We start from the raw sequence: 266448 nt of genomic DNA on the forward strand, positions 1-266448 counted from the left end.
CTCCCAACTGCTGGGATTAAAGGCGTGCTCCACCACCGCCTGGTTTATGCAAAGGGAGAGGATCACTCCCCAGCTGTCCATCAAAGCTTCCCTCACTGGTCCATCCCTACATCAGCCACTAGCAAGAGGAGTGGATTGCTGGGTGACTCAGGGCCAATCAGGATTTCCTGGGGCCAGGAGTGTTGACTGTTCTGATAAAGAGACCCATGAGCAAAACTGGGGGTCTGCTTGTTAAGGAAGAAATGGGGGTAAATAATGGGTAGGCATCTAAATAGTCCATCATAGGTGAGAGGTCATGGTCTTGCTATATAGCCTAGGCTAGTATTGAATTCATAACCCTGCCTTGGCCTCCTAAGTGCTGGAGTTATGCTCAGTTTATACTTTGGTTTTGGTATCAGTATAATACTAGCCTCTGGGTGAATTAGGAAATTGTCACTTCTCAAATACCTTTTGGAGAAACTTGTGAAGGACTAGTAATTACTCTTCTTTAAAGATTTTGTTTTATTTATTTTTTAATTATGTGTATAGTGTGGGTCTCTGTGTGGATATGTGCACAGGAGTACAGGTGACTATGGAAGCCTGAGGAGCGTGTTGGCTCCCCTGAAACTGGAGTTGAGGGTAGGGGTCACCTTTGAGAGCCATTTCTGCAGCCTTTTAATTCTTGAAATGTTTGGTAGAAGTTACCTATGAAGCCATTGGAGTTCAGGCTTTTCTTTGTGGACTTGTCTGGGGATTGAATTTGGGGACCCCATGCAAATGCTGTGCCCTATGGGGCTTTTCTTTGCTTCTGAGGAAATCCCTGTCCTTGCTGGTCTGTTCAGGTCTTCAGCTCTTTTGAGCCAGTGTTGACTGTTTTCGTCTTTCTGAGAACCCTTCCATTTCGTCTTTGTTACCTAATTTGTCGGCACACAATTGCTCAAGATATTCCCTGTGATTCTAGTTCCAGAAAGTCGGTAGTCATGTGCCCTCTTTTACTTCTGATGTTAGTAATGAAGTCTTTTTCTCGTGGTAAGGCTAGCTAAAATCTTGTTGTCTTGTTTCTCTTCTAAAGAGCAGTGTTTGCCTCCATTGGCGCTCTCTGTTTTTCTATCCGCTCTTTCTACTCTCTATTTCATTGACCTCAACTCTCATCTCCCTCCCTCCTTTCCTTATGATTATTTTGGGTTTGGATTATCTGCCCTTTTCTTGGTTCATTTTCCTCCACTTTGGTACTAGGGATTTGTCTTAGTCAGGGTTTCTATTGCTGTGAAGAGACGCCATGACCACGGCAACTCTTACAAAGAAAAAAACATTTAATTTGGAGAGGCTGACATTTGCAGAGGTTCAGTCCATTATCCTCATGGCAGGAAGCAAGGCAGCCTGCAGGCAGACATGGTGCTGGAGAGGTAGCTGAGAGTTCTACATCTTTCAGGCAACAGGAAGCAGTCTATCTCACTGCGGGTGGCTTGAGCATATATGAGACCTCAAAGCCCGCTTCCACAGTGACACACTTCCTCCAACAAGGCCACACCCACTTCCACAAGCCCACACCTCCTAACAGTGCCACTCCGTTCTTTTAAATCCCACAGGATTGAAACCAAGCCTTTGCTCTATAACTGAGCTGTATCCCAGCACTTTTATCCTGTCTTCAAACTCAAAACCTTTAAATCTCAAGTACTGAGATTGTGTAACCCACCTCACCTGGCTCCTGTGTCTGTATATGTGTGTGTAGAAGTTGACATTGGATGTCTTCTACTGCTTTCCACCTTATTCTTTGAGACAGAGGCTGTGGTGGTTTGAATAGGAACTGCCCCCCATAGACTCATGTGTTTGGATACTTGGCCCATTGGGAGTGGCATCTTAGGAGGTGTGGCCTTGCTGGAGGAAGTGTGTCACTGTGGGGGCGGGCTTTGAGGTCTTGGAAGTTCAAGCCAGTTCTTTTCCTGCTGCCTGCAGATCCGGGTGTAGAACTCTCAGCTCCTTCTCCAGCACCCTGTCTGCCTGCACACTGCCGTGTTTCCCACGGTGATGACAATGGACTGCATCTTTGAACTGTAAGCCAGCCCCCATGAAAGGTTTTCCTTTAGAAGTGTTGCCATGGTCGTGGTGTCTCTTCACAGTAATACAACCCTAAAAAGACAGAGGCTGTGACTGAACCTGGAGTTTGCTGATTTGGGTAGACTAGAAGGTCAGCAATCCACAGAAATTCTCCTGTCTCTGTGCCCTCCCCATCACTCGTGCTGGGGCCACAAGCATATGCCACCATGCCCAGCTTTTCACCTGGGTACTGGGGATCTGAACTCAGGTCCTAATGCCTGCCCATCAAGTAGTCTTACCAATTGGGTTATCTCCTTGGGTCCCCTATTCTTGTTTTTGTGAGACAGTCTCATGTAGCACAGAAGTCTCTATATAGCTGAGAATGACCTTGAACTCCCGACCCACCTCTCCCTCCTAAGTGTTGAGATTGTAGTTATGTGCCACCACATTCAGCTTCTGTTCCTCATCTTTAAAGAGTGAGAGTATTGAACAGTTTGGTAAAATAGTAACCACGAAGCATCGAAGCTGGGTATTGTGGGGTACCTGTTACTGTAGCACTGGGGACGCTAAGGCAGGAGGATTGCAATTCTGAAGTCATTTTGGCCGTATATAGCAAGACTCTATCTTAAACATACATACTATGCCAGGAGGGGGCACACGCCTTTAATCTCAGCCCTCGGGAGGCAGAGGCAGGCAGGTCTCTTGAGTTTGAGGCCAGCCTGGTCTACAGAGCGAGATCCAGGACAGCCGGGGCTGCACAGAGAAACCTACAAACAAAAAAGGAAAAAAAAGCAGAGAAAAGAAAAAGACATTATGCTGGGAAGAAGTGGCTTCTTCAACAAGTCTTCAAAGTAGACATGTGATTTGATGTTTCACTTCAGAGCCTTGCTATTTTACGTTTTTTATCTGCAAGCCAGAGCCTTCTTGTTTAGTTTAATTATCTCTCTTAAGAGACAGAGGATTAGAAAAATAGGCCTGGAAGCAGGGCTCAGGGGCAGAGCGCTTTCCTAACGTGATGAGTAATATTAACAAATCCATGCGCTCTGGAATCACCCTGAGAGGAGGCTCCAAGCACACCGGTGAGGGATTATTTAGGTCAGCCTGTGGGCATGCCTGTGAGGGATTAGCCTGATTAGGCTAATGGAAGTGGGAAGATTCACCGGAAAGGGGGGGGGGGGGAGCGTTATTCTCTGGGCTGAGGCTCTGCACCACTTAAAAAAAAGGAAGCTCTCTGAAGCCTGACCAGTTTCTCCTACCAGGACTGTCCTGTCCTGATGGACTGTTCCTTGAAATGCGAGTCAAAATAACCCCTTTCTCATTTATTTATTTATTTATTTATTTATTTATTTATTTATTTATTTATTTATTTATTTTTCGAGACAGGGTTTCTCAGTGTAGTTTTGGTGCCTGTCCTGGAACTCACTCTGTAGTCCAGGCTGGCCTCGAACTCACAGAGATCTGCCTGGCTCTACCTCCCGAGTGCTGGGATTAAAGGCATGCGCCACCACTGTCTGGCTTTTTTTTTTTTTTTTCTTAAGATTTATTTAACTTTGTGTGCATTGGTGTTTTGTCTGCATGTATGTCTGTCTACGTGAGGGTGTCGGTTTCCGGAGTTACAGACAATTGTGAGCCTCCACATGGTTGCTGGGAATTGAACCCAGGTCCTCTGGAAGAGCAGCCAGTGCTCTTAACCCTTGGGCTGTCTCTCCAGCCGCCCCTTCCTTCTCCTTTTAAGTTGCTGAGTGACAGTAACTAGTGTAGTCAGCATGCACAAAGCCAAGGGTTGGGTCCCCAGAGTCGTAAAAACTGAGTGTGGTGGGCACCCTTGTAATGCTAGCCCTAAGGAGGCAGAGAGAGAGGGAGGAGGATCAGGAGTTCAAGGCCAGCCACAGCTACATGGCAAGCTGGAGGCCGGTGTGGGCTACATGAGACCCTATTTCAAATAAAATAAAAATAAAAAGGACGCTGTCCCTCTGAAAGTAGCGATTTTCCTTGACTCCCCACAATTCACCTTCTATGCCCGCCATTACTGGGGCACTAACCCTGTTTCAGTGTCTGGGTAGATTCTGCTCCCCCCCCCCAATGTCTCCTCACGCCTCAGGAACTGGCACCCTCCCACACTGCCCTCAGTTTCTCTGACTGTGTTTCCTCAAATAGCCTTGATTTGTGCCTCTGGCGGTTCATCGCGCCCCATCATCCCCACCTGGGTATTTATGTGTGTGTCATCACACCTCCCTCTCCTCTCAGACGGTGCAGAAGTTGGCACTTGCAGAGTTTCCTCTCCCTCCATCCACACAGAGACTAGCTTCTGCTGGTGAGGAGCACGAGACCGAGGCATGAGTCCACTGAGAGTGTACTGAGATCACAAACTTCTCCTAAGCAAAGCTGGATTTGGAGCTGTCCTGGTACCCACCGGGGAGGGAGGCTGCCTAGAAGAGCAGGTTTGGTCTCCACCAGCGGGGATGTGTGTCTGCCACAGAGCCTAGCAAAGAGCCTTTTTTTTTTTTTTGACCAGTATACTAAATAGCCTGGTACAGGGGTCACCCGGACATGATGTAGCTCGGGGACATGCTCCAAGACTGCTTCCAGGCTAGAGCATCTTCCGATGCGGTGACTGGGTCCCTGTCGGTGTATTCTGCCTAATTCGCAGGACGCGGGGCTTCTGCTTGGCTCTAGAGACCTTTCCAATCCTGTCCAGAGTCTGGCTCACTGATTCCTATTCTCTCAGCTGCTCCAATGTGGGTCATAGACATTGTATTAGAATCATTGTCATAGTGACTAGCTGTTGGGGACTCACCAGGTGACATTTGAAGTGCAAAACCAATCTGCCCGCTCTCCTCTCCAAGTACGTTCCCTGCAGCACACACACAGACCTCTTCCAAAGGCCTTCTCTCCGCTCCTGCCAATCACTCTCCCGCGCCGCCTCCGCTGCCTACCCAGCTTTGCTTATCTCTGGCTCCTCTCAGCCCAGCTGGTTCTGCCTCTGGAAAGAAGAGCTCTCCAGTCACGACCCAAGACAGATGGGCCTGGAGCCATAGTGAGCGCCTTAGTGAGCGCCTCGCCAGCAGCGGCTGAGTGTTCTGCTTCCCAATCGATCAGTCTTCCTGAAAACCAGCATCTGTATCTCACCTCCAGCTAATTACATCTTCCCGGCTCTCCCCGCTGTGCACTGGCTATCTGGAGTCTTACGGTAACTATGGGCTTATGAACTTCGGGCTGCCCCACTCAATAGAACCATGTTGATCTCAGTCACAGACTCTTCATCACTGATTAATGATGGGCAGGAAGCTAGGTGTGCAGAGTTATCGCTGTAGCCATCAAATCAGATGTGGGCAGTATCATTAACGTTGTGTTATCATCACTCTGCCGTATGGTATTTCATCACGAACGCAAGTTGTAAGCCGTAGTAGTTAAGGTGACGTTTTGCTGATGACTCAGATCTGTATCTGTAAATTAGATCTGACCTCTGACTCATAAATCAGTAGAACATGAACTTGAAACTCCGTTTCAATATCTACAAGGTGCTTATTTGGCCACTAGAAAGTAGAGGGCAGTGTGTGGGCCTGTTTCTTTTTCTGGGGAGCTTAAAGCTACCTGGGAAAGTGCCAGAGGGCAGAGGAGTCCCCAACACTCAAAGAGGAGGAAGACAAAGGTGGAAGCCATTGACTGACAGTCTACTGTGTGCTCACACTCCCACTGTGTGGGATCTTTTTGTCTACCTATGCTGGCTGGTTTTATGTCACCTTGACACAAGCTAAAATCATCTGAGAGGAGGGAACCCCAATTAAGAAGATGCCTCCATAAGATCAGGCTCTTTTCTTAATTAGTTATTGATGAGGGAGGACCCAGCCCATGGTGGGTGGTGCCATCCCTGGGTTGGTGGTGCCATCCCTGGGTTCGTGGTCCTGGGTTCTATAAGAAAGACTGAGCAAGCCAGGAGTAAGCCAGTAAGCAGCACTCCTCAATGGCCTCTGCATCATCTCCTGTCTCCAGGTTCCTACCCTTCCTGAGTTCCTGTCCTGACTTCTGTCAGTGGTGAGTGATGTGGAAGAGTAAGCCAAATAAACCCTTTCCTGTGGGAGCCCACAAGAGGCTTCCTAGTGAGAATTTACTCAGGGTCAGAGAATCTGTGCTTGCTTTACCCAGAAGGGCTGCATAAGAAGATGATTTGGTCACGGGAGTGCTTACCAGGTGTTTGGAAGGGTCTACACTTGGCTGTACGGTGTGCTTTGATCTTGCAAGGGGTGTATGTGTCTTTTGCCTCTCCCCTTGGCATATTATAAAAAGCCCTTTTGAATAAAGAACTAGGTACTGAGTATTGACCCAGGCCCTCCCAAAGCTATCCTGTGTCTCTGTCTGTCTCCTCATTGTGTAGGTCTTTCTTTCTATCTGATATTTTCTTATCCCTCTCTCCTTCATTTAAGAACCCTTCAAAAGGTGGGAGCAGGTTGAAGCTGGTCTCCCACAGAGTCCCACACTTTCCTCCCCGAGTTGCTTTGGTCATGGTGTTTCATCACAGCAATAGTAATCCTAAGATACTACCCCACCTACAGAAGAGGACACAGAGCATGGGGGGGGGGGGGAAATGGCAGCTTAGACATACTGGAGAGATTGGGTGTGGTGGATCATAGCTGTAATTCCAGCTCTTGCGGGGGCAGAGACAGGAGGATTTCAAGTTCTACACAGTTATAAGCCAACTAAGGCTAAAGCGATACACGAGAACCAGTCTTTACAAAGAGAGAGAGAGTGAGAGAGACGTGATACAGAACAGATTGAAGCAGAAGGCTGGCTGGATCCAAAACCTGGTTTTTTTTTTTGATGCACGTGCATCAGAGAGGGAAGGCGGCTGCCTCATTAGAGCTTAGTTTTATTTTCACAAGCGGCCAGCCCCATCCGTGTCCATCCCAAACCCAAGCTGCTGCAGAAGGTGTGTTTCACACAGCTGTGTGCGCATGTTCGTCCGTGGGGGTGGTGTGTCCAGAGCCTGCTGGGGCTCCTCTCTGCTTTAGAACATTTGTCATTTTCTTCACCATTATTGTGTGTGTCATGTGTGTGATGGGGTGGGATGTGTGCAGGGACCATGGCGTATGTCCATGAGGAGGTCCAAGGACAGCTTCATGGAGATTTTTTTTTTACTTTCACATAGGTCACAGGGATCAAATTCAGACTGACAGGACTGCATGGCAAGCTCTCTTACCCGGTGAGCCATCTCACTGGCCTGGATTCTTTTGTTCCCCAAATTAGAATAATAATAATAATTGCAAGGTCCAGCCTTGAATCCTAAAGGACTCCCCAAATCCCAGCCTAGGGCCTCAGAAACAGACTTGTGTGAACTCAGCCATTCCAGGCTGGTGATAGTATCCAGTTTTCCCTTGAATCTAGCATTCCACTGGCCAGCACGACACATTCCCAGTCAAAGCTACGTTAATCTGTTTGTTTGTTTTTTAATTCAGTTATGTGTAGCATTTAAAAATATATCACAGGGTCAGGGAGATGGCTCAGTAGGCAAAGCCCTTGCCAAATAAGCCTGGCAACCTGAGTGTGATCCTGGGAACACACATAAAAACCTGGATACAGTGCCACGCATCCATAATCCCAGCATACCTACAGCAAAATGGGCGATGGATATAGGAGAATCCACCAGAAGCTCTCCTAGAAAGTGTGATGGTGGAAACAAGAGTGATCCTGCCCCTTCCTGAAAAAAAAAAAAAAAAAAAAAAAAAAAGTGGAAGGAGAGAGCCAAGTCCCTACTTGTCAGCCAGAAGCCAAACCCATAACTGTTTCAGCAATGGTCCTTCTTTAATTCAGGAAGCCTACTGGAAATGATTTTCAGGGTCTCATCATCTTCTACCCTAAGCCTCTAAGAGGTCTGAACAAAGGAGGCTTCTAGTCTCAAACTGAACTTGATCTCCACTCTGAAGTCATGCCTCCTTGTGCATCATTTTGGTGTCAAAAAGCCAGGAAATCAAAAAACATTGATTTTTGCAGCCCAGCACCTTTCAGACCCTGAACGTCTCTTCTAAATCCAGTTTGCAAGCTGAGTAGTTCCTCCTTCCTTCCCAGTTAAAGCTGCTAAAAAGACAATTTACACCTTTAACACGCTGCCCGGAGATCTCCCTAGTGGCAGTCACCGGTTCATTAGGTACGATTCTGTCATCCCTGGTCCCGCACAAGACAGTTTCACACACCACTGCTTGCACTTTAAGTGTCCTCATTACCGGTCCTCTCACTGTGTCACACTGCAGTTTCCTTCCCAGCCTCCTGGAGCTGTTTCCTGCTACCTCTTCTGTCTACATTCACAGCCTCCTCCCTACCCTGCCCATGGTTTTTAGACTTAAAGCAAGATGAATAACAACAATTAATAATAAACCGGAACAATTATAGTAATTCATAATCAATGAAAGTTATGAGCCGGATGGTGGTGGCGGCGGCGGCGGCGGCGGCGGCGGCGGCGGCGGCGGCGGCACACGCCTTTAATCCCAGCACTCGGCAGGCAGAGGCAAATGGATCTCTGAGTTCGAGGCCAGCCTAGTCTACAGAGCCAGATCCAGGACAGGCACCAAAACTACACAGAGAAACCTTGTCTCGAAAAACAAAACAAAACAAAACAAAACGTTATGTAAATGTGTCCTCTCTCTCCTCTCTCTCCCTCTTCTCCCTCCCCCTCCATCTCTTTCTCCACTCTCTTGCTCCGCCACAAGACAATGTGCACACTGTGGAAATGCTGGACAAATGGATGACTTGGGTCCCTGGTGGGATGTGGTAAGATGACAGTCTATTTCATCACACTATTCAGAAAACAGTTTAAAATTGAGGAATTGGAGAGAGGGCTCAGTGGCTAAGAGCCCATAAGTTTGGTTCCCAGAACTCTTACTAGGTGGCTCACACCCCCCTGTATCTCCAATTCCAGTGAATCTGATGCCCTCTTCTGGCCTCTCTGGGTATGTGTATTCATGTGCACATAGCCATATACAGACATACACACGATTATTCAATAATAAAAACAAATCTTTAAACATCTAAGAATCTTTTTCTTCTGTAAATTTCCATTTGCTTTAGGACTTCAGTTGACTGTGGGTAACAGAAAGCCTGAGTTGTAAGAGCATGGGTAAGGGACAGCGTCAGCTGACCAGAATGTGCAAGATTGTCTCATTCAGGTATCTGGGGATAGAAACTGACATTGAGTACACCTCGGTTTCCCTCCACAGGCCTCTCATCCTCCCTGCAGCTATACTGGCTTTCTTTTTCTCTTTTTTTTCAAAAATTTATTATTTTTATTTCATATGCATTGGTGTTTTGCCTGCGTGCATGTCTGTATGAGGTTGTTGGATTCCCCTGGAAATGGAGCTACAGACAGTTGTGAGCTGCCATGTAGGTGCCAGGACTTGAACCTGGGTCCTTTGGAAGAGCAGCTAGTGCTCTTAACTACTGAGCCATCTCTGCAGCAACAGCACCCCCCCTTTTTTTGAGACAGGGTTTCTCTGTGTAGCCCTGTCTATCCTAGAATTCACTCTCTAGACCAGGCTGGCTTCTAACTCAGAGATCTACCTGCCTCTGCTTCCCGAGTGCTAGGATTAAAGGCAAGTGCCACCATGCCTGGCTAAGTTTCAAGCTTCTTTAAGCAGAAATTTCCTGACCTATTTTCTATCCCATTTTCCCATTTCATAGCCTCTTGGCACAAACAAGGTACTCATTACGCATTAGCTGCAGTGAACAGGCCCTAGCCTCACAGAGTGAAATACTATCGTTCACGCCAGACAAGCAAGGGGCTCGTTTGGGTATTTCTCTCCGAGGGCCCCAAGTACTGCATAGGTCTTAGCACCCTGTGACTTTCCCAGGTTTGTGAAACATCATGGAAGGATGTTGGTTGGTGGGCACAGGCATGTTAGTCTAGTCAGGCCAAACGGTCTTGGAGATAGACAGCTCGGTGGTTAAGAGCACTTGTCTGTCCCTCTTGCAGAGGAGCTGGGTTTGGTTCCCAGAGCTCACATCCTGTGACTCACAACTGCGTGCAACTCCAGTCTCACAGAACTGGTGCCCTCTTCTAGCCTCTGCATGCTTATGGAGCATGTACATCAACTCAGTCACACACACACACACACAGACACACACACACACACACACACACACACACACACACACTACTTTTTCCCCCATCATAACCACATTAATACTTGGGCACCAGCCAGGTGCAGATCTGCTGAGGCCCTACCAGGACCCCCAGCCTGCTTCTTTTCAACTACTGAGAACTCTTTTATTTACTCACCGATTTTGACCATGAGCCCTAAGCTTGAGGAACTTGCAATCTAGTTGAGGAATGAAAGGACACGGGTGAACCAACTGCAAAGTGCCTACCAAGTATGACATCTTCACCATCAGCTTGACCGGATTTGGAGTCACCTGGGAGACACACTCCTGTATCTTCATTATTCCAAGAGTAGGTATTTTCCCCAAAGCATGTCTGACGATTGGTGTGCAGTCGAGATGTTTTAACTTGGAGATTTAACCAAAGAGAGAAGACTTACCCTGAATGTGGGTAACGGTATCTCATAGTCTTGAGTCCCAGAGTGAATAAAAAGGGAAAAGTGAGGAAGCCAGATGGACACTGACATTTGTCTCCCTCTATTTCTTGGGTGCGGTGGCCAGCTGCCTCATGTCATACCTCTCCGCTGTCATACCTCCCCACCATGATGGATTGCACCCCTTCTTAAACCTCGGGCCAAGGAACTCACTTCTTCTAAGTGTCTTTTGTCAGATATTTTTTCAGAGAAAGGACTGAACACATCAAGCAACCGGCTAACAATTGCTAAAGTCCATACCTCCAACCCGGCCTCAACAAAATACTTTGCTTTGTTTGTTTAAGACACTTTCTCGCTCTGCAGCCCTGGCTGTCTAGTAGGGAGCGTGTCCACCAGGCTGCCCTCAATTTTGTGATGATCTTTCTCCCGCTATCTTTTGAGTACTGAGGCTGCAGGCTTGAGCTATCCATCCCTGACTGAGTCAGATCTGAAGTTGGCAGGCCTGAGCCACCATCCACCGCTTGCATCAGATCTGGAGTCGGGTTCTGATTGGGTGTGAATGGAGGCGGAGAGGATGTATGGATTCTGACCTATGGCTGTATGGATTCTGATCTATGGCTGTGGAAAGCCAAAGGGATGTGGTAGGAATTAACACTCAGTATGTGGGAGAATCAGTGAATCATGGAGGTTGAAGATGAAGTGGATGAGCTGGGCTGAGGAAGTGAGGAAGGTGGTGGATTCTCCTATAAGAATGCAGATGCATCTGGAGGATAATCCAGACCCCCCCCCCCCCCCGGGTGGTTTGTGTCCAGAGACTTTCGTACCTTACAGCGAAGTGGTTTTGCATTCTAAACATGTGATGGAGTAGTTGGCATGATGGGGTATGTTCTAGCTCCCTAGGGATCTCTGAGAGTTTGGGTAGCAGAGTCAGAATGGGTAGCAGGAGATGCTGGGTTGTGGGTTTCCACATGCCACATGTTTTTGCTCAGTCCCAGCTGGGAATAAAAATGATAACAAGGTGACTTTTTTTTTCTTTTTGTGGTTTGGGCTTGGTGCTCCTGTATCTTTACAAAAGGTGGAACATCTTAATGTGAGAAAAAAGCAAATTCCTCTAGGCGAAACCATGGCTTCTGCCCATCTCAGAAGCACCTGTGATGTGATGGAAGCCTTAGAGACTCCCATTTCTCCAAGAACTGTTCTCAGGCTGGACTGAAGACTGGCAACCTTGGCCCTGCATCCTCCAGTTATGAGATCAGGAAGAACGCTGCCCTGTGCTTCCTCTGGTCTGAGCTATGAGATGCCAAGACAGGCACAAACATGCCCCAACGCAGGGAAGAGACTGACCCAACCAGACCTAAGAAAATTCCTAACCCGGCGAAGTGGAGAAGCAAGAATGGCCAAGCATGGAAGAGAAGAGTCAGTGCCAGCCGCTAGAAAACCCCTCCCTGACCCCGGCGCCGGCCTTGAGCATGTGCCTGGAAGAGGAAGGAGATTCACTTCTCTCTCCTCCCCAGCGCCTCTCTTTCAAAGCTGTCCAAAGCTGCCTGCCTGTTAGGTCTCTGGAGTTTGGACCAGCCAGCCTCACCGTCGCCTCAGCACCTGCACAGGGGAACAATGTTGCTATTTAAGCCCAATGTGCTCTAAGCAGACAGAACTGATCTTAGTCTCCATTCTGTCTTGTTTTCCACTGTCCTTTGCATTCTTTCTATGGCTGGAACCTCCCCAAATAATTAAGTTTAACAAATAGAGGAGCACAGGCCCCCTAAAGCCCAAATGCTCTGCATATTATGTCACTGCTTAAACTGCAGTTTAGGGCTGGAAAGATGGCTCAGAGGTTAAGAGCACTGGCTGCTCTTCCAAAGGTCCTGAGTTCAATTCCCAGCAATCACATGGTGGCTCACAACCATCTATAACGAGATCTGGTGCCCTTTACTGGCCTGCAGGCATACATGCAGGCAGAACACTGTATACATAATAAATAAATAAATCTTGAAAAAAAACCCTGCAGTTTAATTGCGTAAACAAATTTGGCTCATTTATGTGGGGCCCAGGAGTAGGTAGGTATTTTTCCCAATGCATATTGGGTGACTGATGTGCATCCAGGTTAACAATAGCTAAAGTCAGTCCTCTTGAGCAGGTTAAGAAGTTGAGCTGGGCCGGGCAGCAGTTGCGTACGCCTTTAATCCCAGCACTCGGGAGGCAGAGCCAGGCGGATCTCTGTGAGTTCGAGGCCAGCCTGGTCTACAGAGTGAGTTCTAGGAAAGGCACAAAGCTACACAGAGAAACCCCGTCTTGAAAAAAAGTTGAGCTGGAGCGTAGTGGGGTGGGGGTGGCACACAACTTTATTCCCAGCATTCAGAAGGCGGAGGCAGGCAGATCTCTGTGAGTTCGAGGCCAGCTTAGTCTACAGAGTGAGTTCCAGGACAGCCAGGACTACACAGAGAAACCCTGTTTCAAAAAAACAGAAATGAAGAAGAAGAAGAAGAAGAAGAAGAAGAAGAAGAAGAAGAAGAAGAAGAAGAAGTTGAGCTGGAGATGTGGCTCAGGTGTTGGAGTGCTTGTGTTTGTCTAGCATGATGAGGCTGTGGGTTTGAACCCCAGGACCAAATAAACTGGGCATGGTGACCCACACCTGTAATCTCTGATCAAGACCCTGTCTCAGGAAATAAGGTAGAGAATGATCAGGAAAATTCCCTATGTCACCAAACCTAGCCTCCACATGTGTGTGTGTGTGAGAGGGTGAGCACACCTGGGTGTGGTAGTTCATGTCTGTAATTCCAGAGCTCAGGATGCTGAGGCAGGAGGATCAGAAGGCCAAGGCCAGCCTGGGCTACACGTGAGCCTGTCTTAAAAACAACAACAACAACAACAACAACAACAACAACAACAACAAAAATATTGCTTCAAGTGGGTGGAGACAAGGTTCAGCAGTTAAGACCCCTGGCTGCCTTTCAGAGAACCCAGGTTCAATTCCCAGCAGCCACATTGCAGCTCTCTTCTGTAACTCCAGGTCCAGGGGATCTGATGCCCTCTTCTGGCCTCCTTGGGCACTGCATTTACATGGTGTACAGACAAAGGCAGAGGCAAAATACCAATTTGCATAAAATAATACGTTTTTAAAAAAGATTGGATCAATATACAACACATTTATCTTTTCAGGCCTCTGATGCTTCCCAATAACCATGGGTAAACCTTGGTTTCCACGGATCAGCTTCTCAGAGTAATCTTTGGGAACTTTTGAGGTGCTACTTAGCCTCTGCCCTCACCAGACACGCCCAGTACAGTTCAATGGCAGCTACCCCTGTGACCATGGCTCCCAGAAATCACAGTGGGGTAACTCTCAATACCCAGACCAGTCCAGCCTCAGCTTGATCCCCAAGGCTGGCTTTGTTGAGAGCCCTGGGTGCTGTTCACAAGGTGAATCTTAGAAAGTTTTGTCCTGATGGTTTTGCCTCCAGTTTCCACAGACCCAGAATGCCCCTGTCCCGGAGAGGACGGGGAAATGCCATTGTCCCTGGGCTGTCTGTCCCTCTTTCTTTCCCTAGGTCCGTCCAGAAGCCCCCAATTTGCTGTTATTCCATCTTCATTCCATATTTGGGTCAGACTGGAAACCTGCGAACTCAGCCTCTGGTGTTAAGTGTCCTCAAATTGTCCCCGACATGCGTGTAACAGCAACCCATATTTATTTTTTCCAAGTTGCCCATTTCTGCCAGGGAGGGCCACCCCTTTTCTGCTGTGTTGGGAGAGAGGTGGCGACTCCCTCTGCGTTCTGATTACACACCCCTCTGCCCCATCTTGCCTGAACAAGCATCCTCCCCGAGCTTGCCATCCGGCCCAGGACCCTCACACTTTACCATGTTGATTACTCACTGCTGGACCCTTTCCAGGCCCGTTGTGTCATCTGCAGAGAACGGAATGGCACCCATTATGGGGTCAATGGCCTGTCATCGGATGGAAAGGTGAGCTGGCGCTGTCGTTTCCATATTACTCTGTCTGCACGTCTGGGTGGCTTAGCGTTAGGAAAGACGATCCTGGAAGCCAGGCAGCATTTCTGACTTCAAGGACTGTTTGACTGGAGCTCATTTATCTTTCTCTTGCCCAAGCCAGTGCTGGCTGGCAGGTGTCTGCCTCCCACACTGCTCTCTCACATCCTCGGCCTCCTACCCAACCCGGAGTCACGTGACCGTGGAGACTTCACTGTGCACCTCTCCCCCAGATCGCTTAGAACCTTCACAGTCCGACTTGGATGCACAGGCTGGAGAATGTCAATCAAGCTGGCTCTGGCATCAATTTTTTCTTTTTCTTCTGGAGATAGAGTCTCACACTATAGCCCCACCTGACGTGGAACTCATCATATAGCCTCGGTTGTCCTTGAACTCTTGGTGGCTCTCTTACCTAACTCTAAGTGGCTGAGATGACAGATGTAAGCCCCCATGCCTGGCTTCTGGCATAGATATTTAAAAGTATTTTTTACTACTTTCAAAAAAAATCTCTTCTGTTAAGACAGTTTTGAAAATATAAATAAATACAAAGAAAATTTAAAACTTGTAATCTTTATGGATTAGCCTATAGAAAATATGTGCCGTAAATCAAACAGTGAAGGGGAAGATGAATAGGAATCTCACTTACACAACTTAAGTAAAACATAGCTCTCTGAACAGATGAAGATAGGTTTCTTCTGTATCCCAGAATCTAATCAATATGTATATGTATAATTCAGCTATTATTTGGCTTAAAAGGGCTTATTGGGAAATGTTATCATTTTTACTATTTTCTACAGAGAAAATATTTTCCAGTTTCAAATAACCCTGGACTTTTGAATCTTATCACCCAGAGAAAACCTCCGCTAATATTTTGGTTTATGTTTGTACAGTCTTTTACTCAGAGTCACAAAACACACATGCTTTGTTGCGAATCATAGCTCCGATGATCATTCTGTTAACCAGCAAGGAGGCTCACATTTGCAGTCCCAACACTGAGGAGGTGGAAGCTCCAGGCTCGGGAGTTCAAGGCTAGACAGAGCTACAGAGAGAGGCACTGTCTCAAAACAAAACAGACAAACAACAAACTAATTCACACAAAATTTGCAGTACAGATACCATTTTACAAGACACCAAACAGCCTTTCAAAATTACTATAAATTGGACTCCAGAGATGGCCGTCAGTGAGGTCTGGGGGCTCCTGCACACAAGTATAATGCTGAGTATATGGGGTGCACTTGTTATTCCCATGCTGTGCTGCAGAACTGGAGAGGGGTGGATCCTGGGACTTGCTATCGGGCCAACCTAGCCTGCTCAGCAAGCCCCAGGCCAGTGATGGAACTTGTCTTAAAAAACAAAAAACCAAGAGGTGGTCCTCTGGCCTCCACACACATTCGCGCAAGCAACAGAACACACATGTGTAGCTGCACACAGACCTGCACGTACATCACAAAAAAAAAACCATTACAATTGTATATATTTATGGGATGCCGTGGGATAATTTCACATATGCATATACAGTGGGTAATGAAAAAAATAAGGAGAGCTAATATTTTTATCTTCTTAAATCATTTTCAGGGCTGGAGAGATGGCTCAGTGGAGAAGAGCAAATACTATTCTTGCAGAGGACTCAAGTTCAGTTCCAAGCACCCACATGGCAATTCAAAAGTACCCAGAACTTCAGCTCTGGAGGGATTCAATGTCTCTGGCTTTCTTGGGCACCTCCACTCACGTACACTACCCACAGACATACTCATAATTTAAAATAAATCTTAGAAAAATTTTCAGAAACTTCAACTAACAGAATTACCATACATATTTAAAAATGACTGTGCCTCTTTCAATACATGTATGCTATATATGATGGCAGGGAACTGTGTAGCTCACATGTACTGTGTACATGTGGTTAGGTTTATTTTTTAACTAGATACAAGTTAGAATCATCTGGGAAGAGGAACCTCAACTGAAAGATGCTTCCTTCAGATTGACTTGCAGGAAATATTAATGATTATATGGGAGGGCTGAGTGTACTGTGGGTGGTGCCATCCTTGGGCAGGTGGTCCTAGGTTGTATAAGAAATTGGGGTGGTGTTGGCTGAAGAGATGGCTCCGAGGTTGAGAGCAGTGACTGCTCTTCCAAAGGACGCAGGTTCAATTCCCAGCACCCGCATGGCAGCTCACAACTGTCCGTAACTCCAGTTCCAGGGGACCTGACACCCTCACATAGACATACATGCAGGCAAAACACTAATGTTCATAAAATAAAAATAAATAAATAAATAAATAAAAAGAAAGAAATTGGGCTGAGCAAGCTATGGAGATTAAGCCAGTAAGCAGGGTTTTTCCATGGTCTCCATTTCAGCCCTGGCCTCCAGGTTCTTGCCTCAAGCTCCTGCCCTGAAATCCCTCAGTGGTGGGTTGCTACCTGGAAGTGGCAGATGAAATTAACCCTTTCCTTTCCAAGTTGTTTTAGGTCAGATAAAAAAAATCACAGCCCTGGAGAACTAAACCAGGACATCATTTGTGTTTCGGGTGTTGTATTCAAGAAGACTTTACTAGACCCAAGGTAATGAGATACAAACCCCATTTTCTTCCAAGAAGTTTATAGGCTTAGCTCTGACATTTAGGTTGTTGAAATCCCAACTCCCAGTACCTCAGAGTATGACTGAATTTGGAGACAGGACCTTTAAAGGGATGGTTAACCTAAAATGAGGTGATTAGTGGTGGCCTCTATCAAATATGGCTAGTGTCTTCATAAGAGGAGACTGGGACACACACAGGAGGGAAATCATCATGTGGTGATGGCCACCTACAGCCAGGGAGGACTAACTACAACCAAACCCGCCAATACCTTGATCTTATAAACTATTGTTTTTAATAGTGCTGATGTTTGACAAACCATGTGAACAGATGGTGTATAAAATCCTTTGCTTGCAGTTTCTTTCCATGCATTTCTACAAAATGCTGCAACAGGCTTGCCTGGATTTGTGTGTTCCTCTTAGAAGTTTGATTCCAACTATTCTGGTTAACAGTGTTCATGACAAAGGACCCTACAAAGAAAAGCTTGCAGTAAGAAACATTTTTGCTTTTGTTTTGTTTTCCAAGACAGGGTTTCTCTGTGTAACAGCTCTGGCTGTCCTGGAACTCACTCTGTAGACTAGGCTGGCCTTGAACTCACAGAGATCCACCTGCCTCTGCTTCCCAAGTGCTGGGATTAAAGGTGTGCACCACCACTGCCAGGCCTTTTATAAATTAGAATTCATTTAGGAGCCATTGATAAGGGAGAAAATGAAGATATAATGGCTTAGAGAGAATATGTGTGAAGGCATGTGAGCATGTGTGCAGAGGGGATGAACTGAGTCAGATGGGTGAACAACAGGCTTCAGTGTGGAGGCATGTCACAAAGCTAAGGGGATTTAAAAGAGTACAATACTTGTGCTATCACCAACGGTTCTAGCAATATGAGGACTCAGAGATGGATGGTGGTGTTTGAGATGAAATCAGTCATTAATGCGGTAGAGTCCCAGCCCTAGGTGGACAGGCTGCTGCAGCGTGGGGAGGACTGGTAAGACATATAAGAAAGAGAATACAGAAGGAGCAGTAGCTGGAGCAGATTTTTCCTTCTTAGGACAAGAAAGGCTTGAACACTATAAATAATGTAGGGGAAAGACAAGTAGGAAAGAGACATCGGTAATCTTGAAATATGAGAGGGAAAATGTGAGAGGGAAATAAATATGTTTGAGAAGTTTTGTGAGGATGTGAGGCAATGACTCTCAAGAGACAGGAAAGTCTAAATTAGTGAGTTTCTGGAGACGTGTACAATAGCGTAGCTCAAACTTGAAATCAGATGCCAGGCAGCGTTTGATTGTTTATTTTTATTTTTGACAGCGGCTCATCCTGCAGCCCAGGCTGGCCGGGAATTCACTGCGTAGCTCAGCATGGCCTCACACTCAAGGTGTGATCCTCCTGCCTCAGCCTCCTGAGGGTCCTCCTGCCTCAGCTTCCTGAGGTGATCCTCCTGCCTCAGCCTCCTATGGTGATCCTCCTGCCTCAGCCTCCTGAGGGTCTTCCTGCCTCAGCTTCCTGAGGTGATCCTCCTGCCTCAGCCTCCTGAAGTGATCCTCCTGCCTCAGCCTCCTATGATGATCCTCCTGCCTCAGCCTCCTGAGGGTCTTCCTGTCTCAGCCTCCTGAGGTGATCCTCCTGCCTCAGCCTCCTGAGGTGATCCTCCTGCCTCAGCCTCCTGAGCGCTAGGCATACAGGTGTTTCAGACACCATGTTGGGCTCCCACAGCTTCAAGACACACCCTCTACCATTTTCCTGCAACAGCCAATGTTATCACCCTTGCAGTGCCCTCCCCATAGTAGGAGCTCAATAGATGTAAGAGAAGAAACTAAGTATACACACACACACACACACACACACACACACACACACACACACATATATATTGGTTTTTCGAGACAGGGTTTCTCTTGTGTAGCTTTGCACCTTTCCTGGAACTCGCTCTGTAGACCAGGCTGGCCTTGAACTCACAGAGATCGGCCTGACTCTAACTAAATGTATCTTATCTGTAGTCTGAGTATTCTTTTTCTTTGTTTGTGTGGATTTTTCGAGACAGGGTTTCTCTGTGTAACAGTCCTGAATGTCCTGGAAGTCATTTTTGTAGACCAGGCTGGCCTCCAACTCACAGAGATCCGCCTGCCTCTGCCTCCCAAGGGCTGGGATTAAAGGCCTGAGCCACCACCACCCACCGCCCGGCTAGTCTGAGTATTTTAACATAGTTAAAGCAGTCATCACCCAGCAACAAGTGAGTCTCCTCCAACATGCAAAATAGTCACAGCGTTTGTGTGTGAAAAGTGATGTATCTCTCCCCGCCACCCCCACCCCCAAAGCGCCATTTACTTAAAGTTTTATCAGCACCGCCTCACCATAGGAGTTTAAAAATAGAGTGAGAAGAGGAGGAAGAGGGTGTTCTAGAGACAGGCTGCCAGTCTGATCGCAGCAGGTGGCACGATCTGCCTTTCCATAAGGTGCCAGCACGCTCAAAAAGCATCCTCAAAGCTCACAGGCCTGGAGATGCTTCCCTTCACACATGCACATGCACCAATAGTCGAACGGACCATACTGTTGTCTTAAATGATTTTGAGAAAAAAAAAAATTGACAATTTGAGCCATTAAAAGAAGACTTGGCTGTTCCTAAAGAGTTTGGAAAGGATTCTTAAAAAAAAAAAAAAAAAAAAAAAGAAAGAAAAAAAAAAAAGGTACCATGAGGCCGGGGGTGGTGGCACACGCTTTTAATCCCAGCCCCCAGGAGAGAGACGCAGGTGGATCTCTCTGCCAGCCTGGTCTACAGAGAGAGTTCCAGGGCAGAGAAACCTTATTTTGAAAAAACACACAAACAACAAACAAAACAAAAAGTAACATGGGGGTCTGGAGAGAGAGCTCAGCAGCTAAGATCACTTGGATGTTAGCAGAGGACCTGGGTATATTTCCCAGTACCCACATGGCAGCTCACAGTTCTAGGGGATCCAACACACTCTTCTGGCCGTTTTGGACACACAAGTGGTGCACACATACTTGTAGGCCAAACACTCATACACATAACATAAAAACAAATAAATCTTTTTAAAAAGTGGTAATATGAGCTGGCTGGTAAAGCTTTGCCGTTCCTGCTCCTTTGCCCAAGCTGTTTAATGTCTAAATGTTCCCCCTTTCAGCAACCACTGCGCAACTAAGCGGAAGTAATCTGTTCCTCCTCATCCTCTCCCAGCATCCGGCTGTGGCTGTGGCTTGGCTTTGCGCAGGTGACTGGACTCGGTCGTTCGCAAGGCTGCTCTTCCCCTTAAGTTCCGCGCTCTTGGGGACCAGGGGCCGTGACCCCGAGCGTGCCCACGGCGGCGCACCAGGCACGGAGTCAGTGCTCAAGCGAGCCTGCTGAGTCAATGTGGAAAGTCACTCGGGGCAGGACCCCGCGCGCTCGAGGCGCGGGGGTGAATCATTCACCGGGTGTTCCTTTTGCATTCCTTACGGTGCAGTCACGTCGGCGCAGCATCCAGCCGCCGGGCAGAGCAGCTACCTGTGGAGTGCAAGCGCGCCTCCGCCTCCGCGGCCGGCGCCCCGCAGAGGCCCGGAGGGGGCGCGCGAACCCGCGGGAGGGCACCCGGGCCGCCTCCCCGCCCCCTCTCGCGGCGGAAGCCCCGCCCCTCCGTGCGCCCGCCCCGCTCACCCGCCCGCTCGCCCGCCCGCCCTCCGCGCGCGCTCGCTCGCCCTCGCCCTCGCGCCCTCGCGCCCTCGCGCCGGGGGCGGGCTCGCTGCGCGTGCCGGGCGGGGAAGCGGCGCGAGCCGGCGGCGCCGGGAACGTTCACCGCGGGGGCGGCTCCGGGGCCTGAGCGGGCGCCGTCGCCTCCGCCGCTGCCGCTGCTTCGGCCGCCCGAGTCGAGGGGGCCGGGCCGGAGGAGGCTGCGGCCCGCCGGAGAGCCGCACGCGCGACGCCCCCCTCCGCTCCCGCCGGGAAGTGAGCCAGGTGGGGAGTCTCCGCCGGGGCTGGAGGAGCGAGCCGGGGAGCCTGCGGGGTGGCGGGGCGCGCGCGGCCGTGGAGCTGCGACCCTTGGGCTGGGGAGGCTGGGGAGAGGGGTCCCCCGGCCACCCGCGCGCACGGCGGCGGCGGCGGCGGCGGCGGCGGCGGGGCGCAGAGCCGGGCTGCGCGCGCCGGCTGATGCAGCCCGAGCCCGGCTCGCCCAGGAGGAGGCTCGGCGTTAGGTGCTGAAGGGGGGCGAAGGCGGCAGGTCCTGGCAGAGGGCAGGTGAGGCAGGCAGGCCCTGGCAGAGGGAAGGGACTTCATTCCAGATCACCCTCCCACCCCCCGGTGTCTCCCGGTAGACGAACCTGTCCACCCAGGTCACCCTTTGATGGGCACAGTGTCCCGGGAAGAGGGAGGATGCAGCTGACGAATGCTTACGGTTCAATGGCCGTGCCAGGCCTTGGGGAATCAGGGAGACCTTCCAGCGTTCTCTGCAAGCGTTTATTGATTAGCTCCGGAGCAGGAGACAACCGCGGTCAGCACCGGGGTCACGACTTAGTCACTCCCAGCCATCATTTGCTGTTGAAGTGCTGACAGTTGGGTTGCGAAAGTATGCATATAAAATGGAAAGCGCTCAATCCTACGTCTCTTCTTCTGTGCACTTCGGGTCTCTCTAAGTCTTTTCCCCCAGCCCAGGGAAATTGGAGGCGTAAGTTGCTTGGTTTGTGGAGAAAGTGAGGGTAGCTGGTGGGAGCTATTGGGAAGAGGTTGGAAGGGTCTTAAAAGAGAGGGAAAGGGAAATTTGAAAAAGAATCTTGCCTTCCCAACTAGAATTAAGCTCCGTGCCTGTTTTCTGCTCCATCCCCAGCATGTGGCCTGGATCCCAATAGACTTCGAAACTGATGCCCACTGTGTGCGTGAATTGAGGAAGCAGGGGTTGATACATTTTATAGGGAGAGATGTCGGGAGAGATGTCAGTCTCTAGAGTTAGGGATGGTTGGTGGACTTCTTTTGGTCCTCAGGTTCTCTTTTTGCCAACTTGGGTAACCCAGGGTTTTAGGCGCTGGGCAGGTTAAAACAGTGGCCTGGGTGGCAGACTCCGGTGGTTTGTGGCCACTCTGCTACATCCACGTGGATCTTACATGTTGGGCACCAGGTGCTTATTCTTTGGGTGGTCGCTTGAGATCCGGTTCTGGTCCTTCTTCATTCATCGGCTTTTTTTTTTTTTTTTTTTTTTTTGAGAAAGATGGAGGGGGCTTTTGCCTAGAGAGCACTTTTATAATTTCTCTTCTGCCTCGTGGGTCTTGGCTCTGAGGTGAGTGAATGCTTCTGTCTCTTCAGTTCTGTAAGGGCTGAGTTCTGTCCTCCGCCATGGTTGGACACTCCAGCCCCAGGCTGCTGTTTCCTCCCCCCCCTGGCTCGCAATGCTTGTTGGGTTACTTTGCTTGCCAAATTAAAACTTGACCTTTTGTGAGTTCTCTGAGGATTTTTATCAGACATAAGTGGAACTGCCTCTGAAGGGGGGGTGTGTATTCAAGGTGGTGCTGGCAGGAGGGGGGGAGTGGTCTTTATGTTCAATGAGCTTTGCCCGGGAGACAGAATTTCTACTTATGGTTAAAATATTAGAGTTCGTAGGATTTCCATTTAGCATTTATTTCACGTCTTCGATGCTAACATATCTGAGTCTTAGTTTCCTCATGCTAAAAAAAAAAAAAATAAGAGTAATATTAATCCAAGTTTGGCATTGCATATATAGTAAGCCTTGAAGTACATCAATTTATTTCATTTTAGTTAGTATCTACACTTCCGAGTGCAACCTTAAGTGTCTAGTAAGTTTTGTTGTGGGGTGCCTGTGTGGCTCTGCAATTTTGGGAGCCTTGTTTCAGGGTTTTCTAATATTTTTAGATATTTAATTTACATTTATTTCAAAATCAATATGTCATCTCCCCCCACCCACATTTTTTTGAAATAATGTCATGTTGTACCCAGCTGGCCAGGTATTCACTATACTGTAGCCAAGGCTATAGGCTGACCTTGAACATGTGCCTCTCCTCCTGTTAGTCTCCCATGTGAACCACTTAGCCTGGTTAAAATGAACTTTTTTGTTGTTGTTTTGTTTTTAAGAAGGTAGGTGGTGGCGGCACACACCTTTAATCCCAGCACTCCAGAGGCAGAGGCAGGTGGATCTCTGTGAGTTCCAGGCCAGCCTGGCCTACAGAGTGAGTTCCAGGACAGGCTCCAAAGGCTTCACAGAGAAACCCTGTCTTGCCCCCCCCCCCAAAAAAAAAAGATAGGGTCTCTCTATGTAGCCCTGACTGACTTTGAACTCGTGGCTTTCCTCCTGCCCGTGTGTGCTACTGTGCCTTCTTGATGTATAGTTTGCATATGATAAAATGGGCAGACTTTACCTGAGTTGGATGCTTTGAAAAACCATACGCGTTGCCTGGTGTGATGGCACATGCCTTTAAATCCCAGCCCTCTGGAAGCAGAGGTAAGCTGATCACTGTGAGTTCAAGGGTTTCAACGGAAAATAAAAGCAAACAAAGTAACAAAAGCCACCCTTCAAGAAAAAAGATACCACCACCACCAACAACAAAAAGGGAAACCATGTATACTTTGTAACCTATTCCAATAAAAATATGTACATTTGTATCCCCGGAAGGTGAACTCATGCTGTCTTGAGGACGGCCCCCTGCCCCATTTTACTTATTTCAAATTACACAAGGCCAGCGTTAGAGCTGTGGTTTCTAGTTGTGCAGGTTGTTTGCTGTCCAGTGTTAGGGCTGTTTGCACTGGAGTCTCTGTGCCTGGCCACTCCTGCAGTGGTTCGTGTGGCTCAGAATGCATCCTTGGTTGTCAAATACTCGGAATAAAAACACCCCCTTGACGTACGTACTCCTTTTCCTACATCAGTTACTAGTTTGTTGTTTTCTTCCCAAGCGGTTTCCTATGCATTTTACTTTTTTGCATGTGTATGTAGTATACATGAGTGTCTCTGGGTATCCATGCACATGTGTGTACATGCCTGTGAAAGCCCAAAGTCGACAATGGATGTTCTCAGTTGCTCTCTTATTTATTACGTTCCGCCTCCTGCTGAACCTGGAGCTGGCCAATTTGGCTAGTGTAGCTAGCCAGTTTGCTCTGGTGATTCCCTATCTGTCTCCAGAGTGCTGGTGTATTACAGGCGGCTGCCACACCTGCATGGCTTCTGTGTTGAGTCTAGAGATTTGAACTCCAATCCTTATGCTTGTGTTGTGGCAAGTACTTTATTCATGGACTCATCTCCAGCTTTCTCTGTGCATTTTACTATAGCATACTGTCCAGGTTGCTCTTTTTTTTTTTTTTTTTTCCCCTGATGGATTATTTTTGAGATTTTTTTTTCATGTTGGAACACAGAGATTTACCTGAAGTTTTCTTTACTGTGTGATTTCTTAGTAGTATGTAGTGTGCTGTATTTAGTATATTTAAGCCTCTTTTCGTTAATGGTAATTGTTCAGTGAACGGAAAGGAAATACACCTTCCAGTCTAAGGCTTTTCTTTAAAGCACACACACACACACACACACACACACACACACACACACACAGTCCTCAGACAGTGGTGATGCACACCTTTTGGAGAAGAGGCAGGAGGTTCTCTGTGAGTTTGAAGCCAGCCTGGTCTACAGAGAGAGTTCCAGGACAGCCAGGACTACACAGAAACCCTGTTTCAAAACACACACATACACACACACACACACAGAGTATTTAGTGTCATAATGTCATAAGTATATGAAAAATCTCTCCTAAGTCTCTAGATGTGTGTGTGTGTGTTTTCAGAAACATTTCTCAAGCTGGTTGGTGCTGTGGCTCAGCAGGTGAAGGCACCTGTCACCAGACCTGATGACCTGAGTTCAATTCCTGGAACCCACATGGTAGAGGAAAAGAACTGACTCCTGTGGGTTGTTCTCTGACCGCCACCTAATACAGCATGTGGGTGGGTAACCTCACATACATACAAATAAGTGTAGTAAAAAATAAAAAAATTGAAAAAAAAATTCTGTATCTCAGGCTATGAATTATATTTCCTGGTTTCTTTTACTTAGCAATATGTATTTATGGTTCTTCTGTATCTGTTTATGGACTTATGGCTTATTTCCTTTTAGCAACAAATAATATTCCATTCAATAGAAATACCATTTTTTAAAAAAGATTTATTTATTTATTATGTATACAGCATGTATGACTGCAGGCCAGAAGAGGGCACCAGATCTCATTACAGATGGTTGTGAGCCACCATGTGGTTGCTGGGAATTGACCTCAGGATCTCTGGAAGAGCAGCCAGTGCTCTTAACCTCTGAGCAATCTCTCCAGCCCCAGAAATACCATTTTTTAAAATTTATTCATCTAGCAAAAGTTTTTGGTAATTCTGAATAAAACTTGTAATCTTTTGTGTGTAGGTTTGGGTTTGGTTTTTTTTTTGTAGACACAAGTTTTTTTTTTTTAATATTTATTTATTTATATATACAGTGTTCTGCCTGCATGTATGCCTGTACAACAGAAGAGGGCACCAGATCTCATTACAGATGGTTGTGAGCCACCATGTGGTTGCTGGGAATTGAACTCAGGACCTCTGGAAGAGCAGCCAGTGCCCTTAACCTCTGAGCCATCTCTCCAGCCCGACATAAGTGTTTTTAGACATACTTGGATAAATTAGGAGTGCAATACTAGATCAGATATGTCAGATCAAATAAATGTTTGGCTGTATATTCCAGATCAAATATATGTTTGGCTGTATAGGAGACGGCTGAGCTGGCTTCCAAAGTGATCATTTAGCAATGGCAATATTTTTTAACATTTATGTCCAAGTGCCCCAGAATATACTAGTCATATTTGTAGTTGGTTGTTTTCCACTCATTTGCTCATTAGGGCCCACCACCCAGCTCCCAAATAAATCACACAGAATCTTATTATTACTTATAAATTCCTAGCCTTAGCTTGGCTTGTTTCTTGCCAGCTTTTCTTGAATTATCCCATCTACCTTTTGCCTCTGCACTTTTACCTTTCTCTATTTCTGTATACCTCTTTTTACTTCTTACTCTGTGGCTTGCTGGGTAACCGGGTGGCTGACCCGTAGGGTCCCCCTCCTTATCCTGCTCCTCGATCTTTTCTTCCAAGATTTCTCCTCCTATTTATTCTCTCTGCCTGCCAGCCCCTCCTATCCTTTCTCCTGCCTTGCTATTGGCCATTCAGATCTTTATTAGACCAATCAGATGTTTTAGACAGGCAAAGTAGCACAGCTTCACAGAGTTAAATAAATGCAACGTAAAAGAATGCAACACATCTTTGCATCATTAAACAAATGTTCCACAGCATAGACAAGTGTAACACATCTTAAAATAATATTCCACAACAGAAGTCAGTCTTATCATGCTGTCTGTGAACTCACTATCTGGGATGAATTAATATTCAGTTACTTCTGTTGATGGCTCGCTTTTAGCATGAGTTCGCTTTGTGTGATTTGAAGGGTTTTTTTTTGTTGTTGTTGTTGTTTTTTGTTTTTTTTTTTTGAGACAGGGTTTCTCTGTGTAGTTTTGGTGCCTGTCCTGGATCTCACTTTGTAGACCAGGCTGGCCTCAAACTCACAGAGATCTGCCTGTCTCAGCCTCAAGTGCTGAGACTAAAGGTGTGCACCACCACCATTACCACCACCACCACCAGCACCAGCACCACCTGGCTTAAATGTCTTTTTCTTTCCTTTTTCTGTGCTCACTCTTTTGTATGTTGCATGTGGGATTTCAGGTGTTCAGCTGGCCTGCAGGGGTTCCAGTCTAGAACCAGATATGACTTGGGGGTCAAGGGTCCTGCCCTCGGAGGTAGCTGATTTAGATCCTCTCATAAAGACATGTCCTGGTTCCATTCCTGGCCACAAGTCTGTTTGCACCTTCCCACTTTTCCAAATGCACAGCATTACGTAATCTGCATTCTCCGCAGAGACTGACAGTGGCATTTTAAGTTTCTTTTCAGCTCCAGTCTTATCCCCGGCCTTCAACAGTGAGTCTGGTTTAAATGCCTCATATTCTCCACCCTCCTTTGGAATCCTGTTCCCCTGCAGGAGGTGCAGGTTCTGGACTCAGAATCCGCAAGTCTATGGCTTCATCCTGCTCATAATTAATGTCTCTTGTTGTGTTTCTGATCCCAATGGAAGCTTTTCTTGTTTTTAAGCTTTGTCTTTTGATTTCTATTACATTTTCCCCATCGATTTGAAGGGGTTTCCGTGAGGTGTCTCTGATGTTGAATAGAGGTCTGAATTGATCTTAAGATCATACCACTGTCTTCTCCTTATTCTTGTCCCTTCATGTACCAGAGTTGACAATGGGCACTCAATTTTTTTTTTCTTTGCTAAATGGATACGTATAGTGTTTTGCTAGTGTCTGTAATATTTTCTGAAGGCTTTTGGTTGATGTTTCTTGTCCATTTAAGGATGTTTCTTCTATTCTTGTTTTTTTGAGTGTTGAATTTATCAATGGCTTGTTCTTGGCATTTGCTGTGGTGATCTTTTTTCCTTCTTTCTCTTTAGTGTGGTAGAAATAGGGTAGACTGCTGGGGCTGGAGGGATGGCTCAGTGGTTAAGAGCACTGGCGGCACATCTAGAGGACCCGAGTTTGATTCCCAACACGGCATGGTAGCTCACAACCATCTGTAACCCCAGTCTCAGTGACCCAATACCCTCTCCTGGCCTCTGTGGACCTAGGGCAAATGCATGGTGCACAGACATACATGTGCAAAACAGCCATATACATACAAACAAAAATAAAAAAACTTTAAAAGAATTAGGATGGACCGCTTTGTACTGTAGTTAATTGAAAGACATGTCTACAATTCAATTTTTCCTTTGTTTTAAACAAATTTCTGAACAGAGTCTCAATTTGTGATTACTGGCTGGTCTAGAACTCACTGTTTAAGTCAGGCTGGCTTCAATTCATGGCAATTCTCCTGCCTCAGCTACCCAAGTGCTGACATTACAGGCATGTGGCACTCTGCCCAGTTATGTTAAATTATTTATATATATTTGGTTTTTATATATATTTATATATATTAAATAATTATATGTTTGGATATATATATATATATATTATATATGTTTGGTTTTTTAAGACAAGATTTCTTTGTGTAGCCCTGGCTGTCCTGGAACTCACTCTGTAGACCAGGCTGGCCTCAAACTCACAGAGATCTGCCTGCTTCTGCCTCCCGAGTGCTGGGATTAAAGGCATGCACCCCTACACCTGGCAATTTTTAGAGACAGCCCTGTGGTCTCAAACTCACTCTGTAGATGGGGATGACCTTGAACTTCTGATCCTTCTGCCTCTATCTCCTGAGTTCTGGGAATACAGATTTGAACCACTAAGCATGGTTTACGCAGAGTTGATGTTGGAACTCAGGTCTAGCAAACCCAGAAAGCATTTCTTGCATGTTGGTCAAGCACTCCAAATGAGCTGCATCTCCAGCCCCCGGATCTTTATGTGTATCATTAACACTGTCTATAAATTAAAACAGGACTGAAATGCTGTGATAACCAGGTTTGGACTGAATACCTTTGTGACTGAGCTGCACTGTTGTCAGAGTGCCCGAGAGCTGACATTTATTAGGCACTTAGATCGTGCCAAGCATTGTGCTGAACAGTTCACATGATTTATTTGCTAGTTAGCATAGCGCCGTTGAGGTTCAGTTCAGCTGCTCAGAGCTCTGGGAAGTGTAGAGTATGTTACTGAATGTTTTTTTATTGGAACCCAGAGTATGCTCTCAGATTTGTTCCAAGAAGATATCTAGGGTTTTAAATTTATTTTCCCTGGCACTCCTTTTAATCTGAAAGAGAAAAGATTTAGAGGAAGGATATCTGAGAATTTTCCCCGAAATGAACAAGGGAGTTAGGTTATTTATTTAATGTATTTTATTTATCTTTCTATCTGTCTATCTATATCTATCTATCTATCTATCTATCTATCTATCTATCTATCTATCTATCTATTTTTTTGGGACAGGGTTTTTCTGTGTAACAGCCCTGGCTGTCCTGGAACTTGCTCTGTAGACCAGGCTGGCCTCGAACCCACAGAGATCCATCTGCCTTTGCTTTCTGAGTGCTGGGATTAAAGGTGTGTGCCACCATGTGTTTGTTTATTTTGTTGTTGTTGTTGTTTTATTAAAGGTAGTTTTGATTGTAGTAGTAACATTCTGAGCTTAGACCCACCTGTATATCACATGAACAGTCAGGGAATCTTGACAGATTTCTTCAGGAGACTGTGCATTTGCACATGGGTTTTCCATACCCCAGTGCTGTGTGTGTGTGTGTGTGTGTGTGTGTGTGTGTGTGTGTGTGCCTCTGCTTGTGCTTGTGTGTGCTGGTGCATGGGGCGGCCAGAGGATGACCTCAGGCGTTGTTCCCTGGGTACCCTTCACCTTGGTTTCTGAGTTAGCCTCTCTGACTGGCAGGCTGTCACATCTGGCCAGTCTGGCTGGCTAGAGAGCACAGCAGATCCACCCATCTGCCTCCTCAGGGTTGGGACTGTAGCTGTTTGTCACCAAGCCTGGTTCAGTTACTTACCTTTTTGCTTCTGTGTCTGTGTGTAGTGTGTGTCTGTGTGTTCATATACGTGTGTTGTCTTCATGAGTGTTTCTCTGCCTTACACAGACAGGTCTCCCGCTTGAATCCAGAGCTTGCTGATTCATCTAACCTAGTGATTCAGCTTGCTCTGGGGAGCCCCATCTCTGCCTCCTGAGCGCTTGGATGAGTGCAGGCTGCCAGGCCCATTTCACATGTATGTGGGTGCTGGGAATCCAAATCCCAGTCCTCATGTTGTGTGGCCAGTGGGGTCTCTGAGCTATCCCTACCCAGCCCCTAGGGTTTTTTTTTTTTTTTTTTTTTTTTTTTAAAAAAAAAAACCCCGGGTTCCATGAACTCAGATCTCGGTGCTTTCCAGGAAAGCGCGTCACTGCCTGAGCTCGCTCTCTAGCCCCGTACCTGATTGCTTTGATGTGACGGAGGTACAAAGGTTAAGAAACTAACAAGCCGATTCAAAGGAAAGGGAGGCTCACTTAACACTTAGCGCAGGACAGAGACGTGCTGGAGACATTTCCAAAGCATTCTCCCCCCTCTGCATTAGTCTGTGTGCTGTGGCAATCACTTAACCTCTGTCTGTACACAGGGTCCAGCTCTGTAGCACACTGTCTTCCTAGGACAGAACAGAGGAGGATCCTTGCTGCCCTCTCCCCCGAAGCTCATCAAGAGCACCGCTGTCTCGGTGATTTCTTTCCTTTTTTCATTTTCTCCTGCTGCTTCTGCAGAGGGTGATGTGCACAGCGGGATGGAGACGAAGGGCTTTTACAGCCACGTTATTGGCTCCCTAAAGTAACTGCTTCATAACTTTAGGTCTCGGTGTCCTCAGCTGGTCCTCATGCACAGTCCTGGTTGCTCCTAGGGCCGATCAAGCACAGTCCGGATTTCTCAGTCTAGGGTTTTTGTTTTGTTTTGTTTTGTTTTGAAGACATGGCGAGTCTTGCTTTATTTCCAGGCTGGCCTTGAATTCGAAATCCTTTTGCCTCAGCCTCCTGAGTGCTGGGATTACAGGCAAAGCTACACCTGGCTGTTTTTTTTTTAAACTGTGACTTTTTCCAGAATTGAGAAGTGACAGGCATGGGAAAGAGTGCTGTAGGCAGGGTAACAAGAAGATTAAGCAGTTATGTTTCATTAATATGTAATCCATCCATTGACACTTCATCTGTGTGTCTGATGACAGGCCCCAGTGCCATGTGCTAGGGGATGGGTAGGTGATTCTCCTGTTTTCTCTGCTAATTGTGTTTGGATAGACCGCTGCTCACCTCAGCCTGGCCCAGTGGGCTTTCAGATTGTATTATTTGATTGGAAGGAACGGAACCCTGCTGACTAGATGCCCGGCGTACCAAAATTGCTGCAGAGAAGCTGCAGGTTGGCTTTTTGGTCCGCCGAAGAGTGAGGTCACAATGTAAGCATACTCTCAGAGCGAGGAAAGGCAGCGTGGGCGTCGCTTCTGTCTGTGTGATGGGCTGGTTGTCAGTCAAGAGTCAGCCAAAAGTAACCAAAATCTTCTCTAATTATTAAAAATGCTATTTGTGTACACTGTTGAGTATATTATGCCTCAAGTGATATGATGATGTAATGATATTATGGACTAACTATTTGTGAATTTATTTATTTATTTATTTATTTATTTATTTTTGAGGCAGGGATTCTCTATGTAGCCCCAGCTATCCTAGAACTCGCTCTGTAGACCAGGGTAGCCTTGAACTCACAGAGATCTGCCTGCCTCTGCTGCCTCCCAAGTGCTGGGATTAAAGGAGCATACCACCACCACCCAGCGAAATTTTTTATTTTTAATCTGTATTTTTTTGAGACAAGGTCTTACCCTACTGTGTAGCTCTGATTGACCTCTGTAGACCAGGCTGGCTTAAGCTCACAGAGATCTGCCTGCCTGTGCCGCCTGAATGTTGGTATTAAAGACGTGTGCTCCCATACCTGGCTGTTTGTGATATTTTCTTTTCTTTTCTTTTTTTTTTTTTTTTAGGTTTTTCGAGACAGGATCTCTCTGTGTCATTTTGGTGCCTGTCCTGGATCTCACTCTGTAGACCAGGCTGGCCTTGAACTCTTGGCTCTGCCTTCTGAGTGCTGGGATTAAAGGTGCACCACTGCCCAGCCTTGTGATATTTTAAAACTAAGCATGCAGAATTGAAGACAAAGTAAACTGAAAGACTTTATTTATTTTTGAAACAATCTCTTATAGTCCAGGCTGGCCTCAAATTCTTTGTGTCGCTGAGCTGGTCCTTGAACTCTGATCCTCCTGCCTCTACCTCCCAGTGCTGGAATTACAGTCATGTGCCACTATACCTGGTTCTTATTGAACATTTTTTTCAGTATGATTGAAATTTTGTGATAATTTAGTACCTAACTTTTTTTTTTTAACTCAGTGATAAATTCGTAGAAGTTCTTTAGGAATGAAAGACAAAATTCACCGACATGTAGGATAGGCTCACTGTGTGCTCCATCCACGCACCCTCCCATCACCCCTACTCAGTCACGTGCTGACAGTTTGCTGTCTCTGATACCCTGCTTTCTCTAGGTCGTGAGTGTGGGGTACTGCAGAATGTGGTGTTTTGATGTTGGCGTTTTTTTCCCTTTGCTACTTTTCACTTGTATTTAAGCTTCCTTTGTATCATTTCCTGACTCAGCACTTCATTCTTTTTTTTTTTTTTTAATTGCTGAACGACATTGCTTTAGGAATGACTCTAGGAAGAACTGTACTTTATTTACACAGCCACCCACTGAAAGGGCATCTCTGTTGCTTCCAGGGTTTGTCAACTCAAAACAAAACCGACTGGGGCTGGCTGTGGTGGAGCACACCTGTAATCCCAGCACTTGGGAAGTACAGACAGGCATAGCCGGTGTTCAAGGCCAGCCTCAGCTACATAGTGAACTCAAGGCTAGCCTGGGCTACACGGCAAGACTTTATGTAAAAACAAAACAGGAACATTTGGATGGAGGTTTTGTGTGAAGTAAAATTTGAGTTTAGTTGGATAAAATAGCACGGTGTGACATCTGGGTCAGATGGTAAGAAACTGCCTGCCCTTCTAGTGCAACTGTTTGTCCGTTGTCTGGCGACAGGCAGGAGTTTCTTCCGCTCTCCATTCTTGTCAACATCTGGTACTGTCAGTTTTTCTCAAATTTTAGCCCTTTTAATAGCTACGCCATGGTATCTCTTTATTGTTTTAACTTGTTATTTTAAACTTATTGAACATATTTTCACATTATTACTTACGCTGTATCTTCTTTGGCAAGGCATCTAATTAGACCTTTTGGCCATTTGAAAACGTGTATTTGTGTGTGTGTGTGTGTGTGTGTGTGTGTGTGTGTGTGTGTGTGTGTTGGTCAAAGGACAGCTTGCAGGAATTGTCTCTCTTCTTCCACCATGTGGGTCCCGGGATCCAGTTCAGGTTGTCAGGTTTGGTGGTACAGACTTTACCCACTGAACCATCCTGCCTGCCAGCCCATTGACTGTATTTTCATTGGACTTTGTTGTTGTTGTTGTTGTTATTGTTTTGTTTTTTCAAGACAGGGTTTCTCTGTGTAGTTTTGGTACCTGTCCTGGATCTCGCTTTGTAGACCAAGCTGGCCTCGAACTCACAGAGATTCACCTGGCTCTTGTCTCCCAAAAGAGTGCTGGGATTAAAGGCGTGCTCCACTGCCACCTGGCTGGACTGTTTTTTGGATACTGAGTTTTAAGCTTTATTTCTAAAATTTGTATGGAAGACCTTTCTTATGTATGTGCTTTGGAAAAGTATTTGTTCATCTGTGTGTGTCATGTGAGTGTGGTCACTGGTGCTGTGGTGTGCATTTAGATGTCAGGACAGCCCTCGGGAGTCAGTTCTCCTCTTCTTGGATGTGGATCCTGGGGATCAACCTCAGCTCACTGGTGCTTTAGCTCACGGAGCTGTGCCACGGGCCTGAAGATTCTTCATCCTGCCTGTTTTCACTTTTTTATAATAACTTTGCAGAATAGTTTATTTTGATAAAATTCAACTCAAAGATTTTTTTTTTTTCCTCTCACGAGTTGTTGTTTTTGGTGTTCTGTGTAAAAAGTTGTTCCCTCAGTTTGGCTTTGGGCCAAGAATATTAAAGGGCCTCATCTAGGAACTTGGAGTTTCAGCTTTGCTTGTGTGTCACAGCTGGGGCTCTGGTCTTCTTTTACACTTTGTAGTGACTGCATCATGACTTTAATTTTTGTGGGAAGAAGCTCCTGCCTGAGAGGGTGGCTGGATGCTCCGAGGAGCAGGCAGGCTTGTGTGGACAGAGCCGGTGGGCGTGTGTCTTTGTGTGTCTGCAGGATGAAGTACAGGAAAAGGGGTGGAGAGTCCTGGGATCAGGAGGTCATAGACTTTCATTTGTTCATTAATCTGGGTGAAGGCTTTGGCAGTAGAAATGGGAAAAAAAGGGGGGTGAGCGTGAGAGTGACTGGGAGGAAGGAAGTGGCAGGGTCTGGAATGAGAGTCAGTGTGCGAAGAGGATGGTGGAGAGGTACTGGTTATCTTTAGACCGTGGCTGAGAAAAGGCAGAGGTCCAGGAGAGCAAGTGGAAGGAAGGAAGGAGAGAGTTGTACTTACATTCATGCCAGTATGGATGTTCAGGGTCCTGCCTCAACAGCAGGGGTTTGCGGTCAGCTGTGGTGGGCGGCGGCGGTCCTTGTTGGGTGTAGATCTGTTGAAAGCCTGATGGCGGAGATGCGGATAATAATGCCCACGAAGCGTTGCCTGGGGAAATAATTGAGGTCACTCTTAGTTTTTGTGCCCCGCAAGTTTGCACTTGAGGTAATCTGAATCACGACCTTGGTTAAATGAACAGGTATCTTAATGTCTGCCGGAGCCGATTCTAGGCAGGGATTTGAATGCAAGCATTTTGTTTGGGAGGTTATCCCAGGAAAAACCGTTAGACAGAGAGGAGTGAGATAGGAACAAGAAGACAGCAAATAAGGGGTTAATTATCTATCGTGCTAGCTGGAGAGTAGCTGTACTTGTTCTCACTGGCCCCCAGGAGCCAGTGTGAAACAGGTATCATGGAGTGGGTGAGGTGGCAGTGGCCCTTCTGTACTGTCTCCGTCAGCCGTGGGGTAAGAATGTTTCCAGCTGGTAGATTATAGTGTTTCAGACCTGCCCTGAAGGAATCAAAAATAGACTCCAGAGCTTGGGGATGGTGTCGGGGAGGGGGGGGGCGAGTAGCTGCTGCCAGTCTAGGATGCAAGGACTTGGTAAAGTGTAGATGGTGTGGAGGAGGAGGAAACCCTTTTGACACCTCCCCTAATACCGTCTTGCGGTTCCAGCATCTCCAGCTCATTTTTCTCTAGGATGTCATTTAAGCATTGTATTTCAGGTTTAAATAAGTGATTCCCGGGCTGGAGAGATGGCTCAGAGGTTAAGAGCACTGACTGCTCTTCCAGAGGTCCTGAGTTCAATTCCCAGCAACCACATGGTGGCTCACAACCATCTGTAATGAGGTCTGGTGCCCTCTTCTGGTGTGCAGGGATACATGCAGATAGAGCACTGTATACATAATAAATAAATAAATCTTAAAAAAAAAAAAAAGTGATTCCCACAGCACATCAGGATTGGCTCCAGAGGTTTTTATTTTATTAAATCCTGATCCATGAGCCAGTACCCTGTATCAGTCAACACACTTTTTCTTACCAGCATATACTGGGCCTCCACGTTCAGCACTCTCAAGATCCTTCCCCAGCTGTGTCTTACAGCTGCTGCAGCTCCAACAGGTGTTTGCTGATTCACCTCTTCTCTTCCCAAAGCACAACTGACAAACAAATCTGGCCTCCTCCTCCTCCTCCTCCTCTTCTTTTTAATGATTTCTTCATTTTTATTGTATGTGCATTGGTGTTTTGCCTGCATGGATGTCTGGGTGAGGGTGTTGGATCTCCTGGAACTGGAGTTACAGACAGGTGTGAGACGCCATGTGGGTGCTGGGAATTGAACCTGGGTCCTCTAGAAGAGTAGAGTGCTCGTAACTGTTGCGCCATTTCTTCAGCCTTGGCCTCCTGTTCCTACTCTCTCAGAGGCAGGAGTAGGTCCTGGAAGATGTAATCCCAGCACAAGCCTTTCGGCAGGAGAGACGATCGTCTTGTAGCAAGAGGGTCAAAGCTCTGTTTACGGTTTCTTGAGTCTGTAGATTGTCTGTGTGCTTTCTGCCCTGACACACACACACAGCCTCCTGATCCCCAGCTCTTCCCACCCATGTGGTGTGTTCACTAGAGTCAGTGGGCCTGCATGGACACATCGCTCACTCCCAAGTTGGTAGTTTATGTTATGGTTGACTTGGTGTTGTGTGCTCTTGGGTTTAAACAAATTAGGTATAGTGTCATATCCCAGTTGTCATCAGACTGAATAGTTTCACTGCACAAATATTCCTCCGTGTTCATTGGATTCATTGCCCACCTTAACTCAAGTGCCACCAGTCTTGACTGTCCTTGGAGTTTGGCCTTTTCATGGATGTTGTATGGTTAAAACCATGCTTTTCCTCCTTTTTGGATTTTTTTTTTTTTTTGTGACAGGGATTCATTTAGCCTCGGCTGGCCTTGAACTTGCTAAGTGCTGGGATTACAGGTGTTCACCACCGTTCCTACTAGTTGGCTTTTTTCCCTTAGTAATTTTCTTAATGACTTCGTGGTTCATTTCCTTTTAGAACTGAATAGTTGATCTTTTCACCCACTGAAGGCCGACATGGTTGTTTTCAAGATTTGGCAGTTATGAATAAAGCTGCTATGAGCAGCTGTGTTTTTTTGTAGATGTACGTTTTCACCATCTCTGCCTACATACGAAGGCTCGTATGATACCAGCACATCTCCTTATGTAAGAACCCGGCCGACTGTCTTCAAAGTATCTGGACCTGTTGCTTTGCGTCTTCCCTAGTGGGTGGTATCGTCTCTTCTCTACTTTGGTTGTTTTCATAGGCACATGGTGCTGTCTCCTTGTTTTAATTTTCTGTATGTGTTTGTGTGTGAGTGTACAGGTACATGTGAACATGTGTGTGGAGGCCAGAGGCCCTTTGCTATTGTTGTTGCTATTTTTGTTTTGTCTCACTATTATAGCCTTGGCTGGCCTGGAACTCACTGTGTAGACCAGGCTACCTTCAAACTTGGAGAGAGATCCACCTGCCTCTGCCTCGTCTGTGCTGGAAAGGTGTACGCCACCACACCTGGTCCTAACTTTGTTTTTAGTGAAGTCCAGTCTCGCAGTTCTTTCTTTGGTTCTGCCAGGGGTATTACAGCTAAAGAGCCCTCACCAGGGCTGGAGAGATGGCTCGGGGGTAAGAGAGCCGGCTGTGCAGACACAGGACTCGAGTTGGGATCCTGGCTGTGTTTGCACCTCCAACCCCAGGACTGGAGGGTGGGAAGGAACAGAGACAAGAGGATTTCTGGGGCTTGCTGCTTGTAAGCCTAGCTCCAGGTTCAGTAAAAGACCCTGTGTCAGAGGATTTTAAGGCTGTGAGCGATAGAGCACAGCGCCCAATGTCTTCTAGCCTCCGCAAGTATGGGTACAGAGACTTGCTCCATACACCATATACTGCACACACACACACACACACACACACACACACACACACACACACACCACATGCACAGTCATTATCTGCTGAATGTGATGGCCCACACCTGTAGTCCCAGCACCTGGGACGCTGAGGCAGGAGGATTACTACAGTCGGAGGCTAAGACTGGACTACCTAGTTAGCCTAGTTCAAGCCATCCTAGGTTACAGTGTGAGATCCTGTCTGAGAAAACAAAAACCAGAGTCTTCACCATAACCCCAGGTTGTTTGTTTTCTCTTGTGATATCTGGGAGTTGTATAGTTTTATGTTTGAAAATTAGGCCATTTTGAGGGTTTTTTTTTTCTTTGGTTTTTTGAGACAGGGTTTCTCTGTGTAGTTTTGGTGCCTGTCCTGGATCTTGCTCTGTAGCCCAGGCTGGCCTCGAACTCACAGAGATCCGCCTGGCTCTGCCTCTCGAGTGCTGGGATTAAAGGTGTGCGCCATCACCGCCCGACATTTAATTTTTGTGACAGGTATAAAGTCTGCATTTAGATGAATATTTTTGCTTGTGGACATCCAATTCTTGTAGTACCTTTTGTTGAGAAGACCACTTTCCTCCATTGGAGTGCCTTTTGGTAGTGGGAGTCTTGAAGCAGGTGGCGTCGGGCGTCCAGCTTTTTATTTTTATTTTTGTAAGATACCATCTTGGCTATTGTGAGGTTTTTGTCTTCTGTGTAGACATTAGGATGAGTTTGTCGATATCTACCAGGTAAGTTGCTGGGAGTTTGGTTGAGATTGCATTGAATCTATAGATGGAGTTTAAAGAAACTGGCGTCTTGACAGCGTTTGGTCTTATTTATGAACATGGAATCTCAGTAATTGTTAGTTTTATATTGATTTTTTTTCACAAGTTTTATGGGTTTCTTCACATTGGTCTTGTACATGTTTTGCTGTTTGCACAAAATATTCACATCTCTTGGGAGATGATAGCATAAGTGATATATTTTAAAATTATTAGCTTTATTTATTTTTTTATTTTATATGTAAGTGCTTTGCCTGCATGTATATCTTAGCACCACATATGTGCTTGGTGCCCGCCCACAGAGGTCAGAAGAGGGCATCAGATGTCTTGGAATTGGAGTCATATTAGTTGTGAACCACCATGTGAGCACTGGACATCAAATCTGGGTCCTCTGCAAGAGCAGCAAGTGCTCTCAACCCTGAACCATCTCTCTACCACCTATATTTTTATTTTTTTTTAATTTTTAAAATTTTTTAAAAAAGATTTATTTATTATGTATACAGTGTTCTGCCTGCAAGCCAGAAGAGGGCGCCAGATCTCATTACAGATGTTGTGAGCCACCATGTGGTTGCTGGGAATTGAACTCAGGACCTCTGGAAGAAAAGCCAGTGCTCTTAACCACTGAGCCACCTCTCCAGTCCCTATTTATTTATTTATTTATTTATTTATTTATTTATTTATTTATTTTTATTTTTTTGAAGATTTATTTATCTATTATGTATACAGCATGTTTGCCTGCAGGCCAGAAGAGGGCGCCAGATCTCATTACAGATGGTTGTGAGCCACCATGTGGGTGCTGGGAATTGAACTCAAGACCTCTGGAAGAGCAGTCAGTGCTCTTAACCACTGAGCCATCTCTCCAGCCCCTATTTTTATTTTTTAATAAAATTAGAAATTTTGTTATTCATTTTTATGCATGACGTTATTAATTTCATACTCTAGTTTCTTGCCACTACATAGGAACTGGATAGGTTTTTGTGTATTGATCATGGGTATGCTGACCTTGCTGTAGTTGCTTATTCGTTGGCAGGTTTTGGAAATTCTGTTGTGTGTTCTGCATAGACGATCGTGTCAAGGTGAACAAAGACAGTCTTATTTCTCTCCTCTCAAGCCGGTTGCTTTTTTTTTCCCTTTCCCTTCACGGTTTTAGCTCCTGTAGTTTTCCATCCCAGATGCCTTTTCTGCTTCTGTGGCCCTCAGTGTGAGATTGCCTGTGAGCTGGGGGAGGGGGGAATGAAGGGGGAGAGAAAAAGTGGTGGGGGATTTCTTCCATCTCTGCAAGTAAACAGGAGGGCTTTCCTGAGTGGTTTTTTTTTTTTTTTTTTTTTTTTTTTTTTTTTTTTCTAGCATGTGCTACAAGGCTCTGTGTGGGGAGCTTGGCAGTTTGGAGTTCAGGCCTAGGGCTATGAGAGAAAGTAGTAAACTCACCTTCTTGGGTGGTCGCTTTGGTCCAGCTGCTCAGGCTTATTTCATGTGTGTCTCCAGTGACTCCACGTGCATTAGCTTGGGTTTAGTAGTTGTGTTCAGTGGCTGAGGTGGTTATATGCTTACCCCAAATTCCAGGATCCAGAACTTTCTCGGGCTGGGTATTTAGGATTTATCTGTCATCTACTGCAGCTGTCCATTGCCCTATGGGAGTGAGTTAACTCTGCAGGCGTTTCTTGGCTAGAGAATGTTCAGCCAGCTGGACGGAGTCCCCCAGGGAAGAGTACAGCTGTGACAAGGTAGCCAGCTCTTAGGATTGAAAAGTAACCAAGCCACCTGGGGAAGGGATCCGGGCCAGGACAGCATCCACTGCATTGTTACTGTTTCCGGGCTGACACGTCTCCAGTGTCTTCCTAAGTTGATCTTAGCCACCTCATTCAGAGTGTGTGTGTGTGTGTGTGTGTGTGTGTGTGTGTGTGTGTGTGTGTGTGTTAGGGGATGGTGTATATGCATGTGCTACCTTGGTGCTTCCACAAGATTGATGTTAGGTGTCTTACTCTATTGCTGTCTACATTATTTCTTTAGGCAGGGTCCCTCACTGAGCCTGGTGCTCACTGATTGGCTAGACTGGCTGGCTACTGAGCTGCTGAGATCAGCTTATTCCACCTCCCACGCACACCCCCGCCCCCAGCACTTGGGATTCCGGGTGCACACCACCACATCTGGCTTCTTTTATGTGGGTGCCTGGGATCTGAACTTAGGTCCTATGTTTCTGCAGCAAGCAGCTTACCCATGCATTCCTATCTCCAGCTCCTGCCTCATTCTTTTTAAAACCTCTGAATTACTGTTTACTTCTATGGTAGACTGTAAATTATTAAAGCATTTTCATAGTGGCTTTTCATAGTTTCTTCTCCCTTCTACATCTCTTCCCCCTGAGTTTTTTTTTTGTTTTTTGTTTTTGTTTTTTTCACTTTCCTTTGAAAACAAACAGATAAAAACAAGTAAATCTGGATGTATTAATTACTTGTCTTGTTGATGAGGCAAAAATACCTGACTCAAGCATCATTAAGGAGGGGTTTATTTTGGGTGGTGGCTACTGGAGCCCGAGGCAGGTGGTCACATTGTATTTGTAATTGGGAAGCAGATTGAGAGTGGTGCCAGGACCTGAAGCCCATAGCTCCTCCAGCGGTAGCTCCTCCAGCGAGGCTGGCCTCCAACAACCACTTCTTCTACTAGCTAGGCTACAGTGTCAAAGGTTCCACAGACAGCACCGCCAGCTGAGGACCAAGTGTTCAAACGTACGAACCTGCGCAGGACGTCTACATTTAAACCACAACAGCTGGCGAAGTGCCTGTGATTTTTATGCCATTTTAGCAGCAAGGGATGCATCTTAGAGTGATTAAAGCACTTCTCCCAGGACGGACATTCAGTAATGGAACCCAAAAGGCCATGGTATGATTGTGTTCATTTTGACAACAGGGCCATACCAGCCTGATTGCAGCCAGACATGTAGCAGTTCAATGTTAATTATTATTGCTATAAATAAGATCGGCAAGCTTTTTCTTACAGGGCCAGATAGTCAATTTTATTTTAGACTTTTCAGGCCAGAAGTTCTCTGTGGCATCCATTGTAGTCTGCCATTGTTTTGAGAATACAGAAATTCTGCTGTAGATAATAGAGAAATGAAGCCAGGTATGAATGCACATGCCTGCAATCCCACCACTTAGGAGGTGAGGCCGGAGGATTAGGAGTTCAAGTTTTCCCTCAATTGTGTAGCAAGTTTGGGGCTAACCTGGACTACCTGAGACCATGTCTAGCCCTCGTACTCCCTTCAAAAAAGAAAAAGGAAACAGAACTGGATAGGCATGGCTGTGTTCCAGAACTTTATTTGCAGAAGCAGATGGCGGGTCCAACTTGCCCAAGAACGTTAAGTCCTATAGTTTGCCAGCCACTGGCCACTAGCAATTTTACATGCGGTTGTGGGTGCTGAAATTGCCTGGCAGTACTTGTAGGGCCATCTAGAGGACCCAGGATATATATTGCCTCCCAAGATGAATCTGGAAATAAAAATAAAATTTTAGAAAATTGCCATTAAGAATTCAGCAGTCGTGCCGGGCGGTGGTGGCGCACGCCTTTAATCCCAGCACTCGGGAGGCAGAGCCAGGCGGATCTCTGTGAGTTCAAGGCCAGCCTGGGCTACCAAGTGAGTTCCAGGAGAGGCGCAAAGCTACACAGAGAAACCCTGTCTCGAAAAAAAAAAAAAAAAAAAAAAGAATTCAGCAGTCTCTAGGAATTTGTTTTCTCTGCTTTGAGAAAAGTGATGTAAAGGAATACTGGAGTAGACAGAGGATATAACTTGTGAGACACACCATAAGGATGTTATGTTTCCTCTGTTGTGATCTGTATCAGTAGTTGACTTTGTGAGAGACCAAATCTGGGATAAGGGAGCCACAAGCTTTTGAGTGGCCTCTTCTTCCCTTTGTAATTACAGGCTACTGGGACCAACTCCTGTTTTTTCTTTAGGTCCTCCATTTTATTAGATTGTTTTTCTGTTCCTGGCTGCTTTTTCTTTGGCTTACTTTCTGTTCAAAATTCCTTTGACTTGGGGTAAATTGTAACCATGATGTGTGTTGAAGCCTTTCTGATAACATTTCCATGACCTGGGACAGGGTCATTCTTGATCCAAATCGTAATTAAGGAATGTTAAGGAATATATTTACATTTAAAAGTCTCTTTAGGGTATAACTAAACTTGCTATCACCAGGCAGGCAACTTGCTCCCGTGAATATGCAGTTTATATAGTTGTCATTTAGTTTGTGATTATAAGATATTTGAGAATGGTTTGTACTAGTTTAATGTATAACAGTTTAATCATACTTGAAAGTGATTTACAACAGTTTAATCTGCTCAGAGTAATTATCTGGCTTATGTGCAGCAGGACTTGGCACAAGGAGGTCTGTATAATGGGTGCTGTTCTAGCTTTTTAGACATTAGAGATCCACATATCTGTAAATAACAGTTCCATGAAGACCGTGTTCAAGAGGTTGCGAGCGCACTGGTGTTGAGCCGCGTGCCCTTTAGCAAGTTAGCTTTCTCAGCGCCTTGCTGCCTAAGCTGTGAGACAGGAGCCGCAGGAATAATAAAGCAGGCACGTAGGCTTTTTGTGGGGACCAAATAGATCAGAGAGGAATGCAAACGATGTTGCTGTTTTTGTTTTTGAGACAGAGTCTTGCTATGTTGTCTCGGCCAGCTTTGAACAACTAGGTTAAAAAATTCTCCTGTTAGGTCTGGAGAGATGGCTCAGCAGTTAAGAGCACTGACTGCTCTTCCAGAGGACCCGGGTTCGATTCTCAGCGCCTACATGGCAGCTCACAAACTGTCTGTAACTCCAGAATCCAACACCTTCATAGAGACATACATGCAGGCAAAAGACTAATGTACATAAAATAAAAATAAATAAAATTATAAAAAAAATTCTCCTGTTTCAGCCTCTGAGGTAGTTGGGACTTGACACTTGGTTTTAACACCTGGCACAGCCTGAGTGCCAGCGTTAACTGCGATTGCTATGTGACAGAGAAGTTCCTTTGAGGCGCTCTCTAGCTTGGGGATGAATATCTTTTTGTTTAATATTTTATGTCTGTCTTCTGTGTATGAATGGAAACCTTCGTGTTCTTTACTATGGGTTTTCATTCTGTTATATCTGAAACCATAGTTAGCAGCATACTAATGTATGCGAGACAGTGGTGCAGAGGGAGCTGTCTCCGCGTACGCAGGGCTCTGTAAAGAAAAGAATCAAGTTGAAATGAGGGCCTCCTCAGCCAGGCATGGCGGCATGTGCCTATAACTCCAGCACTCATAAGGCTGGGGCAGGAGAACAGCTGTCAATTCACGGTCAGTCTGGGCTATATCGTGAGGTCTAGAGCAGCCTGAGTGAGAGTGTGAGCCCCTAGAGGAGAGAAAAGCAGTCCCCCATTCTCAACTCAGGAACTAGACATGTCAGCCCCTGTAAGCACTGAGCGTCCAGTGTCTTTAGAAGCTACGAGGTGGTGGGAGAACGGCTCACCTTCCTCGGCTTTGAGTCGTCACACCATGCCCTGGCTCATTGTGTCTTTGTTCATCTCTAGGATGATTGAGGAAGGTGGGAACAAGCGGAAGACCATGGCCGAGAAGAGGCAGCTCTTCATAGAAATGCGTGAGTGTCCAGAGGGTTTGTGTTTTATCTATTTATCTATCTGTCTGTCTGTCTGTCTGTCCTGGAACTTGCTCTGTAGACCAAACTGGCCTCGAACTCAGACCCAGCTGCCTCTGCTTCCTGAGTGCTGGGATTAAAGGTGTGTGCTGCCGCCGCCGCCGCCGCCACCACCACCACCCCCCCCTGGCTAGGTAATAGTTTTAATCAGTTAGAAATTGTATGTTGGGGGGCTGGAGAGATGGCTCAGAGGTTAAGAGCACTGACTGCTCTTCCAGAGGTCATGAGTTCAGTTCCCAGCAACCACATGGTGGCTCATAACCATCTATAATGAGATCTGATTCCCTCTTCTGGCATACAGGCAAAACTTGCAGAAAGAACACTGTTTATATAATAAATAAAATAAATCTTTAAAAAAAAAATCCCAAAACAGGGCCTGGAGGAATTGGGTGGTTCCCAGTATTTTGTGTTTTATGTGTTCATGTGATTTTGATCATATGATACAGGCCACCTCACACTTGTTGGGTAAGAAATTTCTTTATAGTGTTGGTATGGATTAGTCTTTGGAAAACCGTGTGTGTGTGGTGTGTGTGTGTGTGTGTGTGTGTGTGTGTGTGTGTGTGTGTGGTTTTTCAAGACAGGATTTCTCTGTGTAGCTCTGGCTATCCTGGAACTCACCCTGTAGACCAGGCTGGCCTCGAACTCAGAGGTCTGCCTGCCTCTGCCTCCCGAGTGCTGGGATTAAACGTGTTCACCACCACTGCCCATTGTAAACATTTTAAAAACATTTTTATGGGTACTGCTGCAAAGCTGGGTCTGGGCATGTGGGCATGCGCCTGTCATCCTAGTACTCAGAGGTAAGGCAGGAGGACCATGATGAGTTCAAGGACAGCCTTGGCTACATACTGAGACCCTTATCTTAAAAAAAAAAAAAAAAAAAAAAATTACAAAACTGGTATTGCATGGCCGAATCAGGAAATAGGAGGCAGAAACCCAGACTAGGAATGTCCATGAGGTACTTGAAGAATTCTGGAATTCTGCCTGTTATGCTGTTAATTAACAGGTGAAGTTTCCAAAGATCTTTCGGCTCTCAGCATAGTTTGAATCTGTGGAGACTTAGTCGGTGGAGGCAGAGTTAGGTTCAGCTCAGAGGTGTAGGCTGACAACCGTTAGAGTCATAGAGAAGAAACGTTGGCACCGAGTGCTAGTTATTTAAGCAGGTGCTCCCCGCTGTCTCCTGCCCAAGGAAACAGGGCAGTTGAGCTTACTTGAGGCCTGTGCACTGTCTCCCATCCCCCTCCCTCCTGTCTTCTCTCTCTTCACTGGGTCTCATCCAAACAGGATTGATCTCACCATCCTCTTGTCTCAGCTTCCCGTGCTGGGATTACAGGTGTGTGTGCCCATGGCTGGCTCTGTCATTGAGTCTTGGATCCTGCTCCCCGAACCACAGGCTGTGCAGTTAGAATGCCTGGTCTGGATCTTGGTTTCCACACTTAATGACCTTAGGCATATAATCTTGTATATCTATAACCTTGGGCAAGTTTCTTTCTTTCATTTAAAAATTTTATTATTATTATTATTATTATTATTATTATTATTATTATTATTTTATGTGCATCTGAGTGAGGGTCAGATGCCCCTGGAACTGGAGTTACAGACAGTTGTGAGCTGCCATGTGGGTGCTGAGAACCAGGATCCTCTAGAAGAGCAGCCAGTGCTCTTAACCGCTGAGCCATTTCTCCAGCCCCCTCATTTAAAATTTCTTAAGAGTCTCTGGGACTTTACATTTATTCCTTCACTTATTCCCTGATAAATCGATTGATTGATTGATTGATTGCGTATGCATGCACATGCTCACATGCCATAGTGTGCATGTAGAGGTCAGAGGATGTTTTAGTTAGAGATATTATTGCTGTGATGAAACTTCTGGGGGAAAGGGTTTATTTCAGCTTACACTTCCAGATAACAGTCCATCACTGAAGGAAGTCAGGACAGGAACTCAAGCAGGACAGGACCCTGGAGGCAGGAGCTGATGCAGAGGCCATGGAGGGGTGCTGCTTACTGGCTTGCTTTCCCAGGTTTGCTCAGCTCAGCCTGCTTTTCCTCGCCCTCCTTCCCTCCCCAGTCAATCACTAATTAAGAAAATGTCTTATAGGCTTGTGCACAGCCTGATCTTGTGTTTTCTCAGTTGAGGCTCCCTCCTCTCAGACAACTCTAGCTTGTGTCAAGTTGACATAAAACTCACCAGGATTGAGGACACCTTGCAGGAGTCAGTTATTTTCTGCTATGTGGGTTCCAGGGGTAGAACTCAGATTGTCAGGTTTGGTGGCAGGTGCCTTTACTTGATAGGTCATCTTGTCAGCCTTTAGGCCAGGTTTCTTAATTTCCCCATCTATGGGTTAATACTGACATCATAGAATTCTTGTGGTTAGCTGTGATAACACAAGGAAAGTACTCTGCACAGTGCCTGACCAAGAATGTGATTAACTCTGAGTTTCTCTGTGTAACCTGGCTGCCCTGGAACCCCCTATGTAGATTAGGCTGGCCTCAAATTCAGAGATCTGCCTGCTTCTGCGTCCCGAGTGCTGGCATTAAAGGTGTGTCCCACCATCGCTGGCTATGTTAAAATGTTTTAAAAGATTTTTAAGGATTTATTTTATGAATATGAGTATTTTGCCTGCATGTATGTCTGTGTGTCACGTGTGTGACAGGTGTCCTTAGAGGTCAGAGAGGGCATTGGATCTCCTGGAATTTGACTTACAGACGGTTGTGAGCTGTTCGAGGTGGGTGCTGAGAATCAAACCCGGGTCCTCTGCAAGAGTAACAAGTGCTCTCAGCCACTGAGCCAGCTCTCCAGCACCCATTTAAAACACTGTTTATCATCCCTTTTAAAAAAGTTCTTAAAAATCACTGTGCGTGTATGAGTGTTTTGCCTACAAGTATGTCTATGAACCACTTACGTGCCTGGTGCCAGCTGACGGCACCTAACCACCTGGAACTGGAGGACAACCATTGTGAGTTGCCACCTGGGGGATGGGTGTGAACATTGTTATGACAGTTACGAGCTTTGTGGATGGTAGGTGTGGAGATTGTGCCTGGGGGAGGGGCTGCAGAGATGGCTCAGTGGTTAAGAGCACTGACTGCTCTTCCAGAGGACCTGGGTTCCAGTCCCAGCACCCACATGGCAGCTCACAACTGTCTGTCACTCAAGATCTGACATCCTCACACAGTCATACGTGTAGCAAAACACGAATGCAAATAAAAAAAATAAATAAATTATTTAAAAAAAAAATAGAAAGAAAATTGTGCCTGGGCCGGAAGATGGTACCTAGTCACCTGGACTAGGAGTTATGACAGTTTATGAGCCATGTAGGTGCTAGGAACAAACTTGAGTCCCTGGAAGAGCAGCCAGTGTTCCTAACTGCTGAGCCGTCTCTCCAGCCCTCTTATTGTTCTGTTTTGAACTAAGGCAATAAGCACCTGATACGTTCTGCTAGAATTGACCTCAAGTCTATCAGTGTGCCCTAGATCACACTGTATGTGATCTAGATTAAACCATATAAATCCGTGCCACATCCCCGCTCAGAATTAGCTTAGTTGTTCCTTGTTAACTCCATAAGAGAGTTCTGGCTCCAGACTATGCCTTTGGGCCCCTTTCTTGCCTTGTTCACAAGTTCCCAGTTTCTATTTTGTGGCTTATGTTAACTTTTTGTTGCCTGAGATGATCGACTTATAAAGAGGAAACGTTTAATTTGTCTCGAAGCTTGGTGGTTTCAGGTTTTTAATTGGCACCCCCCCATTCCTTTTATTATTATTATTATTATTATTATTTTTTTTTTTTTTTTTTTTCGAGACAGGGTTTCTCTGTGTAGCTTTGCGCCTTTCCTGGAACTCACTTGGTAGTCCAGGCTGGCCTCGAACTCACAGAGATCCGCCTGGCTCTGCCTCCCGAGTGCTGGGATTAAAGGCGTGCGCCACCACCGCCCGGCTATTATTATTTTTTTACAGTGCCAGGCTGTGAACATTGGGCCTCCAGCATGTGAGGTAAATGCACCCACGGCGGGCCGGCCACATGGGAAAACCATGTTTTTCCATGGCGGCATATAAATAAATAACAATAGCCAGTTGTAATGAATAATCTTCAGTAAACTCATTCCTATCGCCTACACCTGGGGGGTGGCACGAAGAAAGCATAATCCAAGAACAGTTCAATGTTTTGAAGAAACTGCTTGGCGTTTTCTCACAAGCACCCAGATTCCCCTTGCACGACTCCATTCTTGGACTGTGTTCCCGTATTTGGCCACCTCCCTTTGGTGTTTGATTGTGTGTGACTGTAACTGCTAGCTTCCGTGTGTCCTGCCTAGTGTGCGTCTCCTGTAAACAGCATAAGTAGATTGTTTTAAAAATCTGGGGCTGGGGATGTAGAGCAGTGGAGAGTTCTTGCTTAGCATATGGTGAGACCCCCCAGGTTCAACCTTCAGTACCAGGGGTGGGAGTGGGGAAGCCAGTGTGACAGCCTGCCCGTGCCTCATCGCTGCTTTATTCTGTTTGACCTTTGTGGGTGTGAATATTACTACATTTTATTTTTTATGACTTTACTTCAGTTCTCTGTGTGTGCGTGTGTGTGTGTGTGTGTGTGTGTGTGTGTGTGTGATTTGTGTACATAGGTACATGTGTATGTAAATGTGCATTTTGTTTTATTTTTTTGACAGTTTTTTGCTGGGACTTGAGGCTCAGGGGTTACGGGCTAGCTGGCCAGGGAGCCCCAAGGATGTATCTTGTCTCTGCGTCCCCAGCCCTGGAATTGCAAGCCTGTGACAGTATGCCTGGCTTTTTATGTGGGTCCCGAGGATCAGAACCCAGCTCCTCATGCCCGCAAAGCAAGCACTCTATTGATTAAGTCCTCTCCCCAGTGCGACTGAGTCCTTCCTTACTGTTTTCCTCCCTTCATGCCTCCTCTTGGGCGAGTTGAGCTTTATATCTCACAGTTTCCCTTCATTTGAGTGTGCCTGAGATACTCTTTTTGGTTACCTTGGAAGTTGTAACATCAATTCATACAAAGTCCAAACTTACTAATATTTGTGACCTCATTGAAAGTAATACAGGTGCATTAGGCTATTGTAGAGCACCTTCTTTGTGAAGTAATGCTGTCTTTTAAAAACATGTCATTATTTTTATAATAATCACTTTTTCAGAAATACAATCCATTTTATTATTTTTCTTTCCTGTGTGTGCCATATTTTTGTTGTTGTTGTTAAATCTAGATTTTAAGACTATGCATATGTGTGGGTGCCAGAAGAGGACTTTAGATTCCCTGGCACAGTATTTACAAGTGGTCGTGAGCCACCTGATGTGGGTACTGAGAGCTGAGCTCTGGACCTCTGCAAGAGCAGTAAGTGCTCTTAACTGCTGAGCTATTTCAACAGTTCCTAAATCCAGATGTTTTAAAACGTAAATCTAGGGGAAGCCAGGCTTGTGCTCCATTTCTTACCATCTCTTTGTGAATTTTGTCTTCATTTTTCCTAGTTCACTCACGGAGGTAGTCAGCCTTCAGTGCTCTCAGGGTTTCATTGTTCCCCAGGATTTTTAATCCTCCTGTCAAAGGAACAGACATCCTTGATGCTGAGCCTTTGCTAGTACTCTGTTTCATGTGTGCGAGGGCATGCTAGAGCATGCGTGCGGAGGTCAGAGGGCAGCATTCGGGACTCGGGTCTCTCCCTCACCCTCACATGCAGGTTGTCGAGGATTAGTACCCGCCGAACTACTTCACAGGCCCTGCACTACTATTCTCATGGAAAAAAAAAATTATTTGAAATGCTTACAGTAGTTTAAGTAACACAGACACACAGTTCTATGAACTCTACGTTTTAGTCCATTTCTGCTTCTAATAACATAACATGCAGACTAAGTAATAAAGAAAAGGTTTATTTTGGCCCATGGTTCTGGCCTGAGTTGCAGAGCCGCATCTGGACATGTCCTTCTTGCTGGCAGGGTCCTGAAGTGGGTAAGGACACTGCCTCGTGAGAGATAGGGAGCGAGTCGTGAGTCTTCTGGCCTCTTCCTCTGCTGGCGGTGGTTTTTATTCATTTATTTATTTTTTAAATTTAGGGTCTCACTCTAGCTCATGTGGCTTCCTATCTCAGCCTTCCAAGTGCTGAGATTACAGGAATGAGCTACTCGCCCTGGCTCTGATTCTCTCTCTCTCTCAACTTTATTTTTATTTTATGTGCATGGATATTTTGCCTGCATGTATGTCTGTGCACCACTTGGATACCCGTGGAGTCCAGAAGTCAGCATGGGATCTCTTGGACCTGGAGTTACAGATGGTTGTTATCCACCACATTCAAATACAAATGAAAGGAAATGCTTTTTACTTTTTTAAAATCTAATTTTTACCTTTTTTTGGGGCGGGGGGGAGGGCAGAGTCTCATTATATAGTCTAGGTTGGCCTGAAACTTGCTATATAGACCAGGTTGGCCTTGAACTCAGAGATCTGCTGGCCTCTGCCTACTGAGTGCTGTGATTAAGGATGTGTGCCACCACACTCAACCGTTTTTACTCCTTGATGGGAGCTTACAGCAGCCAGCCCTGGTACCCCATGCCTGTCATGGCAGCACTCAGGAGGATGAGACAAGGAAGATTCCAAGGTTGAGGTCAGGCTCGGTACACAGTAAGCTCAAGGCCAATGCTACTTCGTGAGACTCGGTTGAATAAAAAATGGTCTGGCGGTGTAGCTCTGAGGCAGAGCACTTGCTGGGCATATTCCCTGAATTCAGTTCCCAGCACTTGAGGTGGTGGTGGCTTTTTAGGGGAAGGGGTATAGTATACTAGAAGCAAAGACGTACCATTGTGACCGACTTGAGCAAAGGACAGTCTGCTACAGAGCGAGGAGGGCACCTTAGAGTTAGCTGTTACAGTTCCCTCTACCCATGAAGCCACGCGCTGAAAAAGAGATCTGCAGCACGGCCACAGATGAGTTTATAGTCAGACTGAGGGCTGCAGATTAGAGATCTCCTCTTGTCAGTCTCCCTACCTGTTTGAGATGGGTCTCAGTGTGTAATCTAGGCTAGCCTTGAGCTTGTAGCAATCCCCCTGTCTCAGTAACACTCTTCTTCTCCTCCTCCCTCTTCGATAGGGTTTCTCTGTGCATCCCTGTCTGTCCTGAAACTACCTTTGAAGAACAGGCTGGCCTCGAACTCACAGAGATCCACTTGCCTCTACCTCCCGAGTGCTGGAGTTTACCTTCTTGACTCTCTTCTCTTCCGCTGTCCCTTCCTAATCCTTCAGCTCACTGCCTGAAGACACTGTGTGTTCCTCCTCTTGGAGTTCTCTCTAAGGCACAACTGTGGCAGCGTCTTGGCATGTAGTAGGCACAGGCAAGGTGTTTCCTCATCTCTCATCTTTGTGTATGTCACGGTGGAACCACACTTCTACCATACTGTGTATGGACTGCTCAGTACAGCTCAGCTTTTTACTGTGTCCTCTTCTCAGGTGCTCAGAATTTTGATGTCATACGACTATCAACTTACAGAACAGCTTGCAAGTTACGATTCGTACAGAAGCGATGCAACCGTAAGTCATTTCTTATTTCTTTGATGGGCAGATAGGGTTCCTGGTATTATGAAATAATTTTAATACCTTTCAGGCATACTATAAGGTTTGTTGAATTCTGTTTGTCTTTTTATAAATAATTTATCTTTATTATTTTTAAATCATGTATGTATATAAGTGTATGTCTACATGTGGGTTTGTGCACATAAATGCGGATGCTCCTAGAGGCTGGATGTAGGCGGAGTTTTTCTGTTCCGCCAGTCAGCTCTGTCCAACCAGCTGGCTCCCAAATAACCACACAAAGACTTACTATTAATTATAAATGCTTGGTTGATAGCTCAGGCTTATTACTGACTAGCTCTTACAATTTAAATTAGCCCACATTTTTTTTTAAAGGTTTATTTATTTATTATGTATACAGTGTTCTGCCTACATGTCAGAAGAGGGCACCAGATCTCATTTTAGATGGTTGTGAACCACCATGTGGTTGCTGGGATTTGAACTCAGGACCTCTGGAAGAGCAGCCAGTGCTCTTAACCTCTGAGCCATCTCTCCAGCCCTAGCCCATATTTCTTATCTACGCTCTACCATGTGGCGGTACCTTTTTTCGGTATGGCATATTCATCTCCTGCTTCCTCTGAATCTGGCTGGCAACTCTAGTCCTCTTCTTCCCAGCATTCTCCCTGTCTGGCTCTCCCACCTAACCTCTACCTGCCTAACTGTTGGCCATGTAGCCTTTTATTAAACCAATCAGAAGGTTCCTTGGCAAAGGCACATCTTCACAGTGTACAAAATGACTATTCCACAGCAGCCAGAGGCATAGGATCCCTTGGAGCTGGGGTTGCAGACAGTTGTGAGCCGCCTGACATGGTTGCTGGGATCTGAACCTGGGTCCTGTGGAGGAGCAGTAAGTGCTTTTAACCACTGAGCCAACTCTCCAGCCCCAATTCATTCTGTTTGTCTTAAATATTTATCAGAATATAAACTTTGTAAATGGAATGCATTTGATGATATATTCCTGTTTCCCTTAAAATGCTTAACAAAATTGATGTTATAAATAATGTTGTTAGAATGTATTTTTTTATTACATTTTTATTACTCTGTGTGTGTGTGTGTGTGTGTGTGTGTGTGTGTGTATGTGTATGTTCATGTTATAGTTCACAGAGGGCAGAGAACAACTTTTAGGAATCATTTCTTTCTTTCTGCCCTGTGGGTTCCAGATACCAAACTCAGGTCCTCAAGGGCTGCACATGTGCCTTGATTCGCTGAGCTGTGGAGCCTGCTCCAGCCTTGACTCGCTGAGCTGTGGAGCCTGCTCCAGTTATTAGGACTTGGAATTAGTTATCAGTTCTGAGAGGACAGAATAGTAATGCCATTTAAGTGGGAGAAAGTCTTTTGTACAACATTAATATAGTTACTAACTTCTGAAAGAAAGGCCTTGGTGTTTTGATACAGATGCAGTGAAAATTGATTTTCTTGATTGAATTTAGTATAACACAAATCAACTTTTTAAAATAAGTAATAGCTATCATGTGGATTATAAAATATGTACAGATATATGTATGCATGAATATTCTTTTACTGTCTGTGAGGGCTAACTGGGGATGGTATGGATTTTTGAAAAATCAAAGTCCACCTCCAGTAACATATCTCCTCCTACAAGGCTAAACCTCCTTATCTTTCCAAAATAGTTCCACCAACCTGGGACCAAGCATTTAAATGTATGATGAGGCTATAGGTCCATTCTCATTTAAACCACCACGGTAATGTCCGAAAAACTGTATTCTTTTCCTTCCCCGTGTGTTGTACATTCATTCTACTGTGAGTTTTTCTGTGTGTGGATGTACAGCATGAGCAGAATTAACTTTCAGTGTTGTCTGTGTCTGTGTTTTATTGTCTTTATACCGTTTATTGAAAAGTCACCCTTTTTCTTTACTGCCAAAGGTCCTCATATTCATCCATTAGGCGACAAGTGTAGGGGCCGGAGAGATGGCTCAGTGGTTCAGAGCACTGGCTGCTCTTGTAGAGGGCCTGTGTTCACTTCCCAGCACCCACACGGTGGCTCACAGCTGCCTGTTCTGTTCCGAGGATCTGATGCCCTCTCTGACCTCCACAGGTATCAGGCACACATGTGGCGAATAAGCATACACGCAGGGCAAAGCATTTATACCATAACAGTAAATAAAGATATAAAATAAAAAAGAGTACAGGATGGTTCCCAGTCGTGTTCTCATGTGAGAATGTGGCTCAGTAGCTAAGAACACTTGCCGTTCTTTCACAGACCTGGGTTCTATTCCAGCACCCACGTGATGGCTCACAACTATCTGCAATTTCAGTTCTAGGGCATTGGACACCCTCTTCTGTCCCGTGGCATCTGTGAACACTGCATGCTCGTCATACATAGACACACATGCAGGCAAACATTCATATACATAATTTTTTACAAAGTTACATTCTTCATTGAGTTTATTCTCTCCTACCTCTATCTCTCAAACTTATGGTCTCATTTTCTTTAATTGTTGTTGTGGTTATGTGCATGTGTATGCACATGCATGTCTGTGTCCATGTATTCCTAAATAAAATACAGTTTGCCCAGTCTATATAGTATTTCTTGTGTTTATATGTTTCAGAGCTGACTACTTGGTATCAGGTAACCAATTTGGGGGCCTCTTCCCTAGGGGAGACTATTTCCCCTGTCTCGATATTCCTTAGTTGTCTGTAGTTCTCTGTCCAGGGTTGAGGTCCCATAAGATTTCTAACACATTGGCATGTCTGTTGGAGTTGTCCTTGTTCAGGTCTTGTTTAGGCACCCATGTTGTTGAAACTTCATGGTGTAGCTTTCCTGTCATAGCTAGAAGACACTCTCACAGCAGACTTCCTGGTCCTCTGACTCTGGGAATCTTTCCACCCCCTCTTTGGTGCTGTTCTCTGAGCCTTAGATATAGGAGTTGTGTTGTTCATGTAACAGTTGTGATATGCAACACACGATTGCTTACTTGTACTCTGCAGGTTCATTGGTTGTGGTTTTCTGTAACAGTCTTAGTCTGGCTAGACCCTGGTGCCAGCTGTGGAGGACCTGGCCAGGCAGGCATACATATCTAGTTGTCATGTACCTGGCCTTTTACATGGGTGCTTGGGATTTGGACTCGGGTCCTCGTGGTTGCATAGTAAATGGTCAGACTCACTGATTATCCACCACGTCTAGCCCCCTGGCCATAGAGAGTGAAGTTTGAGATGCAAAATGTTACTGAAGTTGTCAGACTAATATTACAAAATAAAGGTCATTCAGGATGATGTAGCAAATTGCTAAACAAGCTGAAAATTGGGCTGGCTCAGTGGTTAAAGGCACTTGTTTGTCACCAAGCTTGATGGGTGCCGTGAGTTGAATCCCCAGAGTCCACAGGGTGGAAGGAGAGAATCAACTCTTAAATATTGTCCTTTGACCTCTATACGTGTGCTGTGGCATACACATATCCACCCACATACATACCAATAGCCCTACACTTAAATCAATGTAGCAAAAATTTGTTTTAAAAGAGGAAAGTTCTTAGGAGTAATTCTTGATATATTTTTCCTTTCATATCATCAACTGATAGAGGTCACATAGATCACTATTTACAAAGACCTGAAACACCAGTTACTTGAAGGAAGTCTCAGGTGGTCAGCCTTGTTCTGGGGCAGCTCCTTGATGTCCATAATGAACATTCTGTATCCTGTCGTGGAATGGGTTTCTCAGTGTTGTCTAAGGAGTTTCTGTCTTTTCTTTTTCCTTTTTTTTTTTTTTTTTCTTCAAGTTAACATTTCTCTATGTAGCCCTGACTTGTCCTGGCACTTGCTCTGTAGCCCAGGCTGGCCTCAAACTCACAGAGATCTGCCCGCCTCTGCCTCCCAAGTGCTGGGATTAAAGATGTGTGCCACCACTCACTCCCAGCTGAGTCTCTTTATTTTAAGCTTAAAAAATTAGTTGCTCAGTTTAAATGTCCAAGTGTGGGGTGGCACTGTCCTTTAAAATGGTTGACAGTTTATTTTCTTCGGTTTAGTTCATCTTGTTGATATCTGGAACATGATTGAAGCTTTCCGAGACAATGGCCTTAACACCCTGGACCATACCACTGAGATCAGTGTGTCCCGCCTCGAGACCGTCATCTCCTCCATCTACTATCAGTTGAACAAGCGCCTTCCTTCTACTCACCAAATCAGCGTGGAGCAGTCCATCAGTCTCCTCCTCAACTTTATGATCGCCGCCTATGACAGGCTAGTACCTCCTACGCTCACTTTTAATTCGTGCCCATCTCCTCATCGCCCCCTCCACACTGCCTTGCTGACAGCTTAGTTGAGGTGAATTACTCAGCCTACGTCCTCCCACATTCCAGACAGTCACTGATGGCCTCTGGTGTGCCACAGGTCTGTCACAGATGGGGAATCACCCACTCGAATCATATCATTGGCTAAAATGATAGGCACTTTAGCAGACCTGTTCGCTCTCCAAGAATTAAGGAACATGCTTAAGCTTTGAACATGGTGATGTGGCTTTCTAGTTGACTTTAAGGCTAATCTTTCTTTACTCTGCAACAACAAACGCCTGTAGACTGAAGTTTTCTCCTGAATGTCTAAGAATCAGTTTCAGACTTTTTCAGTTTGACGCACTGTGCGGTAGACTTTGCAAGAGGAGCAAGAGACCACTTGAGTGTAGCAAAATTAAAGTGGAAAGGACTTCCTCAGTTATAAAAGGCAAAGCAGAACCAAGCCAGTCCTGAAGGGTGGAATGTGGAGGAATAGTTCTGTTCTAGGAGCCAAGAGTTCCTGTCTCTTCTCACTGTGGTTCTATTGACCATTGGGTTTGGATGGATACATTCTCCTGCAATCAGTGGTGGCGCACGCCTTTAATCCCAGCACTCGGGAGGCAGAGCCAGGCGGATCTCTGTGAGTTCGAGGCCAGCCTGGGCTACCAAGTGAGTTCCAGGACAGGCACAAAGCTACACAGAGAAACCCTGTCTCGAAAAACCAAAAAAAAAAAAAAGAAATTGTTGTTCTTTGTGACCAAGTAGCATTTGATCATGGCCCTGATTGGCCAGGGCTAGTTAGGGGCTTCTTAGGGGTATAGCTTTTCCATTCTCAGGCAAGTCTGAACAAGTCCCAGGCTTTGTCCTTATTTGGTTATTACCTGTGGGGTGGTGGTGGGGGCCGGTAAGGGGAGCATGCCTTGTCCAGTGTCAGGGGCATTGGTGATTGATTGTCCTTTGTTTGTGAACTGAGGCCCAGTTCTTAACTGTGTTTTTAGGGCCTGTCATGAATTCGCCTGGCCTTCTCAGTCTCAAGGCAGGAAGGTGGAGATAGAGGTCTCTTGATGTGCTCCTCTGGCTTCTGCGTGTACATGCGTGGCCTCACACAACCACACACACACACACACACACACACACACACACACACACACACACACACGGGGAGGGGGGAGAATAACTGGACAGTTTATCAGAAGAAACAGAGAAGGGCTGTGTAGAACTCTCCAGGTTCATTCCCCAGTACTGCCAGAAGAGAGAGGGGGTATGTATGTGTGTGTGTGCGTGGGGGGGGGGGGGGACATGAATGGAAGAGCAGGCTAGACAGAACTAGTCGATGCAGAGAGATGAAGAGGAAGGGGTGCACTATGTTAGAGGGGGGCTTGGTAATTTTTGGGTCAGTATGTCTACACCTGACATTGGATGTCAGAATATGTTATCACGTCTTTACCAATTCTGAGATCTGATAAGAAGTTAGCTCTCCAGAAGTTTAAAATTGGCATCCTTGTACTGGAAACAAGAAAGGACCTGATTATTAAATCCTTCAAAGTTTAGCCACTTTATTGAATGGGCGTATTTATTGCTTAGGCTGGGTGTTCCTTTGATATGTAGATTACCTAGTCACTTATTTTAATTGAGTCTTTCATATTTTGTATTCATAATTCTTCACAATTAGAAATTGAATTCAATAATTAATTATTCTTAATTTCTTTTTGCCTTCAGATTTATAGTCAGTATTTTTGTCCAAATGTTTTCTGAGTGGTATCGTAGATTATAAAACTCCCACACATGTTAGGGACAATTGGAGTATAGGATTTTGTTCCTTAAGTGAATATTTTCTGAGGATTTATTTTATTTTACTTTTTTAAAAGGTGAGAGTTTTGCCGCGCGGTGGTGACACACACCTTTGATCCCAGCACTCGGGAGGCAGAGGCAGGTGGATCTCGGAGTTGTAGGCCAGCCTGGTCTACAGAGCGAGTTCCAGGAACCCTGTCTCGAAAAACAAAACAAAGCCAAAAGATGAGAGTTTTAAATACTGTTGGAGAACTAAAAAAGAGCAGGCCTCTGTGTGTAGGACTGAGTAAAAGCTACAAGGAGGAATGAAAACAATCACAAACCCATTTTCATCCCCATGGTCTCTCACACTACAGGTGCTGATGTCCTGTGGTCTGCTCAAGCTGAGAGGCCCATGAAAGAGCCATGCAAGGAAATTTGCATTCCTAGTATGCAGAGATGGGGAGGCCGCCTCATTTCCTGCCAGATTTACATTCTGGGGCTGTTACTTACAACCCCCTTTCTGTTTCCTGCCTGCTTGTTAGTTTAGCGACTTAGATCCCAGGCAGAGAAAGTCCATGATAACAGGGGCCTGCAAGGAAGCCAGCCCTGTGCTTCCTCTGGCTGCATTTCCTGGAGCTGCTCCTAGCTTAGTCCTGTAGCATGAGTCTTAAAGGGTCTTATTAATAAAAACAAACCTGGAGCCAGGTATTGGGGTGAACGCTGGAAGATCAGAGAGATGAACACAAGCCACAGATGACCTCACCTCACCTATTCCTCAGCTCATCTTGTTTCCTCAAACTGGAAGCCTCTGAGTCCTCATCTGAATGGCTCTCAGCTGAACTGCTGCTAAAAGCCTAAAAGCTTAACCAGCCTAGTTCCTGGTCCTCAGGCCTTACATACCTTTCTGCTTCCTGCCATCACTTCCTGGGATTAAAGGCATGAGTCACCATACCTGGCTGTTTCCAGTGTGGCTTTGAACTCACAGAGATCCAGACAGATCTCTGCCTCTGGAATGCTAGGATTAAAGGTGTGAGTGCCACCATTTTCTGGCCTCTATATCTAGTGGCTGTTCTGTTCTCTGACCACAGATAAGTTTATTAGGATGCACAATATATTGGGGGACACAATATCACCACATAGTCCTCTTCTTGTGTCAGCTTTATCCTTGGGCTGACTTCAGAAGGATGCCTGCCATCGGGTCCTACCAAAGCCTCCTAGGTAAAGGGAGAGAGGGGAAGAGCCAGCTTTTCTGAACATCAAACAGAAGTACCCAGGCTTCCCTCCAGACCTGTGCCCTTAAGTATGTTGTGCAAGGGTTCTGTCTTACACTCAGGCTGTCAGGGTGTGTACCCCTGGGGCACAAGGTTGTTTAGTTCTGACCCTGACTGTAGGCTTCCATGTGGTGAGCGTGGATGATCTAGGTGTCCAGCGAGCTATTCTATGGCTTGGTGCTCATTGCCACGAAGCCTCATGCACACTGTAAGCTTGTGGATCCCTTTGTCAGGAAATGGCCCAAGTGCCCGGCAGTTCCTGAAACTTGAAACCCGAGAGTCACTCCCATCGTCTTCTCCCAGAGTCCACATGCTGTCAGTACTGAGTTCTCTCTGTCACATCTCCCTCCTGATCAGCTCTCCCATCTATGTACCTCCCTGTAGAGTCCCACCCCCCACCATCCGAGCCGTCCTCAGCTTCTCCTGAGCAGATGCATTGCTCTTCACTAACTCCCCCCCCATATACATCTTCGCTCCCTCATTCATTCATTCCTAGAAATAATAAATTCATGCACTCACTCTCTACCCCAAGGATCGGAACACTGGCAGTAACTTTTTTTTTTTTTCAATTTGAGACAGGGTTTCTCTGTACAGCTTTGGAGCCTGTCCTGGAACTCACTCTGTAGCCCAGGCTGGCCTCGAACTCACAGAGATCCGCCTGCCTCTGCCTCACGAGTGCTGGGATTAACCGCCTGGTCACTGGCAGTAACTTCTAATACCTCTGTTTTGTCTGGTCCCATCCCACTGACCTGTGCCTTGCAGGTGAGTAGGCTCTTGATTTGCTTTATCACTTTCAAAAGCTTCTCCAAAAAGCTTCTCTTTTTTTCAAATTAGGCATGGTGGCACTTGCCCGTAATGTACCACGCAGGAGGCAGAGGCAGGAAGATTAGGAATTCAGGTTATCTTCTGCAACAGAATGACTTCAAAGCCAGCCTGGGCAACATGAGACCTTGCTTCAAACAGTCTGCTGGCCTCCTCAATTAACCTTAGATTTTTCATGTTTAAAGATATAACCGAAGCACTGTTTGGTGCTGTTTTTGTTTTTTCCTTATTCCCCTCCCACCTCCCTTCCTTTCTTTCTGGTACAGGGATTGAACCCAAGGCTGTATGAATGCAAGTGTTTCTACCATTATACACATGTGAGCTGTGCCCACAGTCTGAGTATTGTTTAGTTTTAGACTTTTTTATTTTATTTTTTGAGACAGGGTTTCTCTAGGATCCTTGGTTGTCCTGGAACTCACTCTGTAGACCAAACTGGCCTCGAACTCAGAGATCTGCCTGCCTCTGCCTCCCAAGTGCTGGGATCAAAGGCATACACCACCACCACCACCACCTGACTTACTTATTTTTAAAGATAAGGTCTCATTATGTAGCCCAGGCTGGCCTGGAACTTCACGGAGATCCCCCTGCCTCTGCCTCCTGAAGGCTGGGATTAGAGGCGTGCGCCACCATCCTGGCTTTTGTTGATGTTAGTTGTTAAAAAACTGCTATACATTGTATAACATAAAGACTTAAGGGTGATAGCCCTTAAAATTATTTCATCTGTCTGTCTTCCTTTGTTTCTCTTTATATCTTAATGATGACAGCCTGTGCTTTTGGTTTTGCAAAGCCTAGTATTAAATGGCACTATTATAATTCTTTTCCTGGGTAATGTATTTTTATTTATGTCTATTTGTATTATTGTGATTGTGCATTTTTGTTTTGTATATCTCTAAAACTGAGCAGATATTTAGAATCCTTTTACTATTATTTTATGTGTGTGCGTTTTTTCCGAAGTGTTATGTCTGTGCACCACATGCATTCCTGGGGGCTGTGCAGGCCAGGAGAGGGCATCAGAGCCCCTGTTACAGATGGTTGGGAGCCACCACATGGGTGCTAGGAATCAAACTTAGGTCAGTTGGAAGAGCAGATTTATTGTTTTTTGAAAGTTTCTCTCCAGTAGCCCAGACTGGCCTCTAACTTGCAATCCTCTTGCCTCTGGCTCCCAAGTGGTGGGGTTATAAGTGTACATATAACCACGCCTGGCTACTAAGTGAACAATAATTTTTTTGTGTTGTTCTCATACTTATTCATCATGTGTATTTGCATTATGGTGAGTGTGTGGAGGTCAGAGGACAGTCTACAGGAGTTGACTCTCTCCTTCTACCATGTGGGGATATAACTCAGTTAGGCCTTTATCTAGACTTAACAGCCCTAGACTTTTTTTTTTTTTTTTTTTAAGTAGCATCAACAGGGGGCTGGAGAGATGGCTCAGAGGTTAAGAGCACTGGCTGTTCTTCCAGAGGTCCTGAGTTCAATTCCCAGCAACCACATGGTGGCTCACAACCATCCGTAATGAGATCTGGTGCCCTCTTCTGGCCTGCAGGTGTATATGCAGACAGAACACTGTATATAATAAATAAATCTTTAAAAAAATAGCATCAATATCATTTAATTCATGAGTATGTTTGTGAAAAGTTAAACGATGCTAATTGCATAAAGAATTGCCGTCTGGTTTTTAAGTTTAGTCAGAACTGCTGTAATTGTCAATGGCTTCCTTCTGCCTGAAGCCTTTCCTTTGTGTGTGTCATAGTTTTATGTATTTTCATCATTTTTTTATTCTTAAAGATAGTTTCTTGTGGCATGCAGTTCCTGATTGATCATGGTCTTCAACATTTTAAGAATGTTACTTCTTTTTGGTGGTGGTTTTTTTTTTGAGACAGCCTCTCACCAGGCAGTTCTGGCTTGTCCTGAAACTTGATAAGTAGACCAGGCTAGCTCCATCTCACAGATCCACCTGCTTTTGCCTCTGGACGCTGAGATTAAAGGTGTGCATTACCATGCCCAGCTCTTTCTGTTTTTGTTGCTTCTGTTGGGAGGTCAACCAAATATGTCGTCTTGGCTTCATTGACATTAATCTGTCTCTTGCAGCCTTTAAGATTTAAAAAAAAATGGTTTTTTTTTAAAACTAGAATGGTATAGCCATGATGTGATTGTCTTTGTGTTTATCCTGCTTGTATTTTGTTTAGATTTTTGCAGTAGGTTGTTTGAGATTGCCGTGTTTTGCTGAGATCGCAATTCTTTTTTTTTTTTTTTCGAGACAGGGTTTCTCTGTGTAGCTTTGGAGCCTGTCCTGGAACTCACTCTGTAAACCCAGGCTGGTCTCGAACTCACAGAGATCCGCCTGCCTCTGCCTCCCGAGTGCTGGGATTAAAGGCGTGCGCCACCACCGCCCGGCTATTTTCATAATTCTTTAAAGTCTTCTCCCCCTCTGTGAAATTTTAAATTATGTATAGTGTTCCTTCTTATATCCTTCATATTTTCTCTTATCATCTTTTGTGAATTTGCCTTATTTCCTCTTTTTCTGGCTTTGTTCTGGCTTTTTTTCCTTCTAGTATATTTTCCTGGTTCTTATTTTTTATAGACATGTGTCTGATCTATGTTTAAGCCTTTTAGTGTAAATTTTAATGATTTTCTTTTTAGTTTGAGAATCTCTGTGTCAGATTTTTGAAAGTTAAAAAAATCCTGTTCTCTGCCAAATATTTCATTGTTGTCTCTTATTCCTTGAATATGATAAACTTAATTCTTTTTTTTTTTTTTAAGATTTATTTATTATGTACACAGAAGAGGGTTCCAGATCTCATTACAGATGGTTGTGAGCCACCATGTGAGTGCTGGGAATTGAACTCAGGACCTCTGGAAGAACAGACAGTGCTCTTAACCTCTGAGCCATTTTTCCAGTCCATAACTTAATTCTTTTTATACTTGTGCTTTAGCCTAATATCTGAATTTTATATGGTGATTTTTGTACCATTTATTGTTTCTATTTTTTACCTGTACTGTCTTCCTAGCTGAGTTATTTTCATTTATTATATGCCGAATGTTACATAATACCATTACTATTTTAATGGTTATTATATGACAGTTATTTGAGATCTTGGGAATTGTTTCTCTAGGCGGGGATATGTATGAGCTTCTGCCAGGTGCCTAGAGACCCTGGAAGTCCGGGATGACCGCCCTTCCAATTCTGATTCTGCCCCTGCCCGAGGCCCCGATGTCCTTTTCACACCGCCACCTTTAGGTTGAGCTTCAAGTAACATGGGTCCTCCCTCAGAAATCCCAGAGTCTCTCGCATGGAAAGAGCGATTCCAGGTATTGTGGAATACACAAGCTCACCTCCCAGGGCCTCCAGCCTCTCCTGTGTCGGTAACTCATTTGTTCTTGTTGCTGCTCAGGGGGATTTACAGAATGTTTCGCTCTGTCTCTGTCTCTCTGTCTTTCTCTCTCTTTCTCCTTTGCTTCATGGAAATGTTACATAGAATCAATTTATTTGTCATTACTTGAAGCCCATTATTTCTTCAAATATTGCCTCTTATTTTTTTCTTCTTTCTGACTGTTAGCACAATGACCTCCATCTTCTTTGTTAAGGTTTCTACTTTAATGGGTCAGTTTCTTTAAACATACCTAGTTCGTCATCAGTCATGATCCCACGATGCCTTGGGAGCTACAGCTCGTTGCTTTGCCCAGCGCAGAGGGAGATTGCACTCACGTGAGTTGAACCGCATGCTGCTGTCCTAGGAAAGAACTGAAACTCAGAGTCTGATTCCTATGGACTGCATGCCAATTTTATACCCATCAAGTAAAACAGACAACCGTTAAGTCAAACAAGTTGGGGGCCCATCTTCCGCATTCGTGATGGAGTTAGATGAAAAATTTTTGTATAGCCTAAAAATCAGACTAGCAATCATTTTAAAGTTGTGTTTTTGATGTTTAATTTGGTTACATTAAAAAAGATTGCGTAGTTCCCTCTTAGTAGTGAATGTTTAAAGCAGAACAGTATAAAGCTGTGCTTAGCATTCATGAGGCTGTGGGTACAGCCAGTCAGTGTGTCTCCAAACCCCCCAAATGCAAAATAGTGGCAGATTCCTCCGTTTTACATAAAAACAAATGTATTCCTTAAACTCTGAGCTGCCCGACCAACGGAGTGTGGACGTTTCGGAAACAGATAATACCGGGTTCCAGTCTTCCTCATTAATGATTTCTAAGCAAAGTTGTTACCGTCCTGGGTGGCACAGACATTTCACACTCGTGGACATTCTGTACTTGCGTCCCTGTTCTTAGATGTCCTCAAGACAACAAGAGAAAAAGGCACATAAACTGGAGTTTTAGTGCCAGTAGGAAAACCTCCCATAACCGTAGATTTAACTCTGGAGGATATGATTGCAGCGTCGTTAGGAATTTTCCAGGGCACGGTGAAGCTTGAGTGAGCGGCGTTGGCTGTTGTAGAGCAGTGTGATCTTGAGGGAGAACCTAGTGTAAAAAGACAGATAGCTGTCTTGGGGGCCGGGGGAGGAGGGCTGATGTCATCACTGCATCCTGCCAGACTGGGTCCCACCACTTGTATATCCTGATGAGACCGCTGTGTGCACTGTGTGACATGCTGCCCACATGCTGCTGCTATGACAGGTGAGCTGAGCCACACTGAGCCTCTGCAGCAGGGTCACCTGGGAGCAGAAACACATGACCCGGAAGCACCCTCACTTCTTTCTCAAGACAGGGTTTCTCTGGGTAACAACCTTCGTGGCTGTCCTGGAACTTGCTCTGTAGACCAGGCTGGCCTTGAACTCATGGAGATCCGCCTGGCTCTGCCTCCCAAGAGCTGGGATTGAAGGTGTGCGCCACCACTGCCGGGTGCACCCTCACTTCTTATTCTGGAGTTGTATAGCTTTTCCTCCACAAGTCAGCCTGATAACAGGGAGAGTACAAAGTACAAACGTTTGAACACTAGCCAATATTTCAGATTTTGTTTTTGTTTCTTCTTTTGCATTTGTATCACAACATTTTTTTAATATTGTTAAAGAAAGGGCTAGACAAATACTTTTTCTAAGGGTATTGTTTTTAATTCTTATCTTTTTTTTTTTTTCTGTCTCTGATGAGAAGAACTCTCCAAATGAGCCTGATAACTCTGTGACTTCACCTCAGAACTCTTCCAAGACTCTTGTTCCAGTCCTCATCTCTACCCACACTGGGCTCCCAATAAGTCCTCCCCCCTTCTACCCCCGCACCTCCTCCATCTCTGAGCCACTTCTCTTTCCCAAATGGAGTGTTTATTTCTCTCTTTATACAGGTGGAGCTCCTAGTGCTACCTGACCCAACCTCAAGAGTTCCGTCTCTTTTTCTTCCAAATCTTTTCCCTCTCTCAGAGTTTACCTCAGGTTTTACCCAGGCTGTCCTTTTCCTTGACCTCACCAGCCCCACTTTGATCCCTTTGAGGACCCGTAGTTCTTGGCTGTGTAATTGTTTTGGGTTTCGTTTATGTGATGCCTTATTAAGAGCACATCAGTGAACAGATGAGATTGGAACTCTCTGAGGACACAGGTCTGTCTACTTTGCGTCTTTCTTCCTTAGTAAGCGCAGTGCTGGATCCCTGAGGGGGTCTGCGAGACCGAAATGAAAAGCTGCAGGTGTCCTGAGAAAGTGGAGTAATATCTGCAGTTGATTTTTCTCGATTAAGCTGTGTGACTTTTTTGTTAAGTGGATTCTCGACTTGCAGTTGATTATTGCATAATCCATTCACTGTGAAGTATTTAAAATTATGATTAATTGGAAAAATATGTGTTTCTGGAAATCAAAGAGAAGCGCTCTTTTAGCAACATTGCATAATTGGACTGGTAACAGTGTTTCTAAAGTACAAATCTATTTTCATATAAGAAGTACTAATTTATGGTTGGCAGCATCCACAATTGTTTGCTACAGATGAAGAAACAGTTCATTTAAGTGAAAAATGGCCCCGGGAGTCTTGCTTCAAAAATATTAAGTGGAACATCAAACTCTTGCTAGGTACTGCAAGCCAATCGCCCAGATGAGGTTAGTTAACCAAGAGACAGAATTTGAGGCTTCAATAAACAGAACTTAACAGTTCCCATGTAAAGGGCACAGGTGAGGTTTGCAGGTGCCTCTGAAGGTGCCTGTGTGTTAAAACATCACTGTTTATTCAGGGTGATTCACTGTCTGCCTAGCCTGGCCCAGAGTAATAATGGTGTTTTCTCAGTGTTGGATATTAAGAACCCCTTTTAGGAGTCACATGAGGTTTATTGTCAGTCGGTAAAGTGATAGGTGTGTGGCAGTGAATCATGGAGTCGTCTAAGGTAGAGACCTACTGTGCTCCTTGTGGGGATGGGTGCTTGGTGCAGGCTGCTGTTTGGGTGGGGCTAAAATAACAAGCTGCTTCCCATCCTTTCATTTTAGTCTTTGGATAGGGTTAATATGGACTCTGGTGTTACATTTAAACTGTCGACCTACTCATCAGCTCTCAGCTCTGATAGGCCGTGTTCGTGAGTTACGTGGTTTGCGCCGAAACTTTGTCCAAATCTTGCTTGCAAAGAATGAATTGTGAGGGAAGCTTGTATTTTACATCAGAAGTGGTGAAACATGGACCTTTGGGAGGTTTGGCCATAAACAGGCTTTGGCAAGCGGCCGCTGACGGCTCAGTTCTAAGGGAGCTTGTGCGGTGTCCGCGGAGTAATTCTATATGTGGGGTGGGAAGGATCCAGAGCGAGTTCTTCCCAGAAGAATCAGTTAGATGAAGAGCATAATCACAGGGTATAGCTTCTACGTGACTCCAGTTTCTTTCCCTGCCCCTAATTGTAGAGGAAAAATACTGAGCTTTAAAGAAATGTCAGAAAAATGAAAGCAGCACCCTCTTTGCTTTGGGAACTGTTCCTATATGGGAAGTAGCCAAGAACAGTGTTCATGACAAAGGTCGGTGCTGAAGTTTGGTTTAGCAAGCAAATAGTGAAGAGGGATGAGCTAAGGGGTTTTATTTTTTACTTTTTTATTTTTATTTTTTATTATTTTTTGAGACAGGGTCTCACTCTATAGCTCTGTAGACCAGGCTGGACTTGAGCTCACAGAAGTCCACCTGCTTCTGTCTCCTGAGTGCTGAGATTAAAGGCATGCACCACCACTGCCCAGCTCTAGTAATAATCCTGATGAATAGTGTTTTAGTGCTGCTCTAGAACACTAAATTAGTCAAGAATTTTATCTTTTTTTTCCCTATATTTGAATATAAGATTGGGTCTAGGAGTACTATATGTAACAATCAGGTTAGAGAATATTTAGAATAGAGGATGCAAAGTATTTTAGCATAGTGTTTCTAAAGTGTTTTGAAGATTAGAAAAATGCTGTATAAGTACTAATTTCTAGAATGATTTTTAGGAGTAAAACGCCCTGGTATCAGAAAGAGTTACTGTGCTGACTTTATGGAGGTTGCATTTGCCTCCACTGAAGAGCTGACGTTTGAGCTGTCTCTCTTGCTAGTAGCTGGGAGCTATTACATTTTCCTTCTCTTTGTACAGATGACATCAGTTTCTGTTCCGTAGCAAGGAATAGATGCTATTTTGTCTCTTTGAACAAAGGGAAAAAGTGAGATTTGGAGCCCAAAAGATATTTACAAAATATCCTTTGTTATTCTTTAATCTTTTATTATGATAAAATATTAAGAGAGAGAGAATATATAAATACAGTTAAAGAAGGTTTTAAAAATGTTTTGGCGACTTATTTTTATTTTATGTGATGGGTGTCTTGCTTGCATGTGTGTGTGCAGTAACCACAGAGGCCAGAGGAGGCCTTAACATCCCTCGGGAACTGGGGTCACAGACGCTTGTTAGCTGTCATGTGGATGCTAATAATTGAACCTGGCTTCTCTGGAAATGTAGTCAGTGTTCTAACCACTGGGCTGTCTCTCCAGTGCTAGTTGAAGAGTTTTAAATACTGAGAAAAGAAGGGTTATTTAAGATCAAGGATCATCGTAAGTGTGAGGGAGGTTAATTTAAGGAGAAATGCTAAGTCTTTAGGATTCAGAATGTGTAAGCTGTAGCTAGGCACCCTGAACATTGTGTTGGCCGTCCTCAGCTTAGGATGCATATTTGAAATAATGGGAAGAGTTTTAAAAATAACGATGAGCGCCAGGCAGTGGTGGCATATGCATGTTGATCTGTGTCCTCACCCCTGGCAGTTTCTATGAGCTGTGGGCACTAGGGGAATCTCTTGGTTTTATGTTTAGCATCTATTGTTCTAATGAGGCGGCGACTCTTGATGGGCTCCTGGGTAACCTCAGAATGGAAGCTGGTTGCCAGTGGGCCCAGGGCGCCCAGTCTGTTTGAGTTCAGTTGGAACTTGCAGCTCCAGTCCCCAGCCTGGGGCATGAAAGAGGGGCCGAAGGTTGAGTCAGACACCCGCGTCCAATGACTTAATCAATCATGTGTACGTAATGGAGCGTCATACAACTCCAGAGAACTGAGTTTGAGAGCCTCTGGATGGCTGGGCATACTCGTTGCCTAAGGAGGGCGTAAGAGCTCTGTGCCCATTCTCACATAGATCCTGCGGATCTTTTTCACACCCTCTATTCATCTGTCTCCTTCATCGTGTCCCCTATGAGTAAATGTGTGAACATAAATAGTTTCCCTAAGTTCTGTGAGTCGGTCAGATCCATGGAGGGAGTTACAGGGACTCCCGATTTCTAGCCTGTCAGATGTACATGTTAACCACCTACCTACTTCTTGGAGCTGGCTTCTCAAGTCCAAGAGACTGAGTCTTCAGCCTGTCTACCAGGTAGATGGTGTCAGAATTGAACTGATCCTCATGTCCCCACCCCCTCTTGCTGGGGTTACAGACATGTGCTGCCACACCTGGCTTTTCACATGGGTGCCAAGGGTCCTAATTCAGGTCCTCATGCTTCCTTATTAAGCTCTTTACTCATGGAGCCATTTTCCAAGCCCTGCCCTGTTTCCCTCTTAATTTGGTAAGTTGTGTCTTTTTTCTTCACAGTTTTGCTAGAGATTTATTAGTATAATTAGTGATCTGTCCAAACACTAGCTCTTTGCTTTTCTTAGTTTTTTTTTTTTCCTACTTTCATTTTTCAGTTTCATTAATTTCAGCGTTCGTTCATTTTCATTTTCCATTTTCTTGTTTGGAATTTAATTGGTTGTCCCCCCCCCCCCCGTCCCCCCCCTAGTCATAAATTGGACGTGAGAACCTTTTTTTCCAGTGAGAAGTGATGAAGTTCTTCCGTTAAGGCTCTTGGCCCCCTCCCGTCGTGGAGTCAAGATGTTGTTCTCACCGTCCCTTTACAGATGGTTTCTGCATGCACAGAACATGTGTGGAAACACAGCTGTTCTTTTTTCTAAGTTTATTTTACGTGTATGGAGGTTTTGCTGGCGTGTGTGCCTGTGCACCACATGTGTGTAGTGTCCTCAGGTCCCCTGGAGCCGGAGTGGCAAAGGGTTGTGAGCCGCCATGTAGGTGCTGGAAATCAAAGCCAGACCCTCTGGAGCGGCAGCCAGAGCTCTTAACCACTGAGCCGTCTTCCTCTGGCTCCGCTTTCTCCCTCCTTTTTAACATTTTCTCCATGGTACTCTGGCACGCACTGTATTCTGTCTCTGCTTGGTGTTTCCCCTCTTTAATTGTAGGGATTACTAGGCAAGTGTTCGGCCATTGGGCTACATCTCCAGCCCCTTTTTATTTTTTATTTCTTTTTTAATTTTTTTATTTTATAATTTAATTTAATTCTACATATCAGCCACGGATTCCCTTGTTCTCCCCCCTCCCCCACCCTCCCATCCCCGCCTTCCCCCTCCTCCCCACCCCCCATTCCCATCTCCTTCAGGGCAAAGACTCCCCTGGGGATTGAGTTCAACCTGGTAGACTCAGTCCAGGCAGGTCCAGTCCCCTCCTCCCAGGCTGAGCCAAGTGTCCCTGCATAAGGCCCAGGTTCCAAACAGCCAGCACATGCACTAAGGACAGGACCCGGTCCCACTGCCTGGGGTCCTCCCAAACAGTTCAAGCCAATCAACTGTCTCACTTATCCAGAGGACCTGATCCAGTTGGGGGCTCCTCAGCTATTGGTTCGTAGTTCATGTGTTTCCATTCGTTTGGCTATTTGTCCCTGTGCTTTTTCCAATCTTGGTCTTAACAATTCTCGCTCATACAAACCCTCCTCTTTCTGGCCAGTGGGACTCCTGGAGCTCCACTTGGGGCCTGGCCCCTTTTGATTTTTGTTTTGAGACAGATTCTGGCTACATTCAGGCTGGCCCCCAACTTCGGGCCTCAGCGCCTCCCGTATAGATGCAGTTCAGGTGTGTGCTGCCAAACCTCGCTTTGCTGTCCGCTGCGGAGAGCAGTGTTTCCTGGATTTGTTTATTTTTAAATGGCCTTAAACTCCTCCCACCACCTCCTGAGCGCTGAGACCACAGCTGTGTGCCACCCACCACACCTGGTTTATGTGGTGCCGGGAACTGAACCCAGGACTTGAGTTCATACCAGGCAAACATTCTTCTAGTTCTTAGGCTCCAGCTTGACTTCTCCAAGTTCAGTGAGACATGTAGGCGTTGTCTTCAGCCATCGTTCTAGGAGTCTTGAATATGTGGGTTCTTTGGGGAAAGAATGGCACAGTTTTATCTCCTTACTCCCCTGCCCCCCGTGTGTATTGTCTCATTTGTTAAGGGCCCGGTTGACATAAAAGAAGCAATTGTATTCCTGCACCAACCCTCCCGCTTGTTCTGTCTAGATGACCTCAGACACACGAAGACTTACAATAGTTCCTTCGCTATCCCATCAGAACCATTGTTAATAATCACTTTGAGATCTGTAGTTGTGATAGGTCGAGGGGGTGGGGGGGTGGGGAGCATTCTTGCTTAAGCATCTCTCAGGGTCTGTGCTTTTGCTCTAGGCCTGTGGTTCTCAGCCTGTGGGTTGTGACCCTTTCACAGAGATCACCTAAGACCATGGGAAAAACCAGATATTTGCATTACGATTCATAACAGTAGCAAGAGGAAATTTCAAAGTAACAACAACAGTTTTCTGGGTGGGAGTCAGCACATGAGAGCTGTGTAGAAGGGCGGCGGCGGCGGTGGTGGTGGTGGCGGCGGTGGCATGGGGAAGGCTGAGAGGCACTGTTCTAAGCTGTGCTCAGCTTCCTCAGCATCCTCTGGGTGTGAGCCTTCGACACCCATCAGTTCTTATGCCGCTGGTTTGACTTTTATCCGGGGATGGTTTTGATCCTTCTCAAAGTCCACGCTTTTGTGTTGGGTGCAGTAGTGCATGCCTGTAATCCCTGTGACATTTGGGAGAGACTGACATAGGAGGATTGCTCCAAGTTCAAAGCCAGCCTGGGCTTCATAATGAGTTCCAAATCACCAAGGACTGGGAAGACCTCATCTAAGACTAAAAAAAAAAAAAGAGTATGCTTTTTAAAATTGACTAATGATTCTTTAGACGCTGACTTTTCTTGCATAATGGAATGGTTGCTTGACAGGAATATTTCTCATCATTCCAGACCCATACTGCCTTACATATAGAACAGTGTCTTTATTTCTGAAGAATTGTATATTTCTAAAAACCCCTTCCTTGTTTTAGATAGTTACAGGGTTTCTTGTTTTTTGAATAAACTCTGTGTGGTGCCATAGTTAAAAACTCAGCTGTAATAAAAAATGACTTACAGACCATGTTCTTCTCAGATGTGATCCTTTCAAATACAAGGAAGGTCGGGAAGCGGGGAGCACTGTGGAGTGTTTTTTTTTTTCTTTTTTTCTTTTTCTTTGTGTGTGTGTGTGTGTGTGTGTGTGTGTGTGTGTGTGTGTGTGTATTTCCTGTATTGAGATCAAATCAGGGCTACAGGCAGGCTAGGACTCGCTCTACACTGAGCTGTATCCCCAGCCTGGGAAACATTCTCTGTAGAATATAACGGGCATTTGCTTTTTCAAAACCCACATGGTAATCTCTCCTCACTGCAAAGGTGTTTTGCTCTAAGTTTCTGTGAAGCCTTGCGATCACAGACTTTATAATATCCACAAAGGCCCGCCGTTAACCAGCTAGTGAAGGTTTTCATCTGCAGTGAAAGCCGGTGTGACTAAAGGGACGACGCTCTGGTGATGTTACACAGCCTTTCTTAGGTTCTTTTCATCTTCCCAGTCCTGAAGAACCAGAGTTACTGTTCCCCTTCACTTGCTCACAGTGGTGAATGGAAGATTTCACAGAGCCGTGATGGAGCTTCTCAGAATAAACACTTAACGTTGTTACATAAAGATCGTTACAAGAAAAACAAAGAAGAACGTGCTATAAAATCTATAAAATCTTCATAGCGGCGTGCATCTGGTGTTTAGTGTGATAAGCTACTGTTATCCTGATGTTGGGGCATTTCTTAAAATTATATTCAAACCGGGTGCTCTTTCAATTTTGACCACTTACTTACTACGGCTGTGAATTTAATGTCTTGTTAATAGGAAAGTCCATTACGGCTCGTCCACTTGGTTTCTTCCTACAGATCAACAGAGATTACAAGCTGTTTGTAAAATTCACCTTCAGATGACCCCCTCAGCTTTCGCTGTCTCTGCCAATTGTAGATAAACCTTAGTTCTACAGAGGCTGAGAAACCAGAGTTTATAAATTTGGTAAAATTAAAGCATGCAAGGGCCGGAATCAATGTCTTAGTTGCTCAGTGTATAGAGATACGTTTGACTGTTTTTGTGGTTCCAGATAGCAATTATTTCTAATGTTTATTTTGCAGTGAGGGCCGAGGCAAGTTGACCGTATTTTCAGTTAAAGCTATGTTAGCAACCATGTGTGGTGGAAAAATGCTGGACAAATTGAGATGTAAGTATTTTCTTATTATTTGAAAGTCTTTACTTTGAAATTAGGATGTTTAAACAGTTCTAAGTGAATGAATGTTTCAGGAACTTTGCATAAGCCTCTGTTGTAGCAGTTGGCTCCAGATACATGAGCTGTGCCCCCCACTTTTCAGATGGATAAGCTGACCTCACTTCTTGTTAGTGTTTTTTAAAGAGAGAAAACTGTTCAGAACAATGATATTGACATTAAAAAAAAATTCTTTAAAAATGCTTTCCATATTAGTAAAGATGTGATTGGAGATGACTATGTTTTTAGTTAGAAAATAAATGTAATTTCTTTTACTAGGCTCGGTCAAGCTTAGCCTCCTTACCAACTGCATTCTTTACCAGATGATTTTTGCTGTGATCAAATTGTTCCTTAGTCAGGCTCAGCTACTTAGAAATTGATAGCCTGGGGCGGTGGTGACACACGCCTTTAGTCCCAGCACTTGGGAGGGGCAGAGGCAGGTGGATCTCTGAGTTTGAGGCCAGCCTGGGCTATGGAGTGAGTTCCAGGAAAGGCACAAAGCTACACAGAGAAACCCTGTCTCAAAAAAACAAAAAACCAAACCAAACCAAAACAAAACTTATGGGGCTGGAGAGATGGTTCAGAGGTTAAGAGCACGGACTGCTCTTCCAGAGGACCCAGTTTCAATTCCCAGCACCCACATGGCAGCTCAAAACTGTCTGTAACTCCCATTCCAGGGGACAACACTCATGGCAAAACACCAATGAAAAAAAATTAATTAAAAAAAGAAAAAAAAGAAAAGAAATTGATAGCCTGATCCCCTCTCAGCCTTTCCTATCGCTTCCCAGCTCTTTTTCCTTTTATTGATGTTACTTGCTTTTCATTTCTGTCCCCCCACTTTCCATAGGCTGCTATTTGTAACTATTTGATTTTGCTGCTTGTGGGTTTTACTTATCCAGTCATTGGGTTAGGTGTGTGTGTTTGTGCCCACCTGTCTGTCTGTGCACCATATTCACACAGATGTTGCCCTTTATAGAGGGCAACAGTGAAGGTATTCATCCAAATTTAGAGTCCAGTTTTAAGCTGCTCTGCTTCTCCACTGTGTTAATACTGCCATAGCAGAGACACACTTAGGACCAGGTGCCATGTTTCAGAGAAATGAAAGCTGAGGGTGGGTTTTAGTGAAGTGTCAGAATTATGTGTGTTGGGGGCGGGGTGACTCAAGGGATTATAGTGCTTTGTCAGAGCCTGACAGGACCCCAGAACTCACACCAGTCTCTGTTAGTCCCATGATGCACACACACAGATATCAACATCATTTTAAAAAGACAGAATTCTAACTTTTTGTGTTTGAATGAAACATAAATTCGTCATCTATATTATCTTTTTTTTTTTTCAAAAGAAATCTCCGTAAAGGAATAAACAAAGGAAGAAAAAAAAAAAAGAAATCCTTATATAAGTGACCCTTAGCATTTGAAGTCTGTATTGCTCAGGGGTCAGCTATACTGTGCTTTTTCAGATTTCACTTGTTGCTGTTTGTGGTAGTGATGTTTGGTCGTGTGTTCATTGTCATTGGCTGATTGGATGGTGTTAGAGGTGCACTGTCTTGAGAGATCTCTCTTTGCTTGTTCCTGTATGCCACTGACAGAGAAGTATCACACAGGCAGTATTCCTTAAGTGGTTATCATGAGAGAAGCACCCATGTATTCGGATGGTCCGTTTGGGCTGCCCGTGAGAACCTTTACATCTGGGTTCTCCTTCCCAGATGTGTTCTCTCTGGTGGAGGTGGCTGAATAATGGCATAGGCAAAAGAGAGATATGGTCCTGCTTGGTAGCCTCCAACCATAGTTTATTTCTCCTGCCTGTGGGTTTAGTTTACGTCCACACTGCAGCTTCTTCTTTCTGACTGCATTCTGTTACCTCTAGTCAAGGCCCCACTGTATTAAATAAACCTCTACTGTGTGGACTACACCTCAGCATTATTATTATTTCTTTTTCTCCTTCTCTTCTTCCTCCTCTTCCTTCTTCTTCTTCCTTTTGCTTCTTGCTTTTTAGTATATTTTTCAAAGATTTATTTATTCTTTTATGTGCACTGGTGTTCTGCCTGCATATATATCTGTGAAGGTGCCTGATCCCCAGGAATTGGAGCTACAGACAGTTGTGATCCACCATGTGGGTGCTGGGAATGAACTCAGGTCCTCTGGAAGAGCAGCCAGTGCTCGTAACTGCTGAATCATCTCTCCGGCCCCGCCTTTTAGAATTTTTAAGCTAAAAAATTCCTTCATTTTCCCCTCGACCTTTACAAAACTATTTTTTATTTATGTGTGTATGTTTGTGCCTGCTTGTCTGTGTGTTCACCACATTCATACAGGTGCCTGCTGGAACTGGAATTACAGGAGGTCCTTTGCAAGAAAGCAAATGCTTTTTACTGCTGAGCCATCTCTCCAGCCCCTGCCTCCATCTTTTATATCTGATGTGTTTTAATATCAAAATAGCATTTTAAATGACTTGGTAAACATTTGTGCTTTTGGTCTGAAATGTGTTCGATTTTTCAGAAATGCCCCTTACTGTGGCTCTTAGGGCTGTATTCCTAGATCAAAAGGTAATTTGCATAGGATTCTAAATGCCAGTGACTTGTAATCAGGGTATAGACTTCAGTTGAGTGTGATCAAAACTCAGCGTCAGCACCCCAGCGTGGGAGCAGCCCACCACCCCTGCCAAACCAGACTAGTGGCTACTTGATTGACTGGTCATCTCCTTACTTTGCCACGGTTCACTATTTGTTTCCTAAGAAATTTAACCCTCTTGTTTAAACCCCATCTAGTCACACTGAAAGTGGCAAGCAATTCACTTGCTTTATTTATATTTCGATTTGTTTACTTTAGGTTTTATTTTAAAGCTAGTGTTGTGATTGCGAAGAGCAGTTTAACAGATGTGTGGGGAAGACTGTAAAGATGCTTTTATCTGTTCATTCACTGGACTTGGGGAGGAATAATCGGGGCTGTATCTCAAGTTATAGACACACACCTCTAACACTTCTTTTATTATTATTATTATTAATTTTTGAGCTCTGAGCCTGGTCATGAGAGCCTAGAACTCTGAGGCTTCAGGGATTCTCCTACCTCAACCTTAGACAGTCCAAACATCAAAATGCTAACAGCAGTTTTCCCTGGTTGAGCACACTGGGTTTATAATAGTACCAGTTTATATGACTTATCTTTTTACATGTCTTCCAAAGACTGCACTCTGAGTAGAGAAAAGCTAGCCTGAGATTCTCCCTCCTCGGTTCGCTCAGAATTGGCTTTTCTCACCGATGTCTCAGCTGCTTGCTTCTGGTGTTTCATTAACAGGCCCTACAGAGGCCTCTGGTTGAGGCTTCAGATGAACAGTTTCCATCTTCAAAATTCTGTTTCCTTTGCCCGGCCTTTAATCACCTGTCACTCCACCCTCCCTGGTGTCTGCCAGGCAGCCCTTGACTTCTCTTTTAATCTGCATCAGAGACGCCCGTGTTTTGCATTTCTGGAATAATTGAAATGCCTTAGAATTAGAAGCAAGCAAGAAATACTCTCTGTATCTGTACTTTATGAACTATAAAAAAAAAAATGAAGAAAAGCAAAAACTAAGAGAAGCGATGTTGTGGTTAGGGTTCTCCAGAGCAGTGGTTCTCAGCTTTCCCAATGCTGCAACACTGTGCTGACCCCACCCATAAAATGATTTCATTGCTACTTCATAACTGTCATTTTCTACTGTTATGAATCGTAATGTAAATATCTGATATGTAAGATATCTGATATATGGCCCCCAAAAGGGTCATGACCTACAGGTTGAGAACCACTGTTCTAGAGGCACAGAACACATATGCACGCGTGTGTATGTGTGTGTGTGTATATATACATATAATACATGTATATTCTAATAAATCCTTTACATATACACACATCTATCTATCATCTATCTATCTATCTATATCTATCTATCTATCTATCTATCTATCTATCTATCTATCTATCTATCTATAGGGGTTTATTCAAATGGCTTACAGACCGTGGCCCAGCTAGCCCAACAATGGCTATCTGTGAACAGAAGGTTCAGGAATATAGTAGTTGTTCAGTTTATGAAGCTGGTTGTCTCATCTGGTCTTTAGTATACGCCAGAATCTCAAAGAAGTAGACTCTGATGCCAGTGAAGGAATGGACTCGCCAGTGAGAGCAAGCAGGCTGAGTCCAAGTTGTTCAGTTTATGAAGCTGGTTGTCTCATCTGGTCTTTAGTATATGCCAGAATCTCAAAGAAGTAGACTCTGATGCCAGTGAAGGAATGGACTCGCCAGTGAGAGCAAGCAGGCTGAGTCCAAGTTCCTTCTTCCACGTCCTTATATAAGCTGCCACAAGAAAGTGTGACCCAGATAAGGCTGGACCTTCCCACCTCAAAAGATCTGGATTAAAGGTGCATCTTCTCACCTCAGAAGATCTGGATTAAAAGTAGGTCTTCCCATTTCTATTGATTTAGTTAAGAAAAAAAAATCTCTCACAGGTGTACCCAGTCCCTTGGGTTTTAGTTAATTCCAGATGTAGTCAAGTTGACAACCAAGAGCAGCCATCGCAGGGGCCAAGAACTCTATGTGAGGTGGGTGTGGCTGAATCATCAAAGGCTTCGAGCAAGCCCCCCTCCCCTTGCAACTTCATAAGTGACGTGGGATTTTAACGAGTTGGAGAATTCAGAGTGCCTTGTATTTAGTTGCGTTGTGTGCTTATAAACAGACAGATGTGTGTACATGGGTTTCTGGGTCAAGCCACCCAGTAGGTTGAAAGATGGCCGGAGTTGGAAGTCATCTTTGCCAGGAAACATTCATATAAAAGAATGACTGTTCATTAATAGTCTTGTCTCTTTAGTCTGAACAGCCCCGTCCCTTTGCAGGAGCCTGTGGTGGGTAATGAGTTTCCTGAGAGTGCAAGGAAAAGGAGACACAGATACAAGACCTTCAGTGCTTATATACAGATGTAAGCAGTCAGTAAAACCAGGGCCACTGTCACCAGGAACAAAATTCAAACGTGCCGATGGTAGATCTGCAGTATTGTGCCTGTTGTACAGGGGATATAGAGGATTTTAGAAACTGGAAGAGACGTGCATTTTGAGGGACTCAATTGTGGATTTCTCACAAGGGATAAAGCCTACTTTCCCCCCTCTTTTCTCTCAGCTAGAAACAACTGTTGAGGAACTGGCATACTTTCTTTCAGAGGTATATAAATAGAAAGTTCACCCTGTTATGCCAGAACGGGATAGGGCTCTAATTAGAGAACTAATGTATTTTTTTCTTGCAGTGCTAAGGGTGGAGCCTGTGGTCTGATACCTGCCGCATACCCCCGTTACTTAATGCGTAGTTGTGCTCCTCATAAGAATAGCAGTCAGGTTTTGAAAATGGAGTCAACTGTGCCCTTCCTTCCTTGATAGCTTTATTCAATTTTATTTGCTTCTTTAAGCTTTGTTATATGCAAGTAATAAATTACACTAACTTAGATTCATTACTTGTTATTCTTCATTTGAGAATTCAAAAATCAGCTTAGTTTTGCACCATTTTTCTTCAGATAAGAGAAGCTTATTTAAAAAAAAAAACACAACTCACTGGTTAAACCAGTAACTCAAGAAGTAATGAGTTACCTCATTATGCCTTCAGTTTTTAGAGCTAGCTGTACTTCTTCTCTGAAAACCAACAAACATGCTCCTTTTTCCCCTTTTATAATCAGTGCCCCTTTCCTGATTAAAAAATTACTACTTTGAGTCCATTCAACATGACATAGTAAATGAGTGAAATTGAAAATAATACATTTTTATGGGTGTAGCTAGTCATAGATTCTTTGGTTATTATTTCCCTTTATGTTTCTGAATAAATTAGATGAAGACTTGACGTGGGTGTTGTACGCATAAGCTTGTGATTATGATACTGTGCACCCGTCAGTATGTGGCAGCTAATGTTATGTGGCCGTGAGTTAGTTACTCATTGTCTTACTAGCTGTGAATACATTTAGTGGTAACAGAAAACTTGATTAATAAGTGACTTAAATACATTGGAGGTTATATTCCTCATGTGAAAATAAGTCCAAGGGTGCTGAGTTCAGAGTTGGTCCCATGACCTGAGGCCGTCATGAGACTCCATTTCTTTCCATCTTCCTGCCTTGGTGTATGGTACCCTCCTTAGGGTAATAAGATGACTGCTCTGACCCGGGCTGGGGTATTCATTCCGGGCAGAGAGAAGCGAGGTACCAGTACTTTCCCAGAAATCTACTCCAGAGTTACAGTGTGGACAGGGAAGACTCTTTAAAAACATGCACACGGCCACAATAAACACAGTTAGGATTCAGCTAGTGGGCGAGAGGGGAGGTAGACACTGTGTGGGTGCCTTGAGGTGTCTGCCACATCCCGTACTGACCCTTTGCTCTGACTTAATGCGTAGTTGTGCTCCTCATAAGAATAGCAGTCAGGTTTTGAAAATGGAGTCAACTGTGCCCTTCCCTCTTTTTAAAAACATAAGCATCTCCGAGCTCACTGCAGCCCTTAACTGTCTGTAGGATGGCCCCACTTGCAAACATGATGATAGGCCCCTGCACTTTGTTCTGATACTAGGTATGACATCTCTGGCTTCTTTATTTCAGTCAGGTTTGTCACGGTTTCCCAAGCTAGAGATTTAGTATCATCCTAACCTTTAAAAGTTCTTTATTCTCTTATCCAATGCATCGAGACACCTTGATTTGATTCCTCTTCCATATCACTGGCCACCATTTCCATAATCCATACTCTCGTGGACAGGGTTTCCTCAGTGGCTGCCATCCGGTCCCTCTCCTCCTCATCACAGTCATTAGCCGTCTACTCCTGAAAGGTAGCTTTTAAACACTTGGGCTCCACTTAAACGTTTTAAAATCAGATTCCACTCGTTTTTGTCTTTCAGAGTTTCTCTCATGACAGAAATGCTGTACTTATCTCTCCGTGGCAGTGTGCTGCCCTGGTCAGAACGTTTCTTTAGTGCCGGCTTCTCGTTTACCACCCCATGAGGACATAGCTGTAAATCTCTGTCAGGGACTCTTGGACCCTTCTGTCTCTTAGTTCCACTTGTATCCTGCTTGTACCACACTGTTTCAGATCTCCTTATGTAGGATCTAGATACTAAATTCCTTTCTTTGAGACTTGTTTGGGTCTGGCATGGAGGTTGGTTGACGGTGCTTGCCTGACATGCATGAAGCTCTGGGCTCACTCCCTGGCACCACATCCACCCTCCCTGGAGTGGTGAAGGGAGGTAGAGGCAGGGTCACCACAAGTACAGGCCATTCTTGACTACGTAATGAGGTCTACACCAACCTAGGCCATGTGAAGTCCTTTCTCAAAAAACAAACAAATGCCCAAAACCAACTTCTTTTTAACGTATTTAAATTAAATATGTAATTTATTTTTATTTTATATGCATTGGTGTCAGAAGCTCTGGAACTGGAGTTACAGATAGATATGAGCTGCCATGTGGGTGCTTGGAATGGAACCCAGGTCCTCCAGAAGAGCAGCCAGTGCTCCTAACCAGTGAGCCATCTCTCCAGACTTTTTTTTTAAATATTTATTTTTTTAAATTATTTTTATTTCATATGCATTGGTGTTTTAGAATTACTTTCTTATCTGTTACTTTAAATAACTATATGTGAGCACATGTGCACATATGTGATAGAGGTCATGTTTCCTTGTCACATGGTTTTGAACTCCTGGTTATCTTTTCTTCCCCTTAAGTCATGAAGAGAGGAATAGCTAAGACAGGAACTCTGTACGAAGAACAATGAATAGTGTTACTGGAAATTCCTTTCCCATCCTCTTGGCCAGTCTCTCTGTAATGACAGGATTGTGTTATATCAGAGTATCTTGGGATAGAAGAATTTATATGGTGTGTTAGTTGCTTTCCTGTTGTTGTGATAGAATACTCAGATAAAAACAAGTCGGGGAAGAAATGGTTTATTTTGGCTCACAGTCCCAGAGGGGGTAAGCCCATCATCAGAAGAAGCGGGACATGGTAGCAGGAGCGTGAGGCTGGCCTGGCAGTCAGGAAGCAGAATGATCACATGTCATCTCCGCGTAAGAAGCAGAGAGGGGGTGGGGGAGGTGAGGCCAGCCCTAACAACAGTGTCGACACTTTATACCCACGGATAAGTGTAGTCTTCACCCCGTGTCAAGGAAACTTGTCACCGCAGCACCACGGAGACCACCGCAGAAAACCACAGCCAATCAAAATGCAGAGTGGTGGGGCCCAGTCCTCGTGGATAAAACGTTTATAAAATGCTCCTGTACCCAAGGCTCGAGGAACATTGCGGGAAGAGGGTGTGGAAAGAGTGTCAGAGCCAGACGATCAGGGGGTTTTGTGGTGGGAGTGTGTCTTCTAGGAATGCCAGAAGCTACACCCGTGGAGTCTCACCAACCGCCCAGACACGAGCTGAATAATAATGACAGTGCCAATAGATATGCCAGAGTGGACAGGGAAAAGCCCACACGGCCTCAGCCCTACACAAAGAACTACAGGCAACTATGGAATGCTAAGAGTGGGAGAAACTGTCTTCCCTAGGGAAGAGTGCACCAGTTGGTAATCCAATTCCAAGTGGTCAGCCCTGAAAACTATATATATATATATATATATATATATATATATATATATATATATATATATATATATAAACATTGTACAGACGGAGCAAGTTGGATTCAGGGTGTGTGTGTGTGTGTAATACCAGTTATAAAAAAAGAGGCCATGATTTGAAAGAGAGCATGGGGGACATATTCAGGAGGAAAGGGAAAGGAGAAATGTAGTTATATTATAATCTTTAAAAAAAAAAAAAAAAGTGAGGCCGGGCTGCAGGGTATAAAAACACCATGCCTGCTCCTAGTGACATACTTCCTCCAACAAATAGGTGCCTCCTAAAAGTTTCAAAATGCTCTCCAATAGCATCCCCAGCTGGGGACCAAGTGTTTGATACATGAGCTTGTGGGGGACATTTCTCATCCAAACAACAATGTATACGCTATTATTATTTTTTAAATGTTTTAATTGAAATAGAATCACTCACTTACCCCTCTCCCTTTCCTCCATCCAGTCCCTCCCATGTGCCTCCCAACTTTCAAGCTGATAGCCTCTTTTTCTTTATTACTGTTATGTACAGATGTGTATGTATGCATGTACACAAATACAGAAATACAACCTGCTGATCTGTTTTTGTTGTTGTTTTGTGTATATGGCTTCAGAGCTGACCACTTGGCATTGGACACCCAGTAAGGGTGCTCATCCCTGGGAGAGGCAAATTTTCCTTTTTCCAGCAGTCTCTAGCCGCCTGAAGTTCTTTGTCTAGGGGTGGGACCCTGTGAAATTTCCCACCTCCCATGTTGCTCTGCCCATTGATACCGCCATCGCTCTGGTCTTGTTTATGCAGCCATTTTTAGGAAAGACCGTCTCACTGCAGACTTTCTGGTCGTCTGGCTCAGCAGCCCTTGTTTGTTTTAGGAAACAGGGTCTCGTATCATTCAGGCTGGTCTTAAAACTGCTGTACAGTTTCTTTCACCTGCCTCTGCCTTCTGAGTGTTGTGTGCGTGTCTTATAAAGACAGATACGAAGGAGTAAAGACATGCTGCTCCAGGTTTTTCTTAGAACAGTGGGTTGCATATATTAAAAGCTGATTATCCTTCAGTTAACATGGATCTAGAAAGTTTCTAGGTGGGGGCTGGAGAGATGGCTTAGCAGTTAAGAGTGCTTGCTGCTCTTGCAGAAGACCTCGATTTGATTTTGATTTTGATCACAGCTGCTTGTAACTCCAGCTCCAGGTGATCCATTGCCCTCCTCTGGCCTCTGTGGGTACTGCACGCGTGTGCACAGCCCCTCCCCCACACTTAAAAATTTTTTGGAAAGGTAAGTGGGCATACGTAAATGGTTATTCCACTTAGTGTTTAGGTAGAATCCTAAGTGATAGGATTGAGGGGCCGTGTGAGCAAAGTATCTACACAGTGTTAATAAGAATGAGAATAATTTGAATGTTAACTAAACACTGTAACTTTAAACATTGTAACTTTAATCGTATGGTACTTCTGAATGATGCATGTTTAATGGTGCAGAAGTAACACAGAGCCATTTGTAATTTTCAAGAGATGATTATTTTCTCATCGTTTGCCTTTATTTGCTTTTGTTCCTAAAGACATTTTCTCCCAGATGTCAGATTCCAATGGCTTGATGATGTTCGGCAAGCTTGACCAGTTTCTGAAGGAAGCCCTGAAGCTCCCGACAGCTGTCTTTGAAGGACCATCCTTCGGGTACACAGAGCACGCGGTCCACACCTGTTTTCCACAGCAGGTAAGGAGCTTTGACACGGCCTCGGCTACAGGAGCCTCCAGCTTCTCCCAGATCCCCCAGATGGCTTCCAGCAGAGGCCTGAGTAAGGCAGGGGAGGGGGAAAGTTCACCCGAGGACTCGGGTTCTCAGGTGAGGTAACCTTGGAAGTATTTTAAAGAAAAATGTTTTAAAGGTTTTTTTTTTTTTTTTTTTTTTTTTTTGCATTATTGCGACTGAATGTATATGTTTTTTCCCCTTCTTCTTTTTAAGTAAGGTTCTTTAAATTTTAAATCGAGGGATTTTGACCTAAAGCTATAGCGATCTTGGATCATTGTTTCCTGCACAGTGTTCACCTGCCCCAGCAGAGTGCACTGAGTGCACATTGCATGTGACATAGTCAGGAGTTTGGCTGCTTTTCCTGGTTTTTCACCTAGAGGTTGGTATGAGTGAGTTCCCAAGAGTTTTAACTCTGCCTCGGAGACTGGGAATAGAGTAGATACTCATAACTCAAGGTAGAGAATAGATAAAAGTACTGTAATACTGCATTTAGAAAGTTAGGACAAACAGAAAATTAAGGGGAAAAAAATCTGTTTTAAAATCAATAGAAAAGGGGCTGGAGAGATGGCTCAGTAGTTAAGAGCACTGGCTGCCCTTCCAGCGGACTCAGATTCAAGTCCCAGCACCCACGTGGCAGCTCAAGCCTGTCTGTAACTCCAGTTCCAGGGATCACACACACACACACACACACACACACACACACACACACACACACACTTAGAAATAATCAAAGCAAATGTTAAAAAAAAGTATCTTCAGAAAGATACCTTGCTTTCCTGGACGTTGAATAAAATTTGGCAAGAATTACCTGGCACGTGCATATTTGTGTTATACCGTACACATTTTAATCAAAGGATTTATTTCATGGTCCCCTCAGCAGCCCTTCAACTGGGCAATTTCTGTAGATGAGTGCCATGTTTTGTTGACCTGCAGACATCTCTTCACTTGTCACCTCTGGTGTTGAGCTATTTCTCGTGACCAGTGGCGTCTTAGTTTCCTTTGGGTAGGCACTGGCTGTGACAGGCTGTCATGTCCTAGAAACACTAATAGAGTGAGTTTGGACAAAGTTTAATACAAGAATTAAGTTCATCTGAGTGATGGTGTCACACGCCTTTAACCTCAGCACTCAGGAGATGGAGGTAGGTAGACCTCTGAGTTCTAGTTCAGCCTGGTCTAGAGAGCAAGTTCCAGGATAGCCAGGGCTACACAGAGAAACCCTGTCTTGAAAAAAACAAACAAGGATTAAATTCAGTAAATTTTGGAGTTCTTTTTGTAAACAGTCTTTTTTTTTTCCCCCTTGCATTCTCCTTCCTACAGTGTATTTCTTTGATGTGAGTTGGTTGTTACACTGTCAGCTGGAGGATTGTTTCCAGGCAAATTAGAGATGGCCTTGCTGGTTCTGATGCAGGCTTCCTGATGCTTTGGGATGAGCAAGGAAGTGATTGATCCCAATTAGAGAAAGGATGGAGATTTAAGAAACACCGGAGGTCCTGCAGACCTTCCTTAAGTGAAAGAGTTAAGAGGCAGGAGGTCCAGCCTTTACACATCACACCTTGACAGGGTCCTCTGCAAATGTGTTGGGCCGCATTTGGACATGCCTGAAGAGGTTGTGAGCTGCTTCCCTTTCTGCAGCATTCAGGTGACAGGTAGTGATGACACTTCCTCAGCCTAAAGTACAAGGTTATGGAATTATGACCCAGTGTTTAGTTGGATAAGACTGTCCTATATAGGAAATTGTTGCCCTTAGGAAGAAGGAACGAAGTAGTGGACGTAAGCCTTAAAGTTTTGTTTGGCTGATTCTTAGTGGTTATGAACCAACCAACTGAAGTCAGAGGCTTAAAAGTTATTGAATATAAACAGAAAATGAATTTACATTTCTCCCCAGTTTTCTAGATTCCCAAGTTTTGGAGGAAGACTGTTTTCTAGGTCTTGGTGCTGACTTTAGCTTAAAGAGTTGACTGCTCCCATGGAGATTTTAGATCTGTGTGGGAAGGGGAATGTGAACCTCAGAGTCGGGAGGGAGGGTGGCGGGATGGAAGGTACGTCCTACAACATGGCAGTCGGTGTCTTCAGACATCTCCTTGATGCACAGAAGAAGGGGGAATATGGAGAGAGGGGTGGCATTTTTGTTGGTTAGTTTTCAAAATAGTGAGACTATTTCATCTATTGGAGCTACTTCCTGATTCGACTTTATCCAGCAGATCTCCTCTGGCTATGTGCCAAAATGAATTTTCTTTCTGCTCGGAGACATTTTCTGGTTGTTCTGACCTTGCTTTCCTGGACGTTGAATAAAATTTGGCAAGAATTACCTGGCACATGCATATTTGTGTTATACCGTACACATTTTAATCAAAGGATTTATTTCATGGTCCCCTCAGCAGCCCTTCAACTGGATAATTTCTGTAGATGAGTGCCATGTTTTGTTGACCTGCAGACATCTCTTCACTTGTCATCTCTGGTGTTGAGCTATTTCTCATGACCAGTGGCGTCTTAGTTTCATTTGGGTAGGCACTGGCTGTGACAGGCTGTCATTTCCTGCATGTGTGAGAACTTGGCCAGGACTGTTCGTGTTGACACTGCTGCTGAGTTAGAGCCACTTTTGGTACTATACATGTCATTTCAGTCTTCTCAAAAATATATACTGTGACCTGGCGTTAACAAGTTACTGTAAACACAGGAAGATGTGAACACAGACCAGAGGAGAAGACATTGGATAATTACTGAATTTATTTTGCAAAGCAATACTTAGGTATTTACAGTATCTTGTTTTAGAGAGGATATCTACAAAAAGATGAAACTAGATTATATTATTTTTTTATTACCAAACATCGGTGATATCTCTGGGTTTCTATTACTTTAGTGAAACACCATAGCAAAAAAGCAAACTTGGGAGAAAAGGGTTTATCTGGCTTACACTTTCATATTGCTGTTCGTCAGGACAGGAACTCAAACAGGGTAGGAACTTGGGAAGCCGGAGCTGATGCAGAGGCCATGGAAGGGTGCTGCTTACTGGCTTGCTCCCCATGTCTTGCTCTACCTGCTCCCTTACAGAACCCAGAAACCACCAACCCAGGGATGGTGATGGGCCCTCTCCCAGTGACCACTAATAAGGAAATGCCTTACAGGAGGAGCTTATGGAGGCATTTTCTCAATTAAGTTTCCCTCCTTTCAGACAATTCTCTCGCTTGTGTCAAGTTGACCTAAAACTAGACAGGACAAGTGATGGCCAAAATACCGCAGAAGAATTTCTTGTCCCATCAAGCAGTGCATTTGAAGGCAGTGAAAACCCCCGAATCCTTTTGAGTTAGATGAAAGAAATTTCACTTCGTTAAGAGCTGGGTGTGATTGCTCACATGTAATGAGGAATTGCGGCTAATTAAGCCATTGAGTTAGTTTAATTGGCTAAGTATTTTTCTTCCTTAGTGGTAGAAAAATATATATAATGATGTACCTTAGAAGGGATCTTCCCAGTGCACCTTAGATCAGATGAAATGGAGTGTATAAAATGGGTTTTATTGTGAGCGAGTCTGTCTCACTACCATTAATTAGACTGAGCAAAATTACAGAGACCTAGAAGTGAAGTTTTGTTCTAGCCGGGTCTGCAGAGGAGAATGTCTTATTAAAGGAGTCCTTAGACACGGCAGGTGGTTCCCCAGTTTTCTCTATTGAATTTTCATAGCGCCTGCTGCCTGCGCACTGTACAAAAAGTCCCCTGCATGTGTTGCATGCAGCTCAGGGGCGCCCTGAGGGAGGGACGTTAGTCCCCCCCAACTGTACATCTCTAGTTATTAATACTCAGTTATTGCTAAGTGTGGAAACAGATCCAGCCGCATGTGCCATGCATACCTGCCTGCCTGGGGCTGTGGGCAGGGTGGAAGGCTCCAGCTTGGAGTCTTGGGGCTGGTGCTCCAGCTCTTTGCCTGGCCTTTGCTGGTAGCGCAGTCTAGAGGGCATTCTCCTAGACCTTGGGTATTGCTCCTACCCTGCTGCTTTGTAGTTTTCTAGGCTTTATGGACAGCAGGAAAGTTTGTTTTCCTTGGCTTGCTGGTCCCTTAGTGGCTCAGTGGTCATCGAAAGAAGGCTGCTGCACATGACTTATTGGTCCTTTTAATCATAAGCAAGTTTGGTGTTGGACCATTTCCTGAAATACAGCTCTGAGATGGAGAAATGGCTCAGCTGGTAAAGAGCTTGCCTGGCAAGCATGAAACTCCCAAGTTTGATCCTCAGAACTCATGTAAAAAGATCTGGGTTTGAGTGTAGTGTGCTTGGGATCCCAGCACTGGGGAGGCTGGGAGCCAGGAGGAAGCCCTGGGCTCGTCTGCCAGCTAATCGAGCTGAATATGGTGAGCTTTAGCTGCAGAGAGAGATGTTGACCGAATTATCTCCACTCTTTTGGAAAGCAAAAATAGAAACTTTTATGAATTCCTCTGTGCCTGCTGATAAGGTTCCTAGTGTGCCCTCCTGGCCCCTGCCATTCCACCCTCAGCCTGTCTCTTCTACAGGCATTCCTGGTGCAGACCCCTGCCACCAAGCCATGCTTGCTCCCTGGAGGCCCTTGCCAATGTCTTGCTTGGTCTCTGCAGCTTTGATTTACATTTCTCTTGTTCTGAGTAACCTGCACTTGGGTGAGTGAGACTAACCAAGGTCCAGTCTCTGTGTATTTGTTAGCTTCCAATGACGTGCAAGTCTCCCTGATGCCTCTCCCCGCCACAAAGGCCTCTGATTTCATCTCCCAGCAAAGATCCCTGTCACTCCTGTCTGATGCTCTGAATCCTTCAATGCTCTGCACTCCCATAGCATGTGTTGCATGCAGCTCAGGGGCGCCCTGAGGGAGAGACGTTAGTCCCCCCCAACTGTACATCTCTAGTGATAAACAATACCATCCCTGGAAAATGAGCCACGCTTACTAAATATTTAAACAGTGACTTAAAATCATGTATACATGAGAAAATTAGTATTTTTTGAGTTTGAAGTTCTGACAGATTAAAACTTATGGTTGTATTTGCACTCTTAGTTTTATCATATTACTCCATTAGTTCCTCAAAAGAAATAGTTATTACACTGTGGAAAATATAGAGTTTTAGAGCACTTTTTATAATGCTTCTTGCAGCTATGATAAAAATACCTCCAAAGGTGTTCCAGCCTCTGCAGTTTTGCATCACAGAGTACTCTTGTTTTCGCAGGATTGAAGGCTGAACCCAGGGCCTCATGCCCTCGACTGTTGAGCCACATCCCCAGCTTTCAGATTGTTCTGATGTTTTTGTTTTTTGTTATGTTTGTTTGTTTGTTTGTTTTTGAGACAGGGTTTCTCTGTGTAGCTTTTGGAGCCTGTCCTGGAACTCTCTGTAGTTCAGGCTGGCCTTGAACTCACAGAGATCCGCCTGCCTCTGCCTCCCAGTGCTGGGATTAAAGGCGTGTGCCACTGCCGCCCATGTTCTGATGTTTAAAGTCTAAATCTGTGATGGACAAATTCAGAGTCCAGTGCTGATGGAAGGCTGCCTTTTAGCATTGGTTCTACAACTTAAGTTGATGTGTGTTTGCTCTTGACAAATAAAATATACCTCCAACTCTACGTAGTTATAAAAGCTAGTTTGCAGTCAGTTAAAAAATGTTTGACATGTCTCAGCTGGTAAAACACTTACCGCCTTAGCCTGGCGACCTGAGTTTAATCCCCAGGATCCAGATAAGAGGTGGAAGGAGAGAACTGATTCTACAGCTCTTTCCTCTGCCCTTGCACACATGATAATTATAAATAAATACAGTTGTAATGTTTTCATCCAAAAGCTCATAAAAATGCCACATTGAGACTGAATATCAACCATTTCTTAAGTTATAAAGCCAGTGGGTGAGAAATATTTACATATTGAGCAACAGAAAATACAGAGTACTTACAGAAAACGATGAAATTGGACATTGCAGCAGTGAGAATCTATTGTTAAATTATTTTGTTATTTTAAATGCTGTTTTAGTGAGGCTAGATGTCTGAGGTAGCAGGGATGTGAAAACGAAATAGAATAGAAATTGTTACTATCAAGGATCAGAATAACAAGTGATGATGAACAGAAATTCTTTTTGGGAAAGAAATACGAGATTACATTCAATAATGGGGATAACCAGTGTTTTTCCAGAGAGAATTACAAACGTGTTGTTTTTGCTTAGTGTATCAGGCAGCTGTGAAGTGATTAAAAATGAAGACCTTGTATCAAATAAAAAAACTTCATAAAATGTTGAGTGAAAAATATTATTTGTGGGGGCTGGAGAGATGACTCAACAGTTAAGAGCACTGGCTGCTCTTGCAGAGGACCCGGGTTCAATTCCCAGTACCCACATGGCAGCTCAGAAGTGTCTGTAACTCCGGTTCTAGGGGACCTGACACCCCCACACAGACATATGTGCAGGCAAAACACCAATGCACATAAAATAAACGTAAACATAAACAAAACAATGAACGTAAAATTAAAAATAAAATGTTATTTGTGTTTGCCTCCCGCTGCTATATGACTTGAAAGGGGAGGACTCTCTTAGTATCCCTCTCAGGTGATTGTGTCTGTGTCGGGCTGCATCTGGACAGCCCCACTGTCCTCTCACGAGAGAACAAGGCTGAAAGACAACGGTATTCTAAGTAGGAGGAAGATAGTTTTGCCCTGTGGACTCCCTGAAAATAAATGCTTAAGCACCTCCCAGGGGTGTCCTGGCCATGCTTTGAGAGGCACTCCCTGGCCCTTGTTCTATTTGAGACAGGATCTCATCTTGTGGCTCAAGTTGACACACAACTTGTGATCCTCCTGCCTCAGACTTCCAGCTGCTGGAACTACAGGTGTTGTCGCCTCTCCTGGCTTTCTGCTCTCCTCTGAGTGCTGTCTGTCTGCTGTGGGCCCTGCAAATGTGTCCTGTCAGTGCGGGCTTCCGACTGAGTGGCACGACACTGCGTTCCCTTTCCTCTCCCTTTAGATATTTTGTGGCTTAGGAGAAATAAAGAGAAAGTGTATTAATTGGAAAAACTGCTTCAAGTTTGTTCTGTCTGAATCACATAGCTGTACTTCTCCCTTGTCTCTAGACTGTCTTCTAACTGTCTCTGTGGATCATAATAGTGTCAGTGTTCCACGCAGTAGCAGCTGTCTGTTGAAAGAGACAAATACAGTCTATTGGGATCCAGTGGGAAGAGAGCAGATATATGTGTCTTACCTTGCGTGCTTGTTTATTTCAATAATTACTTGTTATCTATTTTAAATGTATTTTTATTAGTTTATGTGTATGGGTGTTCTGCCTGTATGTATGTGAAGCCATCTCTCCAGCTACTCAACAGTTATCTATTAAATGCCAACCATGTCCCACTGTTGAGGATGCTGGAAATATGGCTCCTAACCAGGCATCCTTAGTTCCTGTTGTCATAGACGTTTTGTTAGCAGGAGTGTGATGTCTGTCTCCCTCACAGGACAGCAGAAATGGTGATTGGAAGAACACTGGGCTCCGGCTCTGTGTCTGGTTTGGATTGGACGTGACCAGCCACTTAAATGCTTTACTCCTTTTCCTTACCAGTCAGAGGAGGAGGTCAAGACACTTCACAGCTGGTTTTAGAGACAGAGTCATGCCTGTAGAGATGCATTTTCAATAGAAGTGGTATGCATATATTAAAATGTGTCAATGTGTGTAGTCGTGAGTGTGATAATGTAAAATAATGTTTTGTTGTAAAATTTTACGTGCAGTTCATACCTGCTTGGTTGGGGCAATATTAAATGAATCTAGAAGTTTCAAGACACTGGCAAGATATAAAGTGTGTTTGTTTTTCCTCTCTTCACAGAAGAAGATAATGCTGAATATGTTTTTAGACACCATGATGGCCGATCCTCCCCCCCAGTGCCTTGTCTGGCTACCTCTCATGCACAGGCTTGCCCATGTGGAGAACGGTGAGCATGGCTTGACCCTTCATCCCTTAGGGTGCAGGGAGGAGGACACTGTGGGCAGTGTCCTGAGCTGCTATTGTGAGAAATTGGAACTTGCTGGCAGGCCACCATTTGAAGTGTGCCTTTTGTTTTCAGAAGAAGAATATTTATTTCCTCACAAAAGCAGGAGTCTTGTCACTTACCTAGGATTCTGAGAGATAATAAAACCTGCTTGGTATGGACATGGTTTTTTCACCCCGAGATTGCTTGCGTTTACCCGATGTGGTCAGGAATTTCAAACCCCCCCCCCCCTTTAATTTATCAGAATTGTAGCTTTGGAAAATTGGAGCCCTGAAGTATTAACCACCAAAAAACTCTAGTTGATTCTGAGTCATTAAAACATTGCTAAGCTAAAATTTAGTTCTGGGCCTCCTATCTTCCTTCTTTCCCTTTATTTTTAATTGATTAATTAATTAGTTTATTTGTTTGTGTGTAGTCTATGTGTGTGCACTTAGTATGTGTGCATGCGAAGGACGTTAGGTGTCTTTCATTATCTTTTGAGACAGACTCTCAGTGAACCCAGAACTTACCAATTGGCTGCCCAGCAAGCTCCCGAGACCTGCTTTTCTCCGTGGCCCTCCCACCGTGCTAGGGTTCCAGACTTGTCTGACCACACCCAGCTTTTCTGTAGGTGCTGGGATCTGAACTGAGGTCCTTATGCTTGTGGGGCAGGCACCTTACTCACTGAGCAATCTCCTCAGGCCCTTCTTTACCATCTTGCCTCTAAGGTACCCTCGAGATCCTTCCCAGCGATATGATTTCCCAGCAAAGTAGATGTTTTCACCTTGAATTGAACTGATGCTGACTTCTCAGAACCCTCTTAGTGTTTTCTGCTGTTAATTTTCATGTTTAGGTTGTGGGACTGTGTTCAGGGGGAGGCTGTCGCTTTCCCACACAGCCCCTTCTCTCCAGGCTGTTGTCTGTCTTCCTCCACAGGAGGCACCAAGGCAGAGCTGAGAGGCTGCTGAAAAGCAGAGTCCTCCTTCTCATTTTTCTCACACACTTTTTATTTTCTATCCAGCTTTTTCTTGTTTTAAATGTCTATACAACCTTTTGCTCAAGTCTGGATACTTCACAAGCATCTCAGTTTCTGGATTATTTTTCTAAAGGACTAGACTCTTAAAGCAGCTAAATTCTTAAATAAGATTTTCTAAATAGATGCATGAGTATTTAAATTGCTAAGCTGTACTTGGCTTTTCTTTTTGAGAGCAATACTTTTATTCTTAAGTGTTTTAGTAGTTTCATATCCAATTGATTTTCATAAACTGTCTTGTATCTCCTATGAGGAGTGGAGAGAGCCTCACTCGTCACGATGTGCTATTAATCATAGGAGTGCTTTACTATCACTTTATATGATTTGTGTTATTTATTGATCATATCCTTATATGATTAGTGATATTTCTTCTTAGAGACAGAGAAACGTTATGGAATCTTTGAAATGTCTAGAAATCATTTGTCTATCAATGATTTGTCTTGTTTGGTTTGGATCCTTCCTGGGTCTTGGAATTACTATTTAAAAGGACAAATACTAAGCCAGGTATGGTGCTACATACCTGTAATCCTGGTACTTGGGAGGAGGACACAAGAGTGTCAGAAATTGGCTGTCATCATTGGCTATATATTCATATATGTTCATAGCCAGCCAGGAAAACATCAGACCCCGTTTAAGAAACAAAAAACCAAGCCAAACAAAAAAAAGAAGAGACATATTTTTATTTGTTTAAGCTGAAGTTATAGTTTTCATGTTGGTTTATAAATCCAGATGTGCACACAGAGGAAGGCACCTGGTCTCTGTTGCACTTAACAAAGGTGACACTTTCCACAGTCTCTGAGCAGCCGTTAGTGACAGATGTAGCTAGAGTTTTCCTGCCTGGCCCACAGTCAGGACAAATCTCTCTCACCTGCCTGTCCCACAGCCGCTCAGACCCGACCAAGTAAACACAGAGACTTATATTGCTTACAAACTATATGGCCATGCCAGGCTTCTTGCTAACTGTTCTTATATCTTAAATTAATCTATTTCTATAAATCTATACCTGGCCACATGGCTTGTGGCTTACCGGCATCTTCACATGCTGTTTATCATCATGGCGGCTGGCAGTGTCTCTGACTCAGCCTTCCACTTCCCAGCTTTATTCTCCTCCTTGTCCCGCCTATACTTCCTCCTGCCTGACTACTGGCCAATCAGTGTTTTATTTACCAACCAATCAGAGCAACACATTTGCCATACAGAACATCCCACAGCAGACAGACCTGCTCACTTGTTGATCTGCCTGGACTGGCTCTCACGGCCCCTTCTGCTCACCCCCCCCAACCCCCCCCCCCCCCCCCCCCCCCCCCCCCCCCCCGCCGTGTGAGCATTGGCTCTTAATATGCTCAGAAGAGTAGAAGAAAGTCACACATGTTCGGCCAACATTGCCAGAGTCCATTTGATGATTTATATGACTATACTGTGGCATTTAATATCAACCCCAAACTTTCACGAACATTGACCGTGCTGAGGTTGGGGCTGTGCCAGGGGATGGCTTCACTTCTGAGCACACACTGTTGCTGGCACTTCCATTATTTCTTACAGACATAATGACATCGGGAGTCAGACAGTTTAGAGTTCTTGGTTCTGCCTGTTTCCACCTTGGTTGTTCCATTAGATTTTGGTTTTCCTCGGGGTTGGTTCTGGTTTCCCACTGATGTTATTTTGTCCCCCGCCCCCTCTTCTTTCTGGTCGCCAGTCTTCCATCCCGTGGAGTGCTCCTACTGTCACTGCGAAAGCATGATGGGCTTCCGGTACCGATGCCAGCAGTGCCACAACTACCAGCTCTGCCAGGACTGCTTCTGGCGTGGCCATGCCAACGGCACCCACAGCAACCAGCACCAGATGAAGGAGCATTCCTCTTGGGTAACTAACTGCTCCGTCTCTGATTGTGTGCTCTCAACTGTCTGCTTGGCTCGTGGGTTATGGGACTTGGTCTAGTGTCCTGCTGGCGGCGCCCTGCCCAATAGGGAGGCGGTGTCCAGAAATCTTAATGTCAGCATGGATGCTGGGGTTGCAGCTGTGTTTTTAAAAGCAGATTTTTAAGATGTTCTGGGAGGTACCCGCGTTTAAAATGGTCCTTTGCAAAGTTAAAAAGTGAATGTCTTCTGATTTGAAAAATTATACAAAGGAGATCTCCCTAGCACTTATTCCCTTAGCCTTAGGTTGGGTTTAAAGCCCTCTCTTCAAGTCAGTTTTCTTCGCAGGTTGGTGTGTTCATACGCTGCATAAAAAGTGTCATGTAGTACAGGAGTTACATTTGTGTATCTTTAGGTTGGAGAAAGACTGTATTCTATAACCATTACAGCATTGCTAGTCTTACCTTCAAAAGGAGCTTGTCAATAGTCCTTGGGTGATGGCCAAGCACAATGGTGTACACCTTAACCCCAGGACTGAGGGGGCAGAAGCAGACGGGTCTCTGTGAGTTACATCATTCTTTCTTTCTTTCTTTCTTTCTTTCTTTCTTTCTTTCTTTCTTTCTTTCTTTCTTTCTTTCTTTCCTTCCTTCCTTCCTTCCTTCCTTCCTTCCTTTCTTTTTATTAATAATTTATTTATTTTATTTTATGTGCATTGATGTTTTGCCTGTGTGTATGTCTGTGTGAGGGTCCCCTGGAACTGGAGTTACAGACAGTTGTGAGCCACCACCATGTGGCCGCTGGGAATTAAACCCGGGTCCTCTGGAAAAGCAATCAGTGCTCTTACCGCTAAGCCATCTCTCCAGCCCCACATCATGCTTTCTACATGGTGAGATCCTGTCTTGAAACAAAACAAAACAAATAAAATAAAACAAACCCAACATTTGGATTGAAATTGATATCTGCTCTTCCTGAGGTGTTCATAAATCATGTAATATGAATCTCAAGTATTTTCCTCACATCTTATGATTTATTTCTAGTTTTTTTTTTTTTTGTTGTTGTTTCATTTTGTGTTCTGTTTTTTTGGTTTTTCGAGACAGGGTTTCTCTGTGTAGCCTTGGAGCCTTTCCTGGAACGCACTCTGAAGCCCAGGCTGGCCTCGAACTCACAGAGATCCACCTACCTCTGCCTCCCGAGTGCTGGGATTAAGGGCGTGGGCCACCACTGCCCGGCTATTTCTAGTTTTTGTTGGCTGCTTGCTTTGCTAAATGGTAGAAGACCAGGCAGGGCCAGAAATATGGTTCCAGATGTAGGGTCTCACCCCAGTACCTACTGATCTGCAGGTCTTAAAAGGTCTTAACAACTGGGTTTCCTCACCCCTTTATTTTTCTTAGAATTCAATCAAGAAAAATGAAATAAACCAACACCAGGAAATGTTAAAGAGGGGGAAAGGAAAGGAAACACGGAGCATCAACCCCTGTGCACACTTGGCTGTATGAAACAAAACCTTGTTTCATGGAACATCCTATTGTTTGGTTTGCATTCCTGTACTATGTTTTGGTTTAAGATCATTTTTTAAAGTGGAAACCCCTCCAGTAATTTTTTAAAAATTACTATTATGGGCTGGAGGGATAGCTCAGCCGTTAAAGGCTAGGCTCACAACCAAAAAGTTACTATTACCTAAAGGTAACTAAAGACTGTCATTTTTCCCCTTTCCCTACGTAAAGCCCTATAGCCCACTGTGTTAATTGGTTGGTCAATGTGTCTTGTGTAGTTTTTAGTTTTAGAGTCCTGTCTGAACTGAGACAGGTTTTGCTCAGTCACTTTTCATGGTGATTTGGTCTGCTGGCATGCTTCTGGTGAGAATCTCATTCTGAATGCTGGGATGTGGAGAGCAAGGGGCTTCTTACCCCCTTAGTTTGAACCTGCTCATTGACCCAGTTTATAACCTTTTCAAAAGTAAGGATTTTGCATTTATTTAAAGATCAGTAACTGGGGGCTGGAGAGATAGCTTAGTGGTTAAGGACACTGGCTGTTCTTGCAGAGGTCCTGGGTTCAATTCCCAGCAACCACATCGTGGCTAACAACCATCTGTAGTGAGATCTGATGACCTCTTCTGGCATACAGGCAGAATACTGTATGTATAAATAAATAAATCTTAAAAAAAAAAAAAAAAGACCAGTAACCGAAACTGCTTTATGGTTTGCAAACGAACTTTTCATATACTCTTGAAATTTTTTTCTTTGCGTTATAGCATACACACAGAAAAGTGCAAGCCAGTCATGGTGAATTTATGCCTGTAGTACCAGTACTTGGGCAGCTGAGGCAGGAGGATTACCATGAATTCAGGCCAACCTGTGTTAAGATCTTATCCTCTACCAAACAAATAAATAAGCAGGTGCAGAATCCATAAGTGAATTCTTACGTATTTGATCCTCACAATACTGTGAAGATTTTCTTTCTAAATATTTCTCATTTTTATTTCATCTTTTCTGTATTTTTTCTGCCTTATCAATTCCTTTTTTATAGTAATTTAAGATTTTCAAAACTCTAGTATTATTAGCTTACATAATTTTGAGTCTGATACCATAAATAGGTCAGTTCTGAATTTTGATGGATTGCATGCCTTGGAGGGGTACATGTGTACCAGCAGTTAGTATATATGTCTATATGTAACTTGGTCTCAAAATTAAGAGTATGTACAGTAACCTGGCCCTTTGGAGGATAGGGGTTAATTTTGAGGCTGGATAAAGGAATTTCTGTTTAACAAAAAGATACATAATTATTTTTTTGGTGAAATGGGATTGAATTTACATGCAAGGCAATTGCTCTTCTACTGAGCCATGTCCCAACCAGTGTTACCAGTTTAATGGTAAGTTCTTTGAATGTTTTCCACTGTGTCTGTACCAGTATTTGAAACGAATGCTTCTATGTTTGCAGCAGCAGATTTTAGTTTGTTTGACTGGTTTGTTGAAGAACTGACACTGTAGATTTGATAGATGTATGTTTTGGTATTTGTAAGATTATTTTTATTGTCCCAAAGCCCGTATTTAATGTTTCATCTAAGTAAAGGACCTCAGTGTATTTAGTTTGCTCTCATTCCCCCAAAAAAGTGCTATATGGCACTATACTCAATAATCTTCCTGTCCACGCATCATTTGTTCATTCAAAAGATATTTCGAGTGCTTACATATGTAGTCAGCACCGTGATAGCTCCGAACAAACTAGTCAAAGGTCGCTGCCCTCTTGAAAACGTTTTAGAATATAAAAACAATTTTTCAGGCTTGCTGGTGTCTCCATTTTTCTATTCCTGCTGGGCATCCAGACTACTTTCCACACCTCCTTCTCCAGCTTTGTATGGGTGGGACTGTGCGACTGGTTCTCACCAGTGGACTGTGAACAGACGCGTGTCTTTCCCCAGGACAGTTAATGACAGTGTCTTCTCTGCCCTCAGCTTCCTCACTTCAGAGGATGCCTGTGGAAAGTTAAACTATGAAATAAAAAGAAACTGGACCTATGAATGGTGGGTAGAGAGGAGCATATGCCGACCCATTTGCTTGAGATGGGGGCATGCTAAGAACTGTGTTCCCATAGCTGTTGAGGCTAAAACAGGAGGATTGAAGGTTCAAGGCTACCTTGAGTAACTTAGCAAGAGCCTATCTCAAAATGAAATTTAAAAGGGCTGGGGATACAGCTCAGTGGTGGAGAACTTGCCTAGTATTTACAAGTGGGTTCATTTTCCAGCACACACACACACACACACACACACACACACACACACACACACACAGAAAACCCCTTGTTTTAAATAATTAAAATTTTCGTTTTCCCCATAGTACTTAGTACTAGGAGTGGACCACTACTAAAAATTAAAAGTGTGTGATGTTGGCTTGACATACAGGCGTATACCAATGACCAGATAAATCAGATGATGGCGTAGAAAGACAAATCATGTGATACAGCCATATCCAAATTGGCAAATTTGTCATTAGAGGTACTTGAAAGTAGTGTCATACCAACTGAGCCAAGTGTTGGAAGGGATCACAGTGTGACTCTGTTGACAGGCATTGCAGGAAAGAGATGGGCTTCAGAAAGAATTGGCTGGTTTGTAAACAAAGAGTTTGTAAATAAAGAGTTCTGACAACGGGGCTGGGGGGGCAGTATAAGGAGAAAGAGGCTGTCTTTGGATGCTGTCAAGTAAGAGACGAGTGTATTTACAAAGCCTAGTAGACACACTCAGGTGAAAAGACGAGATTAAGGGCCATCAGTAGAGCTTCTGTTGGTAGGGTTGAGGGCCACGATATCTGCATGAAGACAGTTCTCCAAGTTCCCCAAGTGATTCCGTTGTACAAAGTCAGGATCTTGTTGCATGTGGCTTCTAGGTGGCTCCTGTTAGCTGAGAGTGAAAGACCTGTGAAAAATAAGCCAGGCTTGAGAGTGAAGTCCAGGAAAGAACTGTTGTTTCTGGCACACAGCACCAATGGGGAAGAAGTAGATCAAAAGACCACTGTCTTCCCGGGGAGTCGTGTTGGCAAAGAATCCATGAGCCTGGACTGAAAAGACCTTCTATTGTTGGAGCTAAGACAATCACTTCAGGAAACCCAGAACTTGCTCTAACGCCAGTGAGGGGCAGGGATGAGTACGTTACGAGGGTTGTGTATCCTCAAAAGAGGGCATGCCATAGCACACTTGGCCACGGGGAATATTGGGTAAGAGAACTGAGGCCAGTCTGGTCTACATGACACCTTGTCAAAACAGAGAAACCAAAGCTGGGAAGAAAGAAGAAGACCAAGCACACAGGCCCTGCTTCTGTCCCCCAGTGTATCTTGGGAGTGGGGGAGAGTGCACTTTCAGGTCATAGGAAGCATCACTAGGAGTTGCATTGGATCCTGGGGAAGGCTGCACCACACACACCGTCTGAGATGCACTAAATGGATGGCAGGACCTCCTTTCCTGTGTGTGCCATGGGAGGGGTTGATGGTGTTGCGATACTCCGTGACCATGGTGCTCACTAAACCATTTTCCTTTCTACCCAGGCATGCAACTCATTATGTAACTCATTAATCAGGCCCACGTGGCCGGTCTTCTCCAGTGAGTATTACCTCTCAGGCCAGGCAGTTTAAGCATGTCTGCCACCTCATAGAGCCCTTGATGGAAGGCGACTGGGTACCTGAGTGGATGGAGCCCCTCTGCCGGTCTGCCTAGGACTCGGACGTGAGCAAGGAAGGAAGATGCCAGTTCAGAAGAATAGGGTTGAGGAGATTAGAGACTGAGTACAGACGTCACAGGGCCTGGCTTGGGAGGGGAGGAGCAAAGAGTGATGGTTTCTGGGAAGGAGCAGGAGTGCTGGGTCTGAAGGACCCGGGGCAGGAGTGCCCCGCCGAATCACCAAGCAGCCAGGGAGCCAGCGAGGCTGAGTAGCATGAGTCATGGAAGAACTGCAGAAGAGGCCAGGACGTGAGCTGGGCTCCGGTCTGCCGTTGTCAGGACTTGTGAGTGACGTGAGGAGTCTTGGTAGAACTTGACATAACATGATTTCATTCGTGCTTTAAAATGGTCCGTCTGGATGCTGGTAAGAAGTAAATGATAGACGTAAATGAGAAGCGTAGAGACTGCTTATGAAAGATTGTTATGCTAATTATATCAGCTACTTCCCTCGTTGCTATGGCAAAATATCTAACAGGGCAACTTAGGAGAACAAGAATTTATTTCATCTGATGGTTCAGGGAATCTAGTCCTTCATGGCAGGGAAGTTATGGCGACAGATCCCGTCTGCACAGATCGGGAGACAGAGAAAAAGGGATGCTCATACTTAGCTGACGTTCTACTTTTTCTTTTGTTTATTCAGTGAGACACCCCAGCCTATGAAATAGTGCTGCCCAGATTCAGAGTGTGCGTGTGTGAGTGTGTGTGTGTGTGTGTGTGTGTGTGTGTGTGTGTGTGCGCGCTCATAGGCATGTGTTTCTGTAGTTTGAACCCAGGGCCTCATATGCTAGGCAAGCATTTTACTACTGAGTTATATTCTAGCCAAGACATGACAAAAGGGACTGAACTGGGTTAAGTTATAAATCAGCATAGTGGACTGTATGGGACCAAGGAGAGGAGTTGAGAAACACTGACTGTCCTCAGCCACTTGCATGGTAGAATTGTTAGTGGCCAAAGAAGGGGAAGGCTGTGGGTGGTACATGCCTAGGTCTTTGAATCATTAGTTCTGTTCTTTGAGGCAGAATCTCTTTCTGTGTCCCAAAGCATGCCTGGAACTCAGGAATCCACCCTCCTGAATGCTATGGTTAAAGGCATAGTGATTATGTCCAGCTCAAGGGTTCTTCCGTTTCGGCCATGTTGCATTCAAGTAGCTGTCCGTCCGTTTGGAGTGATTGAGCAGGCCACTGGACATGAGTCTAGAGCGTAAGAGAGAGTTTGAGATAGACTTATACTTGAGGTGTATATGTAAAGCTACAGGAACGGATCACATGGAGTGAACGAGTGACCAACCCTGTCAAGTGTTGAGCAGCCGAGTGAGCAGACAGGACTAGTGCTTTGTCCATTAATATTTGGATTATTAACAGTTTATTACTGGGGACAAAGGCCTGATTAAAGTGAGTTCAAGAAGGAAAGGCATCTTGAGTACTGACGCACACCCTTTAATCCCAGCACTCTGGAGGCAGAGGCAGGTGGGTCTCTGAGTTCAAGGTCAGCCTGGTCTGCAGAGTGAGTGCCAGGACAGCCAGGGCTGTCTAGTGAGACCTTATCTTGAAAAGAGCAAAACACAAAAACAAAAGGGAGGAGTGTCCAGAGAGGTGGAAGCAGCAAACACAGACGTTTCTTTAAGTGACTATTTATTCTAGCAGTATCCCGCCTCTTTGTAGGGTTTCACGGGGTAGCCTAGCCCGCCTGCCTCAGCTTCAAGCTGGGAGTGCAGGCTTCTACTGCTACGCCAGACCCTAACTCTACTTCTGAAAACACTTCTTTTGGAGCTTAGTCCCACTCCATTACACACACACACACACACACACACACACACACACACACACACACACACGATTTCAGCCAGGAGTTAGGCTGAGGACAGGCTGCAAGAGTGAGAGAGTTTTGATTGACAGGATTTAGTGAACTTGGAAGCAGCCTCCAAATTGAACACCTCCCTCTATACACACCTGCCAGCCTTTCTAGCAGGGGTCGATCTTGAACGCTGATGCTTCCGGGAAGCAGAGGAGAATGGTCTTGCTGTGGAATCTGCAGACCCCAAGAAAAAAGGAACAGGAACAGGCTAAGGTGGGCATGTTCATTTCCTGCTCCATCGCACTGACCAGTCTGTTCAAATGAGGGGTGAGTGAGGGGCAGAGGCCCCCCCACCTGGAAGCGAGGAGCGGAGGTGTAACTCTCAGGTTATATCCCAGCTTGCAGGGGGATAGGTCGTCCTCCCTGAAATCCCTGGTTCGTACCTGTGTGACTCTGCCGTTGGAGGTACAGCGCTGTAACATTTGGCGGTACTCTGTCGCATAATAAACCACCCCCCAAAATCGGTGACATAAAACACCATAGTCATCCGGTTATACCCATGGTTTTATGTCAGGTATTTGGGCAGGGTATAGGGATTGGCTGTCTCTACTTCACGCTTTCTGGGCCCTTCCTAGGGATGACTGAAATACTGGGGCGCATGGGTGTGGTGTGAAGGACTGGAGGCCTCTTTACTCCCATATCCACTGCCACTTTGGATGTCGGGAAGGCCCCCCCAGAGCTAGAACGGTTGCTAGACTGCAGCCCTGTGTGCCCAATTCATGTACTGTGCGCCCCTTACTCATGTTTTAGCAGACTGTCTATGGCAGAGGCATCTGGAGAGCAAGTAGTGCAGATGCACTGTGCAGGGCTACCTGCCCTTGCCTCCTGGAAAGAGCAGCATCCCTTCTACCGTATCCTCGGGGCTGGAGTGGGGTCACCGAGACCAGCCCAGGACAAGGGAGGGCACCGGAAGGGTGGAATTGCAGGGAGTCCAGGTGGTAGGAGAGAGCTCATTGCAGTTACCTCTCTCCAGTTTCTGTTTGGGAAACAGCCCACCACATGCAGGACATTCCCATGCAAGCAGGGCTTCCCGTATAGTGGTTAATGTATCCACAGGGATGGTCCTGTTTTCATGCTGAATTTTAAAGAGTTCTTACAGTACTGCAGAGGCAGAAGCAAGCAGATCTCTGAGTTAGGGGCTGGCCTACTCTATACATAGTGAGCTAGCTCCAGGCCAGCCAGGGCTGTGTGGTGAGATGATGCAGGGAGATGTGAAAACACAGCCAGCCTCTCATCTCTGCCTTCCATTCAGACCTCTGCCCACCCTAGTTTTCACTTTACCAAGGTCAGTCTGACCGATTCCCACTTAAGTTATTCCACATGGTAGGGGGGTTGGGGAAGGAGGGGAGAATTTATGCAGACGTTCCTGGATCCAGACATAGAACGTCTTCAGTTACATAACTGGAGGGAATGACCTGAAAATTTCACCGTTCTAGCCAGCAGGTGGCAGGCTCCACCTCGGAACAACCTTATTCCCTTCAGGAATCTGTAAATGAGGAGGTAGTCTGTGTGTAACAGTGTGTTACACAAGCATTGCTGCTTTAAAAACATTAATGATCATCTCACATGCAATTTCTGTAGCATTAGTAACACAAAGTTAAGCCATTTAATATGAGGAGCCAGATTTATCAGTATCAGTTCTTAATTGTCCTCCCTCCCTCCATCTCTCCCTTCCTCCCTCCCTCCCTCCCTCCCTTCCTCCCTTCCTCCCTCCCTCCCTCCCTCCCTCCCTCCCTCCCTCCCTCCCTCCCTCCCTCCCTTCCTTCCTTCCTTCCTTCCTTCCTCCTTTCTTTTCTTTCTTGAGACAGGGTCTCACTATGCAGCCCAGACTGTCCTGGAAACTCACTATGTAGACCCGGCTGGCCTGGAAATGATAGAGATCTGCCTGCCTCTGCCTCTGCCTCCTGAGTGCCCACTGCTAACATCTGTGTCCTTACACCTCTTAAATTCTAAAAGATAATTTGGTAATCTATTCTGGGAGAAAAAAAAAGTGTGCTTACTGGCCATACTTTTTTCCATTTTCAAATGGATACATGTCATAATTTAATTCCTACTTTGTACATAGCACTAAACTAGATAGGAGGGAATATTTATTTATTTTTTAATTTTTTTTTTTTTAATCTACTGAGACAGGGTTTCACTGTTAGCCCTGGCTGTCATGGAACTCACTATATAAACCAGGCTGGCCTCAAAGTCACCCCTTAGCTCTATTGGGATTGAAGGTGTGTGCCACCATGCACAGCCTGGAGGTTATGGAGACGTGTGTATAGATTTGATTTTATGTGCATGAGTGTTGTATTTGCGTGTATGGACATGCATGCTAGATGCTGTGGAGCTCAGAAGAGGGGCCCAGATCCCTTCAGTTACGGATGGTTGTGAGCCCAGGTCCTCGGCAAGAGCAACAAGTACCCTTAACCTCTCCCCGTCCCTGGGTATATTTTTTAAAGCATAAAATAGCATCCCCGCAAGTAGGAAGTGGAACATAGACTTGAAGAAATTGAAAAGAAAATCTACAGAGTCCAGTTTTTTGGCTCAGTGCCCAGGTACCCTGAGAAGCTACCGAGGCAGTGTCTGCCCTGGCCGCTGTCTCTGTCTGTTGGTGGTGGTGTGGTAAAGAAAGCTGCCACCTCAGTGTCCTGCTTGGTACCGGCATTGCTGCTGTGCTCTCCAGACCAGCAACTCCTCCATGGGAGTTGAAAAGCAGCACCCTTGTAAGAGCCCCACTTCCCCACACCCCCTGCTGGCTTGCTGGTTATTGTCTCCACCCCCTCGTGTAGTTAGGAGACAGGTGGAATTGTTGTTAAGGTGACCGTGTGACCTATCCCGTAAACTGGACTCGGTTGAGAGTGAAGGAAAGGGGTGCTGTTATGCAGACACCACAGGCATCATCTAAGGAGCACCTCCTGGAAACGAGGGCCCAGGCTCACTGTTTTAACATTCTGTGTCTGTGTGACAAGTCACTACAGATTTGGTCAGAAGTCTGGATTCTCATCTCCAAACCCCTCTGAGCTGGTACAAGGTGTCAGCCGAGGCAGAACGTCATGATCTGAGGCTTGTGAGGAATCTTGCCAGTTCACTGGTTGTTGGCAAAATGTATTTCTTTGCATCTGTGGCTGAGCTGTGGTCCCTGCTTTTCCTGTTCATAGCCCACCTGCAGCCTTTTGCCATGCAGCTTACATAGCCAGCTGGAGTGTGCATCGCTGTGATTTCCTCTCCTACCACTGGGGGTGCACTCCCCTTTGCAGTATAATGTTGTTACGTAATCTAAAGGATCACTTTAGCATATTCACAGTTCTACCCGTGGTCAAGGGGAGTGGCGTTATGAGAATGAGTGTTAGTGAGGGTTAATTCCTAATTCTACTCACACCAGTCACTCTGATTATCTGATTCCTCGCTTTTCAGTTTATTGCTTCTGGAACCTCTTAATTTTAAAAATAAAAAATTTAAGAAAGAAATCTTAGAAAAATCGAGGCCCCGCTTAGGGCACATGCTGGTCTTGCTCCCCTCCTTTTCCTCCTGCAGTTATTTCCCGACTGTGTGGTCAAGCCCCTTCGCTCCAGGGGATTGGTTCCGCATCTGTTGTTATCTCTCTGGTGATGTTACTGTCTGTGGGCTTAAGCCTTTTAAATCCTGGCTGTGCAGTCTCTTGACTTCTCCGGTTCTGATGATCTCCTCCAGTGAGCCTCAAATATCTGCCCAGCGATTATGCCAGACACTTCACCCCATCTATCTGCTCCGCTCCCTTGGTCACCGGTGTAGCCGTTCTCTTGGGACAAGCCGTGGTGATTCCCGATACGTTCCTCTGATCTCACGCGGGTCATCCTCCAGTCTCCTTCCCGTTGCAGACCCGTTAACCCGTCTGTGCCTGGTGTTCATCAGTGTCTCCACTTCTCTCTTCATTTATTGGAGACATGGCCATTATTCTTGCGTCATTAACTCAGTCGTATGCAACTTTGTGTGTGTCTGTACACGTAGGCATCATCCCGGGAACACGCGCATGCGCATCTTGACGCCAGAAGGTCAACCTTGAGTGTCAATCCTCGCCGTCCACCTTGTTTTATGAGATGGTCGTTATCCTGAAACTTACTGATTGGGCCAGGCTGACCGGCAGCAAGGCCCAGGGACTCACCAGTCTTAGCCCTCCTAGTTCTGGGGTCACATGTGTGGACTCCGGCGCTTGACTTTTTTTCTGGTTCTGGAGATAAAGCTCGGGTCCTCGTGTTTGCATGGCAGACACTTCCCCGATGGAGCCGTCTCCCCAGGGCTAGCTAGTATGATGTGACTGTTTAAAAAGAAATCCATCTCTTCTGCCAACGAACGTCCTGGATAATTAATCGCTTTCTCTAAGAAAGCCGTGTAATAGGGCAGATTAGTGTTGCTGTACATCCATCATCGCTCCATCTTGGCGCTCAGCACTCAGTGCTGCCACACTTCTCGGACCCTCGTGCCTTGTCCTTTCTGGGAAGCCATCAGTTGAGGAAGTCTTTGTTCTTTGATGTCCAGTCCCTCCCCCCTTCCTCTCGGCAGATCCTTTCTTACTACAGAGGGAAGCCTGGAGTCAGGCTCTCCCTTCACTTTCTGCTTCCAGGGTTGCTCACTTGTTCGTGTTCGACGGATTCTTACCAGGTAGCTGTTAGTTGACACCGTCGTGGGTGCTGGGGTCTTCCTGGGGTGAGCCGAAGGTCTGTCCCTTCATGGCGTTTGCACTGAACAGAGAATGGATGGAAACGAGCAGCCCAAAATGTCAGTCCTCCAACAAGGAACCAAGAAGATCTGAAGTGATGGTTCTCTGTGGAGCAATAGAAGGTGGGTAGCTCTGTAAGATAGTCAGCAAGCTACTGACATTGACTCAGGCCCCCAGTCCATGCTAGGCACCAGCCCTGACCCCAGCAATGCTGGGCAAATGTTCTACCACTGAGCTACACCCTCACCCAGAGCAGAAAAATCTGAACAGGCGTAACAAGTCAAGGGATTGAGTCAGTAATCACAATCTTTCTCACAAAGAAAAGTCCCTTAGTCTTTGCACTTGGGAGGTTGAAGCAGAAGGGTCAGAATTTCAAGGCCAGCCTTGGGTATGTGGCAAGTTCTAGGCCAGCCCTGGGTTGCCTGAGACCCTGGTGCCTGGGGTGGGGGAGGGGGAGGACGGACACAGAACACAGACTGAAGGAGACCGACCAACCGTGCCTCAGTGGTTTTGTTGGTGAGTTTTATTAGACATTTAAAGAATTAGTATCAGTGATTTACAAATTTTCCTAAATAGATGAGACCAGAACACTTCTAAACGCATTTTATCGAGCCAGAGCTTTTATGATGCCAAAATAACAGTATTAAAAGCAAAAAATAGACTAATGAATAGATGCAAAATACAGTAGCCAAATATTAGCAAATTGAACTGAACATAAAATCCTATACAGCATAACCAAGTGAGAATTGCTACAGGATTGCAAAGTTGGTTCAGGATGAAAAATTCAATAAAATAAATATTAGTCAATACGAAAAAATCACTAATTAATGGAATAAAGTACAGAAATTACACGATTCTCTTAATAAATGTCAAGAGGGAATTCGGCAAAACTTAATGCCTTTTTGTGATTTTAAAAAAAGAAAAAGTCTTGGGGATATAGCTCCGGTGGTATAGTGCTTGTTGTCCAGCATGCGAGAATCCCTGAGCTCAGTCCCCAGCCTCAGATAAATTGAGCAGGATGGCCTGACAGTAAGGCTCATGATGGCATGCCGGTAACGCTAGCACTCAGGTGGTAGAGGCGGGAGGATCAAGATCATCCTTTAACATAGCAAGTTAAAAGCTAGTTTATACCATCTGGTGAGCCCCTGTTCTCCAAAGGGAAGCAGGGAGGAATAGAGCAGAAATGCCTGCGGAGAGTTGAAGGGAGCATCTTCAGCCTCATAGAGAATGCCCGTCAAGCACAGCGAGCGTCGAGCGTCGTGTGTGATAGTAAAAGAATGGACCCTTTCTTTGTAGGATCAAGAAGGAGACAAGGATGTCCGCTCTTGTTACATACACTCAACATCATGCTCAAGGTCCTCCCCAGGCAATTACAAAAGAAAAGGGAACCAAAAAGTGCAAAACAGGAATAAATTTAACCAAAGAAATAGTAGGCTTTTACAACATATCACAAAGTATTACCGAGAGAAGACTAAAGGAGTCAGAAAGACGTGCTGGGCTCCTGGGTCAGGAGTGTGAGATGTTCAAAGAGCAGCGCTCCCTAAGTCATTCCGCAGATTCGCTGCTATCTTCTTGAAAATCTCAGCTGCTTTGTGTGACTCTACAAGCCGATCATTACATTTATATGGAAACACAAAAGGTCCCTTCCAAATTTCCAAACAAAGCTGACCAGCTGGCCAGCACTTAATTCAAGCCACAGTAAAAGGACGCCACAGCACGGGCGTGAAGATGTACATGAAGATAAGTGGGGTGGAGTTCAGCCTCTGAAAGTGAACCCTCTACATTCGCTCCTTATTTTCCCACAAGGATGAGAACACCGTTTACTGTGTTCCAAGATTAGTTGGCTCAAAAGAGGGTGCTGGGGCAAGCAGATATTCGCATGGAAGAGAAGGGGGTGGACTCCTTCTATAGATAAGATAAAAAGTTATTTAAAGCAGTTCACCCAGGGTGCTAGGGGATGGCTCAGGGGGGAAAGGATGCTTTTCATGCAAGCATGAGGAGCTGTGTTCAGATCTTAGCACCCACATAGAAGCAAAAGCAGTTGATCATGGCCACACATACCTTTAACCCCCACACTGGAGGGGAGTGAGGCTGAGACAGGATGATCGATAGGGCTTGCTGACCGCTAACATACCTCCAAAAACTTGTGAAGTCTGGGTTCAGTGTGAGACCCTGTCTCAGGAATAAGATGGAGAAAGATAGAGGAGGATGCCAGTGTTCTCTGATCCCTCCATGTGCACACATGGGCGTGTGCTCTGCATACTTTACACACTGGCACACATCACACACACACACACTAAATAGATCACAGTCCTGAATGTAAGAGTGAAAACATAGACCCAGGTTCCTCGTCTCTCCGAGTTAGACAACACGGGACACCCAAGCACAGTGATCGAAGGCCTTCATCAAAATTCAGAACTCTGATGCTTTAACAGTTGCCATTAAGAAAGTAAAAGACGGGGCTGGAGAGATGGCTCAGCCGTTAAGAGCACTGACTGCTCTTCCAAGGGACCCAGGTTCAATTCCCAGCACCCACATGTCTGTAACTCCAGTTCCAGGGGACCTGACACTCTCACAGACAGACCTGCAGGCAAAACCCCAATGTACATCAAATAAATAAATCTTTAAAAAAAAAAAAAAAAAGAAAGAAAGAAAGTAAAAGATAGCCAGCCAGGCGGTGGTGACACATGCCTTTAATCCCAGTGCTCAAGAGACAGAGGCAGGTGGATCTCTGTGAGTTTGAGGCCATCCTGGTTTACAGAGTTCCAGGACAACCAGGGCTACATAGGAGCTCCTGTCTCCAAACAAACAAAAGAAGGTGGGGGGAATAATGTCCCACCGTATAGGAAAATTATACATTTGGCAAGGAACCTGTGACCAGTATGTAAAAGATGTTTAAAATACAGCAGCAGTAACTACAGAAAAGCCAAGTGACACGGTATGAAGCAGGCACAGGGTGGGTAGAGTTGTGAGGACCAGAGGCTATACTGGAATGATGGGTACAGGGTTTCAGGCCTGTCTCCCAACAGTGTGAAGAATATGCTTAGCCTCCCGAACTGTGTGCTTGAACATGACTAATATGGTGTGGATTTTGGTTTCTTTTAAAACTACAGTTTAAAAGGTAAATTAGGAAGAAAAAAAAAAAAGAATACATACACTTAACTATGAAGAGAAAAAAAAAAAGGTAAATTAGGGCTGAAGAGATGGCTCAGAGGTTAAGAGTGCTTACTGCTCTTCTGGAGGACAAGAGTTCAGTTCCCAGTACCCACGTTTCAGCAAATCTGACCCTGTCTTCTGGCCCCCGAGGGTACCTCCACACATGTGGCCAACACGTGCAGATATACACATATGAATTTTATTTAGTAATTTAGTGGCTAGGTATGATGGCACATGCCTATAATCCCAGAACTTGGGAGACAGAGGCAGGAGGATCACTGCAAAATCAAGGGCTAACCAGGTCTGCATAGCGTTGACCTTGGCTCAAAAGATAAAATAATGAGGAAGGGATTTGAATGCATTATTTCTTCAAAGAAATACACAAATAGCCAACAAGCAAGTGCAAAAATGTTGACTATAATAACCATTAGAGAAATCAAAATTAAAAAAACATGAAATGCTGGACATGATGATGGTCCATGCCTCTAATGGAGGTAGGTGTGGAAGGATCCTTTGGTCAAGGTAGGCTTAGGCTGCCTATTGAGATCTTGTCTTCAAACAAATAACAAAACAAAATTCATGTGAGATGTCACATTCACAAGGATGGCTAAAATAAATAATGCTGACAATAACAAGTATTGACAGAGATAAGGAAATCTTAAATCCCTCGTATGTTGACAGGGAGATTGTAAAATTGTTCAACTATGTTGGAAGACAATGGGTTCTTGTGGTAGTTTGAATGAGAACGCCTCCCATGGGCTCGTATGTCTGAATGCTTTCTCCCTAGTTAGTGGAACTGTTTGGGAAGGATTAGGAGGGATGGCCTTGCTGGAGTGTGTCCCTGGGGGTGGGCTTTGAGTTTTCAAAATCTCACGCCAGGTCCAGCATCTCTTTCTTTGCCTGCTGTCTGTGGGTCATGATGTAAAGCTCTCCACTATTTCCCCAGCACCACATGCGCTTGCCTGCCAACACACTCCACATGATGATAATGGACTAATAACCCTCTGGAGCTGTAAGCAAGCCCCTAGTTAAATGTTTTCTTTTATAAGTGGCCTTGGTCATGGTGTCTCTTCACAGCAGTAGAACAGTAACTAAGACAGTCCTCAGCATGTTGAACGACGTTGCCATGTGTTCCAGCAGTTCTGATTCTAAGTATATACCCTTGAGGACTGAAACCTCAGTGGGAGGATTTGGAGACTAAGGATTCATAGGAGAGGGGATCTGTAAGAGAATGGACAGAATCCCAAGGGGGAGGAGCCTGCTTCATTGGCCAATAACCTTTTAGAACTCTGAGCTCTTGAACACCATCTGAGGCTAGAGGGATCCTGGTAACAGTTATCAGCTTGGGATGTTTTAAATACTGTTTTTGTCAATTTCCGAACATTGCCCAACTCTGCTGTGGTATTTGGAGGCACTATTTATTCTTCAACCCATTTACAGCTGCAGAAGTGCTGAGTTTGAAGGCAGAACATTTGCAGTGGACCCAGCTGTGTGAAAAGATGGCGCTTATCAAAGAAAGGAGTGGTGTGTCGTTTATAAACAATAAAGCACTTCCCTCCCAACTGCGGCCGGGTTATTCTTAGACTAGCAAAGAGATGGCGAGGCCTGCAGGGAAGCGGAGCTGAAACCAAGCCGCCGCCGTCCCTCAAATGAGCCGTTTCCCTGGCTGTCATCACTCATCCACAGCCCTTCCTTCAATGTTAGATCCGCTTTGATTTGTACAGGTGGCCGCCAGAGCTAAGCCGGAGAGTGTCTGCTCCGCTTCCATGTGTGGGAACACCAGCGTTCCCTTACGACCCAGCCATGTGAATTGTTTTATCGTCTCTGCATTTTCTCAAGTCCACCAGTGATTACTGCTGTCTGCTTAAGATCCACACACATGGATTTAGGGGAGATTCTCCAATATATTAGTAACTGGATGTTATCTATATAATTTCCTTTTAGTGTCTGATTCATTGTCTGTTCATCTTCATTTAGTGTCCAATTATAAAAACACTCACATGCCATGTATTCATGAGAAGACCTTTGGCTCACCTTCAGCAGAACAGATACTGTCTCCTCCAGTGTTCCCTCCTGAGCTCTTTTCTGCCCTGGGTGCACCTCCAAGAAAGCTTCTCTGTAGTTCCAGATCTCAGATGCCCAACACTGATAAACTTTCCAGTTCTTAACTCCAGACAATGCTTCTTATGTTGGTTCTGATGCCTCTACTCACTGACCTCAGGGGCATCTCCGAGTCTTACCTGCTCTCTGTACATAAACAGTTCTACTAATGTTTCCGTTCATATTTTTGGACTTCTGGAAGGCATTTATTCTCACTTCCAAAAAGCAATAGCTGAAGCTCTTTCAGATGGTTACATACCTAACTTGGTAGCGAGAATTTCTAAAGCACCATTTCCTAACCTTCTCTGCAAAGGACCTCTTGTGGATTGTTCATTAACTATGCAGAGTCCCAGGTCCCCAGCTCTGGGAAGTCTCACTTAGTGGCCCTGGGTTAAGGCAGAGGAGACTTGTTTTATTTTGTTTCTCAAAGAAGTACCCAGACATTTCTCAGGTTCAGACAAATTTGGCCAAGGCCGTGTGAGAGCGGTGCTAAGCAGCAGAGATGACCGTCCCTTGCCGGGTTCGGGTGTGCTGGGTATGCCGTCACTCGGCCGCTGATGGTGCCCTTCTCTAGACCTGTTAGAGTGTTTGTGGCAGCTGGGCATAGCCAGACAGCGGGCAGCCGTGCTGGCAGAGAGCCCGGTGCTCTGGACTTTGTTCCTCAGAGTGCAGGGTGCAGGACTGGAGAGGAGGACCAGGCACAGACGCATGGAGATCTGTCTGCCTCACTTTCCAGATCTCATCCTTGGCCTTCCTTTCTGGGGACACTGGCTGCTTGGGTGACTCCAGCTCTTCGGGACTTGTGACCCTGAGCCTTTCCCTTCAGCTGGCTGTCCCTGTTGTTTGTCAGCCCGTAAAGTCCGGGTTGCGCTCGGCTCCGTTTTTTTCCGCCGTGCAGTCTGTGAGTGTGTGAGAGAGCCCAACAGCTGGTTGCTCAGCATTGGCTAGAAGCACCTTCCAGAACAAGGTCACCTCACGATGTGATATTTTGGAAGCTCTTAGGTCTTTGATCCGGGTGTTTTCTTTTTTATTCATAGTCAGCAAGAAGTACAGCCATATGAAACTGTTTGTAGTTGCCTGGAATACTGTGTTTTCTTACGTTTATGTGTTTGAGTCTGGTGTCCTAGCTGGTGCCTTTATCTCCTCTCTTCCCCATCCTCCCAGCTCTTCTTGGCCAAATTCTCTGTATCCTATAAAAATTAGCTCAGTGGTTGCTTCTTTTTCTAGTTGCCCAGGCTGATGGCCATCTCTTCATGGTTTCCTGTAGCACACAGAATAACTTTTTCGAAGTGTTTATCTCACTATTGGGACCATCTCTGTATGGTCTGTTACCGTGCACATATTCCATCACTGGTCTTTAGTGTGCTACGGTAGCAGCCTTTACAAACCAGTTCCCTGGCACACAGCTTCAGTGTTGATTAAAAACGTTAGGAAAGTTAGGGTTTCTCACTTGTTCCTGTTTTAAATGATTTGTGGCCATTGTGGCCATTCTGCCTACCCCCACTTGCAGAAGAATGTAAGAGAGTAAGAACATCCAGGTTTGGCAGAGGGTAGAGAAGAGGAGTTTTCAGGATTCTGGTGTAGGGCATGACTTGTTAGGTCTGAAGGACAAATCTTTTTTTTTTTTTTTAAAGATTTATTTATTTATTATGTACACAGAAGAGGGTACCAGATCTCATTACAGATGGTTGTGAGCCACCATTGTGGGTTCTGGGAATTGAACTCAGGACCTCTGGAAGAACAGTCAGTGCTCTTAACCTCTGAGCCATCTCTCCAGCCCTGAAGGACAAATCTTAAATTGCATATAACCTTAGGCCCAACAACTTTCCCCATCTGTACCAAGTACACTAGGACTTTTGTGTGAGGATGTCATCAGCATAATTCAGAGTGGCTGAAAGAAGAGAGTAAAAATATCAGCCAGTAGTGAAATGGTTATGTTTACTATGAGGGCTGGAGAGATGGCTCAGAGTTAGGACCACTGGATGCTCTTCCAAAGGACACAGGTTTGATTCACAGCATCCATGGAGCAGTTCACAACTGCCTGTAACTCCAGTCCCAGAGGATTTAATGCAACAGCCGTGCGTGTGGTACACAGGTATACACGCTGGCAGAACACACATACACATAAAAATAATTTGAAAATTTTACTGTGGTGTGTAAGTACTGTGGAATCCTATGTGGTAGTCTATCAGAGAGCTGTGCACAGCTATGAAAAGAGGTATGTAATATAATATGTGCATGTGTTTGTGTGTGGGGAGCCAGGGATTAAACTCGGTTCCTAATGCTTTCTAGACAAGTGCTCTGACACTGAGGTGCATCCCCTCCACCCCTACCCCTTTTGATTTTTTACTTTTTTGGGAGACTTGGTGTGTTACCCAGTGATCCTCCATCCTTAGTTGTTTTTTTTTTTTTAATTTATTTATTTATTATGTATACAGCAGTATGACTGCAGGCCAGAAGAGGGCACCAGATCTCATTACAGATGGTTGTGAGCCACCATGTGGTTGCTGGGAATTGAACTCAGGATCTCTGGAAGAGCAGTCAGTGCTCTTAACCTCTGAGCCATCTCTCCAGCCCCATCCTTAGTTTCTAAGTGCTTGGGACTATAGGTACATGCCCTCATACCCAATGTATAATTGTTAATGAATGAGAGAAACAGGTTGCCTATCTATATTCTACATAGTTTAATCTTATTTTTGTAAGAGTAGATGATTTTGCATGTGTTTACTATTTTCTTGTTTACACCTAGGAACCTGTCTAGAATAGTAGACAAGGGGAAATTCTGCTTATCAAGTTACATTATTTAAATATTATGTTGCACCATTTGATTTTTTTTCTAGTGCCCATGCGTGTGGGGGGAGTGCACATGTATGTGAGTGCATGTGGCAGAGGACAACCTCCAGGTTGTCCTTCTTAGGAAGACTATCTACCTCCTTTGAGACAGGGCCTATAAATAGCCTTGGACTCATCAGTGAGGCTAGACTAGTAAGCCATAGAGATCTTCTCTCTCCTTTCCCATCTTGTAATACGGTGGCATTACAAGGGTGTGCCACCGTACCTGGCATATTTATGTGGGCTCTGAGGGTGTAACTCAGGCAAGCACTGTACTAGATGAGCCGTTCCCCCAGCCTGTACATGAGTAGAGGCCAGAGGACAGTGTTCAGGTGGTGTTTCTCTATGTCTGCCGTGGGATCTGGACATTGAACTCAGTTGTGTAGCGAGCGGTTAAGTGATTTTACCTGCTGAGTCATCTTCCCAGCCCTTATCTCCTACTGTTAAAAAAATACATCTTGCCGGGCGGTGGTGGCGCACGCCTTTAATCCCAGCACTCGGGAGGCAGAGGCAGGCGGATCTCAGTGAGTTCAAGGCCAGCCTGGTCTCCAAAGCGAGTTCCAGGAAAGGCGCAAAGCTACACAGAGAAACCCTGTCTTGAAAAACCAAAAAAAAAAAAAAAAAAAAAATACATCTTTTTAAATTTTATTTTTGAAACAAGATCTTACTCTGTCGGCCAGGCAGGCCTAGAACTTGCAGTGATCCTCCTGTCTCTCCTTCCTGAGTGCTGAGATTACAAGCATGTGCTGCTCTAGCTGGCTGGTTATTTTCAGGTCCATCTAGAATTCAATTCTTCAAGTATTCCAGATCTTGTTTGCTCCCTTGCGAATAGACATTCAGCCTGTTTCTTGTTTTCTTCTTTCCAAATGTAGTTTCAGCCGTTCTTTTTTCTCTTCTTATGTGGTATGGAGAGTGATCTAGTGCATGCTTTTAGGCCAGGACTCCCTGTGCATTTTCAGTAGTGAAACAGTTTAATCTGATGAGGCCTTACTGCTTTGCATTCCTACTACATGCAAACTTGGCTGTTTGTTCGCATCCTTATTTATAAATAATGTGCTGCTTCTGTGACATCTTGTATGCACTCGTGCACATCCATCTGGAGGCCAGAGAAGGACATCGGGGTCTTGTCATATCACTGTCTTTGCCTTTTTCCCTTGACAGAGTCTGTCACCAAACCTGGAGCTCACTGAGCCAGCTCCCGGCCAGCGGGCTCCATCGGTTCTCCTGTGCCCTTGCCTCCTTGCCCCACTCCCCCAGAGCCGAACTCAGGGCTCATGTTTGCATAGCAAGCTTTCTTATCCACTTACCTAACCCCTCATCCTCCTAATACGGAATCGTCAATTCTCGTATAAAGCAGCAAAAGTAAACAAGTGAGAATATGAACTGCCAGTCAAACTACACCAAGGGATGTTCCTCCCTTCGAGCCCTTCCCAGTTACAGGAGTTCTTTTTCTTACTACATCTGCCTCCTCTTGGCTTAAAAAATAGTATGCAGAGAAAAAGAATTCAGTCCGTGAACTCAAATTGTGGTTTTATTGGGTACTGCAGTAGTTGGGGTAGTGCCTACCCCGTATGTGCTGTGGAATGCCAGACGCCACTCAAGAACATTGCAGGGATCAGTTCAGGACTTCTCCTTCATGCCACCTTGATGTGACAGCTTCATTAGGACAATGTTGACCCCAGGCTTTGCCTCTATGCATTCACAATTTCTTCAGTCCTAAAGGGGCTGCATTTAAGGTAGTAACCATCCATCCTCCGTCCTTCATGCCCCTCTCAGCCCCGGGGGTGTCCTGAATGGGAGAATGACCGCTGGCTTGGCCGTTGTGGCCTCCTAGAAATATCACTATGGATGCCGAGTTCCAGCAAGTTTTTCACCCTCTCGCTTCTGGAAAGGAAACTGAAAGGAGTTGCTGAGCGGTGTGACACACCGCTGTTCCTCCTGAGCTGTGGGAGCAGGTGGGACAGCAGCGGCCTCTTTCGTAGGTAAAGGGGTTTTGTAGTTTGTAGAGACATGTTTCAGAAGCTGCGTGCCAACCAATTATATTTAATTCTTTAGTCATAGTTTCTTGTCAGAAAGCTTTACTCTTAAATCTTGGAAGATTAACAAAAATTACACGAATTACATTTCTCTCATACATAAGTCATTAAAAAATACAGCTTTATTAGGTAAGTGAAGCTGGGGCTTAGCAATTCTAATTTTCACTTTTTAAAAGCAAAGTTCAAAAAAATGTATATTTTAGAAGGAGGATTCCATTTCGAGCTGGCGGAGCGAGGACATGCTTTGTAGCCTTTTCCATCTTACTTCATTAAGTTTCCAAATACTTAAAACTGATAAATTAGCATCTGAAAAATCATTGGCAGATATACTAACAAGGAAAGAGGAAGACAAACCTTAGCTGTAGAATATCCTTGAGAAGCTGGTCTGAAGCAAGGGTAGGAAGTAGGGTAGGGAAGTGTGGCTGCCGCCGCCGCAGGTGGAACAATGCCTGGAGACTTTCCACTTGGAAATAGCGGCAGTGGGAGTACCAGGGGCTCCAGACAATTGACGGAGTGACTATGGCACTGTGCATGCGATGGAGGCATCTCTAGCAGATTCAGTGAGTCTAGGAGCGTGGGCTGCAGAGACAGGGCAGTGTTCCAATGCTGGCGGGATCTAGGAGAGGAGGGAGTCCCCTGCTTAGGAGACTGCAGAGGTCTTACACTAGGACCCCCTTCTGTCCCTCCTGCACACCCCTGAGAACACCTCCTTCGCTTCAGCTCCAAGAGGGCATTACAACAGAGCAGGAAGCTCTGGCTACAAAGTGGAGCACTTAGGTCGAAATCATTCATAAGGAGGGGCACACAGCCACGCAGAGAAGGTTCAGAAATAGAATTAAGAGAATAAGTAAACTACATTTGAATTTTTTTTTTTTTTTGTGTGTGTGTGTGTGTGTGTGTTTGTCTATGTCTGTACAACTCCCAGGAGTCAGTTCTTCCCTATCACCCTGTGGGGTCCAGGGACTGAACTCAAGTAGTCAGTCTGGGTGCAAGTGTCTCTACTCACTGACCTATCCAACCTCTCCAAAACTACATTTATATGATGTCCACTTCGTACTTTGAGAGATGAGAGCAGTTTTTTTTTCTACTAAAAATAATTAAAATTTAAAAAATTTTACATTTTATTTTATGTATGTGGATGTTTTGTCTACATGTATAACTTTGCACCATGTGTAAACCTGGTGTCAGCAGAGGCTGGATAAGGGCATCAGATCCACTGGAGCTGGAGTTACAGACACTGTCAGTCATTGCGTGGGTGCAGGAATTGAACCTTTGAACCCTTTGGAAGAGCAGCCAGTACGAATAACCACTAAGCCATTTCTCCAGCCCCAAAATTAATCTTTAGACTACAAAAAAAAAAATTCAGAGTCAGGTGTAGCCGCACACACCTTCAATCCTAGCACTTGGGAGGCAGAGGCAGGCAAATTTCTGTGAGTTCGAAGCCAGTCTGGTCTACAGAGCGAAATCCAGGACAGCCAGAGCTATACAGAGAAATGCTGTCTCAGAAGGAAAAAAAAAAGATGATTATGATCATGATGATGATGGAAAAAAGGAAAAGAAATTCAGTGACGGGCTGGTAAACAGTGTTCACAGTAAAGAGTAAATATATGAGCTGGGCTGTAGAAGGGAAGAATATCTGCAAATGTGTTACATAAGGAAAAGAGGAAAAAATTAAGGTCTGGGGATGTATATCTAGCAAGAGGCTGAGAAAGCAGCTAAAGAGAAGGCAGAGAGGTGACATTTAGAGTGAACAGATCCAGTGTGTAGATGGTTAGCCAAGCACACCTTGATTATTTTAATTCATCTGGACCCAAACCATCAGAATGCTAAAACATTAAATTAGGTTAATAATCAATATCCTTCATGACTGCAAACAAGAAAGGGAGTATTTCGGAACCACTTGACATCTTTCAGTGAAGAAAGTTTGTGTTCAATAACAAACTGCAGAAAGCATTGCCTGCTGGAGTTTCTTCACTGCTGGGGGCTCTGGAGCTGCTCGGCCAGTGCTCAAGGGCAGAATCAGCCTGGGGACCCCAGCCAGGGGTAATGTAGACCAAGACTACAAGCGAGGTTACTGCAAGACAGTTTATTATATGTGTGTGTGTATATGAATGTGTGCATGTGTGTGCTTATGTCAGCCTCCATGTGGGTGCGGGATCTAAACCCAGATCCTCTGCAGCCTCTCACAAAAGGCTTTAGAAAAGCTGAGTCCTTAAGAAAAAGGAATGAAAAAAAGAGAGCCTGCTTCCCAGAGGTTAGAACATTGAAAAACTGAAGCTGTAAATATTTGCTGTGCTGAAGTATCCAGTGTAGCTTTCTACCAACAAGTTACATAGTCATGTCCTTAATCCTAGCTCTTGAGAGAGAGAGACAGGTTTGTGAGTTCTAGGCCGGCCCGGGTTACATAGCAAGTTCCAGGCCAGTCAAAGTTATATAATAAGACTCTATCTCAAAAAGAAAAATAAATTAAAAGTAGTACAAATATTTAACTGAGAGAAATGAAACTCTAGCTGTATGTTCCAGTATGGTAGTCATTAGACATGTGTGGCTATTTAATTTTAAGTTAAAATTTAAATTTAAAATGAGTTTCTTACATGCAATAAAAATATCACATGTGCCCAGTTGTTACCATACTGGACAGTAGAGAAACAGCACATTTCCCTTAAAATTCTGTTGTATAGCACTACTCCAGGGGGATTTTTTATTGGATATAGCCTCCCACAAAAAAAAAAAAAAAATCCCTCTGTGGCAGCATTGCTTAACAACTCAGACCAAAGGGGCTTCAGGACAGAGCCCAGTCCCTGCTGAAGGAAAGCTTGTTTTCAGAGAGGGAAAATCTAATCACCATCAAGGAGAACCAGCAAATAATAAACACATGCGAAAGGTAAATGAACAGATCAAGAACTTTAGAAAATGGTGTGTTAAAAATACTAAACAAGTCAACTTGGAATATAAAAATAATTGTGCTTTGGTAGAAGGAGGTCATCTGTTGTACTACTATATTTCCCAGGCTGGCCTCAAAACTTGTTCTTTGGTACATCTGTGTGAGCCTCCTGAGTGCCGAGATCACTGGTGTAAGCTGCCACATCTGGCTATCAGCTTAAAAAATAAAAATAAAAAAGGAATGAACGAATATGAAAAAAGAGACCAAATAGAATCCAAGGAATAAAGAACATTAAGGATCAGCTCAATGAAGGGGCTGAGCAACAAGTGTGAGGCGGCCAGAGTGAAAATGGGAGAAGGAGGAGTCGATTTTGAAGAAGATCCTGAGGCTGCAGAATACTGAACACAGATAAAAGACAGAAAATGGCAGATGACCGTGGAAGGGCTTGAAGAGGAGAGTGAATAGAAGGTTGTAGAATTCTGTGCCCAGCTCATCTATCTAGGGTAAAGAAAGAGTAAGTTTGTTTTTTTTTTTAAAAAAGAAATCCATTGTGATTGGAACAAAGAAAGGATAATACTTGGAGGACAAGTAAATTGAATCGAGGGGAGAGTTGGGAGGTGGAAATGGTGCATTTAGTGGAACTGATAAGCATGGGTAAATCTAAGCCACAAATAGTAACAAATAATAATAGTGATAGTTGGTTAGCACTAACCGACTTTGCTGGGATTAAAATAAGATGCAGCGAACACAGCTGTGACATGGAACTGGTTGAGACATGATTCGATGGAAAGGATTTTAAGTTACTGAATAAAGTGTTCATGTTAAAATACAGGAGATTCCAGACTTACTGGAAGATTTAATAGGCTTTGGATCAAGGGCCCTCCACGGCAGGGTACTTTTCTCCCCGAATCCTTTCAGATGGTATGGCCTGGAGCTCAGGATGATGTTCCAAAGCGGGTAATTAGAGGTGAAATGACAGAAATGGCCTCAGAGGCACCAATCTTAAGCTTTTTCTGGTAGGCTGTTAGTCTCCCAGGTGTCAGGGCCTGTCATCATGTGCCCTGGCTGAAGAGTGTGCCGTGCAAGGAATTAGCTGGAGGCTCCTTGAAAATACAGCGACATGAGCTCAGAATTTAAAAACAAAAGTGTCTTAGAGCCCGGTCCGTGGCCAGCAGAGGAAACAAGTCCCAGCTCTGGTATGGGAAAGCCCACAGCAACAACAGTTTAGGTACAGGTCACCTCCCAGGGCCCACGTTGACATCTGCCGCTCATCTGGAGGCTCTGTGTCCTAACTGTGATAGTTGGATATCCCACACTGAGCTCTGGATGTGCTTCTCTCCAGCTGCTCTGAAGAATACCACGTTGTTCTGGGATGCCTCTCCTACCATACTCTCCTCTGCATACTCTTTCTCTAAGTACCGTGACTGTTGAGGAGCTGGCTTATGGCTGGAAAGAGTAAGACATGCCTGGCTCTCTGAGCTTTAGTGTCTGTCCTGCATTTTAAAGTTTATTCCCATAAAAGCCAAGGAGTCTTTTTAGTCCCATAAAAGCACCCATGGAGTCTTTGTATGGAAAGGCTCATTAGGTATTACGGCTCTTATTATTGTTACCACCACCCCGTGTGTGTGTGTGTGTGTGTGTGTGTGTGTGTGTGTGTGTGTGTGTGTATTCAAGCAGTAAAATTGCCAAAATTTAAGATAGAATGAAATGAGAAAAATAAACCAGAACTTAAAATAATTCTGGTCCTGTGCCATTTCCGAGATGTTTAAAAAAAAAAAAAAAAAAAGACACAGAAAAGTGGAATATTAAGGTTTTTTTTTTTTTTTTAAAGAAAAGACATAGCCGGCAGTACTAATCAAAAGACATTTCATAAAATCATATTAATCTTAGGAAAAGGACCTTGAGGCAAAAATCTTTATCAGAAAAATTAGAATGGTAGATTTTATGTGATCCATGTTTTATCGCGGTTTTAAAGAGTCCTTACCAGAGATGGAGCTTATCAAAGATGAAAAGATGAACAATTCTACACTAATAATACCTAGTAATATAGCTCTATGATTTAAAAATTCAATGGGCTTGTGAGCTGGCTCAGTGTGTAAAGGTACTTGTCACACGCCTGATAACCAGCATTCTATGCATTGGACTCACAGGACAGAAGGAGAGAATCAGCTCCTGTAAGTTGTCCTCTGACCTCCACACGTGTGTCATGGCACATGTGCTCCCACATATAAAAATAATAGTGTAATAAATTAATTAAGAGCACAATAATAGTTGAGACGTACATAAGCAGGTGGCCTTAACAACCTTTCTCAGCAACTGTTAGACTTACTAGATAAAAATGAAGACTGTAGGAAATTTGGTCATGGGCTGGGTGGGTGTCTCAGTTGGAATAGTATGTGTTTTACAAGCAAAGGACCAAGTCCAGTCCCCAGGGTATAGTGGAATGTGCTTGTAATTCCAATATTGGGAGCTTTTCTGAGACTCTCTAGCCAGGCAGTCTAGCCTAATTGGTGAGCGCCATGCCTGTCTCAAAGGAGGTATATAGCTCCTGAAGCAGTCTTTTGGCCTCCATTCACATGTCCATAAAGGTGCACATGCACGTGCACACATACCTGTACTCCCCACATGCACATATATGGAATGGGAGAAATCCACGGAGTCTGCTTTAAGGGCAAAGGAATTTATTTGGGGGTTAACTCACTACCACGGGAGATTTATCTTAGGGTCCGGGAAAGCTGAGCCATGTGCCATGCTGATTTGCCTAGTCCAAGATCTTAGCATCCAATACCACGAGGAGGCAAAGAGAGTTGCGTATGTGCATCCCAGGTCTTAAGGGTCCCCAGCAGCCACACCCCAGGGGCAGATAACAGCTGCTCACTACACATATGTATATATAAACAAAATAAAATTATTTTTACAAATCTGATTGTTTCCATTACTGATTGTATTCTTAGAAAACACATAAAAAAAGCCTCAAAGGGAATTCATGCAACATAGACTATATTCTCAGGGAATTCAGTAACAACCAAAAAGCTTCCGTGCATTTGGAGATTGAAAGCTTTGTTGACATGAACAAATTCCTAAAACAGCATTGCTATTCAAAACTGATTCCAGATGGAACAGAAAACCCAAATAGTTGGGAAGGCTGAGACATGAGTGTTGAGAGTTTGAGGCCATCCAAGGCAAATATCAAAGCCTCATCTCACAGAAGGAAAGGGGACTGGAGCGGCGTGGGGGTGGTGGGGGTAGGCACTAAGAGCATTGGGTTAGTAACTTTATCTTTCCACAGAGGAAACAGTCGGGCCTGCCTGGAGGACTTTGCATGAATAAACATTCAAATAAAAGATGAATGCCAGTATTACAGAAAATTTCTCAGATCCTAGAAAAACTAATAAGCATTTCTACTTTATTTTTTAGACTTTAATTATATTGGTACCATCAAGTTAGGAAATAATCAGAAAAAAAAAAGGAACTTGACAAGCTACTTCTGTGCATACATATAAATGAAATATAAACAAAATAGCGGAAAACAAATGAACATTACTGATCACCAAAGATGCATCATGACCACACTTGCTTTATTCCAGAAATTAAGGAGTTAGTATTATAATTTAACATAGATTTATAGTATGATGGAGTGAATCCATATAATCATCTCAGAAAACATAGGTGAAAACTTTACAAAATCCATTGAAAATCTAAACACGCATGTAACAATTCAAGAAAACCCTTAGAAAACCACTAGTAGGAGAAATGCCCTTAACCTAGTATGCAGTATTTTGCTATTCATGGCACCCGTTACGTTTACTGCTGAGATATGGAGGCAGTTTGTTTTAGGATTTTAAGCAAAATAAGGAGATATGCTGTAGCCACTTTTATTTGCTGTCCTGTTAGCAATCCTGAACAGTAAAGTAAATAAGGAAAAGAAAAGCTGTTTCACTACTTGGTGACTGACAGTGTAGAAAGCTGGAGACATGTTCTGGATAAATCATTAGAATGAGAAAAAGCATCCGGGCAACAAAGCTAAAAATGTATGAATTAAGCTACATCAAAATGTAGAATTTAGGTGCACTCAATAATCAACAGCGAAGAATCACTTTTGGAATGGTGGAAAACACATGCAAAGTAGCCTGTCTCGTAAGGGGTTAATATCCTGACTATATAAGGACCTGCATCTCAACGAGAAACTCCTCCAATGCTGTTGAAAGATGGTAAAGATGGCTCAAGTACATGGAAAGATGAACACGTTCATGGAAGGGATTGTTCGGTGTGTAAAGGTGTCACTTCCCTGCAAAGTTATCTATGGCTTTGGTCAGTTCCCATTGAAATCACAACAGGTTGTGTTTGTGAGTAGGGGGTGTAAATGACAAATGTATTCTAAAATTCAAGTGGGACTGCAAAGAGTCCAGAAAAAATGATGCCAGGCATGGTGACTCACACCTTAATCCCAGCACTCAGCGGGTAGAGGCAGGTGGATTTCTGTGAGTTCAAAGCAAACACTCCTCACGGACTCTTGCTGTGGCTGAATGGATGAGGTGGCATGCTGTAGTAATTAAACTGATGTATTGCCCAGGACAAAATGTCTGTTAAATGACTTTTATACAGTTGATTACCATATAGGGGGAAAAATATGGATTCTTGCCTCATACCTATCAAAATCTATCAGCGCTAGGTTGGGAGGAAAAAGGACCGTGAATTTGAGACGAGCCTGGGATATATAGTGAGATTTAAAAAAAAAAAAAAAAGAATCATAGCTAAATATATTCAGACTTAAATATGAAATCTATAAATGACAAACCTTTAGTGCATGACGGGGGAGGAATGCACATGAAAGCCAGTGAACAGTTCTGTGGAGCTGATTCTCCCCCTTCACGTCAGCTCTGGGATCAACTTCACTCCATCCCACCTGCACGGCACCTGCTGAGCCGTCTCTGCAGCCCTAAATGACAGAGCTTCAGAAAACAATGTGTGTGTGTATGTGTGTGTGTGTGTGTGTAGGGGTTCCTTTATGATCTCAGGGAAATGTTTTAACATAGAAAAGGCACAAAATAGGAAGAAAGTTACAAAATTGGGATGGCTAATATTTCAAGGTCGCTGTTCATCAAAAATATAATACAGTGAGGAACCTAAAGGAGAAATTATACAATATAGCTTTCTTAGGTTTAAAATACAAAAACATAAAGAATTGTTGCAAACCAGTAAGAGGCCAGGCCTGATGGCATCTAGAATTGTGATGGTAGTAGGATCACATGTTCAAAGCCGTCGTCTGCTACATAGTGGGTTGAGAAGAGCCTGAGCTACATGCAATCCTGTCTCAAAAAAGATTTAAAAAAAAAAAAAAGTAAGAGAAGGATAATCCCTACCAGCCTCCTAAACTGACTATCAATCTTTGAAACAGTAGGAGCAGTTATTTTAGAGAAGCATGAACAGCCTACAAATACAGGAAAAGACACCCAATCTTTTTGCTTCTGAGGAAATTGTAAATTGAAATCACAGTGCCATTTACTACCCACAGGCCTAGCAAATGTTGAAGTATCTGGCAGTGAGGAGGGTTGGAGAGAGCGTGGAGTTTCAGGAGCTCTCCCACACAGCTGATGGGAAATTAGTGTGACTGCTTCGTAGAGCAAATGAGTTGGCAGTGGTTGCCAAAAGTGGAATGTACACAGCCACGAAAGCCAATAGTCCCAAACTTAAGAAATTCTCACATGTGGCCATCAAGCATCATGACATAGAAAACCTAGTAGCAACATTGTGAATAACAGGACCATATGGAAACAAACCATTATTCATTGTTCATCGGCAGTGGAGTGACCCATCTAAATTATAGGAAACTAAGCATGAAAGTACCATCAGGCAATGAAAAAAATGTGTAAATTATAATTATCTATACACCCACATATATAAATTATTACAGTTTTTTTCTTTTTTATTTTATTTTTCTTTATTAAGAAATTTTCTACTCACTCCACATACTATCCACAGATTCCCCCCTCCTCCTTCCTCCCACCCCCAGCCCTCTTTCCCAAGCCACCCCGCATCCCCACACCCCCCAAATCGACGTCTCCCATGGGGAGTCAGCAGAGCGCCCCTCACTGAGCCTAGGCAGGTCCAAGGCCCTCCCCACTGCACCAAGGCTGTGCAAGGTGTCACACCACCTGTGGAGCCCCCATGGGACTGGACTAGGCCCTCTGGACACGGAGGACAGTTGTTTGGCTCGAAATTATAACAGTTTTGAGTGAAAGAAAGCAAGTTCCTGAACTTACATTTAGCCTCTGTAGGCTTTAAACATTTCTTCACAATGTCTCATTGTCCACCATTGTGAAAATAATAAAGCTAAGGAAATCATTAATACAAAGTCCAAGTTAGTGCCTACCAGGGGAAAAGGAGATACGGTAGGAGGAGGTCAAGGGGGAACATTCAAGAAACTTCAAAGTGACTGTCATGTTGTTTTTCAGGCCGAATACTGGATAGATGGACATGATAACTTTTATAGTTTTATGGCTCTTAGAAGTATAGCACAAATTTTATACCCTCTTGAACTTAGTATGTAACCAAGGATGACCTTGGACTTCTGATCCTCCTGCTCATACCTTCTGAGTGCTGGGATTACAGGAATACCACCGCATCTGGTTTATGTGGTACTGGAGATCAAACCCAGGGCTTTATGCATGGTTGATAAGCATTCTGCTGACTGAACTAGCCCAGTGTCTGTTTTGGAGGCTTGAGATGGGATGCTATCTTTTTTTTTTTTTTGTTTTTTGTTTTTGTTTTTTGTTTTTTGTTTTTCGAGACAGGGTTTCTCTGTGTAGTTTTGCGCCTTTCCTGGGACTCAACTTGGTAGCCCAGGCTGGCCTCGAACTCACAGAGATCCACCTGGCTCTGCCTCCCGAGTGCTGGGATTAAAGGCGTGCGCCACCACCGCCCGGCGCTATCTTTTTTTAAATTATTTTTATCTCTTATTTTATTGTGTTGGGGGTATGCATAGATTGCAGCACATACGTGAAGGTCAAATAATAGTTGTGGGAATCAGTTCTCTCTTTCTCCCATGTGGCTCCTGGGTATCCCACACAGGTCATCAGGCTTGGTGGCAAGTGCCTTTATCCATCTGGCCTGCCCAGAATTGCAATGACTTGTTAAACCTTGACTTAAAGCAGTGTTCTCAAGAATACTCCAGAATATTGTTAAGATTATTAAGGACTATAAATGCAGACCCTTATTTCAATAGTCAAGTAGTTATTTTAATGTTGTTTATTAAGCCTTTGATTTCATGGCTGTTAGTGTTCAGGATGTAGGTAAAGTAAATCTGTCTCATATAGACTGCATGAATTAATGTCCCAGGTGGTTCTTTGGTATACCAACAAATCATGAAGTTAAAATTACTTGTAAAGGTGAATTAAACTACTGTTTTCTGTTTCCATTGGTTGTCTCCTACTTGTAATTCTCAAAAAATAAAAAGCTGAAAATAAAGCTAGAAAATTGTGTTCAAGCCACATGTTCTAGTCTAAGAATAGGCTCTGTAAACGCAGAGTTGAATAAGGCATAGCTGGCCTCTTCAGAAGCAAGAGTCTAATGAGGATGGGAAAGGAGTTCGACTCTGTGATCTGACATGGTCAGTGTGCGGGTGGGCATATGCACAAGGTCAGGGGGGCCTGGAGAGGCAGTGCTGACCAGTGGGGCGGTGAGAAACTCTTCACCGAGGAGACTCCAGAGGCCTGGGAAACAAGCAGGAGACATGTATAAGACTGGTGGGAGAGGACAGGCCTGGGAAAGGTGTGTGCCCAGGTCTCCAGACCTAAGGGACATGGTGTGCATCTGCTGTGCTCCTTGGAGGTGGGAGATGAGAGGGCCGCAGGCTGGGAGTGCATGTGCCTGTGTGGAACATGATGGTGTTCCTTTAGCTCCTGGTGTGTATGGATTATTAGCCCGTGAGAGCTACTAGGAGAAGGCCTTGCTCTCTAGGACCAGGGGTGCGTTAGAGGGGAGAACCTGCAGCACAGCATGGCTACTTGTCAGTGAAAGGAAAAGGAGCAGAGAGCAGGGGGAGGGAGGGAGGAAATTCAGAATTCCAACTGTGGTTTGCTCTATGTAATTTGAGGGGAAATAGGTTAGATGTAGACTTTTCCCAGAATAAAATGGGTTGAAGGGTCCGTGGTTGCTAAGATATCCAAAACAATTTCTGAAGATGCTGGTATTATCTTTATTATAATCAAATATTGACTTTGCCTATATGGTCTTAAGGGAAAACGGATTTGTGTTCATGTGGTGTTAAAATACAGCGAGCAGAATATAAAAGTTTAATAGTGGTGAATGCCTATAAGTCCAACATTTGAGGCTGAGGCAGCAAGATGGAAGGTTGAAGGCCAATCTGAACTCCATCATGGGTACCATTTAATAAATAATAAGTGGGGATGCAGTATTGATGAGGCACATAGCTGCACACAAGCTATACTTTCTATTCCAAGTGTCAAATTTGATAATAAATTGTATAGACAGCAGACTTAAATATTCAAACTTATTGCTCATTAATATCCTGCCAAAATCTCAGACAGCAGTGTTATTTAAAGGGAATTGGATGGACAGCATACAGTGTATATAAAGAGCCTCTATGGGAATTTTCAGAGGCTGTGGGTTTATATAACTCAGAAGTATGAGACCCTGGGTTTACTTGCCAGCTTAAAAAAAACAGCAAGAGGCAGACTAAGTAAGGGCTGTAGAATAGAATATTCTGTTCAATATAATTATGAAATTTTATTCACTTTGTGCACATGTACTATTTCATTGAACAATCTTGGGAATTGATGTTTCTGCTTTCCAGAGAAATCACTAGAATTCCAACTTTTTTTTTCTGTACCTCATAGTACATTATCATCTATCATCACAGGTCTAGTGCACACGGCTTGTATATAGACTTATACTTGTTTAAATCTGTTGGCCCTGACAGACCCTTAATGCCAAATGTTCTGCCTCAGTTTTTTTTGTTGTTGTTTCAAGGCAGAGACTTATGTAGCCCAGGCTGGCTCAGATTAACTGGTAGCTATAGACAACCTTGTACTCTTGATCCTGCTGCCTCCACCTCCTGAATGCTGGGATTACAGGCTTGCACCACAGTAACCGGTCTGCCTTTCTTTTATTTGGAATATTCTAGCATTTAGACAATTGATTTGCTAACATGCGCAATCCATGTGCTCTTAGCATTGTCTCAGCCTTTTTGTATTTTACCCATCAAAAAAATCCCCCCAGTAGGAATTACCCTAATATCTTACCAGAAATGACCCAGAAGCCTAAAAAAAAAAAAAAAAAGTGGGTGGGGACTCCCAATATATATAGATAACCAGAAGGCATTTACCCTGTCTCTTTAGCCCCATAACTTGGTAATGTGACTTTATGGTATAGGAAGGGAGGAACCGCAGGAATGAAGAAGCCGCAGGAGACGTCAAGAGCTTGGCTGACTCTTTTCTGGGAGGCCCAGTCACACTGACTGCAGTGAAATTTGATTTGTACTTGAAAAGGTCTCATTTCCTTATTTTCTCCTTTGACACAGAAATCCCCTGCAAAGAAGCTGAGCCATGCAATTAGTAAATCTTTGGGCTGTGTCCCCTCCAGAGAACCCCCACATCCTGTTTTTCCTGAGCAACCAGAGAAACCACTTGACCTTGCACACATAGTGTAAGTATACAGCTGCATGGGTTGTACTGAAATGGGGCTTTCTCCTGGGGACTCTAACTTCAAGTGCTGATCTCGTTAAGCCATCGTGTACTACTCTGCATTCCTCAAGCCAAAATAGCACAGCAGCCTCCAGAAACACGAGTACACCAAAGAACGTTTATGGTTGTTGAATTGGGTTCTCCACCACTGTTTGTGTGTCCTTCCTTCCTTGAGTGTGGCCGTCATTTCTGCTCTGTGGCCATGAAACCCATGGGGACTTAACTTAGATATTCACATGGCAAGGGAACGCAAGTCCACTGGGTTTCATCTTTTCAAACTTAAGGACACAGATCGACAAAAGGCAGCCCAGTGTAACAGCTCATGATCATTCTTTAGTGTAAGTTGTGAAGGCGTTTCTTCTACATATGTCTGCAGTTCATATGAGATGGATTTTTGTTGTATGGTGTGATATTGAATTAGTCACACACACACACACACACACACACAAACACACGCACACACACATGCACGTACGCACACCAATCTGCATTTTAACAATAACTTGCTTCCAAAGTCATTTTTTTTTTGCATAATAATTCATTTCCCTCATGTCCTATTGTTAGTGCTGTCATCGTCAAAATTAAAATTTCCAGAGCTGAGGAGATGTAGTTGAGTGTTCACATAGCATGTGCAGGCTCTGGGTTAGGCCTCTGATACTGCATAAATAAGAAAAAAGTTATTTCCAAACGTGCACAGACTGATCTTTATTCTGTTCTTTGGCCAAATTGGCTATCATCCCTTTGCCAGAAATCACCCTATCTCAGTTACCATAGAGACAGTAATATGTCTTAGGACTCTCCTCTCTATTCTTGTCCTCTCTTGTTTCCTACAAATTTTGGGATCAGCTTATTGGATTCTTCTAGGAATTTTGTTCAGGTTTTCACTGATTTTTTTGAACCCAAAGATCAAGTTGGAGAGAACTGACATTTTTATAATACTAAATGTTCTATTCTGCAAACATGGTCTCTTTGACATTCACTTAAATGCCTTTTTGTGCCTTTAAGTAAAGTTTTATGGTTTTGACCTAGAAAAGGTGTTATATATGTTAGATTAGTTTCTTTATTGAGATTTTGGAGTGGTTCAATTTTTTTGAGCGGGGGGAGCATCTCGCTGTATAGTCCAACCTGACCTTCAGCCCTCTTCTAGCCCAGGCTACCCTTAGTCTTCTGAGTGTGGGGTTGGAGTGTCTCACTTGACCAGATTGATTCCTGAGAACTCTACATATTTTGCTGCAGTTACTAATAGTTTTTTTTTCCTGCAAAAATTCTCAAAATATATTTAGTATTTCATAAAAAACCTTAAGTATATAATTTCTGTGAATTTGGGAAATGTCTTATCATGCCAGTGGGCTCTTTTTGAATTATGTTTGTAAGCAGTTGCTTGCAGTATGTGGAAATATTGATGACTTTTGTATTTTAGTATACTGTGTACTTAGCTTTCTTAACTTGCTCATTGCTTCTGATAATTTGTATTGAAATTTCTCTTTAGAATTTTCTGTAAATAATTTTATCATTTACAAATATTGATGGCTTTGTTTTTTTTCTACTTTTAGACTTTCAGAAATTAATCAATCAAGTCTTTTTGGGGGCAAAAGGTTTTACTATGATGACTAGAAACCTCCATACAATACTGAATAGAAAGGATGTAATAGGCATGCATGCACTCATTCATTCATTCATTCATTCGTTCATTTTCTGTATAGCCCTTACTGTCCTGGAACTCACTCTGTAGCCCAGGCTGGCCTCGAACTCACAGAGATCCGCCTGCCTCTGCCTCCTGAGTGCTGGAATCAAAGGCGTGCGCCGCCGCCACCACCACCAAGCATAATAGGCCTTCTTATGTTATAGTAATCTCAAAGAGAATGCTTGTGGCTGTCACATAGTAGAGATGATGTAGGTTTTACTGATTTAATCAGGTTAATCAGCTTCTTTTTTTAATCTCTGTTTCCAGAGAGTGCTTCGTTTTGGTGATGAACAGATGCCAAATTGTGTCAGATTTTTCTGTTTTGAGATGATTGTATGATTTTCTTTTTCCTTTAGTCTTTAGTTAATGTTGTGAATTACATTAGTTGGGGGGTAACTGTGTGTTTGTGATGCTCGGGACTGAACCCAGGACTTCCCACACAGGAGGCAAGTGCTCTACCCCTGGGCTACATTCCCAGCCCTATTTTTAAGAAATCACTCTTACATTCCTGAACAAACCTAAGTTGGCTATCCAAAGCACAGTTGAATTTTGTCTGGCAATGTTTTGTTAGGTTTCGGCACTGTTTATAAGTGAATCTGGACTTCAATTTTCCTTGTCCCCCCCCACACACACTTTTTTTTTTAATAACTAAGAAAGGCTTTATTCTAAGACAAAACAGGTAGCATTGCTATATAGCCAGATTTCATAGTGTGTGTTCATTTAAAAAACATCTTTGAATGATATAAGTACGTGTCTTATCGGTGTGTATGTATGAGGACATATGCACATATGTGTGCCTGACTGTGGACAGCAGAGATCAGTGTTGACTGTCTTTCTCAGTCGATTTCCCCTTCATTAGGTTTGAAGACAAGGTCTCTCACCCCAGAGCTCATTTAGCTAGACTAATCAGCCAATGAGCTTCAGAGACCCATCTGTCTCTTCCCCTGTCTCCACCACCTCTGGAGTTACAGATGCGGGCTGCCACACCCAGCTTTTCACATGGGTACTGGGGATCCAGGCTCAGGTTCTCATGGGTACATAGCAAGCAAGTGGTTTACTTACTGGGCCCTTTCCCTTGCCCCTCAGTGGGTTTTATAAGAGAAATATTGAGCTAGGGAGATGGCGCAGCTGGTAGAGTACTCTTTCTGCAAGCGTGTGGATCTGAGTTCAAACTCCAGAAACCATGTTAAACACTGAGCATGGTGGCTCACGCTTGTAGTTCTAGCGCTTGGAAGATCAAGACAGGTGGGTCCCTGGGGCTCACTAACTAGCCAGCCTAGCCTAATTGGCAAGCCCCAGGCACTGGTGAGAGACCCTGTCTCCAAAAAGAACAATACCCAGGATTGACCTCTGACCTCTGCATGGACATAAACGCAAACACTTACCCAAGTAATAACTATAGTGACAATTTAAAAAACTGCTCAGATATCAGCTCAAAGCTAGAACTATTGGGGAACAGCTAAAACAGCTCAGCAGGTGAAGGCACTTTCTACCTGAGTTCGATTTCTGGGTCCAACATGGTGGAAAGAGAGAACCAAGTCTTCCAAGTTGTTTTTTGACCTCCACATACATGACCTGCACACAATTCTCTCTTCCCCTACTCTCCTCCGCAACACAAGTAAACAAATTATTTTGTGTCTACACTTAAGTGGAAATGCATGACAAAAAATAAGGCAATATAAGACAAGTAGACTTGAAGACCTCTTCTGGCTGGGTGGTGGTGGCCCACACCTTTAATCCCAGTACTCAGGAGGCAGAGGTAGGTGGATCTCTGAGTTCGAGGCCAGCCTGATCTACAGAGTGAGTTCCAGGACAGCCAGGGCTGTTACACAGAGAAGCTCTGTCTTTAAAAGAAAAGAAAAGAAAAGAAAAGAAGAAAAAAAAAAACAAAACTCTTCTGTCCATTCTAATGCACTCTTGCTCAGCTTTCTAGAATTAAAGTAATTAGCAGGTGATTTTTACAAAGAATGGTAATATCAAGGAAAACTTCCAAAAAGTGGATTTGTATCCTCAGAAGCCAGATTTCACAGACACTTGCAGTCCCATGGAAACAGGGATCAAGGCTGGTTTTACTCATGATTGCCTAGGAACTCTCGCTTCCTCACCTCTCCATCTCCGTCAGCCTCCTGCATCGCATGCTGTAGCTCCTCATTGATCACATTCTTGCTGAACTCAGCACACACTTCAGGTTTATAAATGGCGTCTTCCCGGTGTCAGCATCACCAAAGTGGGAAAACTTTCAGGGTTTCTGTCTCCCTCAGACATTTTCTGAGTCATCTGTGTTAAAAAGTCACTATAAGTCACTTTTCCTGTCCTTCATCCATTTTGCTTATTATTTTCTCAACTTCTGTCTTGGGTCCAAGGTCCAGGGCTCTCACCGATGTCTTTAGTGCCCTGAACCTAGAGTTACAAACAGTTGTGAACCACTATGGGGGTGCTGGGAATCAAGCCCAGGTCCTCTGCAAGAGCAGCCAATGCTCTTAACCACTGAACCATCTCTCCAGCCCTGGTCACTGAACTCTGTCCTCTTCCTGATGTGGCCATTTGAATTAATCTGTGTTCTATGCTTTTCCCAATCACTGGTCCCTTTAATACGTTTATTCAGGAGCTGGTCATGCCTAGTCAGTTGGGGCTGCCGGAGCCCTGGCTTCTGTCTAGAAACCCTGGTACAGTAGGACTTTTACAGAAGGTCAAGTATACCCTGAACCTTTATCCAAACTTCCAAAATAGGTGATTCGTATGAATGCACAAAAACATATACAGAAGATAACCAACAAACAGACATTAGTGGCTACCCTTCAGGAAACAAAAGGTAAAGTAGATTCTGCCTAATTTGACATGCCACTTCAGAATTAAATTTTAATTTTGTACCTTGTAACTGGTGTAGATCAGGGCCTTCATATTTATTTACTCTGTGTGTGTGTGTGTGTGTGTGTGTGTGTGTGTGTGTGTGTGTGTGTGTGTCTGTGTGAGCGTGTGTGTGTGTGTGTGTGTGTGTGTCTGTGTGTGTGTGTGTGTGTGTGTGTGTGTGTGTCTGTGTCTGTCTGTCTGTGTACCTTGTGGAGGTCTAGGGTGATTTTGGGGAGGTGGTACTCTCCTTTCCACACTTGCATCCTGGGGCGGGCATCACGCAGGTACCTTTACCCACTTAACCACCTCACTAACGATAAACGTCTGTTAAAGATGTCTAAGATTATACTTGAAAGAATAGCTTCCTTGTGTTAAATATCCTTTAGCCGTGTGCCTTTGGCCTTCTTTGAACTAAATACCAAGGAGCTTAGGGATTTCTTTAAATCTCCTGAGAGTTTCTTGATGAACCAGTTTCATGGTTTCTGATCAGTTTCACAATTGTCCCATTGTATTCAGAAGAACTCTCCTGTTTACTTTGAAGCTCTGGAAAATAATGTCTCCTATTTGGCCTAATATGCAAACTAATTCTGTAACAAGATGTTTTTACCTTAGGGTCTGTCATTATCTCAGTGCCAAGCTAGGAAATGCACTCGTGTAGAATGGCATTTACAATGAAGCCAGAGATGACTAGGAATTAGCTGTGGAGGGTGCTGTGTCCTGGTGGAAGAAGGCATTGGGACCAGAGCCATGATGCGCCAGAGCAGGCTGTCGGGGAGGCATGGGCCGCTGCAAGTTGATAGGCTTTATCCTGAACTGAAGATCTGTAGGTGGGAAGACTTAGCAAGTTTCCTATTAAAAATAAAAAATAAAAATAAAAACAAACAGAAACCCTACGGTCTATTGTGTTGAAATGAGGAGCAGGACAAGAAAGAAAGAAAGAGGAAAGACCAGCTGAACAAGTGTTCCCATGGACCAGGTGAGAAACCATGGTGCTTTGGACTCCTGTGGCCATAGATCTTAGAAAGACATTAGACGTCTTAGGTTTAGGGCTTAGAGGATGGCTCAGTGTATAAAGTGCTTGCTGTCTAAGCTTGAGGACGAGAATTCAGATCCCCAGACCCCACATAAAATCCAGGCGAGCCTAGCAGCTGCCTGTAATCCCAACACCCAAGAGGTATAGATAGGATCTTCAGGGCAAATGGGCTAGCTAGACTAGCTGGAATCGGTGAGCTCTGGGGTCAGCAAGAGACCTTGTCTCAACCAGTAAAGAGAACAGTGACCAAGGAAGGCATGTAATGTCAGTGTTGGGCCTTCATATACATGCACATGAGTGTACCCACACACACGTGAACACATACAAACATAGGTGTTCAAATAAATACATTCAGCTGGATGTGGTGGTTCACACCTTCAACCCCGGCACTTTGGAATCTGATGAAGGTTCCAGACCAGCCTGAGCTATAGAGTGAGACTCTGTTAAAACGAAAAAACACTAAACTAAACTTACATCTTACCAATATCACACAGCAAGGAATAAAATTGAAACTCCAAGCTTAAGGGTCAGAGGGTAAAGGTGCTTGCCACCAAGCTTGATGACTTGAATTTGGTTCCCAAAACCTGTACAGTTGAAGGACAGAAATAAAGTTTTTTTCTGACCTCTGTGTGTGTGTACGTGTGTGTGTGTGTGTGTGTGTGTGTGTGTGTGTGTGTGTGTGTGTGTGTGAAGACCTCGGTTTGCTTTCCTGTAAGTTGGTGAAAGCAGTCTATCAATTACCTCAGGATATTCTTTAAGAACAATGCATGTGGAACACTTGGAAGAGGTTAGGATTTCCTAAGGAACTTAAAAGCTTTTAAAATCTTTTCCTCGGCCGGGCAGTGGTGGCGCACGCCTTTAATCCCAGCACTCGGGAGGCAGAGCCAGGCGGATCTCTGTGAGTTCGAGGCCAGCCTGGACTACCAAGTGAGTTCCAGGAAAGGCGCAAAGCTACACAGAGAAACCCTGTCTCGAAAAACCAAAAAACCAAAAAAAAAAAAAAAATCTTTTCCTCAAGTAAGTAGAATCATCACAAAAATATGTACTCCAGAAGGCTTTGGCTTACTCTCAGCTGACTTCTAAGCGTGTGAAATAGCGCCCAGAGCAATGTAGGCATTTAAATATATTGAAGAGTAAATGAATGAGTAACACAGTACATGCCATTTTCTGTTACAAAAGTCCTAATGGTCACGTCCCTGCACGTCCCCAAAGCCTCCACTAGATGGCTATAATTCCTGATGTTCCTTGGGGGTAGGTTGAGAATATCAAGTAAACAAGGTTTCTAAAATCTCGGGGCTTGTATTCAAAACAAAATAATTTGTCCATCAGCTTTTCTTCTAAGTCTCTGAGAGAAATTAGTGTGTCTTTGATCAAAACATTTTTGTACAACTTGCAGCCCTTGATGCCTTTGATAAACCTTCTGCTGTTATAGTTCAGGCAATTTGCTCTCGCTCAGGGTCTAATTATCTAACCACACAGCCCTGAAACCTAATTTCTCTAATTAGAGGTTACTCGCCATTTCACTTCAGTTTGTGGCTATTTATTTCTAACAGAAAGCAAAACTAGCTGGTGTTGCTTCGTGTCTGTATTATTTTCATAATCCAACAAGAAGAGCAGGGCCATACATCCTTCTGCGTGTAACTGGGGATCATTGCAGGTTTTTTTGTTTGTTTTTGTTTTTGTTTTTGTTTTGTTTTTCGAGACAGAGTTTCTCTGTGTAGCTTTGTGCCTTTCCTGGATCTCGCTCTGTAGACCAGGCTGGCCTTGAACTCACGGAGATCCTCCTGCCTCTGCCTCCCGAGTGCTGGGATTAAAGGTGTGCGCCACCACCGCCCGGCCGCGTTTTTTAACAGGGCTGACATGCGCCCGCCTACAAGAGAAAGCCAGCCGATGGTCCACAGTCTAGGAATGACTTTCCTATTTTTCAACCATTAAAGATAATGTAGTATATGTGGGCACACTTATGTACATGCATGTGAAGACCAGAGGTCAGTGTCAGGTGTGTTTTTAATTACTCTGTACCTTATTCTTTTCTATTACATTTATTGACTTCGTGTGTAGGGGGAGTGAGTGTTTGTACACGCTAGCCACAGTGGGTCTGTGGAGGTCAGAGGAAATCTTATGAGAGCTGATTCTCTCTACCGTGTGGGTACTGGGCATTGACCCAAGGTCATCAGGCTTGGCAAGAAGTGTTCACCCACTGCGGCCTCTCACCAGGCTTCTACCTTATTTTTTGAGACAAGGTCGCTCGCTGAACCCGGAGCTTGTTCATTTGACCACCAGGCTTTAAGGATCCTCCTGTCTCTGCCTACCCAACGTTGCGGGCATGTACCACCTCTCACGGCTTCTTACATGGACTCAGCAGTTACTGTGCCAATTGAGCCACCTCCCCAGCCCTTAAAGATAAATCTTAATTTATCTTTAGGTAAATTTTAGTAAAATTTAATTTTATTAAATTATTTATAGAATAAAGAGAAGTTTTCGTAAAAAGAATACCTAACCAGGTGTAGTAGCTCATGACTGGAATCCAAGCAATCCGGAAATGAAATCGGGAGGATTGTGGAATGATTGAAGCCAGCTGTGGTGATGTAGGCCAGACTGTGATGTACAGGTGCACAGAAGTCAGAGAGTGTTGGTGCATGTCTCCTCGGGTGCCCTCTACTTTGTTTACTGAGGCAAAGCCTCTTGCTAAAGTGGGAACTTTCCAAATTGGATTGTTCAGCTAGCTAGCTTGCTCCAAGGATCCAGTGTCTTCAGCTCCCAAACACTGGGGTTACAGGTGGACCACCATACCCACCTGGTTTTTATGTGAATTCTGGGGTTTTTAACTCTAATCCTCATGCTTGCATGGCAAGCATTTTTCCCAACCAGCCATCTCCCCAGCCCCATGATCTTTTTGTTTGTTTGTTTGTTTGTTTGTTTGCTTTTCAAGACAGGATTTCTCCGTGTAGTTTCGGTGCCTGTCCTGGATCCCACTCTGTAGACCAGGCTGGCCTTGAACTCACAGAGATCCGCCTGACTCTGCCTCCCGAGTGCTGGGATTAAAGGCGTGCGCCACCACCGCCCGGCTATCCCCGCATGATCTTCTTGAGCCTCTGATCATACACTCTCTACCTGTCAACTGCTGGCTTTACAGGCGTGGACCACCAGACCTCGTTCATGTAGTGCTGGGAATCAAACCCAGTACTTCGTTTCTCCTACGCAAGCACTCTGCCGACAGGGTGGTATCCACAGCCACTGTATCTTGTTTATAGCTGTTTTCAGTTACAGTGGCAGGATAGAGTTGCTGTAACTGACACACCCTAACTCTAACATTCATTGTCTGATTCTTCACGGAAAAACCTTGCCAACCTCTGCTTTTAAGGAAGCATGAATGAAAACTGACAATTTTGAACACTTTGTGCTTTTTCATATTCTTCTTTCTGAATGCTTATGACCTTTGGTTCTATGGTGCAGGTCGACTTTCCCAATTAACAGAAGTCTTACGTTTTGCTCTAATGATTTTGAAAATGGTGCCGTTGGTAGCACGATTTGGAACTCAACAGTGCTCCATCAAGCACCCAAAGTTTCAGGCTGATACCATTTGACCTGTTTGTAACATGAATCTTAAAAGGTCTGATTAATAAAAACAAACTTGCCACTGGGTATTGGGGTGAACGCTGGAAGATCAGAAAAGCAGAATAAGCCACAGCCACCTCACCTTGCCAATTCCTCATCCTTGATCCTGTTTCCTCAGACTGGAGTCTTCATCCAGAATGAATCTCAGCTGAACTGTTGCTCAAAAGCCTAAAAGCTTAACTAACTCTAGTTCCTGGTTTTCACGCCTTACATACCTTTCTGCTTTCTGTCATCACTTCCAGGGATTAAAGGCGTGTGTCACCATGTCTGGCTGTTTCCAGTGTGGCTTTGAACTCAGAGATCCAGAGGATCTCCGCCTCTGGAATGCTAGGATTAAAGGCGTGTGCTACCACTGCCTAACCTCTATGTTTAATATTATGGCTGTTCTGTTCTCTGACCCCAGATAAGTTTATTAGGGTGCACAATATTTTGGGGAACACAATATCACCACACCTGTTGGAAGAAGAAAAGTTGCTTTTAATTCCCCTTTGCATACAGCCTAGAGTGGACAGCTAGCATGACATGACTCTCAGGCCACAGCACAGCTGATTCTGACCTGTCTCCACAGCGTTGAGATGGCTTTGAAGACCTAGCAGTTCATACAGGGCTCGTTAGAGGCTGAGCTCCAGACAGTCCTGTCCTGGCAGCTGATCAGGCTGAAGGTCCCTAAATCATTGTCTTCTAAGTTTAGAGTTGGCCTGCTGGCCCCAAAACTCTACCTTCCCAACAAGACTGAACACAGAAGATAGTGAACTAGCCTGGTCCCAGAAATAGGAGGAAGATTTTGCCTGAGTGTGTGTATGTGTATAGGGGTGGAGGAACTTGCATACACTCACAAACCCACACCTGTGAGTGTGTATCTGTGTTACTTCTGTGTGTGTGTGTGTGTGTGTGTGTGTGTATGTGTGTATGTGTAACAGAGAGGTAGCCGCATGAACAGCAAAGTATTCATTGTGGTGCATTAAGGAGACCCAACTTTATGTAATACAGTAAAACTAAGAGCTGCCAGGGCTTAATCCTAGGAAGGTAATTGTTTAAAAGCAGCCGGGTCTCACCCTGCTCTTGGGATCTTCTCAGATATTAACACTGGATCACACAAAACCATCTACTTTTAAACTCTAAATCTTACATGGCCACAAATTATGCCTTGGCTTCTTAAAAAACTTCTTTTGACATTTAATTTTTTTAAAAAATTTATATGTGTGGGTGTTTGCCTGCATGCATGTCTGCACACACATGCATGACGTGCACTCAGAGGACAGAAGAAGAGGGTTTAGGTCCCTTGAAACTAGAGTTACAGAAGATTGCCAGCTGCCATACGGGTACTGGGAATTGAACCTGGGTATTCTGGGAGAGCAGCTAATGCTTTTAACTGCTGAGTAATCTCTCCAACCTTTTGCTTTCTCTTTTCAAGTGTGTGTGTTATACACACCTGCATATGGGTGTGTGCATGTAGGTATGTGTACGTGTGTGTGTGTGTGTGTGTGTGTGTGTGTGTGTGTATGTGCATATGGAGAGTAGAGGTTAATGCCAGGTGTCTTCCTTAGTTGTTCTACGACCTTGATTTTGAGACCACGTTTCACATTGAACTTGGAGCTCACTAGTTCAGCTAGACTGGTTGGTTAGGGAGCTCCAGGGATCTGCCTGTCTCCTGGTCACCCAAGGACTGGGGTTACGGAAGTGCTGTTGTGCTCAGTTTTTACATGAGTGCTGGGAATCTGAAGTAAGTTCCTCATAACTGGGGGATCCAAAGCCACCTTTTGGCCTCTGTGGGTATTCTACACCCATGGTATACAGACATACATATACCCATACACACAAAATTAAATAAAAAATAATTTTAAAACACATTATCATCTTAAAGAATTTTAAGTATGTAGTTCATAAGTAAAGAATATTTACATACCATAAAATTTGCTCACTTTGGCAAGTCACATTACTTTTCCTGAATTTATATCATTTTATAACCATCACTACCATCTGGTTTTAGATATTTCCATCATCCAAAGAAGTTTCTATCATTTATTATAAATTGCGGCTCACAGTTCCAGCTCTGCCTTAGTTACTTTCCTATCACTGCAAAGAGACACTATAATCGAGGAAACGTACAGAAGAAAGACCTTATTGGGGCTCACGGTCCCAGAGGATCAGAGTCCATGACCATCATGGCAGAAGGCAGGCAGGCAGCTGTAGCGCTGGAGCAGAAGCGGAGAGCTCACATCTCATTTGCAAGCACACAGCAGAAACAGGGGCTAGCTGGGAATGGTGTGGGCTTTTGAAACCTCAAAGCCCACCCCCACTGACACACCTCCTCCAACAAGGCCACACCTCCTAATCCTTCCCAAACAGTTCCACCAACTGAGGACCAAGCATTCAAACATATGAGCCTCTGGGGGGCCATCCTCATTCAAACCACCACAAGTCCCAAGGCCACACCTCCTAATCCTTCCCAAACAGTTCCACCAACTGAGGACCAAGCATTCAAACATATGAGCCTCTGGGGGCCGTCCTCATTCAAACCACCACAAGCCCCAAGACAACTCCCAGTTTGTAGTAGTTCCTCTTACCCATTAAGAGTACATTCCAAGTCCCCCGGTAGGTGCCAGAAACTGCAGCGAGTATAAGTCACTTACATGTCTGTGTATGTGCATTTTACATGTATGGATGTGTGTACTTAAGGACTGGGGAGATAGCTTGGTGGGTAAAGTATTTGCTGGCAAGCCTGACAGTCTGGATTCTCAGAACCCAAATAAAAAGCCAGAGGCAGTAGCACAAGTATCTATATATAGTGCCAGCATGCCCCAAACAGAGAGCTGGATAGAGACATGGCCGGATGATTGTGGGCCAGCCAGCTTAATACATATAACAGTGAACAAGAACAGAGATCCCAACTCAAACAAGGCGGAAGGCAAGACACACACACACACACACACACACACACACACACACACAAACACTCACTAAAAGCAACCTACATTTAAAACTGTTCTTTTTAGGAGGAAGAAATTTAAGGAAAGGGAGGAGAATAGGGCATAAGGGGAGAGGCATGTTCAATATACAACATACATTTGTAAGAAAAAAAATAATTCAAGGTTTTCCCTTTAATTATTTGTGTGTGATTTGCCAGTGCAGGCATGTGGATGCCAGGCACACGTGTGGAGGCCAGCGGCTAGCTGTGCAGGATGGGTCCTCTCTTCTCACAGTTGGGTGGCTTCTGGAAATGAACTCAGGTTGTCAAGTTAGCACAGCCAGTGCTTTACCAGCTTCATCATCTCATCAGCCTGGAAAAAAATTTTTTGATTAAAATTTAAAAAAATATTAAAAGACTGTTCTTTTGAGGTGCTCTTTGGTTTGCCCCTCAGAAACCTGAGTCTTCTCTGAAGGATTGCCCTTAAAAACTTTAGCCTCAAATAATCTCCTCAGTAAACTTCCAAGGAACCTGAGCTTTCCCCCTAAACCAGAAAAATGCAAACTGGTGTGAATAAGAAGTAAATGAAACCATGGTCAAGTCCCACAAAGAGTCTGGGTTGTCAAATATAAACTCAGAAAGTGTTGCAAAGAGTTTAAAATAAAACTGTAAAAGTAGCAGAAAACTTGGAGAAATCAAATCAAACTACTAAGAACTGAAAAAGTACTAGAAACCTCAATAAGAGAAAATAACCATCAACAAGGAGAGAATTAATGCACTGACAGATGAACCCAGAGTATTAGAATATAGAATGCTGAGACAGAGATGGAGACGGAGAGCTGGAGTTCTGGCATCCAAGTTAAAGAAAGTCGGCGGAGGATTAGCCTTCCAGAAACACAAAATGAAGTTAGAGGTAAAACAGTGGCAGATGTCAGCAAATTCCAGTGATTGTTTTCAAAGAAGAGCTGGGCCACTGGATGTACTGTAGAGCCACTTGGAACGTCTGCAGCGGTAACCCTGCTTTAAAGAAGCAGAGGTGAAAGGATTACCGCATGTTCAAGGCCAGCCTGGACCACATAGCAAGACCCTGTCTCAGAAATAAAAGGGTTTGGGGGCTGGAGAGATGACTCGGTAGTTATGAGCACTTGTTTCTCTTGCAGAGGACCATCTGTAACCCCAGTTCCAGGGGGTCTGATGGCCTCCTCTGACCTCCACAGGTACCAGGGGGTGGTCAGAGAGTGTTTCAACTTTGGAAATACAAATTTGGGAATTGTCAACCTATAGATGATACTTCGTACAGAAGAGAAAACAGAAGGATCAAAAACTATTACTAGTTTATTACGTCTTTGGATAATTAATAGACTTTTGACTGTTTTTTCTAATGTGTAACATGAAGGCAATTCCAAACACCCGAGACTTTGGTATTCTTGGATGCCCTCTTTGATAGTATTGAGCTTGGTCAACGGTGGTATTCTGTATGATAAAGATTCTTTAATAGAGATGAGCTTTCTTCACTGTCTGTCCTGGAACTCACTATGAAGACCAGGCTGGCCTCGAACTCACAGAGATCCCGTCTCTGCCGTCCTGAGTGCTAGGACTAAAGATATGCACCACCATGCCCATCTGGAATGGTTTTTTCTAAATATCTTTGTGTGCTTAAAAAATATTACCAACATGTTGAGAGAAGGTCTCTCCATTGCCATTATATCAAGCCTACTTATTGGATGCAGAATGAGTGAATTCAGTCTTTACGAATGCATTGGATGATTGTAGGAGTGTGCCAGCTGGCTTAGTGTTATGGAGGAGGCTGCTGTCAATTTTCTGTTGAGGACATTAGATGTGGAAGAGCAGCTTTTATCTAGTCTGTGCAGAAATGAAGATGACACCTTGTGGGTAATTGTCTGCTGACTTAGAGAACCCACGGTGACAGCCAAGGTCCTAATGTCAGGGATGTAAAGACTGGACAAAACCGAGTCACACTGAGACTTTAACATTTTGTGACTGATGTGGATGGAAGGAGAGAAACGGAACATAGAATGAGTACTAATAAGCTTTTCCCTTTCTAATGTCAAGGTAAACTTTTCATAAAATTTTAGTGTGTGTTTGTTCATTGTGTGTGTGTGCTCATTATGTGTGTGTGCTCATTGTGTGTGTGTTCATTGTGTGTGTATGTTCATTGTGTGTGTTTACTGTGTGTGTTCAGTGTGTGTGTGTGTGTGTGTGTGTGTGTGTGTGTGTGTGTGTGTGTGTTCAGTGCACATGTGGAGGTCAGGACAACCTGGGGGGTCAGTCCTTGCCTTCCACCTCTGAGATAGGGTTTTTGTTGCTGTTCACTGCTACATATGCTGGGCCCATTGGCTTCTGAGCTTCCAGATAGTCTCCTGCTCCATCTCTCCTCCCTGGCTAGGAGGACCCTGGTGTCACAGACATCTGTGTACCTGCCTCCAGCTTTTTATGTGGGTTCTGGGGATGCAAAATCAAGTCCTCAGGCCTGCACAGCAAACATTTAACTGCTGAGGCTCCTCTCCAGCCCATGATACGTCCTTGTCTTTTTATTTAGTTATTTTTTCTTTTCTAAAAATTGTATGTAGCCAGGGTAGAGAACTGGTGCAGCAGTTAAGAGCTCAGGCTGCTCTTGCAGAGGACCTGAGTTCAGTTCTCTACACTCACATCAGGTAGCTCACAACTGCTTAGAACTCCAGCTCCAGGAGATCCAATGACCTCTTCAGGCTTCCACGGGCACTTGCATGCATGTACACACACACACATACACACACACACACACACACACACACACACACACATATTCTTTTTTAAAAACTGTGTTTGGCATGGGGTAGGGAGAGAGAGAAGTTAGTTCAGCAAGCCTGAGGATGAGTTTCATTTACAGAATTCATGTAAAAATGCTGGGCTTGGTCATTCACACTTGTAATCTCAGTGCTCGTGAGTCAGAGACAGGCAAATCTCTGGACCATGCTGGGCAGCAGGTCTGGCCTAATTGACAAGTTCTAGATCAGTGAAGGACCTTTCTGAAGGTGACACCTGAGGTTGACCTTTGGCTTTGCTAACGTACACACACACACACACACACACACACACACACACACACACACACAGAGGAACCCTCACACACATTCATAGGAACACACATAGTTTGGGGGTCAGTGAAAAACCTTGTCTCAAAAACAAAACAATCCGAAGTGAATAGCTCCTGAAGACTGAGACTGAGATGGTTCTCTGACCTCCACATACATGCACACACATACACGGACACACATGTGCACCTGCACAAACACAGACATACACACATACCTATACACACAAAAATTTAAGTAAAACTTCCACAATAGGAATACAGTGAGGAGCCACCCCCACAAACAGCAGTCTTCCCCAAGCAATATTTCCAAAGGGGGACTTGAGTGTGAACGTCAAGTCAGGTTTCTAACGGTTAAGGTGGTCCTCGGGGCAGAGCCGAGGGAAAGGGACTGTGGTACCACAGGTTTCAGTCTGTAAAGGAAAACACATCCTAAAGTTCCTTCCCCTCTGCTCACTGCAGTGCCCATCGGCTTCCTGTGACTCTGTGTGTGTATTTTTCCCCCCGCTGGGGGCAGAGGAATAGGGACAGTGGAGACCTTGAGTGAGAGACCTGCTGCTGCCGGACAAACTCTATTCTGGGCCCTGTAGGCCACAACAACATGTATGTGTGTGTCTGAACTCTGACCTGGACACCGGGCGAGAGAGGGAGCTGTAACTCTGAACGTTGGTTATGTTTTGTCAGGCTAAGCATTGAGTGAATATCTGAACAGAAACCAAACTGGCCTACGTTGAAATAAGTGTTACGTCTGAAGTCCGGGGCTACATGTCATCCAGCTTTGGTTTTAGCTTTTCCATGTCCCTTGCATTTCCACTGGAATCAGCCCACTGGGTTCTGCAAAAAAAAAAAAAAAAAAAGGACACCTATGACATTGATAAGAGATGCATTCCATCCATAGGTCAGTGCAGGGAGGTTTTTACTTTTGAATTTTCCAACTCATGGACAAGAGGCATCTCTCCATTTATTTAGATTGTCTTTAATTTATAGTTTTAGGAATGCAAGTCTTACACTTTGGTGAAGTTTATCATGGGTATTTTATTTTTTTAGTGCTATTGTGAATGAATTTGTTTTCTAAATTTCATTTTGATTGTTTACAATTGATGTTTTGTTCATTGATCTTGTGTCCTGCAGCTGTGCTGAGCTCAGTTCTAATAGTCCTTTTGTGTGAGTTTTGAGGGTTGTCTACATGTGAGATCACGTCATCTGAAAATAGAGCTAGTCTTACATCTTCTCGATCTGGATCTCTTATTTCTTTTTCTTGTCTAATTGTATGGTGCCGCTGTGTGGTTTTGTTTGTTTTTGTTTCAGAAAGGAGCTCCCTGTGTGTCCCAGGCTGGTCTCAAACTCACGATCCTCTTGTCACAGCCTCCTGAGTGCTGGAATTATAGTTGTGGAACCCTGTCTTCTGGGGGTGGCAAGCCATTATCGTCCTGAAATCAGAGCAACTGTGATTACTTCATGAGACCCTGGAAGGGTCGGGTCTGTTACATTGACTAGGAGATAAAGGACGTCATCAGACCCTACCTGAGAGTCCAGCCACTCACTCCGTCTTGTTTCATGCAATCTGGCCCCAGCTGCACTTAGTTTGGGGAATGCTAGAGTATGCTGGGATAGATAGGGCTTTTCGGGATGCAGTTTCAGAAAAATCACACATGCTTTTGTAAGTAATTCCCATAAGTTCATGTTCACCTGGATGTGTGTGGAATCCGCTCTTTGGTCTTTGATAACCTTTCTGGGGTGGGTAGGTGTTTCTCCAGGAAAAGTCACACCACACAGGTGTGACTTCACCACCAGAGTGGTCTAGCAGGTGTTTGGTGTATATGCAGAGTGCTGCTGCTTCCAGGGGTTCAGGGATTCTCCGAAAGTTTTATCTAGTCATCATGACTTCTCCCACTCTGGAATTTTTGCCCTCTCAAACGGCCTGCCTGACACCCTTCTTGAGTGTCCTGTCTAGACATCTGTCTTGTTAAGATTCAGTTCAGGTGAACCTTTCACTGGTTGGCACTTTAGGGTTTCAGATAGGATGTTGTTTGAAGTTGGTTAGAATGTTAAGTAGAATCATAAAAAATTCAGGTAGGAAAGAGACTTACTCATTATCTCACAGATTTGTTGTGGTTGCTGTTGTTGTTTGAGACAGGGTCTCTTGTAGCCCAAGTTAGCCTTTAAACCTCTGTGTAGCCAAGGGTGTGTCCCATCCTGCCTAGCTGAACGGATATTTCTTGAGCTTCTACCATGTTCCAGTCATGGTTTTAAGTATGCAGTGTGAATTAGATAAATGGAGCCGTGAAACCTGCCCTCACAAGGTTGACGAGCTCCTGGGCCAGCAAGATGCCTCAGTAGATAAAGATGCTAGCTTCCAAGGCTGATTGATGATCTGAGTTCAATCCTTGGGGCCCACACAGGGGAAGCTGAGGACTGACTCCTGCAAGTTACACCTTGACCTCATCCATGTGCCATGGAAGTGCAAGGGTAGACACACTAAAACCACACAAATAAGTATAACAAGGTTTACAAACTCCTGAGTGAAAGCAGTTGGTACGTAAAACACTAGTTATATGCAGTTGCAAACAATAGTGAGTACTAAAAAAGAAAAATCTGGATGTTAGGAGAGAATACAGCAGGGACTGCTCATTTAGACAGTGCAGTTAGGAAGGGTTGTCAGGTTTCTTACAGAGCAGTGGAACCTGCCCTCCACCCGAAGCCTTCAGTGGAGTCGGGGTGGAGCGTCTTCCTGGAATAGGAATGGAGGTGGGGACAGGTCCCAGAGGCAACCAGCCCTTCCACACAGAGCAGCTGACCAGGCCCCAAGAGCTTCACTGTCCAGAGTCACTCTAGTTCCCAAACTGGGAGAGGGCAGGCACAAAGAACAGGGTGGCCCTCCACCAGAAAGCCCCCGAGGCAGTCAAATGTGGCTGACTCAGGACCAGCAGCACTCTGTGGGAGTTTAAAAATGGATCCAGTTCCCCCACACCACCCTTGGTCACTGCCCTCGTTCTCTTGTGATGCACTTCGGTTTTGAAGTCACACTGTTTCAGGGATGTTTTGTTAGGTTTTTTGTTTTTTGTTTCTTTCTGTCTCTCTGTCTCTCTCTCTCTCTGTACACCCCCCCCCCCCCGTGTGTGTGTGTGTGTGTGTGTGTGTGTGTGTGTGTGTGTGTGTGTGTTGTTGTTGTTGTTGTTGTTGTTGTTATTGTTGTTTGTGGGGGAGAGGGTATTTTGGTTGGCCTGGAACTCACTATATAGCTCCAGTTGGCATGGAACTGGTAATGAGTCTCCTGCCTCTGCTTCCTGAATGGTGGGATTACAGGTAAGAGTCACCATGCTGGACTACATTTTCTTAAATAGGAAAGTTGGTATTTCAGCAGAGGTGCTGGCACACACTTTTAATCCCAGCACTTGGGAGACAGAGGCAGGTAGATCTCCATGAGTTCAAGGCCAGTCTGGTTTAAATAGCAAGTTCCAGGCCAGCCAGAGCTACTTAGTGAGGCTTTGTCTCAAGGGGGAAAAAAATTGATATCTCTGTAAAGTAATAATAAACTTCCTCTTAAGTGTAATAAAGGAAGAAGAGCTTCATCCTGCAGAGGTTTTTAAAGTAAAATGGTGTGTTTCTGTGTATTTGGGATCTGCACCACTTTCTCAGAATGAATGATACTGGATGTGTTGGCTCATTCCTGTTGTTCCAGCACTGAGGAGGCGGAAGTAAAATGATTTCTAATAGTTTCAGACCAGCATGGCCTGCAGAGTGAGACTCTATCTCAAAATCAGATCCCACACGCGCAGGAAATACTCTTGAGTGGTTCATTTGCTCATTGTTTCATTTCACAATTTGACCCTTTTCTAGAACTACAGAAGTGGTTCTCAACATGTGGGTCATGACCCCTTTGGAGATGAACGACCCTTTCACAGGGGTCGAATATCAGATGTTTACATTGCGGTTCACAACAGTAGCAAAGTTATAGTTATGAAGTAGCAACACAATTGTTTTATTTTCACCACAGCATGAGGTACTGTCTTAAAGGGTCTCAGCATTAGGAAGGTTGAGAACCACTGAGCTAGAGAAAGACAGCTAGGTTCCTCTTCATGTCTCTGGATACAGTGTGTAATGATAAACATCTAAGAAAGAGTAAGGGGTGGTGCACACCTTTAATCCCAGCACTGGGGAGGCAGAGGCAGGAAGATCTCAATGAGTTTGAGACCAACCTGGTCTACAGAGTGAGGTCCAAGCCAGCCAAAGCTACATAGTGAGACCCTGTTTCAACACCCCTCCCCAGACAAAATTAGTTAATATGAGGCTTGCAAGCTGACTCAGCAGGTAAAGGCACTTACTACTAAAACTGACTACCTGAGTTTAATCCCTGGGGCCTACATGATGGAAGGAGAGAACTCTGGCAAACTGTTGTCTGATATCCGCACACACACAGAATAAGTCATTAAATATAGTTTTTAAAAAATTAAGAATTAATATGCTAAACCTTTTCCTTCCTGAAAAAAAAAAACAACTCATTAAATAAGATCTGAATCACAAGTGGTTATGTTGAACTACTAGAAATAGCAATTGAGGCATATTTACTCATTGATTGATTAACAAATTAATTACAGTCTGTTTAGATTAGAAGTTGATTTGGAAATGATACATATCTTCTGTGGGTTAATCATTATGGATGAGTGTTAAAATGTACTTCCTGGAAGTCAGAGAAACCTCACCAGTGGTAAATAAGTCATATAGTGTTTTTGCTATTCTATAGTACTGCTGAAAACATTTTTTTGAAGATTTATTTATTCTCATGTGCATGGGTGTTTTTCCTGCATGTTTGTCTGTGTGAGGATGCCAGATCCCCTGGAACTTGAGTTACAGACAGTTGTGAGCTGCCCTGTCTGTGGGTGCTGGGAATTGAACCTGGGTCCTCTTGAAGAACAGCCAGTGCTCTTACCTGCTGAGCCATCTCCAGCCTCTAATATTTTATCCTTATGATTATCAAAGGATGCTTTAGCTTATTGTTGTTTTGCTTTGCTTTGCTTTGGTTTTAGTTCTTTAAGATAAGGTCTCTCTAGCATTGGCTGTCCTGCTTGGAACTTACTGGCATTAGATTCACAATATTCCTCCATCACTACACATCCTCCTACATAACATTCAGCCTCTCAAAAGCTGAGATTAAAGGTACGAGCCACCTTGCCTGGTTTAGTTGATTGTTAAACTTCTTTGCTTTAGCAGAACCTATTAGAGTAATAGGAGGTAGTTTGTAGCAAAACATCACACTATTCAAAGAAGATAAGATGAGCCATGCTTACTGTAACTATTGCCTACAGCCAGAGCATTCTGTGAGAAAGTAATAGTCATAACAATGAGAAGAATTTGAGGCTCTGCCTGTGTTACTATTCCACCAGAGCAATAGAATTCTCTTTACCATAATGATAAGCTGGTTTTCTTTCTAGACAATTTATTATTTCCATTTGTGAGATAAAGGAATAATAGGTTTATAAATTTTCGAGGATAAGAACCAAGTGGAAAGAAACAGATCTTGGGCTGGGGCTTCGGGTGCGGGTAAAAGGCTTGCCGTGCAAGTGTAACAACCTGAGTTTGGGACCCTTCACACTAACAGGAACAAACAGACCAGAAAATCTATTAAAGATGCCCAAGTGCACGTTTGACAGCTGGCTGCCCAGGTGAAGAGTAGTAGGATTGTGAGCTTAATGTCTATAACTAAAAACCGCAGGGACCGGGTTGCGGTGGAGTGGGGGAGCCAGAATTCACACACAAACAGTGCAAAAATCTGACTTCCTACAGAAGGATTCGGTCTACAGGCCCTGGGGAAAAGGGCGTCCCTGACAGAACCGGACTCTCACTCCTCCAGCAGGCTTCAGAGTCAGCCTCAAGCTTTTATCCTTTCATTTGCCTGCAGCGCCAAGTATATATTTTCCTCCCATGACAGAGATGCTCTGCTTTTGTGTCCTTGGTTAGGGAACCCCATCCAGTCAGTCATAAATCAGAAGGCCAAAGCATGGGCTGGAGGGATGGTTCAGCAGTGAAGAGTCCCTGCTGCTCTTGTAGAGGACCCAGGTTGGGTTCCTAGCACTGAGATGGCAGCCCACAGGCCTCTGTAACTCCAGTTCCAGGGGATCTGGTGTCCTCTCCTGGCCTCCATGGGCACTGCATGCAAGTGGTACGTATGCATACATTGTAGGCAAACACGCTCATATGCATAAAATAAAAAACATCTTTAAAAAAAAAAGCAAGCTGTAACTCTCAGCAATGGTCATGTGCCCATTGTTAAGTTTTTCTTGGTTTTAAGTCCGCGATATGGCAGATAACTGGCTCACTACATTTACTTAAGCTGTTATACTGAGATTAAGAACCTAGTTGAGCTTTGACATTATGATTAGATTTTTAAGTCCTCCTAAATAAGTTAGAGGCACTCTTTGAAGGAAGGGAGTGTAGCTGGAGAGTTTTTTCTATGGTCCCACCAAGCCCTGGCAGTCCGACAGCCCACTTATAAAATAAACACACAGACTCTTATATTATTTAAACTGTTTGGCCTAATGGCTCAGGCTTCTTGTTAACTGTTCTTATATCTTAAATTAATCCATTTCTATAAATCTATACCTTGCCATGTGGCTCGTGGCTTACCGGCATTTTCACATGCTACTTGTCATGGCAGAGGCTGGCAGTGTCTTCTTGCGCCTTCCTGTTCTCTCTATTCTCCTCTCTGTTAGTCCCGCCTATACTTCCTGCCTGGCCACTGGCCAATCAGTGTTTTGTTTATTGACCAATCAGAGCAACACATTTGATATACAGACCATCCCACAGCATGGGAGTCACTCTGTTTTATGTATTTTCTTTGTGACTGAGTGGAAGCTGTGCTGGGAATGGTGTGTGTCACACACTTGTCTGTAATCCCAACCCTCTGGAGGGTGAGCTGCTAGGATATGGGCTTCCAAGCCAGCCTGGGCTGCAGAGTAAGACCTGGTTCAAAGAAACAGAAAACAAGCAAGCAAACAAAAGTGTTGCCTGGGGATGGGCACTTAGAATGCCACTTCGTCGTGATGATGTCATGGAGAGCCATACTCTGGGACCATCATTGCCCTCGCTCCTTTGAAAAGGTTCCGGGAACTGTGAGCTAATGTTTTGTTCTGTTTTTACTGTGTCTGTGTATCTGAGCGTGTGTACTTGCAGCTGCCCAAGGAGGCACGAAGAGGGCATCGGATCCCCTGGAGTTGGAGTTGTAGGCCGTTGTGAGCGGCCTGATGTACATGCTGGGAACTGAACTCCAGTCCATTGTAAGAGGAGCAAGTACCCGTGATTGCCAAGTCCACTCTCCAGCCCCACATGATTGGTTGTAATTTAGCCACTAAAATACCAGCCTTAAATCAACATTTTGCTTAAAGGCAGTGGAGGCACCAAGCCACGAGGATGGAGAATAGCGAGAGCCGTGCTATCCTGGTTCGCAATCCTGAGTGCCTCACAATTTGGCTTTGTAACCTAAAAAACCTAATAGCTCTAGACAAGCATAGTGACACACGCCTTTAATCCCAGCATTTGGGTGGCAGAGGGAGGTGGATCTCTGTGAGTTGGAAGCCAGCCTGGTCTACATAGAGTTTCAGGACACCCAGGCTACAAATAGATATTTATCTCAAAATAGATAAATAAATAAAACATGACAGCTCTGTATGCCTCCATTTTTAATGTAAGGTTTAAATACGAATCCCTGGGAAATACCCCCACTGAGACTCGTACATGCTCAACACCCAGTAAGTATTGCTGCTGCTGCTGCTGCTGCTGCTGCTGCTGTTGCTGTTGTTGTTGCTGTTGTTGTTAAAGACACACTGCACTGCCGTCTCTGTCACTGAGTCACAGATTACATTCAATAGAGGGGGAAATGGCAGACCAATTAAGTAGAGCAGAAGATGCCGGTTTCCAATACAAGGACGGGGAAATCCTGCTCCAGCTGCAAATGTATCTACCAAATATAACATTCACCAAGAGTTTGACGAAAGCTAAATTCACACATCCTCTGCTCTCTACACTGCTCTGTGTTCACAACATGGTGCTGACTCACAACCAGCAAATACTTACTGAGTACTATGCTTGGCACTTGAAAGATGATGATAAAAATACCACACAAATTTCTTGCAGTGTAGGAGCGGAGATAATCCAGAATTAGCCATGACGTTTTCTTTACTTCCTTCTAAGGGGTAGTAGCGATGTTGGGAGGATGTGAAACTGGAGATATTCAAACTATTTCACAGGTCTTCACTGTAAGCATCAAAGTTCTACACAGAGACGCGCAGATAGATGCACTCAGCTGAGGATAGGGCTTTACCATCTTACCCTATAGAAAGCTTCCCAGGTGGTTTCTGTGCACAACCACCCTGAAAAAAGAGGGGAGTAGTCAGCGAGTGTCAGTATCCTTTTAAGACAGGAGCCCATGTATTCCAGGCTGAGTCCAACCCAAACTGGCTCTGTAGCCAAGGGTACCTTCTAAGTCCTGGGTTTACAAAATTGGACCACCACGCCCATTGCTTATTTGGTGTTTGCTTCAATCCATTACTGAGGATCAAACCCAGGGCTTTACACATCCTGGGTGAGCAGTTCTAACAGACGGGATTTCACGCTGTAGCCCAGGCTGGCCTTAAACTTAATGGAGTGCATGCTAGCCTCAAATTGGAGGTAATCTTGCCTCAGCCTCCCCAGTACTGGGGATATAGGCATGAGCCACCATATCCAGCTTACATTTATCTTTTGAAACCCTAGCTATAACTGGGCAAGGTAGCCATACTTGCAAATCTCATGTATGTGTGTGTGCTACATACATGGTTGTGCCAATCAGATTCCCTAGACCTGGAGTTATGGACGATTGTGAGCCACCATGTGGGTGCTGAGAATTGAACCCAGATCCTCTGTAAGAACAAGTGCTCTTATTCTTGATATCTAGAGGACCTGGGTTTGGTTCCCAGCACCCACACCTCACAACCATCCCTAACTCTAGTTTCAGAGGATCCAACACCCTCTTCTGACCTCCTTAGGTTCCAGGTACATGTGTGGTGCACAGACAATTATGCACACAAAAAATAAATGTTAAAAAGAAATAAGCCAGGTAGTGGTGGCTCACGCCTTTAACCCCAGCACTCCGGAGGCAGAGGCTGGCAGATCTCTGTGATTTCAAAGCCAGCCTGGTCTACAGAGTGTGTTCCAGGAAAGCTGAAGCTAAAGAGAAACACTATCTTAAAAAAAAAAAGAATAAGAGAAAAGAAAAAGGCACTGGACACTGTGGCCCACAACTATAATAGATGTAGTTCAGTGATAGAGCACTTGCCTAGTATACCCAGGGTCCTGGGTTCCATCCAGACTTCCTAACATAAAGGAGGCTGAGTCAGGATGACTGCAAGACCTGGGCTGTATAGCAAGACTCTGTCTCAAACAAAAGTCAAAAAGACTCTCAGGGGTTGGGGAAATGAAAGTGGGTAAGAATGCTTGCTGCACAAGCCTGAGGCCTGAGTTTGAACTCTCAGAACCTACATAAAAAGCCGTGTTGGTGGGGACACACGTTCCTGTAACCCCAGTGTTGTGAGGGTTGCGGGGACAGGAGGATCCATCCCAGGGGCTGCTTGCTGTCAGCCTAGCTCTAAGTTCAGTAAGAGACCTTGTCTCAAGGGAATAAGGTGCAGCATGGTAGAGCAGGCCATCCAACATTATCCGGCACACTTGCACACATGTGTGTATATACCTCTGTGTCTCTTCTCCATCCCCCACCTCCCCCACAGAGAGAGAAAGAGGGAGGGAGGGAGAGGGAGAGACTCCAGACGTTTTTCCTGACTAGCAAATTATTTTCGTCTTCTGCCTACGTCACTGATCTGCTTCTATCTGTTCATTTGGGGGGTGGATATCTTACTGGCAAACAGGAAACTATTATTTTTTTATGGTATGTGTATGGCTGTTTTGCCTGTGTGTAGGTCTGTGCACCACATGCCTGCCTGGTGCCTGCAGAGGCTGAAAGAGGGTGTCAGGTCCTCTGGAACTGGAGATACAGGCAGTTGTGAGCCACCATGTGGGTGCTGGGAATTGAACCCAGGTCTTCTGGAAGAGCAGCCAGTGCTCTTAACCACTGAGTCTTCTCTCCAGCCCCCAAGAAGCATTTCCTAAGAATGCTTCGGTGTCATTGGCTTTCCCAGTGGCCTGCAGCTCTGGTGATGATCCCATTTGGAGGACCTTCTTGAGACTTGCAAGTGCCAATTTCTTTTTTGTTTGTTTGTTTGTTTGTTTAATGTATGTGGTGCTCTATCTGCATGTACAACTTTATGCCAGAAGAGGGCATTAGATCCCACTATAGATGGTTGTGCGCCACCATAGGGTTGCTGGGAATTGAACTCAGGACCTCTGGAAGAACAGCCAGTGCTCTTAACTGCTGAGCCATCTCTCCAGCCCGCAAGTACCAGTTTTATTGTTCGGTAAAGCCACATTGTCTCTTTAGTATATGGTAGATGTCTAGAAAGGATGTGGACTTGGGGGCAGGGTGTGAAGAGTTTCCAGAATATGATGTAATCATGAGTATCCACATTACATTAGAGAAGAGGCTTCTCTTTGTGTGAAAAGGTAATAAATAGTTGGTTGTGATATCTGCCAAGAGATAGGAAGACTTTTCTGGCATCAGACCCAACAAAATGCTACAGATCATGACATTTTGTCATATATACTCATGTTCAAGAAATTAATTTTTTTTTCTACCGTATTTATTTCCTCTGAGAGTGTCAACAAGAAAATGGATGCGGGCTGGAGAGATGGCTCAGAGGTTAAGAGCACTGACTGCTCTTCCAGAGGTCCTGAGTTCAATTCCCAGCAACCACATGGTGGCTCACAACCATCCGCAACGAGATCTGGTGCCCTCTTCTGGCCTGCAGACATATATGCTATATACATAATAAATAAATAAATCTTAAAAAAAAAAAAAAAAAAAAAAAAGAAAGAAAATGGATGCAGTGATATCTTTAAAATTGAAGTAGAGCAGATAACTACATTAGTTCTGGAAGCAACATGAAATGTCATTATTTCGGGAATGGGTTGCTAGTACTAATACACGGAGAAGCAAAGCCTGCTCTGTCCCTGACCAGCACGTGTCTGGTGCCTGTAGACTGCAGACTGCCGCTCGCTCCTCTGACTTGGTTCCTCTAGAGGGATCGTCTCCTTGTTTCAAGCAGGACAATTGATTTAAAAGACCCAGAGGCAAAAGTAGAAATTGAGGACTAGAAGTAAGCTGATCTATCCATTTTCTCCCTTCATTAGTCAACCTAAAGCGATTGACTAATTGATTATAACTCAGTGTGGCCGTTAGCAGTAACAAGCTTGTGGGTTTAGATGTTTGTCTGGAGACAGGATGGCAGATGAATAGCGTAGAATTGAAATCTAGCCCGGGAAGGCATAGTTCTGTTCTCAGGCAGCGTCCAAGCCAAGCACTGTGACTCGGGCCTTTTATCATAGCACTTGGAAAGGTGAAGCAGGAGGCTAACCTGGACTATCCCCTGAGACCCTGCCCTAAAAAACAAAACAAAACAAAACACAGAGGCCTGAGTGTGCCCTAAATCTGCTTCTCGCATTCACTTTTCCATTTTGGATTTCCTCCATTAAATGGGAAATCGTTGTTCAAAGGTGCCCTACTCAGAAATGGAATTAGTTTAAAGAAAGTTTGGAGGTGCATGGGTACGTAGAGAGAGGATTCTCTCTTTTCCTCGGGGCCCTCTGGCTCTCCCTGAACTAAGTCCCCAGAGCCTTTGCATGAAGGTGCTGTGCACCCTGCAAAACAGTCAGGTAGCTGTGTCGTCGCCCGCTTCTTCAGAACATTCGGTGCAAGCCACTGTCTCGGAGGCGAGGAGGACCCAGCAGCTACCTGAGTGTTTCCTACTAGAGCTTGGACGACTTTATCGCCGGCGACACCCCTGAAGACAGCGGCACCCCTCTCCCCAAAAGCCACAAACTGCCAGCAGTCCCTCAAAAAGGAATGAAGTCTCACGAGCCTGAGCCCTCTCCCATCCACGAGAAAACGCTGACCGGCCTAGTTCTGTGCGGGTCTCGTTCAGCTAACCCCAGCTGCAGTGCGTTTGCGAGTGAACCAGCCATGTCGCGTCCAGAAGACTGTCTCACAGCACTCTTTCCCGTCCACTGGCTCTCGAATTCCTCTGCTCTCTCTTTCGTGATGTTCCTGGAGCCTTGGATGAGGTGATACAGATGCCCGTTCAGGGGCCAGCACTCAGCAGTCACTCACTCTAAGGAGCAGTACTTCCATCAGTTAGGAGTTTTTCCATTAACTGCTGCCCATTGCCCAAAGGAGCTTCTCGCTGGTCTCTGAGGGCAGATGTGTTTAGAAGGCAGCTGACGTCCATTTGGCAAAGCTACACTAATTGGTTCTCCACATGACCTGCGATCTCCCTAGCCATGGGCTCTTGACCAGGTTCATAATACCAGGCATGAGCAAAGTCTTATTTTCTATTTAGTATTTAAGAACCAAATACTTCGGAGTCTGGTGTGGTGGCACACATCTACCATCCCAGCACTTAGGAGGTAGGGACAGGAGATCAGGAGGAGTTCAGAGTCGTCCTAGGCAGCCTAGCAAGTTTGATGCCGGCCTGGGCTATACGACACCCTGTCTCAGAAAAAAGAAATTTAAATGTTTTGCTAAAACACTTGCAAATTGAATATAACAGAACAGTGAGCTGTGACTAACTGAATCTCAGAGAAAGTAGCAAGTGGACATTGTGACCTGTCCTTAAACCAGACATGAATACTAGAAGGGAGGCTCAATGGGTAAAAGACACTATGCCCACACCCATACTACACATAGACATGCACACACACACACACACACACACACACACACACACACACACACAAATGTAATTTTTAAAGGTGGAGAAAAAAAGCAGATTAAAATTAATTAAAAGTAAGTGGCATGAGCTGACTTGCTGGCATATGCCAGCCACTCAGGCTGCAGAGGTAGAAGGATTTTCATCTTGAGCCAGTCTGAGCTCAAGAACAAAAACAAGAACGAACAAAAAACTAAAAACAAGTCAGAATGGTACTATAGCTCACTGATACAGCACTTGCCTAGGATATTCAAGGTGCTGGATTCAATTCCCAGTGTCCCACCACCGCCTAAAGAATGGGCACAATAGCAAGTGAGTGGATTTATATTCTTTTGTATGAAAACTATACAGCAGGAGCAAGCAGTTACGTCCTCAAATAGGCTTTTTTTTTTCTTTTGTATGTGTTGGGGGGGGTGGTGAGGCAGTCTACTCACTGGCACAGGCTGGCCTTAAATTCCAGGATATGCCAATACACCCTGCTCCAAAGTAATGTCTTTATAATCTGTTGCCTTCCTGGTTTGCCACAGCTCTGGTGCTGTGGCCGTTGAGTGAGAACCCATCTTGTTGAATTTAGGTAGGCCTGAAGAATCTATTTCTGAGCCCGCAGCCACCTGGCCCGGCATGTATCAAGAACCGTCATAGGGGCTGGAGAGATGGCTCAGAGGTTAAGAGCACTGACTGCTCTTCCAGAGGTCCTGAGTTCAATTCCCAGCAACCACATGGTGGCTCACAACCATCCATAATGAGATCTGGTGCCCTCTTCTGGCCTGCAGGCATACATACTGTATACATAATAAATAAATAAATGTTTTTTGTTTTTTTTTTAAAAAAAAAAGAACCGTCATAGCCGGTCCTTTGCCTACACTCTTTTGTTTCCTCCAGCCCTGATAATTGCTAACGTGATGTAAATATCTTTTTCTTTCAGCCCTCCTCGCCCTCTGACTAATATGAACGACACCGTGGTTAGCCACATGTCCTCTGGAGTGCCCACTCCCACCAAGAGGTAGGTACGTCTTGTACCTGGAAGCTGAGGGGCAGACTTCTGCCGCTGATGCCCTTGCCCTTTCAGAAGCGGGGCTTGGGCAGAGTGTCCCACTGGGCAGGAAGACTGGCGTGCCTAACCCCACTTACAGTCTCTTGATATCATTTTCTGTTCTCACCCTCCCTCCCCTTCTGACTCATAATACAGCTGTTGACATCCAGCTCTGGCGAGTGCACAGTGGAGATGCCACCATGACAAGCAGTGAGTGGTGTCAGAGTGGGTTAGGCATGTTTGAGATCTTTACCAACATTAAGCACAATTTACCAGTCATAAGTTTCAACAATTTTGTATTTGATTTCTTTTACTACCAAAGATCATTTCTGCATCTGATTACAGTCTATAAATTAAATTAATCTCCTATAAAATACTCATAAGTCATTCTGTCTGTGTTCATGGTTCATAAGCATTTAAGTCGAAAGGCCCAAGTCCTTCAGTCTTAGTTATACAAAGAATTTGCTGTAGGGTCCTTCAAGAAAAGAAAAGTCGATAAGCTCCTTTCTCCTTTTTATTTAAATTTCTCTTGTTCAAAATTCTCATAGGCAGACTTAAGAGAACTACACTGAATGACATACTTTCTATTTGATTTAAGCTGTTCCATGACCAGAGCAATACAGAAACTCCCTCAAGGGCACAACCATTAAAGAATTCTTTCAACAGTCATCACTTGAAAAGGAGACACAAAAAAAAAAAAAAAAAAAAAAAAAAAATCACCGACATCCCAATTCACCCAGCACGACATCCCATCCTCCCTGGAAAAAACCAAAACCACTTAGTGCCATATGTGCTGAGCACTTTGGATTAATGCAGCTATAGAAATGTGATCTTCCTAGTAATAATTTGACTCAATATATGATCCTGAAGGCAGCAGTGGTTGTTCCCATTGGCTAAACCTCCCCGAGCAGCATTTCTCAAACCTGCAGAGGAGAAGAATCCCCTGGGGCGCTTGTTAAAAATACACATTTCTAAGACCATGTCAGACTCAATGAATCAGAATCTCCGGGAATAGGACGGGGAGAGGCTGTGTGTTTAACAAGTTCTTCAGGTGGATTTTTGTCATCAAACCAATTTGGGGAATAACCTTAGCGGGAAGCAGAGGAGCCAGCGTCAGGGCTACCCTAGAAAGAGAACTTAAAGGCTGAGGACGTCCGTGGGACAGCTCTGTCTGTGTGGAGCCCCAGGACCTGGACCAGGTAAGAGCACTTCCAGCAGGGCGACAGCCATGCGGTGTAAGTGGAGCCAGGCAGTACGCGGTGCGGGCCGCTGGGGCACAGTCTTTTGAGCCATGCCGCCTGAGTTTGGCTTCAGACGTGTTTCAGTTCTTTAATCTGTAGGGCCGGCGATGACATTCGCCTTGTGGGGTTTATGTGGGATTTAATAAACTGCCTTTATTATTTCAGAGGTAATTGGAGTAAGAGACCCAGTGAGAAAGACAGAGGATAGGTTACAAATTGATGTCCCCGAGGACCCAGAGCAGCCGACTGCCTGTCCTCAACATTTTATATATATATATAAAAGCTGTAACATTTAAACCCTGCACTCTCCATTGAGTATGTTCTGACTTTAAAACTAGAAGGCGGGGCAGGTTGTTGGAAGAATTCAGCTTGGAAATTTATGTTAACTTTAGTACCATTGCTCATTGAGTAGGGATTGACTGCATCTCAGTTCTTCTCGTGGTTTATGAGTTTTGCCCCCCTGCATCACTAGAGAACACAAAGGCTCCAAGTGTTAGGGAATACCAGGATAAGATGCAGGGCACGCAGTGACCACCGGTGAGTGTCGCTGCCAGAGGCCATCAGAAAGACAACGTCTTTCTGACAGTGTTTGATTGTTTGGGAAGATTGACAGAAGGGACCCTGGACCCACATTAACCACAGCCACTTTCACAGACAAACCTTAGGCTTACTGTTTTAACCCCAAGTCCCAGCTACCAGTGTCAGTCCTATGATTATCTCTGCCGTTTTCTTAGAGCTGGTTCAGACAGCAGAATATATTCCAGATTAAGACATATAAAGTCAGCATTTCAGCTGGCACCTTGGTCTGTGTGAAATTAGTCCTAGAGCAGATATTGCAGTGTATCCATGGCAACCAACGGGGCTATGCAGCTTGGAGAAGCACAGCTCAAGAGAAGCCACTTGGGCACAAGATGCCCTACCCTGACACTGTACCGTTCGGATCCTGGGGGATTTCGTGTATGTCCAGCGGACATTGTGAGATGTCACAGGGGTAGTAATAGTTTATACATGTGGCTTTTTGTGGCTCTAGTAACCAAGGAGTCTAAATTGCAGGGAGCATGTTTACTTCTTCAAGGCTTAGCCTTTTTTATTCCTGTTCTTGAGTGTACTCAGACCTGTGAAAGCATGTCTTCCCATCATGAAGTCTGGTGCTCCTGAGGCAGGGATAGTGCTACTCTCCAGAAATAAGCAGTTTCTTGTAGAACTCAGCACAAAGATCAGACCAGATCGGACAGGAAATGTGTACTGTAGTAGTAAAAAAATAATAATAATTTTTAAGTAGGAAAATATTTGGGGCTGGAGAAATGACTCAGAGGTTAAAAGCACTGACTGCTCTTCCAGAGGTCCTGAGTTCAATTCCCAGCACCCACATGGTAGCTCAAAACCATCTGTAATGGGATCTGGTGCCCTCTTTTGTAATGCAGGCAAATATGGAGACAGAACACTCAAATAAATAAATGTTTAAAAAAATAGAACATTTTAAGCAATTTGGCTTTTCTTTCTTTCTTTCTTTCTTTCTTTCTTTCTTTCTTTCCTTTCCTTTCCTTTCCTTTCCTTTCCTTTCCTTTCCTTTCCTTTCCTTTCCTTTCCTTTCCTTTCCTTTCCTTCCTTCCTTCCTTCTTATTAACCAATGTACTTTTTTGAGATTAAGTTTCATGTATCCCAGGCTGGCTTTGATTCACCTCTTGAGTGCCTGCACTACCACACCGGCTTTGTGGTCCTGGAGAGCAGAACCAGGGCCTCGTGCATGCCAGACAGGCACTCTTCGACTGAGCTATGACCTTATCTTTTACTTTCTCTAGTAGGCATTGTGGATATGAACAGCTTTGGCTAGAGTTGTCAAAATAATGCTTTATTAGCCAAAAATAAAAGATGCAGATGACTTTCTAAATGGGAAAGATTCTGGTTGTCTTGTGAGCAGCTACAAATTAATTATATTCCTAAAAGTTTCTACTCAAGGGGTTTGCTCTTTGTGATATCCCCAAATCAGGGAGCTGGAGAGATGACTAACATCATCATGAGGACCAGGCTTGGATCTCAGCACCCCCTTACAAGCCAGGTAGCCTGCACACACCTGTGACTCGAACCCTCAGGACTTGAGACAGAAGGCCCACTGGAGCTTGCTGTCTTCTAGCTAGCTCAGAAACCCAAACTCCAGGTTCAGGGAAGAGACCATGCCTCAAAGGACCAGGAAGAGAGTGATGGAGAACTCCTGGGCACTCTTCTAGCCTCTGCTCAAGCGAACACATGCACACACAGTTGCTCTTTATGTTTGCTTGTCTTTTTGAGACAGGGTCTCTCTGTGTAGCCCTGGGTGTCCTGGAACTCACTCTGTAGACCAGGCTGGCCTTGAGCTCACAGAGATCCACCTGCCCCTGCCTCCCAAGTGCTGAAATTAAAGGCATGCACCATCACCACCACCTGGCCACACTTGCTTTTATATGCGCACAAGACACATGTACACTTACATGCACACAGGCACACAATAAATTTAAAAAAAAAAGAACAACTCTGGATATTTCTTTAGCTAAAAAGAAATTTTGTCTTTGTCTTCAACTAAATAGTTTCTTTCAATTTATTTTTTTTTGTATTCATTAGAATGTCACATTTTAAAACAGTTTGAAAAACTTTGAAAACTTTAAAAAAATAAATAAATAAAGCAAAACCAGAAGACGTTTGATCCCCTTCTTCCCTGTGCATTTTCTTCCCTGTTGTGACCCAGCCTTCCTTTTCCTCAAGGCTCAGAACGTGGATTCAGCTGTGTGCAGCTCTTGCCCTGATACCCAGATAGCTTTGGAAAACAAAGTTAGTATTTTATTTCAAATCTCTTTTAAAGTTTCAGCTTTAATTGTTTGTGACTAATTCAGTGCTCACAGTTCTGTGGAAATTTCATGTAACTGTACAGTAACAAAAACTGTCAATATGAAACTTTGTTTTGTACATTTGTAACTTCTTATATTTTCTTGTTTTTGTTTGTTTGTTTGTGTGTTTGTTTGTTTTTTGGAAACAGGTCTCATACTGTAGCCCTTGCTGACCTTGAACACACTTTAGCCCAGGTTAGCTTCACACCTGAACATCTGTCTCTGCCTCCCAAGTGCTGGTAATACAGGCATTACACCATAACTTTAACAGTTACAGACCCACAACGCACAGGCAAAGGTAGAGAGGGAGGCTGGACTCTACATTGATCACCAGCAGAGGACATTACCTATCACTTAACTCCTTCTCTCAGAGACATCAGCACTTTTCCTGTAGTTGGCAGACAGACACACACACCCCACTGGAACAGATACTCCCAATATTCCTGGGGTTCCAGTGCACACCACAGCCAGGGCCCTCCAGGGACTATGCTTTTCTACCCTGTGATTTAAAAGTGCAGGAGAGGATTCCTGGGGCCTAGACTGTGTTCCTGCCTGTCGTGGGCATATGGAATAGGCTATGCCCTTGAGAGCTGCATCATCAAAACAAGTATAGGGGCATTTCTCTTGCTCTCTCTTTAAATAATAAGGCCATGTTGTCAAGAAATGACAAGGCCCCGGGACAGGAAACGATGAAGCTATGTTCATATGTGCACACATTGCACCCACACCCACATACACACACCTTCTCAGACCTGCTTCTACTCCCACGATTTCTCTCCCGTAAGGCAGCTCTCTGTGTTACTATAGATGCTGTCACGCCTTTCTTTCCTGGGCCCTTTCTGCCTCCTGTGGAAAGCGCCAGGTTGAGGATATCTAGGTTGAAGCCATTGGTCCACATCAGATCTGAGTGTCTTTTGTTACTCTTCAGTCCTTTAAGCCGTGGACCAAATAATAAACTCTTTTTTCTCTAAGTGATACATTTAAATACTTGCATGGAGGTAAAGGTCTGCAAATAGACTGAGCATGGTGCTTCATGCCTGTTATCTCAGCACTCAGGAGGCAAAGTCAGGGGGATTGGAAGTTCAAGGCCAGTCTTGGCTACATGAGTCTCAAGAAAAAAAAACAAAAAAAAAAAAAAACAAAAAACTAACCCCCCCAAAGATCTGCAAATATGATGGTTCCCGATTAGAAAAGGAAGGAATGGAAGCCAACAGATGACATGGTATATTAAGTCACACCTGCCTGTAGTTCTTTCTGAAACACCACCACAAACTACAGACCCAGATGCGGTGAAGCAAGCCTTTAATCCCAGCACTTGCGGGGCTGAGGTAGGCAGATCTGTACATAGAGAATTTCAGGCCAGCCAGAGCTCCTCCTTAGAGAGACCCTGTCTCAAAACAGACAAATAAATAAGAACTACAAAGAAAAGCTAGCTATAAGAGGAAGCAGTAGATTGTAGAAGTAGCCAAGCAAGTGAATGCGTGGTTTTGAAGGAGCAGACTAGAGAAAATGAGACCAGAGGTGTAGCTCCGTGGTAGAGCATCTGACCAGCATGTATGGGGCCCTGGGTTTGACCTCCAGTCTGGGGCAGTAGGGGGGATTCTTGAAGAATGTTGTACACCTCCATGGGAAGTCACCGTTTGCTAGGAACCCTGGGTAAGGGCAAGGTATCATCACTTAGAACTTTCTTACTTCGACATAGACTTCACAAGAGGGAAAAGTTTTTACATACCAGAAAGCACCACAGTAAAATACTATTCCTGAACTATGGGAAGTTTCGAGGTAGGCTACGCTGTGATAGCGCCTAGGTGGCTTGCTGACCGGGAGAGCTCACTGGGTCATCCTCAGAATCCAGTAGAACGGGGAAAACCACAGTCTGCTGGCTTTTTAGATGAAGAGCAAGAGAGATGTGGGGGGAAACGGTGAAAGGAGGCAAACTGGAATTGGCTAAGCCAGAGAGTAGCCATAAATGTGGCCTCGGCCCACTGAGTGGCTTCCCAGCTATAAAAAGAGGAAAATGGAGTCTGATTAAAAAGCAGGAATTAGTGAAGGGTGCAGGAAACAACTGGCTGGTTTGCATTCTTCATGAGAAGCCCTCCACGTCAACACAGGAATTATGGTTTTTTTTTTGTCCAGTCTTCTTTTGAAAGATAGAAAAGCATAGTAATTAAAAATTAACACATTATCGGAAGAAACTGCAGGGCCCTCAGTGTTGGCAGGCACCCAAAGCCGTCCTGGGCCTGGGCAGTCTGCCAGTTTTCAGCCTCTTCTGGGTTGGGATTAGATTCCATTTCCATGTAAGATTTAAGGTGGACTTTTTTTTTTTTTTACCAGTTCTAACTCAGACTGGTACAAACAGAAAACTTGAATATTTCCAGACAGATATTTGCAAACATAATATTGAAAACTTGAAGCAGAGAGAAGCAGAGTAGCAGGTCCTTTCCTCCTCTTGGTGGACTGAGGCCGGCATCACATCTGAACAGGTCATGGCAGTACAGTGTGAAAGGAACTAGGGTGGATTACTGCTCATTGTTCAGTTCCAGCCCAGAGGCTCTGGGGTGGTGCGTGTGGATGCCAGGCTCTGGGGATTCTGTAAATCGGGCGGCCGAGGAAGAGGAAAGATAATGTTCTGGGTCCCTTCCTGGCTTTCATTAAGGTAACGTTGGTTGGTCAAACACAGGAGGAAACTGGGGCAAGAAGCCAGCACGCTTATTTTGAGTTAGAGGTGCCTATGGGACACCATGGTGTTCTTAGTACCTAATTCTCCCTCTCCCAGCAAAGGGCATGCCAATGCTTAGATCCAGCAGATGACCTGTGGAAGCTACACACACACACACACACACACACACACACACACGCACGCACGCACGCACGCACGCACGCACGCGCGTTTCTCCCTCCCTTTGTTCCTGACATTGTCTCTGCTTTTCTCTAATTATGATCTCCCCCGTCCCCCACCCCCCCCACCCCACTGTAATGCCTGTTTCATTCATTGGTTGGTTTGGTTTTTTGAGATGGTCTCATGTAGCCCAAGCTGGCCTCAAACTCCACAGCTAGGGATGATACTGAGCTCCTGGAGCTCCACCACCCACGTGCTGAGAATTCAGTTATGCACCTTCATGCCCAGTTTACGCAGGGCTAGGGTATGAAGCCAGGGCTTCATATGTATTATGTGAGTGCTCTACAAACTGAGCTACATTCTCAGCTCCGCCCCGCCCCGACATACACATTTTTTTTAACACAGTTTTCATATGCTCTGTGGGCTTGTTGTTCACTCTTTCCTTGCCTCCTCCTGAGGAGCCGCCTCAGGGCTGCTGCTCTTGGGCGTTTGTGCTCTGCCTCAGCTTTCCACACCAAGGGAAGATCCTGTAGTGGTGCTGAGTCCCCTCTCATCCCACCCAGGCTTTCTGTGCTTACCCAGAGATGGGTCAGCCTTTTTTTTTTTTTTTTGGAGGTAGCAGTATTTCTGAGACAGGGTTTCTCTGTAGCCCTGGCTGTCCTGGAACTCACCCTGTAGACCAGGCTGGCCTCGATCTCACAGAGATCTACCTGCCTCTGCCTCCTGAGTGCTGGGATTATTTTCAATAGCAAACTATCAAAACATCCCAGCCTGCTTTAGCTAGTGAAGCATATTGAGAGTAAGTCAGGGCTGTGGCCCCGTTTATCTTTCATGGAACTTGTGTCTCCACCTCAGCCTCCACTTAGTCCTTTCTTTGCCATCAGAGGGATTTGGTTTTCTTTTGAGACTTGAGTCTGATGGTGTTACCATCCTAAAAAGAACCTTACAGTTGCACGTTTTTCTCCAGCTTGTGATAATACCATCCCCAGGCTAGCCATACTTCCATCCTTCACGCTAACCGTAGAGCAGCCACTAGTCAAACGTGCCTATTAAGAACTTAGACTAGGGCTGATGTGACATAGGAGATCGCTTTAATTTCATTTTAATTAATGAGTGGTTAAAAACCTGCATATGGGGCGGCAATGGCGCACGCCTTTAATCCCAGCACTCAGGAGGCAGAGCCAGGCGGATCTCAGTGAGTTCGAGGCCAGCCTGGGCTACACAGCGAGATTCAGGACAGGCACCAAAACTACACAGAGAAACCCTGTCTCGAAAACAAAACAAAACAAAAAAACTGCCTATGGCTGGTGCATGTGGAAAAGAAAGAGATATGTTTTGTTTCTTTTTCCTTTGTTGTGATCTTCATTGGCAAAGGTTTTTGCTGTGGTCAGTGTGAGGTAAAGTCATTTGGCAGACTCTGAGAAAACGGCACCTCACCGTTTCATCAGGGAAGGTGAGCGGTGTTGACAGGGCTGAGATGCCATTCTCTGTCACCTGGCTGGTGCAGGTTTGCGGAGGACCTGACAGGTCATTTGGCCCGTTTGTCTTTCTCCACGGGTTCTTATTGGACAGCATCATTTGTCCTGGTTGGCTTACGTTGCAGTAAGGACCCAGAGGCAGTGAATCAAAAAGATGTCCCTCTCTCTAGCCCCTTTCACCCTTCTCCACGTTTGGTCCTTCACGAAGAGATCGAGGTTGGGGAGATGGCTTGGTGTGGAATAGCCCTTGCTGAGCAAGCGTGAGGACCTAAGGTAGGATCCCAGCAGCCTCGTTAACAAGCCAGGTGTGGCCGTGTGTAACTCCAGCACTGCTGGGGGCTGGGGCGGGGACAGGAGGCTCACTGGGGCTTGTTAGCTACCAACTTGGCTCTAGGTCAGGAGGAGGCTGTCTCAAAGGAGTAAGGCAGAAAATAGAGAATAGTAGAGCCGGACACCAGACATCGTCCTCTGGCCTACACACACACACACACACACACACACACACACACACACATACCACAGGTATGTGTACCCACACACACACACACACACACACACACACACACACACGCACGCACACACACACGCACACACGCACGCACACACGCACACTGCATGTGTACCCACACACGCACATGCACACCGCAGGCATGTACACACACACACACACACACACACACACACACCCCACAGGTATGTGTACCCACACACACGCACGCACACACGCACACTGCAGGTGTGTGTACACACATACACCCTGCAGGTATGTGTACCCACCCCCACACGCACACATGCACACCGCAGGTGTGTGTACACACACACACACCCTGCAGGTATGTGTACCCACCAGCACACACGCACACACGCACACCGTGGGTATGTGTACACGCACACACGCACACTAGAGGTGTGTACACACACACACACACACACACACCGCAGGTATGTGTACCTACCCCCATACACGCACACATGCACACTGCGGGTATGTACACTCACACACACACACACACACATGCACGCACACATGCACACCACAGGTGTGTGTACACACACACACACACACACACACACACACCCCGCAGGTATGTGTACCCACCAGCACACACGCACACATGCACACTGCGTGTATGTACACACACACACACACCGTGGGTATGTACACACACACACACACACACACACACACACACACACACGCACGCACGCACACGCACACCGCGGGGATATGTACCGACCCACACACATGCCCATGTTCCTTATACACTCTCCCTGCACAAAACAAAAATGAATCTGAAAGGAAGAGAAGACATAATCCAGACGGGGACATTCTGTCAACCCACCTCTCCCACACTAGTGCCCTGACACTGTGTTTCTTTTAGTGACAGGAAAAAAGCAGCTCGATTTGCCCACAGGACTACTTACAGTGTCATAGACGAGAGCGGCATTTTTTTGCCTTTCAGATCTTGGAATCTCAGCGTTTGGAAACGACTGTTGCAGTACACTGATGAGTGTTCTTATTGTACATTTTGCCATAGAGGGATGGATGACCCTTGACCAAGGGTGATCCGCAGCCACTGCCTCCTACCAGAACTCTACCCTGCTGTTTTCAGTGTGCCCCTACCCTGTCTCCATCTCCAGAAGGGCTTTCCTGATGAAGTCATTGGGTATTCTGGTTATTTGGCATGAGAGTTTTGGGTTTGGTTTTTTTTGGGGGGGGGGTGGGAGGAGTTCTGTTGTTGTTGTTGTTGTTTTTTAAGGTGTTTAAATTTTATTTGGCATGTATCAGTGTTTTGCCTGTGTGTGTGTAAACCACACGTGTGTGTAATGACTGAAGAGAAGAAGATGGTGTCAGGTATCCTGGCACTGGGGTTACAGGAAGAGTTGTGAGCCCCTGTGTGGGTGCGAGGAATTGGACCTGAGTCCTCTGCAAAAGCAGCAGGTGTTCTTAACCGAGGAGTAATCCCCCGGTCCCTGGGTATTTGTGTTTTAATTAGACTCCCCCTGGATGTCTTCCAGCCCCTTTGACAGGGGCCAGGTTTCCCCGGCTCTAACAAAATGCTAACATTTCTCTGAATCTGAGTGCTGGAAGGAGCCAGCGGATTGTCTTCGGCTCTGCAGTTAGAAGCCGCTGCATATTAGATGGCATTGCTAACGGAGCTGTGTGACGTGTCTTCTTAGAAGTGCTTCGTTCCATTTGACCCAAGGGTCTTTTTCCCTCCTCGTCTTGTATTTAGAAGACGAAAGAGGAAAACAATAACCAAGTTTCCGAGGAACTGAGTTTTTTGTTATGATCTAGATTCCTGTGTAGCTGAAGTTTGATCTCTTCCTCCTCCCTTCCTTCCCCAGCTCTAAGTTCTTGTAGCTCTACGGTTCCTTGTGTGCTGGGGTTCTTCGGGTCTCTGCTCTGTGCCTCCTGTTGCTTGCTCCCCTTAGTGATTCCACATCTTAATTCCCAACCACATCATTTTCCCAAGTTCCACTCAGAAACACTGGGCTGTGTCGCAGGTATCTCAAGCTCCAGACGTGTGTGCCTGAGCTACCCTTCCCTCTGGAACCTCTTCCTCCTCATCACCTCCTCCCAGTGAAGAGCAGCTCCACTTAGCTCTTTTCTGTTCTGCTCCTACAAGCAGTCACCACATCACTATTTTGATCTTTATGGAGTTATAGTTTAAATGTAATTAAATTCACCAATTCAGTGTACATACCAGTAGTTGCTTTCTTTTGCATTTGACTCTTTTTTTTTTAAATTATTTATTTGAAGCTGGGCATAGTGGCTTAATCCCAGCGCTTGGGAGGCAGAAGCAGGCAGATCTCTGTGAGTTCAAGGCCAGCCTGGTCTACATAGTGAGTTCCAGGACAATCAGAGCTATACATAGTGAGAACCAGTCTCAAAGCAAACAAAAAATTTTATTTGATATGCACTTTTGAAATTTGTATTATATTTTTAGCCAGGTGTGGAGGTTCACACCTTTAACCCCAGCACTCAGGAGGCAGAGGCAGGTAGATCTCTGTGAGTTTGAGGCCAGCCTGGTCTATATATAGTGCTCTATGTCAGCTAAGAGTATATAAAGAGAATTTGTCTCAAGCTCCCCCTGCAAAAAACCAATAACTTGTAATATGTTTCTATGTGTTTGGGAGAGGGAGGCATATGCAGGCCAAAGGACAGCCTGTGGGGATTTGTTCTCTCCGTCTGTCATGTGGGTCCCAGGGGTCAAGTTCTAGTATCATCGGGCTTGCCAGTGAGCACCTTTCCCTGCTGGGCTGCATTTGACTTTCGATTTAGCTCGTTTTTATTACCTTGTTTCCTATATGACTCTCTCTTTCTCACTTTGACCAGTTACTTCCTGTGGCTCTCTGACCTGTTCTTGTGGATTGGCCTTCATTCATTTTGTAGGGCAATTGTCTAGTATGTTTTACCATATTCCCTCCAAACTTAGACCAAATCGGAAAGCACCTGAGACCTGTGTGGCCGTGTGTATAACCACGAGCCTGGCAGGAACAATGCAAATCATATGTTGTAGCTTGGAATGGCCCTGTTAGATATGGAGCACCTTGCAGTCGATCCTGGGGTAGTGTGGGTTACCAGGAAATAGAACATGGTAATTCCAGAGTTTCTCTTCCCTGGACTGTGTCACCGTGGAAAGAGTGTAACTACCGTTCTTAGTCTCTCACTAACATCACAGTGCATCCCTAGGGACACCTAAAATTCGTCCAGGGCTCTGAGGACTCTGGAACATAGTTGGAGTGTAAGAAGGTTTAAACGTTAGCCAAACCAGTCAGTGTGGCTCTGGGCTTCTCTGGTTCCTAATATTGACCCAAATTTGAAACTAGAAAACAGACTTCCAAACCTTGCAGAGATGTTGGCATAGTGAGTGAGATGTGCCTAGCCTTAGACTACTTTTCAGCCACCATATAGACTGCAAACTGTATACCCTGCAAGTAACAGCCTGGCTTTGTTAATAAAGTTTTATTGTATTGCCACACAGCCGTGTCCATTTGACTACATGTTGTCCATGGCTGCTTCCTCCACAATGGCAACTGAACAGTTATAACAAAGACCCCCATGGCCTCCAGAGCCTAAAATATTCAGTACCTGGCCTTTTGAGAAAAGTAGCCACTTTAACTTTGTGAATTTAGAGTAAGGATGCTGAGATGATACGCTGTATTTCTAAAGACACACTGCTCTTATTAGACTCTGGAATACCATAGCCAAGAAATAGAACTCTGGAAATCAGTCTGTTATGGTTCATTATTGAATTCAACACAGGAGATAATGACCTCCAATTACAGCAGGTTTCGGAGGCCCCTCGCATCTGTTTCATTAATAGTATCTTCTGATTATTGCAGCGGGGTGCGGGTGGGGGATCAAAGGTACAAAATTTGACCCCTGTGAAATTATTTAGAATCTCAAATATGGAGATGACTCTTACTATTACTTCACTTCAGCACGCCCATGGGCCTGGTAATGGGAAGGAGGGGTATGGCTGAGTGTCTGAACGCTCTCAAACCAAGAGTGTAATAGACATTTTCCTCGGAGCCGCTGGTCCTTAGTAATTGGGAGGACTGCTTCCACCGAGGCAGACAGTGTTAGTGAATAATTGTCCACCCGTGCATTAGAGGTCACTTGATGCTTTTAGCCTTCCTTGGAGGTCAGTCCCCTCAATGTCTAGCACTCTGAATAGAAACTAAAGAGTTGCAAGACTGACGTCATTGTCTTAACTTCTTGTCATAGTGTCGCCGTCTAATCCAAACATCTAAAACTCCCCGTTTCACATTCTATTTTCTGCCCAGTATTTATCATCATCGTGTGATTATACTGTAAAATTATTACTCGTGGGCTAGCGAGATGGCTCAGTGAGTGAGAGTGCTTGCTGCCCAGCCTGAGTTCCACCCTCGGAACCCACATGGTGGGAGGAGAGAACCGGTGTCACTGAGTTGACCTCTGACCTCCACACTCGCCATGGCACCCTTGTGCCCACACGTGTATGTGCATGCACAAAAGGAGTGATTCTTTGGAAATGGTTACTCTTCATCTCCTCCACTAGAGTAGAAGCTGATTCAGTTGCTGTCAGTAATTAATTAGGTCTAAAGAAATAATCATGCCTGAGTATGTTTGGCACATATTTCTAATCCCAGCATTTGGGATGTGAAGGCAGGGTGATCAAGAGTTCAACACCAGCATGGTGGCACACTCCTTTAATCCCTGCACTTGGGAGGCAGAGGCAGGCTGACCTCTGGGTTCAACGCCAGCCTGGTCTATAGAGGGAGTTCCAGGACAGCCACAGTTACACAGAGAAATAAACCCTGTTTCATGAAAAGAAAAAAAAAAAAAAAAAGAGTTCATCACTAGCCTTAGCCACTTATCAAGTTTGAGACCAAGATGAGGTGTATGAGACCATGTCTGAAAAAGTGGGGCCATTGAGGTGGCTCAGCAGGGAAAGGCTTAGGCCACCAAACCTGACAACCAGTTCCATCTCTGGGACCCACATGGTGGAAAGAAAGAACTAACCACGAGGTTGTCCTCTGACCTCACACACACACACACACACACACACACACACACACACACACATCTACACATACACTGTATTTGATACTTTCCTGTTGGCTGTGACAAAACACCGTAACCCAGGTAATTATTATGTAAGAGGTTTGGCTTATAGCTTCAGAGGGTTAAGAATCCATCGTGGCAGGGAGGCAGAGCAGCAAGCAGCCGGCTTGGTGGCTGGCACAGGAAGCTGAGAGCGCCTATCTTCAAATGCAGGCATGGGGCAGAGAGAGCAGGCTGGAAGTGGTGAGAGGCTTTTACTATTAAAGCCTGTCCCCAGCGACATACTTTCTTCAGTTTCACCACCTAAACCTCACCAAACATCACCACCAACTGGGGACCAAGTGTTCAAAGGCCTGAGACCATGGGGGGCATTTCTCATTTAAACCATCACATGCTTTAAAAAAAAAAAAAAAGGAAATTCAAGGCCGAAAAGATGGGTCAGTGGGCAAAAAGCACTTGCTGTACAAGCGTCCCTGGGATCCATGAGGAAGCCAGATAGAATGGGGCGTATTTGTAACCCCAACACACCTAGTATACGATCAGAGGCAGAGACAAAAGACTCCGCTGGCGGCTTGTAGACCAACTAGCCCACATTGGTCAGCTAACAGCTGCCGTCACTCCAGCTCCAGGAGATTCAGTACCCTCTTTTTCGCCTCCAGAGGCACCACCCTGATGTACACAAACTCATGCTTGCACAAATACACATTTACACGTAATTAAAAAAAGAAATAAAATATTTTTTTAAATGCTAGGAACTTCCAGGTGTGGTAGTGCACATCTGTAATCTCAGCACCCGGGAGGCAGAGGCAGGTGGAGCTCTGAGTTCAAGGCCAGCCTGGTCTACATATTGAGTTCTAGGCAAGTCGGGGCTGCATAGTCAGACCTTGATACACACACACACACACACACTAAAACCATAAGATAAAAGGTTGATGGAGGGGGCAGGGCACAGTGGAGCAGTATGGCCAATAATATCATCTGTAAGTCTGTAGTAGATGTCATCTTGAATGTTGCTGAAGAATGAAGAGACCACCAAATTCTTGTCTTTTCTCAAAACAAATGAGCAAAACCTTAAGCCTCTAGATGTAATCACAGAGAATAGAAAAGCAAACAAACTCCAGAGAAAACAACCAATGGAACCTAGAGTATTCCATGAGGTATCTTGGCTTCTTCACAAACATATGAAAGAAGCAGGGGAAAGAGAGAACCACTCTGGATTGAAAACAGAAATGTGTCAATCAAACACAAACGTGAAAGAGACATATCAACCAAATATAGTGGGAACCTACTTTGAATGATGATTTTTTTCTTTTTACTGAAAAGGACATTTTGTAAGATCTGAAAGTCTTTCAAATGGGCTTCAGACATTAGAACAATGCCAAAATTACTAGATGTAGTAGCATCGAGGTCCCATGAGACATTTTCACTATCTCACAGGGGTTCCCCGGGTAAAAGGTTGCCTGACGTCTAATTATGATTAGATCTAGGTGCCTCGGGCACCTTAGGACAGGAAAAAGGTGACTCGGGAGAAAGGGGCCTGCAAGGTGGCCCAGTGGGGGGAAAGCTGCCAAACCTGATTACCTGGATACCTTGATACCTGGAACCCACCTGTGGGAGAGGAGACCGACTCTCTGACCTCCACGTATGCACCGTGTCCACGTATGCACCATGTCCACGTACGCACCACCACCCGAGAAATGAATGAACGCAATTATAAAACAATAAAATTGGGAAAGGAGGGCTAGCGTAAACAAGATTGATTGAGTGGTGAGGTTTGTTCAGGTTTGGCGATGGGTGCCTGGAGGGCAGTCGTTAGATTACTCCGCCATGCCATCACTGAGTAGACAAAAGGTGGTGGTGGGTTTTAAGGTCCTAGCTTGCCGATCTTCCAGAGGCTCGCTGTCCTGTCGTACTGTTAGATGCAATTCTGAGGCGTCCGTCCAGGCGCTGGTTCTGTGAGGACACTCGCTTCTCCATAGAATAGAGAGATACCTCAGCTGGCGGGTAGCGTGCAGTAACACTGGAAATTCTTAAGTGTAGAAAAGAGACGTAAGAGCGTACCATTAGGGTGCCACTCAGTAATAAGTGGATTGACTGTGCTTAGTTTTTTTTTTTTCTGCCAGAGGGCTTTTCCTAGAGAGTAATTCTATCCCAGAGCCCACAACCTGGGCAGAACTTGGGGAGCAGGGTTCCCCCTCCAGGACATGTTTCAGTCAACCAGATCGGAAACAGAAAAGACCGCTATGGAGTGGTGGGGCCGGTTCTCCATGACCTAACACCGTTATTCCATTATGCATTGTGGTTTTATTGTTTTCCTTATCGTGATTTGTTTTGTCTCTTCTTCTTTTACGTTTGCTGGTTTTAACCCATGTTCATTTCTCCCCCCCCTGTGCCCATGTCACCCTTGCTGTCTTTGCCTCCACCGTTCCCAGGTTACAGTGTAGCCAGGACATGCCCCATCCCTTGGCCGATGAGCATGCGCTGATAGCCTCCTATGTGGCCCGTCTGCAACACTGCACACGGTTAGTGGCCAGAGCAGCAGCAGCAGCCGCCCCGGGAGGGAGCGCAGCCAAGGCTGCTCGGAGGGAGGGAGGGAGGGGGTGAGGTCTGGTTCCCAGGGTTGCCAGCAGCAGCAGCAGCAGCAGCAGCAGCGCTCTGCATGTGTGGTGTCTGAACAGCTGCCAGCTGTGATTGGCAGAGTTAATTGCCAAAGCATTGGCTTCCATAAGAGAAGGAGCCCGGCCAAGCCTGGCACTCACCTCATCGTGGAGTTAGAAAGTCTCCTCTGCCGTAAGGCACAGTCCCTGCTGGTCCCTGAGAAGCTTGAGGTTCCAAAGCTGGAACGTCCTCAAAGGAGACCCATTTTTTTTATGTTCTCTTCTTGGGCAGTTGTCATTGAGAAAAATGTGCATAGGGAAAGGACCGTTTGGGGCCAGGGAGATGGCTCAGCAGGGAAAGGCCTTTGGAGATGAACATGATAACCTAGGCGGTAGAAGGAAAGAACTAGTTCCTAAACATTGTCCTCCAGCTCCACTGGCATGCCGTCGTAGCCTGCCAACACACACGCATGCATCCACATCACACACAAAAGTAAAAACATACATAAACGAAAAGGACTATTTTAAAGGTTGCATTTCATACTATTTCCAATTACCAGTATGACTAAGCAGCAACATTATTTAGGGGCATTTCCCTCTCCTTAAAGTCTTGGGGGAACAATCAGGTCCTACAAACTCCCAGGTGGGTTTAATGGGCTTCTCCTGTGGGCGGGAGAAAGGAGTTGATAATCGCATACTCTGTCAGAGAATTTCCCTGTGCACCAGATGGTATCTGTGTACTTCTCCCAGCCTCTTGGTGTCTGAGAACAGAACTGTTTATCTCAGGCAGGGTAAGTAATGTTCTGTCAGTAAAGGCAGTTGCTCAGGGTGCTTGAAAGCATCCGTGGTAACCCATGGTAGCAGAATATTGCAGAGGCTGCTGCTTGATATTTCAGCCCATGAGTTTATGACAGGTTTAGCTAGCATCCTCAAGTCCCTGAGCAAGGATTGGTGACCACTGGTTCAGAAAGAGCAAGAGGAATGGATGAGTACCGCATCCTCTATGGTCTACAGTCTAAGGAAATGAACCCCATACTGCCTCTTATTCCATTATGCATTGTGGAAGGAACCAGAGATTTCTTGGCTGATTATAAAACTGTAAGTCGCCTGGAACAGACAGATAACAAACCAATGACTGTTTTGTTTTGTTTTATTTCATGGCACTAGTGATTGACCTGGGGGCTTTATATGTGCTAGAAAAGTACATTACCACTAAGCAATATCCCTAGCCCTCGTTTTACTTTTGATTGGGGAAAAAATTACCCAGGCTGTCCTTGAACTCATTTTGTGGTCCAGGCACACCTTGAACTTATGATCCTCTTACCTTAACGTCCCATGTTGCTCTGGTCAAGTCATCATCATTATCCCTATCTCCCTAAAGCTTCTTAGTGGACATGGTGGCTCATGTCTGTAATCCCAGCACTCAGGAGAGAGAGGCAAAGAGGCTCACTGTGAATTCAAGGCCAGCCTGAGCTACAGAATGGAGCCTGACTTAAAAAAAAGAAAAGAAAAGAAAAAGAAAAAAAGTCAGCTATATCTGTGGAGCTGATTTTCTTTTATCCGGTACCATATTATCTGGTACCTCATCTGCATGGGTCCTCAGATTGTTACAATAATGGATGAGGCTGGACACAGTGACATACACTTGTAATCCCTGTTCTGGGGAGACTAAGGCAGGAGAATTGGGATCTATCTGGGCAATAGAGAAATAACTCAAAATAACTCATCCCCACCCCCACCCCCACCCCAAAAATGGAGAGGAGGAGGAGGATGGGCTAGTTCACTTCAAACTGGACCCATGTGTGAAATGAGCATTGTACGGCTGGAGAAAGGGTGTTCAAAGGGAATGTCTAGTACCATGGACTCTTTGCAACTTGACAGTCTTCTTGGCCAACCCTGGCTGGGATTCTCCTTCTTCCTTCAGCCAGTGTTAGTATTTTCTCAGCTGTCTGTTTTTTGTGATCCCATAGTTTTCTTAAGACCTAGCTCTACAAAGTTAGTTTTCCCAAACATTTGGTTAGAAACCCCCATCTCGGGTTTTTGCAGGATGTCTTTTTTCAGCCCTCCATTCAGAAAGAAGTTGCCCCTTTGCTGATGTGGATGCATGGGGGATGGTATCTGCAGCCTCATTATTTCCCTGAATCCCCTCGTCTGAGAAGACTGAGTGTCTGTGACCCAGATGTCTACTTGTTATTATCATTCTTAGTCATAAGCCTTTCTCCTTGAGGAACAGAAGAAGAATTAGAGATGTCTAACAGACACCTATTGCATTTTATCTCCTTGGCAGTGTCCTGGACAGTCCTAGCCGACTGGATGAGGAGCACCGGCTTATAGCACGTTATGCTGCCCGACTGGCTGCAGAGGCTGGAAACATGGTACGTGACTGGAGGATGCCAGGAGAGTGCCAGAGTGTAGCGTCATTTGAATAGACATTAAGTATGCATACTACTTAGGAGAACAGTAATTGGGACACTCATGAGAGGGGGTTGCTGGGGAATAGAAGTAGGGGGCTGTGGAGGAAGAGAATGAAGGAGCTTTTAATTTTATCTGTAATGTTCTCTTTGAAACACAGATCAAGAAAAATAATCAAACAGAATCTAGTTATTCAAAAATATCAATACATTTAGTGTAAACTCCTAACAATACCAATCAAGGGAAAAAGAGAGGCAGTACACATTACCAATGTCAAGAATGAGAGAAGGGATATCACTACAGATCTCACAGAAATTGAAAGCAGGAGAAGAAATATTATCTTCAATAAAATTAATAACCCAGCCAGGCATGGGAGTGAATGCCTTTAATCTCAGCACTCAGGAAGTAGAGGTGGGTCAATCTCTGTGAGTTTGAAGCCATCCTATCCTGGTCTACAAAGGGAAATTCCAGGCCAGCCAGGGATGCACAGTGTAACTCTGTCTCAAAAAAAAAAAAAAATTAAAAAAAAAAGAGGTTAGCACAGGTGCAATGTGAATATTTCTTGAAAGACACATACACAAAAATAACATGAAAATTAGGCAAAAAAAAAATAAGTTAAATGTTAAAGAAATTGAATTCATAATTAATTTCCCACAAAGAAAACTCCATACCCTGATGACTTTACTGTGGAATCTATCATGCTTAAAGGATGGGGGAAAATGTGAAAAGGCGAATACTCCATGATCAGCTTAATTTATCCAAGGTATGCAAATTTATATTCTATATTAAAATGAATCAGTGTAATTCACATTAACAATTTAAAGAAGAAATTTGTGAAATCATTTTAGTAGATGCAGAAAAGGCATCTGACGTAGGACAGACTTCTTCCCCTGAACAGTGCCTAAACACACAAACCTCACACTAGTGTCAACATTTAAAGACTAAATTCTGGAACATTCCTCCCTATACATCCTCCTGGTCTAATTTTACTATCTCTGTTTATAGTTAGTTGCATTAGAAGTCCTAGCCAGTGCAACACAAAGCAGAAACTCGGAAAAGAAGAACAATGGTCTTTGAAAGTAACACAATCGTCTCCAGAGAGTGCTTTAAAACCTGTGCAAACACTTGACGGTAGAGCTACAAGATAAAAGTGTAAAGAGACTGGGAGTGTATGACTCAGTGCTGGAGTGCTTGCCCTGGATTCAGTCTCCAGCGCCACCAACAATAAGATTAATAACAATGAAAGGGATTTAAGACCGAAAGGTATAAAACACTGCTAAAAGAAATGAAAGAGAGCCTATGTCAATTGAGGTGTGCCATGTTGTTGACTGAAAGATTTGGTGTTGACATAAGTGTATATCTTCAGACTGACTTACAGAGGAAATACCAGTCAGAGGCCCAACAGGTATTTGGTTTTGGTTGGGGTTTAGGAATCTAAGTATATAACCACCCTAGCTGGCCTCTAACGTCCTGGGTAGACTAGGCATGTGTTACTGTGCCATACCCAACAGGTTTCTGTTTGTTGTTAAAATTGGCAAACTCATTTTAAAATATGTTTAGGGAACTAAAGGACCTGTCTTAGTTTGGGTTTCTATTGCTGTGAAGAGACACCATGACCACGGCAACTCTTACAAAGGAAAACATTTAATTGGGGCTGGCTTATAGTTCAGAGGTTCAGTTCATTGTCAACATGCAGGCAGACATGGTGCTGGAGAAGGAGCTGAGAGTTCTACATCTTGATCCAGTAAAAGTAGAAGCAGTCAGTAGAAGAGGCATGCCACACTGGGCGTGGCTTGAGCACATATGAGACTTCAAAGCCCACCTCCACAGTGACACACTTCCTCCAACAAGGCCACACTTACTCCAACAAAGCCATACTTCCTAATAGTACCCCTCCCTATGGACCAAGCATTCAAACACAAGAATCTGTGGGGCCATACCTATTCACACCACCACAGAACCCAGTGTAACTATGTCCATCTTGAAAAAGAACAGAGTTGGCAAATGTCACCCTAGGTGAAACCAAGGCCTGCTATAAAGCTCTAGTAATCAAGAAATCCATAAAATAGACTCCCAACAATGACACAAAAGCAATTCTGTCAGGAAAGGGAAATAATTTTTTAAAGATTTATTTTTATTTTATGTATATGGATATATGTATATGTTTTGTTTTGTTTTGTTTTTTGCCTACATGTGTATCTGTGTACTATTTACTGCTCTAGAGGTGGTGTGACCTGGGATAAATAGAGCTGATAAATAAGGAGGACTAATGTCTCATGCAATATACAGTTTTATTCAGTACATCAGTGTAGTTGGGTTTTTTTTTTTCCCTTACTCTTTACTCTTTGGGGGCCCACCACCCAGCTTCTAAATAGTCACACAGTCTTACTCTTACTTATGAATGCCTGGCCTTAGCTTGGCTTGTTTCTAGCCAGCTTTTCTTATCCTGTCTACCTTTTGCCTCTGGGCTCTTACTTTTTTCTATTTCTATACATCTTTTCTTTCATTTTTATTCTGTGTCTGGTTGTGTGGCTGGCCCCTGGTGTCCTCTCCTCCTTTTCTTCACTCCTCTCCCTTCTCATTTTCTTCTACTTATTCTCTCTGCCTGGCAGCCCCGCCTATCCTTTCTCCTGCCTTGCTATTGGCTGCTCAGCTCTTTATTAGACCAATCAGGTGTTTTGGACAGGCAAAGTAACACAGCTTCACAGAGTTAAACAAATGCAACATAAAAGAGTGCAACACATCTTTGCATCATTAAACAAATGTTCCACAGCATAAACAAATGCAACACACCTTAAACTAATATTCCACAACACAACAGACAATTTATATTCTGAGGGTTAAGAGGAATCACATGAGTAAAGTGTCCAATCACAAGGACAAGCTGCATGTGGCAGACAAGCTGTTCATGCAAAACCATGTTTTTCCATAGCGGCATATAAACAAGTAATAATACACAGCTGTAATGAATAATCCGAAGTAAACTCATTCTTATCTGCTATACTTTGGAGGAACACAAAAGCACATTCCAGAAACAATTTTGTGTTTTTGAAGAAACTTAGGTCACAAAATTCTTGTCTTGTTTCCTTGGAGTTTTCTCACAAGCACTCAGGATTCTCCTCACACAACTCCATTCTTGGACCGTGTTCCAGCTGTGTGCCATGCATGTGTGGGAAAGGGCCAGAAGAAGGCATCAGATCCTCTGGAACTAGAATTACAGGTGTTTGTTAGCCATCCTGTAGGTGTTAATGGTTAAAATGAGTCCTCAGGAGGTTCTTCTCGGAGTCACAAATGATAGCGGGAGGCACTGCTGCTTGGCTTTAGAGTGCTTTCCTGTCTGCACAGTTGCTGGCTTCCATCCCCAGGACCTCAAGAGTAAGAGAGAGAGAACGAACGTACTGTTTACAAAGGATTGGTAATTTCTCCACAGCGACAACGGGATGATTTTTCATAAATGGTGGGGAAAGAAAGCTTTATTCAAAGATACAATGTCTGAGTATATCCTGTGTTGCTGACGTTTTTGACAAAACTTAAAAATATTCCCTAGAGGGAAAAACAGTTGAGTGTCATTACTGCGCTGAGAAGAGCTGGTTAAAACGGTAAAGGGACAAGGAGAAACATACTCCAACCGGCTTGGGAAGGTCACAGGGTGATGATGCATGTTAAAAGAGCAGTACTCATGGCTCACACTTCCTGACTGTGCACTAGGTGGCAGTCACTCCCCTAAGTGCTCTGCAGATCTTAGCTAATCGATTATTCAGAACAGCCCTGTTTCCTGTGGCCTGAGAGATAAACACCCAGGGTTGCAGTCTCTAAGTGGTTAAGCTGGGCCGGGGATGCTCTTTTTATCTCTCAAACACTGATAACTTAACTGTTGAAGGTTAAGGTTCTGGATGAAAAGAAGTAACCAAAAAAAAAAAAAAGAAAAAGAAAAAGAAAAGAAAAGCAGAGAATGAGATGCTAGGTGAGATGAACCAAAACCTCGGACTCTCAGACACTTCCCGGTGAAAAGAACCAGGCTTTCCCAAAACTATCTCAGCTTTTGTAAAGGTCCGGGGGTGGAGGTGGCAGGGTTTGGAGGCTAGTCCTGGAGAGAAGTGAAGCAAAGCAGAAGCAACATGGTCAGAGTTGACAGTGTGTACCCAGTTAGGTTTCCTTCCTCAGGAGGAGGTAGACTTGCTTGCCGAAGCTGCTAATGAAGGTTCTTGATGTGTCTCTTCTCCCCAAAATGATCCCTGTTGACTTTTTTTTTTTTCTTGAGAATCTAATATTGGGCCACACAGCTGACTCCAATATTGCAACTGTAAAGGTTGGTGGAGTGGAAGAAATAACAGTCTAGGGGAAACGCAGAGCAGTGTGGGAGAGGCGGGTAAACCTTACACATGCCCTCGGTCGGTCAGTCGGTCACCACCGGTCAAGCCATTTTAGAAATCACATTCATGAGTCAGTGAGTTGAGATGGGCTGCACCGTGCCTGAATCCCAGTTAGTGTGCTGACTGCGTGAGATAGCCCGGTTGACCCCACAGGGTGCTTTAAAACACTGTAAATAAGAGGCAAAGCCTTTTCACCCCAGGTCCTGGTCTCCTTTGCCATGAACCCAGATAAGGATGTTTACACCCGCTGGCTTCCATTGCCTGCCGTTGAATTGTCCTGACAGTGATCACAGCTCAGAGGAGCTGGAGGCCAAGTGCTGAAAGGGTCCCTTTCATCTTAGTTTATTCTGCCAAGTATGGCTATCTTCTAAATATCGGGCCTCTCGGGGATTCTTCCTCACCAGCTCTCTGCCTGACACAAACCCCCTAATCCTCTAATCTCACCCTGATACAAGTGCTTTGCATGAAGTGGGTGTAATGCTCTGAAGAGTTTGTTCATAGCCCACCAGATAGGCCTTGTATCGATTGTTTTCTCGCAGGCCGCCTTCCACAGAGAGAGGCTGGTCAATCATTTGTGCAGGCGGCACACACCCCGCAGAGCGCTGCCCCAGAGCCACTGGGCGGTTTCAGCCTTGGTGCCCGACAGACCCCGCAGCACCCCAGGCTGACGCTTGAAGAAGGGCACTGTGGGTGTCTCAGGTGTGCCAGGGGGACTCATTTGTTTTCCTAGAGTGCCTAAGTCTCTAAAAAAAAAAAAAGGAAATGGAAAAACCTGTGCTGTGTGGTGAGTCATAACAGTAACAGCAGAGTCTTAATTCTGTCACTTGCCCAGCACTGGATGCGAGCTGATTGTTTACTTTGAAGGGTTTTCTCTTGACAAAAATAAAAGACTTAAACCCATTACGGAAACGGGGAAGGGGAGGGGAAAACATTGCCCATCACCATTCTGCCTCACGTTTAAACATTTCTGAGAGGCCTCGGCCACACACGCACCCCAACCACTGTGGCCTCATTGTCACAGTTACTCAAGGGGCACACCACCTCAGGAGCATCCCCATGTCTTCTCAAACTTCAGGGATCAACAGTATCTGAGCTGGGTTTTGCACACGCATAATGACTTCAAGCCCCGCTAAAATAGTCCCTGCAAAACCCAGCCACATAATATAATCATACATGAAGCACTTTAAAATGTGTAGGCTTTGCCTCTGACCTACTGAAAGGGAGCCTCTGGGTTTAGGGCCCATCTGTCTTTACTGAAGAAGGAAAAAAAAAAAAAGGAAGAAAATTCGATGTCTTCTGATTTACAGCCAGCCTGGGAAACACCATCTTAAACAGCATTATTGGATTCCGGGGAGAGGTTAATAACCCATAACCCTCCGCTTGTCCTCTAGGAGGTGGGATTGTGGGCACACTGCCCAGGGGTACGAAGACAGTATAATGGCTCTCGGGGACATCTCTTTGGACTCATCCTGTCAGGTTCATACAGGTCAAAGCCACTGGTCTCTTTTTCAGGAGGCTACAGAAATGCATACTAGGCTCCATCTGGCTGTGGACGTGTAGCGTTTGCCCAGTTCCGTCAGAGGGACCTTGTTTCTTACCCTGTATCTGTTGGATGTGTCTCCTCCTCCATAAACGTGGTGTAGCTCCGTGAGACTCTTGAACCGGAGAGGATGCCGATGTCTGAGAAGCACTGTCTTTCCCAGGAGGAGAGGGACTGCAACCTAAGTGGACCCCACTCTACATTCTCACATGGAGCCTTTAGTCTTCATTATTAAAATTCCCCTCCCCCACTCCACATGGTTTGTTACATAGTCTAGTCTAGGCTGGAACTAGGTTACTCTGTAGTCAGTGCTGTCTCTGTGTGTGTGTGTGTGTGTGTGTATGCACATGCATGCATGCATGTGTGCTCCTAATGAGGACATCAGAATCTCCTGGAGCTTGAGTTACCATTTAGGAGCTGCCCATTGTGGATGCTGAACTCCAGTCCTCTGGAAGAGCAGCAAATGCTCATAACCGCCAAGCCATCTCTCCAGCTCCAGACAACTTTAGGAGACAGATAAGATGCCTAATGTGATTTACAAATGAGAAAACAGACACAGCAAAGTTGAGTCGCCTTGCTGAAGGTCTGCACTAGACTTGAGAGAGTAAATACAGGTCTGTGTGACGTCATGTGTCGGTGAAGATCACCTTGCACCTTTGCAGCATTGGTATTAAACATACATATCACCAGTGTTTTTGCTAAGTAAATTGAGGGGGGGGGTGTTGTTATTTGGGGTTTTGTTTGGGTTGAGTTTTTTGAGACAGTGTCTCATGTACCCCAGGCTGGCCTCAAACTTGATATGGAGCCAGGGATGACTTTGAATTCATAATCCTCCCACTTCTACCTCCCAAGTGCTGGGATTTCAATTGATTTGCTTTTAAGAATTGTTTTGTTTGTTTGGGGGAGCTGTAGTGGCCAGAGAAGTACTTGTAAGACTCAGTTTCTTCTTTCACCATGTGGGTCCCAGAGACTGAACATCTGTCATCGGGTTTGGTGGGAGGTACCTTCACCCACTGAGCAGGCTTTGCCTGTCTCTGCCTTAAAGGGAGGGGAGGGGAGGGGAGGGGAGGAGGGGGGGGTGCTAGAGAGATGGCTCAGTGGTTAAGAGCACTGAGTCATTCTTTCAGAGGACCTAAGTTTGCCTCCTAGCACCCATACGGCAGGCTCCAGGGGACCTGACTCCCCCTCTGACCTCCACTGCCACACATGTGGTGCATAGACATACATGTAGGCGAAAACACTCATACGCATAAAAAAATAAATAAATAAAAATCTAAACACAAAGCCCAAAGCATATAGGAGGCATTCTAAGATGCTGGGGTTTTGTCCATTCAGAAGAAGGTTAAGGTATCTTGGAAACTGGAGTAATGACCCCTAGGGGCCGCTATGTGGGGGTTAGGAACTAAACTCACCAGTGCTCCTAACCACTCGGCCATCTCTGTAGCCTTTGTGTCCAAGACAGGGTCTCACACGGTATCCCAGGCTAGCCTGGAGCTCACTGCGTAGCTCGGGCTAGCTTTGCATTTGTGGTAATCGCCCTGTCTCGGCCTTCCAAGTCCTGAGATTACTGGTGTGAGCCACTGCCCTGGGCTTAGTTTGCTGTTTCGTTTGAGCTTCTCGGGTCTCCTCCACAGCCCCAGATCTGGCCAGAGTTTCCTCACCTGGAGGCCTTCTGGGAAAAGAGAGGTCAGCCTCTGGTTAAAGGAATTGCCCTGTAATAGAAGCCCTCTTCCATGAGTGAGAGGTTGGCCAGCTGATCAGAGGTTGGCTCTAAATATTTAAAGAGCTGTTTACTGAAGTGTGAAGTATGACAAGCACTTTGTGTAAAGATACTTCAGAGTCCCGTTAACAAATTAGTGTGAGCTTAAGGAAATTGATATGTTTCCTATTGTCTGCTTAAAATGTTCATTTTTTTTCAAAAGTAGGTTAGAATGGGGAACCATGAACACAGTCCGAAAGTCCCAGCACTGCTGTGTGTACACTCACGCATAGTTTCATGATGAGGTCTCCTAAGCGCAACTTGTCTGCTTTGCATGAAGCGATCGTTCTTTCCTTCCCGCTTCCCTTTTCAGCTCTGTGCTGAAATGACCGCATGGGAACTGATAAACTCTTGACTACCAAATTCTTCTGCCTCGCTTTCAAGCCCTTAAGCGGCCTCAGCAGGGCCCGCTGCCCTGGCGCCCGCCCTTCTTTCTAGGGCACCTGCTCGTCTGGCTTGCTGCGCATGCTCAGAAGCACCTCACTGGCGGAACCTCAGTCCCAGTCTCCATCTTTCTTCCTGAGCCTGTTACTGCTGGCGTGTGTTTATTTACTCATTTTTATTTCTTTGGTTTCTGATCTTCCCCCGATGTAATGTCAGCTCCACGAGGTGAGGGTTGTTTCTCATTCACCCCGGCATCACTAGCTTGAATAGTGTCTGGACGCTGCGGAGCCAGGAAATGAATAAATTGATTTCGTTCTTGAAAGAAATTGCCTAGGGTATCTTCTAGGCAGTGTATCCTGTGTCTTTATGAACTGATCATTCTGTTTCTGTCTCAGCCTCTTCAGAGTCCAGAAGATATTTCAGGAAGGGAGACTTGCCTTTGTCTTATTATATCATGACTATTATTATTAAGGAGCCCCCCCCCCATAGTGTTTGAGATAGCAAATAGTCCATTTTTCATTGCTAGAATACCCAAGGCAAGGTAGTGATCAATAAAAAAGGTTTATTTGGGCCGGGCGGCGGTGGCGCATGCCTTTAATCCCAGCACTTGGGAGGCAGAACCAGGCTGATCTCTGTGAGTTTGAGGCCAGCCTGGTCTACAGAGCGAGATCCAGGACAGGCACCAAAACTGCACAGAGAAACCCTGTCTCAAAAAACAAAAAACAAAAAACAAAAACAAAAACAAAACAAAAAATTATTTGGGCTCACTAGTCTGGTAGTCCAAGGTCAAGGGCCAGCATCTGGTGACAGTCTTCTTAGGGGAGGGGTCCTGAGGCAGCCCAGGGCATCATACTGCAGGAGACAGAGATGAATGTATGTGTGTCCTATCGGATTCAGTCCTGGGGAAGCCACCAAGATTGAGTCATGGAGTCTCCATTCTAAAGACCTCTTTGAGTCCTAATTACCTCTCAAAAGTCCTGTCCCAAAATACCACGGTCCCTGGAGTTCCCACCCTCTTTAATACTTCACAGTGGGGATTACAGTCTAAATAGGGCACACCCAGAGAAAAGTACCTAGGCTATATTTACTGTTTTCGTTTTGTTTTTTGGGACAAGGTCTCACTGTATAGCCTTGGTTGGCCTGGAACTCACTCTGTAGAGCAAGCAGGCTGGCCAAGAACTTATAGAGATCTGCCCGCCTCTGCCTCTGGAGTGCTGAGGTTGAAGGTGTGTGCCACCACTTATATTTACGTTTTGACCAAAGGAGACAGGCCACAGTAGACACTCACTGGGACTGGGTTGGAGGTTCTGTGAGTCCAGGCAGGTGGGGAAGCCCAGACCCCGTTCTGTCGGCAGGAACTGTTGCTTGCCCACTTCTGTTTGAGAAACAGTGCTTCTGGGAGCTAAGGAATCTTGCCTGCTTAGGGGTCTCTACTAATGGCTTTGGAGTCCCACTCCAGCCTCCACTGTAGGAGACAGTAGGTCTACAGTCAGACACAAAAAGTACCGGAGGTTATTTAGACACTTCCAGTGACTAACACCAACCATGCTTGTTCTCTTAGGATGCAAGTCCTTCCTGCATCTCTAATTTCTCCTGCTCTCACCCTCACAGAAACTATAACTTTTAATTCCACTTTTTTTTTTTTTAATTAGAAATTGATTATTTGTAGCCAGGTTCATTCTCAGGCCATTTTTGTGACGCTCAGCCCAAGTTCTCACAAGACTCTAAATCCTTGCTCAGGGGGCTGCTGGTCCACACTTCTAAGGAAAGAAGAAAATTATCTTGTTTTCATTTTTATTTTTCATTTGAAGAAGAAAACTGTCAGGTGACCTGGTGAAACTCAGATCGGCTGTGCTGTTTTGCCTGTTTATTTAGAAAACACCCTATGGAAAGACTGAGTTTCTGACTCTTTAAGCTCCGGGCAGGGTGTTAGATTCCTGCTTCTTGTAGGTCGTGCTTGAGGCAGAGCAGGGAAGGCACAGAGTAAGCGTGGCTGGCACAGAGCCTACCTGGGAGCTCCCGTTCTAGCTGCTGAGTCAAAGGGAAGCACCACCTCATCGTCCCCTGTCCTTTCTGTGTCCCTTGGCTAATAAAATACTGTTGGGGTAGGGTGTGGGGGCGGTCTAGATACAGTCTCCCATGGCCCGAGCTAGCCTCAGACTGGCTATGGAGCTGAGGATGACCTTGAACTCCTGATCCTCCTGCCTCCACCTGAGTGTGAGGATTACAAGTATGTGTCACCACACCTGGTTTTAGGTGATGTTGGGATGTTTGGGGATCATGTATGCAGGCCAAGCACTCTCTCAGCTGAGCTACGTCCCCGGGCCCTGACCCACCCTGTGCAGTGTGTGTATGGGTCTGTTTCTAAACGATTGTTGTTATTTTCTACCATATTCCTGAAGGAGCTAACAAGGGTACAAATCACACCCGCATGGTCTCTCCAAAGATAGCACAAATAAAGACCAAGCACCCGAAGTGTGCTCAGCATTACAGTTCTTAAAGGAACCCACAATGAGATACCCTTGCACCCATGAGAACGACTCCTCGGAAAAATGAACACGTGTTGGCAGGCATAGGAAGGGAAGGAGAAATGCCTTACAGTGTTGGTGGAATTAGTCCAACCACTTAGGAAGACAGTCGCTCAGAAGGCAGTGAGCATGTGGCTCAGCAGTTTTATCTCTAGATGAGGACTCAAGAGAAAACATATTTCTACACAAATTTGGAAACAACCCAAATGTAAATCAACTGATAGGAAAATGTGGTATGTTTATATTGTGGAATATTATTCATCCATAAAAAAAGAAATACTTGTTTGTGGTATAATACGAGGGAAGCTTGAACACATCTTGCTAAGTTAAAAGAAGTCAGACATGAAAGCTACTGATTGTTTGTGTGTAATATACAGAACCGGTGAAACTACAGAGACAGAAAGAATCGTGGTTCTCAGGGCAGGGGAGACTAGATCACGACTGCTAATGGGCAAGGGATTATTGGGAGTAGTAAAACTTTGCTGGAACTAGAGGGTGGGATGGCTTCACAGTCTCATGAACACACTAAAAACTACTAAACTACACTATGCAGACTAGGCTGGCCTAGAACTCATAAAGATCTGTCTGCTTCTGCCTCCCTAGTGCTAGAATTAAAGGCATGTGCCACCACAACTGGCTAAAATAAAAAATAAAAAACTACTAAACTGTGTATTGAAAAGGTCAGGGACGGGGGCTTTGATTCAGTCAGTAAGTGCTGGCTCAGCATGCACAAAGTCCTGGGTTCAAACCCCAGTGCAGCATAAACCAGGTGTGGTGCAGATGCCTGTAAGCATTTGGATGGTAGAGGACGGAGGGTATGAAGTGCAGCATCATCCTTGGCTGCATGACATTCTAGGCCAGCACAAGCTCCTGTCTGAAAAAGGAGTGGGACAGATTTATGAGATGTAAGCTCACCTCTACTTAAATAAAAGGAAACCCTGCAGGAAGGATGTTGAAACAAGAAGATCTTAACAGGTTTCAGCGACACTGCTATGACATTGGAGCTGTGGAGGTGGTTTAGACATTAAGATCACTGGTTGCTCTTCCAGAGGACCCGGGTTCAATTCCCAGCCCCCACGTGGTAGCTAACAACCATTTGGTACTCCAGTTCCAGGAGTTCTGTAGGCACCAGGCATACAGGTAGTTCACAGACATACATGCAAGCCAAACACCCATATACATAAATATATAAAACAAAACTTAAAGAAAAAAAAGAAATGGGAATCCTCAGTCCTCATGGGGGGGGGGGATAAGGTGGCTCACCTACTTTGGGAAACAGTATGAAAGAAAGTTCCTCAGACCTTGTTTATACAGCTAGCATGCGGCTCAGCGGTTCCATGTCAGCATGCTCACTGAAAAGAAATAAAACATATATTGGGGCTGGTGAGGTTGCTGAGTGGGTAAAGGCTCTCGTCACCAAGCCCAAGTGCAGTCCTGGAGCCTACGTGGTAGAAGGAGAGGGACAGCTCACACGCACGTCCTCTCACCTCACACCATAGCACTCACGCGCGCTTGCACGCACGCACGCACCACGTGCACATGCAAAGTAAAAGAACGAAGTGTCTATTGATAGAGAAACTTGTAAGTAAAAGTTCATTACTGCTTCATCTGTAGTTGCTGGAAGCTGGAAGCAAGGGAGTACTCCTCAGCAGTAAACGAAAGTGGACACCAAAAACCCTCCTGCTCCTTCAGAACCAGAACTATGCACAGAACGATTCTGTTGGGTGACATTTCTGGGAAGGTAGAGCCAGGTAGACACCCCACACGTCGGTGCCCAGCGGTGGCCTGAGCTCACTCCAGCTCACTCGGCGGTGGTGGCAGCAGCTGAGGACAGACTGTCCTCAGGGATTATTTTATGGTGATGGAAAATGTTCTAAAACTGGATTGTGGCGGTTGATTATACAAATGTTTAAATCTGCTAAGACCGTTGGATTGGATAGGTTTTATGGTATGCAAACGAAACCTCAAAAATTGATTTTAAAAAAAATCAGTCAGTCTCAGACTCTGGATACTTGAATTTGGGAGAAAAACAAAACAAAAACAAAAACCTCTCCTCTCCTAGACCCGACCTCCCACGGATGCCAGCTTCAACTTCGATGCCAACAAACAACAGAGGCAGCTCATTTTAGAACTGGAAAACAAGAACAGGTGAGAATGCTTTCCCACCTGTGTCCTACGGCCAGTGTCCCCTTCTGTGGGGTCCTCATCGCCCCACAGACTACGCGGCTTGTTCGCTTGTTCTTTTTGCTTCTGTAAAACGGCCCCTTGTAACCGAGGCTGACCTCGAACTCACTGTGTAACGCAAGCTGACTTGGCTGTCTGGACGCTCCTGCCCACCCCCTACCTACACCTCAAGTGCTAGGATTGTGGATGGGTCACCACACCCAGCTCTGTACGGCTCCTCAGTAGACAGGAGTGGCCCAGGACTGGGAGAGACACTGCATGCTGTCCGTTCACGCTGTCCTACGCTCCGTCCTGTTACCTCTAGAGAGGCTCTGTCTGAGGACCCTGCCCACCCACCAGTGTGTCCCCAATAGCATTTTGCTCTGTCTTAGCATCTCTTCATGGTCTATTACACTACATGTATCCAGTCTTATTTTATCGTAAAAGGCCATTTTAAATGTTGCTAAAAGGCCCAGGGAACTACACATTACACCACTATGAAGCAAGAGGTAGACACTAGGATACGGGGACTGACCCTTGTGTAGCAAGCACTGGGGAGGAGATGGCAGGAGTCAAGCGAGAGTTGGGAAGTCCACATACGACCCACATTGGGAGGCTGCAAAGAGTTCTCTTTCCCTGAAGTGGAGCAGGGTAAATAAAACGTCCCAGTTACCATTTCCCCTTCCTGGAGAGGGTTCAGGTCTTGAGAAGAGCGTAGTCTGTGGGGAGAGCACCCGAGGAGCCGTCGGGGGGAACTGTTGAGAAGGTATCCACTGCCTCAGAACGGAAGGGAGAGGAGGCACCAAGGGGTAAAGACGTGGGGAAGGAGACATCAGACACTAACAGGGTCTCCCGCCACCCCCAGAGAGATCCTGCAGGAGATCCAGCGCCTGCGGCTGGAACACGAGCAGGCTTCCCAGCCCACTCCCGAGAAGGCCCAGCAGAACCCCACGCTGCTGGCGGAGCTGCGCTTGCTGAGGTAGGCACACATGCACCTGCTCCCAGGCTGCAGCCTCTGGTGGGGTGTCTGCACGGGGAAGCCAGCCCAGTGGGATAGGATCTGTTCAATGGCAGAACCTGGAGCGTCAGCACAGACTGCCCGAGAGTTCCGTCCACCACGCTGGAGAACATGGTATGAGGATGACCAGACCTGTAACGAGTCATCTTCCTCTCTACCGCAGAAGCACGTGTGTTTCCCGTAAGTGGAGACATGGAAACCCGCCATATGGAAACCAAATCCGATGTCTTAGTTCTTTCTTACCAGAGCTCCAGATTCTTGAATAGTGTGCCTTGCTGTTTCTGTTGTAGCATTTAGAATTCTGCATTTGATACTTCATTTTGGGGGAGGGGGAGGGGGAGATAAGATCTCACTCTGTAGCCCAGGCTGGCCTAGAACTTTTAGTGTTATGTAGTATAGGCTGGCTTTGAACTTGTGGTGATCTTTCTTCCTCAGCCTCCCCAGGGCTAGGATTGTAGGCCTGCACCACCATGGCCACCTCATACTTCCTCATGAATGTGCTAGCATCTGGGATACACATAGCTGAATAGCGGAGTTTTTCAGGTGCTTTCTTTATATCCTTAACCATGATTTCAGTTAGGTAGGGAACAATGATTATTGGTTCTCTGCTTGTATCCTGTCATTTAGATTTTTATCATCAAGAAATAAAGCATAAAGAACTGAAACCATTCAGATGAATACAATTAGCCAGTTCCGAGTGTCCTTCCCCCAAAGCTTCATTGCAGGCTGGACATGTCAGTGCACACCTTTAAACCCAGCACTTGAGGCAAAGGCAGGAGGATCTTTATGAGTTCAAGGTCGGCCTGGTCTACATAAGTTCCAGGCCAGCCATGGATGCATAGTGAGACCCTATCTCTGAGGGGGAAAAAAAGCTTCATTTCAGTCTGTGATTTAGTTAGGCTGGTTTTTTGTTTTGTTTTGTTTTGTTTTGTTTCGTGGCCCCATTGTTCACTGCCACATGTTTGGGATGGTCACATGGTAAGTGCTTTACTAAGAAAGATTGAGGAAGCAGGTGCTGACTCCAGCAGAGGGTAAGAAGAGTCATCCATCAGCTTAGGACGCACTTGCTTCACTCCCTTCGCTCAGCTCAGGTACAGGTGACCGTTTATCTCTAGAAAAGCAGAAACCGTCGCTCTGGAATCTGTTGCCAGAACTGTAGTTACCGGAAGGGTCTGGTGACGGTGGTATAAGGACCTGAAAAGCACTGCGGATTCAGTCAGCTGGAGCTGGCTCCGGAGATGCCACACAAAGTAGCAAGAAGCAGGAGTTTAAGTCCGAGGGGGATCTCTGGTTTGAGAAGTCAGGAGTCTAACTCAGAAACAGCTTCTGTAGCATGAGGCAAGGAGGCACGTTTGACCACTGGGCTAGGTCAGTTGTCTGTACAGGTGCGCACACACAGTACAAAGCCAATCACAGATGAATTAAACAGAAAGACAGAACTTGAAAACTTCTGAGAGAAAACACAGAAGAATTTCTTTAGGGTTTTGGAATGGAAAATGGTTGTTCAGAATTACTTACAATGGAAAGAAACTGGTAAAGCCATCTACATAGATAATAAGACCAGCGGGGCTAAGGATGTAGCTCAGCTGGCAAAGTGCTTGCCTGGCATACACAAAGCCCTGGGTTCAGTCCCAGCACAGCGTAAACCAAGCATGGTGGTGCATGCCTGTAACCCCAGCACTTGGGAGGTAGAGGCAGGAGGATCGTAAGTTCAGGGACCCTCAGCTGCATAGAGTTTAAGGTCAGCATGAAATGAAGGAGACGTGTCTCCAGCAAAACAAGGCGGGTTCACCTGTAGGTATTTCGTGCCTTTTTGGTTTTGACCTGTCCATATGAGTTCAGGACCTGCCAATCACAAGTCTCTGTTTCTGATGAGTTCCTCCGTCCACCTCCCGGGCAGGCAAAGGAAAGATGAGCTGGAGCAGAGGATGTCAGCGCTGCAGGAGAGTAGGCGGGAGCTGATGGTACAGCTGGAGGGCCTGATGAAGCTGCTAAAGGTAAGAACCTGTGTGCTCTCCGCCCACCGCATCTCTCACCAAACAACATGGGACCGCGGCTTGACCATGGGGCCGAGAAACAGTTTTCAGGTAAACTCGCATAAGTGGAGCCTGATCGGGTATCAGTCATTGATATTAGCATAGAGCCTCCAAGATGCCTTAGCGGTAAAGGTGCTTGCTGCCAAGCCTGACCATCTGAGTTCAAACCCCAGGACCCACAGGGTGGAAGGAGAGAACTGACTCCTGCAAAGTGCCTTGACTTCCAAATGCGCGCGCGCGTAAATAAATAAAATAATAGTTTTAGAAAGAATAATGTTCTTAAGTAATTGCTTTGGCTCCATGGTTAAGAGCACTGACTGCTCTTCCAGAAGACTCACATTCTATGCCCAGAACCCACATGCAGCTCACAACTATTTGAAACTCCAGTTCCAGAGGATCCAACACCGTCTTCTGGCTTCCACGAGCACCAGGCACACAGGGGTGCAAATACATAAATGCGAAGAATACACACAGAAATAAAATGATTGCAAATAAGGACGTTTGTCAATCAGATATTAACTATGTATAAATGAAAACTATTTCTTAACTCCTTAGTTTCTTTTATGACAAGTTTTCAGATAGCCTATCTAAATATTTGGCGAACATCAATTGTCCTCTTTTTAATAAGAAGTACAGCAGCAAACTGTATCAGGATGTTTACAGAGAAGCAGCACCAGGAGGATAGTTACAGCTATAGAAGGGGATTTATCATGGAAAGTAGCTTGCTCCATCATGGAGGCAGAGGCATCTACTAGGGAGACACAGGAAAAGCAGTGGTGTGATCCAGTGTGACTGAGGCCTGAGGACCTGGGGTACTGACTGTGTCATCCGAATCCAGGAGGTGGGTTGTAAGGAATGGGTGGTGGGTCGACCTAAGTCCTGGAGTCTGGGGGGCCAAACCCAGGGGAGCCCCAGTGTGGATCAACAACACCCCTCACCAAGAGAGAACACACTTGTTTTCTTTGCCTTCTGGTTCCCTCCAGTTCCTCTGTGGTCAGGATGGTGTCTTTCCCTGTTGGTGAGAGCAGATCTTCTGTCCTTGGTCTTCTGGTTCTAGAACCAGGCTCTTCTCAGTACTCTCAGGACAGGCTTGGACATACTGTAATTTCTGTGCCTAGCCTTGAACCCAGTCAGGTGGTCCTAAAGGTAAACACCATGTAATCCAGTTTACTCATCCTGATTCTTTGCTATATTGGGGGGAAAAAAATCAGAATATCCACTCTAGGTTTAGTGTATAGGAGAAGTGAATAAATCCACATTTCGGCTTTTTCAGCGTTTGCTGGAAAGCACATTACAGCCCCTTACTCTACATCAGAGAAAGGCGATGGTGGCCTTAAATGTCCTCACCTGCACGGTGTGTCAGCGCTGGAGACTCAGTGGATTGTGTGGCAGAGATTCGAGGGTGGTTGCCTGTGCTGTTTAAGGTCCTACCCGTCAAGGCTGCGCCCCCACCACATAGTACAGTCTGCCACAGCAGCCATAGCCCGCTGTAGAGAGCAGACTGAATCTGTGACAAAGAGGAGTTATTAACAATTTTAAAAAGCAGGGTTGAGACAATACTTGGCAGGCTAGAAGAGCAAGACACTACATGATGTTAGGAGACTTGTGTGATCACCAGGCCTGAGGTGACAAGAGTCGACCTAAGAGTGGGAACTCAAGAAGGCAGTAGCTGAGACGTCTCCTCAGTGTCTACGTTCTAAGCCAGCCCCTTAATAATAATAAAGTGGGTCCTGGCGACTGGCAGAAATGTTCTGTTTGTGTTGGAAACTGATGTTTTACTTCCTCAAGCAATTACTTCTTTCAGTCTGGAGCTGAGGTTTTTGGTTTTTTTTTTCCCCTTGCTTCATCCTGGTATTTGGTTTATTTTACATGGACAGACGTGTGTCTGCATAGACCCTGTTACAGATTTCCTCTCAGACGTATTTCATGTGCAAGTGAGTCTAATTTCAAGAAAACCTTAACCAGAAACTTGATCGGTCAAGTTCCCTGGAGTCGTCAGGTACTCAGCTCAGTGGCCCCATCCCCAACTCACGACAGCAGCTGTGTACATAAACAGTTGTCTCGTGTGACAGCTCTCGCCTTGAGAGGTGTTGAAAGCTCCGCCTTATGGAGTTGGCACACTTGTAGGCCAGGAAATGGTATGAGCATGCCCCTCCCGTTCCTGTGTCAACCTCCAAATGTTAGCCACACATGGATGGGAAAGTGCCCAGCTGTGATTTTTAGTTTGCTTTGCTCCAGTGTTTTGGAGACAGTCTTACTATGTACCTTAACTGGCCTGGAACTCGGAGATCTGCCTGCCTCAGACCTCTCACGTGCTGGGATTATTGTGCACCACTGTGCCCTCTCTGGCCCTCTGAGGGCACCTGTATGCAGATGATGCACATATAGACAAGCAGGTGCACACACATACACATAAATAAAAAAATAAATCATAGGCCGGGTGGGTGGTACACGCTGTTAATCCCAGGACTTGGGAGGAGGAGGCTGGGAATCTCTAGGAGTTCAAGGCCAACCTGGCCTACATAGTGAGACCCTGTCTCAAAATAGTAGTAATAATTACTATTAATTATTATTATGAGTCTATATGTTTTTCAAGTTTCTAAATGTCACGTTAAGTAGTTGATGAATAATGACTAGACCCAGTCCTTGTCATCAATCGGTGTCAACAACCTTCTCCTTTGTTTTTTTCTTTTAATGATATAATGTCATTGACACTCAGGTACCAACGTTCTATACGTTTTCTTTATATTTTTTCTTGATGCATCAATATGTAACTAACCTCTGTTTCAAACTGCTTATTTAATCTGTAAGTATATGTCAACTTTTCTGTTTTTAACTCTTGCTTCCAATGTTTTTACTTCATTTAAATTTTCTAATATTGCGTTTGTGTTGGTTTTTAATACAGACTACCGCCCAACAGTAGTGGTGCACACCTTTAATCCCAGCGCTTGGGAGGCAGAGGCAGGTGGATCTCTGTGAGTTCGAGGCCAGCCTGGTCAACAGAGCGAGTTCCAAGATAGGCTCCAAAAGCTACACAGAGAAACCCTGTCTGGAAAAAATGAAAACAAACAAACAAACAAAAAATACAGACTGCTGTAGAACTTACTTGTAGCTCTAGGCTGGCCTTGAACTCATGATCCTTCTGCCTCAGCATCTTAGAGTTCTGGGATTATAGGCATCAACCACTATGCTTGGGTTAGACAGTCAGTGTCTTTGGAGATGATTGCAATAACTATGTTATTACTCTTCCACCATATAGAAGAGATAGATTCACGTATTTTTAGGGAACATAAACTCTTCTAGATTTGTGCCTCATCATTAAGATATCATGACACCCTTTAAATCAGGTTAGTTCTATCTCTTGTCATCAGTCCATGCTGACTGATTCTAGTGGACTGATACAGAATGCTCTCAGACCTTATAGCTGACCTTTTTACTGTGCTGACAGAGCCCTAAAGGCTTTATGTGACTAACTCTTGTGAGTTTGTGTAACACCAGCCTAGGTGTTACACAGAATCTACCCTCTTTCTACTAGGAGACCTCCTCAGTCCTGAGAACACTGCCCTATCCATCAGCTCATCCCAGCCTGGCCCATGTTTCCCGGATAAGTCTTAATAATAATAATAATAATAATAATAATAATAATAATAATAATAATGTCTTGGGGCAGCCTACACAGCAGAGTGAGCATGGTGTGGTTTTAAAACATTATTTCTGAAATGTCCATACTTTGTGTCAAGACTGATCTTGAGACGGCCCTCCTGCCTAAGCCTCCCACGAGCTGGGAACCCACGAGCTGGGAACCCAGGCATGAGCCAACACAGCAGCTTCCCTGTTGTGTTAAACCGAAGCCGTGGTATCTTTGTTACCAAACCTGAGGCACATGGTAATACTTAGCAGTGTTCTTAGTATAGCCAGGATTTCGGCCTGTGAAGATTGCCCCACCCTCCTGACCGCTCTCACTGTATAAACATGACTGGCGTTGAACTCACAGAGATCCTTCTGCCTCTGTCTCCTCAGTGCTGGGATCAAAGTTGTGCGCCACCATGCCCAGCCCATCTCAGTTTCTGTTTCAGCACGGAGTGCCGGAAGTTTTTTAACTGCATAATACCTCTCCTGTGGCTTCTTCCTTGCCCACTGAGAGCTGGAGATGCACTTGTATCAGACAAGCATCCTTCCAAGCCGCAGCTTAGCCCCTCCATGCTGCAGATGTGATGGGAAGCCTCTGACTTCGCAGGTGACCCAGGCAGGCAGTGCTCAGGGTCCCCGGTCTGCCTACTGGGGTAAGTCCCAATGCAGGCAGCTGGCTTTCAGCATAAAAATCTCCTTCCCTCCCCAGCTGAACTGGGCCTCCAGGGATTTCTTGGTGCTCATTGAGTTTCGAGTCCATATCTGTCTCTCCCTTGCAAGAGTAAAAAATATTCTCCATGTTTCCCCCTGTCCTTTGTGCAGTTCCTTTGCAGTACCAAATCACTCTGCCCTCACGTCCAGACCTGTAGACCCTGCAAGAGCAGGAGCATATCCATGCCTGTGTCCCTCCACCCATGTACGGTGGGGACCACTGCACCCATGGACCCAGCACCGGTGGTGGGGCCATCATAGCCACACATTGATTCATATACTGGGGCGCCATGGAGGCTCCCTGACCACAGTTACCCATGATGAAAAAAAAGGGTGCAGAAAGAAAAGGCAGAGAGACCAGACAGACAGTGACTGAGGAGCTCAGGATCAAGGCAAGAGAAACTCTAAAGGTTTATCTTTACTTCCTTCAGCTTTTTACAGTTCTCGGTACTGCGTTCATCTGTCGACCATAGTTAGCATCTCCTCCTCTACCTGCCCTCACTGTAAGGTTATAAAAGAGAAGTTAATAAAGAACTGAGATTGAGAATCCCATTCCTCTCTCCCTCCCTCAGACAAGCCCTTGTCATGTAGCCCAGGCTGTCCTAGAATGCGGCTTCCTCTTCCATCTGCCTTCCCAGTGCTAGATTTACAAGCATGTACTACAAATGCTCTAAAATTCCTTCTTACCTTCCCCTGGCGTGTGTGTGTGTATGGGGGGGTATGTTTTATTTTATTTGTTTTATTGTGACATAGTCTCATGTATCCCAGTCTGGCCTTTAACTTACTATGTGATTAAAGATGGCCTTGAACTCCTGATCCTTCTGTCCCCATCTCCCTAGTGCCAGAATTACAGTCATGAGCTTCCATACCTGGTTTATGTAGTGCACAGATCAAACCAAGAGCTTCATGCATGCTAGGCAGGTACTCTACCAACCAGGCTACACCCCAGTCCTTAGAATCCTTTTTCTGAAAGGCCTTCCAGGGTCTTGAAGCCGTTTCCTATTCAGTGGGGGACATGGGCATGTATGTGCATCCCCGAAGGAAACAAAGCAGCTTGAAAGCGAGCCGACTGGTGCAGCTTCAGCGAAACTGGAAAAGAGGACAAGCACCTGTGATCAGGAGGAACTGTTAGACGGGACGCTAAAACAGTGGTTCTCAAATTGAACCCAAGACTCTTGGGACACATTTTGAGTGTCCCCACCCCCATCAGAGCTTTGGCTCAATGAATCTCAGGTGTGGACTAAAATATTCCCCTCTGAGATGACCCCAGGTAATCCTGATGTTGGTGGTCCACGTTCCACACCAAGTACAGCTGCCCTAGAACTATGGACCTAAACATATACGAGCATTGTAAATGGTGAACTACAGTGATAATTGGGATTTGAAGTTGAAATTAAACTTCCTCTTCAGTTTCCCTTAAGTAGTTGAGACTCTAGGCTGGCCAGGCCCTCCAGGAGGTTGAAGTCGGTGGTTCCTAAGATTCTTTGGAAGTCATGATTGCACTCATTAACTGGTTGGGACCGAATACCGTCATCTACCGTATCCTACTGGCCTTCTGGTGAATCCGGCCATTGCTCTCCAGACCTGTGCGTGGCCACAGTTTGCCCAGTTTCTCCTGTCATTTCTTCCCAATGTCTGTGGTGATGGGCATTAATTTCTTTCTTTTTCTCCTCTGCCTCTTTCCATCGTCAACACCTCTAGGAGGAAGAGCAAAAGCAGGCAGTAAGTGAACTTCAGAATTCTCCTCTGGCCTCTCCTTCCTTTGCATGTTCCTCTGTTCCTTGTGTACATGTCTCATACCTTCCCCTTCGATCCTTGCATCACTGATCTCTGAGGAGCTGGTTATGTGTGAAGCCCTCAGAAGTTTCCCGCTATGGTGGTGTGCCATGGCCTACGCCTGGGCTGTGCTTACCTAAGGGAGCATGTTCTTACTTGTTGAATTTGTGCTCATTTAAATGTGCATGCTCAGCCAGGCTACCACTGCGTTTTCATGTTCTTTTATTTTCTGCTGGTTTTATGTCCCGAGTGACCTTCAATGCTTGAAACAGCTTTCCAGGTGGTGGGAGTGACCTCAGGTCCAAATGATGTGTTCTAAATGAATATGCATGAAAGGAAGTGTTCCTTGGATGGTTGTGGATATCCTATGGTTGCAAATAGGCCCTGGCTCCAACCGGCCTTCCTGACCAAAGTAGTGATATTTCCTGCTCTGAGCCTTTGAGGGCTGGGAAATCAAGTGACTCGGGGTGTTCTGAGTTATTGGCATGGTTGTTAATTAATTAATGATGTTTGGGACAGTTAATATTTGATTTTGTTTTTCTTGATAGCTATTATCCTACACACACACAAAATCGAGGGCCTGTCCATGATAATAACCTGGGATAAACTAAATTCAAGAGAGAAATATGAAATACTAATTCCAAAAAGGACTATAAAACATTTGATTTAAAAATGACCCATCTTTTGAGGCTGGAGAGATGGCTCAGTAGTTAGGAGCCCTGGCTGCTCTTCCAGAGGACTCAGGTTTGGTTCCTGTCTCTCACATAGTGACTCACAACTGTCACTCCAGTCCCAGGGAATCTGACGCCCTCTGCTGGCTGCCAAGGTCACTGCCTGAACATGGTTCACATACATGCAGGCAAAATACCTATACACATAAAATGAGTAACAATTCTCCATCTTTTTCAGAAATAAGGATTTATTAATGTGTTAGATTTATATATGAGTATTTCCGGGTAGGAGAACGTTGGTGGTGAGTGGCAGAAACAAGGAAGAATGATGAGAGACTGTCAGTGAGGGAAGAAAACATTGGGCCCAGCTAAGCACCCAGAAATCCCATGGACTTGAGTGTCCTAAGTTTGCCTGGTTTGGTTCTTGCCTGGTTTGGTTCCCGTTTCCTGAGTCACACAAAGTTTTTTTGCACTTGTCCCTCGATAGGTACATTCACCTGAGCAAAACAGGAAGATGAAAAGTCAAACCCAGTTTTAAACATTGTTGCTAGAAGGTGACAATGTAATCACTTCCGTCCTCCTTCATTGATGAAAGAAAGCAAATCCCACGGCCACACTTGACCAGAAGAGGGTCAGAAAGTGTGTTTCCAGCTTGTTTAGAAGTCAGAGAGATGGACGGTGGTGGCGCACGCCTTTAATCCCAGCACTCGGGAGGCAGAGCCAGGCAGATCTCTGTGAGTTCGAGGCCAGCCTGGTCTACAGAGTGAGATCCAGGACAGGCGCCAAAACTACACAGAGAAACCCTGTCTCGAAAAAAATCAAAAAAAAAAAAAAAAACAAATATACAAATGAACAGATAGATAAAGAGATACATACAGCAAGGTCCAGAAGGTCCCTAGTGCCAGAGTTCTTTCTATGCCCCGAGGACGCTGTCCCCTGGCATGTGGGTGTGTTCACTAACCCCTTTGTCCTGGGTGATGAGGTTCTGTTTCATAGGCATGATTGATTCAGTTACTGGCCACTGGTAATTAGCTTCGTCTCGATTCCCCTTCCTCAGAGGTCTGGAGAGGGCGACAAGTTCTAACACTGAATCATGCTGTGGGCTTTCTAGCAGCCAGCTCCTATCCTGAAAGCTGCTTTAGCATAAGATACTCTTATCATTCTGGTGATCCAAAAGACCTTTAGAAGCTCTTTGGGTGAACCTAGGGCAGAAGACCAAATACATACTTGTTATATCACAGTATGATAAAGTCGATTTGACTTTACAAGGACTTGAGAGTGATGGATAGAACTACTACTTTATAAACTCCGATGCTACCCCCTCCGCTCGCCCCTTGACACCTGCAGCAGGTCGGGGACCTGACACCAGCTGCAGCACTCGGGAGAACGGGCCCTGCACCTTGCCTGGACAGCACAGTAGAGTTGACCCTGTAGACAGCCCTGAGGGCGTGAGATTGGCATAGCTGGTACCACCTCCTTCATCCGTGGTGTGGCGGTGGGAGTGAGGGAAAGATGCCCTCCCCCACAATGCCTGAGGCAAGTGGGAGAGCTGGCCTTGAGGTCTTAAGAGCAGGGAAGTTGGCTCTGCCCCCCACAAGCTGCAGCACTCAGGACAACAGGTCCTGCATCTTGCCTGGGCAGCACCGTAGAGACAAACCTGTTGACAGAGGTGTGGGCGAGTCAGCCTCAAAGCTATGAGCATGGGAGAGCTGTTCTCACTACTTGTCTGTCATGTGTTGGTGTGGGCAGGGGAGAGATACTCTCTCCCACACACACATGTAGCAGGTGGGAGAGCTGGCCTTGATGTCATAAGAGCAGGAGAGCTGTCTCTGCCCCTCACCAACTACAGCACTTGGGAAGAGTGGCCCCTATGCATTACCTGGGCAACACATTGGAGCTGGCCCTGAAGGTGTAGGTGTGGGAGAGCCAACCCTGAGGATGTGAAAACAGGAGAACTGGCCCCGCCCCTTGCTGATCTCTGCAAGGGGTGAGCCAGCCAGGGCAGTGCTGGAGAGCCCCCTCTGGTGGTGAGGGCAGGGAAGAGCTGGCGGGCTGACCAACCCTGCAACTACCCAGGCCCAGAACCAGGGTTATGTGTTGGCCCACCCCAACATCCACCCCACGTGTGATCTGCTGGAGCATGTGAAGGGACCGGTCCTGCAGACCCAAAGCTGCAGGATCTCCACAACACAGGGCAACCGCAGGATATCCAGGAGGAGTCCCAATGAGGGCCCAGCATCAATAGTGTAGCAGAAGCCAGAGGCCTCAAGCCAGACCAATGACTCTTTGCGATGAACACTTGCACATAAAGATATATGGGTGAAAGGACTGCGTGACTCACTATGCCACATTACAGCTTCCATGACAAGATTTTTCCTCCCTCTCTCTCTCTCTCTCTCTATCTCTCTCTATCTCTCTTAAATTTTATTTTATTTGGGTAGGGGAGGTTACAAGGGCAGAGGGTGGATACAAAGGAAATGAAGGGGATCAAAGTGCATGATGTGAAAGACACAAAGAATAAATAAAAAGAAAGTTAAAAAGAAGCTTTGATGCTAGGGGTCAGAGGTGTAGCCCAGTGGGTAGAGCCATCCTTAACATAGATGGGGCCTTGGGTTCCATCCCAAGCACTGGAAATAAAAGAATAAATAAATAAGCACAGTTATCGAGGCTAGGACTCTGTCTTCAGTCTCACCCACATTTTCCGTGCCGTGAGTAACCTTCCCTAGCAATCCTTCTGTCTTCCACTTCCTGCCCTTCTCTTTCCCCAGATACAAAGATCAGAATTAAGGGCAGAACTGCCTGGCTGCCTCGCGTCACACTGCTCAGCTGACGGTTGACTCAGTAGTTTAAGAAGTTCTTTAGGGGCTGGAGAGATGGCTCAGAGGTTAAGAACACTGGCTACTCTTCCAGAGGTCCTGAGTTCAATTCCCAGCAACCACATGGTGGCTCACAACCATGTATAGTTCGATCTGGTGCCCTCTGCATACATAATAAATAAATTGAAAAAAAAAAAAAGTTCTTTAGACTGGGCCAGGCGACTCAGGGTTAATCATGTCAGAAACGTCATGAGACTGTAATTAAAGGACCTCCCTCGGCAGCTCTCTTCACTGATGTTTCTCTAGGTCTCTAAACCAGCCTGCTGCATAGCAGACAATAAGTATTTGCTAAGGGAAAGCCACTGTGAACCAGAAGACGGCATGAGTTTATCGGTGTGTTAATTGTGAGGGGCAGACCCAGTTCCAATGCCTGTAGCAGTGATTCTCCTCCAACCGCTCTCGAGTAATAGGCAGATCCACTCAGGAGACTAAGGTCTGACTCAGAAATCCTCCTGACAGTAAGGAATCAGCCCTGTGTGGTGGCACACGCCTTTAATCCCAGCACTCAGGAGGCAGAAGCAGAAGATCTCTGTGAGTTGGAGTCCAGCCTGGTCTACAGAGAGAGTTCCAGGACAGCATAGAGAGACTTTCTCAAAATTAATTAATTAAAATGAAAAAGACAGAAAGACAAATTTCAGTGCTTCTAAAATTATAGGAGTGCCAAGTTCATATATGGATACGATATACTTGTATTCGTTCTGTCTAGAGAGCAGATTATATGAAATAAAATCGCCATGTGACACTGATAGCGTATAACATGCCGTAGGTCAGTTAGGTCATTTGAAAATAATTTAATCATGGCTGAGTGGAAAATGCCAATGCCGACAATTGGGGGGTGGTTGTAGGATTTGTTTGTGTGTTACGAGGCAAAGAGAGCCGCAGACTGACGACCAGATGGCCCCAGTGAATATGATCCCCAGCACACTTGACCCCGGAGCTGCTACTCTAGATCACGCTGGAAGGACTTGAGAGGTGCAGTTCCCTTTGGAGACACCTCAGATCTGCATTTCCCTCAGTGACCCAGTATGCCACATAGTTTCAGTTCTAGATCCCCGAGGCTCAATGAAATAAGCTGCCCGTGGCCAGCGGTTCAGCTTTCCATGAAGACTGTGTTTCCTTGGGCATTTCTATTCTCCTCTCATACAGCTCCTCCTCTGTCTCTCACAATGTAACAGAAGCCCAAATCTACTTCCAACACAGCAAGGAGTTGCCGTCTAGTCCCCGACTTAGAAGTGCTTTACCACATCTATTACAGGCCGTGGACTTAGTCTGTTAGAGGATAAAAAAGGAAACCCAACACAAATTCCAGTTTCAATGATAGGAAATTAATTTTCTGGTTAGTAGGAAAGTCACTCTTTGGTTGACACAGTGCCTTAAATACAGAAATACAAGCCGGGTCATCGACATCCTGAGCCTGAAATACACTCCTGCCACCCTGAGACTGCAGAAAATGTAGCTTCTGATGATTAAGGATTGATGTTCGGCACTTCAAGACAATCCCACAACCCTTTACCGTGAGCCCCAGTCTCTATGCGCACAGACTGGATCTAGTGGCCTGCAGACAGCGTGTGGAAGTCTACCCAGTGTGCTTATTTATCAGTCTTGTACTAAGCTCACGATAGGGCCCCAGTGGTTCCTTGTTTGGGTTTTGGTTTCATTTTGTATAAAGAGGAACTATAATTATACTCTCATAGAGCCCCTTGAATGCCAGCAAGGAGTTTTCAGTCGGAGTGATTAGAAAGGAAGAAATAATTCTTGGATCTGAGGAACATAGCCATGTTTCCATCACTCCATGAAAGACGAGCCAGGAGAGTCTCATCCTGTACTGTATTTCTGTCTTTTCCTTTCCTGACCATAATGTGTATACGATATGAAAACTGTCCCCCAGGAAACTGTCCACACACTAGGACTGGAGAAATTCTCCCTCCACTGAAAGAACGTTGAATTCTAGTCCAGGATACACTGTCTCCAGAACGCTACCTGCCATCTATATCTCAGCAGAGCATCCAAAGAAGAGGCGTAGTGAACACAGCTTCTAGGTTTGGAACCCCAGAATCTGGAAAAATGAAGGTCCCTGCCAGCAAACAAGTGGAAACCGATTATTCCAGGTCAGGTGTGATCTTGGTTGTCATAGTCTTGGTTATGTGGCTAACCAAGCAGTCAAGTAGGAAGGCTTACTAGATAGTAGAGCTGTGCAGCTAAATCTCCCGTGGGAAAACTGGGCTAGCTAGGTAGATTTGGAAGTCCTCAGCATAGAGTCAGTGTTGAGACCATCAACACAAGTCTTAGGGGAAATGCAGAGGAGACAAAACAGAAGAAGAAAAGAAAGAAAGAAAGTCGGGGAGGACTGTGGATTCTCTCAAAAGCCCAGAGAATTTCAAGGGGATAGTAACTAAGACAAGGAAACCCTTGGATTTGACAAAAAGGCAGCGGTTACCAATAACCACCAAGAAGGTTTTCTGTCGCGTATTAGAGTACAGAGTCCTCTGTTGTTTTGTGGTCCTGGAGTTTTGACCTGGGACCTCACTCATGCTAAGAAAGCACTCTATTGCCATGCTACATCTCCAGCTCTTACAGATACCTCTCTAAAAATAAAAAAAAAAAAATTTTTCATGATTTCTTTATTTTTATTTTATGTGCATTGGTGTTCTGCCTCTTATACTTGCCCAATCATCATCCTGCCCCTCCTTCAATCAATCACCTCACCTCTGTGAAGGAAGGTAAAGTGGATGTTAGTGAGTCGTATGTGAGCGGACAGCCCTTCAGACTGACAAGGCCTTGATGGTAAAACCTCACTTGTGTCTGTACCAGTGCACAAACATTACAGACCTCGTTTTCTTCATCTGTAGCACCTACCGCCATAGTTCTTTGATGAGCAAAGGGCTGTACGCGAAGAAGGGTGTACAGAGATCTGGTTGGTTTATGTGACTGGTTTCTTTGGTGACTTGGAAATCCGCTGGCCCTCACTTCACTGTCTGGCTTCTCAAAATACTGCAAGCCTGCTAAAAGGAGAGATGTCACTCCCTCCCCATCACCGCCCAGCACCCTAAACTAATGGCAAAGACTGATGTGTGTAGTACTTGATGCTCATCCTCACCAGCCCTGGGAGACAGATACAGTCATTCCCGTTCTGCAGATGAAGACTCTGAGACACAGGGGGCTTAAGTTGCACACAGCTAGCAAATGGCAGAGCTGGAATCTAGGTCTAGCTAGTGGCCAGGCCCAGACTGTAATGACCGCATTATATGCAACAGGCATGTAAAGATCTAGTGTTTTTGCCTTGGTTTTCGTGTGTGTGTGTGTGTGTGTGTGTGTGTGTGTGTGTGTGTGTGTGTGTGCAGGTGCCCATGGAGGCCAAAAGAAGGAGTTATATCCACTGGATCTGGAACTACAGGTACTGAGAACCAAACTCTGGTCCTCTAGAAGAGCAGCATGTACTCTTAACCACTGAGCCATCTCTTTAGCCCCAAGCAGAGTATTACTGAATAATACTAATTCTTCTTCATACATACAAGTGGCATTTCAGCCGGCCTCATTGAATTGTGAAGTACCATTGGTAGGTTTGAGCCCCTGCCTTCTCACTGACCTAGCTTTCGAACAAGGAGCACATCCTCCCAGGGACCTGTCTAGTTTTGTTTCCCAGGTACATCTAGAGTTTTTAATGTTGTCCGTAGAAGATTTTTCTCTTAGTGAGGTTCCTGACCATTTTGCTGAGAATTGGCTTTGAAGTCCTGTGCTGGGGCACTCAATGGAGAGACCATCTTTTATCCACTTTCTTTTTTTCCTTTAGTTTATAAGTTGCAGTAAATTGTACTTGGTTCCAGAAATTGAGGATGCTGCCTTCCATCCGGGAAAATCAGTAGACGCCTTCCCTTCCACTCCTTTGCATCCAGGAGTAAGTTCTGGCTTCTATTACAACTCTGTGTGACTCACAGAGAGACAAAATCATGGTGATTGGAAGCCAAATGTATGCCACTACCCCCTGCCAACGCTGTTGATCCACTTACAGAACATCAGCAAACCAAAAGACCTCACAGGCCTCCACAGTGAGATACTGGTCATCTATGGGCCCTGAGTTTCCTGTCCTGGTGTAGGAACAAGCAGGTGTCCGTCCTCTGCAGAGGGACCATATGCAGGCCTCTTGGTGGCCTTCTCCTTCCATCAGATATACGATAGAGATAGATAGATAGATAGATAGATAGATAGATAGATAGATAGATAGATAGATAGATAGGCAGGCAGACAGATAGATAGATGATAGATGGCTGGATGGATGGATAGATAGGTAGGTTGGTAGATAGATAGATAGATAGATAGATAGATAGATAGATAGATAGATAGATATTCTCAGAGCAGAGAAACATCATAGAAATTCTCCTCAGTACTCTATGAGGAGTCTAGCAGCCAGGTTTGCCTTTTAAAGGTCATGCTGGCCTATTCTTGCAAATGGGCACTCGCTGAGGCAGGATGCTCAAGCGCCTCCTTCCCTGCTTCAGTTCAGCCCAGACAGAATGCATCCCGCTGCCTTCCTTGCTGCTGCTGCTGGTCCCTGCTACCCTCCTATGCATGAGATGTGGCTCCCAGGCCGAGTTCTGACTCCCAGCGGTCAGATGAGGTGGTTATTTTCTCATCCTGTGGCAAGGCTGACTGCCGCGGAGACAGCCCACCCTCTCTCCACAGTCGGTGGTGCAGCTGCAGCTCCCCAGCACAGCTCCACCTCGGCCGCCAGCTCAGCTCAGGCGTGGGAGGCTTTTACCTGTTCTCCCAGGGAAAATGTCCTGAGCCCATTCTTTATCAGTTCCCATTCTCCACACAGCCCCCGTTGCCTTGCCTAGATTTCAGACTTACAGCTCTTCTCTCCCCGGATTTTGTTTTTGTTTTTCCGAGAGGGCATCCAACAATCAGCAGCAAAAAGGCCAGTTTGTTTAATTTAAATACACTGCGGCAAAGTGAAGGTAATCGTCCACACAGGCCATCTGCTGCCTGGCAGGTATCCATGAGTCAGGGAGAGAGATGGAGACTGAAATGTCCTCCGTCCTGTTGCCATGCTACCAGCCTGGCTAGGGGAGGGGGAGTGTTCAGGGGAAGGAGGGCTTGCTCTCAACGTTACACTTTTTACCATAGGCTTCCCTGGGCTTGACTACTTGACTATAAAGTGTACCAAGGAGATGACAAAAAAAATCTTACCTGTTCCATATGGAAAAGAAGAGAAAGAAGGGTTATTTATGGAGTCCCTACTGTGTGCCAGGCACCCTACTGGGGATGCCTAAAGACAGCCAAGAGCCGTGCCCTGGTCGTTTTGACTGAAGACAGTGCCCTTTTCTCTCTGCAGCTGGTCTGCTGGCAAGTCTCTGCCTCTGCGTCTGAGTTCTCATTCCTCTGGGGAGCGATCCCTGTCCTCAGCTCACCTTCTCTGGCATTCTCTGTACCTGTTCTGGCTCCAGTGTTCGATCTGTGTTCCAGATAAGGGAGGAAGTCATGCTCTGCCTTGTCCCTTCCTACGTTTCTTGTCCTTCCTGGAAATGAAATTGATTCTTCTATAGGAAATCACAGTAGCGCTGGGATTGTGGCTGGGCAGTAGAGGCCCCAGAGTCCACTCTTCCTGAAGGGAAGTAGGGGAAATCATAGTTCGCTTCAGTCGTGGGAAGTCTTGACTGATTCGTGTTCCTTCTGACCTCAGGATTGTGGGAATACGATCTAAGCATACTCAGGCTTCTCCTAGTCATTCGAGACCTTCTACTGATCTGTTTGTAGCCTGATTGACCTCTCTACATGCATAAAATGAGGTAGGACATAAGACCCTTGAATACATAAATGTAATTTCTACACACTTTTCCGGAGCCCAGTGCAAAACTTTCATATCTTTGCTGGTTTGAAAATGAGAACCAGCAGTCAGGACTGCTGCTCAGGTTGGAATGTGCCTCTAGCTCTGCATTCCCAGCAGAAGTGTTTCCAACTGTAAGGGGTGTCTGCATTCAGGGAACCTGAGTCGTGGGACATTTATCATGTGTGCTCGTTGGTTAGACATGTGATTGGCCATTCTGGGTGCCAGCCTTCACTATGGAGTGTGCTGGAATCCTGAAAGTTCTGCATTGTGTTGCAGGGCTTCTCTTCTTCCCAAGGCCAATGGCCCTCCTACCTTGGAGCAGTGAGGGTTTGTATTTTACTCTCAGATTCCCTTGCACCCTCAGCTACCCACTGTGCTGTTCATCCCAGACTAGTTGCTCTTAACAGAGAGCCTGGCCATCCCCGTGGAGAGGGCATACCTTGACTACGGCCTTGCTGTTGAGGCAAAGGGCTAGTAGACTGTACTGCAGTACCACAGCTGAATTCTTGGTGTCTGTCTGGCCTCAGCCTGTCAAGTACCTGATCACGGGTAGGTGAGACACAGCAAGGTGAGGGGATCACTGTGCGCCGCAGGCTCAGGCTGTCTCACCGAGCATCCCACATTCCAGTGTGTGTACACGTGAGCAGAAGGCCCTCTTCTCCTACTGTCTTTCCAGAGCTAGTCCTGTACCCTGCAGGGCAGCCTGTTCCCTGTGCCCCTCATCACATCTTCACATCTTCAAGACCTCTGTGTGCAACGTCTCTTGTGTGCAACATCTCTGGTACTGGCTGGACTTGTGAGGCAGGTTAATTACAAGCAGGACATGTCACCAGGTGACATGAGACAGCCATTTCTTCTCGGGAGCATGCTCTTCTCTGACAGTGGTTTCACCCCAATCCAAGCAAGGGCCAGTTGGCACTGGGGAGATGCAGTGACGTGGTAAAGATCATGGATCACAGCATTTTTTTTTTAATCTGAAAAATATCTCTGGTGTCAGCTAGCATCCTCTCGTTTGCAGATGAGAAAGCTGGACCCTGGACATGGTTGGGTCTGTGTGCCATACAGTGGAGAGAAGAAGCCGAGTCTCTAACTTCTATTTCCAACCCCTTGTCCCTGACCCACTCTGCCTCCCTCTGTGCTCACCTGGGAAGACCTGGGATCGCATCTCAGGACCTGTTTCCCTTCCGCTTTGGGTACCGAGCAGTGCTACAGGGCGCTGATAGTCATGGACAGAGAGCCAGAGACTGGGTATTGGGCCAGGCTACTGGTCTCAGGGCCCTGGGTGCATTGTCACATTAGGAAGATGTTTTCCTGGTTACCTTTCCTTGCCTCTCTTCCCTCCCATGGGCCTCTTCCTGGGGGCCTTCAGCCTGTCATTGGGGCCTCTGGTTCTAGTCTCTCCCCAAATCCATCTGCCCACTTTGTCAACCCAATTCCGACTGTGATTGCTCTGTTCAAGTAGTTATTTAAAAAACAGAAACACAGTAAGTTTGGTGCATGTTTGATTATTTATTGCTACACAGTATCATCTCAAAACTGGCTTAGAAAGACATACCACCAGGCGTGGTGGTGCACGCCTGTAATATCGATCATATCACAATCCCTATGGGCCAGGAACCCTGCAGAGGCTCCTATAAGGCTACAGTCAAGGGTCACCCAGGCTATGGCCACCATCTTTTATAACCTAACCTCAAAAGTGGCATCTGTCCCATTTGTCTGATTCATTAGAAGCAAGTCGCTTGGCCCAGCCAACATTCCAGAGCAGGAGATTATTCCAGGATGTACATGGCAGGTCACTTTGGGCTCTCTGAGGTCTGGCTACCACATTTAGTCAGCTAGTTAGAGAATTTCACACCAAGATTTTCCAGTGATAGATAGATTCACTACTCCCTGGGGAACTCATTGCCTGCCCTAGCTACTTCCCTACTTTGCATTACCAAAGGAAGGGTGAGAAACTCGATGCCCCTCATCATCGCCTGACAAGGACTTACTAAGCACCAACCTGTGCTGAGCACAGTGGTGTAGGCTTGGAACGTGAGAAGACAGTGCATGCTGGAACAGAGGAGCAGAGCGCTCGGTCTCAGGATGACGGGGTCTCAGCCTCCAGGCCGACGCCTGGGAGTCCAGCAGGCATGCACGGGTCGGGAGGCACGAGGGCAAAGGGCAATTGTGCATCTGAGAAGAGACAGCTGTGTGAGTCATGCTGGTAAGGGAGGGCACAGTCTTTTCAACAGAGAGAATGCACTCTGTTGGTGGTGGTGGTGGTGGTGTTGTCATTGTGTGTTCTGTTAGAGCTAGATCATAGTCTCTTGGCATCCCTGGACCAATGGCATTCCACAGCCAAGACCAGTTCCTTCTCAGGCAGGGCTGAAGCAACTGCATATCCATGAGCCACACATTGGATCTTTGAGCTACCCTGGGTATCAGAGTTTTCTTACTCCACCCAGACAAGGGTTACTGGACCCCTGCCGGCTCTATCCCAATGTTGGGGGGGGGGGGGAGGTGGCGGCGGCGCACGCCTTTAATCCCAGCACTCGGGAGGCAGAGGCAGGCGGATCTCTGTGAGTTCGAGTCCAGCCTAATCTACAAAGTGAGATCCAGGACAGGCTCCAAAGCTACACAGAGAAACCCTGTCTCGAATAAATAGCTAGATAGATAGCTAGCTAGCTAGCTAGCTAGCTAGCTAGATAGATAGATAGATAGATAGATAGATAGATAAAAATAAAAATAAAAAAATATTTTTTCAATTTTATGTATATGAGTTTTTACCTGCATGTATGTATGCGCACCATGTGCTCTAGGTGCCTGAAGAGGTCAGAGTAGGTTAGTTGGATCCCTTGGAACTGGAGTTACAGATGCTTGTGAGCCACCATGTAAGTGCTGGAAATTGAACCCGGGTCCTCTGGAAGAGCAACCAGGGCTCTTAACCACTGAACCATCTTTCCAACTCCCTGTTCCAGCAATTTTAATATGCAAATATTAAATAGCCCAATTGGTGGCTGCTGGGAGGGAGTCAGTTCCCTTCAGAAATGCAGCCCCTAAGAAACTACCCAGGCCCCAGCGGATAGTCCCACACCACCCACACGCTGGACTAAGGACTGCTTTATTTGTTTATTTATTTTTTTTTTTAGTACATGAAATTGAGAGGGAATAATGGTAGGGTGGGACTGGGGGAAGGGTTGGAGGGGAGGGATGGGGTGGATTTGATCAAAACACTATATATATAATATATAATATATATATGGTGGGCTTATGTTTTCGTTTTGGGAGCAGGGTTTGCTGGGTTCCGTGGTTAGGCTTCTGATTGACAGTCTAAGAAACCTGGCAACTTCTCGCCCTCAGCAGCAGTAGGAGGGTTTCGGGTTCCCCACACCCTTGACAGTCCCCAGTTGTAGCTGTTTCTAAGCAGTCCTGAGCAGAGTGTTCTGCATTGTGTGTGCAGAGTCCTGTCCCCTGGGACTTGGCACGTGTATGATTACGACACTCAGACTCCTCCTGTGAGGAAACGTGTGCTCAGAATTTGACCACTTTGTGGTTACATTGTTTGTCACATTACTGAGTTAGGAGAAATCTTCCTATGTTCCGCTTCAGATATAATTTGTGGATGTTTACTTTCAGTCTATGCCTTTCTCTTGGCTCACGTCCACCTTAAATTCACCGTTTTGAACTGTAAAATTCAGTGTTATTTGTTTGTTTGTTTAAAATTATTTTCTCAGAGTTGTACCATCATCATTACCTTCAGTTTTGGAAACTTCATCACTTCATCGGTCTCAAAAAGAAAAAAGCATCTTGCCTGTTTACAATCATCCCTCAGCCTTCCCAACCCCCGCTCTGCCTATATAACCACCATGTACTTTGTCTATGATTTCCCTATTCTGGGGTTTTCGTGTAAATTTAGAATGTGTGTTCTTTTGTGAACGGCTTCCTACACTTAGCAAAATGTTTTCAAAGTGTTGTGAATGTTATCAGTTCTTCATTCCTTTTCATTGCCTAATACTATTCCACTGTATGGCTGTAACCCGTTGGATCTGAAGAGTTCAAGTTGACTCTTGAGTTGTTCCACTCCGACTGCGTTAGCGTTCTCGCGAACATCTGGACACCGATTTTGTTCAAACACGTTTTCCTTTCTCTTGGGTGGATATATATGCCTGAGAGTGGAATGGCCGTGTTATGGGGAGCTCAGCCTTTTGAGGAGCATCCAGGCTGTCTTCCAGAGCAGCTGTGTCCTCTCACAGCCCTGCTGGCAGTGTCTGAGGATTCCAGTTTCCCCACATTCTTGTTGGCACTTGTTATTGTCTTTTTTGTAGCCTTCATCCTAATGGCAGTAAAGTGGGCTCTCATGGTGCTCTTCATTGCTTTCCCTAGTGTTCAGTGCCATCGAGGATCCTTTTCATGCCTGTTGGACGTTTCCTGTCTTTAGAGAATTAACTGCTTGATCTTTTGCCCGTTTTCAAATTAGATTACTTGTCCTTTTGTGACTGAGTCGGGAGAGTTCTTTGTCTGTGCTAGGTAAGGTCCCTTATCCGAGATTCCTTCTTAAGACTCGGCTCCCTTTTGTGACATCCTTCCTCTTGTTTTTTTTTCACTCAGATTATTTATTATTTTATGTATGTGTGCACACAGGCCCATGGAGGCCAGAGTGGGCGTTGGTTCCCTTGGAGCCCCCGATGTGGGTGCAGGGATCCGAACTCCAGTCCTTTGACAGCAATGATCAGGGTCTCATGCAGCCCAGGTGGTCTTGGCTGAAGCTTACGGCACAGCTGAGGCTCATCTCTAACCCACAGACCCTGCTGCCTCTCCCTCCAAAGTTCTGGGTCAATCAGGCTGGCCTCAAACTCAGAGCTCTGCCTGCCTCCACCTCCCGAGTGCTATTCTGTTTTTGTTTCTGTAGATCATTGATCCATTTTTTAGTTGATCTGCCCATATGGAGTTTAATGACTATACTTTGAAAAGCAAAGGGTTTTTTTTTTTAAATCAAAAGATGATAAGTTTACATCTTTTTGCAGTACAGCCTGATCTAAGTTATATTATATCAATTAACTAGGCTATCCATCATTATAAACAAGTAATACTTTCTTGTGATAAGAACATTTGAAGTTTTCTCTTCTGGATATTTTGGTAAAAGTCTCTAACTTGATAAAAAAAAAAAAAAAAAAGCCAGTGTATCATGGGCTAGGGCGATGGCTTGTCGGTAAAGCACTGGGCATGCAAGAATAAGGACAGGGTGGCACACACTTGTAATCCCAGCACTGGGGACGCAGAAATAACATCCCTGGGGCTTGCTGGCCAGCTAGACTAACCTAATCAGTGAACTCCAGTTCAGTGAGAGACCCCCGTCTCAGGTGGAGGATGGAGAGATGGCTCGGGGGCTAAGAGCAATAGCCATGCTGGATGTAGAGGCACATACCTACAGTACCAGCATTTGGCAAGTAAAGGCAGGTGGATCTCTTGTGATTTCGAGGCCAGCTTGATCTACATAGTGAGTTCCAGGACTGCCAGGGCTGTTACACGGAGAAACCCTGTCTTAAAACAAACAAACAAAAAACCACTTGGCTGTTCTTCCAGAGGACCTGGGTTCAATTCCAAACACTCACATGGCAGCTCACAACCGTCTGTAACTCCAGTTCCAGGGGATCTGACTCATCTTTGGGCACCAGGTACACAGACCCGTATATATGCAGGCAAAACACCCATACACATAAAAAGATATAAAAATACACATATAAAAATAAATACATCTTAAGAAAAAATAAAGTGGGGAGTAGTTGTAGAAGGTACTTAATATTGATCTCTGGCCTCTCCAGGCAACACATAAAAACATGCACACATTAAAACATAAATAAAAAAAATTTATTCCTTTTATATCATTTAAAGATATGGTTTGGGTATTATATCCAAGAAGTCTTTGCATAGGATTTTCCTTTGCTTTCTTTGAGAAATTGTGTGATATTAGGTCTAATATTTATTCTGCTCCATTTTGAAGTTATTCTGTTGGTTTGGTTTGGTTTGGGGTTTTTTAAGACAGGGTTTCTCTGTGTAGTCCTGGCTGTCCTAAAACTCTATCTGTAGACCAGGCTGGTCTCGAACTCCAAAGTCGCCTGCCTCTGCCTCCCAGGGGTGTGCCGCTACCACCTGGTGGTTGGTTTTTTTAATGTGATGTGAAGGAAGTCTAAATTCATATTTATTTGTATCATGGATCACTCTCTCAGAGTATGCTAAGTAATAGAAACAAATTTAAAAGTAATCATTGTAGTTCAATACCATTCATACAGAATTTAAAGGCATGAAAATATTATATTCATAGTTATATATGTACACATAGGTTAAAAAAAATTCCACACCAAAATCTCTGGTTAAAAAACAGACTGGGCAGTGGTGGCGCACGCCTTTAATCCCAGCACTCAGGAGACAGAGCCAGGCGGATCTCTGTGAGTTTGAGGCCAGCCTGGTCTACAGAGCGAGTTCCAGGAAAGGCTCCAAAGCTACACAGAGAAACCCTGTCTCGAAAAACAAAACAACAAAAAAGTGAAAACAAACAAACAAACAAACCAGGAAGTTTCCAAAGGGAAGAGATGAAGGGGCTGAGCCTGCGAAGAATTGGGGGTTAACGGCGTCTTCAAGTCTGTCTGTACCTTTTTTTTTTTTTTTAGATTAAAATAAATTGTATGGAATTATTCATTTGGGGTGGTTTATAGTGTTATATCCAATCATTTTCTGAGCTTTTATATTTCTTAAATTAAAACACACACAGAGCTGGCATTGCAGTATGCCTATATCCCAGTACTTGGGAGGTAGAGGCAGGAGGAACAGGTATCCAAGGTTATCCTGAGTGACATAGCAAGTTTAAGGCTAGCCTGGGGTACATGAGACCCTTTTTTTTTTTTTTTTTTCCTAGACAGGGTTTCTCTGTGTAGCTTTGGAGCCTGTTCTGGATCTCGCTCTGTAGACCAGGCTGGCCTCGAACTCACAGAGATCCACCTGGGTCTGCCTCCCGAGTACTGGGATTAAAGGTGTGCACCACCACCATCCGGCGAGACCCTTTTTTTTTTTTTTAATGAATAAATGACACACCCACACACAAAGGTTCAGGAAGAATCATTGAGAACAGCACAGAGCGGCAGGCTCCTGAAATCCCCGCACGGGACTGCAGCAGGAAGATCTTGAAGTTGAGGCCGTGTCTCAGAAAACAAACTAGAAAATAGGAACCATCAAGAACAAAATATTCCATTCAGCACCCACACAGTTGCAGCAGTGAGGGGAAGCATTGTGTGGACCTCCAGGCAGCCGTGTGGGGCATATTCTGTCTGTCTGGCATCTCTGGGCTAAGTCCCCAGAGAGACTCGCAGGAACCTGTACTCAACTGTTACTTCTGTTCGTCCAGTTTTGCTCCCCCAAAATCCTCCAATCTGACCCCCTGGGCCAGGGGACTCTTCCAGCTGCCACACCCCATTGCTCCAAGCTGCTTCTTAGGGGGTCAACCCTGTCAAGACGAAGGACATGGGCAGTGAACGCAACTGTCGAAGTTCCTGTGAGAAGCGCATGGCCACAGAAGTAGCTGCTGATGCTCTGCGTGAACAACAGACAGGCTTTTCCCGTGAAGCAAGGGGTGTTGACCCACAGCGGAGTGAGTGGCGGCGTTCTTGTTACAGACCAAGGAGAGCTAGAGATGGGAAGTGCACCTCTGTTCAGAGTGCATTGGGGGTGACAGCCTGACTGTTCCCAGCTTGGTTATTTTTAAGAGAGAAGGATATTCCTGGATCGACAGACATGCTCTGCCTCGGTGGTTGGGGCCCAAAAGAGCTAGCAGAATCTGAAAACTTAGTTTCTCGAAAGAAGATGATGTCCTCCAATGTTGTCAGAAAGCTCTTAAATAAAGGAGGTAAGAAGCCCAGGACCAGTGCACCCAAGATTCAGCGTCTTGCTCCTCCACGCGTCCTGCAACACAAATGCAGCACACTGCTCTGAAGAAACAATATATTAAGCAAAACAAGGAGGCTGCAGAACGTGCTAAGCTTTTGGCCAAGAGAAGGAAGGAAGCCAAAGAGAAATACCAGAAACAGATTGCCAAGAGCTGCAGGCTGTCCTTGCCAAGAGCTTTTTCTTCCAAGTCCGAGTCCAGTCAAAAATAAGTCTTTAAGAGTAATGAACAGCCAGGCGGCGGTGGTGCACACCTTAATCCCAGCACTCAGGAAGCAGAGGCAGGTGGATCTCCATGAGTTTGAAGCCAGCCTGGTCTACATCATTCCAAGACAGCCAGGGCCATGCAGAAGAGACCCTGTCTTAAAAAGAGAGAGAAAGCAAGCTTAGGGAAAAATCCAAAACTATACTAGGCTTTCTTGAGGAAAGCTCCCCCCCAATGAGCCTATGGTCACTCTCACCTGGTCCTACAGCTACCCAACCAGACCTTCCCGAGAGGGTACGGCAGTGTGGCAGTTTTGCTGGATATCACATGGGAGAAAGAAACCCTACCACCGCCCTCCCCCCCACCACGGCACACACTGCCCGTGGATTATTCTGGTGTGGCCTCTGGTGAACTGCGCTTCCTCCCACACACTCCTGAGAAGCCTCTCCCGTGGTCTTGATTTTCATCTCTAAAAGTTATATGAAAAGATGGGTGCTTTCTACCCACGGGTTCTTGTGGGATCAGATAAGGATGGGTACAGAGTGTTGGCCCGCAAACTCGAGGATGTTGGTGGATTTTTGTTTGGTTGGTTGGTTGGTTTTTCCCCTCTTGGACCCTCCTGGATGCAGCTGCTCTCCCTGCCACGCGCTTCCCGCCTCTCTCGGCCCCTCCTTTTGGTTTTGATTTTCTGAGGCAGGTTCTTACCCTGTAGTTTTGAACTGACTGTGTAGCCCAGGCTGCCTCTGAATTCCCAGCCATCCTCCTGCCTCCTAAGTACTGTTCTTATTCCCACACTGCCCCCTTCTCTCTTCCTTCCCTTCCTTTCCCGAGTCCTGGCTCCTGTTTTTTGGTTTTGGTTTTTTGTTTTTAAAAAGTGTGATCCTGGGAAGTGCTTTCCCCCTTTTCTTAGAGAGATTGGACACCCAAGATGACATGTTTTCTCTCTGATCCCCCCAGGCTCAAGCCACAGGGTCACCTCACACATCACCCACTCATGGAGGCGGCCGCCCTATGCCCATGCCTGTGCGTTCCACGTCTGCCGGCTCCACCCCGACCCACGGCCCACAGGACTCACTGAGTGGAGTTGGGGGAGATGTCCAGGAGGCCTTTGCACAAGGTGAGTTTCCGGGCGAGTCTGTGGAGAGCTAAGGGGCTGAAAGCACATGCAGGATCCCTGCCAGGATTTTTCCAGTCACTTGCCTTTCGTGCTCCTGGCTTCGGATGATCAGATAGTGTGGCCTTAGTGATCAGATTGACAGTATAAATAAGTTATGTGCTGGCTCCTTCTCCATGATAGGCTGGTCTTCCATGAGAGGTCTGCAGGCGCTTGCTTGAAGGTAATTGGCCCCTTGGGTTCTAAGCTCTGGACTGAAGGAAATGCCTTCCCTTTGGGCTTTGCCTCCTCACACATTGGCCCTATGAGGTCCTTATAATAAGCAAGAACAGGAAGAGCAGTAACTCCATAGGACCTAACCAAAGAGCAGTAAGCATGCACTTGCTATGCGGCCGACTGAGGAACCAGGGTCCTACAGTCTTAAATAATGGGCAAGGGAGTCTTGAGGGGAGGGGATGGAGACAGAGTCAAGCCCCTCACCCTGAGACTGAGGAACGTGCTGAGGCAAAGCTAAGCCGGAACCCCATTCTACCCTGGTGCCTTCAAAGCATGGACTTGACAGGACTTGGCAGGCCCCCACTCTCCCGGTGGAGAAGACGGAGTGGACTGGACGTTCCAGGAGCATGCAGAGCTGCGGCCGTCCTACCTGCCCTAGTCACCTCTGCACCCGGGTTCCATCCAGGGCCTCGCTGGCTGGGGCATCCCTCAGCGCTCTCCACCATGCTCACCCATCTGCATTGCGATCTGTTCTGACTCCTCAGGTACGAGGAGAAACCTCCGCAATGACCTGCTGGTGGCTGCTGACTCCATCACCAACACCATGTCATCCCTGGTGAAGGAGCTCCATTCAGGTGAAACCCAGAGCTCCCCACCAGTCTCCACCTCCCTCCCCTCTGTGCGCACGTCTTCCTGCCCTCTCCTACCACCAGGCACCCAGCCCTTCTTTCCACTCCATTTTCCCTTCTAGGATCACACAGACTCTTCATCCAGTGCCTCCTCCCTCCCACATGCGATCACAGCTTATAATAAGAACAGTTTGAAGGAGCAGACACCATTCCAGCTTGAAGGAAGGTCTGCTCTTCAGTGCAGCCAGAGCCCTACTCTCTCTCTCTCTCTCTCTCTCTCTTTCTCTCTCTCTCTCTCTCTCTCTCTCCCTCCCTCCCTCTCTCCCTCCCTCCCCCCCACTCCACTTTGTCCACAGTGGCTCTCTCCCTAGGCTGGCCATCACCTCATTCTGAAGCTGTCCTGGATGTGGCAGTGTGGCAGCACCAAGCCACACCTGTCTCTATTCCAGCCGCCCTCTGGCTTCCTGTCTGACTCTGTTTTGTCCGTGAGCAGGCTCTGATCTCGCCTGAAGACCCCAGCTGCAGCGCCCTCCCTTCTTCACGCTCAGTCCTGTTTGACTCCTTCCTCTGCTCCACAGCGCGTTCCCCTTACATGAACCCTGGGGGAGAGAGAGGGAGAGAGAGAGGACAAAGCCACCGTACCTCCAAGTACCCCTCCGCTCCATCAGTGGTGGAGCCACTCAGTGCTTAGGGGTTGGTTATTCTCCTGCCACGGCCTTCCTGTGGGGCTGCCATCTCCACAGGGCCCTCTCTTTCCTTCATTACCCAAGGCAGTGCCTGTAAATACTCTGCAGTGGCTTAGCAGAGCCGTGTTTCCGTGGGCCGTTCAGACACTCCTGTGGAAGGCAAGCCACATTTTCAGCATTTGGGAAAGCATCTCCTTGAGGGCTATCATCTCTTCCACACCTCAGCCCTCACGTCCACCTGTTTTCCTTCAGAAGAGATTACTCCTGTGGCCTGATTGGCTATCCCAGCTCAGCTCGCTCGCTCGCCCATTCTGCCACGGGCCATATGAGGCCCTCGCCCTCTCTCATCCTGTTGCTCATGGCCACACTGAAGCCCCGCCCTCACTGTATATGCACAGAGCTGGACGGGGGTCGGGGAGGGTGACCTCAGGAGACCTCGCAGCTGATTAGAAGGCCCTTTCTCTAATCTAGCTCCCTAATAGACTTCACTTACAGTTTCAGAGGGAGTTTCTCAGGGACTTCTAGGACATGCAGAGAGAGTACAGTTAGAGTTTCTGCAAAAACACGTGACTCACAAAGCTCAGGGCTCGAGAATGAGAGTGGAATTTGATGGACAGGGACCGAGGCAGGATGGCAGTGCATGCCTGCAGTCCCCGATTCTTGGGAGCCTTATGAATTCAAAGCCCACCTAGGCTCTATGGTGGGGGAGGGAGGCAAGAACATCAGTTAACATGCAAAGTTGGTTTTAATAAAACTGTGTCATTTAGAAGGTATGTTCGCGGTCCTGTTGTCCAACTTTCTTATGTTAGAAATATGGTAAGGGAGTTTTCAGGGAAGTTGCTTGTGATCCACAGCATGCAGAGGCAAAACTAGTTCTAGAGCTTGGATGTAGAGAAACATGAAGCCAGGGCTCTGAGCCGACCCACGACAGGCAACGGGGCAGGTTCTGTGACGCTCCTTTCCCCAAGCACAGAGGCCTGTAGTTTGACATAGACATAACATCCATCACCCAGCACCCTCATTAAATGCAGAGATAAATCCTATCCCTCAGTGGATGGGAGAGCCCTGCCCATGTGACGCATGTTGACTTCTTCCTTGAAGGTGGCTTTGGTTAGGATAGGAGTGGATATCCAGGTTGACTTTTCATACACCTCCCGCAGCATGCACAGGACACACATGTCCTTATCTTTCTTTCTCATCTTTCAAAATTTTTTTTCAAGTAGTGGAATCCTAGGGTTCAAAGGGGTCTTAAAGATATTTCAGTGAACTTATTGTCAATTTAGAAGCCTCCAGTTTGAATATTTCCGGGGAGCTCATTTATAGCCAGCTCTAATCACTGGAGAGTTCTTCCTTATTAGGGAGCTAAAATCTCCCTTTCTGTCATGGGTTGTTTCTTGCCTAAAGCTGCTCTAAGTCCAGACTTTCTCTCCAGGCCAGCTTTAGAGTGGTTGGTGGTAGATAGTGTGGTAACTCCCAAGTTTTCTCCTTTTTTTTTTTTTTTTTTTTTTTGGTTTTTCGAGACAGGGTTTCTCTGTGTAGCTTTGCACCTTTCCTGGAACTCACTTGGTAGCCAGGCTGGCCTCGAACTCACAGAGATCCTCCTGGCTCTGCCTCCCGAGTGCTGGGGTTAAAGGCGTTTTCTCCTTTTTTAGGAGATTCTATCCAATCCCTTTAACATGTATCAAATATGTCATGATTGTCTGCTCTCCTGTTTGGCCATACCTGGCGAGAGGTGGCCTGATTTCCAAGGTCCAGATTCAGCGAGAACACCCAGTGTTGAGCACACAGCCCCTTTTAAAGCCGGTCTTAATCTGGGCTTCCCTCCACCATGCACTGCTATGATTGTTTTCTTGAACCTGAATGCAAAATATTGAGTATAACCCTAGTAGATATAGCACCCCCACCTTGATCTCCAAAGATGCCAGCAGGTTAACATCATGCCCCCTGCTTCATGGGTGTGCAGGGTTCCAATCAAACAGTACCAGGGTGTGGAACTGTTGGGCACGGGCAAGGGACATTTATACACCCTGGAGGCTGCTCACTGCCTTAGGGCTCTGCCTCGGACCTCGGGCCTTCCAAGTTGCCTCCCTCACCTGCCTCCCACCCTGGTGCTAGACCCAAGGGTCACTGGCCTCCTTGGACTTGTTTCCACAGCAGAGGAAGGTACAGAGGAAGACGAGAAGATGCAGGCTGAGAAAGACGGAGGTAAAGGCAAGTCAGGACCCCTAGTTTGCATGGGAGACCAAGCTGTAGAGCAGTGGATGCCGACCTCCTTCCCTTTGTTCCTGACCTCTCCCCTACCACACCCTCCCCAAGGCTGCAGCCCCCACAGTGCCTCTGCTGTTCTCCCAACTGCCTTTTGGTAGTGTCAGGCCATTTACTCCTACTCTGGGGTGCAAACCAGTCACAGAACATTGATTGCCCTTCCTCCTGGGGTTGACGGTCTAGTTGGGGAAGCACAACCAGGCTATGTAGAGGAAGCATGGGAGGAACCAAAGCAGCAGAAAAGCTTGATCAGGAAGGATCCCATGTTAGCTGGGGAAGTGGCTCCATTGGGAAATGGCTCACCTAGCACACCCAAAGGCCAGGCCAAACCCCGCACCACACGAACCACGGGAGCAGTGGCATGCACCTGGAATCCTGGTACTCGGCAGGCAGAGGCAGGAGGATCCGAAATTCAGGCTCATTCTCTGCTGCAAAGTGAACTGAGGTCAATGTGGGCCACGTGAAACCTTGCCTCAGAAGAAAACACCGTTAAAGCTGGGTGTAGTGGTGCTCACCTTTAATCCCAGCACTCAGGAGGCAGAGGCAAGCGGGTCTCTGAGTTCAAGGCTAGTCTGTTCTACCAAGTTCCAGGAGAGCCAGAGCTACACAGAGAAACCCTGTCTCAAAACAGACTATTGATGTAGAATAAATAATACTAAGACGTTCTGAAAAGTAAGAGACTTGTAGGTTGGAATAGATGGCTTCCTGGGAGAGTAAAAGCGAGGAAGAAAGGTGTTGGCCAAGGACAGTAATACCTTCCGAGTCTCACTGTGCATGAAAACTATTTATGTACTTGTTCTGTGCTAACTGATTTCATGTAAAATCTCATGTGACCCTTTATGTTAAAATATACAGATAATAACATCCCCATTTAAGTAATAGGGAAACGGATTCTGGGGGAGTCTGTTCACACAGCCTCTGGGTGAGAATAAGTATAAGTAGACTTGAAGTGGGTTTTTCTAACTCCAAACTTCATGTTCTCGCTCTCTTTTTGGTTTTTTGAGACAGGGTTTCTCTGTGTACCGAACTTCATGTTCTTGATGGTCATCTTCCAGTGGGATATGAAGCCAATAACGAAATCCTCTTGAGACGTTTGAGAGTCTCCAGTTACGTCTGTCCTATATGGATACGTTGTTTCTGGATTCCTCCAGAACGGTACACTCCCTAAGGCAGAGGTCTTGGCCTGTGCTGTCGGTGATGTATTCCCAGTGTCTGGAACAGTGCCTGTCTTCTAGTAATGTCAGTGAATGAACCCGTCCAAGGAAATGAACAGGGCGGCAGACGTGCTAGCGTTAGGTGAGAGGGAGTGATCCCCCAGCCTCAGGAGGTGAAGTGAGGAAGCAGGAGAGGTGGGGAGAGACCCGTGCTGGCTCCTAGACCCGTGGGCAAGTCTGTAACACAGCCGTCTTCGTCTTCACTTGGCTTCCCAGCCCCAGAGGGGGAGAATTCTAGCCAAGGCTCAAAGGCTTATTAACTGGGCAGGTTAATAAGTGGCAGGACCTGGATCCACTCCAGCTCCAAGCCCAGGGCTTTGGAGTCCAAGCAGAACTAGACTGTGTGGAGGGGCCCCCAGTGCAAGGTGGAAGGAAGGCAGTCACAGGGGGACGGGGGGAACCCCGTCAGAACACTGGCTGTGTAAGGCAGTTTTGCCCCCGGGATGGTATGTTAAAGAGAGTATTTGCCGGCTGGGGGCAGGAAACCAGTCAGCAAGGGCAGTGACAACGTTACCAAGGAGACAGGGGAAAACCCTGCGCATGTAGAGAAAGCATTCGGAAGCCAAAATGAGGCCTGGGAGAAATGGGCCACCGGGCATGAGTTGGTGGGAATTGGTGCCCTGGGCACACTCGAGGCTGTCAGAGAACAGCCATCCGGAGGTCCAGGTTCAGAGAAGAAGGGCCATGAGGCAGGAGGACAGAGACATGCCACTCAGGTGAACATCGACTCACCCCCAAACACACGCCCATACCCCAACCAGACTTCAGCATTGCTGTGGAAATTTCTTGACTAAAGACATAGCTACTGCCTTGACCTCCCTCCTGTGTGCTTCCCCGTCCTGGGACCTCCTCCAGGCCCCTCCTCAGCTTCCCTCCGTGTCCCCAAAGCAAACCTAGAGCCCTGCCTTTGCCGCCTCACCTTGCCTTAACTGTGGACTCCGTGCCCCCCCCCTCGCCCCCCTCAGTTGCTTGTAGGAATTGGAGTGGTTTCTGTTGGCCTGACCTGGCTCGGGGCCTCTGTCTCTGTCCCTGGCTGACTCTGTCAGTCCCTTTCTGTCTGACTGGATGCTTGCTCTTAGCTCTGAGTCTCCCTTTGTCCCTCTGAGTGCGCACACCAGAGTCTGTCTGTCCATGTGAAGGCTGTGAGAATGCCTGAGCTTCTATGGCATTTAGGTGCCATCTCTAAGAGCAAGAGGGTAAAGAGTCGGGTGCAAGATAAGGAGAGTTTGTTTTGATTTGCCTCTAAACAATGTGCGAGTCCTTGCAGATCTGGGGTGGGGACATTTAAAATCAATAACTACCAATTTACAGAGGAAGATTTCTTTTCTTTGGGGTGAAGTCAGGCTCACGTGACTTAAACACGACCCAGTCAGCTCAGCACGCCCAGTGTCTTCAGCACACAAGGCATGAGCACTACATGGGCACTTTGGAAGAACTCTGACCACAGCAGGCTTCTCTGCCATATTCACCCCCAGCTCCCACCTCTGTCTGCCCTACTCTGGGGTTGTTGGAATTCTAGAAAAGGATGCTGCTACTCTGTGGTACCCTTCCCTCTGAGCATCCCTTTATCCTGCATGTAAAACAAGACCGCAGAATGAGGCATAGACTGTCGCCTCCTCTGTTTGCCCCAGCACTCCACGTTCACCTGAGCCACTCCAGAACTTCTGTGTCCTTCGGAATGTCCCCTAGTTTATACACAGAAGCACCCTCATGCATATCCGGGCAGCAGTGGCCCTCTCTGAGGACAGACAGGGGCTCGGAACCTCCAAGGGCCCTCTCTAAAACCACACATGGACATCTGGATAGCCAAGTTGTTCCACAGTGTAGAGGAACAATGTCCCCGTCAAAACTGTTTCCCTTTTAGAACCAAGCAGGCTCTGCTCCCCATAACTGCCCCCTAGAGTGGAGGTAGCTTCTGCTTCCCCTGGCTGACTTTCCTTCACAGTACTCCATGCCAGTTGAGTTGTGGGCTGTGAGCAATCTACCTCTACCTCATTATCCCTGGCAGGAAAGCTCAAGACAAAGGAGACAGAAGGCTAGCCCCTGGGCCGGGTGGGTCAGGAAAGCCCCCTTAGAGAAGTTCAGGAGGCTGTGAAGAGCCCAAGTGTGACCTCAGTATTGTTTCTGCCTATGCTGCCGCAGGTTAGCCGAGGAGCAGCCCGGACACAGGAAACTCAGGTGAGTAGTATGTCCTCGCCTTCCTCTTCCCTGTCTTGCCTCACAGGTCCCACGCCAGAGCAAGCCTTACCTTACAATTGGAATTTTCTTGAAAGAACCCAACTGCTCCTTTCCCTCCGCTCCCCCACAGCTGCCGCTACTGGACCTGTTTACTGGTTCCAGGCAGTGGCCTGTCTTGCATCGTGTGTCCGTGGCCCTGGGGGTCTCCAGTGGCACTGACTGAAGCGGGTGGCAGAGTACCAGCCAAGAGTAGCCACCTCCCTGGGCTGCCTCTGCCTCTGTAGTCCTGTCCTCTGTGTCCACTGTACCCACAGCAAGAATTCCCCTGGGATCCTGTCACTCAGCACTGCCTCCTAATGGGGTCCCGACCCCAGCCACACTGACCACAGAGAGCCAGGGAGTCAAAGGACAGACAGACACTCTTCTGGTCTTAGGAATGAGTCTGGCACTTTTTTTTTTTTTTTTAAATCTGTAGTCTTGATGCAACTTTCTTTTTTTCTTTTCAAGACAGAGAGTCTCACTATGTAGGCTTGGCTGTTCTAGAACTCAAGAAGATCTGACTGCCCCTGCTTCCCAAGTGCTGGACTAAAGGGGTGTGTCACCACGCCTGGTCTCCACTTCTTATTTTTATTTGTTTTTTTTTTTTTTTTTTTTTTTGTCTGTTTTTTTCGAGACAGGGTTTCTCTGTGTAGCTTTGCGCCTTTCCTGGAACTCACTCTGTAGTCCAGGCTGGCCTCGAACTCACTGAGATCCGCCTGCCTCTGCCTCCTGAGTGCTAGGATTAAAGGCGTGCACCACCACCACCCAGCCACTTCTTATTTTTAAAAATTGGACATCCTTTTCAGTTACAAATCTTCAGGGTAGAAAAAAAAAAAAAAAAAAACAACCCAGGGCCATGGCACCACCAACCGGAAAAGGGACTTTCTCAGATAGCCTTCTAAGAATGACATCTCAGAGCTGCCTCTGGGCTGAACTGGTCCCCACCCTTCCCGAAAGGTCAGCCTGCATGCACACTTGCTTTGCTGAGCTGGCTGCAGGTGGGCCAGCACCAGGGTACTGCTGCTCAGTATATGCAGATCAGGCCCTTCCTGTGGCAAGCCCAGGCTGCTGTGGTGAGGTCAGGAACTGACTCAAAGGCCTTCAGGAACCTGCTGGGTCCCCTCTGTCCCTAGGGGGGACACTGGGGCACACTTTCTTCCCAAGAAAGACAGCGTGGGAAGGAGATTTGTGAGCACCAGCCAGCCTGCTCCTTCGGTGCACACGAAGGCGCCAAAGCCCCCGCACACAAGGACTTGGTGCCAGGGCTAGAATCGGCTGGTGTCTCTGCCTCACCTGCTGTCTGTCATCTGACCCATGTCAGGAGTCATGAGGAGCCAGCAGTAGAGACTGATGAAAAGTGCCACACACTGTGACATGCTCTCTGCCTCCAGAGGTTCTCTCCCCTCCCTCTGCCCATCACCTCGACCGCACCTCCTCCCCTTCCAAACCTGCCACTGTGACCCAGTTTTTTGACATAAGCAATGACCTCAGAAGGCACACACCGTCACCCCACCCCACCCCAACCCTGTCCCACCAAAAGAGAAAAGGCAGCTACGTGCAGTTGAAGAGCTGAGAGCCCCGGCCCCACCCTCCCTGCGGATCTGCTGGTTCCCAGCTGTTGGCAGCTTTACCCTGCGCCCCCAGTGTGCTTGTGACTAACAGTCTGTCTTGTCCAGGCACAGAGGCCGAGGAGGAGCACGCTGGCTGGCACCCACAAGACAAGGGAAGGTCTTCCCCCAGAGGCGCATTCCTGTCCGTCTTGCTGCTGCTGCTGCTGCTGCTGCTGCACACCTGGACCGGGCTTGCAGGCTGCCAGACTCACTCAACCCCCGGAGAGAGGAGCCAAGCCTATGGGAAGTGGGAGGGACTGCCCGAGGCCCCAGCTGGTGGGCCTCCATGTGTAGCCCTGCATGTTCTAGCATCTGCATTCCTCCCTCAGGGCATGGTCTCATCTCTGCATCAGGAATTTACCAGGAGGTGGAAAAGAAAAGAAAAAGCGCTGAGCCCGTGTGTGTGCGTTCCTGACCTAATGGGGTTCCTCCTGGCGTCTGGCCAGCACAGGGTACGGGCCCCCTGGTGTGGGCACACAAGTTTCTTTCCTACCTTTGACCTTTAAAAAAACCAACAGGTCTTCTGTCTATGCAAAGAAAGCTGCAGGCCTTGCTCAGTTCTACAGACATTAACACCCTGGCCTCAGTGCTAAAAATAGTCCTGTCTCCGCCCCCCCCCCCCTTCCTCTCTGAACTTCCGCCTGCACAGTGCTCTGCTGTACTGTTGCTCCACAGCCAGGAGGAAGGCAGTGGACTCTGTGGTCCAGTCAATGGGGGAGGCAGCAGCGTGCTAAGTGGCCGAGCTGGGGCTGGCAGCCAGGGGGCGCACTGCGTGAGTGCTGCTCATGCATTCTCTCCCCTGGGGTCCTGTGGCACATGTGATCACCAAGTCCAATTCACATTGATTTTTTTTTTTTCTTTCTGCTCCCTGAGCTCCAGGATGTTATTTTTAGTAGAAGAGCTACTATAAATATTTATAAAGGGCAGTGACTGGAGGGAAGAGAGAGGGCCCACAGATGGCATTGCAGCATCCCCTACCCACCTCTGCAGACCCCTCCCCTAATTTTGAGGTGTGTGCAGAGGCCACACATGGATGGAGTCCCAGGAGAGTCTCCTCGAGGAGCACTTGGGAGAACAAGGGTGGATGCTGCTGCGTTCCTTCCCCGCCTGTCTCTCTCTCTCCCCGCCTTTACTCGCGGTTCTTGCTGGAGTGAGTCAAGGCTGGAGTGGGAGAAGTGATAGGGACCTTGCTGAGTCAAGGTCCTCAGTGTCCTGGGTACTGTGTAGGAAAGGCATGGATTACCGCCACTGTGAGAGCGAAAACGCAAACGGGAGTTGGGAGCTGGCTTCTGCTCGGCTGTCACAAAAACACTTGGCTCCCTGACACACGTGTGGTTGGTTAAAGGGCAGAGCTCAGGACCTGGAAGGGCCAGCAGGGGCTTGAGCAGCCATAATCGCAGTGAAAGGCTGCCCACACTCAGGGGAAGGGGATTCGGGCTTAAGGAAGGCCAGCGGGGCAAACATGAACACTCCCATGTAGGAAGATCCGGGGACACACTGCACACCCCAATGATGAAATCGACTGTAAGGGTGTGACAGCCTCACAGACAACGCTATGTTGTCTATACTTGCCCCATCCTCACTCTTCACACTCTGTGCCCGGGAACAGGGCAGACTTCCACCTCCTGACTCCTCACAGGAGCTTGCTGTTTCCCCCAAGAGACAGGAACAAAGCAAACTACCCAGGGCTGCAGGGCCAAACTGCTCTCTACCAGTCTGCTCTCTGGGAGGAGTGACGCTCACCTCACCGCAGGAAATGCTGGCCACCTCGGCCGTGGAGAGGGTTGAGGGCCAAGAAAGGGTCTGGGTTCGTGCCTCTGATGCCAGCACTGGAGACATGATGTCTACCTTTGTTATATCAATTCTTAATTTCTTTGAGAGCTAGAAACCCATAGCTAAGGCCCCTGATGTCTTGGCGTCTGCTTTCAGACAAAGATCTGTACCATTGTCCTTGTCTCCCCAACCTGGAACACAGGAGGTCATTCTGTGGTGGGAACTTCCTTGTTCATTTTTCCATAGCCACTTAATTTAACTTAGGCAGATGATCTGTGACTGACAGGCACTGGCAGGTGCTCCAGTCTGGGGAGTCCAGTCACTCTGCAGTACCCTGGCCTAGATCGCTGCTGCATGTGGTATGGGAGAACCAGATGCTCCCTGGACCATCTTTTGTGTGTGTTGAGGGGAAGATTGAGATCCTAGCCGACCTGGAACTTGGGATCTTCCCGCCTCTCCATCTTGAAAGGTGAGAGGTGTGTGTCACCAACCTGGCCCTCCTGGGCCCTGAGGAAGCAACCATCCTTCTAGCTCCGGTGCGTGATTACAGCTCTCCTGAACGTCTCCTCACCTGCCATTCTTCATCTACTGGTAGACTCCTTTCCCGCACTGCCTGCTCCCTGCTGCAGGTACCCACCAGCTTTGGAGAGATGCAGTTGCCATGGCAATGCCGAGTCATCTGAATCCCTGCTGCTGCTGTGTCTGGAAGCTGGAAGAGAAGGGTTCCAAAGCCTGACCTCAGCCGATGCCCGCTCTCCAGGGGTCAGGTGTTTGCTTACAGCTGGAGCGTGGGAGGTGGGTGGCCTACCTGCCTCTGGAAGACCTCTGTAGTGGCAAACCACCCACACCCTCACAGGCTCTCAGAAATGGGAAACTCCCAGCACAGGTCCTTGGGCAACCCTCTGTGCTAGTAGTTCTCAAACTGAGCAGCACCCAAGTCTACTAGAGACCTTGTTGATGTCGCCAGGGTTTCTGAGCCAGTTGGCTCTGGGCTGGAGCAAGAGCTTTTCGGTTCTGTGGCGTCCCGGGTGATGTTGGTGCTCTTAGCCTGGAGGCTGTGCTGCCAGCACCACTCTGAGCTTTTATAAGGAGGAAAACAATTGCATCCATGCAGGGAAACACCTTTTAGCCAGGCAGAAAAGGGCCAGAATCTGTTGTCTGTTCTAGAGAAGGATGTGTTAGGGGGAAACCTCAGAAATCCCAATTCTTGCCTGGAGACTGGAAGAGAGTAATGTGTGCTGGAGCTGGTGATTCCTATACTGCGTTTCTTTCTCCTTTTCTCATTTTTTAGACTTATTTCTAATTACGTGTGTCTGTGTGTGGGTCTGTGTACATACATACATGGGAGTGTAGGTGCCCACAGAGGCCAGAAGAGGGTGTTATAGGTTCTTTAGAGATGGAGTTGCAGGTGGTTGTGAGCTGCCCGGTGTGGGTAACGGAACCAAATATGGGTCCTTTGCAAGAGCGGTACATATTCTTAACTGCGGAGCCATCTCTTCAGCCCGGTAGACTGAATTTCTCATTTTTTAATGGTCAATAAACAGAGGGCCTGGAGAAATGGCTCGTGTCTGCTAAGAAGTCCTTAATTAAACATAATCAGCCACCACCTAGCCTAGCTCAGTGAGAGTCCTTAACCGGGTGACAGAACCCCTGTCCCAGTGGTGGAGTATAAATAAGCATGGCCACACTAGCAGGTGGGTCGATTGTGCCGTGGAAGCGTGACCAGGCTGATACATCCCACCCACGTCTGTAAGGGTCACTGATACCCTTGAACTTCCAGTGGGTCCTGTGGTTTCCCTGTGAGAAGAACTTTAGATTCAGCCCCCGCCTTGTGACTGGTGAGGCATCCACCCCACGGAGCCTAAAGGCCACCTGTAGACACTGGGCTTTTCGCTCGGGCCCAAAGACATCTATCAGTCCCTAGTGGAAAAGTGTCACCTGTCATCCCATGCCAGGCACCAAACCCTAATGAGCAAGATCAGAAAAGAGTCAGTTTGGGTCCTATGTCTGAAGCCAATAAGAGTCCTCCCCAGAGCTCAAAAAATCCCCAGCCCAGGAGTCCCACAGGAACCAGTCCTTTGCTCCCCACTGTCACCCTCTGAGGGTAGGTCCTTCTCCAGACCTCCTACTCCCATGCAGCCTCTGCAGCTGTCCTGGGAGAGGACCCCCTCTTTGGCCACTGCCTTCCTACTGTTACCTGTCTGCAACTCCTTGGTGATTGGGGTGCCCGGTACTGCTGGGAATGACACCATACAGTGAATGACACGCCACGGGTGATAGGAGCAGTTCTGGGCCCAGGGACAGGAGCCAGGCACAGGTGACTATGGCCAGGAGGGGCTCTGGTGGCGTCCTCTACCTTCTGCCTGTCTTTTCCTCTTGGCGGCCAGTTGGTGTGGGTTCTGCTTTCCTTGTTGCCTAAGCAAGCCCCTAACACCCCCACCACCACCACCACCACCACGGGAACCCAGATCCCTGCTCCTAAGAGGGGACAGAGGCCCACAAAACAGCAGGTGAGCTGGGGAAGAGAAGAGAAAGTGTAAAAGGGACAGGAATAGGTGCGCAGCTGTGGGTGGGCGAGCCGTGCTCACACAGGAGGGTGCACAGGGTGCCAGAGGGGCAGCTTCCCTCACCCTGTCCCCTGGGCTCAGGTGAGGGCTTTCTTTGTCCAGAAGCAGCTCGCTAGGTCTAGGGTTGGCTCTCATTACCATGCCCTAGCGTGCTTTGGGGACTTAACTCCATAGTCCCTTCAGTAGGTTCCCGAGCACAGGTGCTGTCCCCTCTGTCCCAGAGACCCTTATCTGCCTCTCCTCCCACTTCACACCCCGCACCCCTCCCAGCCTATCTCCTACAGGATTTCCTGGGGGCTGCATGCTTCAAGGGGCCAGCTTATCTTTGCGCCTTCAACCATCCAGAGAGTGGGAATGAGATTGGGGTCATCCAGAGGCCTCGGGCCAAACTTCGCACACTACAGTGGGGTTTAAAGCTGGTACAGTGGGGAGGGGCCCTGGTTTAATGTTCTGTTTGCTGAGGCCCCTACCCTGAGCAGCCCAGGGCCTCACCTGGTGCTTGCTGGGCTTTTCCTGCCCCCCACTTTATGACTTGGGTCTTAATCCTCTCCCGTTCGGTCGAGAGGAGACAGCTCTATGTCAAGGTCACCTGGGCTGTGTTGTGCACACACAGCTCCCCTCAGAAAAGGCCTTCCACTCAGCACACCCAGGCACACCCTGGATAGGAACTTGGCTTTCAGAGCTATGTCCAAGCTAAGCCCTATGCCCAGAGAGTAGAGACGGGGGCCCGATGGGGTAAAATGAATCAGACTGTAGAACTGCTGAGACATTGAGAAACATGGATAGAGCTCACTGGTCCGGTGCTTGCATAGAATATGCCAGGCCACAGGTTCAATCCCCAGTGCCAAAATTAAAGACATCTGGGAAGGGAAAAGTGAATCCGGGTGTAGTGGTTCACACATACATTCCCAGCACTGTGACAGAGACAGGGGGATTGCAGTAAGTTCACTGCGAGGCAAGATCCCATACAGTGAGACCTTATCTGTAGCAACAACAAAAACCAAGAGTTGAACAGTTATTCACGGCGACTCCGGAAGAAGAGGAATGTGTGTTGGTTGGGCTGATGGGTGTCGCTGACTGGACCAGAGCAGGTGGGATTCTTCAGGGCTTTTCTCTGAAGGAAAAGGAGCCAGTATACACTTAGTGTCTGCTGCGTGCCAGGAGTGTTTATGTGCGCCATCTTGTTTAATGCTATTTGCTCACAAAGCTGCCATGTGAGGCTTATCCATCCCCAGAGCAACAAGGCTCAGAGAGGTCAAGTGTCTTGCCTGAGATCACACAGAGAGGAACAAGCCCCATATGTGTGCTTGACTGTTGGCCCTGTGACCTCAGACTGCTGATGTGGTAACGTTTGTGCAAAGTTTCGAGAAAGAGGAATGTCCCAAGTTGAGTTGAAGGAGCAGGGAAGGGCTCAGGAAAGAAGCACTGATCAGGAATCTGGTTTGCCCACCTCGAAAGCCACAATGGAGGCTTGTAACGTAGCTCAGTTGGTACAGTGTTTACCTAGCATGCAAGGAAGCATAGACTGGGTGTGATGGTACACAGTTGTTATCACCAAACTGGGGAAAATAGAGGCAAGAGGGTCAGAAGTCTTAATGTCATCCTTGGCTATGTAGGGACTTTTGGGACCAGCCTGGGCTAAAGAGACCCTGTCTTAAAAGAAAAAAAATCACAATGGAAGCTGGGCTTTATACTGTATGTGTGGACTCCCAACATCCTGGACACTGAGGGAGTATTGCAAGGTCAAGGCCAGCCTGAGCTCTACTATAGTGAGTATGAGAGCAACCTGGGCCACAGTGAGACCCTGCCCCCCACCTCACCCCCACCCCATAAAAAGACAAAGGCCAAGCTAAAGAGATGACTCAGCCATTAAGAGCACTGGCTGCTCTTGCAGAGAACCTGGGCTGGATTCTTATCACCCACCTTCGTGGTGGCTCACAACCATGTGTAACTCCAGTTCCAGGGGATCTGATGCCGCCTTCTCCTTGGGCACCTGGCGCACATGAGGTACGTGACATACATGCAGACAGAATACCTGCATGCCTAAAACAAAAGGGGGGGGCTACAATGGAGGAATAGCCACTCAGATTTGCTGTTAACTGTTTTAACTGTTTAAGCCCTACAACGGATAATGTCTTACCATGCAGTAGTGGTGCACAGCTTTAATCCCAGTACTCAGGAAGCAGAGGCAGGAATATCTCTGAGTTCAAGGCCAGCTTGGTCTACAGAGAGAGTTCTAGGACAGCCAGGGCTACACAGAGAAACCCTGTCTCCAAAAAAAAAAAAAAAAAAAAGTGGATAATGTCTCAATTCCTAATGCTACCCCCAGACATACCCTTCCGTGCTTTCCAATCCATTTAAACCCAACATGGACCTGCCACAGATGACCGTGTTCACTTTCCCTAGATATGGACCCTGTGATGCTAACCCCGGCAAGAAGGAAAGGGAGCAACAGCAGCCTTCCTGGGCCCATTTAGCGTGCTTGCTGCCAGTGTTCAGACTGACTCCCACAACTGTCCCAGTAGGCACTGTGAATACTATCATCCCCCGGGGACCAATGAGGCAACGCCAGCAGGGATGCTGCCTGGGGACCAAGGGGGTGACGATGTGAATCTCAGAGCTGTCTCCAGAGGCAGATCTAGCCCCAGGAGGCACTGCCTTCCTTTGGTCCCTCGTATCAACACTCCCAGTAGATTGGGTGAGGACTATGAGGGATGGTTTGTCCAGCTCGCCGCTCTCAAGGCTGAAAGTCCAAGATCGGGAGGCAACTGGCCAGGACCTCCTGTTACTTCATAGTTTGGTGGAAAAGCAGGGGGGCATGTGTCAAAGAGAAAAACCACAAGGGACAGCCCTTGCTTTCTAACAACCCACTCTTGCAGTAACTAATCCAGTCCCCCCCACCACCACCAGAGAACCCACTAATCCCTCTTAGCAATCTGATCACCTCTTAAAGGTCCACAGCCTCTACGTGCTGTCCCACTGGGAACCAAGTTTGAATGTGTATCTCAGAGGAAGCAAGGCATGTTCAAACCATAAAGTGCCTCGATGCCCAATAGACTTGGATATATGCAAGACCTTGAGTCTCTTCCATATATCATTTCCTTTAAACAGGAGTCTCTGCTTAACCCGGGTGCTTTCTCTCTGAGGTCGTTCTGCATCAGGGATCAGTATTAACATCGCAGGGCCCTATCCTATGCTCGAGTTTTCAGGGCAGAATGGGAAAGTCCTAGGGCCCTCTGAGAGGTTACCCGGCCTGACTCTGTAAGGGGACCTCCAAATTGAATCATCCCTACAGAGAGGCTGAGCGATTCCCTCTGCCATGTGAGAAGCAAGGCATAGAGCCTCATAGAACTTGACAGCTCAGGAAACTGAAGCCAAGGCCTCACGTGGGCCAGGGCCACCCAGAGAGAGGTTGGAGGCGCTCCCAAAGGGGCCGATGATGCCTTCCAAACTCCTGCCAGCATGCATCATGGCAACTGGTCCTGACGGAGGAGAGAATCCTGGGTAGGGGGGCAGGGTGGCGAGAACACTCACTCTACACCCAGCCTGAAGCTGTGAGCATCTGCCCTCAGTCCTTGCCTCCTTCACCTCATGACTGACTTCCAGAGAGCTGCTTCCAAGTCCCAGGCTTTCCTACCACCAGAGGCCGACATTCGCGTCACAGGTCCCCCAAAGATGACGTTTATCCTAGAATTGTCCTATCCAGTGAGTAGTCTGTCTGAATTTAGCTGACCAAACGAAGAGGATCCCCCTGCCCTGTGCTTACTTAAAAGTTCCCTGCAAGAGTAGGTGAACAAGCAGGGCCGATTACAACGCCTCCCACAGTGAGGATGCCAGGCCCTCTGGGAAGGAGGTGACTGGGTGGGACTGTAAAAGGCAACCAGACACCTGCTCATGACCAAACCAGGGCATAGAAAAATGGCGAGGGAAGAAGAGTCAACTTGGAGTAAACAAGGCCGTGGTAACATCTGAGAGCCCACAGTCCTGCCGCCTCATTCCGTTATAGGCTGGTCAGCTCCGTTAGCATCTTTATTTAAAGAACAAACCAACCAACCAAAGAAGCTATTGTTGAAGTAACGCGGCGTTTCCTCCTGGGGGAACACTTGGCTTCCCTGGCTCCTGCCTTTGAAGCTTAGCTGTCACTGCTCTCCCTGGCAAGGCTCTGAGGTCCCTTTCAGGCTGGAGGCCTGCGGTGATGTCAGCGTTACCCCAGCTGCTTTCAATTAAGCCCCTTGAGCTGAAGAGCAAATGGCTTCAGCGAGCTGATTTTCCAAAGGGTCAATCTTATGTTGAGCCAATGTGTCAAAACAAAATCAACTCAACCACAACACATACTAAGCAAATAAATACATCTCTTCTCGGATTCCCTTTAAAAACTACAAGTGTGCAGCTAGAGGCGGCATGCGGCTCGGCCCTCAGGACGCAGCTCCAGGAGGGAAAGGGTGGGGTTCTGTTCCAACTCCCCTACAGTAGGGGGCCAAGACCTGGCGACACAACAGGGTCTGGCTTTGGGGTCACCTGTGACGATGCTGGCTCAGCACAGGAGGCTGAAGTGAAGGCTGGGCCTTCCCTGTACATGCCTTTACCTTGGAGACCGGCTGTGCCAACTGGGAAGGATGGAAAGCCCACCGGAGTGGGTGGTGGCAGAGGCTAGCGAAGGGCAATGGTGAGCCTTCAGGAAGTGGGGTGCTAGTGCCTCCACGCTGTGCGTGTCTTCTTGCTGCTGGGAGGAATGCTGGGAGCCCAGTACCCCCAAGTCATGTGGTTACCCATCAGGCTAAGGGAGTGGGTGCTGCTTTGAAGCTGGGGTCTACATTGGGAGGTAGAATAGGAGGCAGCCCAGAGTTTTATTTTGTCTGACCAAGAGAGTCTTTTCAAAAACAGCAGATTGAAATGGTGAACCGTCAAGAGATTTTACAAGACACAGACTTTAAAGCTTTCTTCTGGAAACACCGCACCCTCCTAGCTCTGCTGCTCCTTCAGTTCACATGGCAACCAGCCTGCTGTTCTTGGATGTCCCCACGGGCCTCTGTAAACACACACCTTGTTGGCCATGAGTCCCGGGGCAACTGCTCAAGGTGCTCCATCGGCATGCGGCATCCCCCCGAGACCCTCCAACAGGGAAAACCTCCCTCCCCATCCCCAGGCAGCAAGCAGCCCATTGGTGGCCACCCACTGAGAACCCACTGACGGCATCAATGCGCCAAGAAACATCCATACACACGGGCAGCCCACCCTTGTCCTGAGGTCACCCCTACAGAGCCAGGAAGGCCTGCTGCTGAGTCAGACATCACTCTGCCCCAGTCAGCTGTTCCTGGGTCCTGCCATCACCATGCCTTCTGGTGCCATTTCTGCGGCGGGGGGAACTCCAGCAGCAAAAGTCCCACACCTCTAATCTACATGCAGATCATGTCATTCTGCTCAGTATAACATTTGCATAGGTAATTGTTGGAGGGTGGTGTTCCTGGAACTTGTGGCCTTAGACTCCCCTCCGGTGATAACAGGGCTGGAATGGTCCACTGGGATGGCTTGGCCCGATGCAGGAAAAAAATGAATAAATAAATAAATAAAATAAGAGAAATGATTTAGAATTGAAAAAGCTTGTAATGCCCATACTAGGAAGGTTGAGGCGGAAGGATCACCCAGAGTTGGCTGCCAGCCTGAGTTACAGAGTGAATTTCAGGCCAGCCTGGACTATAGTGTTGAGAACATCTCAAGATAAAAAACTAAGGAAGGGGTGTGGGTGAGAGGTCATGAGGTTACCAGCCAGCCTGGCCTGTTACCTCATGGATAGTTCAGGTGTCTTGCTTTCCTCTCAACACATCCTTGCAGACGCCCTGGGCCCGGCAGCTTTGTATCATGACTTCCACTGTCTTCCAGAAGCCAACGAGCTACCCAGGGCATGCTGGGGTTTCTTCAGATACATATATTTATAATATCTATAACATATACATATAAAGTAGATTAAATTTCTACCTGTTAGCACTCATGAAATGATACGCTAGTGTCTGATGAAGTTTGCAAATAACAATACTATTGTATTGCTTAAAAAAAAAAAAAGATCCAGAGCTGGAGAGGTGGCTCATGGGAGACAGTCCTTGCTGTGTAAGCATGAAAGCCTGAGTTTGGATCACTGAGCCTACAAAAAGCCGAGTGTGGCCTTAGACTGGCCTGTAACCCCAGCGCTGTGGAAGACAGAAACAGGAAGATTGCTGCCAGCTTAGCTCCGAATTCAGTGAGCCTTGTCGAAGGAATAAAGGGGAGTGAGAGAGACACCTGACACTCTCTGGCCTCCATGAACAGGCAGGCACACCCACCAACATACACATGTACATCATATGCACATCATACACCACATTCACACATACGCAGACACACAAAAGAACTTTTTAAAAACACCTGTCATCGACTGTCTTCCAGAACAGTGCCCCAGACGGTGCAAACCTAAAACAGAGCTTCGTACCCCATGCAAAGGAGATGGTCACTGAGGAGTGTTAGGGCACCAACTCCTGCCCTGTGGCTCTTAACAGTGGGTGAGAGAAATGCCCATCACCAAGTCACTCGTGTTGCAATTATTTTTTTCTTTTGAGATTGTGACTCCTATACCCAAGCCCAGCCCTTCCCCGAGTAGGACCACCCCAGACCTGGTCTACATCTCCCACGGCACTCACCTTGATTTTCCTCCTAAACTTACTGCCCCTCCTGTGAGTGGCACCCTATAGACCCTGTGTTAGTCTCCTGCTCCGGCTCCTGTCTTTGCTCACAGGTGACTTCACCAGTGTTAATTCTTTTTTTTTTTTTTTTGAGACCATGTCTCATGTAGCCCAGGCCTGCCTTGAACTATTGATCCTCCTGCCCCACCTACCAAGTGCCGAGATTACAGACATATGATGCTACCACACCTGGCTTTTGTTTTTGTTATTTATTTATTTATTTATTTATTTATTTATTTATTTATTTGTGTGTGTGTGTATCTATCACAGTGTATATGCACCACATGCATGCAGTATCTGTGGAGGCCAGAAGAGGGAGCTAGAGTTAAAGGCAGATGTGAAACCCTGACATGGATGCAAGGAACCAAACTTGAATTCAACAAAAGCAGCAAGTGCTCTTAACCACCGAGCCATTCCTCCAGCCCCTTGTTTTGGTTTTTTGAGACAGTCTAATGTAGTCCAGGCTGACCTTGAACTCCTGATCCTCCTATCTCTACCTCCCAAATGCTGGCATCACAGGCAGGTGCCGCCACCCTGACTGCACACCTGCTTTTGAATCCCAATGCTGTTGCCTTCAAGAATGCTTTACCTCTGCATGGACAATGAAGGTAATTCCAACCTGGACTGTCGTTTCGGGTTGTGTTAGACGCCCAAGACCTGGAGTGGTGCTGGGAAATGTGGCAAATTACTATAGCTATTACAGTCCTTCCTACCCACCAGTGTTTGTACCACCCAGATGGCTCCGAAAGTCAAGGACACCAAACCCTGGCCAGGCCCCTCCTGGATCAGTCAGGAGGCTGCGGTGGTGGCATATGGGCACCTGGCCCTGCGGGAGCCATGCCAGCGCCGGAGGGCTGAGAGTCACCAGGCTGGCAAGCATGGTCAGGCTTGAAGAGCTAGTTCGTGTCCCCCACAACAGACACATGAAGACTACCTTCAGAGGCTAGAAGGTGGGGTCCCAAGTGCCAAGCCATACCTCTGCTCACTCCATCTTCACACGGCCGCAAAGGCCATGTCTGGGGGGAAAGGTTAGTGCTGGTCCAGGGGTGCCAGATCAGGCACCCCACAGACCTCACCCCATCACTTGGTATATGGGTACCCTCCTCGGGGCCTAGCAGCTCCCTCAGTATGTAGAAGGGCTCCCCCACCCCCACCCCACCCCGTCCCGCCCCAAGCCTCTGAAACACCAAGGTCTTGTCTCACAGGACAAAGGGCTATTTGCCAGACTGGAGACAACCTGCTATGAAGAGTTTACTCTTCACCAAGGATGCTGGGCCCTGGTTACCCTAGGCACAGATGAGGTTGGGGGACAGTCTCATTCATTTAACACTGAACAGACACTTGTGCGCATGCGTCTGGGGGCTGTGCTCACCACTCAGGACCTGTGCAGTGCAGAGTTGGGGTGGGACTGTTTTCCTCAGTTTCCACCTTATTCCCTGAGAAGGACTCTCACAGAAGCTGGCGCTCACCTTTTCGGGTAGACTAGTTAGCCAGTGAGCTCCTGGGATCCACCTGTCTTCACTGAACCCTGTGCTGAAGTTAAAAGCGCGCGGCCGTGTTGGGTTTTTCTTTCGGTTCTGGGGATCCGAACTGAGGTCATCAATCTTGTGTTGCTAACACTTTTCCTGTCCCCCCAGCCCTGGACAGATATACCCCCTCCTTCCCTCTCCCTCTCCTTCTCCTCCTCCCCTCCCCTCTCTCAGAAAGAGTCCTATGTAGCTCTGGCTGGCCTGGAACACATTGTGTAGACCAAGCTTGCCTCACTCAGTCTTGCTCAAAGTAATCCTCCTGCCTCAGCTTCCTGAGTGCTGGGATTACAGACATGTGCTACTGTGGCACCCTGCCTTAACAGTTTTAGGTACCTACGATGTGCCAGGAATCATCTAGGCCCTCGGAAGCAACAAGACTAAGCACACCTTTAGGAAGCCTCTGTCTTCTGTGTAGGATATGGACAGTAAAGTAAGTGACTGCGGGCTGTGAAGAGTCAAGAAGCGTTTGGAGAAGCATGTGGTCTCTACACTAGTGTACAGTAACCGGCTGCTTTTTTAGGTGAACAAAGAACACACACTTGCCAGGCGGTGGTGGCACACACTTTTAATCCCAGCACTCAGGAGGCAGAGGCAGGTAGATCTGTGAGTTCAAGGCCAGCTTGGTCTACAGAGCGAATCTCAGAACTGTCAGGGCTTCACAGAGAAACCCTGTCTTGAAAAACAAAAGAAAACAAAAATCGGAAAAAAAGAAAACCCACACTCTTCCTTGGCAGGATTGTCTGATCCACCTCTAAGCTCAGGACGATGCGTGACAATCCCATCATTCCCCTCCCTGAGGGCCCACAGGGAAAGCTCTCTGGGCCCCATGTCCCTCCTCTGTCTTGTTTCTCTCCCTTCCCTGGATCTGGCCACCAGGCCTTTGCTGACTGCATCGGAGCTTTGGTGGTTGGAAGCTGGGGCCTTCCCATCCTTCACAGACACCTTCTCCAGTGACAAAGGTTTTTCAGTCCCCATCACTTCTAACTCAGAGCTGGCTTTCTATCTGGAACCAGAAAAAGATTTCCTGGGAAGTTTTATATATATATACCCAGTTATACCTTCGGGACTTACCTCCACAGCAACCCGACACAGGCAAGTAGTGCCCCCAGCTGTCCAGAGCACCCCAAGATGGGCATCTTCTCCATCTGTGCCTCTGAGCCCACCATCCCCAATGCAGACCCCACCCCCCACCCCCGATCATCTACACTGGCCTGTGCTCCAGACCAGGGGCTGTGTCTATGCAGTGGAACCCGACACCTCCCAGGCACCAGCCACACCCCATTCTCCCACAGTTATGTGTCTCAGACATGCCTCTGCCCTACCTCCTCTGGGGCAGGCAGGGCCAGATCTGCATCAGTCAGGATACTCCAGTCAAGGTCCATCACATCACCAGCGAGTGGACGCTTAACCGTCAAAAAGCAGCCATGAGTACCCATGCCCTGGCTCAGGACACACGGTCAGGGGCTGAGAGAAAGATGGGAAGGGGAAGGTGTGGGACCCACCCGCCCCCAAACCTGAGCTGCCTTATAAATAAACCGACAAGCCAGGCATGATGGCTCCTCCCTGTCACCTCAGCACCGAGGAGCTTGAGGCAGGAGGATTGCCTGTCTCCAAAATAAGTAAAAATAAATATTACACGGAAATAAACAAACACTACATCTCTTTTAAGTAGGTCCCACCAGGGATTTTCCTCATATGTCAGTCTGTGGGGTTTTTATAAATGCATGACACATGGGAGACTTGGTTAATTATAGTCTTTACAAATTGCCTTTATTAAAAAGAAAAAAAAATCATAAAATTGGGATTGTCCCCGAGGAGTGAACGCACCACAGACGTTCTCTTCGCAGCAAGGAAGCCAGCTCCTCCCTATGACCGCGTCCCCCACCGCAGGTCCTCTGGGACTGTCACCTCGCTACCCTGAGCCCTGCCAATCAGAAGTCAGCCTTTCTGATGTCCCGCCTCCTCGGTGACTGGCAGATGCATGCTCCGCCCCGCCCGCCAGCGCCACCTGGAGGCTGAGGAGCGCAGGTGCGGCGTCTGCGCAGAAGGTGCTGGGCCAGGTCCTAGGTGGATCCCTGCTGGTCCGCTATGTGGGGTGCTGCGGGGGTTTTCTGGCGGGGCCTCCTGGAACTGCCACCAGCGCCTTGAGCCTCGGTGCTCAGCTAGTTGTGTTGTAAAATACATCCCCTCGTGTTTTGTTTTGTTTTTTTTCCCTTTTTTATAAATTGATTTGCTAAGGGAAAATTGGCTCAGAAAAGTGACCAGAGAACATTGTCTATTTTCTTTTTCTTGGCCAGTTACTCACTGTGTAAAACAGGCTGGCCTCTAACTTGCAGTAATCCTCCTGCCTCTGCTTCCCCAATGCTGGGACTGCAAGCATGTGCCACCACACCTGGCCTCAAGAGCTATTTTAAATGCTCCATCACTCCCATCTGAGAGTCTCCCCTGGGATAAGAGATGCTGGGGGGTGGGGTGGTGCCCTTTTTCCTGGTCTTCACTCAGCCCCTCCCATCCTACCTACCTAGAGGGATGCAGTAGTGTGCCCAGGCCTCCAGATGGGACAGCCAAGGCATCTTCAGCTCCTTCCCAGAAGTAACGACTGGAGGCCCTCGTGCTACACCAGGCATAGAACTGAAGCAACCATGGTTCACTCGGCTACCCGTTCTTACTCTAAACAGAGGTCCCAGGGATATGGATGCTTCCTTTGAGTAACTCGGTGATCCTTAGGAGGGCAAGCTGTCACTCAGGCCACGCCACCCTGGCTTTGGGCAGCCCAGATGTGAGGGTGTATACCTCAGTATGGTGGGAGAGTGTTGGAAGAGGTGTGCTTTATTGAGCATCTACAAAGAGCGACAAGCCCTAGGATTCTGATTGGGCTAGCAGCCTCCCCACAACTGGGAGAGATTTGTTTTAGCTGTGGAATATTGTGCATCAGTTTTACACAAAGGAAAATATCCAAGAGATAGAGGGAGAGACAGACAGACAGAGACAGAGAGAGAGAGAGAGAGAGAGAGAGAGAGAGAGAGAGAGAGAGACAGAGGAAGAAGAAGGAGAGGAGAGGAGAGGAGAGGAGAGAAAGAAGGAGGGAGTCCATGGAACAGGAGAGAAAGGCAGAGACCTGCCACCTGAGCAGTGGGAAGAGGTCTGCCATGGGTAGCCAAGGTTTAGGGGAGAACTCCTAAGGCAGGCCACTCCCTGTGGGTGAGGAACCTACTTTGGGAATTCCAAGGTCATCTGCCTGGCCAAGGGAGAAAGCCATAGTCCCTGCTTAGGGCTGCCTTCGAAGAGGGAGCATGTCAGCCACGGCTCCAAGAGATCCACTGAATAGGGGCTCGGTAGACTGAGGCCAGCCACACCCCAAGGCTACTGGGAATAGTCCTGGGGTCCACAGAAGCCTCACCCCTGGAGTACTCAAGTAAGCCCTGATAGAAACCCAAGGATCCAAGACATCCCAACCCCATCACATCCAGACTCTGAACCCCCAAGGCCTGTGCTGTGGCATCCACTGAAGCAGGCACTGGGAAGTGCTGGAGGCTATGAATTCCTGGTCTGGTGTTGCCTAGCAACCAGCCTTGGTTTCCCTCCAGTTTTCCCTCCAGAGTGTGTCACCTCTCCCCTGTTCCTGGTTGCTCTGTCCCCAGGGCTCCAGGGACCTTAGCTCCTGGTTCCTGGTCGGGTGAGGCCCCAGTGCCTGGGGCAGGCAGCGTTTCCAGGTGCTGCTTGGATTCAAAGTGCCTGGAACACCAAGGAGGAGGAGGACACGGCAAGGAGAGGCTGGCTTAGACCTGCCCAGAGAGGAACAGAGCTGTGATCGCCAGGCCATCTGGAGCCCTTTGGGAATCCCCTGTAGGCATGGGATGCAGCTGCATGCTCAGGTCTGGTTCTGGCTCTGCCGCTGACTAATAGCCTCATTCCTAAAAGGGACATCACAGGGCCGGGCGGTGGTGGCACACACCTTTAATCCCAGCACTCGGGAGGCAGAGCCAGGCGGATCTCTGTGAGTTTGAGGCCAGTCTGGTCTACAAAGCGAGTTCCAGGAAAGGCGCAAAGCTACACAGAGAAACCCTGTCTCGAAAAATCCAAAAAAAAAAAAAAAAAAAAAAAAGGGACATCACAATTGCTAGTCCGCCGGCCCACCCTGCCTGCCCTCATGACAAGGATGTAACCAGAGCTCTCCATCCCTCTGGCCTCCTATGAGATGGGGCAGAAAGAACATGGGTTGCTATGAATCATGGTAGTGTTGGTAGCATATGCGGAGGGCCGGCTACACATCAGGCACAATCTCAGGCACTAGGCATTCTCACTTAACACTGACAGCCCTAAGGAGGCAAGGCCGTCACTCCCGATAGCAATATTATCAAGATCACCGAGGGTAGTGAAACCCTCAGGAAAATGCACACCGGCCTAAAGCAGTGGTTCTCAACCTGTGGGTCATGACCCTTTGCAAGTCACACGTCAGGTATTTATTATGATTCATAACAGTAGCAAAATTACAGTTATGAGCTGGGTGGTGGTGGCACACATCTTTAATCCCAGCACTCAGGAGGCAGAGAGAGGCAGATATCTGTGAATTTGAGGCCAGCCTGGCCTACAGAATGAGTTCTAGGACAGCCAGGGCTACACAGAGAAACCCTGTCTCAGAAAAAAACAAAACAAACAAAAATTACAGTTATGAAGCAGCAATGAAATAATTTTATAGTTGGGGGTCACTACATCGTGAGTAATTGTGTTATAGGGTCACAGCATTAGGAAGGTTGAGAACCACTGGCCTAAGGCAAAGGCCCTGGGACAAAACTCTCCTGAAGGAGAACTCTGGGGTGGGGAAAATGACCTTGCTAGAAGTCTAGTCTGAGTTTATTACTCTGTCCAGCTTCTGTGGGTCGGGAAAATTTGGTTAACGTCTCTGGGCTTTCATGCCCACAGTACTTGACTATGATGGCTCCGGTTCCTTCCTTCAAAGCCAACTGTTGAGAGTCTCAGCAGTTCCACTCTCTCCTCTTCTGCGCTGAGGACCCTGTGACAACAGACATCTGGGGCTCTCCTCCCCACCCCAAAGTCTCTGTCCTCAACCTCAAGTCAGGCACTGTGCCTTATGCCTGCAGTCCTAGTACTCCGGAGGCTGAGTAGCATTATTGCCACAAATTCAAGGTTAACCTGAGAAATCTAGAGAGTTCTAAGGCCAAGCTGGGCTATAGAATGAGACTCTTGTCTCAAAACATAAAGATGACCCTCTGCTTCAGCTCCCTGGCAGGTGACCAACATCTTCACAATTTTCATCAATTAGGAACACCATTCTGCCTCTTCTGTGCCCCCTGTGTTATGAATGATTGTGCAGGGGGACCCCCGAGGGTATCCAGTGCATGCAGGGAAACATGCTGGGCAGATGCATCAGTGGGTTGGGCAGATGCATCAGTGGGTTGGGCAGATGCATGCCATCCATGTGGGCATGGCGGCGGCAGCAGAGGCAGTGGCCAGGAATTCACAACCCAGATACTGCATCCACGTGGAGAGTTTATTATAATAGAGAGATGATAGGAGAGAGGGAGAGAGAGAGAGAGAGAGAGAGAGAGAGAGAGAGAGAGAGAGAGAGAGAGAGAGAGAGAGGGTGTACATCTTGTGGCAAGAGTTTTTCCTTAGAATGAGGCTTTTACGTTAGGATGCAGAGTGGCACCAAGGGGTGGGATTTCAAGGGGCTGATCAGAATATTAACATTCCTCCATTTTGATTATTATAAAAAGAAGTGAGTTATGGGAGCGAGTAGGGGAACAAGGGCACTGAATTGTCGAGGCTACTTCAAGCTGACCAGGGGTGAAGTGAGGAGGGGGGACCCAGGAGTCACCTCAGGCAGAAGATCTCAGGAACGTTCCGGGAGGGAGCCGAGGAGGCAGGTTGCAAAAGCTTGGGGGGGGGGGGGGTGGCATGCCAAATCAGAAGTAGAGAAGCCATGGCACCTGCTATTTCTCTGGAGGTCAGGCAGGAACAGTGAATCTACAAAATATGCTCGAAAAATAGGCGGGGGTCAGTAATGGGCTCTGGAGATGGTTAGTTTTCATCAGACCAGATTTCTTGATGCAGTAGCGAAACTTTTCCCAGGAGCCTGTAGGTCTCTGTAAGACAGCTGGAATGGATTTACATCATGGCAAAAGGGTTAAAAATCCATTTAAGGACTCTTAAGAACTCTTTGTAGTCAATGTTCTATCAGTTTATCAAAGCTACATTTATCAGTATTAAAACTTTGAACCTCTGGTGTTATATCTGAAACTGATCTATCCTGTACCATGAAGTCTGTGAATGAGGCATACCTGTCTGTAATAAGAGAACATAAATCATGATATATATAATCTTGGGATTAAGGCTGTTAAGCTGATACCCTAGTCATCAAATGTCATCAGATCTGAGAAGGATAAATTTAAGAAGTGAAACACCTTTCCAGTTAACCAGGCAGCAATCCCAAATCTTTCCATGGTCTTTGCAGGGCAGAAGACCCCAAAGCATCATTTGTTCAGCTGATAGGCCCAGAAGATCTGACAGATTTTTTTGTGAAATAGAAATTTGGGGAGACTGACCCACCTTGACTTTCCAATATGGGGCAATCAATCCTCCATTGTTCCACTTATTCACAGTCTGGACAGGATCTCAGATTTTTGCTGTGTGGCCAGCCTTGCCATTAGTAGAACTTCTGGGTAGAAGTTCTTCTGTGGCCATCTATCTTCTTGGAGGAGATACAAGATGCTGCCAGGAGCTGACATGTCTCTTTATCATAAAAAGGCTTTTATATTATATGCCATATTCTCAGATCTCTACAGGTGTTTGAGGACTGGGGGAACAAAATCTGTTAGATGTATTTATAACGTTAAGAGCACGTATATGACTTAAATCTGAATATACAGGTCTCCCAGCTAGTTACAGCTTAATGAAGTTAGTAAGGACATGAAGGCTCACATTCTTAAGCCTGAATAGACCTTGAGTAAGGAGAGACACTTTTTAAGCTGTTGGCAGTGATATCTGAATCTATTACATTTTAAGGCCCTATATCTGTAGTTCTGATCTTTGAGTACAGCCAGAGTATAATCATGAATGACTTATGTAGAAATAATTATTTCTTAAGCTGTCTCCTGAGAAGGCAAAGAAGAGTGACAGGGAAAGATCCCAAGGCTGAATGAGAACAGGAGAAAAGGGGCTTGTGAGTCAGGGTGCAGCCCAACTCTGAGACAAGGACCCTGTGAGAAAAGGAAAAGGACCCTCTTGGTGGACTCTGTGCCAGGGTTTCCATCCCTAACCTAGCCCTCCAGCCAGTCCTGGGAACAGGGAGCACAGGATGACGTATTCTCCATAGCTGCTTCAAGCTGAAACAGGGCGTAGGTGGTCAGGTCTCTGGCTAGTTAAAGGTAAGGAGGGAATCTGGGCATGTGGTCATCTGACCTAGCTGTAGCGGCAGGGAACAATTACATTCAGCTGGGCTGGTCCACATCACACAGATAAGAATCTATGCTGACATTTATAGAAGGGTAAGCGCTGTAGGTTGTGGTCCACAACTGCTGCTTTGATGTTTCTGCCAGCCTGCTGAAATATAGACTAGAGACGGAAGTTAAAAATGTATGAAATCCAAATCATAGAAAAGCAGGTAATGAGTAACCAAGGAATATTTAAAATCCTTTTAAAAATCCTGAGTTTGACCCCAAGTGTATCAGAATTGTATCAATGTTAAAATCTGAATTTAAAATCTTAATATAATGATACCGCCTGCATGTGGTTTCACTGATGGCCCAGAGGGGAGTGCCTACCTCTCCAGGACCTGCCCACATGAGTGGCTGCGGAGAAATGAACACCAGGCCATGACTGTACCTCCGCCCCACTCAGATGGCTGGAGCCTAAAAGAGGCAGCTGGGGAATGCCAGGCAAGGCCGGAGGATTTTTCCTCAGCCTGTAAAACAATGGTGAAACAATTCGCAGTGTGAGGAGGTGATTCCCTAACTTCTCTCCATACAGATGGTCTGAGCACCAGGTGCCTTGCCCATGCTTGCCCTTTGTGGTGAGGTCATATGACCTGCCTGTTTTGACATTAACCAAGATGGCAGCTAGACCATGTATGTGATTGCCCTTATTTAAGATGGCGCTGCCTGATCACATGATTGCCCCTATCAAATATGGTGCTTGACCATGTATTCATGTGGGTTGTTTTTTTTTTCCCAAATTAAACTGAGCAGATAAGGACCAAATAAGTTGAAGCATTTAAAAGTCAGTCAGAAAGACATGTATGATTGGCCAGACCAATCATACATTTTTATTCGCGCATAGGAAATAGACTTTATGAAGGAAAGATGGAGAAGTAGCAGTGCAGCCGAGCAGGAGAGAGGGACTTAATAAGAGAAAGCTTGAAAGCAGGGTACCCCCTTTCACCTATTGGATCATTGGCAGAAGCTGCAAAGGTCCTGTAAAATACCAGGATGTGGAGTGGCGGTAAGCAGCCATTTTGATTGGTACATGGGACCAAGTCTGACTGCAAAGGCAGATAAGTTAAGCCCTTATGGAGGTAGGCACACTTTCCATGAGTGAGGTAGAGAAGGCCCAGAAATTCAGTGAACAGTCATTGAAAAAGCAGGGGCTGATGGGCTAGGAGCCCGAGAGATACACAAGCAGCCTCCATATGCCGTCACATAGGTACGGGGCTGAAAGGGCTTAAAGCCCAAAAGACACGTGGTACCAGTGAGCAAAACGAGATGAATCTAGTGTCCCGGAGGGTCAGTGAGGCACGAACAGCACCAGATAGCCAATGGACCGTCCGTACCAGAACCAGAAGTGAAATGAATCCTCGCTTGTGGGGAAAATGGCCAGAAGGGAATGGAGGAATCTTACCAATCCCATAGGGTGAAGAGTCCCTGGTGGTGCCGCAGTCAGAAAAATGGTGGGTGGTACAGGGTCTCAGGGCTGGCTCCTCAGACTGCCAGCGGCCAGTGGGAGTGCCTGGCGACATTGGGTGCCAATGTTATGAATTATTGCATGGGGGACCTCTGAGGCTATCCTGCGCATGCAGGGAAACATGCTGGGCAGATGCATGCCATGCAGGCATGGCGGCAGCAGCAGCAGCAGCAGCAGCCAGTAATCCACGTGGAGAGTTTATTATAATAGAGAGATGAAGGAAAGAGATGATAGGAGAGAGAGAGAGAGAGAGAGAGAGAGAGAGAGAGAGAGAGAGAGAGAGAGAGGAGAAGAAGAGAGAGAGGTTGAGGGTGCACACCTCGTGGGAGGAAACGTGGTGGGGGGGAGGGGAGGAGTTTTTCCTTAGAGGTTTTTAAGTCAGGACTCAGGGCGGAGCCAAGGGGGAGGGTGGGATTTCAAGGGCGGATCAGAATATTAACACCTTGTCCCAAAGAGAATTTCCCAAATTGCTACACTTCTTACAGTATGTGAGTTAAGCTTTGTCCTTACTCTCTCCTGGGTGTCTCCCCCAAAGTCTGTGTCCAGTCCCTCAGTCCTGCCTCTGAACACTCAGCGGGGGGGTGGGGGGTGAGGGGGGGTGTTCCTCTGGGGTGCCAACTCCTGATGGGAAGCGCTCTGTGCCATCTTCTTAGCCCCTCCCCATCTCTCTCGGTCGCATCCATGACCTCTAAGCTGGACAGGATGACCTCTAAGCCACCAGCCATTGTCAGAATGAAGCCCCCACCCAGTAATGGGGAAACTCAGGCTTGTCCATTCCCAGCATGGAAAGGAGCTTGGAAAGGGCTCCTTCCCCCTTAGTCCTGGAGATGGTGGCTGCCAGACACCTTGATGGTAGCCTGAGAGAAACCCTGAGCCAGATGACCCCACCAAGCCCCTCACAGATTTCCCACACACTGAAACTGTGAAAAGAGAAATGTGCAAGCCTCTGTGACCAGGTCAGCTCGTTAGGCGGCACTAGATGACAGACACACACACACACACACACACACACACACACACACACACACACGCGCGGTCTTCTCGACCTCCTGCCTTGCTGATGGGGAGGTCTCCAGTCCTCGCCCTTCATTCACTCATCTGTTTCTCCTCTTGCCACCTGAGCCTCTGTTTTCTGCCGCCAGCCATCTCTCCCTTCCCCCAAACTGATCTCTCCAGCGTCCCTGTTCTCCACATTCTCCTGGGCGTTGCCCACTCATGGTCGTGGATGTTCCCCACGAAGATTCCCCATCTCTCACCAACGCACTCTGGCTCCTGAATGGATATTTTATCTGGATGTTACTCTAGCAACCCAAATCAGTCTCGTTGTTGCCCCTCCATCCTCTGGCTATCTGCTTTCCATCAGTGACACAGGTTCTCCCAAGAATGGGGTCTGCAGCCTCCTGCGGCTCCCCAGGCCCTCCATCATCTGGCTACCTGCTTTCCATCAGTGACAGAGGTTCTCCTAGGAATGAGGTTGAGTCCAGAGGGTGGTAGGTCCTTCCTTTAGCCCTCAGAGGAGCCGTGGGAAGGAACAGGGAACTCAAAAAGAGGAAGAGAAGAATGAGGTAGGGAAGGTCTCCAAGACAGGGTGTCCAAGCTTAGGGACTGAGAGACCACAGAGAGGAAATCAAAGAGAGTGACCTCTGTCCTGTGGCCATGTCCTGCTCTGCCTTCTCCTTGATAGTCTCTGCACCCAGGCCTTTGGTGTATGTTGTGAGTGAGTGCATGTGTTGTGTGTGCGCCTGTGTGGTATGTGTGTTTCATGTATTTGGTGTGTGTGTGTGTGTGACTGTGTGTGTGTGTGTGTGTGTGTGTGTGTAAACTCAACACATCTTCAGTCCCAACCAGAGACACTTTCACCTAGCCAGGGTCACATCTTGCTTCAGCACCACAATTCAGCCCTAAAGGGAAATGACTCGGCTCTGGGTGGAGTCTAAACTTGCAGGCCAAGACCATCTTTCCAGGTCCTCTGGCAGGATGTTAGGCCCAGACACAAAGGTGCAGGGGGGGGTCCCTGTCAGAGACTGGGGTGTGCGTGTGCTTCAGGGGTAGAGGCTTGCCCAGCCTGCTTGAGAACTTGAGGTCATCCCTAACACGAAAGATGTTTTGTTGTTTTATATCAAAATCAAGGAACAGCAGCCAGGCAGGGTGACACACGACAGTATCCCACTACTCCGGAGGTAAAAGCAGGAGTGTTTAGGGTTCAAGGTCCCCAGCTACGCAGAGAGCTTGAGGCCAGCCTGTATGAGACCCTGTCCCAAAACCTCATCAGCTGTGTGTGGTGGCACATGCCTTTAATTCCAGGAGGCAGAGACAGGTGGGTCTCTATGAGTTTGAGGCCAGCCTGCTCTATATAGTGAATTCTAGGCCAGCCAAGGCTACAGAGTGAGACCCTGTCTCAAAAACAACAACAGGGGGCTGGAGACATGGCTCAGTGGTTAAGAGCACTGGCTGCTCTTCCAGAGGTCCTGAGTTCAATCCCCAGCAACCACATGGTGGTTTACAACCATCTGTAATGAGATCTGGTGCCCTCTTCCGACCTGCAGGGATACATGGAGGCAGAACACTATATGCATAATAAATAATAAACAACAATGATGCAAAAACAAAACAAAAACCAAACCCATGAACTATCATCAAAAAGAAAGAAAAAACAGCCGCCTCACTTGCAGAGACCATAAAAAATAAGGAAAAAAGAACTAACCACCAGACAGAAAAATGGCCCAAAGACATTCAGTGATACTCAACCTTCCTAATGGTGCCACCCTTTAGTACAGTTCCCCATGTTGTGGTGACCCCCCAACCATAAAATCATTTCACTGCCACTTCATAACTAATTTTGCTACTGTTGTGAATCATAATGTAAGTATCTGATATGCAGAATATCTGATATGTGACCCCTCTGAAATGGTCTGTCAACCTCAAAGGGGTCATGACCCACAGGTTGAGAACCACTGGCATGCCTAGTGACTGACTGATCATTCTTGATTTCTAAATTGACAAATAGACCCTGAACATATGAAGGTCCAGCTTTTTTTTTTTTTTTTTTTTTTTTTTTTTTTTTTTTTTTAGTGAGAAATACAAAACAAAATGGAGAGTGAGAGCCTTTCCCACCTACTCCAGGGAGGAAACGCCCCCAGTCTGTTAGCATAGTCAATCCGAGCATAGCCTCGAATCCTCTGTGTTTCTGGTGGAGAGGCAAAATGCTGAAGTCTCTATAACTCTGTAGACTTCTACTGTGGAACAACCTCAGACTTACAAAGGAAGCTGCAATATGGTAGAAAGCCCTTTCCTGGTTCAGAGCCATTGTGAATAAGTGGTCAGCCCCCCTGACATTCTAGTGTATATTACTTACAGATTATACATTTTCTTTCATGGCTTCAGCGAAACCATCAAAATGAGGAGAGTAATATTGACTAATTACTACCACCTAATCTTTAGACCTAATTCAGATTCATCCAACTGTTCTAACAGTATTTATTTATATTTTTATTTTGAGACAGGATCTTTCTACATAGCCCTGGCTGTCCTGGAACTCACTCTGTAGACCAGGCTGGCTCCAAACTCACAGAGATCAGCTTGCCTCTACCTCCTGAGTGCTGGGACTAAAGGCGTACACTACTATTTACTTGTTTGTTTGTTTATATTATGTGTGCATGTGTGCAAGAGCAAACCCACATACCACAGTGCACATTAGGAGAGGACACCTTTGGGGAGTTGGTTCTCTCTTTCCACCATGGGTTCTGGGGATCAAACTCAGGTCATCAAGCTTGGTGACCAGTGTTTTTTTCACATGCTAACCCATCTTGTGGGTTCTTATGTATTTTGAGACAGAGTCTCACTCGGTAGCCCAGGGTGGCCTCAAGTTTGCGAAGTTACTCCCGTCTCTGCCTCCCCATGCTGGAATGACAGGTGTAAAGTCACTGTTACACAGCACGAAGATCCAAACAAAGCCTTTCGCTTTCGTGTGTCTAGTCCCCTTCCATATCGTAGAGTCAATTTTTTTTCTTTTTTGTATTGCTGGTGATCAAACCAAAGGCCTCCTACATGCTAGGCAAGCACTCTGCCACCAAGCTACGCTCTCAGTCCTTCAGTCTTTCCTGAACGTCCATGGTCTTGACTTTCTGGAAAAATGCAGTTATTTAATGCGTAGGCCAGACCTCATTTAGGTCTGTCTGGTGTCTTCTGAAGATCCGATTCGGGGCCCAGAATAGTGGCGCACACCTGTAACCCCAGTACTTGTGAAATAGAAGCAGACGGGTCAGAAATTCAAGGCTAGCCTCCTCGATATAGTAAGTTCGAGGACAGCCTGGGCTACAGGAAACAATGCTATGTCCTCTCCATAGCTTATTAGGTATAGAGCCACAGGGTTGGAATAGTTCTGCTCGGGTGGCCTCACAGAAGAGGGTGATGGTAGAAAAAAAAAAAGAGGCTTAGGGTGGGGGGACACTTACTAAAAGACGTGGAGTTTGTTTTTTTTTTTTAAAGATTTATTTATTATGTATACAGTGTTCTGTCTGCATGTATCCCTGCAAGCTAGAAGAGGGAGCCAGATCTCATTACAGATGGTTGTGAGCCACCATGTGGGTGCTGGGAATTGAACTCAGGACCTCTGGAAGAACAGCCAGTGCTCTTAACTGCTGAGCCATCTCCCCAGCCCCAAGACGTGGAGTTTTGTGTCCTGGAGACAGTGGGAGATTCCAGGAAGTTCTACTGGGAAAATTCAAAGCCAAGACGAGTAAGCCTTTCAAAGCTGGATGGAGTTTGCTTAAAGTAGGGTCTGGTGGTGCGTGCCTGTAATCCCAGTACTGAGGAGACAGAGGCAGGAGGATCAGCCTCAGCCACAGAGTGGCCCTGTTTCAAATCCTCCCACCCCTCAAAAGAGGTGTAAGAGGGAAAGACGGAAAAAAAGCCGGCATGATGGCGGAAAGAGGGGGCGTTCCCACCCTGAGCTGCATTTGAACCCTGGAGTTACCTGTCCCTGAGTCCCCACCCTTGGACCTCCCAGGTCCCTGTGTTTCATTTGTCTGGGATGCCATCTCTGGCAATGAAGAGTTGGGGCCAGCACAGCCACCCTCCCTGTAAGGCAGGTGGAAGCGTGCCCATTTGGAGCAGATGAGGAAGGAGCCAGCATCCATCGTGGTCCGAGATGGCCTTCTCCTGACTGGTGGGACTTGAGGACAACTGGGATGGTGAGTCCCTGAGGGTTGGAGTGGGGTTGACATCACCAAGTAGGGAGGCTGGTGAACAGAGTCTGGAGGCCAGGGAGGCGAGTGGGACAGCATGGGATATTGGAGGAGATGGGGAGGACAGACAGAGCTAGCTGGCAGTGTGGGTATGCTGGGGTTGCCCTACTACAGTCAGCAGATGAGGGCTGAGCTTTCAGTTGTGGTCCCTGTGTAGAGAATGTCAGGGGATCCTGCTGCCAGTGAGAGAGCCCAAAGAGCCCCCCTGGTGATCTCTGTGGCTAATTATCCAAAACAAACAAACAAACAAACAAACAAGGTTTCATACAGCTCAGGCTGGTCTCAAACTTCTGATGACTTTGAACTTAAAATCCTGCTGCTTCTACTAGAGTTACAGGTGTGTGCACCACACCCGTTTCTGTGGTGCTGGGGATGGAAGTCAGGGTTTTGTACTTGCTACATGAGTACTCCACCGACTGAGTGACATCCTCAACCTAATGTGTCTGGTCTTTGCGGCCTTTTGATAGCTTGATAACCAGTTCAACTCTAGTTAAACGGAACTGTATGTCTAGTTTTACCCATCAAGTGACATGCCCATCGACAGAGTGACATCCCCTGGTGCTTCCCCTGGCTCTTTCTGTCCATCGGAGGCCCTGGATATTGCATGGACACAGCCCCCAGTCCCACCCTGCATACCCACAGAGGACGCATAACACTTGCAAACTTTCCACTCTACTTGCTTTATTGTAGTCGCATACATATAACACAAACATCACCGTTTTTAAGTGTATCAATGCATCCCACACCACCTCTCTTGGGAAGGCTTTCATATTTCAGGATGAAGCTCTAGCAGTGATACCCTCGTTTGCCAGTCTCCCCATCCAGGCCCAGGTAGCCAGGATTCTACTTTGCCTGCAGAGATCTGGCTATTTATTCTAGGTACCTCGTATAAACAGGACCATGCAGCATGTGCGTCTGTGACTGGCTTATTTCACTCAGCGTCATGTCCTCAAGGTTCGTCCATGTTGAAGCACAGGTCAGAATTTCCTCTTCAAGCCTCAAAACTATCCCAGTTGTATATACAACATGATTACCCACTCATCTATTTGCGGGCGGACAGGTTTGCGGATTCAGGTTGCTCCTATTTTGTGGCTACTGAAAATAGTCATAAACACTGGTATACCAACACTACACGTCTCTGCTTTCAATCCTGTTTGTTTGAGACAGGTCTGCCTGTGTAGCTCTGGCTACCCTGGAACTCACTATGTAGATTAGGTTGACTTCAAATTGTCAGCCATCCTCCTGCCTCTGCTTCTAGAGTATTGAGATTAGGGACATGTGCCACCACACCTGGCTTGCTTTCAATTCTTTTGGATATACACCTAACAGTGGAATTTCGGAGTCGCACAGTTATACTGCATTTAACTTTTTTTTTTTTAAGATTTATTAATTTGGGGGCTGGAGAGATGGCTCAGAGGTTAAGAGCACTGCTTGTTCTTCCAAAGGTCATGAGTTCAATTCCCAGCAACCACATGGTGGCTCACAACCATCTATAACGAGATCTGGTGCCCTCTTCTGGCCTGCAGGGATATGTGCAGGCAGAACACTGTACACATAATAAATAAATAAATAAATAAATAAATAAATAAATAAATAAATAAATAAATAAAAAGATTTATTAATTTATTATGTATACAGAAGAGGGCACCAGATCTCATTACAGATGGTTGTGAGCCACCATGTGGGTGCTGGGAATTGAACTCAGGACCGCTGGAAGAGCAGTCAATGCTCTTAACCTCTGAGCCATCTCTCCAGCCCGCATTTAACTTTTTGAGGAGTCACCAAACTGTCATAGAACTTGGTGGTTTTAAGTCACAGAGATTTGGGGGTGTCTATTATAGGGATAACCTTTTCTTTTGGAAGCAATGCTGCATCTTAACCCAGAATGTCGAGGACCAAAGTGATGGGGTGTAGGGGCCTGTGTTCACTGCTTTTCTGTTGTGACGAATACCTCACAGAAACATCCTAAAGGAGGAAAGCTGGACTTTGGTTCACGGTTTCTGAGGGTTCAGTCTGTGCATGTGGGCCAACTGTGGGCTGAACACTATGGTGGCAGGTGCCGGTGGTAGAGGAGGCCGCCTGCCTCATAGCAGCCGGGACACAAGGCCAGAGCCAGACTGTGGCCAGGGCAAGATGTAATTTCCAAGGATATGCCCTGAGTGACCTAGTTTCTCCAGCCTGGCCCCACGCCCTGCAGGTTCCAGAACCTCTCAAAACAGCGCCACCAGGCTGGGTGTGGTGGAGCACGCCTTTGGTCCTAGCAGTCAGGAGGCAGAAGCAGGCGGATCTCTGTGAGTTTGAGGCCAGCCTGGTCTACATAGGGAGCTTCAGGTTAGTCAGAGCTGCATAATATGTTTCAAATATAACCAAACAAAAACAACCAACACCACAGAGGACCAACTCTTTAATGTACAAGCCTTTATGGAGGGATACTTCATATTCAAACTATAACAGAGCCTAAAGGCTACACCTATTTGAGCTGAACCTAGTTGTAGCGTGAAGAGGGTCATCCAGCATTGATGTGCTACCTCTCTGGACCAAAGACATCAGCGCTGGCATCTAGAATCAACAGCAGAGCTGCATGATTGCTTCTCACTGGTCACAACTCCCCTACCTTGGTTACTGTGGGTCTCATGACACTAGCAACACAGGCATCCAAGGCCACATGCTTTTAAGGCTCCCAGTGACATCATCATCGGTACTGAACACAGACTTCACATTTGGCCCTCTTGGTCAGTTTTGGCTTCTTGGGGGGCAATTGTGATATGCCAACCTGAGTCAAATGAACCCGGCCTTAACTCTTACTCTGCCGCTTCCCAAATCTGACAGGCTTAAAAAAGATGATGTGTATGGATGCTTTACCTGCACCCACGTCTGTGGACCATGTGGCATGCAGCGCCATCAGAAGCAAGGTGTCGAATATCCCCCGGAACCGGAGTTAATAAACAGTTGTGGGCTGCCATGTGGGTGCTGAGAATTGAACCCAGGTCCTCTGGAAGAGCAGCCAGTGCTCTTAACCGCTGAGTCATCTCTCTAGCCTCAGGATGGGCTTTTTGTTTGTAGTTTTGAAGACTGAACCTAAGACCTGGAGATTACCAGGCAAATTCTCTACCACCAAGTTTCACCCCGAGTCCAGGCACGGGCTTCTTCGCGGGGAAGTAGGGGCAACACTTGACAAGGTGGCATGGACAAGGGAGAGGTGTCATGTCTGCTGGCTGTAACTCTTGAGGAAGTTGAGACCTTTCTCTAAAACAGCCTTGTCCTTAGTCAAGCTGGAAGCACCATTTGGAGGGGCTGTGGATTTGGATTTGGATGGGGGGACCCTGCAGTTCATACTGTCATTCAACCAACATTTATGAGGACATAGCACGTACAGGTGCTACGCTGATGACAAATGGTGTCCTTGTCGTCACAGGGCATGGTGAGAGTCTTAGAACCGGCCAGGCGAAAGACCATGCGTAGCAGAAAGGAGCACCAGTAGCTTGGGGGTGGGCATGGGGCAAGAGGTAGGGTGACACTAGGAAAGGTTAGGACAGTTGCCTGGGCATGGCGAAGACTGAAGAGAAAGGTGCCCTGCAATATGAAAGGTGGTTCTGCGTCCCAAGGAATTAGGCAACTGTCCCCGTGACCCTCAGCGGGGTGTGTGGTGTGGGGACCTGCTTCAGCATTGAGGGTCTGCACATTAACTGTGACGCTAAGTGTGGGAGACGCAGCCCAGGACACTGGGGCACAGCTGAAGGTCTGGATGGATGGGGCTGTCCAGTGGCAGGAGGGAGGAGCCAGACGAGGAGGCTGGGAGTCAGGGGATCCAGCGCCAAGCTCCAGTGATGGTAGCTGGAGGAGATGTAAGCACTATAGACCCGGAGCCCTGAGAGCACCCCCACCTTGAGGGATCCAGGTCTAGGGCAGGTCTGCGGAGAATCTGGCCGCTGGAAGAGGTCTTCAATGTCATTTAGTTCAACCTCCCACCTCTTCGGATCTTTCCAGAGCCCACCTGAGGGCATCCAACTCTTCTTGGGCATATCAAGGTACGGTACGGGAAGCTCGCTCCTTTCTAGGCAGCCCACCCCACGGCGGTGCTCGAGCCCCTAGGGTGGCCTCGAGGCGCCAGGCGCTCCGACCTTGGCCGTGTGCAGCCGTCTGGCCACCGCGGCACCTGGCTGGGGGTGGCGACGCGGCTGGGCAGGCGCTGCTGTCCCCAGCCCCAGTGCTGAGGCGCGCAGAGCGCAGTGGGCTCTGGTGGAGGTCGGGAGAACTGCAGGGCGAAGGCCGCCGGGGGCTCCGCGGGCGGCAGGGGGGAGGCACTTGACACCGGCCCGGGAGAGGAGGGGCCGCTGTCCCTGCGGCCAGTGCTGGATGCGGGGACCCAGCGCAGAAGCTGCGCCAGGTAGAGGGGCGTCGCGCGGTGGGGAGGCTGAGGCCAGGAGGCGACTCGAGGGGCATCGGGCAACCCGGAGCTCAGCCCCGGCGGGGTGCCTGGCCCGGAGCGCTACGGCCGGGGCGCGGCGGGGTCCCGAACCCGTTCCTCCCGCCGGGGGCGCTAGGACCGCCCGCCGCCCGGGCCGCTCCCGCCGCGGCGCCCCGGGGCCCCCGGTGCTGCCTCCCGGGCGGCTCCGCAGCGCCGGGGCCGGAGCCAGCGCGGCCACGGGGGGCGAGCGGCGGGCGGAGGCCTGGGCGGCGGGCGGCCGGAGGGAGGGAAGGAGGAAGGCGGAGAGAAGGGGCGGGCGGGGGGGACCCGGCGGAGGAGGCGGAGAGAGGGAGCGCGACAGCGACGGAGGGAGGGAGCGCGGCAGGCAGCGGGCGGGCCGGGAGGCGGCGCGGGCGGCGGCGCGAGCAGAGGACGAGCCGGGACGCGGCGCCGCGGCAGCAGGGCGAGCCGGGCCGCCCGACCCGCCGGGCCACACGGTAACGAGCGCAGCCCCGCGGCCCCGGAGCTGGGAGGGCGGGCGGGCGGGTGGGCGCAGCGGGGCGGTGGGGAGCGCGGCTCGGACCCTGCAACTCGGTGCGCGGCGGCACGGCGCGCGGGGCCGGCGCTGCGGGCGCGGACGGCCCGGGCCGAGGGTTTGTTTATGTCCCCCTCGGCTCGCCCGCCGCCCCTCTCCTGCGCGCCGCCTCCACCGCGGACGCCCCTCGGCGCCCCCGCCCGGCCCGGGCTCAAGTTCAAGTCCGTACAATGCCGCGGGGGGCCTCCGCCGGCCTGCGCGCTGCCGCAGGGCCCCGCCGCCTCCGCCTTCCGGGCTCTGCCCCCGCCCCGGGGCCCTGGCAGGGCCTGGGGCCGTGCGCTGCGGGGCGCGGACCCGATCCGGAATCGGGAGGCGGGAGGAGAGGGGGGGGAGGAGGGGGAGGGGGCGCGGGCGAGCCGGCGGGCGGGCGGGCGGGCGGCCGGGGAGCGCCGTGGCCACGGCAGAAAATGGCAGCCTGGCACGACCCGGGCCCCGCGCCCCGCCCCGCCCCTCCCCCGGGCCTGGAGGCCCCGCGCGGCGGGGGGACCCTGGAGGCCCCCGGCAGGGCCGAGGGGACGGTCGGGGCCCGCGCCGGGGAGCGCGGCGTCGCGATCTTCCCGCGGCCACCTGTGGCTTGGGGGTGCGGGGCGCCGGCGGGCCTGGGAGGGGCGCGCGCGCGTGGGGAGCGTGCCCGTGCGGGGGGCGCACGCTCCCGCGGAGGCCAGGCGGAACGGCGTGGGGGGGCGTCGAGCCCGGCTCCTCCCTGCCCCCGCTGCGGGCCGTGGGAGCGGGGCGGCGGTGGCGGCGGCGGCGGCGGCGGCGGCGGCGCCGCAGTGTGGGGGCGGGGCGGGAGTGGGCGAGGATCCCCGGGCCCCGGGGCCGCGGAGGACTGGAAGGTGCGGGGGCGGGAGCGGCAAGGCTGGAAATGACTCCGGTGGGGATGCCGGGGTCGCCCCCCTGCAGCAGACTCCCCCCCACCCCCCCCCGCACACACTCACACGCACCCCCGCCGCCGCCGCCGCCGCCGCCGGGCCGGTGTAGACGTGTCCTTGAAAGCTTCGCATCTGCACAGTGAAGGACGAGGCCTCGCGGAGGCTGCGGATCGGGGGGTCGCGGTCCCCACGTTGCCCCACACCTCAGGAGACCCCCCGAGCCTCCGAGCGGCGCCCGCCGCGGTCCGTGTCCCGCCCTCACCCGGGCTCCCCACTCCAGGCCGTCATGCCCTCCCTCCTCGTTGGCGCGGACCGAGCTGGCATGCGTCCAGGGCCCGCCCCCGGCCTCCCCCCCAGCCCCTCTTCGCGGGGCCCGCGGCCCTATGGCTGCCAAACTTCATTTTGCTTTCCTGGAGCCTTGTCTTCTTGGGGGCACCCTCTCCTTGCGCTCCCCCCCTCGGTGGCTTCCCCCGGTCTCTGCATCCCCTCCTCTCCTCTGCTCCTGCAGAGCCAGCTGAGTAGGTGTGGGCGCCCTGGGTGGGAGGGAGTAGGTTCCCACCGGGTCTTAGGGCTCCCTTCCCGGGCTCCCCAAGGGGAGCCCTCTGTGGCTGCACCTTGACCCAAGATGGCGTCTTGCACCCAGCTGGGCAGTTCTGGCCTTGGTAGGGCTGGGGAGGAAGGGGAGGGCTGGGGGACCTCACGACTGCACCCTCTCGAACTAGTGGGGACAGGAGCCTTCGGGGAGGAGTATCCTCAGCCGGGTGACCCGGCTTGCCCCTCGATGGCGTGCCCAGAGACTGCCATCAGCATCCCCTGGGGACAGTTCGGTCTTCATGTTTCACCCGGGGCTGCCAGCGGCTGAACCTCCTCCTGGGCAGGCAGGCAGGCAGGCAGGCAAGCTGCGCAGGGATTCTGGGATCAGGTGCTGCTCCGCTGTGCCTCCTCCCTCCCAGGCAGATGTGACAGCTGCAGCCTGGGGAGCTATTCTTGCGTCGCTGGGGTGTTAGGACTGGCCTGTGGGATTCGGGAAGCCCAGCTGCCAGGCAGACCCTGTTTGCGCCGTCCCCTAGGTTGGCGGGGGCCATTTGCAGGTAGTTAGGGCAGTCGCTTGCGTTTGGCTGGTTGGGTTGTGGAAGTTCCTGTGGGCTTGGTGGTGGTGGGTCGGGGGCAAGCTGATTAGTCTCCTCTGCCTCTGGGGTCCATTAAAAGCCCTGGTGGAGCTGTTGACAGGTAATCCTGTCGAAGTGTGCGTTTGTCGGGGTGGGGAGGGGTGGGGGGGCAGGGGTAGGTAGAGGCCGCCCCAGGCCAAATTGTGTCATAGGTCTGGCACCTGCCTGCTTACCTTCTTACAGCCCCCTTCCGCTCCAGGCCCTGGTGCCTTTTAATCTTCTGTTCCCTCCCCACCCCCATCAGATCTGCAGCTCCTGATTCCTGGGCTCAGGGTGGCCCAGGCTTCTCCTTGTTATCTGGCCCAGGCTCTCTCTGTGCTTGCCTGGAGCCTAACCTGAGGGAAGGTGACTTCCCCTTCAGACTCAAGGAATGAACATCCCAAATTCAGGGGCTGCCTTCCGCACTAGAGGAGACTAGAGAGGCGTCAGTGACCATCTGTCAGTGTGTCTGCAGGCGGGATTCCTCTGTGGCTGGGGTTTCGATGAAGCTTGAAGGCCCATTCCGACTTTGAAATTCCACGGCTCCAGTTTTCCTGGTGGAATTTCAGACCTAGACTAGGGATAGGGTGTTCTGTTTGTCCCTCCACGGTAGTGGTGATGGAGAAGGCGGGAGAGAGTAAGGACCTGCCAGGGAGTGGGCCTCGGCAGAGAGGGGAGGGACGGTGTGTTGGTGTAAAGCACAGCTTCCATGCAGCCTTCACACTTGGGGCTCTCCTGAAGGTGTGTGTGTGGGTAATTTGCAAGGGTCTTCCCCTGGCCGATCTGTTACAAGTCCCCCAGGCCTTAAGGATATGTCGCTATCGTTTTTTAAACCAGCAAGGGACAAGATGAGCCGAAGGCTCCTTCCCAGCATCTCTGGGTGGGACTAATGGAGGGTGATCTGCCCTCTGGGGAATTCTGGGTGTTCTGTTGGACATTTAGTGGGGCTCCCATGAGGGGGTAGCTTGATCAGGGTTCCCCACTCTCTCCCAGGATGTTGCTCTCTGGCCATTATCTGTGTATAGACCACCTGGAGAGGTCACATCTCCCAAGTATCTTTCCCAGATCCCCTCAGGACTCCCGTTTTAGGGAGCCAGATGGAAAGGGGGTGTCTCAGCACAGCCTTGCCTGTCAGATGTGTGGACCCCCTTCTAAGATGTTACCATTAAGGCTCCAGCCCTCAGGACTGTGGCTGGGCAGAGAGAGCTGAGGACACCTAAGAGCTGGGGTGGGAGCTTTGTGGGAGAGGCCAAGCCCAGGTCCTCTCATGGTTGGCCCTGCTACCCGGGGCCTGAGGCAGAAGGGCCCCTGAGCACGCACTTACTGCCTCCTCCAGTTTGCTGGCCTAGGGTCTCCTTCATCACCTCCTTCCCTCGGATGGCTGAGTGTGTCTGGCTTGTACAAGCGCGAGCTACAGTGTGGTCCTTGGGGGAGTTGCTTCTACCTCCATTTTAGTATCTGGTGGGTACCAGAAGCCATTTGCTTTCTCAGCAAGGCTGGGTTTCCGCAAGGGCTTTGATGCTCTGGACCAGGGCTCTGATAGTAAATTAAAGGTGCCAGGTTCCTTTCCATCCCCTCCTCCCCCTCTCGAGATCAGGTCTTGCTATGTAGTCAAGGCTGGCCTGGAATTGATCTTCCAGCCTCTGCCTCCCAAGTGTTGGTATTATAAGGAGGTTACTTTGTAAACTTTGAAGGCTTGTTTTGGGTCATTTGTCTTGTTTGTTTTATTTTTGAAATCGCTCTTAACCCATACTGGTCCTAAGTCCTGCACTCAGCCCCCCTTGTGTCTGGCTTCATTTGTCTTGTTGTTTATAGTATTTTTCCCTAAGACATGAAGTTGAGTTCCAAAAAAATGCAACCCTTCCCCTGAGATCTGTGTTGTGTCCAAGCTGCCTTCATTTGGCTAATTGTGTGGGTAAGATGGGGTCCGTGCGGTGTGTCTGCATACTTGTGCAGATGTGTATGGACCGACAGCTTGCTTTTCGTGAGCCAGTTTCTGCACGGTGTCAGCAAGGGTCTCGGAGTTAGGAGGAGGTATCTGTTGACTCGGCCTAGCTGCAGGACTCCCAGGATGTGTGGAAGAGTCACCACCTTAGCCAGGGGTCGTGAATGGGTTGTTGTCGTCTCTGCCCTCTGCATGTGGATCTGCGAGTGTGGGGGGGTGCATTTTGAGGAGCCCCACCCACTTTCCTGCCTCTTTTTACAAAACCTTGGTTGGGCGAGGACAGTGCTGACGCCGTTTGAAAATCTTGGCAGTCTGTCCCCAAGTCTCACAAATGGCTTTGTCAACAGGTCGTCCGAGCACCTCCAGTCCCTTGAGTTAGTCCCAGCGTTTTCTTCTTACTCTGCCTTCTTGAGTCCAGTAGCATTTTAGTTTCCCTCAGTGTTGGCTTCCTCTCGTCTGAGATTTTATTTGCAGGGCATTTCCTGTGAGCAGGGCCCTGTGCCCACTTGGAGGGGAAGCTGTATTGTGGAGTACCCAACTAATTAAAACTGCAGGGTGCTGGAGAGGGAGGCCACTGCCAACTGAGGGGTCAGGGCTTCTAGGAGGAAGGGGCAGGACCGAGTGGCCTCAGAGCCCAGGAGTGGCGCGCGAGGGGGCAGGAGGGGGTGGGGATGCACATCATCTGGGGCAGCTGCAATGTGGTGGACCTGGCCTGGGAGGTGCTGGAATCTTGGCTAAGGCTTCCCAGTGGTTTGGAGAGAGGGTCCCTGCACTTGGTAACTCCTGGTGAAATGCCCTAAACCTCCTGCAGGGGGGTTTGGAGGGGGAAGCAGGCTGGGCCAGCTGAGCCCAGGTGGTGCAGGATCCTGATTCTACAGTCTGTAGACTGGGGCTTAAGAGCTCAGACTTGCGACAGGAAAGCAAGAGTTCAGGTTGCATAGCCCCAGGGGGTCTTGGCAACAAAGGGAAGGCCAAGCCAAGGTCCCCCAGTGCTGCCACTGATGGCAACAGCCTTGTGGATTGCAGATAGAAGTCTCTGTTCTGGTGCCCCAGAGGTCTCCACATCCCCTGTTGCCCGTGCTCCAGGTAGAGACCCTCCAGCAGGTTTTAACTCTACAGTTCTGCCTTGTCCTCCCCTCCCTTCCCTACACCAGGGAGATGTCTAGACAGGTGCGGATGCTGCTCCTCAGTCAGTGGGGGCACAGGCCCCCCCCAAACCGGATCTCCTTGCTGACCACAGCAGGCCACCAGCCTGACTGGAAGACAGGAGGAAGTGTGGATACTGGGCCTTTCCTAGCTGAACTGACTATCATATGATCATTTTTCAATAGTGGCTGTTGCTCTGTACTGCCCTCTGACCTTCTGTGGTCCTCTCTGACCCCCTAAGGCTTCCCAACCTTATTCAGACACTGGACCAGTTTCCCATTTTCTCTTGCCTGTGATCATCCCTATTGATCCTGCCTCTATGTTTCAAACGTCAAGGTCATTTTTAATTCTGAGCCTGTTAACTGGCCCGTCTGGGTACCCAGATGGGATGAACAGGTGGCCGGCCATCTTACAGCCAGTGATGGGACTGCGGTTGGGGTCTCCTGAATCTTAACCCAGTGTTCCCTTTTGTTTTGGTTTGGGTGTTTGAGGCCATGTCTCACTGTATCTGAGGCTAGCGCCGTACTCAGGGCAATCTTCCCACTTTGGCCTGTAGAGTGCTGGGATTGCAGATGTGAACCTCTGTATGCGGCCCCAGTGCTCTCCTTACCCTGGATGGGGGAGGCTGGTGCAGAAGACAGTTCAGACCTGACAGGCCAGCGAGTTCCACTAACCATTCTGAAAAATGACATGAGATACTTAGGGTGCCGACAGAGGGATCGAGGGGTCAGGCTTGTGGGCTGAGCTGTTGGCTGGATGTGGACTGCATCATTGAGACTGTCTGTGGGTGGCCATGACCTTGAAGCATGCCTTCTCTGTTTCCCAAAGGCCTCTGGGAGGTGCCAGTGTGCCCTGCCCATGCCAGGCGGAGGCATCCTCTAACATTCCGGCTGGCAGAAGCTTGGAGAGGAGGCTTGCTAATGGCATCATCTGAAAGGATGAACTTACAAATACAGAGATCCGCATAGCCCTGTGAGCACGTGAGGGTGTCTGTTCTGATTGGTTGAGTGTCCATGAGGTGCTGTTGGCTTACCCAAAATTGCAGTGTGCTTAATGTAATCTCTTGCCTTTTGTAGACCAAGCTAACCCGGAACTCTCCATCCTTCTCTGCTTTCCAAGGGCTAGACGTATAACTCGCTCTTTAAAACTCTTTAAAATTGTATTTTATTAGGTTTGGTGTGTGTGTGGTAGACACACGCATGACAAGCATGTGGAGGTCAAAGGTCAACTCTGGGAGTCTTCCTTCTGCCATGCGGGTCAAGTTTAATAAAGAAAAGAAAAGCCGGTGTAGTTGTGCACACCTTTAATCCCAGCAGTCAAGGGTCAGAGGCAGGCAAATCTCTTGGGAGTTCAAGGCCAGCCTAGTCCACACTGTGAGTTCCAGGCCAGCCAGGACTATAGTGACACCATGTCTCAAAGAAAAAAAAAATTAATTATTCACACTTATAGGTTAGTGGATGCATAGAAAAGATTGCCCTCTAAGGATACACACCAGCCTGTGGAGCATATGTTTTTTTTTTCTTATTTCATATCCATGTTTTTATTGTTTGAAAAAATGTCAATGAATTTGTAATGACAACAACAAGAAGAAAATAAACTCAGACCTTAAAGGAGGTGGGGTAAGAAAGAGTCTGAAGTGTAGAGGGTTTCATGCTCCCTAAGCTGGGGCCGAGGGGAATCCAGGCCTAGGGGCATGGCTGGGGGCGAGGGGTAAAAAATAACTAACAGAAGTCAAGCATCGTGGCTCCAGCCCGTGACCTCGGCACTCACGAGGCGAAGCAGGAAAGTGGCTGAGAGTCTAAGGCCAGCCTGGGCTCCAGAGTGAGACCCTATCTCCAAACAAACCCAAAAGCTGGACTTTGTAGTGCACACATTTGGGGGGGTAGAGGCAGGAGGATCGGGAGTTCAAGGGCATCCTCTTCTACATAGTGAATTTGAGGGCAGCCTCGCTATGTGATACTGTTGAAAGGCAGGTCCCTGAAAGGAACCCTCAGGCGCGGGGCTTTTGCAGAGCAGGTTTCATAGGAGTCCCGTTGAAGGCAGGCCAGGGCCATTGGATGAGATTTTGAGAGGTCTGCTAACAAAGGAAAATCATACTTGAAAACTGTGGATAGAACATGGAGCGGGGCGGTGGTGGCGCACACCTTTAATCCCAGCACTCGGGAGGCAGAGGAAAGAGGATCTTTGTGAGTTCTGGGCCAGCCTGGGCTACAGAGTGAGAGCTCCAGGAAAAGGCTCCAAAGCTACACAGAGAAACCCTGTCTGGGGTGGGGGTGGGGAGCCAGAGAGAGAGGGCTCAGTGGGTAAACATGTCTGCAAGACAAGCCTGACGATCAGGGTTTAATCCCCAGGAACCCACATAAAGGTGTGTGTGTGTGCGCGCGCGCGCGCGCGCGCGCGCCTTTAATCCTAGCCCTTGGGAAACAGACAGGAAGAGCTGTATGAGTTCGAGTCCAGCCAAGTCTACATAAACGGTTTCAAATAAACAAAACAAAATTACAAATAAACAAATGGTAAGAAGTGGCTTAAAGACTGGGGGTCAGGTGATTCAGTGTGTGCAGGAAGAGGCCCAGATCAGAAAGGGCTGGGTGCAGGGGAGCTGCTTGTACTCGGATTCCAGGGACAGTGGACAGGATAGCTTTATAGGACTATGACTGGACCAGGATTGGGGGGGGGGAATCATTGAAATGCTCCGAAAGGCGTCACTGCAGTGGACTACTGTCACCCAGATTGTCCTCTGGGAGTTGAAGACATAACTAAAGATCCAGCCAGAGGTGGAGGGTGTGTCTCCCAGCCCAAGTCTGTACAGAGCACCTGGAGAGGCCACACTCAAGCAGGAGCTAGTGGCCTTGCCACTTCAGAAGGCCTTGCCATAGAAAGGAGTATCTGTAGAATTCGCCTGGTGTGTGGGCTCAAGCTGTGTCCAGCTCTGGTCCAGGGACTCCTGAGGAGCTAGGTGACAGTGAGCTGGGTGTAAGGAAGGGAACATAAAAATTCCTCTTCCTGGTCACCTTGCTGCCCTGGGAAGCTCAGGGCCAGCTGTTTAGCAATGGTACCGTACCCACCTCACCTTCCTCAGCCCCTTCCCCAGCACTGGCCATGGGTGCCTTTTGGATCTATGTCCCTTTGGAGACATGGCTGGAATAGATAAGACAGGGAGGAAAAAACCCAGCATGGAGATAAGCCCAGGGCCTGTCCGTCTGCTGATCAGACCCTTTTTTTTTTTTTTTTTTTTTTTTTTTTTTTTTTTTTTTTAAAGATTTTATTTATTATGTATACAGCATGTATGACTGCAGGCCAGAAGAGGGCACCGAATCTCATCACAGATGGTTGTGAGCCACCATGTGGTTGCTGGGAATTGAACTCAGGACCTCTGGAAGAGCAGTCAGTGCTCTTAACCTCTGAGCCATCTCTCCAGCCCTGATCAGACCCTTAGTTCCAGCTCTTGGTGACAGATGTGCAGGATAAAAAGGGAACTGAGGAGGGGGAGTCAGGCAGCCCCCCTGCGGGAGGGGGGTGTTAGCATCTCAGCTGCTAAGACTCAGTGGCTGCCTGGCCGCCAGCAGCTTTGAGTTGCAGGCTTTCTCTGTAAACTGTCTAAGGACAGAGTCCCTATCTTATAACTGCACATAGTGGGTACCCAGAAAGGATGCGCCCCTTTTCTGAAAGTGGGGGTCATTATACAATGGTCCATGAATAAGGAGGGCGCTCATGAAGGCCTTGTGGTGTGAGAGCCTACAAAACGCCTGTCTCATCACCCTGAGGATGAAGGAGAAAGGGTCACTTTGGTCATTATATATCTGGATGGATGGACGGACGGACGGACGGTCGGACGGACGGACAGACAGACAGATAGTGGCAGGCACACGTGTGGAGGTCAGGAGAACCTGTGAGGTATCTATTCTCTCCTTCCCCCATGTGGGTCCTGGGCATCAAACTCCAGTGACCGGGTTTGGCAGCAGACACCTCCATTTCCTGAGCTACCTCGATGGCCTCTGTTACTCCCACTGCAAAGCCAGGAATTGGCTGTAGAGGCTCCCGCCCAAGTGGTATGGCCCGGGGCCTGCCCCTGAGCTCCCTCCCTGCCCCCTGGTCTCCTTTGCGTTCTGGTCTTGCTGGCGCCCCTGGCTTTGCCCATAGCCTAGAGCATGGGAGGGTCCAGACCATAAGCAGCTTGGCAACCGGCATTGCAATGGCTTCTAATGGTTTTATTGCCAGCAACCTGGCTGGCGCCTGTTGCCATCCAGAGGCCTGTGGTTCCCAGCCTGGCTGGTGGTAGTGGCCAGAGGGCCCTGCCTGGCCCTGGAAACTCATCTAAAAGCCCAGTGGGGCTGGGCAATGCCTCTGCGTTTTCTCCCATCAACACCCTCCCATTCGCCTGGCGTCTGAAACCCCGGCCCCGGCTTTCTCTCTGGAGGTCCCTTGCTCCAGATGCATAGTGCCCCTATTCATCTCTGAAAAGC

General features: G+C 46.6%; 1 protein-coding gene across 1 annotated transcript; it reads left to right on the forward strand.

Annotated features, from left to right (window-relative positions):
• The first annotated feature begins 20904 nt into the window (after positions 1-20904).
• Positions 20905-225268, forward strand: Dtnb (dystrobrevin beta). Its single transcript, XM_059248686.1, has 21 exons — positions 20905-21040; positions 43478-43545; positions 51034-51114; positions 55134-55347; positions 71964-72049; positions 82232-82386; positions 90224-90329; positions 93095-93261; positions 127547-127671; positions 156670-156747; positions 173183-173272; positions 175635-175722; positions 188406-188491; positions 189372-189485; positions 191425-191521; positions 197603-197623; positions 216131-216290; positions 217049-217138; positions 219973-220029; positions 223440-223475; positions 225191-225268. Exons 2-20 carry the CDS (start codon positions 43479-43481, stop codon positions 223442-223444), a joined length of 1887 nt encoding a protein of 628 aa, XP_059104669.1. The 5' UTR covers positions 20905-21040; position 43478; the 3' UTR covers positions 223445-223475; positions 225191-225268.
• Positions 225269-266448: the final 41180 nt, after the last annotated feature.

The sequence above is a fragment of the Peromyscus eremicus genome, chromosome 22 (genome assembly GCF_949786415.1).
Source record: "Peromyscus eremicus chromosome 22, PerEre_H2_v1, whole genome shotgun sequence".
In the NCBI taxonomy this organism is placed as follows: Eukaryota; Metazoa; Chordata; class Mammalia; order Rodentia; family Cricetidae; genus Peromyscus; species Peromyscus eremicus.

Coding starts and splice junctions, on each gene's coding strand:
- Dtnb (XM_059248686.1), top strand. CDS start 43,479: ATGATTGAGGAAGGTGGGAACAAGCGGAAGACCATGGCCGAGAAGAGG. Junction 51,115..55,133: donor CGTACAGAAGCGATGCAACC/GTAAGTCATTTC, acceptor TCTTCGGTTTAG/TTCATCTTGTTGATATCTGG. Junction 191,522..197,602: donor GCCTGATGAAGCTGCTAAAG/GTAAGAACCTGT, acceptor CAACACCTCTAG/GAGGAAGAGCAAAAGCAGGC.